This window comes from Equus quagga, chromosome 16 (assembly GCF_021613505.1).
Source record: "Equus quagga isolate Etosha38 chromosome 16, UCLA_HA_Equagga_1.0, whole genome shotgun sequence".
Taxonomy (NCBI): domain Eukaryota; kingdom Metazoa; phylum Chordata; class Mammalia; order Perissodactyla; family Equidae; genus Equus; species Equus quagga.
The window spans coordinates 63,965,060-64,253,417 of NC_060282.1; the positions used below are offsets into that span (position 1 = coordinate 63,965,060).

Here is a 288,358-nt window from a genome sequence, read left to right on the forward strand (position 1 = left end):
CTTCAAACTGGGCTACTCTTGTAGATTTCTCACCTTCAGAAACCTCCCAATAGAAACAGATATTTGTTTCCATGTACACATACTGCCCCAAAGTCTATGCATATATTTCATGCTCTCTTTAGGCTCTGTCTATTCTCCACTCAAGTGACAATACAAGAAGGACCTGTAAGCACTTCTGGTTTCAGATTGATTCCCTTAAAGCTACCCACCCCACTCCCTGGGCCTGGGAGAAATGACCCTCTTTTCTTTCCCCCAGCAGGAGGAGAAGGAGTGACTGCCTGCTACAAACTCTGTTTCCCCTTAAGGTCCAGGTTTCACTTCCCTTCCTCAAGCCTCTCCTTACACAAACCTGCAGGTGAAGGAAGTGGTTGATAAAATAAATCCAAAACTTGGCAATGTTGAACAGTAGAATATGGGAGAATTTAGTACCCTTTTTTCTCAGCTTCAGGCCTTGCTAGCAATTCCATAATAGGAAAGTTCCTATCAAAGATTCTGACAGAGGTATTTGTAAGACGCAGGTCTTTTAAAACTACACTAGAAATGATCATAGGCAATAACTTTGCATCATTCTTAGGGTTTCACTGTAAACTGAATCCCACAACAGGAAACTTTGTACTATTTTCATAGGTTTTAATATATATGGTGATAGCACAAATGAAAACCAGTCTTGAATCAAGGGAAAATTTTTTTCAGAGAAATTTGGAATGCATTCAAACATATTAAACAAAAAAGACAGCTTCAAAAATAAATATTTCCTTGCTAGAAGTATAAAACTATTTTCTGACTCAATAGAGTGCTTACAGTTATTTCAATGTTCAGATTACTTTACTGTCTTGTGCACCAATGGTAACACCACCAAAACTATATTCTTATGTAGTTTTAGGGTTGGCATTAAGGGGTCTAGATCTTTAGAGCAGTGGCTCTTAAATTTCAGCATGCATGTATTGGAATCCTCTGGAGCTTGTTAAAACTCTAAGTGCTCCCAGACTCAGCAGCTACTGTTGGGTGGGCTCTGACAATTTCCATTGCTAACAGTGATGTCAGCGCTGCTGGTCTGGGAATCAAACTTGAGGAACCACTGCCTAGGGCGTCATTTTCTAGCTCGGAGCAGCTGCTGGGCCCAGTCCAACCTGTCATTTCTTTATATAAATAGTTCTATTGTAACAGAGCCACGCTCGTTTGTTTACGTATTGTCTATGTACCAAGAAAGGTACAATTGCAGAGTTGAGTAGTTGCAACCGACTTTATGGCCTGCAAAACATTTTTTGGTCCTTTACAGAATATTTATGATTTGGTCCTTTATAGAAAAAAATTGCTGATCTCTGATCTAGGACATCATCTTCTGGACTACAGCCAACCCTGTCACACAGCCTCCTGGACCGGACAGACGATGATTACAGAGGATAACCATATAAGGCTGCTGCCCTAACCAGGGCTTATTTCACTTAATATAGAATTTAATAAAATTTTATAATAGCCTTGATTTTGTCATTTGTAGCTATATATAAACTTTAAAAATATTTGTTCAGGGGCGGGCTCGGTGGCATAGCAGTTAAGTTCACGTGCTCTGCTTCAGTGGTCCAGGGTTTGCAGGTTTGGATCCTAGGCATGGATCTACAGGCTACTCGTCAAACCATGCTGTAGCAGTGTCCCACATATAAAATTGAGGAAGATTAGCACAGATGTTAGCTCAGGTCCAACCTCCATCACCAAAAGAAAACCAAACTATTTGTTCAAAGCTTTGCTGGATATTCAGGTCATTACTTTAATTCCTTTAATGAAAAGATTTTTTAAAAAGGTCTCCATATACTATTGCAAATATCTGTGTTATCTAGTAACAAAGGAGAATTGGAAGGATAATATAATATAATAGATATTATGGCAGAGTTGCATCTCATACAGAGATGTACACACAAGAAAAAAAATCTCATGGAGTCAAAATTATGCTTGGAAATCTAAGTCACCTTTAAAATACAGTATACAACATTTACAGACCATGTTGGAGGCAGACTCTCAATATGTCCAACACAGCCAATTTTTCCTTCAGTGTTCAAACAGATGGCTCATTCTCTGGGTGAGCACCAGATGAAGTAGTTGGCTTGCATTTGAGGCCATCTTGTATAAAAAAGACTTATCTTTAAACACTAGAATCACACTCCGCACAGTGAGAAGCTCATACCACAAGGCACAAAGAATCTATGACCAACTGAGGGAGCTGTAGATCAATGTCTCGCTTTTAACACTTAGTCTGGGGAATACTAGAGAGAAATGGTAGGCAGAAGGGACTGCATGACTTAAATTCGCAAGCTCTCTCTCTCTCTCTCTCTGGCCAAACACATATAGTTGGACTTATAAAAATTGAATGTGCCTCTGATGGGACTCCCCTATGTTCATGAAGATACTAATAACAAAATAAAGGTCTTAAAATGGTAGTTCATATCCCACTCCCGGTACCAATTTCATCAATATCCCCCATCTCTGATCCCTGAAGAGTTACAGCCATGACTGAATCGACACTACGGCAAAATACAAACACTCCTGTTCCTCACAGACAGAGCTGCCTTGGGCTACTTTCCTCTGATGAAGGCAACTTAACAGGCTATCTCTTTACAGCCACATCTTTATTTAGTACAAATACCAAATACCAAGCCCTTCCCAATGATCACAAAGACTGTTTTAAGCCATATTTATTCTTCATGGTAAGTTCACATGAAATTACGTTTTTAGAAAGATAACATCTGGTTAAAAAAATCTTTGTTTCAAGATTAAGTCCAACTTTACCTTCATTTCAAATGAAATTAAACTGTTGCCTAAAGTGAACCTCACACAAACCCTGGGAAGATGAGAATAACCTTACTCTGCATGTGAGAAAGTGAAGAGCGCATAAGTCACATAGCATTTAGGCTGGAGCTGGACCCTAAACCCAGATCCCTTCTGATTCTGAGAAGTCAAATTAGCAGGTTTCTTGATCAGTAAATCAATAGCTAACTTTGGCATACTCATTATGGGAACATAAAAAATATGTAGAATAGTTACCATATAATTATTTCAATTGTTGAATGCATAAGTCTAAAATAGGATGAGGTAAGACAGTCTGTGCCCCAGGTAGAAGCCTGGGAAATACAAATTTTACAATTTTAGCAATGTGTGTTACAGGGCTAGGGAAAACTAAGAATGCCACCTATACCTATCTTGCTGAAATAGGATAACAAAAGTTTAAGAGGTTCTTGTTCCTAGCAAAACTGCCTTTCCTGTAACATATTACTTATCTAACTAAAGCGAAAAGATCAAGTCAACAACCTGAATTTTACCTTTTTCCTGCTTTTACATAAAAAAGTAAGAAATATAGTTGTAAGGAAGCTTAGATTCATTAGAAAAATGGATAGTTTAAAATTTTCAAAATTAAGGTAAGGAATCCAGTATGTTTACTTATAAATCATTATTTGTTTGACTCCGTCTAATAAACTGTAATTGTTTCTTACATTTAGTGCTTATGAGTGAAGACTTTTTAGATTGATCAACCCCTCTTGCATTAGAGCATCCGTGAATGATTAGATTAAGAAACCATCTCCCCATTAGTAATTCAGGACTTCATGATTTCCTAGTGATTTCCTTTGAGATTTAACAAAGATGTAACACAAAAAAATCTTGTGTCACTGGGCCAGCCCTGTCATGTAGTGGTTAAGTCCAGCGCACTCTGCTTTGGTGGCCCAGGTTTCCAGCTTCGGATCCTGGGCACGGACCTATACCACTTGTCATGCCATGCTGTGCCAGCGACCCACATACAAAGTGAAGGAAGATTGGTGCGGATGTTAGCTCAGGGTGAATCTTCCTCACCCAAAAAATAAAATAAGACTCTTCTGTCAATATTGTTTTAAAATCTGAGGGGCTGGCCCCGTGGCCGAGTGGTTAAGTTCGCGCACTCAGCTGCAGGCGGCCCAGTGTTTCGTTGGTTCGAATCCTGGACGCGGACATGGCGCTGCTCATCAGGCCATGCTGAGGCGGCGTCCCACGTGCCACAACTAGAAGGACCCACAACGAAGAATATACAACTATGTACTGGGGGGCTTTGGGGAGAAAAAGGAAAAAAATAAAATCTTTAAAAAAAAAAAATCTGAGCCTACTACTGATTTGTCCCCAGATAAAATGTAAAATATCTGATGTAAATTTACATAATATTAATCAGTAAAGTTATAGCATTATTACTTGTATGCACTCAATATATTTATTACTGGTGTTTCTCTACTTGCATTTTGGACAGGATAGTCCTCAACATTTGGGAATTTCCTGAGCACTGGAGGATGTGTAGCATCCCTGGCCTCAGCACACAAAGTGCCAATCATTCATTCTATTACTATGACCATAGCAATATGTGGACACAAACCGTGAACGTGTTCCCAGACATTGTGAAAACCCTACCACCCTCCTCATCCGCTTCAAGAACCACAGTGATGGACACGGTAGTAGACCTGGACAAAGTTGGCAAAGATAGCCAGTTCCTTCGAACAGGTTTTTAGGAGACTAGATACATTCAGTGTAAGATTTAGATGGGAAATTTTTCTATAAAGCTCATAATTTGACTTGTTGACTTCTTTATTATTGAACTGGGTTTAATTTTAGAGTAATACATCCATATGATATTGATTAGGAATAACGAACATTGTTTATTCTAGTAGGTAATTGTGTTCATTTAAGTTAAAAAAGGGTTCTGAGTGAGAACTCTAAACTCAGGAATTGTACTTTTCTCTCTCCCTACCATGTCCTCCACTCCACCCCCAAGCACCACACAGCACTTGGACGTCTTTTTAATTGAAAGAATAAAATATAATGGAAAATCAAGGTATCTCTATTTATAAATTTCACATATCATGCAAGATTTTTCTTTAAAGCAATTCAGATTTATTACTATTAATGATTTTATAGAGCAGACTTATATATTAGTTTTAGACTTACTTTTGGAAAATTGTCTATACATATCACAAAGATATTACATTGGAGAGCCCTTGCACAATTGTATATACAAACTACAAACCAGAAAGCCTTAACTGACTAAGACTGCATGAAGGCAACTACTAAAATGCATGTGAATCTGAATTCTAAAAAGTAGGTACAGAATCAATCTGCTTTCATACTTTTTCTTCAATAGCTCATCTGCAAAAAAGTGGGGAGAGGTAAATTTTCATAAAAGCCTTTCAGATCTTCATTTGAAATTGACACCACTCCTTAGAGAGTGCACAAACACAGAATCTTTGTTTTATAGAAGCTTGCATTGAAAATAAACCAAAATATCCATTACAATTATGTATTTGATAGTTAAAAATTCTAATGTACATTATAGATCCCTGCATCTACGTATGCACATAAACTGGCTATATTTTCTCTAATAATGAGATCGCCTCTGTAGAGTAAATGATACAATAAATGTTCAACTATTTTGAATGGTTGCTATTTCTATTTTATGGTCAGTGATATGTCTTCATTGTTTTGAAAATGTAGACAACTGAAATTAAATAGTCAATACCATTCCTCTACAGTAAGCACTAATAGGTATGTTACATGAACACAAACACTTATAAAAGCATTCTATATATGCCTTTGAAACATAAAAATAACAGCCATAACTTGCTAAAAAGTCATATAAAACAGCTGCCCTTCTACTGATGACATTTTTCCTTCTAGTTTTAAATTATTTTTAACTTAGAGAATTTATAAATATACAGGAAATGGTGACACCCATTAACCAAGACTCACAGACCAACATAATTCCATGTTTACGTAAAATATAAGCTGTAATTTATAACAGATACCAAATAACAATGCAAGCTTATTACAACTATCAAAGGCTTCTTCATTCTAAAACATTTATGCTTTTGAATAGTTGCCAGCTCTAAAATTTTTATATCCAGTTTATGTATTCAATTGCTTAAATTTAAGCTTTCTGCCTAGCAGTGCCTTGAGAAATTTTTCAACTGTATTCTTGCCTTTTAAATATCTTTTTACTTTGATCATGGTCTAGATTCTGGGTATTTGGAGAATCCAAACATTCTGGGGTATATGTGTTGTTGAAATATCTTAGAATAGGTAATACCATTTGGGGCTAAAATAAAGGAAAATTTCAAGGCTAAGAAACTCCAAATATATAAACAATATCTGCCATCAAATATGTTGCACCATGCTCGATGCCATTTAGGGAAGACAGGGTACCCTGACATTCATAACAGGAACCACATCAGATAGAAGCAGAAGGGCAATGTGAGCACACTAAACACCATAAAAGGTGAGTAGCTAATAACATAGCAAAGATCTTCAACTAACAATTAAAGGGTTTGCACATAAGCTGTTGCTCTAAATTTCAATTTGTGCAGCTTCTGAAAGCTGCTGGTTGGAGGAAGGAGGCTTTTCTGAACCAAGAAAAAGCTTAAGCTCTCACAAGATCTTTAGATCTTAGAAGTGCAAGAACGAAGTCATGGTTCTCAGCCCTGGCTTCATATTAGCATCACCTCAAAGCTGTTAAAAAAACACCCATGGCCTTGCCCCTTGTCCAGAGACTCTGGTTTAAGTGTCCAGAGTGGGGACACAAATGATGCTATTTATTAAAAGCATGCAGGTAATCCTAATGTGCAGACAGGATTCAGACCCACTGCACTAGATGCAAGGATCAAATGAAAGGATCAGCGAAAGCAGATGGTAATTTAGGAGTCTGACAATCTTTCATGGAAATAAACTCATCCATGCTAATATAAAAAATATGAGTGACGAGATTATTAAGACTGAACACATTCTCATTCTGGTTAATTTTAAATAGCCTTAAGATAAAACTAATTCAACTTGCCTTCTTAGTCCACTAGGAATTTAAGTACAGTAATATAAGAAACTTCCTAATGGATCAATCCAGCAAGTCTTTGTCCAGCCTTAGAGAAAGACCCAGAGGAGTCCATCTATCAAAGGCCAGTCCCTCTAACCCCTCCTCTGGATTCCACCTGCTTCTGAACCTCATTCTACATTAAACATTTTCTTTTCTATATCCTCTCTTTCTTGGATCCACTAACATTTAAACATTCCAGTCTCTCCTATCTTAAACCTTGCTTCCCTGGGTCCCTCATCCGCATCCTTGCCCACAATTCTATTCTTCCAGTGTCTCCTAGCTCAAGGTCCAAGTCCATCAGTGCAGCTGCTAAGAATCCTGGGAACCTCCCCTCACAACAAATTACCAAGTTTTTCTGTGATACTGCCTGAAAAGTCTCTCAAACATGTTACCTCTCTTTATGCCTACACCTACTTACCCGAGTCCAAGCCACCATTGCTCCTGTATTGCAAGCATGGTAATAGCCTTATAACCTGGTATCCTCAGATCCACTTTTCTCCTCGCAGGTCGATCTTCACATTGTAATCTAAGTAATCTCACCTTGGGCAAATTACTAAACCCATGCTTCAGTTTTTTCATATGTTCAGTCCACTTTTTTAACAGACCTCATAGGATTGTTGTGAAGATCAAATGAATACTAGATAAAAGCAATTAGCAACTGCAAAGCATAATAAATGGCAGCTATTATTATTGATGTACAAATACATAACAGTAATTCAACTATGGACATTAGGAGAGGAAATAATATAATATTCAGGGACTAAATCAAAGGATCCACAAAGTCTTGCTTCATCTGGCCTCCACCAACATTCCAGTCTCATCTTAGACTCAACACACCAGCCTCACTCTTACTTACGAGCCTTCGCAAAATTGTTTCCTCTGCCTGGAATGTTCTCCTTGTTCCACCTGGCCAACGAACTCCTGCTCATCAATAAAGTTCTGGCTTAAATTTTAATTTCTCCAAGAAGTCTACCCTGACTCACCCACGTGCCCTTCCTCACCGACATCAGGATTCCCAATCCTCCTACACTACTTCCTGGTACATCATGTTTGTAATGATCTGCTCCATTATCTTTCTTCCCACCAGACTGTGAGCCCCATGAGGATTGTGTCTCTAATTCCACCAATCAGCACCATTACTGGGACAATATAGGTTTTCAAACATTTAGTAACTGACTTTAATGACATACTGAAAAATACCCTTAAATGTTATGCCAGTAGAAGCCTGTGACTCCCTTCAGCAGGAGTTGGTTAATTGCTAGCATTTCTCTATCACGTAGTCTCCTTAAGCTTCACCAACCAGAAACGCTATATCATGAAGAGTAAGGAAAGTACCTTCATTTTTTATTTCTAATGTAACTTTTCTAAATAAAAGTTCTATTCCTGACATAGCTTTTGTGGAAGTGACTAAACATCTGATTGGCCTATTTTGCTATTACAATACTAGGAAATCATATTCAGAAGGAAAAAGGCTGATCTGCTTTCCTGGCCCGGATTATAACTAATAGCTCAGTGATCAGGATCTGAATTTAGAATACGTTTTCTTTAACTCATTACCTTATACCAACCTACACTTGCTACTTACTATCCAATCACAGGGTGAGAAAAGATTCCCAGAGATAGTCATCTCTAAGAGTTTTACTACATACTCTTCCATGAAGTCAAATAAAAGACTAGTAGTTCTTATATCAAGCACTGTAAATATCTTCACCCAGAAGTGTCTTTATACCTTGTTTATTGTCCTTAGCTAGTTTTCTACTGAATTTAAACTATGAGACCAGAAATACTTGGTTTTGTTCCCACTAGGTACATCTTGCTTTTCCCTAAGTGTCACATGAATCTAATTTTTAAATCAACAGACCATATATTGCCTGGAGGAACTTGATACATTAAAAAAAAATAAAATAAAAACTAAATGTATAAAAGCCCATGTAAATATAGTTTGTTTTATAAAGCTCTATTTTTACACATTTTCTTAAAGCAGTATCCTTTTGTCTGAGTTTCTGCATTGAGAAGTAACAATTCCCTTTCCCCTTAAAGTTTATCTCCTAAACTGAGTCCTGACCTCTGGCTCAACTCTTTCAGTCTGCCTTAGAGTTTTCACCTACATTTGCTTTAACTCTATTTTTTCATTCATTGGTAAGGTCGGTATGGCTGATTTTCTATTTCCTCTTTTTCCATCTTCTTTCATTCCCTACTATCATTTTGAATTCATTCTATGCCACTTTCTTATCAGTCTTCTGACTCACTTAAGCTAAAATTTCCCTTTTTCTACCAATCACAAAATTACTCTTCCTCTGAAACTATATTTTCCACTACCCAATTCTCTCCCAGTAGATAAGTGGAATATTTGTTTGCACAGACTACACATTGAGTACTATTTTTAATGTGTCCTAGTAAACTATCCTCCCACCTGAAACATTTAAACCTGAGAAAATGGGCACTTACACAACTTAGATTTTCACATTCAACTCATCATAAAATAGGTGAGAAAAGGACTTCAATAAGGGCTGGAAAGAAGCTCAGAAACCGGGCTAATCCTGAAGCCACCAGTAACGAGGAGGCTTGGAGTTAGGCTTCAGTTTGGGCTTCACAAGGAAGGGGGCAGTCCAAAGAGGACGCACGAGCTTTGAACGTGATCTCTGCTGAAGAGACAGATGACACAAGTAAGGGGTCAAAGGTGCAGCGGACCATTTAAGTGCAGAGTTTAAAGGACAGGGAGTTAGACTGGAAAGGGCCAAATGGCTGGGGAAGGCTCCACAGACTAGCCAGCTATTCAAGGACAGAATGTGGTCATTTGAGAAGAGAATGCATTCCAGATGAGTACAAGTGTTTAATGCATTTACTGCAGACCCTTCGGTCTGTCAAATTAATTAAAAATAAGAGTGTCAGGTCAATTAGTAGGAAATAGGACAGGTTACAGAGAATCTTGAAAACGTAAGAATAATTTAGATCTGAACAATAAAAGCTACAAAATGTTTATAGCCAGGAAACAAAATACAAATACAGAATAATTATTTCAGCAACTATTTGGTCACTAAGAAGGACCTCTGAGATTTAAATCCCAACCATGACACTTAGTTGTATTTGACTCCTGTTACTTTATTTCCAAGCATCAGTTCCCTGTGTAAAATGAGTAGGAAAACCCCCAGCTCACTGGACCATTATGATGATTAAAGGAGATTACACAAGTCAAGGACGCAGCACAGAGCTCGGAACATAGTAAGAGCTCAAGTCATGTGAAATGTTATCAGGAAGCCAGTGGCAGTGATCCAGATGTGCAGTAATTAAGATCCAGACAACAGAACCAAAATACCAAATAATTACCCCTCAAAAGAGAAATACTACTATAAATGTTGCAGTACCATAACTTATTCATAAACACCCCCCAAACACTCAGCACACACAGTACTATACTCCCTAGTGTGACAAACACTAAGAAAACAAGAGAAACACTCCCCCCCCTTAAGCATCTTGATCTCAATAAGAAGAAATACACTTACAGAAAGTAACGAACCATAAATGACAGGTCCCAAACAAAAGTAAGAACCATAGCAGTTAAGAGGAAGAAGAAATCATGAGGTGAAAATGATCACAGGAGTATAACGGATCTGTATAAGCAGCAGTGGGAAATACCATTGTAAAACATGAGTTGTAAATATTTTTATTAAAGAAATGGGCATATTTCTTTAGTATGTTAAAGAACTTCTATAAATCAGGAAAGAAAAATCAAATGCCTCTCCCCACTGCCAAAAAATGAAAAAACAACAGAGTTCACAGAAAAAATACTCAAATAGCTCTTAAATATATGAAAAGCTCACTCTCATTCCTAAGAAAGCCGTATTTTTAGACTGCAAAGGGCTACATATCGGATAACACAGTTGGAGGGGCTGAAGGGAAGCAGGCACTCTCACATCTTGCTGGTGAGAGAGGCAACTGGAATCATCTGTAAGGAGGAACTATCAAAGTTAAAAGCACTCACAGGGGCTGGCCCCGTGGCCATGGTTGGGTTTGCGTGCTCCGCTGTGGCAGCCTAGGGTTTTGCCGGTTCGGATCCTGGGCACGGACATGTCACCGCTCAGCAAGCTATGTTGAGGCGGCGTCCCACATGCCACAACTAGAAGGACCCACAACTAAGAATATACAACTATGTACTGGGGGGCTTTGGGGAGAAAAAGGAAAAAATAAAATCTTTAAAAGCATTCACAGCCTTTGACACAATTCTACATCTAGGAATCTATCCTATAGGTACACTTACATAGCACTATTTGTAAGAGCAAAGAATTACAATAAAAAAACTGGTTAAATAAATGGTATAACATTAATATGACATAATACTGTGAAGCTGTGAAAGAACAAAGCTGCTTTTATACAAGGGTATAGAGTAACTTCTAAGATACACTTTAAGTGAAAAAAGTAAGGTGCAGGGCATTATATTACCACTTGTGTGGGAAAAAAATATGAAAAAGTTGGTAAATTTATAGACTATCCCTGATGGGCACACAAAATTAGTAACAATACCAGTCCCTGGTGAGGGGAACCAGGTGACTAAGGGAGAGTCACTCTTCACTGGATACCTATTTTGAACTTGAAAATTTAAAGTGTATACTTCTTACCAATTAAAAAACCTAAATGAGAACAAAACAAAGCAAAATGTTCAGTTATGGATACTATGTGATAGGATGACAGGTTACTTGTGTTTCCTTTATGCATTTCTGTAATATACTGAGCTTATTTTTGTAATAAAATATTTAAAGGAGATGAGAAAGGATAAAAGGAAGAAATTCCAGATAGGAAAGAATACGAGCAAAGATCTAGAGGACAGGATGAACACAGATTACAGGTTATAATAGACAAGCCAAAATGAAGCAGACTGTTTTTGTAAAGAGACATCCAACTGGCCTCACACACAGAAAAGTCTGTGATAATGTAGAGAATTATGAAAGACTAGGTTGGGGGCTGAACTCTCAGGGCAATTTTGGTGCTAGACAAAACAGTCCAAACAAATCCATGGGCCTTAATAGACATTCAAGCAGAAAATGGCAAAAATACTGTTAGGATTAATCTAATAGGTTAGAACATGGCAATTCTAGAAGTAAAAGTAGCCAATTTCTGCCCCACAGACATGTTTGACGTGGCTCAGGTTGTGTTTTAAGGGTCTGGAACAGCCATGAAGCCCAGAAGCTCTGCACTGTTTAAAAGCCCACAATACACACGAGGAAAATGTGGTTTCCCTCTGCAGACAGGCCAGGTGCTCTCCATGTGTTCTCGTATGTTGTGGCCTGACTTCTTTCATGTACCTAACTTTTTTGGTCTCCAGAGTTTTCGACTGCTAACAGACCGCTGAGTTAAGTCACGTGACACAAAGCAGGCAGCAGGGTGCGGACAGGAACTGGAAAGGCATAGCTGCGGTACCCAAGATGCAGGCTGTCTTGCGAGAGTGTAAACACTCTTGAGCCAGACGGCCAAGACTTGAGTCCTGGCTTCACCACTTGCCAAGCTCTGAGACCTGGGACTAACAAGTTACTTCATTTCTCTCCATCCCATTTTTTCCCATCTATAAAATGGAGATATAACAGTACCTCATCATTGTTAAGGATTAAAAGAGTAAATATTGGTAAAACACTTAGCAGTGCATGGCACAGAATTAGTTTTTGTTCAATTTATTGCATGCCTACCATGAGCTTGGTGCTAAGAGAAATAAAAATTCAGGGACTCCACACTTGATAGGTACAGCAAAGGAAAGGGGAGCTATCAAAGATGACGGTACAATGGAGATTTAGAAGTTATCCACACAAAGGTAACTGAAACCCTGACAACAGATGAATTCTTCAAGGGACATTTAGATAAAAATCAAATAGCTAAAGACTAAGCCTCAAAAAAAGATCTATCTGAACAGATACAGAAAGACGAGTAGTCAGATAAAGTACAATCAAAAAGGTATAGTGTCTCACTTGAGAATCAAGGACAAGAAAATTGCGTCAAAAATCCAGTAACAATTGCATCTGACACGTAAATTTTTAGTTTTCAAATTACTCATGACACTCTCACTGGATTCTAATAATGACGTACAAGAATTATAATGAAGAAAAGCCTCAGAGATTAAATTATTACCTAAGATTACATAGCTGGTAAGTGATAAAATAGGAAATCAAAATCACTACCATATATATATAATATTCTCCTATAACAACTCTATAAGAATCAGGATAAGTTAATCTTAACTTCTTTCAATGGAGCAAGTATTATGCGCCCATCTCACTTTTTTTAAAAATAAAAACCAAAAGACAATAAATGAAGGAATTTGCTAAATATTTACCAATAAATCAAAAACAAACATGCCCCCCAAAATAATACAACCTAACATTTTTCCTATTTACTCAAGTTAATTAGTATCTTCTATTTATTTTTACTGATTTTTAAAAAATTCTTTGTTCACTGTCCTAAAAAAATATTTGAGCACTTACTACTCCCCAGGTACAGCTACAGAATCTCTCTCAGTTCTCAAAGAGCGAAGTAGGAGAGAGCCAGTGGTAAATACAATTCAAATCTAATGTGATAAACGCTAGAATGCATATAGGTACAGAGGCAGCTGATCCAAACCTGGGGAAGGGCAGGTGTGGTGCTGGGAAGGAGACCGTGGAGGATGCATGGGAATTAGCTGGGTAACGCACCTGCAGGGAGCTGGGAGAAGGTGCCAGGCAGTGTGGATACAAACAGGCTTAAGAGTGATCAATAATGCTTATCCCACAAAAATGCAATATCTGTTCAATTTTAATGTTACCTTTTATTATTTTACAATATATTTCAAAAAATGCCATTACAGTTGCCTTACTGCTCTGTAAGACCTGGAATAAAAGAACACTTAGCATCAGAACACACAAACAACAAGCTGTCCTACCTACTTTTACTGAACCATTACTACCAAAGGGATGTAGTTTTTTAAATAAGCAGATGTGCGGCAACGCAAAATAAAATACAAACTTGTTAGAACAGTAAACTTTGTTTTAATGGCTATAGAAAGGAGGTGGTTTTGTTTGCGTTTTTCAACACATCTGGTCTGGCAGCAAACTGTATTATGCAGTTAAAGCAAGACATGCCCTGAAAGCTTATATTTTCAATTGTGCGTGTCACCAGAATCAGAGCCCAGACACCCCTCCCTCCCTCCAGAAGGTCACAATGTTCGTGAACTCAAGATTCTCGTTAGTGAAATATTTTACAATAATTTTCTCCAGTAACACTGGATGCTTTTAATTTTCTCTAAAAGAGAAGCAATGGAAATGCAAGGAAAGCCTCCAGGGTCCAATTTTCACTTCCCATTCTCCAAGCAGTAAAACAGCAGCTCTACATGTTGGTGAAAAAGACTTTCAATTTCTTCCTATTAGTTTTTAATCGTATTAGCATTAAAATTTATCTGGATTTAGTTGGATGTCCAAATGGGAAATTTTAGTTGCCAAATATTTCAGAAATTTAATAAAGCATTACATATATGTAATTAGTTCTTATCTATCAAAAAATATATTGTATTTATACTTATTTATTTACGTTCACTGAAGGTTTTTTCTGGTTGGATAAGAGAAACAAGATTATGTAGACCAATGCTGGCTTTATTTCTTCATAAGCAATAATTTGAGTCTTTTTCATTCAATATGATTGCAGATTCATAATAAATTTACAAAAGGCAATATAGGGAAATACCTACTTAATAGGCATCTGCCAAGCGATTCACATTTTAAGGTTAGACTCTACCAAATGGCACTATGGCATTATAGGCATTCGATTTTTGGGTTTTTTTCAAGTTTGTCAGTTCTTTACTACTATTATGCTTTTTCTAGCAGGGGATAGTGCGTAATCACCAAGTAAGCCCTAGAGACCCTTTACAGTTGCTCCCAATAGTATGGTGGACCTAACTCTCAAGAGCTGCTACAGATCAAACTGAACAGCAGTCAACTGGAACCACATTTGGTCACATTCAAATAGTCTCCAATAGCACTTTGCTGATACACGTTTCCTTCTTCTCAACTGATTTTGTGCTAATCTTATTAAAATTATAACAAATAAGATTACAAAGTTTGTGTAGAGTGGTATTTTTAGGGGACTGTTACGTTCAAATGAATATATTTTAATTCACGAACTGTCATTAGTAATGTCCCTTCTACAAACATGGTTGGCAAAACAAAAAAGGCACAAAAGGGAAATAATGAGAAATGTTTTTAACTTTCAGTGAAGAGTACCGAAGCAAGTATCTTTCATGAAGAAATGCAGAGAAAAATGTTCAGTAATTCATGCACAACTTGAGCTAAAAAACACTTCTCTTCAGATAGGTCCTGAGGCTTGAGGAGAAAATGAGTTTTCCTAATCACGTGCTTCATGTAAAGTAAAATGTAAAGCTGCACATATATATGTTTGGTGTAACAGTGGACCCATGTATTTTAAAAAGTGAGGCAATTAAACAGAGAAAAACAAAACCAAGATACCTTCAGAAACAAAGCAACTCCACCTGTAGCCTCTGTCTCTTTTGCCACTTAGTGGGGTAAAACGTCCAATAACGTGTAAAATGCAGCATACGCAATCATGTAATCTAAAAACTTTTCATGATAACTTATTGCAAATTGCACTTGACAGTTCACCACAACAATGGAAAACTGGCCCCTGTTGGTTCACACAGTCCTTGAGACCCGAACTGAAGTCACCAGTAAAATGATCTGGATAAAAAGTTTGCAGCTGTGCTCAGCCAGCTAGCTCCACCCTCTGGGTGTGAGCCAACCCGGGACACTGCTTTGTCCTGTTCCTTTGTGGGACTCTCATCCTCAGGCAGGTAGTCAGGCAGCTCTGTGTTCTGTTCTACTTCCACGGGCGTATCTTGAAATGGGACCAGCATCTAATACAAAGAACATTTTAAGAGTTATTACAAGATCAACCTAATTGACATAGATATATGTCATTAAGTTAAAGGTCAACTTTACTCCTCATTCTAATCACCGTATCTATTCTCAGGGGCTATATTCCTTTAAAAGTTTTCCTCTTACAAGAAGGTAGGCCCAATTGCTGAGCACTACAGAAGCACAGAAGGGCAGAACTACACATGGAAACTCAGATGCCTTTCTCCTGAGGCTCCAGGAATAAATGGGCAACCTGTCTGTTCAAAGATAACAAAAGCAAGTACCTGGCGACTGTGGGCCCCTGGAGGGCCATGGCACCTCCTTTCTATGGGAACACAAATGAGCTAAAGGCATACAGATTCATTTTTCCTATCACAAAACTAGTGGAAAAAGCAGCAAGAGGCAAACATTTTCACTATACTTGTTTGCACAATGGTGGGATTGACCTTTATTTTTTGGATTGGCAAAACTAATTAAGGTCAGAAAGAATTTAAAAACCAATGCAAGGAAACCATATATCCTTTATTTCCATATAAAATCAGCAAGATGTCTCCACTGAGATAAAGAACAGACTTTGAAATCCAAAATATATAGGATATAAGAACAGACCCTGAAATTCACAAAGGATCTCTCTATATTTCTAAATGAGTTAACTGTTAACCAAGAAACATTAAGATAACCTGACCCAACCACATTCCTATATTATTGGCAACTAATGGTCTAGAAATACTGGCAATCTGCTGGCCATAACGAATAACCAAGAGTCAGAGTTAAGTATAGAGAAAACTAAATAAAAACTTTTACCTCTTCTCCACTTTCACTTTTCACCACTTGCTGAGCCTTCATAACCTTGGTTGATGCTATCGCTGATGCCAAAGCCTAGGCCAAGATAAAAAGGAACGATTTTGAACAGATTTGTTTACCCGTAACCTCAAGCATATTCAGCAATTTAAAATACTAACCTCTGCTTTCAAATCTGAACGGATTCGCACCACACATCTTTGAACAGCCATTTGAAAAGTAAAGCTAATAACACCTTTAATCTTTAACAAAGCTTCTTCACACAGATTTCTCCGAGACTGAAAAGGTAAAAGCAAACTGTTATTAAAACTGGCAAAACAGAACAAGGGAATAATTCAACTCATATCACACAGAACTAGTCATCATATTTGCGCACGGCGGCAGGGGGTAATGTCCCTATTTCAGTTTTACCATCTCAAATTTGAGGGCGTGGAGGGGTGGTGCTTAGTCAAGTTTAATAAGTTTTATAAGGTCAACAGAATAATAAGTCCTGCTAGTTTTTCCTCAAGCTTCATTACTAATATTTAGTTTTAATAATTTTTATCAGAAGTTAGCCAATGTTAATTTAAACCTTAAAACCATGAAAAATAATACAGAAAAAATGCTGAAAAGCTGAAATTCCTCTAGTTCAAGGGTAAGCAAACTACAGTCCACCAGCTGTTTTTGTAAATAAAGTTTTACTAGAACACAGCCATGCCCATTTATTTACATACTGAGGCTAGTCTCAGGCTATAGCATAGTTCTTCATTGTAACAGGGACCATATGGTCTGCAAAACCTAAAATATTTACTATCTGGCCCTTTGAAAAAAAGGTTTCTTGATCCCTGCTCTAGCTTAAAAAGCTCTAGACATAAATTCTAATAGATTTAAGTTCGAATTATTGAGCATTCAGTATTTGAGTCTTTTTTTTTTTTTTAAAGATTGGCACCTGAGCTGACATCTGTTGCCAATCATCTTCTTTTTCTTCTTCTCCCCAAAGGCCCCCAGTACATAGTTGTATATCATAGCTGTAGGTCCTTCCAGCTTTGCTATGGGGGATGCCACCTCAGCATGGCTTGACGAGCAGTGCTAGGTCTGCACCCCGGATCTGAACCAGCAAAACCCTGGGCTGCCAAAGCAGAGCGCACAAACTTAACCACTTGGCCACAGGGCTGGCTCGAGTCACTATTCTTTTTTTTTTAAAAGAAGCTTTTATTTATTTTATTTTTTTTTTTTTTTGAAGATTATCCCTGAGCTAACATCTGCCACCAAGCCTCCTCTTTTTGCTGAGGAAGACTGGCCCTGAGCTAACGTCCATGCCCATCTTCCTCTATTTATATGTGGGATGCCTGCCACAGCATAGCTTGAAAAGCAGTGCATAAGGTCCACAGCCAGGATCCAAACCTGTAAAGCCTGGGCCACCGAAGCAGAACGTGCAAACTTATCTGCTGTGCCACCACGCTGGCCCCGAGTCACTATTCTTTAAAGCATTTGATATTTATAAATATCACTCCATCCTTCATTTAGGACACTCAATGGTTATCATTGCATTCTCAAGGGTTATCAATAGTTCTTTTTGGTTCTCATTTTCCTCTGACAACACAATATAACAGACACCCTTCAAAGCTTCTTTGACTCCTAATATTACAATACCCTGGTCTTCTACTTCCACCACTGATTAGTCCATCTCTGTCTCATCTTACCTCCAAGGTCCAGTGCCTAAAATTAAGTGAGTTTTCCTTCTACTTCATCCCTCAGTAGACTATTCTCATCACTTTAGCCATCACTACCATGCAGAAGCATGGATATAAACCTCCAATATGACTTTCTTATCTTCATTTGTCTATCATACACACCCACTTGGATATCAAGTGGTCATCTCAAACACAAAATCCAAAGAGAAAATGGATTAAAAATAGTCATGTGCTACATAACGATGTTTCAGTCAAAGATGGACCACATATATGACGGCGGTCCCATGAGATTAATACCATACAGCCTAGGTGTGTAGGAGGCTACACCATCTAGGTTTGTGTAAGTACGCTCTATGATGTCTGCGCAATGACGAAACTGCCTAATGATGCATTTCTCAGAACACATCCCCATCGTTAAGCAATGCATGACTGTTAACTGCAGTCTCTCCTCATCTCTCCCTCCACCTCCAGCCCACACACCAAAACAGCATCTCTAAATTTTCCTGTTTCTGTACTGAGACCAGGTTCTGATTCAGTACTTCAGAGAGGACAGGAATCTGCAACTGACTCCAAGTCTCTGGAGCACACCCTAAGAAGCACCACCTCAAATTACTCAATTCATTCTTTTCTTCTCTTGAATAAAATGTCTTCAAACTTATTCCCACAGTCCTCAAAATAATTCACATCATTGCTTATCTCCCTACTTAAAACACTTTTTCACTTCTGTATTTCAATACTCCTCAGGCAAGGATCTGGGATTCAGTGGTGTGTGGCAGAGCACAGACCCATAGAGCCCAGGTTCTGGAAAGCCCCTTTAGGCGACTGGCACCAAACTGGTCCATGTTTATCTCTTCCACATATTCAACACCAAGTAAACTTAAAAGAAAAGTCTGCATAGCATATACAACATGAAAGTCAGGATATTACTAGTCTAATTTGATTCCTTATTGTAAATGTGAGAAAAGCAACAAATAAACTTATGCAACTTGCCTAGTTTATCACAAGTAAATTCCTACTACATGTGACAGTGAGAAACCAGATTCATGTGGCCAATTCATCTTTATCTTGACACAAATTAAACATAGCAAAAGGCAAAGTTGGGGGGGGTGGAAAATTCAATTGCAATATTTGATCTCAGGGATAAGCTATTTCTGGGTAAACATGAGATATTCAACAGAGCAAACAGGACCAAGAATTAGCCACGAAGGATGAATAACCTCTTGACTGGGATACAGGGTCAAGATTAGGTTGAGAGAATCATAAGTAGATGAAATTAGGAATTTGGCAAGGAGGTAGACAAGTCAAGGTTAACTGCCTGGCAATGGGTAGGAGAAAAAAAGAGAAAAAGAGAGAGAGAGAGAATTAATGGAGTATCAACAAAAGAACATAGATACCAGTCTCTCTCCAATTTCTAAAGACTCCAGATTAGCATGATTTGAAGTTGAGGAAATAAAGCAAAGGGAAAAATGCCTGTGAAAATCCAAAATCAGGAATAACTTTCTGAAAGCCCTCATATAGACCCTGAAATAACATACACTGCTTTCATCACCAGTGAGAGTAAACATGTTTCCATGTGTATCTGTCCAAAGTAGGGGTTAAGAGTACGGTTCTGAAGCTAGACCCACACCGCATAGGCTGGGAGGCTATTCAAACTTTGTGTGCTTCAGTCTCCTTATCTACAAACTGGAGCTATAAACAGATCTCCTTATAGGGTTATGAGAAATAAATAAGTTAACAGATCAGGAAGGTACCTGTAAGTACTGCAATAAATATTAGCTGATATTATTTATTGGAAATTATCTCTCTTTAGGGAATTTCAGGCCCTTTGCTCATTTTAACTATTAAATTTTATTCTGTTGATTTTTTGAGGCCACTAACCCGATGACTTGTTCCTACTTGTTTTTTTACCTTTTAAGAATATTATATTTGACAAAACAAAAACTTTATTGTCAAACTAGAGATCTTTCCTAAAGCAATTTCTTCCACTGTCTTTATGCTTTAAAAAGTCCTTAAATCAGTTAACTATTCATTTAGATTTCTTTAATTTTATAGTTTAAATTTTTACATTTGACATTATTAGTACATTTTGAATTTTAGTACCTGATAAGACTCCCTTTTCCCCTCTATTACCCTCGCTGCAAAACTGTCAGTTTTCTGGCACCATTTATCGAACAATCTCTCCATTTCCCACTGGTGTCTGATGCCTTCTTTATCATAGGGTAAGTGCTAATATACACTAGGGACTGCTTCAGGACTTTCATTTCTTTCAATTTTTCTGTCAAGATCACATTGTTTTAATTATGGAAATTTAACAGTACATTTTAATATCTGGTAGGACACATCCTTTTATCACTCTTAGGTATATTCTTAGCTGTTAATGTGTAAAGCCTTGGCCCTTACAGCCCCCTCTCCTGGAACATGCACTCTTCCACAGATGCCCATTGGCTCACTCCCTCTAAATCTTTGCAGAAATGTTGGTTTCCCCAGGAGGTTTTTCTGAACCATCCTATTTAAAACTATAACCCCACCATTCATCCCATCCCTCAGAAGTCCCTATTTTTTTTCTATTTTTTTACTTTTCTCCACAGAAGTTACCACCTATAATATATATACTACATAACTTGCCTCGTTGTCTGTCTCCTCTAACTATACTACTAGTTTAACGAGAGTGAACACAAGATTTCTAAGAGCCTTTGCTTGTTTTGGTCACTGCTGTATCCCTGGTGCCTAAACCAGTGCCTGGTATACACTAGATGCCAGGCTATGCCACCAAAAAATGTTAACTAACATTATAAATACAGTGCTAGAGTTAACTTGCCAATATTTTATTTGGGATTTTAGTAATCACATTCTTTACAATATACTGGCCTATATTTTTGTGCGTGCCTTGCTGGGTTTTATTATTTCGTTTGTGCTAGGTTTAACAATGAACTGTATTACTCTTATTCGTTAAAATCAAACAGACGCTATTGGTAATATTTAATACATCTTAATAGATTTCATTTAATCAATTTACATTTACTAGAACTGGCTCTCTGGAAACTTTTGAGGATCTTGTGGCCCCAGTTTCAATAAGCTAATTAGTAACTTAATTGTCAATGTCATGGATAATATACATATGAAAAGCTACCTCCCGCCCCATTATTTACTGAAACCTAAATCCTGAGGCCTAAACACCCCAACACCACAACTAGAAAAAGCTGTGGATAATCTAATGTAACTACCTGACATATTTAAGGAGATAAGTGATAATCCACCAGTTGCCACCTCTATATATGCAAAGTTATATAACTTATCATTGCTCAAGATAATCTCAGAGAGACTTCCAATTCCAGTCAAGATGGAGTAACAGGGACCAGATTCACCCTCCAGGCTTAAACTGAAAATATAGACATAATAGAATGAATTAAAAAACAATGATTTACAGACACTGGAAGACAAACATCCCTGGGAGAAGGAAAATAAATGAAGTGAGCTCCACAAGTACACCAATATATCGCCTAGAAAGTTCCCAGGCTGCAACTCAGGAAGGGGGAGCCAAGGAAGAATCAGCAGTCTCCCTTAGTTAAGGACACAACACTGAAAATCTAGGCAGGTCGGGCAACTGCAATGCACAGGACAGAGCACAGTCACGGGCAGAGCTGCACGGAGAGGGCCACACAGAAAGGAACCATGTGCTAGGGGATCTGTAGTGAGTTCCCCTCAGGTTTTCAGCTGAGTGATGATCACTGCACACATATGAGGAAACAACATGAGGCTGGGTATGAACTGGACTGGAAAGTTCGTTCTATTAGGAACAATTTCGTGGGCTCACAAAGAGCCAGGAATACTTCGTGTCCCCATGAGCCAGAGTGGAAAAAACTTTGATATACATGGGGCATGGACAGAGAACCCAGAAGAGCACCGCCTCAGTAATGTAGCAAACCTGTCCCCAGGTTAAAGGGTACTATGATCCTGCCTAACCAAGCCTAAAAGCAAGCCTCAAAAACATTCAACTGCTTGCAAGTAACTTAACTGTGATCCAGAACAAAGCTTAAGAATATTTAAAGGCTTTGCATACAAATACATGCTGTACCCAACAATATAAAATTCGCAATGTTTGGCATCCAATCAAAAATTACCAGCATGCAAAGAAGAAAATACAACCTATAATTAGAAAAATCAATCTACAGAAGCACACTCAGAAATAACACAGATGACTGAACTAGTAGACAAGGATATTAAACAGTTATTCTAACTACATTCTGTATGGTCAAGCAGATAGAGAAATGCGTACACGTGTTAAGGCAATATAAAAAAGACTCAAATCAAACTTCTAGAGATACAATAAAATAATCTCTATGGTGAAAAATACACCAGATGAGAATAAGTGTAAATCAAACACTCACAGAAGAAAACTTTAGCAAATACAGCAAAAGAAACTAACCAAAATGAAACAGAGAGAAAAAAAGATTGAAAAAAATTAACAGAATATCAGTGAGCTGTGGGACAACTTCACATGGTTGAACATATATGTAATAGGAATCCCTGAAAGACTGATGGGAAAGGGGGACAGAAAAAAATATTTGAAGAAATAATGAAAAAACCGTCCAAATTTGCTGCAAACTATAAACCCAGAGAAGCAAGAAACTGAAAAATCATTAAGAAAATTACACCATGGCACATCATAAGAAAGTGATCAAAAGCAGTGATAAAAGAGAAGCTCTTAAAAGTAGGCAGAAGGGGAAAAATAAGACACATACAAAAGAACAAAAATAAGAATGATAGAATTCTGAATAGAAACAATGTAAGGGAGAAGAGGGGAACAAGTATGGTAAGAAAAAAAATCTGTCACCTAGACTTCCACAATGCTCAAAAATAGCTTTCAAAAAGAAAATAAGGATTTTTCCAGACATGCAAAAACTAAAAGAGTTAGAGACTTCAATATCTGACTTTCAAAAATGGATAAAACAGCTAAAACAGGAAGATCAGCAAGGAAAAAGAAAACGAATGACACTATAAACCAACTATCCTAACAGACACTTCTAGAACACTTCAACCAACAGTACACATTCTCAAGTGCACATGGAACATTCTAAGGATAGAATATATGTCAGCCATGAAACAAGTCTCAATAAATTTAAAAGGATTGAAATCATACAACACTGTCTAATCACATGAAATAAAATTAGAAATCAGTAACAGGATAAAATTTGGAAAATACAGAAATAAATGTAAATTAACACACCTAAATAACCAATAGGTCAAAGAAGAAATCATGAGGGCAATTAGAAAATACTTTGAAATGACTGAAATGAAAACTATACGATTATTATAGTATAATAATTAATTATACTACATTAACATTAAAGAAAATCTCAAATCAATAACTTAACTTTCCAGCCTAAGAAACAAGAAAAAGAAGAGCAAACTAAACCCAAAGCAAGAAGAAGGAAGGAAGGAATAAAGATTAGACGCAGGGGAAAAAGAGAAATAGAGAACGGGGGGAAAAAATACAAAAATTGATGAAATCAAAAATGGGTTATTTGAAAAGATCAACAAAATTGATAAACCTTTAGCTAGAAAAAGAGAGAAAGAAGATTCAAATTACAAAAATCAGGAATAAAAGAGGGGACATTATGACTGACCTTTCAGAAACTGAAGGATTATAAGCAAATGCCATAAACAAGTGCATGCAAACACATTGAGATAACCTCAAAGAAATAGAAAAATTCCTAGAAAGACATAAACTACCGAAAGTGGCTCAAGAAAGAAAGAAAATATGAATAGACCTGTAACAAGTAGAGACTGAATTCATAATCAGAAAACTTGCCACAAAGAAAAGCCCAAAACCAAATGGCTTCAAAAGTGAATTCTACCAAATGTTTAAAGAAGCATTAACACCAATCCTTCACAAACTCATCCAGACACTTCCCAACTTATTTTATAAAGCCAGTATTACGCTGATACCGAAAGCAGAAAGGAAAAAGAACTACAAACGTACATCCTGTATGAATATAGATGCAAAATGCCTCAACAAAATACCAGCAAACTGAATCCAGCAGCATATTAAAAAGATTATACACCAAGACCAATTGGGATTTATCCTAAGAATGAAAGGCTGGTTCAATATATGAAACTCAATCAACATGATATACAATATTATTAGAACTCAACTCAACAATAAAAAGACAAATAATAAGCAATTATAAAATGTACAAAGAATGAATAGACATTTCTCCAAAGAAAGAATCTGTGATAAAGACGTATACAATAAACTCTGAATCGACCACTAAAAAATGGCCAATAAGCACATGAAAAGATACTTAACATCTTTAGTCATTAGAGATACAAATCAAAACCACAATAAGATACCAGTTCACACCCACTAGCATAGCTATGAAAAACAAACAAACAAATAGAAAGTAACAAATGTTGACAAGGATGTGGAGTAACTGGATTCCCCTCATACGCTGCTGATGGGACTGTAAAATGGTGCAGGCAGCGTGGAAAACAGTGGCAGTTACTAAAAAGCTGAACAAAGAGTGAGTATACCATATGACCCAGCAATTCTACCCCTAGGAATATACCCAGAAGAACTGAGAAACGTCCACACAAAAACTCGCACACAAATGTTCATAGCAGAATTATTCATAATAGCCAAAAAGTAGAAACAAATGTCCATCAATTGATAAATGGCTAAATAAAATATGGTATTATCCATAACATGGAACATTATAAAAAGGAATAATGTACTCATACATGCTAAAACATGGATGAACTTGAAAACCATTACACTAAGTGAAAGCTAGACATAAAACGGCACATATTATATGATTTCATTTATATGAAATGTCCAGAACAGGCAAATCCACAGAGAGAGCAAGTAGATTAGTGGTTGCCAGGGGCAAGGGGGACTAACTGCTAATGGGCACAATTAATGGAGTGCTAGTGATTCCTTTTGGGGTGATGAAAAATTCTGGAATTAGATAATGGTGATGGTTGCACAACCCTGTGAATGTACTAAAACCACTGAGTTGTACACTTTAAAACAGTGAATTCTATAGTATGTGAGCTCTATTTCAATTAAAACAACCTAGAAGAATTCATCCCCAACAGATCTGTACTACAAGAAATAGAAGTCCTTTAGACAGAAGGAAAATGATAGCAAATGAAAACCTAGATTAACACAAAGGAATAAATACCCCCAGAAATGGTAAATACGTGGGTAGACAGAAAAGACTTTTCCTTATTTTTATTTTTTAATTAAGATATAATTGACATATAACATTGTTAGCAGTTTTAGGTGTACAACAATGATTTGATATTCATATATATTGTGAAATGATTATCACAATAAATTTAGTTAACAACCATCACCACAGTTACAAATCATATTTTCTTGTGATGAGAACTTTGAAGATCTACTCTCTTAGCAACTTTCAAATACACAATACAGTATTGTTAACTATAGTCACCATGCTGTATATTACATCCCCAGGATTTATATTATAGCTAAAATTCTGTACCTTTTGACCACTTTCACCCATTACACCCACCCAGTACCGCCTGCCTCTGGCAACCACCAATCTGTTCTCTGTGTCTACAAGTTTCTTTGTTCATTTTTAAGATTCTACATATACGTGAAATCCTACAGTATTTGTCCTTCTCTGTCTGACTTATTTCACTTAGCATAATGCCCTCAAGGTCCATCAATGTCACAAATGGTAGGATTTCCTTCTTTTTTATAGTTGAATACTATTCCTCTGTGTGTGTGTGTGTGTGTGTGTGTGTGTGTGTGTGTGTGTGCGCGCGTATTTTCTTTATCCATTCATCCACAGACGGACATTTAGGTTGTTTCCATGTCTTAACTATTGTAAATAATGCTGCAATGAACATGGAGTACAGATATCTTTTTGAGATAGTGGTTTTGTTTCCTTCAGATATTATTTTTATATATATATTTTTATATGTATAAAAATATATACTATATATACAATTGTTTTTAATGCCTTTAAAAGAGACTGACTTTTTAAAACCATAGAGACAGAAAGTAGAATAGTGGTTGCTGGGGAAGGAAGAACAGGGAATTACTGCTTAATGAGTAAAGAGTTTCCATTTTACAAGATGAAAAGTTATGGAAATATATGGTGGTGATGGTTACACAACATTATGAATGTATTTAACACCAGTGAACTGTATACTTAAAAGTGGTTAAGATGGTAAATTTTATGCCACGTGTGTTTTAACACAATAGAGACTATTTCAAGTAATAACAATGTATTTTGGAGTTTACAATATACGCAGAAGTAAAATATATAACAATAGCACAAAGGCAGAGGTAAAAGAAATGGAAGTATACTGTTAAAAGTGTCTTATACTATGCCTGGAGTGATATAATATTAATTGAAGCTAGACTGTGATAAGTTAAAGATATATAAAACAAACCCTAAATCAACCAATAAAAATGAAAGAAAGAAGAAAGAGAATTGTAGCTAATTAGCCAACAGAGGAGATAAAATGGAATCACAACAAACATTTACTTAGTCCAAAAGGCAGAAAAAGAGGAAAAGGGAACAAAGAACAGATGGGACAAACAAAAAGCAATTAGCAAGATGGTGCTTTAAACTTAAACACCATCAATATCATATTACAGGTAAATGACCCCAACATTCCAGTTAAAAGGCATAAATTTTCAGACTGGATAAACAACCAAGGCCCAACTATATGGTGCCTGTAAGAAATCACTTGAAATATGGACACAATTAGAAGATACACACTACTGAAAAGAAAGCTAATATCAAAAAGGAGTAGTTAATATCAAAAAGAAAGCAGAATGAGTTCAGAAGAAACTACATTAAAGTTCCACAAATTCTCAAAGATTTTGTACAACTGGTATTATTTCTTCCTTAAATGTTTGGCAGAATTCACCAGTGAAGCCATCTGGACCAGACGTTTTCTTTATGAGAAAGTTTTTAACTACAAATTCAATTTCTTTAATAGATATAGAGATATTCAGGTTATCTCTTTCTTCTTGAGTAAGCTTTGGCAATCTGTGTCTTTCAAGAAATGTTCCTGTTTCAGTTACACCTTAACAAACTTACTGGCATAAAATTATTTAAAATATTCACTTATTATCCTTTCTATTGTCTGTAGGATCTGTAGTGACATTCTCTCTCGTTTCTGATATTGATCATTTGTGACTTCTCTCTTTCACTTTTGATCAGCTTGGTTAAAAATTTATTAATTTTATTGTTCATGTCAAAGATCAGCTTTGATTTCATTGATTTTTCCCTTTTTTTCATTTCACTGATTTCTGCTTTTTCGTTTCCTCTCTTCTGCTTACTTCGGAAGCTCTCCTATCTCTAGTTTCTTAAAGTAGAAGCTTAAGTCATTGAGACCTTTTCTCTTTCGAATGTAAACATTCTAGGCAATTGGTGCTAATGAATTTCCCTCTAAACACTGCCATAGCTGCTTGTCACGCATTTTGCTATTACATTTTCATTTTTATTCAATTCAAAATACTTTCTAATTTCTCTTTTGATTTCTTCACTGACCCATGGATTATTTTAGAAATGTGTTACTTAGTTTCCAAAATATTTTGGGAATTATCCAGATATCTTTCTGTTACTGATTTCTAATTTGCTTTTCATTGTGCTCAGAGAACAAGCTCTGCATGGTTTTAATTCTTTCAAATTTATTAAGACTTGTTTTTATGGCCTACAATACCTATCTTGGAAAAAGGTTCCATTTGCACATGAAAAGAACGAATATTGGGGCTGGCCCCGTGGCCCAGTGGTTAAGTTCGCATGCTCCACTGCAGATGGCCCAGAGTTTTGTTGGTTTGAATCCTGGGCGCCGACATGGCACTGCTCATCAAACCAGGCTGAGGTGGTGTCCCACATGCCACAACTAGAAGGACCCACAACAAAGAATATACAACTATGTACCGGGGGGCTTTGGGGAGAAAAAGGAAAAAAAGATAAAATCTTTCAAAAAAAAAAAATATTATCTTGTTGTTGGGTGGGATATTCTATAAACACCAATTAGGTTGGTTGTTAGTGTTAGTCTTCTATACCCTTACTGACGTCTATTGAGAGTAGTGTTCTATAAGTTGAGAGCAATGTTGAAATCTCCAGCTGTAATTGTGGATTTATCTATTTCTCCTTGCATTTCTGTAAGTGTTTGCTTCACAGATTTTTGAAGTTCTATTATTAGGACATAAATATTGAAAATTGTTACATCCTCTGATTAACCGACCCCTTTAGCACAAAATGATCCTCTTTATGAGTATAAAATACTTTAGTTTGAGTTGTGGTTTTATGACACATACATGTTTTGTAAAAGATGTGTAAAAAACGTAACTTATAAGTTATAAAATAATGATATTGGGACTTATTCTTAAAGACTGTTAGCAGGTGAAGAAACTGAAGAAACTATTTAGTTAACGTGATTTTCTTCCCCATCTTATGAACTATGTGTTTATAAATGTCTTACCGTATCATCAAGACCATCTATATGCAAAACCACTGTTTTGGCACGTTTGTTAGTAGTTCCCAGAAAAAACTGAGCTTTCCTTCGACGTGAATTCATTTCATTGAAACTCTCACCATCTGCCATATTGGAAGACTGAAGAATGTCATAGATTTCAGAGGCCAGTAGTTTCGTTTCTCCTGGAGTTGTAGTCCTTGAAAAGAAGCACATGTAGATTAATAAATTAGTCTTGCCAATTCTACTGATTCTGTAATGTTTTTTTTTCTTTTTTTGTTTTTTGAGGAAGATTAGCCCTGAGCTAACATGTGCTGCCAATCCTCCTTTTTTTTGCTGAGGAAGACTGGCTCTGAGCTAACATCTGTGCCCATCTTCCTCTACTTTATATGTGGAACACCTGCCACAGCATGGCCTGACAAGCAGTATGTAGGTCTGCAGCCAGGATCCAAACTGGCCAACCCCAGGCCACCAAAGCGGAATGTGCGAACTTAACTGCTGCACCGCCACCGGGAGGCCCCTGATTCTGTAATTTTACTCAAGTTTGTGGAGTATTGTTTTCTTCATTCTGATGCCTTTTCAATTTGAAAGAAATACCAGTGAATCCTAGGATAATCAAAAATGTAGAAAAAGCATATAGTCTATAATAAAGTCTTTTAATTTCATTTTAAACCCATGGTTCATTGAGATTCAAAACTCATCACTACAGTAACAAAAAGCACATTAATCAAAACCATTAAACAGGAAATCAACTAAAAAGATTAGGATATAACATGCTCTTGGATTAACACTAGCATTCAACTCTAAATTTGAAAGTACTCTGACCTTCAAGAAAACATAACATATAAAAATCCAAAAGAAGAAAACAAATTAGGAGAGGAGCATTCACATCAGAGTCATTTCAAGAAAGAGATTTGTTAAATTCAAACTGATTGTTTCTTAACTTACATTTTTTACACATCTTTTACTAAGCATGTATGTGTCATAAAACTACAACTCAAACTAAAGTTTTCATTCTTAAACTTTTAAATCCTACTGCATCCCCTCACATAAACATCTAGTGCCATGCTGTACAAAAGAACTTTCTGCATTGATAGAAATGTTTTACAGCTGCACTGTCCACTCACCACGAGGCCACTGAGCACTTAAAATGTGGGAAGTGCAACTAAAAAACATGAATTTTATTTACTTTTAATTAAATTTAAATAGCTACATCTGGCAAGTGGCTACAATACTGGACAGCACAGATTTAATAGTTCGTATTAATTAGTTAAATTGAGTAACAATAAGTACACATAACTGTAAGAAAATAATTCTCACTTCACCTATAAATGGGCTCAATTAAGTCCAAACCCTTTAACATACTTCAAGGCCTTTAAAATCTGTCCCCATTCAGCTCTACCAACATCAGCTCATTTTGTCTTTTTATATATACCTTTTATAAATGCCATTCCCTCAGCCAGGAGAGCTTCACCTGGACTGTGTCCTTTCAAACTCTTATTCCTCCCTTGAAGGCTGAACTTCAAAGTCCTATACTTGAACTTATACTACTGATCTTAACTTTCTTTCAGAAGTAAACAAATGCTTCTAGAATAGGGATGCATTCTCTCTGTATCTTCCACAGAGCCCAACAAAATTTTTTGCAGTCTGTTTGTTTATTGAATGAATAAGAATACTTCAATTTCTGATATTCAGACTTACACCTTCCAGCTATACAGAGCTTCAGTTCCAGGGGTGCTAATCTGGCAGGTCTCTGGGCCACTGTTGACCAGAGATGAATTACTTTGAATGATTTTGGCTCTGTATTGCAGGAAGCTATCGAAAAGACTGTTTTTTTTAGGAGATGTGTCAGCACTTTTCTGATAGCTATTTTACAGTTTATTGAAAAGGTCACTGCAGTTCTGAGATATTTTAAATACTAGCCAACCACAAGCTGTAAACAGTATGAGGGTACACTAGTCAGAGGCACACACGAATTTAAGGGAAAAAAACAATGTCTTTGTTACCCCTTTCCACCATCAATAATGTTTTTAGGTGTTCGCATCAAATAAAAAAAGAACCATCACAACACATAATAGAAGATTTAATTTATGGCCTTCTCATAAAATTTTTTAAAACACACATTATTTCAAAAATTTTTTATGTGCTTCCTGATGAACCAATAATGACAAAAAATATTAAGACGGTAACATCAAATTATTATCTTCCTGTCCTGCAGAGTAAGAATTGTAACAGTAGTTCTTAACCAAATAGGTCTATTAAACTCTTTGAGAATCTGATGTAAAGTTAGACACCACTTCACAGGAAAAATGCAAATAAAAAAATTTTCCAAATCAATTTCAGTGAGTTTATGTCCCCACCCAAACCATCCATCTTATATCAACCTCAAGGAACACAAATCATTTAAATTTTTTTAAAAACTGATCTAGAAATGTAGAGAGTAGAACTGCAAAGTAGCAATTTTATCCAATGCTTGAAAAAATCCAACAAAACGGAAACTGCTGGGAGAGTGTAATGGGTACCATTTGAAAAAGATTAAGTGATAAAAAGCCACAAAAATATCCACATTCCTTGACTAATTCTTCCAATGTAACTTAAGAAAATAATCCATGAAATAAAAATAATCTGAAATATAAAAATAGCCTACTATGCAGTCAGGCAAACAAGTCTGAGAATAGTACTGTCCAATGTAACTTTCTGGGATGGTGGAAATGCAGTCACTAGCCACATGACTAGTGAACACTGGAATATGGCTAGTGTGACTAAGGAATTGATTTTTAAATTTAAATTTAATTAATTTAAATTGCCACATGTGCCTAATGACTACCATATTGGACTGAAGTTTTAGAAAAAAGGGAAGGTTGTTCGGCTATCAGCTTCCTTAAGCTAGCCTTTGTTTTCCTTGTTAATTATTGCTCCTATGCTTCTGACACACCACTTCTCCAGCACCCTTTTTGACTGAGGCAAAAGAAATCTCTACACCTATCTGAGTGACTATTTTCTCAATTCTCCCAAGGATAGTATAGAGCTAGAACAATTCTAGATTCATAGGTGAGAAGATAATCTGTTCATCTAATGGATTCCTTAGGGCTTTATGGTTTAATTCTCTCATCAATCTGTTCTGGTGGTTTCCATACTAGCAGCATTAGAGTGAGGGGAGAAACAGCCATTTATTCACAAGAACAATTTGCAAAGGTGATTCATGGGCATTTATGATTGCCTGTATAGCTACAGAAGCAACTTACACTAACTTTCAATTAGAAAGTCGAGGATTTACAACAAAACTATACTTTATAGAATCACAAAGGCTATGTCTACCTAGATAAACAAAGCACTTACAGATGACAGATTAGCAAAAATGGTTATATGAAATAAATACTCCCACCATCACCATTTTTAACTTCCTTATTTCGTAGTTCCAAAGTTTCATCATTTACATACAGTAGTAAATTCTATCTACTTAAAACCAAGATTTTAAAAGAATAACATAATTAAATCAAGGTGACGGTCTCACTGTTATGTTCTTCTGGTGCACCTCATAGGACTAATTTTATTGATACCCTTCCTATGAAACAGTTGAAGGAATACCTCTATTTATAGAACCAGATCTCTCTAAAAAGTAAGCAAAATGTTGTCTTAGGTGAAATGAAATTTACAAAAGCATATATGCAAAAATGAATTACAAACTAAGTTACTTCTTGATCTGGGCACCATATAAAGTATCACAAATATCTATGAGTATTGCTTTTCAACAAATCAATCATAAATAATTATTTTCTTATCTTGAAAAAGTGCTTTTAAAACCAAAAAGAAAAACCAAGAGCATCTAGTTTTAGAAGCTTAGTCTTTTTTTCCCTAAATAAACCAAAATTACTGTTCAAATACTATGATTCAAAACATTCACGTAGAAAAACTTTAGAGTTATACAGTACATCTGGCCATAAATGTAAGAGAGACTGTATAATTAAACAAGTATTAATTGCTCTAATCTTCTTCATCAAGAGAAAATTAAAAGAGCTGAGTAATGTCCTGGATTTAGTTTGGTCTTTAAAATCTGATATCTAGAAAAAAAGACTATCTTGAAAAGCTCTTTCATCTAAGTAATTGGAATTTTGCTCTTACTAACTTACTATACCATAATGAAGTATATTGATTCCTCACCACTTTTTCTAATTAGTTACCTATATTGGAAAGGTTCTAAATGTTATTCATAAAACACAACTTAAAGGTGAGCTCTGATCTTTATTATATATCAAAAATAATTTTCATTCTGAATATAAGCATATTTCCTTATTGGTCATAAACACAAATTCACTCTAATTCTAGATGCTGCTAATCAGATTTTATATTGCCCATAAAGGCCAGGTAAGATTTCCATACACTTCATGAAAGCAATAAATATACCATTTTACTTTTAAAGACTTGCTATTGTCCTTCGTAAAACTTCACAACTTTTCCTTTAGGAGTTGGTTTCAAATTTTTTTCTGTGTTGTTTACTAAAAAAAGTGTTCTTGTAACTTCTATGCAACCCAGAAAATCGTCCCTCATCTTTCAATGCAAAAACAATCCTAACTTTAAAAGAGTTCTAAGAAGGGAGTCAATAGCTCTGTTTTGGTAACAGGCAAGTCCAAGGTTGGGAAACTATGATCCTTGGGCCAAAGCCCATTCATTTACACATTATCTATGGCGGCTTTGACCCACAAGGGCACAGTTGAGTAGTTGCAACAGAGACTGCATGTTCAGCAAAACCTAAAATATTTTCTATCTGGCTTTTTACAGAAAAAAATTTGCTGATTTCTGTTCTAAATAATTTTTTTAAAAAACACTGAAGAAAAACTACAAAGGATGTGGAATAACATTAGCCATTAAGAATGATGCTTCAGGAAAATGGTTATATGGAAGAGTGCTCCTGATATATTGAGTAAACTACTACTACTGTGTTTATCTTTTCTAACATAGGCTGATATCAAATTTCTCAAAAGCAACACAAAAATCAAGGCAAAATGGAGCAGCATTTTCAACAATCTCAAGAAAACAGGTGAGTCACAGATCCTGTCCAGATGTCCCTCAAGTATCAAGGTTATAGAAAAAGAGTTTCAAACATGAAAGAACTCAAAGAATGTGTGAGCCTTTCTTGAGTAATCTACTAGCAAACAAGCTTTAACCAACCAAGAGATGACTGGAAAAACTTTACAGAAGGACTGACGATGAGCATTTTATATATTTAACTGTAGATCTAAGTTGAAAACAAAGGTCGGAAAGAGAAGAAGATATAAATGTTCTGACAAAGTAGAAATCATGCAACTTAGGGGTCAGACCAGTGATGCAGCGGTTAAGTTCATGTGTTCTGCTTCAGCAGCCTGGGGGTTCACCGGTTCAGATCCCAGGTGTGGACCTACAGACCGCTTATCAAGTCATGTTGTGGCAGGGATCCCACATATAAAGTAGGGGAAGATGGGCACGGACATTAGCTCAGAGCCAATCTTTCTCAGCAAAAAGAGGAAGATTGGTGGCAGATGTTAGCTCAGGGCTAATCTTCCTCAAAAAAAGGGAAATAATGCAACTCAAAAAGAGAAAGGAGAAGGGAGAAGAAAAAAAGGAAAGTAGAAAAAGCTCAATGACTATTAAACACATAATAGGTCAGAGTCAAAAGATACCATCAAAAACTAACAAACAAGATAGTGAAGTTTAAGTAAGAAAATAGGCAACTTAGAACATTTTTTAAAAGTATAGATACAAAGGTAACCTCTGTAACAATAAGATAAATCTTTCTAAGTATCAGAAGAACTTTTAAAATAAAAGAAAACATCATGTAGAGAAAGAAACACATCTACTATAACATGATACACATGGTAACTATAACAAAAAGGAGTTACAATGAAATACATCAGTCACTTCAATAAATATAAATGGACTTCGCTCACCAATTAAAAGAAAAAGATTTTTAATTTGGCTCACAAAACAAGACACAGCTAAAACCAAGTGATTCAGAAATAAAGGAATGGGTAAACACAGACCAGGCAAATAAAAATAATGAGAACATTGTGTACTGATATCAAACAGAGTAGAATTCCAGCCCCAAATCCAGCATTAAACATGACAAAGGGCACTTTTTTAATCCTAAAAGACATATTTCATGATGAATATATAAGCTATGAATATATATATACCAAATAAAGACATGTACAGACAGAGAAGATAAAGCAATTATTAAAATATTAAAATTTGGGGAATCTAGGTGTAGCGTATCTAGGTATAGTTGTACTGTTTTTATAACTTTTCTGTAAGTCTGCTATCACTTCAGTCTAAAATTTTAAAATATATATGTATAAACACATATTTAAATGAAAAGATAAATGGCCTTACAAGTTTTTTTGTATTTTCTAATTTTTCAGGAATAAACCACATACTCTATACTTGTAACAAGATTTTAAAAAATAAAAGAACACAGTAAAAAGGCATAAAGAAATGAAGCACATACTTTTCATCCAAGATTTTAGCAAGAAGAATAGACTACCATTTATTATGGCACTGTTTCAAAATCTAGAATTTTAGGAAGTTCTCCAGATGAAATGAGATATTTTAAAGTTGAGATGCCACATTTTATTAAAGTGGCTTTTATTTATAGTATACTTCATGTTAGATATTCACAAGTGCTTTTATAAAATGCATCTTATATCAGAAGCACTACTCCCGAAATACCAATTAACAAATGTCTTAAACTGGATTTAGATGTTCTCTAAGCTGGCATTTTGAAAATTCTCTTCACAAAGGGACCCAGGACTATACATAAAATGCAAAAGGGTTCTAACCTCTAATGACAAGTTTTTATTTAAGGAAGAGATTAAAATTAGAACATAATACCAGATTCGTTCTGAGTGACAAAGAACTAAAAATTCTCTTAACAACTACAGAATTAAAAGTAACAGTGAATTTGAAGTCAATCTAATCGTCAGTCAGTAAACACCGATTTGACCTCAACGAAAGCAAAACCTACTGTTGAATAACAGCAAAATCTCAGCAAAATTCTGTAACACAACATAATATGGTGATTAAAATTCTGTAACAAAACATAATATGGTGATTAAAGGTTGAAAATTTTAGTATACAGAATTTTCCCAGTTTTATAAAATATTCTTCTCTGCTTCCCACATGAAGAATAATCTCCACTCTCCCTACCTACTTCTGCTTTTTGGTTTCCTCTTAGATCACCGCCAGGTGAACAGTTTCTCTTCAGTCAATAAAGTAGCATCCCTCCACAAAAGATTTTCTTTGGTCTCTGGGCCTTTCTGGAGTATGGAAGGATCCTTCTGATACTTCCTTTGTGGCATAGTTCCATAGAATCATAGCTACTTCTCCCCTAACTCAGTACTCCTAAATAGAGAGAGAGTGATTGGAATTCCATTCTGACTGATTGGCTGTCACGGGGAAGCAATATCAAAGAAAATAATTAGGGTATATAACATAGATATCTTGTGCTATGGCTTACCAAGGTGACCTATATAAGAATGGGATGCCAATTAGTTCACAGACTAGTTAAGTTAGAATAGTGATAAATCAGTCATCTGAATCTGGTAACACAGACGTCAAAATGCAAAATAACGCCTAAAGAACAACGTTTACAGTGGCATTACAGTTATGCATACATAAAACTCACCCTGCTCCATATGAGTGGGGGCACTACGGCCTGGCCATTTGTGCCCAATGCAAGATTCATCTACAAGCTAATCCTTGCTTGGGAGCTCCCCACTGAGTTGGCTGTCAGATTTGCATTGCAATCTGAGACTCTCCTGGCCCCATTCAGTTTCTTCTCCACTTTCCTTCCACAGTTGTCAGATTTGCATTATAGTCTAAAGACTGCAGTCCAATCCTGCTTCATCCTCCTTTATCTTTACAACCCTTACCCCACAATAAACCTCTTCCACTTCTAACTCCATCTCAGAGTCTCCTTCCCAGATGATATACCAAGATAATGACCTGAAGTGACACACCACTTCTCTTTCAAGGATACAAGCAGTCTCCCTACTATTTTATAGACATATCTCTCATTTACATATACACACACTCACAAATGCATATGTACCATAACCTTAGCCAACCAAGCTAAGAAACTGTTTCATAGGTTAAATCTATGGTACCTCTAAAACGTGCTCTAAATCTTTAAAATTCAAATCTGAAGTATATTTTAATTTATCAACATTAATTTTTCATCTAATTTCTTACATTTTAACATTTTTAGCACATATTTTCAACTTCAATAACTACACCTGTTAAAGGAATACACAATCTTAAGTTCATTACATGACTAAAACAGCCCAACAGAAGCATCTATATTATGCTTAAAGCTTCCACTATTTCCAGCAAAACTAACAGGCCAGTAAAAATAGTAAACCATATGGCATTAAACCATACTAGGAACAAGAATAATGCAACCTAATATTTTATACAACACCTTAGAATTTACAAACATTTCTACATCTATTATCCCACTGGATCCTCAAGTACTTTGCAGTGTTACTACAGGCTTATAGATAAGGATTTTGAGGGTCAAAAGATTACCAGTCTGAAGTCAGAACTACAATCCAAATTTGTACTAATAGAATTGACGTCAAACTATAGGCAACGATTAACACAACTGAGAGCAGTCAATATTTCTGTTATTTATTCCTAACTGATCAACTGAATAAAAACAAGAAAAAAACTTCAATCTCTATGCTGTCATTATCAAAGATCAAGGTACCAAAGAACTATCCTATTGAAGCCAGGTACCTGAGGGTTACTGTAAATTCTCACTAAGAACATGATTATCCTTAGACCTTGTTCCCAACACAGACACAGATGAAAAGAAGTTAATCTTGTTAACTTGCTGTTTTCTTGTTTAACCAGAGGGGTGACTCAAGCATCACAAAGATTTATGAGCTTATTTTGCAGAAGAAAAAGAATGCCTTTAATGAAGTTACAATCACCAGATAAGCAGACCCCAGCCGCTGCTGATGCCCAGAAGTCTGACTGCCCAAGAGCTTATCAGGAGTGAAAGAAACACAGATTTCCCCTTTCGTTTCTCCAAAACTTCTCCTCCTAGCCCCTTAGCTCTATAGAACTCCCTGCTTTCTTGTTTTGTTAAGGAGGATTTGAAAGAACCTATTTGAATAAACCTTTCTCTACCTCCAAGCACCAGTGTCTCAGTGATTGGCTTACTGGGAAAAGCACACTTGAGATCAAGAGTTTCGTATCACCATCAGGTAGGTAACCCCATAAGAACAAATATTTAAGAAATCTCTAAAAAACAAGATTAATAATAATAAAATAAAATTTATCCAGAAACCAAGAACACTAAGAAAAGAACCCCACTGCCCTGGATGTCAGTTTAGATGATTCTCCACTGATACAATGTAACTTGCAGTGTTTGGGAATTACAGAAGAACTTTTGTGATCACTCAAGCCAAAAAATCTGCAAGATAAATTTTAAAAATCAAATAAATTGAATGGCTAGTTATTATAATTTTAAAGGCAGCCACACCTCATATAAGATCAAGATACAAAGTAAACTAAGATAAAGCCTCAGAAAGCACAGCTTTTTTGCTTCCAGACACAGTGGAAATATCAACACACTTAATCTTCAATTTCTGGCCTTCTACAAGGAAACCAGCAAGGCCTGAGAAAGGAGCAAAACCAGATTATCTCCAGAAGCAACACAGCTGAAGGACTACAGATAAGCAACTTGGCCTCTCTGTATTTTCCTCACCCATAAAACTGTTAACTGTCAAATCTACCTCGAAAAGTTGTAAATAACAAAATGCGACAATGAATATGAAAATCTTAGTAAGAAAAAGGTTTAATTAAAAACCACCCATTTGCTAGAATTCAAATTAAATGGCCGTAGTCTCTGAGAGACCTCTCAATGATGCTCAGGAAAATCTCACCAAAAGCCCTTTTTGGCCATCATTCTGATGAAGGTTCTTCTGAGTAAGACTAGGATGAAGTAACAAAACAACTGTGTACTACAGTGCTGCATATTCTCAAACACGACTAGTCCCCTGTGCTGCTCTGCTGGCAAATCAATTTCTATACACTCTACAAAACTTAGCCTATGAGACAGGATTTTTCTCTTTTTAAAAAAATTATTCGTAAGTACAATGTGTATCAACATTTTAAAGAAATTTGAGCATTTTCATAAGGTATTACTAATATCAATGTTTAAGAATAATCAGAACATTGACCATCAGAACATTTTCAGATAGATAACCCACAAAAGTATGCCTTTATGTTAGAATAAAAATTTTAGTAAAATTACATATTAACAATCAGTATAACGTTTAACCAAGATCATTTTTCTACTGCATTAAGAGACATTATCTACCGTACTTACTTCTGTATAACATTTTGCAAGCTTAACATCATACCCAGCTCTCCTTTCATCTTTTCTCTGTTAGCACGGCATTCTGCCAAGTATCGAAGAGCCTACAGCAGGAACAGTAATAGGTTAATTCACATGTCCAGACCATTCAAAATTAAACCCACTACTAACTTACTGCAAGAGAAAAAAGAGAGACAAACAGGTTTTTGTTTTTAGAATCAACTGGTTTTCAAGTGCTTAGAAGCTCTTCTTTAAATGTGATAATCAGAGCAGTCCCCAAGGAGAGAAGAGATCCTTTGAGCTGAAGTAGCTGAATCTGCTCTTTGAAATGAAGGTTCCTAACTTATCTGCAAGGTTAAAATCAGATTGTTCTGGTTTTATTTTTATCTTGACAGGATACAGGGAACTATATTCCATTTATTAATTTCAGGAAGTAGTCCCAATAGCCATCATTTCCCTAGATGCTTTTTACATATTAATTAAAATAAACTGCTGAGGGGTACAAAACACACAATCACCTTATGGAATGAACTGCTTTAGTTTTACAATTCACCTCTAAAATGTCTTTTTCTACTGAAAAGCAAAAGATGAACTCACTCTCACAAATTTCTATTATGTGAGTTTAATTTTTCTAGGGTGCTTTCCTCTTAAGATTTAAAGTACATTTTTGCAAGTATTTCCTTCACCTGCCGATTCTTTAGGGTTTTCATCTAGCTGTTCTACAGACCTCCTAACCTCTCATTATTCACTGAAGGCTCGGGTACCTGGTTCTCAGGAGAATACCTCTGTGAAATACACCATCCGAAACTCTGCCATCTCAGTCCACTGACTTACACATTTTCTACTGGTCCTCTACACTACATTTTCAAAGCGCCTGGTCATTACCAAAAATCTATGAAATCGCAAATTCAACCACCTCTCTCTGACTACAATCTCCTATCCCTTCTGCAATAAAAGCGTACCTTTCATCCTACCTTGATTTTCACTTCAGCCCACAAAGTATTAACTGCCATGGAAACTGCCCTCCCTCCATAAAAAACTAACAAACAGGACAACATATATTAAACACCCTGGACAAGAGGAAGCAAAAGATTGTAATCCCTCAGAGAAGAGAAATGATGAGATGGGGCTGACAAGTGCCCCATCTTACTGCTCTGGAGGCAGTTTCCAGACTGCAGCACAGGCAGAGGGAGCCCGAATGGAGCCCAGGGGTCTTGCAGTCAGGGAGGCAGAGATCAGAGTTGGGGAGGTTGGGGCAGTACAGTATAAAAAAAAAATAAATGTTTGGGTTTTGTCCAGAACCTGGCACAGAGTTCCTAACACCCTTGGAATTTTCTGAGCGATCAGAGTGTCTGTTATTGTTCATAAGGAGGCCCTTTTGATCACAACTGAGTTTATGTGAAAGAAGCAAGTGAGGCTGGGGTCCCTAAACAGCCCAGGTATGGGGCTGGTCACTAGAAACATCAAGTGATTAGAGGGTGGGAACTATCAGCCCCATCCACTGACCTGGGGGGCAGAGGGGGCTGGAGATTGAGCTGTATAAAAATTCTTGAATTACAAGATCCAGAGCTTCCGAACTGGTAAATACATCCACTTGCCTGGAGGGTGGGACGCTCCAACTCCACAAAGTTCCTGCACTCAGGACCCTTCCAGACCTATGTACCTGTTCACTTGTATCCTTTATAATAAACTGGTAAATGTAAGTAAAGCGGCTTCCCGAGTTCTGTGAGCCATTCTAGCAAATCATCAAACCTGAGATGATACTATGGAATACAGGCTGCTTTGAATTCACTCTACAAAATCTAAAAGTCAGTCTTGAAAGAATCAAACTGATCCCAAGTAACTTAAATGCCACCCAGAACAAAGTTTAAGAATATTTATAGGGATACCAAAAACCCAAAACCATCACATTTGTAATGTCTGCCATGTGATTAAAAATTATCAGTCATGAGAAGCAGGAAATTATGACCCATAACCAAGAGGAAAAAATCAATAGAACCAACCAAGATATGAGAGATATGGAATTAGAAAATAAGGCTTTAAAACAGCTATTATGAATATGCTCCATATGCTCAAGGATGAGTAGGAAAACATGAGCATGGTGAGGAAAGACATGGAAGATCTAACGAAAAGACCCAAATGCAACTTCTAGAGGACAAAAACATAATACCTGAAATGAAAAGCGCACTGCATGGATTAATAGCAGAACAGACACTACAGAAAAAGAGATCAGGGAACTTGAAAATGTAGCAATAGAAACTACCGAAGGGGCCGGCCCAGTAGCACAGTGGTTAAGTTTACAAGTTCCGTTTTCGCGGCCTGGGGTTTGCTGGTTCAGATCCCAGATGTGGACCTACGCACAGCTTGCCAAGTCATGCTGTGGCAGGCATCCCACACATAAAGTAGAAGAAGATGGGCACAGATGTTAGCTCAGGGCCAGTCTTCCTCAGCAAGAAAAAGAGGAGGACTGGCAACAGATGTTAGCTCAGGGCTAATCTTCCTCAAAAAAAAAAAAAAGAAAAATACCCAAAATGAAGCACAGAGAGGGAGGAATAAAGACTTAAAAGAAACAAAAGGAGCAGAGCAACAGTGACCTGTGGGACAACATGAAGTATCCAACATACACGTAACTGGAAACCCAGGAGAGTAGTGAGAGGGAGGTGACAGAAAAAACTTGAAAAAACAATAGATGACAGTTTACCAAAATTGATGAAAACTATAAACCCACAGATCCAAGAAACTCAACAAATCCCAAGCAAAACAAGAACAAAAACAGAACACAAAGAAAACCATCCATATCAAGGACATCATAATCATTTACTCAAACCAAGGGAGAGAGTCACAAAAGAAGCCAGAAAGAGGGATTATTTGGAGAGGAAGAAATACAAGAAATAGAGCAGTCTTCTTATTAGAAATCATATGAGCCAGGCAAAGGAACAACATCTTTTAAAGTACTGGAAAAAAGGCCACTAGCAAACCTGCATTACAAAATATGTTAAAGTTCTTCAGGCAGGAAAAAAAGGAACCAGTAGAGATGTGAATCTATATTAAGGAATGAAGAACACCAGAAATGGTAAATATGTGGATAAATAAAAAATACATTTGATCTTCAAATTTTTTAATCTCTTTAAAAGATAAATGTTTAAAGCAAAAAAAACGGTAGATTTTTTAACATATGTGAAAGTAAAATGTATGACAAAAAGTAGGATGAGAGGAGGAAATGGAAATATATTGTTGTGTGATTCTTACACTCTACGTGAAGTGTATGATTTATCCAAATGTGGACTGTGATAAGTTAAAGATGCATATTGTAAACCTAAAGCAAATTGTTAAAAAATTAAAATAAAAACAAGAGTACAGCTAATAAGCCAACAGTGAAAATAAAATGAAATTAAAAACACCACACCTGTTCTTCAACCTCACTGGGAACTTTCACCCACTGATCCCTCTTTCTCCTTAGCTCTGTGCCTCCATGACTTGACTTCCCTTCCTATTCGGCCTAGCGTCTACAGTCTGTCATTTCAACCACCCTCTTGCCAAAATCCTAAACTCCCTTCAATAGTTGTTCTGTCCAACTTACCTGGCCAAGAATCAACCCTGAGCAAATCCAACTATTTCACTCCCAGGGCCTATAACAGGCCTGAGGCGGGGTGAGAAAGGAGTTTCCTAAGCCGTAAGTATCCTGTCAATTCAGTGTTACTACGCTAATCAGCCCCTCAACGCTGTGAACAATCTCACCGTTCTCCTCAGGTAGCAACCTTTCCCATTCTCTCTAACTATGAGAGCCTTCTCCTCAAACCTCTCCCACTCGAGCAGCTCCTTGCCTTCTGAATTTAAACAGGTTCAAGTTAGTCTACTTAAAAACCAAAACAAAACAAACTTCCTTCAATCCCAAGTCCCTACCTAAAGACCAACACCCTCTCTCTTCTCATCCTTATGGCAATTCTTAGTGAAACAGAACCAAAAGTAGGGTCCATGCAAATTTTCCCATTTGTTACTACTGTTCACTCATATCAGTGTCTGTTTTGCCTATTAAGCTTCAGTCTATGAAGATAAAATAGGAAATTTGTATTATGAAGTTTGATTTTCAAAAAGGAAAAGCCTATATTACTTTTCTGTATGAATTTGTGAAATTAGCCTAAACGGGAATTTATCATAGGTCCCTAAGTAAAGGACAATGAGTTTAAAATTTTCTATTATATTAATTTTCTTTTAAACTTCCTGTTATGACAATTTCAGAAGACACAAAAGCAGAGAAAATGTGTGGTGACCTCCATGTACCCATCATTCAGCTTCAACAATTATCAACCACTTGACAATCTTGTTTCATCTATCTCCCCCACTGGTAACCACACTGGAGCAGTTTACAGCACATCTCAGGAAACATATAATTTCATTTGTAAATACATCAGTACAGCTCTAAGAAATTAATGTGTTTTTTCAAATTAATGTTAATACTATTAATACTCTACAAAAGTAATAATCGTCTTTTAATATCATCTACTATCTGATCCATATTCATTTCAAGCTATCTGAAAATAGGTTTATGGTTGATTTGGTCAAATCAGGATCCAGGTCAGGTCCACATATTTATTACACCCGGCTGATCCAACCCTTAAGTCTCTTTTTTAATCTCTAATGGTTACTGCTATCCCTCTCCTCCACCCCAACTATTTAACCCCAATAAACGGTCTTCCTTTTTAATGCAATATATTGTTCATAGAACCGGACTGTTTGTTCTCCAGAAATTACCACATTCTAGATTTGCCCGATTGTCTTGTCTTGTTCTTCAACATGTTTCTCTAGCCCCCATATTTCTCGGAACATGGTAGTTCCTTTTGCATTATTAGCTATGTTCTTGTATATTTTTCTCTTTTCCTCTCCTTTTCTTAATATTAAAACAAGTGCCATGTCCATCTACTGATGAAGGGATAAACAAAATGTGGCATATCCACACAGCAAAATATTATTCAGCCATAATATGGAGTACTGATCCATGTTACAATGTGGATGATCCTTGAAAACATTATGCTCAGTGAAAGAAATCAGTCATAAATACCACATATTATATGATTCTGTTTATACAAAAAATAGGCATTTTTGTCACAATAGGCAAATAGAAAGAGAAAGTAGTGGCTGCTTAGGGAAAGGGGTGGAGGATTGGAGAGCAATGGGTGAAGACTACAGTTTCTTTCTGACGTGATGAAAATGTTCTAAAATTGATTGTGGTGATGGTTGCACAACTCTATGAATATACAATATACTAAAAACCACTGAATTGTACATTTTAAATAGGTGAATTGTATGGTACGTGATTTACATCTTAATACAGCTGTTACATATGATATAATCCTTAAGATTTCTTGTTAAGTGAAAAAAGTAAGTTGCAGAACATTCCATGCATGTAGTATGCTACCATTCATGTCAAACAATAAAAACGATATAGTATGCTACCATTTATGTAAAAGGACTATGCACACAGATAAATGTTTTCACATATAGAAATGGAGACTTACTATTATTTGCTCTGGAGTGACTTTTAATTTTTTTTACCACGTCATCTAACACTTTTTCAAATTCTCCTAATACAAAATTATGACACTGAGATTGAAATTACTAAAGGCAACTTACGAGCAAAGCTGAGTGGACAACAGGGGGGTTGGGATGGTCCATAAATAAAATAAGGCCAGGCAGACATCCTTGATCCTGGACAATGGCTCTTCTATTTAACGGATCTGCTGCGAGATCCCGGAGCTGGTTAACTACCGAGAGAGCATCAGGTTCTTCATTCATGGTGGAGGAGGAAGAATTCATCTTCTATGCCATACACATGAACAAAATCTCCTTAAATTCTGTAGAAATGGTTTGCAAAATTAGTTCTAGGCTGCTGAGATACGTTATGACATTTATTAAACAACCAGGATTACAACACCTTTGGAAAGAAACAGATGAACCCAAATCACACAAGAACTTAAGAATTGGCAATTCCACAGTTTAAGTAAAATGAACATAAGAAGCTGACTAAAAAAAAATCAAGTTATTTATGTGTGCACAATGTTTAAAGAACATATGTCATCTTCAATATTCCAATAAATTTCTTTTTAGCAATACATATTTTAACACTAAAGTCACAATAAACAAGATCTTTACAGTTCAAGCTTGTAACCTTCGCTACACTTCTCACACTGTAACACTGCCAGTGCTTTTCTCCTCTAGAACATTTCTGGAGCCTAAGACAAGTGCTTCAGGGAAAAGCGGCTTGCTGACAGCTTTTTTTCTTATTCATCTAGGAACAAAACCCAGCATACTGGGTCTCCAAGAGATCAAATCTCCCAGGAAAAGGGAGGGAGTCAAAGAAGGCTGTGAACAAATAAACCTCACGCCAGTGGAGCTTAAGATAATCACACTGAATCTGAACTGACTCTAAGCACACCTGTCCATCTCTGAGTGGGCCATATTCAGAACGAGGAAACAGAATTTGAGGTAATTCATTTCACAGATAAGCAGTCACAGAGAAGTCAAATAACTTGCCAAAGGTGACAAAAGCTAGTTAGTAGAGAACTGGGCTAAAATCTTACTATCTCCTAAACTGGTCAGCAGCCTTTCCACTTCACGTACAGTCCTTTTAAATTCAGCATAGCCTTTTCCCACAACAGTAAACCAGATATTCTAGAAAACGTAACACACTAAACATACAAAAGCCAAAGAAACAAAACATCAAGGAATAATCTTCATATGAGCAGAAAGTTCAAAATAATAACTTCAATTATAAAGTTACACAATACGTTCCTTATTTGGAAGAATATAAAGGTATAAATACTTCCCACAAATTAGCAAGTTTCATGCTAACTTCAACAGCAATGCCAACTAAGGGAGGGTGGATGGGGACAAAATTATAAATCCAGAAAGGGTCTTAAAGTTATTTTGGGGGAAAAGGTAATAAACAAGAACTGGCCTTACCATGTATTGAAATATACAGTTATAAAGAGTAAAGCAGTAATACTGGTGGTTGGGTGGCGGGGGTGGCTAGAGAGAGAGAGAAAGATACTACCGGGGCCAGCCCAGTAGCTCAGTCGTGAAGTTCCCATGTTTCGCTTCAGCAGCCCAGGGTTCACCAGTTTGGATCCTGGGTGCCGACCTACACACTGCTTGTCAAGCCATGCTGTGGCAGGCATCCCACATATAAAGTAGAGGAAGATGGGCATGGATGTTAGCTCAGGGCCAGTCTTCCTCGGCAAAAAGAGGAGGATTGGCAGGAGATGTTAGCTCAGGGCTAATCTTCCTCAAAAAAAAAAAAAAGATACTACTCCCAGGAAAACTATTTACACATTCAATACTGTAAGAAAGCAGGTTCCACCATGTGGTAAGTGTGATTTTAGGCAATCACTTAAACTCTTTGTCTCAGTTTCTTCATCCATAAAATGGGGTCAATTACAGCAGCTAGCAAATGGTATTCTGTCCAAATGAAATGACAATACACATAAAAGACTTAGACTAGTTCTGGCACATAACACATGTTCAATAAATGATAGGTATACATTATACAGAGTCAAAAATCAAGGAAAAATAGTTAAGATTATTCAATAAATGGTACTGAATAACTTCTAAGCAATTTTAAAACCACTGCTAAGGATCTTTAACTTATACCATATGCCCAAAAAAAATAATATTCCAGATAAAATATATCAAATTAACAGTTAAACTTTTTAAGTCTGCAAGCAAATGCAAAATAAAGGACTAAGAAAACAGGGTTTTATAAGGATAGTATTTGGCAGGAAATTTTCTCAAAATGAAAATATTATAGTTACTATGGCAACAAAAAAAAAAGTAATAGACTGAATACACAGAGATAAGACTAAAAGGTTTGAGGGCCTGTTGCCTCTTAGGTGCCTCTATTATCAACACCCTGAATATCCCTGTTTACAAACCAGCTTACCATGAACTTTCCGTGCTGTCATCAGCACAAATCCTACCCAGAATGGAACCTGCAGAACAAATTACTGGCTCAAAGGACCAAGTCGAGTCATAGTTAAGAACCAGATACTCTGGGTGTTGGCTTTTTGCATACAACATGGGCCTTAGAACTGGAGCGCTCCATTGTCATCGAAGGAGTCCTCAGAGAACTATTCAGTGAGAATGACTCTGAAAAAGTTATGGCCTTCCTGTTCCTTCGAGATGAACAAAGTCAAAACAGTTAAAACTTCTAATCTTCAAAGCCCACTGATGAGAGGACTCAAATCAGGATCTGCCTGGGAAAAGGCTGGGAATACCACAAGGCATCAAAGATCCTACCATAACAAGCAGAGGCAGCAGGTGCAGTCAAGCGTTGCAATTCCTATGACACTTAAATAAGGCAAGAAAAGCGGGCAGAAACTGTGATCTGCCCCCTAAATCAGGTGAGTTTTTATATAAAACTTCAGGAGAGAACACCTCAGTGTTAAGAGTTCATTTTCCTTATTTTAATATTCTTGACATCTGAGAATTGCCTAAATCCTGTGAAATGACTGGACTGCAGAGTTCACACAACAGATTTTATAAGATAGGTATGAAACAGTTGAGAAAATGGGAACATGTAAGTAAAAGTTAGAATTTTAACCCCAATTCATGTATTAGATACATTTAAGTGTTTTTGTGTTAATTCTATCAATTTCTCACACATAAGTTGTTTGATAAAAATGTTAGCCTTCATAGGAAAAAGGTTTTATTTTGTTGGGGGTTTTTTTGAGGAAGTCCAGCCCTGTGCTAACATCCACTGCCAATCCTCCTCTTTTTGCTGAGGAAGGTTGGCCCTGAGCTAACATCTGTGCCCATCTTCTTCTGCTTTATATGTGGGACACCTGCCACAGCACAGCTTGATAAGCAGCGCACACGTCTGCGCCTGGGATCTGAACCAGTGAACCCCAAACCACCAAAGCAGAGGGGGCAAACTTAAGCACTATGCTACTGGGCGGGCCTCAGAAAAAGGTTTTTAAATGATGTATTTTGGTATTCATTCTATCCTACCCTCTCTTATTACCAAATTTGGCAGACCTCAAAATAATTTTTAAATAACTTTTTAAATTCACTGATCTGTGAAGTTTTATAGCAACAAAGAACCATAATGTAAGTTAAAAAAAAGAAAGAAAAACCCTCTCTTCTCTTCCCTTCTTCTACAATGAGTACTGCATTAGGTCAAAAGAAAATAAGCTTACTTTCTAGCTGCATTTTTCATATAAAATACTAACGCCAAGGTGTGGACCTGGATAGCCTATTTCCAAATAAGCTGGGATTATTTTTAAAATGCAGATTCCAGCCCCAACTCCAGACTTAAAAAGGAATTCTTGGCAGTAGAGGCCAAGACTTATCTTTAATAAGTACACCAGGAGATTCCTGGTGCAAATAAGAGCCATTAAAACTTTATGTTGGTCTATAAATGCATGTCCTTTTAACATGGCTATGAACATCTGAATGAAACCCTCAACATTAAAACTCTACAAGATACTGTCTTTAACTACTGAACAACATGAGGGTAACTGAATTTGGGACTAGGGTTCAGTTTTACTACCAGATAACCAAATTAATAAATTGGAAAAACCATTAGCAGTAGTAAATCTACCCGCTCCTTCCAAAGAAGTTGACTGGAAGCTCTAGACCAATGGAACAAAACTGTGGGGGAAAATTATGGTGGGGAATTTGTGCAAACTGTGCGAGAGTAAACAGAAAGTTCCTGAAATTTAATTGTCAGCAGTAGTTTCTAACATCTCTTTTGTCTCAGCCTTTTTAAGACGAGCACGTGTCTTACAAGTTAGTTTTGAATTACTATTTAAATATTCATGCCTATTTTAAGATTTTTGGCTACAAAGCTAAAATTGCCAATACAGATATATTTAATTAAAGAATAAAAATCACAGCCTAACTAGCAAATAAGGAAAATGTGAAAAAAACACTTTCTCCTTGTCTTTATAGTTCCAGTCTCATTAGAACACAAATGGATATACTGCATATCTTTTATTTTCTCTTTTTGTTTAGCTCAATGTGGACAAATCATTATAAGACAAACAATCCTCCCCAATTTTTAACGAGCATTCTCTGATCACTTAAGAGATCTTGTTAAAATTCAGACTGATTCAGTAGGTGGGGCGAGACCTGAGATTCTGCATTTCCAACAAGCTGCCAAGTGAGAGCTGTACTGCTGGTCAGGGAACCACACTTTGAGAAGCTAGGGAACAGATGTGAAACATCTGTAATTAGGGAGATGTCTAAAAGATTTTCTTTTCTTTCAGCCAAGATTTACCATTCAACTCAAAGAAGTATTTAGCTCTCATATACTAATTGCTGCGGAGGGTACACACACAACCTAAATCCATACTCAGTTAAGCTAGTTTCTAAAAAATAACATAAGAAGTGAGATCGAATATGGCTTTTCCCTTATCAGTAACTAACTGTAACTCTTTGAGAGGCTCGATTACCTCCTTTGAGTCTCAGTTTCCTCATATAATAATCCTGAGTGGTTGTCCGGATCAAAGAAAATAAGAACTTAAGATGATATAATAGAGCACCAGCAATTACCAAACAAGAACACTTGATCCTATGGGGACTTCTCTTCTGCCAGGTGATGGGGTATGTTCTGCACGTCCCTAACACAGCAGTACATTACCACGAAAGCTGCTGCTAACAGCATGAATGCCCCCCAAGAGCAGTTTCTTAAATACAGAGATGTAAACAGTGGTCTCTCTTGAACGAAGACAAACAGAATCGTGACCTCCTACTCGTAACAGACATGCAGGTGCACAAAACTAATAGAAGGTTACCAAAGAACAACCTGGAGAGATGAAGTGACATGACATCCATTAATGCTGCTAGGGCTCGTAAAAACCAGACTGCAGGGGAAGGAGAGGAAGTGAACAAATCTAACATTTTCACAGCAGACATGGGAGCAGGACGCTTTAAAGCGTCTGGCGGGACGCACTGCCGGGTCCTGACAAGGAAGCAGGCCGAGCGCCCCCGCCCAGGCCGATTCGCCGACTTGGTGCAGGGGCCGCTTTCCGCGGCCTTCCGGGCTCCACCGCTTTGTCTGCCGCCCCTGGACCCTACATACCGCGCCAGAGCTTTAGGAGTCCAGAGCCGGCCGCACCATCAGGGCCACAACAATGGATGAGGTGGAGGGACCAAGGAGACACGAAACGGGTCCCTCTGTTCCCAGCAGCGACCTCGGCGACAGCAAACGACCGGACTAACTCTACAAGCCAAAGAGCGAGGGCGCTGGCGGGGAAACGCTCTCTTCCATGACCCCGCCACCTCCGTCGGTTCTGCCCTCTCATTGGCTGATATCATCCCAACGCGAGGATAAGACATCCAATCCGAAAAGGCTTTCTTAGACTAAAGCGTTCATTGGTGACCTAGGGAAATGCCCCAAGTATTGAACAGAAGAGCCCAATGAGAACCCAGAAACACTGAATTGGCCCAAACGACCCTCCGTCCACTACACTGTAAACAAGGAAACTTGATTCCAGCTGCGGCGGCGTCGTACTTTCCCGACTACAAGTCCCAGGGTTCTGGCGCTGGAGGAGGTTGTGTGCTTCTGCCTTCAGAAATTCGAGTTAAACGTTTTTTTCTCTAGCAACTCTTTCATAATATTTTCGTAATATTTCATTGCCTTCTGTGAGTCTTAATTAATAATCTTTAAAAGTTTTTTTTTCAGTTTTTACTAAAAAGAATGTTAGTAGTCTATTAGGCTTTTCTTGGATTTGGTTCACTTCTGCCTTCCTAGCAGCACGAAGGCTGCAAAATACAATTTTTTCTTTGTTTTAAATAGTCCCCCTTTGGGGGGACGATTTTTTCGGAAAGGGATTTCTGATCAGAGAATTTTCTCAAATTCATCGTGAAGTATTTTTAATTATAGTTTATCAGAGTAAGGATTTATATACTTGTTTAGTCGATGGCAGTCACTAAAGGTTTTGTTTTATTTAGGTATAGATTTTGTTTTTAAAAAATATTTCTTTCAATGTAAATGTAATCTAAATCCCAAAGGCCAGTCTGAGAATAATGCATCCATTGCACTCAATAACCTCACAGAATAGATTCTGGATTCTCTTTTGTAGTCTGATTCTGCCACATAGCTCATATATTAAAGTCAGAAGGAATTTAAGAGGCTTCTAATGGAGAAAGAGTGTGAGTGAGAATAAATATCCTAGACTGTATTCTATGGTAATATCTCCAATACTTTGATTCATCTGTAAGTGAATCTAAAAACTACATGGTTACTTCTCAAATTTCTTTGCTTTCCTTTATTCTTGGTTATCCTTCTCTTCTAATAAACTCAAGAAGTAAATAGCAAAGTAAAGTTACGTAGAACACTTCTCTTTCCCATCTTTTGACCTATAACAAAAACAAGTCTGGCATAGGTTTTGTTTCCTAAAGTCACGAGAGAGAGGTAGTAAGTGAATACTATGTCTAAAATAAAAAGAAAAAAAGAGATGATGTATAGTGTCCAGTGGCAGAAACACCAGCCTCATTTGTAACAATCAACCAGACCAATCGAATGCTGGAACTGAAAAACAAAAGGAAAAAAGGAAATCATACACGTAGAAAGCTGGAAAAAAGTACACATAAGAAGTCTAGGGGCCAGCCTGGTGGGTAGTAGTTAAGTTCGAGTGCTCAGTTCAGTGGCCCGGGTTTGCAGGTTCGGTTCCCTGGGCACAGACCCAGCACCACTGTCAAGCCACACTGTAGTGGCATCCCGCATAAAATAGAGGAAGATTGGTACAGATGTTAGCTCAGGACCAACCTTCCTCAAGCAAAAAGAGGAAGCTTGGCAACAGATGTTAGCTCAGGACCAATCTTCTTCACAAAAAAAGAAGTCCAGAGGGCGCAGTCAGGGTAAACATAACCCATTTGATTAAGTAAATGAAATTTCATTCAGTATTGTTATTAAAAACAACTCAATAACCCAGGAAAGTAAACTTGCTAATCTTGCTAAGTTAATTTGTATATTACGAAGGGAAAAGACATTCAGGATTTTCCCAACTAGTAATTGATGACATAGGTTTTTGGCACTCTCCAGAACGTATGTTTAATAAAGTCTTTACTTTTTGGAAATTCACAATCTAAAATTAAATATAATCACGGTTCTGACATTAAAGTATTGAGAAGACTAATTCTTCCTAGCAAAATGCCCTTACAGAGAGTACATGACTGGCATTAAAAACAGGGGATGTAATCACAAAAAATAATTACCAGCTTCATAAGCACCTATGGATTACTATGGATTACAAGCCACAGGGAAGTCTTTTAAGATTTTAAGAATTTATATTCCCATATTAAAAAATGTATGAACTTGACACCAGTCAAGTTATAAGACCAGCCATTATGAGTCATTGCTTCTTCTTAGCCTCAACTGTCTTGCCACATTACACAGCTGGAATGTCAGGTTTCTCAGTGGCTGTGTTGCTTAAGACACGTGAATCAGATAATGGCAGTTTCAATCATCCAATTAGCAAGCATTTCTGGAACACATACAATGTGCCAGAGATAGTCTTAGCAATGGATTCAAAGATAAGAAAAAACATAATTACTGCCCTCAAGGAGCTCATGGTCTAGTGTGGTGGTGGCCAAAACTTTTTGATCAAGTACCCCTTTCAGCTTAAAAAAAATTTTTTTTTTGAGCAAATTAGCCCTGAGCTAACATCTGCTGCCAATCCTCCTCTTTTTGCTGAGGAAGACTGGCCCTGAGCTAACATCCGTGCCCAACCTCCTCTACTTTACATGTGGGACACCTTCCACAGCATGGCTTGCCAAGCGGTGCCATGTCTGCACCCGGGATCTGAACTGGCGAACCCCGGGCCGCCAAAGCGGAACGTGCGCACTTAACCACTGTGCCACCGGGCCGGCCCCTCAAAAAGTTTTTGAGCACATAGCTCTGATATATGAATGTGTATTTATTATTCATAAATTCTCTACATATACTATCAAACTAATCTGTAGAGTTAAAAGTATGTCAAATAGAACATTTTAAAGGATGAGAAATAATTATAAATAGAAGCACTGACTATCCATATAAATGAAAATAAAATTGTATCCATATGTTACATCATTTACCAAAAGATTAAATTCCAGATGGATTAAAAACTCAAGTGTATGGGCTGGCCCAGTGGCATAGCAGTTAAGTTCACAGGTTCTGCTTCAGTGGCCTGGGGTTCACCAGTTCAGATCCCAGGCGTGGACATATGCACCATTTATCAAGCCATGCTGTGGCAGGCGTCCCACGTATTAAAAAAAAAAAAAAATAGAGGACGATGGGCACAGATGTTAGCTCAGGGCCAATCCTCCTCAGCAAAAAGAGGAGGATTTATGGTGGATGTTAGCTCAGGCCTAATCTTCCTCAAAAACAAAACAAAACAACTCAAGCGTAAAAACTAAAATGTCAAAGATGTTTTAAGAATATCTTGAAGACCACAAATAACAACATAGACATAGGGGAGAACTTAAACAAAACTGGAAACCCAGAAGTTAAAAAAGAAAGAAATTGGCATATTTGACTTGTTTTAAAAAGGAATTTTCTTGTGTGGCAAAAAGATACATAAGCAATGTCAATAGGCAATAGGTTTGGGGGTGAATTTGCAATTCAGTGTGCAGATAGATAAAATCTATTACAAACTGTCAAGAAGGGAATAAACAACCCTACAGGAATTGGTAAAGAATATAAATTGGTATTCGATCAAGAGAAAATCTGTGTGGCCAATAGACATGAAAAGACAGTTAAACTCACTTACAATAAGGGAATGCAAATTAACAATGAGAATAATCACTTGCCAATCAGAGTGGCAAAAATCAAAATGACACAAAGTTGCTGCTGGCAGGGATAATGGGTAGGAAGAGGGCTCTCAGATATTGCCATGGAAATGTAAATTATTACAACCTTTTAGAAAGCAATCCAGCAAAATCTAGTATAAAAAATAATATATCTTTTGACCCAGCAGTCCCGTTCTCAAGAATCTAAACCATAAAAATAAAAAGCGCCAGGATATAAAGACATAAGAACAAAGATGTTTATTGCAGCATTGTTCATATTGACCAAAAAATCCAAAACAACACCAACAAAAAACCCCAACATCAAATGAATGGATATCAATAGTGGAATGTTTTAGTAAACGGTGGTATATCTAGAGGCCATGGACTATTATGAAAAATATATTAGGAAGCCATTATGAAAAGGAAATTAGACTTATAGGAAGAGACATTGAGGAATTTCCATCATGTTAAGTGATAAAAGTAAAATGCTTAAAAGTATATATATTGTGTTCTGATTTTTGAAAACAATAACAAATCATATCCTACACATATATGTAAGTATCTTTATATATTATTGTATGAGCATGGAAAGTATATAGAAAGAGACAATAGAGATTTTCAGCGTATATCACCTGAATAGGTAGGATAGGATCTGGGAGACTAGAAGCCCACTACACAAAGGTTAAAAACAAATTAACTTTACTGGGAGCATGTAAACACAGTTTTATATGTAATGTGATAAATTTGCATTAAGTAAAATCATATATGTAAATGTTATAAAATCTATTCAACAAAAATCTGTGTGTTCGTTTATAAAGCAAGAAGAGTATTTAGCAGTTCCAGGGAACTGCTTTTGCAAGTATGAGAGTGACAAACTTGGGGTCATGAAACAGTTCCATCTGAGGAGGATATATGATGAGAGATAAGACAGAGAGGCTGGTGGGGTAACCAGTGAGCCCTACTTAGTGACTCACTGTCCGCAGGATCTCACGCAAAAGAGCCACATGGTGCCATGTAGGTCAGACAGATCTCAGTTTGACCACTTGCTGGCTGTATCATTTTGTACTAGTCACTTTGCTACCGAGGACCTCAGTTACCTCTAAAAAAATAGAGATCATGGCACCTGCCTTCCAAGGCTGCTGTGGGAATTAAGTAAAATATTGTAAGTGAGAGCACCTAGCCTAGTGTCTTGAAGATGTTCTATAAATGTACATAGTCTGACTTCTCTCCATATAAAAATGTGCTAACCGGAAAAAATCTGATAAAAACTAATTTAGAAGGATAAAATTCGTGAGTGCTTGTTGATACCGGGGTCAGGGGAAAGAAACATCACTGGTCACCTTTAGAGAATTTGAAGGAACCAACTCATTTTTCTGAAAACTGGTAAATAGAGAACCAAACAAAGCATTAAACTTGCCTTTTTTATATATACTACACTTCAGGGTAACAAAATAGTTGATGTGGAAAAATTATTCTGAAAACTGGTAAATATTAAGAAACAAGCATTCAACCTGCTTTTCTTTACAAACGTACCTCAAGGAATCAATTAGCTAATAAATGAGAGGGAATGATAGAACATCACCATTTTGCAAACCCTTAATCAGATGATGGATCTAGGCAATGATCATCAATAGCCATTAATGTTACAAAGAAGAGAAAAACATGAACATCATGTAGCCTTGCTGGAAGTGCACACCACCACCTATGAAGTGTTCTTGCCAAAAATTGAACCTGAATCAGATCAAGCCTTTATATCTAACTACCAGTTTACAGAAGATAAAATGAGACAAAGAAATTTGTTAAATGTCACCACAGGAATGCAATCAGTAAACAAAACAAACAAAAAAAAGGATTTGGGTAGGGGAGGGCTGTGTAGATTAAAATAGATTTCAAAGACATATCCACCAAATGTAATGTGTGGCTCTATTTTTCTGAAGAAGAAGAAGATTAGCCCTGAGCTAACTGCTGCCAATCCTCCTCTTTTTGCTGAGGAAGCTTGGCCCTGAGCTAACATCTGTGCCCATCTTCCTCTACTTTATACATGGGACACCTACCACAACATTGCTTGCCAAGCGGTGCCATGTCTGCACCCGGGATCGGAACCAGCAAACTCCGGGCTGCCAAAGTGGAAGGTGTACACTTAGCTGCTGCACCACCAGGCTGGCCCCTGTGTGGCTCTTTTTAAGACTGTAATTCAAAGATACCAGCTATAAAAAAATAAAAAACAAATGAGACAACCAGGTAAATTTGAACACTGAATTGATGATATTAAGAAACAATTATTAATGTTTTAGGCCTGATAATGGTATTATAGTTATGTTTTTTAAAAGTCTCCTTATCTTTTAGTGATATACATTGAAATATTTATGGTTGAAATGACTTGCCTGAGATCAGCTTCAAAAGAAACAAAGAGTTTGCTTGTATGAGGTCCCAGGCTTCATTCCCCAGCATCTCCACCAAAAAAAAAAAAAAAAAAAGAATAAGAAAGAAGGCAGGTAAGAGTATGGAAGAAACCGGTAGCTATGAGTTGCTGATTATTGAAGCTGTATGATGGATACATGAGGATTCACAATGATTTACTATGCTTTTTACTTTTGTGGATGTTTGACATTTTCCATAATTACAACTTTGAAAACAAAATGTAATTTAAAAACGTAAAAAAGAGCTCTGCAGGTTAGGGTCTATCCCATGAGCTGGTCTGTAGAAAGAAATGTCACAATCTTTTGACCTATTTAGATATACATCTTTTTGGATATACATACATCAGATCACTTTGTACACTGATCTGAGAAGAATAAGATAGTCTCAAGGCTCAGAACAACCAAATATACCCAATAGTGTATGATTAAATCAAAATAGCTTAACAATTCTTCACTGAGCACCATAGTAAAACATTCATTTGTGCTGATTTACACGACTGAAGCAGATTTAAACATTGTTATACTCTCCACAAAATATCTGCCTTCAATAGTGATCAGAGCCTTAAAGTCAATGGACATGAACTATTAGGCATTTACCTGCATCTTTGAACTTTCACCTCCTGTGAGATGCTATTGGTCTTGCAGTTAGCTTGACCAGCTGTCCTGTAGCTGAACCTCTCCCAGACACATCCAGGCTCACCTTGCCTTAAAGCGCCCCTCACATGGGCACTTCACTGTCCTACTCAGTGGCCTTTTACCAGCTCAGTTTTCCTGGATTCTAACTTAGGACCTCTTGAGGCCCATTTCAGTGTGTTATATTTTCTACAGACAAGCAATTAGAGCCGGGGAAAAGGCAGAACTAGAGAGAAAGGGTCTCAATTTCCAAGGAAAATACTGTATAAGACTTGCAAATTATTCAACCTATCTCACCAAATGGGATTGTCAGTAAATCTGAGAAACAGGCTGCTGGAAACCTTTGGACATTTGCCTGTCTTTTACTTTACTAACCACTGGATCACAACCATACGAGGTGACTGTATGTCCTTCATGGATATTATTTATTGGGACCTTATGATAAGCCAGGCATTGCTCTTAGTATTTTACAAATCTTACACAATCGGGCTTCAGGGCTACTCTTTGAGGTGGCTATTTTCCCGACTGTGCAGGTCAGGACAGTGAGACCCAGGGAGGCAGACTGGCTTGCCCAAGGCCACACAGCTGGTTAAGTGGCAGAGGCATATTTTGAATACGTGTCTGTCTGATTTGGAAGCCCACATTCTTTCTCTGATAGAATTCAGCCCCACCATCTACCAACATGAACAAATGAGAATCTGAGTTAAACCTCTACAAAGATGCTGGCCCACAAACAGCCTTGGTCACTTTCTATTACCTAATATACACTTAATAATAGATAAATCTCTTTGCCTAAACAATGGCATTATAATCCTTTAATTTCCCGTTAGGAATCTGGGAGCAAAGAAACGTCAAGGGACTTTTTCAAGGCTGCACAGTGAGTAAGAGAGACCTCTGATTCTTTGTCCTCTATTCAATAAATACTGAAACTAGCAGATGAAGTTTCAGTTATGCTGGATTCTGCCAAGAAAGCTGAGCCATTAGTTTGGGTAAAGAACTCCAAGATCAGATACACTAAAAAGAAAAGAAAAGAAGTTTGTTTTCTTGTAAAATACCCAAATGGATTGCCCTGTAACCTTCTATATTGGTTTCTAAATTTAGCTATGCAGAACAATCACCCAAGATTCTGGGAAGAGGCCTGGGCACATGCATTCTTAAACAAGCTCCAACGTGAACTTTAAGAACCATTTATCTTACAGAGGAGATGGAAATTGTATGTTACCTATTGCTTCCTAACAAATTACTCCAAAACATAGCAGCTTAATACAATCATCCTTTATTATGCTGTAATTTCTGTGAATAAGGAATCCGTGTGTAGCTTAGCTGGCTGTCTCTGGCTCACGGTCTCACAAGGCTACAATCAAGCTGTCAGCGGGCTGCAGTCATCTCAAGGCTCCAGTGGGAGTCGAATTTTTTCCAAGTTCACTCACATGGCTGTTAGCAGGATTCAGTTTCTCACAGGCTGATGGACAGAGGGCCTCAGTTCCTTGCTAGCTGTTGGCCAGAGGTCTTGCTCATTTTCTTGCGATGTGGGCCCCTCCATAGGGCAGCTCACAATATGGCAGCTGGCTTCTCTCAGAGTGAAGGAGAGACTACGAGAGAGTAAGCAAGATGGAAGCCACAATCCTTTTGTAACCCAATCTTGGAAATGGCATCCCATCGCTCTTGCCGTACAGTATTCCATTCATTAGAAGGAAGTCACTAGGTCCAACCCACCCTCAAGGAGAGAGGATTACACAAGGGCATGAACAGCAGGAGGTAGGGATCATTGGAGGACCATCTTAGAGGCTGCCTATCTCAGAGCTGTAAACAAAGAATTAAAAAATAAGGTGGTAATATATTTCCTAGTTCTGTCTGCTAAGAGAGGCTAGATTCAATGACACCCCAGTAACAACAAGTACACCCTGTACCTAGATCTTGGTTTCTAAATACATTCCAGGACTCCTTAGAGAAATGTCTAACTCTGGTGCTGGGGCAGGAGAAATACAAAGTCAGCCTGGAGTCTCGTGAGTTCAAGAAAAAAGGAGATGATCCACAAATAAAGGGACACAGGAGCCAATCTAAAAGAGCTCCCAATGGCCAAAGCTGGAAGAATTTGAGCAACAAGATAAAAATCATAATATAAAATATAAAACAAAGTATAAAATAAATATACATGAGTCTTTACAAATAAGTGATTGAATATAAATAAATAAATGGGAGGGAAGAACAAATCTTCCTTACAGAAGAATTCCAAATAATTTACGTAGATATTCCACTCCAGGAGTAGAAGCTTAATCTCCTACTCCCCTTGAGTGTAGGCAGGATTTAGAGACTTGCTTCCAAAGAAGACACTATGGAAAGAGGGGGGAAAATGCAACTTTACAGTGGAGAAACTGGCAAACACTACTATGGTCAGGTGATTGTAGGGGAGCAAAATTTGCTACCCCAAAATGTGTCTCTTTGGCTTGACTATTTTTAAGAACAAAACACAAAGGAAGAAACCTTGAGCTTCCCCCAAATGCCTGAAAGAATTTAAGACAGAAGGCCTGTTCCAGGAAGGAATTTTCACCATAGATAACCATAGTATAATATGAACTAGGTATGGTAGACAGGGAAGAAGCTAGCAAGGCCCATTTGATCAAAGTCCTCTGCATGTCCCATTGTCTTTGCAAGGCATGGTAAACATTTGTTTACCAAACATTTGCTTTTTCATCTCCACGTGAATTGCCTTGCTCCCCCTTCTAAAGTCCCAAACCACTACCCCAATATCTTCTTTTGTCTTTAGCTGAAGACAGTATTTAAGGTGGTGGCTTCAGCCATTTTGGTGAGTTCCTCAGTTTTCCTGGGTGTCTCCCATTTATACATGTTATGAAACTTTTTTTGATTTTCTCCTGTTATTCTGTCTCACGTCATGTTAACTCTTAGACCAATCAGAAGAAACTAGAAGGGTAGAGGAATAGTTCTTCCTCTACATGATCAAGGTTAGCATCAGCAGTAATAAGTCATACTGATATCACATATCCCTGGATATGATGTGATGATGTATTTTTCCCAACTTATAATCCCAGTCTAATCAGAAAACCATCAATTCAAATTGAGGGACATTTTACAAAATACCTGACCAGACTCCTCAAAACTGTCATGGTCATGTCAAGGTTATGAAAAACAAGGAAAGACTGAGAAACTCCCACAGACCAGAGGAATCTAAGGAAATATGGTGAATAAATGCAATGTGGCATCTTGGATTAGATCCTGGAACAGAAAAAGGATACTAGTAAAACCTGAATGAAATCTAGAGTTTAGTAAATAGTAATATACTATTTACTAAATAGTAAATGTTGGCTTCTTAGTTTTATGAATGTATCATGGTAATGTAAGATATTGGCATGAGGGGAAACTGGGTAAAGTGTACACAGGAATTTCCTGCACTATCTCTGTAACTTTTCTGTAAATCTAAAATTATTCTAAAGTAAAGTTTATTAAAAACAAAAAGTGAAGCCCCCTGCTTATAGTAATTTTAAAAGCAAGATGACTGGAAGATGTTCTCCTAGATTAGCTTCTGGCTCAGCACATTTCAAACCCTCTTTCTCCTCCACCAGCCACATACTTCTAGTACCAGGCACCCTGGGGCACATCCATAGGCCCTTTAGATGAGATGGAGTAAAGCATGGCTTGGAGTTTTCCTGGAAGCCATTCCAACACCAGGAAAGCCAGCAATAACTTATCTTGGAAGTGGCTCAAGTTCAACTTAACTCTCTTTCCCTCACCCAGATACCAAAAATGCCCAGGGCCACTCTAGGGCACCTAGCATGAAGAAGTTGGAATGAAAACTTCCCTGAGGGGTGCAGGAAGACATATTTTTTCTTTCTTTTTTTTTTTTTTTTTTGGTGAGGAAGATTTGCTCCACGCTAACATCTGTTGCCAATCTTCCTCTTTGCTTGAGGAAGATTGTCACTGAGCTAACATCTGTGCCAGTTTTCCTCTATTTTGTATGTGGGAGCTGCCACAGCATGGCTTGATGAGTGATGTGTGGGTCCCTGCCCAGGATCCAAACCCCAACCCAGGGTCGCAGAAGCAGAGTGCTTGAACTTAACCACGGTGCCACAGGACAGGCCCCCCCTCATCATTTTTTTTTTTAAAGAGTAGAAAACAGTATAAGACCAGGTGAACTCAGTGCTAGGGCCCCTCCTTGGGTCTTGGGAAGGGCTAGTGCAAGTCCTGGGGCCTGAACACAAGCTTTATTAGCTTTGCAGTAAATTCACCCTGGAAAGATCTCAGAAGAAGAAACAAGCAAACTTTGCCAGAAATGCCCTCATCCTTTGTCTCCACCCTTCAGCTCAGAAGCCGGGGCTCTTTCATCAAGCCTCAGCCCAAGACTCCCTCCTCCTGGACATGTTCCCCGAGCTCCCTGGCCAGCTTAGGCAGGTCTCCCAGGCTCCCTCCATACCTCCATTATAATATTTGGTTATACAGTTTGTGTTTCCATCTCCCTCTTAACTTGCAGGCTCACTGAGGGCGTGGTTCAAAGCTTGTTACTAATCCTTGTACTGTCATAGTGGGCTCCCCAAAACTCCTTGTTGAGTAAACGAATTAACGCCTTTACTGAAGGAGGAGAGCCCTCGCCAGAGACTTGGGGGCAAGGGATAAGTACAACAGAGCTCGGGTGCCTGCCCAGTGACCTCTGGGATCAATTACAATGGGAGGGTAAGAGAGACAGCCAATCAGCGACAGCCCCTTGAAAGGCCACACAGAAATACTGACATGTTTTTCACCCTACGTATGAATCTTTTATCAGGCCTACAGACATAATCATGCCGAATATACTGTTAGCTATAAATGTAATCATATTTTCATGACAATTATTTGAAACCCAGAGGGTCCCAGAATAGTCAACTATTAAAAAGCACGTGTCCCAATGAGTCAGAATAAACGGCTGCTGGAACTGAAGACAGTAAAGTAAAATCCTCATCCACCAGGCACTTCGTACAACCCGCACCCTCATTCCTCTTAAACACAAACACGGATATGAGGTCCGCTTAGACAGATCCGCCGAGCGAAGGCAAGTCCCTACAGCGTGGGATGAAAGGGCTCAACCTGTGTTAGGTTAACAGGGCTTAAGACTCACAGCTTCTTTCAAGGTAAAACACACTCGCGGCTACATTCAGAATATGGGTATTCCTATAACCCTAGAGCATGAGGTTCACAAACAAACTACTTCCCGGGGTAGAGAAGTGAGGACACAAAGCCAGGTCCAAGCGAAAGCGCACGGCCCACGCCGAGCTCCGCGCGTGCGCACACTGGCTGCTGGAGGCGGCTGCGGGCGCGTCAAGCGGTCGCCTCGCCTTCCGTTCCCGGCTCTCAGTGCCCGCCTCCGGGCCGGAGGAAGAAGCTGATTGGTCAGTCTGGCCCCGGCTCGGGGCGGAGATTCGATGATTGGCGGCAACACCCTGGAACAGCCAAGCTGGAAGCCCGAGTAGCTGAAGAAGGCAGCTGGCTGCCGCGCGGCCGAGGTAAGTGGGGCTAAGGACTCGGGAAAGCGGTTGGCGGGGAGTCGAGGAGGCGCAGTCGGGTCAACGGCGGCGGGAAGCCCTGGTAACAGTCAGGGCAGGAGCGGAAGGAGCCCAGTCCGGGCTGGCGGCGAGGTCGGCGGGCTCCGTGGGCTGGGTGGGTGTCTGCGCCCGGCTGAAGGGAGGCGGAGACGTTCTCGAGCGGCCGGCGTGGCCCAGGCTCTGCTGGGGCTGCAGCTGGGCGGAGCGGAGGCGAGTCGGGCGGCTCGCAGTGAAGGCGGCCACTCGCCCACCCACCCATTTGCCCCCATCTCCCCCTCCCCCGCCCGTCGCCCCATCCTCCGGAGCTGCAGTTCGCGCGCCGGCCGCTAGGCGGCGGTCTCGGGCAGGCCGGGACTAGGTGGGCGGGCCCCGCGGGCGCGCCTCCAGGCGGGCCTCGGGGATTCCGGGAGGAGGAGCACAATGACTGGTCGGCTGGGTGGTTTAACCAGCCTCACTTGCCTTGTGTTGCCATTTCACTTTCCGCCTCCCAGAACTTTCCTTTGTACCTTCCTGACCATGACCGAGATTTGTAGTAAACCCCAAAGAAAAGATTGACCTTTGCACTTAAAACACATTTTCTTGTGGAACTCTTCCAACCATACAGAAGTGGTGAGGATAATATAAAGAACTGGATGCACCCCCTCACCCAGTTTCAACAATACATGGCAGGCTTGCTCCTCTTCCCCGGGTTAGTTTTATTATTTTATTTTATTTTACTTTGCTGAGGAAGAGTGGCCCTGAGCTAACGTCTGTTGCCAATCCTCCTCTTTTTGCTTGAGGAAGTGTTGCTGAGCTAACATGTGTACCAGTTTTCCTCTATTTTGTATGTGGGATGCTGCCACAGCAGGGCTTGATGAGTGGTGTGCAGGTCCCTGCCTTGGATCCGAACTGTGCTCAGCTTTTCAAAAATCACTGAAAACAAGGGTACCAAATAATTTAGTCTTGGCAGTAGTGTTACTGCTTTTGAGCAGTAATAATAGTATTGATGTTTTATTTATGGAGTTCTTAGTGTGTTTGAAGCATTGTAAAATTGTTTCCACCTGTTAGTTCATTTAATTGTTTCAACAGCCGTGTGAAGCAGGTATTATCCCATTTTATAGATGAAGGAAGAAGACGCTTAGACAGGTTAAGCAATTTGCCTCAGGTCACACTGCTGTAGGGGGAGTGTGCGCTGGGATTTAGGGTGCTAATCCTGGTTACTGCATGGTTCTTGCTCTTTTAACCATAATTGGATGTCCTAAGAATTGTGGAGTAAATGTAAATGCTGTGGAAAATTATTTCTATTGATCTACAAATCCATAATGGAAAAAAAGCCTGGGAATTTACATGAGTGCCATAGCAAGATAGGTATTTTTGTTTCTTTGAAGCAGTAAAAGGTTAGTACAATTGAATTTAAAGTTATGAGCAGAATATATGTGCAATTTGATAAATGCAAGTGTAAAAATTTTTTTTTATAGTATATAGCCAATTAAAGGGGAAAGAAAAAGGGAAAAAATGTACATCAATGAATAGTGTCTACCTCCTTTGGCACTTAGTATGTGCTGGCTATTTATACTGAATACTTTCATCTGTATCCTTCATCTTAATCCTACACTCCTTCTAAGACAGAATCTTCATTCAAATAGAGGAAGAAGGAACTAGGAGGAGACGGCTGGCCCTGTTCAGAGGACAGTAGAGCCACGCTTAGTCATTTACGTATGGCCTCTGGCTGCTGTCTTGGTACAGGGGCAGGGTTGAGCAAGTTGTGACAGAGACCGTATGACCCACAAACCTAAAATATTTATTATGTATTTGGCCCTTTACAGAAAAATTGCTAACTCCTGTTCTGGGCTTTTGTAATGAATGTGCCTGTACACAATTTCTACAAAAATGAGATTATAGACAGTATTTTGTAATCTGGATTGTGTATTGACCAGCTTTCTTTTTCAGACTTAAAACTATCTTTTTAATGTCTGTTTAGCCTTTTAAACTATGCATGAGATACCATTGTGTATTTAAGCCATCCTCTTGTTAGACATTTCAGTTTCTTTTCCAATTTTTTAAACTATTATGCAAAATACTTAAGAGGATAGCTTTTTCTGTTCAGATTTTTTTAAAGATTTTATTTTTCCTTTTTCTCCCCAAATCCCTCCAGTATATAGTTGTATATTTTATTTAGTTGTGGGTCCTTCTAGTTGTGGCATGTGGGATGACACCTCAACAGTGGCCTGCTGAGCGGTGCTATGTCCGCGCACAGGATCCGAACCGGCGAAACCCTGGGCCACCGATGCGAAGCGTGCGAACTTAACCACTCCATCATGGGTCGGCCCCTCTATTCAGATTTTTGTCAGTGTCAGAGTATTTCTTTAGGACACATTTCTAGAAATGGGGTTGCTATTATGTACGTATGGCCAGGTTGCCCACGAGAAAAATTGCACTTTGCCTGTGCCTTTACCACTATTGGGTTGTCCTCCTTTTCGTCTTTGCCAATTTGATGGAGAAAAAGAGATAACAGTTTTAATTAACATTGATTTGACCACTAGTGAGATCATTAAACATTTTTTCATGTTTATTGTCCCTTTATGTTTCCATTTATGAAATGCCTACTCATGTCCTTTTCCTGTTTTTCCATTGGGCTGCTGATCGTTTCCTTCTTGTTTGGAAGCAATTTATATTCATTAGGGATAATAATCATTTATTATATGTAAGTTGCAAATCGATTTCTCAATTACTTATCTCTTTTCTCTTAAAAGCTGCAGAATGACTAATAAAAGGAACTCTGTGTTTCAGCTCAGAGAGGACTCAGGGCTGCAGTTTTAGAGACCAGCACATGCCCCCTCTGAAACAGTTCTTTCGTTAATGATTGTTGCCAGCCAGTCAATCTGCATGCAATTATTACCAAATACATTGTACTGTATAAATATCTGATATCACTTCACAATTATACAACTGGATTTGGCTAGTGTTAGTTGGTTGTGGATTAAAACGTAAAAAGTCAGTTTAAATAGGAAAGTTAAATTGTTTCCATGACTGAAAAAAGCATTCATCATAATGCATTCTTTAATACATAAATATGTTAATATATAAAACGGTATAACTAAGATTTTTTTTCTTTAACAAATTTTGTTAGTGACTTTTGAAATGGAATTCTTGTATACTGATAAGTGATTTGATGTAGTTTGTGTACTGGCAATAGAGTAGGCTAGTTTCCTAGAGAGATGACTTTAGGTAGAACAGAAATCAACTTTGTATTTATTTCAGTCAAGGTTCTCTCTCTTTATCCCAGTCTGTTTGGGCTCAGATAGGGAGTGCAACCTATAGTTAAGGTTTTTAAATTGTATTGAGGGCCAGCCTCATGGCTGAATGGTTAAGTTCGTGCACTCCGCCTGGGCGGCCCAGGGTTTCACTTGTTCAGATCCTGGGCTCAGACCTACACATTGCTCGTGAAGCCATGCTGAGGTGGCGTCCCACATAGCACAACCAGAAGGACCGACAACTAGAATATACAACTGTGTACTGGGGGGCTTTAAAAAGGAGGAGAAGAAGAAGAAGAAAAGGTTGGCAACAGATCTTAGCTCAGGTGCCAGTCTTTAAAAAAGAAAAATAAGTGTATTGAGAAAAATATCCTGGAATATCAAGCTTTGATTGTGTAGATATTATTGCTTGGGATTTGGGTAAATTGATTTAATTTTTTTTAAAGTTAATTGACTTAAACTAACAGATTAAGAGCATCCAGATATGACGAAAATCCTAAATCCCAAAATAAATCATAAATCATGTGTGAAGTTGAGAAATACTATTTTCCTCCAAGTTTATTATTAATGTTTATTATTTGCTTATATCATCCAAAGAGTGAATAATTTTTATATCTCTACTTTTTAATTTCACTTAGTTTAAAAATGTTACTGGTCTTTAAAAATTACGTAAGTGGTATATCTTTTTGGAAAAAACCATACTCACAGTACAGAACTGCGTAAGTATAAAGAAGAAAAAGTGGAGGATTCTGTCACCAAGCCTCAGACACAGCCAAGTCAAGCTTTGGTATCTTTTCAAATTTTTTTCTTGTATGTATGTACATAAAATATTTTGCCACTATTTCTTTCTTTTTTTCTTTGTTTTTGTTTCGGTGAGGAAGATTGGCCCTGAGCTAACATCTCTTGCCAATCCTCTTCTTTCTGCTTGAGGAAGATTGTCACTGAGCTAACATCTGTGCCAGTCTTCCTCTGTTTTGTATGTGGGATGCTGCCACGGTGTGGCTTGGTGAGCAGCTTGTAGGTCTGCACCCGGGATCCAAAGCTGCGAACCCCAGGCCACCAAAGCAGAGTGCATGAACTTAACCACTATGCCACCGGGCCAGCCCTTATTTCACCAGTATTTCTATGCTTTGTTTTATTTTTTAAAAAATGGAATCACATATATATGTTAGCTTGCAACTTTTTTCATTTAGCTTTTTATCATGGAATCCTTTCATGTATAGTTCTTTTTTGTATTAATGGCCATAAACTTAGAATGGGTAGGTATGTTGAATTTATTTTAGCTGTTTCCCTTTGATGGACGTTTAGTTTGCCTCTAGATTTTCTGTTACAACTAATGCTTCAGGCAATACCCTGACCAGCTTTTAAAAACTAAACATCATTTACAAAGGTATAATTTACTGATTTTTGCTGGTAAGGCAATTTTTTATATGCGTAATATGCAAGGGACAGTAATTATTAGATAACTTACCCAAATCATTTTAATAGTGAATTTTTATCACTTTGCTGGGCCCAAGGAAAGCACTTTTAGTCTGTAAGAAATATTATTGACTTCCAAGTATTGTGTGTGTTTGTTTCTACTGATGTCCAAGATCACTTAAGATATTTGAACAGTCTTTTCAAAAGATTGTTTTAAAATTGATGCTGGAGTACTTAATTCATTTGCATGGGAATGCTTAAAATAAAAATACTTTAAGAAGAAAATACTTATGTCATTCACTGTAAGGTTGTACATCTTTCAGAGATCCTTACATGAAGATGGCAGATCTTTGGTTCAAATCGAAATATTAGACTACCTCTAACCTCTTTTATTTTACAGAGGGAAAGTTGACCTCTAAAAATGTGACAGAAAATGCCCTTCAGAAGTTTTGTTTTCATATCTAAAGCCTATCAACTTGACAGAATTTTCATTGAGTTTTAATTAGATTATGTTCTTAGACTTCTTATCTAAGCAGTTTTTTTGTTGAGAGACGTAGTATAGGTCATGGGATTTATTCATTTGTGGACTGAGAAAAATGACAGTTATATGTAAGATTCAGTGCTAGGCACTGGGAATGTAGGAGTATATTTAATTTTGCATGAACCATATAGAATAATTCTAAATTACTGCCAATAATTTATACCTGTATGTTGAATACTGTATCCTGGTTTTGTAGTGTGATAAAGTGTCTGACCTAAAATCTCCATCAGACTGATGTGAAGTGTTGCGGTGGTCACTACACTTGAATTTCAAGTTTAATTTCCAGAAAGTAGAGTGAGGTGTTGACTTAGGGTTGACAACTTTTCATTGTCACAAGTAAGGACAGTTTTTTAAAAATCAAGTAACATCCATCTACTGTCCTCCTGTCCTCAAAGAAAAGGCATTTTTACACCAAAAATAAGAAGGACGTGATCTCAAAATAGAGGACAGTGACTTTAAATTGACTAAGTTTTTGGTTTTTCCTTCATGGTCCTTATTTTTCTTTTGTATCATTGTTTCACACCAGAATGTAGATTGTCATTTGGGATGCACTGATACAATTTACCTAATATCTTAGTATTCTGAAAACAAAAAAAAACCTCATAATTTAGCCAGCTGAATAACTAAGAATGTTCTATTAATCTTCTGAGACTCCCCCACAGCCCCTATAAAGTGGTCATACTGCTCTCTGGTGCTGTGAAGAAAATTAAATTACCTTTTCCTTGAATAGTTCCCAAAGACCTTATAAAAGTAAGCACTACTGTATTGTTGTAGCTTTTAAAGTTTTTGACGTTTTAAATTTAGTGACACTGGTTTTTTTTATTTTTTTATGTGTGTGAGGAAGATTGGTCCTGAGCTAACATGTGTTGTCAGTCTTCCTCTTTTTGCTTGAGGAAGGTTGTCACTGAGCTAACATCTATGCCAATCTTCCTCTGTTTTATGTGGGATGATGCTACAGTGTGGCTTGACGAGCGCTACTAGGTCTGAACCTGGGATCTGGGCCACTGAAGCAGAGTGCACGAACTTAACTACTACACCACGAGGATGGCCCCACGTTTTGTTATTACTGCTAACAGCGTTGTTGTGAAACTGCTAATAACTTTAAAACTAATTATAACTATCTCAAAAACATACATCACTTTAGTTGAAAGCAGTATTATTTTGCGTTATCTTTGATTTGATTGTCTAAGTCAAATTTAATCAGTCTAAGTATACACTATTATGTATTTTCATAGTATTTGTGGAGAGAAAAGAAAATCTGTTGTCAAAGTTCATCCATTTCTCATTTAGTCTTGCTTTGCTCTTCTCCTGGCCTGCCAATCACTCTTCCCCACAAAAAGTAATTTACTATTTCTTAGAGTCTATGCTGCAGTAGCCTATAAGCCTATACCATTATCATAAAATTTCTAGAAGTTAAATTATAAATAGTCATACAGTACCTAGAAAACAAAATGCAGACTGATTCTTAGCCATCTTTTCTTTAAACCTTTTTTATTTTGAAGTATAACACACGTGAAGTGTAACAGAAAAATGCACAGACATAAATGTACAATGTAATAGATTATTACAAAGTAAACATCAATGTAATGACCACCAAAGTTAAAAAATAGAAAATTGTTTGCACTGCAGAAAACTCCTTCATGCTCCCTTCCAGCTATTACCCACCCCCATTCAAAGGTGCCCACCATTGTAACCTCTTCCACTATAGCTTTCTTTTGCCTTTTGTGCTTTTCTTAATGCCTATAGGATTCGTAGTGATGTCCCTTTTTCGTTTCTGATACTGGTAATATGTGCCCTCTCTCTCCTTGATAAATATCATTAGAGGTCAATCCTTTCTGTTAGTCTTTTCAAAGAACCAACTCTTGGCCTGGTCATACATCTCGGCCTTGGTAGTTGTCAGATGCTGTCAAATAGATGATTTCTATATTTTGTCTGACTAGTTTATTTGTCCTCAGCAGGAGGAGGATTTGCCTGAAATTACCTAGTTCACCTATAAATGGAAGCAAAATTCCTCTTAGAAATCTGTTTAGAATTGAGATAGTGTAGAAGAGGCGCTGGCTTGAGGCTTAGGTGCCTGTCATTTAATATTCAAATGTGAATCGAGCAACTGTTATATCCCATACACTGTGCTAAGTGCTGGGATCACTGTGATGAATCAGATGGAGTTTTGCTGGGGGGAGGGGGGCAGTTTAGGTACATTGTTTTAATGTGCTATGTAGGGGTTACATACAGGGTGGTCCTGATCCTGGTTGATTAGGAAAGACCTCTTGGAGGAGGAGAGCTAAGCTGAAAGAAAGGTTTAGGAGGAGGTAGCTTGGTATAGGGCTACAGTAGGTAGGTGGAATACTAGATAAAAGAAAAGTCCAGAGAGTGTGTTGAATTTCTAGAATTATCTGTATGATTGATTCAAAGAGTAGAGTGTGAAAGAAACGAAGGATAGGAAAGAACAGAGACTAGATGATAAAGGACCTACTTCGATATTGAGAGTGAACAGAAAGGGGACCAAAACTGGGGGGCAAATAGTCTGGTTAATAGATTTTTTGTAATAGTACAGGCTTAGAATAGCAGTAAGGGTAATGGAAAAGGAATCTGATACATTTAGGAGGAAAAATAGAACTTGATTGACCATAGACGACGAAGGAGAAAGGAGGAATGGTTGACAGCGTGGGTGCCGTTTTCTGAGGTAGGGAACACACGAGCAGCAGATTAAGGAGGAGCGTTAAGGAGTTTGAGATTTCTGAGGTTTAAATGCAAAGGGTGGAAACCAGAAGATGACTTGTGATTGAAGTTAGTAGGGGAGAGGAGAGAGAATTCATCTAATACAGGGTAGAGCTCATGTGAGACCTGTGAGGCGAGGGGCTGTCATCCTGAGCACTTCGTTGGAAGTGGGGACAGGAGAGAATGGGGGACAGAACAGATGCAGATGTAGATAAGCATGTGGGGTGCCAGGACGTGGACGGATTCCTGTTAGATGACTTCTGTATTCTTTGAAGCGGTATGCTTGGTCGTCTGCTGGGAAATGACGGAGGGAGGATTGGCGAGATTTGGCTAGGATGGAGAATGCCTGAATGCTGCTCTGGAGAACGGAGGAGGGAAAGGAGTAAGAAAATAAGCTTTTCCTAGGATACTAGGCAGCATGAGGGCCCAGTTGAGATTGGAGGTAGTACATTTGTAGCAGGATCAAACTGTGAGGTTTAGTAATTTTTGTACAACCCAGTTGTAGGAAATGTAGGCTTCTGGGTTCATCAAGTTCTGGCTTATAGAGTAAACAAGACAGAAGAACAAGGGTTGAAAATACTGACAAAGCAGTGGGCTTTTTGGGCTGCGTGGGGTAGAAGGAAGTGAAGGTGGGAAGGGATGGATTAGGTTGACAAAACTTGCAGGGGAGGAGAGCCCGAAGGTCTCCACGTGGTCCGAGGGTGGGTCAGAGGAGGATCTGAGTGAAAGCTCGAAGGTAAGACAATTTGTTTTTTTAACTTCTAGATTTTGTTTTTAAATGAAAAGTAAAACATGCTTTGTAGCCTTGGCTGAAGTACAAACCATACGCAGAAACGTTTACTGCTACCCACTTCCGCCAGTTTTAATAGCTTGATGTATCTTTCTATACATAGAAAGGTTGAGAATTTTTGTTTTTGTATTACAAATGAAATGAAATGATGCTTAATATATTACTCTTCCTGTGTCATGTTTATGCCATTATCTAGACTGTGGCTCACTTACAGTAGATGCATATTTTATGAGTATACTGTACTACAATTAACAGTTGTTTTATTGATGAACGTTAAAGTTGGTCCTAGTTTTGTGAGTAAAGCACTGCAGAAAATATCTGTATACATGTGTCTTTATGTTTAAAATTTTTATTTCTGAGAGAAATTCCTGAAACTTGCATAACTTGGTCAAAGGTTATGTGTTTTTAAAACTTTTATTTGAAGCATAACTTACATTAAGAAAGGTATGAAGTGTATATCTTGATAAGTTTTCAGAGAATAAACACACCCAAGTATCTTTCTATGTCAAAAAATAGGACGTTGCCAGCACCCTCAGAAATCCCTCCCAGGCCTAACAGTCACTACCCCTGTCTCCAGAGATTAAAAAAACTTAAAGAAAACTAAAACCCTAATCGATGATTAGCTTACTTTTAGTTTTGCCCATTTTAGATCTTTATATAAATGGACTTGTACAGCACTCTGTTGTATGTATCATCTCTGTGAAGATTAAAATCACCCAGTACTGGCAAGAATATAAGATATATTTATTGATTTGCTAGGGCTAATGAGGCCGAAGTGCAGAATTCCATTTAGGGAAGGACTTAGAGTAGAGAAGACTCAGCTGAAGTTATAGGGAGCGACAGGGAGGGACTTAAGTCAGCCCTAATGAGTTTTTTCTTACTCTGTATGAGTTAGCTCATTCACTGTTAGGGTTCCATCTCCTTTTTCTAAGCCAGTGCTCCGTAATCTTTATCGCTAGCCCAGACTTGCAAAACATCACTTTTTGGCAAAAATAATTAAAAAAACATTCTTTTTAACTATCCATTTGAAAAACAAGCAAGAGACACTTGACAAAAGAAGATATCAAAATGCCCCCAAAACATATGAAGAACCCACTAGAATTGCTAAAATTAGAAAGAGCAACAACACCAAGCACTGGTAGAGATTGTAGAACGGCAGAAGCTCTCTTCTTTCCGTGCTCCTGGGACTGTAGCTGCTACAAAGTGTTAGTTTCTATAAAGATGTAGCTGTATTTCTATCTCTGTATATCTTATGATCTAGCAGTTTTGCTCCTGGGTGTATACTCAACAGAAGTGACTTCTTATGTGTATATGCTAGGTGCAAGAATTGTTTTAGTAACTTTATTTGTAGTAGGTAAAAAATGGAAACAACACAAATGTTCACGAACAATAAATTGTGGTATGGTAATACAATGAAATACTACGTAGCAATGAGAAGAGAACTATCATTCACAAACAATGTGACAATCTCACAGACAATGTTGAGTGAAAGAAGTTAGACACAAAAGAGTACATACAGTGGGCAAAACTAATATATGCTTGTAAAAGTGAGAAGAGTGGTTAGATAGGTGAGGCATGGATACCCACTGGGTAGAGGCCCAAGGGAGCTTTTGGGCTTCTGGAAATGTTTTATAGCTTGATCTATAAAACATTTCCACACAGGTTTATATATATAAAAAAATTCAGCAAGCTGGACACTTAAAACTTGTGTGCTTTCTGTGTAAATTATATCCCAATTTTTTAAAAAGTGACAGGTTTTCAAATCCTAAATAAAACTATCCTTTTTCTCTGATCAGTTTTGTTGTTGTTGTTGTTGAGGAAGATTGACACTGAGCGAATACCTGTTGTCACTTCTCCTCTTTTTGCTTGAGGAAGATTGGCCCTGAGCTAACTTCTGTGCCAATCTTCCTTTATTTTATATGTGGGCTGCTGCCACAGCATGGCTTTGATGAGTGGTGTAGGTCTTCCTGCGCCTGGGATCTGAACCCGTGAACCCCAGGCCACCAAAGCAGAGCATGCTGAACTAACTGCTACGCCACGGGGCTGGCTCCTCTGATCAGGTTTTTTGTCAGTCATTTCCAGCTTTGACTTTATTTTTGGCCCTTTACTTTTTCTACTCCCGTTAACTCTCAGAGTATTATTCATTCTTACAAGCAATGATAAATGTTGTTGATATTAAAATATATCTGTCTCACCAAAGTTCTAGTCATGACCATTTCATAGTTATCAATAAATATATTCTTGCCATTGCTTAGAACTCTCTTACATACTTTCATCTCTCATTGGGGCCTGGCTCTTTTCAATTCATATTTCACCCATTGACTCACATATTTGTGGCACCTTTATTTTTTCCCCCATTCTCTGTAATTGTTCATAAAGTTCTCAAAATGTAGACCACAAACTCTTTATTCCTGGTCTATGATGGGATGAGCTTACATCAGAATGTAAATCAAATATAATTGCTAAGTACACTGTTTTGTTCAGCTGGGTTTTCTTCTTCTTTTTTGTGGGGAAGATTGGCCCTGAGCTGACATCTGTTGCCCGTCTTCTTCTTTTTTGCTTGAGGAAGATTGTCACTGAGCTAACATCTGTGCCAATCCTCCACTTTATATGGGATTCCGCCACAGCATGGCTTGACGAGCAGTGCTAGGTCCGTCCCAGGGATCTGAACCTGCAAACCCTGGGCCCCTGAAGCAGAGTGTGAACTTAACCACTATGCCACCGGGACAGCCCCTCAGCTATTTCTTTAAAGCAAACTTGACTGCCTTGATGAGGAAGCAGCAGATGGATTTAGTCTCGTGCAAGCTCCTTGCCTCATTGGAGACCAGCACTTTGAGTAAACTGGTTTACAGCATAAGAGTTAACAATTTAATTCTGTCAGATATGCAGTATACTGATGGGGAGCGCGCACGGGGCAGGGGTTACAGTGCCAGTGAGTGCGAAAGGACTTTTGTCGTTATTTTGACTTTCTAGCATCTGAATTCCTGTTCCATATTCCTGGTATTCCTTTATGACTCTTGGTGTGAGGCAAAACCTGCTGTAACCATAGCCAGGCAGCTTCTGCCAAGTAAATGCCGCCGTGAGCTGGTGAAACAGCAGAGTGGGAAGGGTAGACTGTTCTGTCAGCGGCGGCAGTGGCAGTTCCAGGGGTGTCTTCCCAGGACCAGGCCTGCTGCACTTTTGGCTGCCTTTCCTGGCTGGGTAGCCTGTAAGTCAGCTCCTCCTGAAGTGATCATCTACTAGGTAGCTTTGCATAAATATATTTTCTACTAAATTTGCTGCAGTCGGTTTTCGTTGCTTCCAGCTCTAAGAAGCCTGACTGGAAAAAAAAATACGTAAAAAAAAAATCGTACTATTTATTCCAAACTGATCACAAGCAAAATTTGTTTTCTCTTAAGTAAATTTACACACAAAGTTTTAACATGTTTTTGACTAGACTTACTTTGTGAGACATGTAGCAAATAGTAAAGATTCTAAAGAATAATTATTTCGTTTTAGTAATTGCATTTTAACATTTTAGTGTGCTTTATGGACCATGTGCTGCTATGTGTGCCTGAAGTACTTGAGATGCAAATTTGGAGAGACCTTGCCATCTAAATGCTGGGCTGGATTAAGCGCCTAATTAGGATGGTTTTTCAACAGGTTGGAGGAAGCATGCAGTCGGTGAGTACTCAGAATTCATTTTTAAGATACAGACATTTAGATATTTTAAGAATTTTTTCTGAGAAAGTGAAATAAGTGTGTATATGAACAATATTTTGAATTCATTTTGTTTATGTACTGTTTAATTTGCCTGCTGTGTAAATCATAAAAGTGAATCTTTACTTAGCTCCTAAGTAGGGGAGTAAGTTTCTGGGTTACATTGAAAACTTACCTATATTCATGTGACTGTTAAAAGCAATGCATTTGTTATTAGCGAGGAAAAGGCTTAAATATATATAGAAATCATTGCCTAAAATATGTCTGACTAACCCTTGACAGCTCTGAATGTTGTAGAACTGTTAATATTGAATGCTCTTACAATGTGGTTTATCACACAACTGTTTAAAGTAAAAGGTAAGTCGTGTTTCCTAAGATATAACAACTATAGATATGAAGAAAAAAATTAGTATAATATGGTTATTCTGTGCCAAAGATGTTAGTTCTGAACTTGACATTTTTAAAAGTATTGTCTATTGATCCAACAATAGATGTGCCAAACATATTTTATGGAATATTTGTTTTTCATTTTGAAATTCAATTTTTTGTTATTGGTGACATGAAATTAAGTTTTATTTATTAAAGATATGAGCAGATTATATAATTTGAATATGGGTATACTTCTAAATGCACTATTTTTACTTTGTGTTTTTATTTTGTGTCTTTTCACATCTTGTTAAGGGAAAGTTGAATGAATCCCCTCCTGTGCCCCAAAGTCACATCTGTTTTCTTTGGAGACAAAAAGCAAACAACCAAATAAAATTACCTTTTTTATAGCTGCATAAGTTTAAGAATGTTAGCTTGAGGATCAGCAATAGGAAAATGGTTTGTAAAGTGAATATTTTCATCTTTTCAGTTACATCTTCCTATGTTTTAGACTTGACAATGCAGCAACACCGCCTTTCATTCGTTATTTACCACCATTTGGCTACAGGGTAGATTAACATTTTAGTACTGACAGCAGAAGAATTTCTTTTGCTTTCAGAAAGACGGGAAGCTTTTGTTATTTATGATTCTTAAAAAGTGAAGCTTTACAATTCATGATTCTTATTTATTTGCAATTTTAGTAAGAAGTGTAGTTTAGTGGAAGATTGTAGGTCCTGGATTCAAACAGACCCGGGTCTGAAGTTGATCTCTGCTAGTTACTTTCTTCATCTACCAATTGCAGATAAGAAGAACTGCTCCTGCACAGTGAGCCTGTGGATTCAGTGACAGTGTCTGTGAAACACCCAGCACAGTGGCTTACACATGGTGTAGGTCCGTTCAGTACTGCTGAGTTTCCCATGGTTCTGCTCTGTCATCCTCCCGCCCCACTCAGGCGAATGTGACTGGTGCTGATTGAGGCCAAAGCGCAGAATTTTGTTTCAGGAACAGATAACACACTTTATTTAGCTTGTTCTTTTGTTTCGCTTTGTTCATTTTGAGCTGTAAAACGGGTGCCTTTCATCAAAGAATGGACCGGGTAAGAGAGCATTAACTTACTTCCAATATTGTAATCACAACTGAGGGCCCATCCTACTAGTAGCAAATGAACAGGATCACTTTTTATGTGTTGAGGGGGGGAACATAATCATAAAATTTAATCAGTTAACTGAAAGTATATATGAAAACAAGTTTTCTTCTAATGTAAAGCAATTTGATCCTTTGGTTATTTTCTATCTTAGTTTATCTGCTTTAAAAGAAAAAGTACACTTTTTGAGATCAGGGTTTTGTTTTTGCCATTAGGACAACTGGTAATGATGAGCTCTTCGTGTTTTACTATACGCATCAGCACCACCATAATACTTATCACTGACTGGCTTAGTATGCCCGGTTCTTTTTCATATATTATATATATTCACTAGAACAGCACTTTTTTACAGGTGAGGATCTGAGGTTCGGAGTGTTTAACTGACTTGACCAGAGTTACCTGGCTAATAAGTGGCAGAGCTGTAAGATGAACCACATTCTGATGCTAAAATCCTTCCTCTTTTTAGTGTACTTTGCTACCTCTTGTAGGAGGAGGGAAAGAAGACTTAATATTTATTTAGGGCTTCTTCTCTATAAATACCTTAACTATTTAATGCTCATAGGCTCATGAAGTAGATATTGTCCCCATCTTATAGATCGGGACACAGAAGCCTAGAAAGATCAATGATTTGGCGAGCTTTATACAGGCAATAAATGATGGAACCTACTTTTAAAGCCAGGCCTGTATGCTGCCGTGACTTCTTTGTTTTGTCTTCGCTGCCTTCCGTTTTACCTCAGCATTTGTTTGATTTGAAACCGTATATTCACATCTGCCCAAACTTTCTCCTCAGTCTATTATTATATTTGTATCTTAAGCAAAAGTGTTTTTAAGCTAGACAAAATGAGAGTAATGTGAAGCTAATGTGATTCTGATTAATCTCAGTCTTTTATGTTGAAAAAAGTTATACCAAGTATCTAATTTGTATTCGTGAAGTATTTCCAGTACTAGTTATGAATTTTACCCTTGTTTTCCTTTTGTGCTTTGGAGGAAGAATGTGAATGTGGCTAGGAGTTTAGAGTAAGGAAGAAGAGAATTGAGGGAAGCGGTATCTTCAATGGGGGGTTTTAAAATTGAGTTTCATCTTCCTATCTCTACCCTTTCTCACCAGCCATACTTCTTATTTGACCCTGGCTCCCTTGGAATTAAGAATTTACACTTTGTTGGGTCCTAGACTCCCTGAAAATTCTGTTAATGGTATGGACCTTCTTCCCAGAAAAATGTTATATATGCACACAATTTTGCATGTAATTTCAGGGATATGTGAACCCCAGAATAAGAACCCTTGCATTAATATTACATAGTTTATCTTGAGAAAAATGTATTTGTTTAGAATTAAATTTATGCTTTTTCCTCCTAAATAGTGCCTCTCAAATAAGACTATAGACTAAGCCAGTCTGTAACAAATGAATTACCACATAAAGCTTGAGTGTAGTCATCATGATGAGACAGATGACAGCTTTAGATTCCAGCCTCACACTTCAACACTTCTACAATAGCTTTTCACAATGTTAAAAAAGAACAAACTGCTTTCCTGTTGTCATCCTCCTCCTCGCTGTCATCACTTTCAAACACTGTTGCTAAATGTTATGGACTGTCATTACTAGACACAGACGTGCAAACACACTTACACACACCACATACATACACACGGTTTTATTGTTAGATTATTTATCAGTAGTTCTTATAAATAAAGCAAAGCAGAGTTTTTCTATTTAATAATAATTATTATTTCTTAATGGAATTGAATTCTTATTTCTTAATGAAATCTAATTGTCTAGTAATGACAGTTTCTCCCTACCCCTCTCTTTTACATCTGAAAAAGTATTAATGACAGTTTATCTTCAGAGGAAGTCGTCCCTTCTCCAAACAAGTGTGCAGACAAGACACAGTTCAGCCACCAGTTAGGATAGGAGATGCTCTGGGGCCACACAGCCTCCTAATGCACAGACGGTGACTTTTCAGTACCATCTGTTCATTATTTCTTCACAGCCATTTACAATTTCTCCCCTTCCATGAGGGCTGAATAGAAAAAATAAAGTCACACCTAGTTTTAGAGTTTCTGGAAGTTAGCTGCTCTTTCCCCTCGCTTTTTTCTCCAATGCAGTAAAGGTTATGGCTCTTCTTCCTACATATCCCAGTCATTAGCTTCTGTAGACCCCTGCTTCGTATTTCTTAGTGCTAAGTGCTATGCAATCCACAAGTAACAGAAGAACAACATTATGTTAGTCTACTGTGTATACTTGAAGAAATAATCTCGTAAAGCAATCTGTTCTTTTATTTCCTTTAACTTTGTATAAGAAGCCTAAATACTCTGCTTATTCCTTATAAGTAAAAGCTGAATCTTTGGCTGCCTTCTCTTGTAGAAGCACCTGGTATTCTTTCCTTGTGATATTAAACACATGGGAAGATAATAGTTGAAATTTAGCCCTGAAAGCATGCATCATGAGGAATGCTAAAAGCTGACAGAAACGTTAGTTCCTGACCTTGGCAAATCCTTTCTAAATTTTTCTTTGTGAGCTTTTTGTCCTCTTCATCTCCAGTTAAGATCTTTGCTTCCTGAAGGGATGGGAGGCTCACTTTAGACTATGTAATTGTCAATTGTGATGCATAAATAGCGTTCCACTCCTCCTACGTCATAGGAGAACTTTAACTTGTGACTAAATAGGAAACTCAAGAAGAGAAATGACTGAATGGTGTAGTTACTATTGCCCTATAGATTTATTTTTAAAAGATTAAGACCTATTAACATGTATAAGGTAAAGAGTTTGCTTAAAGACTGTCTGTTTTAGAATTATTTGCCATGTGATTTGTCTTGGCCTCTTGTGTTGGATTTGTGAGCTGTGATGCTTCCCATTTTCCTCTGGTCAGAGGTTTTCTTCCTCTTAGTCTTCGTGTGTTACTAACACTGTTCACATGATAACCTCTGTGTGATCATTGCTGTGAGTGACTTGCATTCCTGAGCCACAGGTAATTCTTTCTAAGCTTCACAGTAACTTTGCCTCCTATATTCTTTGTTTAATATTCATCTTTGAATATTGATGTCTTCTTATCTTTCCACTGACCAATTTTCCAATCTGTACCATCCTTTTTATTTATATTTCCAAAGTGAGAGTTACAGTTTTTGTTGATTGTAGTAGCCAGTGTAGGTTATAGTGCTTCCTGGAACTCTCGCAGGTAACAGTCATTAAAACCGAACATGTTGATGATGAGCATTGTATAAAAACTGAGGCAGGTGTCAGAAGTATTATGTATGCCCCCATGATTCTCCCTTTGACTCATACTGTTATCCCTAGATTGTATTTGGTTGTTAAAATCTAAGAAGTCAGATTGCTTCTATGCTCATTTTACAGGTTGTGCACGCTTTAAGATAGCCTAAAGATCTAGATTGGGTTATGCGTTGGAGCCACCACTGTTAACAATAACATTTATTTCTTGGTCATACTGTTTAAATTAGAATGGCCATGGAGTGACTTTATAAAGGGGTCACTGTCCGTTGCTCAGAATACATGCCAGCTGATTTGGTACTATTTATGTAGTTTTAGGATATAATTGAATGTTAAAGTTTAATGAGTTCAGTATAATAGTCATATCATTCTCATTCTTTTGTAAAATTGCTTTTAATAGCATACCACCTCTCTTTACCTCTTCTGTCCAGGCTTTCAAGTGTAGCACTCAAAACAGATGGATAGTTTTTCTCTTTAAGGAAAGATCATATACTTGGGGAGAAATTCCAAGGTATAATATGTAATTATTTAACATTCTACATGTGTGTTTTTTGTTTGCTTCTTGCTTTGGGGTTTGTTTTTGCTTTCAGCATAGCATGATGTCCTGTGTCTATTATGGTTTCATCTGAGAAATTCTCATTAGGGCCACCGCCAGCCCATTGAGCACCTTTGTGTAAATTAGGAAAAGGTGTCTTTCCCTGGGGCCGAGACCTCATGAGAGGATGTAGTGCAGCTGCATTTTGGCCCCCACTCACCTTTGGCCAGACAGTCTTGTGTAGCAACCGAATGTGTGGTACAAATTCAGATTCAGAACTTTGTACTGATTTGGATTTGTTTTGAAAAGTCCATTATAACAAAAGTAGCTCATAGTTTAAAAAAATTATGTGTATATAAAATTCTAAAACTAAAATATGGCAGAGAAGATAAAATAGTGTTTCCTTTGCAGAATAGTTTGAAAATCTAATGAAAATAAAGTTTTTACTCCTAATATAGTATTATTTTACAATTATTAGTTATTCTTCTATATTTTTATGTAATGCCTTCCATTAAACATTGCACTAATAATAACCAGCTATTTATGTTCTTTAATTTTTAATGGAGAAATATTAGGTCCTTTCCCATAACATTTAGAGCATTCTGATCCCTTAGTTAATGTATTAGCATGTCATGCAATTGATTGACCAATGCTTTGTATTAACAGTTTTATAAGTCTTGTAATTAAACTTTTGACTTTTCCTACTTCCTCAGGTACTTTGGTCTGGGAAGCCATATGGTTCATCTCGCAGTATCGTAAGGAAAATTGGTACTAATTTATCTTTGATCCAGTGTCCAAGAGTTCAGTTTCAGGTACTATATTTTGTATTTTTCAAAATTTTCTGTTAATATGTACATTAGAAATATAAATAGGTAGAACAGCTTTAAAAGTATTTTTTGAACCATTTCCTCCTGTTGATGCCATTATCAATAAAATGAAAGAGGATAAAAACCACAGTAACGTCTTTCTAATTTTAGTTTCTCTGTAAAGTGATTATTCAACTCCTTAAGACGTTTATCCTTCTTAAAGATAAATATGCAAAGATTTAGAAGCATATAATAAGCCAAGCAGTTTTAATTCCCAGGTGACCTCAAACCTAGGCCTTATATTACTTCAGGAGGCTTCAGGTACCACCACTGTTTTCTTTAGTTACGACACCTTCCTCTTTGTTCAGCCAGTCTGTTCTCCCCTAGTTTATTTTTAGATGTTTCTGTGGATGCCGTGTAAGTTGCTTTCTCCATCCTTGTTTTAAAGCTTAGCATTAATTGTAGGAGACCATTGCCTTGGCAATGACAGCGTCAAGACAAAGAGGTAATTGTGGTTCTCTGAGTGAGTGATAATCAAACCCTGAATTAGGAATGCTTTTGAACATTCAGGTCTTAGCATTCTCTTCTAGCACCAAATCAGGAGCAGCTCTACTCTTCACTTGGAGATAAATTGCCATTTTCTTGATTTGGGCTTTTGCTCCTTATTGTTGTTATAGTATTACATGTGCATCACATTGTTTTGTTCTTTTTTTTAATATAAAGTTTTATTGGAACACATTTTTATTTATTTATTTATTTAATTATTTTTGAGGAAGGTTAGCCCTGAGCTAACTACTGCCAATCCTCCTCTTTTTGATGAGGAAGACTGGCCCTGAGCTAACATCCATGCTCATCCTCCTCTACTTTATATGTGGGATGCCCGCCACAGCATGGCTTTTGCCAAGCAGTGCCATGTCCGCACCCGGGATCCGAACCTGCGAACCCTGGGCTGCTGAGAAACAGAACGTGTGAACTTAACTGCTGCGTCACCAGGCCGGTCCCTGTTTTGTTCTTGTTTTTTAGTAGTTCTCTACAGCAGTAACACAACAAAATCTCTCAGTTCAACATTTAAGAATATAAAACTCAGCAGATATCTATACCAATTTTAAATAATAGATTAGCATGTGAAATGTGGAAGATGTATTTAACTCATAATTCAAATGCTCAAAAGTGCCCCTGTAAGCTTATTTGATATTATGTCTTACTCATAAATCACTCATCCTGGTAGATAAAGGTAAAAATCTGTTCCTGGGGCTGGCCCCATGGCTGAGTGGTTAAAGTTCTGTTTGCTCTGCTTCAGCAGGCTGGGTTAACAGGTTTGGATACTGGTGCAGACCTACTCCACTCGTCAGCCGTGCTGTGGAGGCATACCACATAGAACATAGAAGAAGATTGGCATGGATGTTAGCTCAGGGCTAATCTTCCTCAAGCAAAAAAAAAAGAGGAAGATTGGCAGTGGATGTTAGCTCAGGGCAAATCTTCCACACTGAAAAAAAAAGAAAGAAGTTTGTTCCTAAGTAAGTGGTAGAAATTAATGTTTGCTCAGGTTGATTAACAAGGTTGTTCATTGTTGTGCTCATAATCCTGCTTGCAAATTGACTGGGAAAACCTTTGTGCATCAATCTAGAAACCAACAGATTAGAGTTTTGTTTTTATCTATTTATCTAGCTACCTAACCTGGTTGCAGGAGAAGTTGCTTCAGCATTTGTGTTCATGTAGCTAGAGACATGTAAAAGGCCATGGAGATAATCTAGCATTTTCTGGTAGCAACCCAAATTTGCCTTGACAGTCAATGGGCCAAAGTACTAGAGCCAAGTACATTTCCTTGGAAGGATTCTCTTTCTCAGTTTTATCACTCATTTAAAAGGGTATGAGTGGAATAAGATATTAGATTTACTACAGGAACTGCATTCGAAAAGATACAGATTAACATAAGGAGAGGAGTAAGGTAAGAGAAATATTGGTGACCTACTTGAGAATGTAGTGGAAGACAGAAGACATTTGTTTATAGTGAGATTTTTACTTCCAGGCAGTTTTGTAGCATACTGAGTCTTTTCAGATTCAATATCAATATTAAAATCAGTATGTTGTCTCCTACTTAGATATTTTAAATCTGCTACTATTCCTCTGTATCTTCTATTTTTTACTACATCTATCAGAAATATAAAAAATGTAGTCTTCAAAAAATATAAAGGATGGAGTTTATTTAGGGTAATAAAATTGAAAGTGCATTTTTGCTATTTTTATATCTCATTTGGGGATTTGATTGATACGCAGTGTATTTGGACTGACTAGGAGTCCAACGTGGGTAAATACTTGTATAGAAAGTCTGGAACCACAGGTGGACCCAGGGAGGGTCAACACCATTATATGCCCATATTCAGGAGACAAAAATTGAAATGGCTTAACCCTGAGAATAGGGCATTTATGGGTCAATTCAGAAGCAGGAGTTAGGTAGTCAAAACCAGTCCCTCCGTTATCCTGGGTGATTTGTGTCCTTGGAGGACCCACCTGAAACTTAGCCTCATATTTTCTTTATTTCCTTTACTCCTGTTGACTCTCACTTCCATTCCTTTTCCAGCACCCACACTTCTGGCAACACCTCAACTCTGTCACCCTCAAAACAGCTTCACCTCTGAAATCTTAAGCCTTATATGTTCCTTCTAGATCACACTATCTTTCACTCTCATCAGCTGACCCATATATCTATGGACAAGTAAGACTCTTACATAAATGATAGGTGAAACGGGCATGTTACTTTACATTGGGAGGGTTAGACAAGATAACCCGTGTGAAGCCATGAGCCCCGAGTGTGATAACTGGTACATAATTAGTGCACAATAAACATGTGCTAATGGTGGTGATTTTGTTGTTATTGCCACCTTACAGTTGAATAGCACATTAGCTTACTTGCTTCTCTAATTCAACTCCTTGACTTTACAAATTGAATTTCTGTATATTTCTGACCTTATAAGGTCACAAGTCAGAACAGAGAGCAACTCATTTATTTACACCTTCATCCAGTTAATGGCACAATGACTGTTGGGCTGGGAATAAAATGAGGTAATAAATGTAAACAAGCATATAACAGCACTCAGTGTTTCTTTGCTGTGTGCTTTGAAGAAGACCTGCCTATACCCTTGCAGGCTTCATTGGCTTTCCCTGAACTTCAATTCGTGAGTGCTAGAAATGAGTTAGCTGTTTTACACTCAAAAACAGGATCCGTAGACCCTTCACATTTACTTTAATTAAGAAAAATAAACTTCCCCTGGCCCTTTTACACCTTTCAGGTGTGTACATTTCAAGCTTGAGTCACAACTACACACTTCCGGCCATAAGCATTTTGTATATTTGGATATTGTAGCCCCTTTGGAGGAGGAACCCAGTTTAAGACAAAGTGGGAGAATAGGTCCTCCTTTTTTTCCTAGTTTTTACTCTAGATTCATGAAACCAAAAGAAAATTCAGATCATGGAGGAACTTGCAAAAGCAGTGAGCTCTGGGAGATTGGGAGGAATGGGGTGCAGAGGTTTTGATTTGCAGTGGTTCTCAACACTGGTTGAATATTTAAATCACCAGGAGAGGGGCCAGCCCCGTGGCCAAGTGGTTAAGTTCATGTGCTCCGCTTTGGCAGCCCAGGGTTTCCCTGGTTTGGGTCCTGGGCGCGGACATGGCACCACTCTTCAGGCCATGCTGAGGCGGCGTCCCACATGCCACAACTAGAAGGACCCACAACTAAAAAATACACAACTATGTACTTGGGGCTTTGGGGAGAAAAAGGAAAAATAAAATCTTTAATTAAATCACCAGGAGCTTTAAAAAATAAAATATCCATGCTCAGGCCCCATCCTCCAAGGTAGTTTTATATGCCCACCTTCCTTGCACAAACACTCAGGGAGCTTTTAAAGAATATAGGTCCCATTCAAGGCTTACTAAATCTGAATTTCATACATTTGGTTTTTAAAACCTCTTCAGGAGCTTTTTATGCAGCCAAGATCGAAGGCTTCAGGCACAGATTGTGTTTTAGTATTTTGCTAAAGAAAGTTTCCTTTAAAGCAGTATCATAGTTATCTATTGGCAATTATGAAAGTAATCATTAAAGCACTTTTGGGATGCACTTTTATAAATTTTAAATTGTATAAGTTAAAGAAAAACAGAATGTAAGTGAAGCTTATTGGGGTAGTAAACAGTACACTTAAAAAAACTTAAGGCAAAAGAAAAGAAAAAGCTACCGTGAGTACTGCAGATAAGGGTGAGTGGGACTTGGCAGTGTGGTGTGGTAGTTTGAATCCCAGCCCTGTAACTGACAGGCCCCTGCGTAATTTAACCTGGAGTACCTTTTCCCCCGTGGTAACAATGCCCCACGCTGTTTTCTCGGATTGCTAGGAGTGGTTGTTGGAATTGGTGGTTGGAGGGAATGTTCTGTAACCCAACAAGTAATGAATGAGGCTTTCACTAAAGTTCACACACCGTGACTAAATTTGGAAGTAAAACAGCCACCTTCACAGCCCATCTTTATTTAGCAAATATATTTGAAATCCATACATTGTGCAGCACCCAGCTGCGCAGTGCACATAGCAGTGAAGCAGACGTGCTCAGTACTCTTATTAGGATATGATTCCATTTGTTCTAAATGCCTTGAAGGAAAAAGTAGTATAGCAGCGGGGAGGATAACAATGGTGGTCCGGGAAGGCTTCTTTGGGTGAATGCAGTTAAGGGTTAGAAAGAGCCAGGCCTGCAAAGAACCCGGGAGAGGGATGGAGGTGGGGGGAGTGTTGTGGCAGGGAGAACAGTATGTGTGGAAGTTGTAAGGCAGGAGAGCAGTTATTGTTTAGGGAACTGAGAGAAGGCCATTCAGCCAGAAGGAAGTGAGATAGGAAACTTAGTCTGGGATAGTGGTCACTGAGGTCTGAGCCATCTGAAGGTAAGTACCTGGATTAATATTAAAAATAATTGTTAAACGTAACACTTTTCCAGTTACTGTTTGATAATGTGGAATATGCTAGCACGTGATCTTATACTGTATGAGATGTCCATTTCCTGGTATTTTTAGCTCTAAAATGGCTGTTAAGGATAACTGAATTCAGATATGAGTATTATGTTTTATAAATTTGGTACCATGGCATAGTCATTTGAAGCCTAACTGTAAATAACAAATGTTTGTGACATTTTATTTATTCTTAGTAATTGGCCTCTTTAAGACTTGTTTCTGGGGCCAGCCCAGTGGTGCAGTGGTTGAGTACGCACGCTCTGCTTCGGCGGCCTGGGGTTCACAAGTTCAGATCCTGGGTGTGGACCTATGCACCACTTGTCAGGCCATGCTATGGCAGGCGTCCCACATATAAAGTGGAGGAAGATGGGCACGGATGTTAGCTCAGGGCCAGTCTTCCTCAGCAAAAAGAGGAGGATTAGTGGCAGATGTTAGCTCAGGACTAATCTTCCTCAAAAAAAAAAAATTATAAAAAAGTATATAAAAAGGAAAATTAAAAAGAAAACGACTTGTTTGTCCATGTGGATACTGTTACTTACTTTTCTAGGTTATTTTGAGAGATGCACATTTCCCTCCCTCTTGTCTCTCTTGTCCCTTTCCTTCTCCCTTTTCCCTCCTAACCCTCTCTCCCCTCCCCCATTCTAGGTGCATCATGAATAGAAAGCATTAATAAATGCTCAGTTTTTGAAAAGTGACCACTATACTCCAAAACATTAGTGGCTGAGTCTCAGCTAGGATATTTAATTGAGTCTTTTCATCCTTCAGACTAGTGTTCTCCACACAGGTATACCTCTTGGCTTCTTGGTGTTACTCTATGTCACTATATTAAAATACAGAATTTCTCCTTTCAGTTTTTCTCACTGTGGTAGAAATTGGTAGAAAAAGAGGAATAATTGAATTTATAAGCAAAACTAGAGATGATTATTCTACTGTGTTGCTCTTAAGAGTACATATTTTGCATTTGGCTATAAACAAATAGTGGTAAAATACACTGGGTCTATTTACTGTTACACCCTTTTTGACAAGAAACTGAGAGAATCCTAGTTCCTAGAACCAGTGTGTTTATTTTATGAAAAGTCACATGAGGACAAAGTTAGTTCTTCTAATATTTATTTCATTCTAAGTATTTCAACTTTTGTACAAGCTTTGTATTTTTCTTTTATGCATTTTTATTAAGTGAATCAATTTCCTTGCTATAGTTTTACATTATCAGAATATTTTAAATTATCTAAAGTTGCTTTAGTAAAATTCTTGAAATATATTGAATTTTGAATAATTAGATTATATCAAATGTTGAACTTCTTAAAATAGTAAAAATACAATGCTGCTATTGAAGTTTTGCTCTGAATGAAATGTTTTTCATACTTTCTGAAAGGAATTTCAGTAAGCACTGATTTTAAATTTAAATTTTATAATGCCCTTGATTCTGGGGGGGAAAAAAACTTCTATTCCCTTCACTGTTTTTTGTTTTTGTTTTTCCCTACTAACAATAGCTGTGGTAGGACATGACGTTGCTGGAACCTTCAGTAAGTTGGCCTTTTCTCTTTCAAACTTGCCATCAGTCAGTCATCCATGCATGTCAATAGTGGTGTCTACATTGTACTTCCAGAAATTCCATACCGTCAGTCTCCTGCCTGCACTGGCTTCACCGTGACTGGAGCTTGACTCCGTGAATTGTGCTTCTCATTCGTGCATATGCTACTCAGTGCTTATTTCAGCAACAAATGAAAAGCCCTTTTAAAAAAAGATTAGTATTACTATTTTTTCAGTTTTATTTTGTCTTTTGAATGAATTTGGTTTCCCCAGGGACTTTGTTAGCCTTCTTTTTTAGTGGCACAAATCACTGTTACCATGTAGGTAGGTGACTTTAATATTAACACTACTTTTTTTTGTGGAGCAGGATGTTAGTTAGGAATGAAACAGATATTATCAATTCTGGAACTGGTTCTTGACAGTACCATTAACATTTTCACCTCTTTGAGCACATGTTATAGACATGGTGTTTTTTCAGTAATTAAATATAGTCAGTGCTTAGTAAGATTGCAAACTAAGTCCATGGAATAATTTGTTTTGTTGTTTTTTAAGTTTGTGCAAAAAGCAACATCTCATTTTTATTGTGTGAAATATTTCAGATGTAAAATTGAGAAATATTGTTTCATCTTTAATTATGTTATACAATACTCTGAAAAGCTGCCACAAAATGGATCAACTTTTATATTTTTGAGAATTTCTTCTTAGAAAAGTATCATTTTGCTTCCTTTTATAAACAAATATCTGGGAGGAAAACAGTTTTTGAAACTTTCATGGGAAAGTAAGGTCTTGAGGTCAAAACTAGATTTTATTTGTCTTAACTGTACCTAACTTCTTACCAACTAGTAACTGTATTGGAACAAAATTGTATTTTCTAAACAAAGAGTTATAATCGGATTGATCTTTATGAGCTAGCACCTTAGGAAAGCACCATTCAGGTTTTACTGTTATCATCTCTCACTTGTGCAAAACAGTTCATTAAATACTATATCTTCTGGGAGCTTCCACAAGGCTTGAGGACCTTCTTGTTCAAGCATCTCCACATAAGCCTAGAATCTCCCCATTATTATAGTGTTAGAGGAACATTAATAGACCATTCTGTTTTCAATAACGGATGGAACAGAACATTACTAGATTCCTCAGTCTCTTGAGATCAGCTGTAATGCCCGGTTCAGTTATGTTATTTCAGTTGTGTAAAATACACGTTTACTGAATATCTGTGTGTTTATTGACTTTTTTGGGTAAATTTCTGAAATACATAAGGGAGTACAAAAATCTTCTTTTTGATTTTTCTTTGATCATATCCCTTAACAGTGTACTTGCTAAAGCTTATACTTTTTTTCTTCTGACCACAATTATTCCACATACTTTAAAACATTGGTATTTTGAAATCCTTTTCCTCTTAATTCCATTATTAGTTTGTTTTTGTTTTTGCCCAGGATTAGGTTTTTAAATTTCTACTCTTTTAATACCACTTGTTTTCTCTCTTGCCTGTAAGCCTATCCTCCCCAAAAGCCATAATTTAAGGCGTTTTAAATATTTGATGTTCTTGTTATGTTATTGTTAAAATGTCAGTTTTCTGGGGCCTGCTGGTGGCACAGTGGTTAAGTGCACACGTTCCGCTTTGGTGACCTGGGGTTCGCCAGTTCAGATCCTGGATGCGGACATGGCACCACTTGGCAAGCCATGCTGTGGTAGGCGTCCCACATATAAAAGTAGAGGAAGATGGGCACGGATGTTAGCTCAGGGCCAGTCTTCCTCAGCAAAAAAGAGGAGGATTGGCAGCAGATGTTGGCTCAGCGCTAATCTTCCTCAAAAAAAAAAAGTCAGTTTTCTGATCCTTCTTTATTAAGTTGATAATGTTAGGTAATTATGATATCAGAATGGGTACACATACCAGTAGCCAGTATGTTTAGTTAACATTTTATTCATAATATTAAAGATATTTTAAATTTTTAACTATATTAGTATTATGAGTTTGCATGGTATATTTTACATTTGAGGGAGAAGCATTATTTAAGTGTAGCTTCCAAAAGCTTGATCTGGCACTGATAGTGGCAAGAAGGTTCCAACAAAGCCTGGGTTACAGTAGAACCTTTCTGATAAGTAAGTAAATCTCTTTGGCCTTTTAAACTTTTTGCTTCAATTAGATAGTCTACATTTTCTTTTTTATTTAAACCTCCAACTTTTAGGAAGTAGTATATTAATCTGATAACTTTAGTTTTAAAGTATTATTCATTGGCCACCTGGCTTGTGAGGCATTATACTTAGAACAAAACTTTAGTTTAAGTTTCCATTTTTTTCAAGGTAAATTTCAGAACTTGGATGCTTTTTCTCTGTTGTATTTATTTCAGAATATTCTGTTGTTTCATCTATGTGTTCAAGGTTAGCTAGAGAATTCTGTTCTACTGCTATTTATATTTTTTGCTCTTTAATATAGTCAATACTTTTATTTAAAAATCAAGAGATTTAAGGATTTTTTAAAAATGTGTTTTCAACATTATAACAACATATCTGTATAATATCCATTTAAAAATATACAGATTTAGCATAAATTGGTCACTAGCTTGTTCTTGTACTTTTTTTTTCCCACTAAATCTCATCATAAAAAATTGGTTACTAATGCTTAAATTCTAAAATTTTCTTAATATTTTAGGATGGGCAGAGTTTTTTTTTTTTAGACCAGTCTCATTTGACCTGTAAAATAAAAGTTGAGTCCAGTTAAATTATAATTCAGAGATTGTTATACACTATTAGGTAACAGTATGACATAACTAATGGTCTCTTTTGAGGGGACTTTCAATGGAAATGTTAGAAACTGCCCATGTGTTTGTAAAACCAGAGTTGATGATTTTCCTTTAGGTGGTTAAAAAGTTTTCTTCTAACAGTTTGATGCCAGATGAAGAACTTTCTGTGTTTGTAACTTATAGCTTACCAGCCCTCCAACAGAATGGAGCCCCAGCTACCCAGGAGAGGATGCAGTGGCATCTTTTGCTGATGTTGGATGGGTAGCCAAAGAAGAAGGAGGGTGTTCGACAAGACAAAGGTTAGTCTGGAAGTTATCAGAGTGAGAAGCAGTATTAAAATAAGATGATACATTTGTAATATTTCCTTTTAATAGTCTAATTTGAATCTCTAGTAACCCAGTTATTTTTCTTGGGTAATCTTCGTTGCTGTTCATTTTTAAAACTCAGCTAGTTATTTATAAAGTTCCTAGAGACATGTAAGTGTGTCCTAAGTCCTTATGAATTACAGAATTCCCTGCTCTTTATAAGTTTACATTCTAATGTGAGGGACCAGAAAGAACTATCATAAATATGCCTAGGTAAGTAAAGTAATTATCATGGTCTTACTGGGGCAGAGGAATCAGTGTGGGTCATATTAGGGAATTTGTGTAATCATCAGAGAATGTTTCCTTAAAATTGTGACTCCAGATGAATTTTGATTCAAAGGAAACAATGTGTAAAAATTAGAGAGGTACTTCCATTTATTTGAAAGAAAATGAATAAATTGTTGACCAAACTTCAATCTAAAAATAGGAAATCAATCTAAATAGGAAATCAATAATATTGATACGGTAAAGTCTACTTAGTAAATTCAGAAGGCCACTGTGGGGTAAGAGAGGTTTAGCAAGGCTTCTCAGAGGAGAGGATGCTAGAGCTGACGTGATGAGGGTCACCAGAAGCCAATCAAATAGGAAGGCTGTATTCCAGGAGAAGTGAACAATGTGGCATGTTTAGGAAACTCCAAATGCCTCAGTGAGGCTAGAGAGTAGCGGAGAAGGGTAAGCTATAGAAGATGAATATGGAAAGTAGGTCGAGGTTTAAAGTTCATACATGTTAGGCTAAGACATGTAAACTTTTTCATGAAAGCAGTGTGGAGCCATGAAAGAAATTTAAGCACATGGTCATATTATCAAATTTGTATTTTAGTAAAATTTCCCTGTACACAGTATGAAGAATAGAAGGGGGCCAGGCCAGGAAATAGGCCAAATAAGAGATGATTAGAATTTGACTAACTTAAAAAACCAACAAAAGACAGAGAGAAGAGGGACTCAAGAGATACTCAGAAGAATTGAAAAGACTTAGACACTTTTTAGATACTGAGGTTAAGAAAGGAAGAGTCTAGGATACCTCCCAGGTTTCTGGCTGAGATAATTATGGGAATGATGGAACAATAATAGGAATATAGGAAAACAGATTTTTTTTCTTTTGGTGGGTGGGAATACGAGGAGATAGTCCAGTCTGGAATATGTTGTGTTTGAATTTCCTGTGGGACCCTGACATTGCTCTAGAAATGGTTTATATAGTTAGATATTGATAAAGAATGCTTGCCCTCAAACATATAGATAGAATGGCTGATAATCAGATTGCTCAAGGAGCATATGTAAGACATAAAGAGCGTTTGTATCCTGGATAAAGGCATTTGGGAGAGAATCAGGGAAAAAAAGAGAGAGAGAAAGAGGAACCCCCGCCCACACCCCGCTAAAGGAGCAGCTCTAGAGGCAGAAGTAGAAGCAGCAGAGGGTGTTGTCATGGAAACAAAGGTAGCAGAGTTTCATGGAAGGGGGAGTAAACTAGTCATCAGTGTCAAATACTTAGAGGCTAGGTAAATCAAAAACCTAGCAAGTTTCAATTTTGTGTTGCAGTTGAAAGATTGTCGTTGACTATTAGCAGAAGTAATTTCATTTAAGTGGTATTAGCTGGATAAAATAAGAATCAAGTAATCCAAGAGTAAAGAAGGAATTTGATTTGAATGACAAGTAGAAGTGAGGACATAGCAATAGATGTACACAGACCAGATTAGCAGGTAAAGAGTCTTTCTTTTTTTTTTTGAGTCTTTCTTTTTTAAGATGTTTTATTTTTTTAATTAAACATTTCTTTTCCAAATAGACCATCAGTTTGTCTGATTAGTTTTTTAGAAAATTATTGAGGTCATATTGGCTTATAACAGTGTGTAAATTTCAAGTGTGCATTATGCTATAGCAGTTTCTGTATAGACTGCAATGTGTTCACTACCAATAGTCTGGTTTTTCGTCACCGTATATATGTGCGTGCCCCTTTACCCCTTTTGCCCTCCCCCAACCACCTTCCCCTCTGGTAACCACTAATCTGTCCTCTTTATCCATATGTTTGTTTGGATAAATACCCAGTAGTGGGATAGCTGGATCATATGGTGTTTGTATTTTTAATTTTTTGAGAAATCTCCATACTGTTTTCCATAGTGGCTACACCAGTTTGCATTCCCACCAGCAGTGTGTGAGGGTTTCCTTTTCTTTACTTCCTCTCCAACATGAGTTATTTCTTGTCTTGTTAATTATGGCCATTCTGATGGGTGTAAGGTGAAATCTCATTGTAGTTTTGATGTGCATTTCTCTAATAATTTGTGATGTTGACTGTCTTTTCATGTGCCTGTTGTCCATCTGCATATGTTCTTTGGAAAAATGTCTGTTCATATCATCTGCCCATTTTTTTGATCAGATTGGTTTTTTGAGTTGTGTGAGTTCTTTATATATTTTGGAAATTAACACCTTTTCAGATGTATGATTTGCAAATATTTTCTCCCAGTTGGTGAGTTGTCTTTTTGTTTTGTTTCTGGTTTCCTTTGCTTTGCAGAAGGTTTTTAGTCTGATGAAGTCCCATTTGTTTACTTTTTCCTTTGTTTCCCTTGCCCAAGTGTACGTGGTATTCAAAAAGATCCTTCTAAGACCAATGTACTGCCTGTATTTTCTTCTAGGAGTTTTATGGTTTCTCATCTTTCATTCAAATTTTTAATCCATTTTGAGTTAATTTTTGTGAATGGTGAAAGATAATGGTCTACTTTCATTCTTTTGCATGTGGCTGTCCAATTTTCCCAGCACCATTTATTAAAGAGACTTTCTTTTCTCCATTGTATGTTCTTAGCTCCTTTGTCAAAGACTAGCTGTCCTGTCCTTAGGTGTGTGGTTTTATTTCAGGGCTTTTGATTCTGTTCCATTGATCTGTTTGTCTGTTTTTGTTCCAGTACCATGCTGTTTTGATCACTATAGCTTTGTAGTATATTTTGAAGTCAGGGATTATGATGCCTCTAGCTTTGTTCTTTTTTCTCAGCATTGCTTTGGCTATTCTGGGTTTTTTATTGCCCCATATGAATTTTAGGATTCTTTGTTCTATTTCTGTGAAGAATGTCATTGGGATTCTGATTGGGTTTGCACTGAACCTGTAGATTGCTTTAGGTAGTATGGACATTTTAGCTAAATTTATTCTTCCAATTCTTGAGCACAGAATATCTTTCCATTTCTTTATGTCTTCTTCCATTTCTTTCAATAATGTCTTATAGTTTGCAGTGTATAGGTCTTTCACCTCCTTGGTTAAATTTATTCTTAGGTATTTTATTCTTTTTGTTGCAATTGTAAATGGGACTATATTCTGGCTTTTCTTTCTGCCAGTTGGTTATTAGTGTATGGGAATACAACTGATTTTTGTCTGGTGATTTTGTACCCTGTAACTTTGCTGTAGTTGTTGATTATTTCTGATAGTTTTCTGGTGGATTCTTTAGAGTTTTCTATGTATAGAATCATGTCATCTGCAAAAAGTGAGAGTTTTACTTCTTCCTTTCCAGTTTGGATCCCTTTTATTTCTTTTTCTTGCCTAATTGCTCTGGCCAAAACTTCCAGTACTATATTGAATAAGAGGGGTGAGAGCAGGCACCCTTGTCTTGTTCCTCTTCTCAGAGGGATGGCTTTCAGTTTTTTCCCATTGAGTATGATGTTGGCTATGGGTTTTTCATATATGGCCTTTATTATGTTGAGGTACTTTCCTTCTATACTCATTTTATTGAGAGTTTTTTTTTATCATAAATGGATGTTGGATCTTGTCAAATGTTTTCTCCTCATCTGTTGAGGTGATCATGTAGTTTTTATTCCACGTTTTGTTAATGTGGCGTATCATGTTGATTGATTTGCAGATGTTGAACCATCCTTGCATCCCTGGAATAAATCCCACTTGATCCTGGTGTATGGCCTTTTTAATGTATTGTTGTTTTCAATTTGCTAATATTTTGTTGAGGATTCTTCCATCTATGTTCATCAGTGATAGTGGGCTGTAATTTTCCTTTTTTGTGTTGTCCTTGTCTGGCTTTGGTCTCAAGGGAACGAGTTAGGCAGCATCCTTTCTTCTTCACTATTTTAGAATAGTTTGAGAAGCATAGACATTAAATCTTGTTTGAATGTTTGGTAGAATTCACCAGAGAAGCCAGCTGGTCCTGGACTTTTGTTTTTTGGGAGGTTTTCGATTACCGTTTTCTCTTTACTTGTGATTGGTCTATTCAGATTCTCTGTTTCTTCTTGATTCAATTTTGGGAGGTTGAATGAGTCTAAGAATCTATCCATTTCTTCTAGGTTATCCAATTTCTTGGCACATGGCTTCTCATAGTATTCTCTTGAAACCCTTTGTATTCCTGTGGTATCTGTTTTAATTTCCCCTCTTTTATTTCTAATTTTATTTATTTGTCTTCTTTCTTTTTTTATTAATGAGTCTGGCTAAGGGTTTGTCACTTTTGTTTGTCCTGTCAAAGAACCAGCTCTTAGTTTCATTGATACTTTCTACTGTTTTTTTAGTCTCTATTTCATTTATTTCTGCTCTGATTTCTCTTATTTCGCTCCTCCTGACTTTGGGCTTTGTTTGTTCTTCTTTTTCTAGTCCTTTAGGTGTAGTTTAGGATTACTTATTTGAGATATCTCTTGTTTGTTGAGGTAGGCCTGTATTGCTATAAATTTCCCTCTTAGTACTGCTTTTGCTGCATCCCATAAGAGTTGGTATGTTGTATTTTCATTTTCATCTGGCTCCAGGTATTTTTTGATTTCTTCGTTGATCCAGTGGCTGTTCAGTAGCATGTTGTTTAGTCTCCACATAGTTGTGACTTTCTCAGGGTTCTTTTTGTAGTTGATTTCTAGTTTCGTAGCATTGTGGTCAGAAAAGATGCTTGATATGATTTAAGTCTTCTTAAATTTATTGAGGCTTGCCTTGTTTCCCAGCATATGACCTATCTTTGTGAATGTTCCATGTGCACTTGAGAAGAATCTATATTGTGCTGTTTTTGGGTGGAATGTTCTATATATATCTATTAAGTCCACCTGATCCAGTGTTTCATGTACGGCTACTGTTTCCTTGTTGACTCTGTCTGGATGATCTGTCCATTGAGGTAAGTGGGGTGTTGAGGTTCTATCCATTGAGGTTCTTGTGTTGCTGTCAATTTCTCTCTTTAGGTCTTTTAGTAGTTGCTTTATGTACTTAGGTGCTTCTGTGTTATGTGCATATATATTAATAAGTGTTGTGTCTTCTTGGTGGAATGTCACTTTTATCATTACACAATGTTCATCTTTGTCTCTCATTATCTTTTTGGTCTTGAAGTCTGCTTTGTCTGATACAAGTAGGGCTACACTCGCTTTCTTTTGCTTGTCATTTACTTGATGTATCATCTTCCATCCCTTCACTCTCTGCATATGTTTGTCTTTAGAGCTGAGATTTGTTTCCTGGAGGCAGGATATTATTGGGTCTTGTTTTTTAATCCATCCAGCCACTCTGTGTCTTTTGATTAGTGAATTCACTCCATTTACATTTAGAGTGATTATTGATATGTGGGTGCTTAATACTGCATTTTATCTCTTGTTTTCTGGTTGTTCTGTATTCCCATTGTTTCTTTTCCCTTTTATTTCTGACTACCATTTCAGTTTGGTGGTTTTCTGTGATGGTTTTCTCAGTCATTTTTAATTTATGATTTGTGATTCTGCTCTGATTTTTTTGTTTAGTGGTTACCATGAGGTTTGTATAAAAGATCTCATAAATGAGGTAGTTCATTTTCTGATAGCCTCTTGTCTCCATTAGCCTAAGCAGGTTCCATCCCTTTCCTCTTTCTCTTCTGTGTTTTTGTTGTCATAAATTATTATTTTTTGTATTGTGAGTTTGTGACTAAGCTGAATTGTTTAAAGTTATTTTTGAGGCTTTCTTTCCCTTTATCTTTTATGTTATAATTGTTTGCTAACCTATTGTGATAGAGAGCTGCAATTTTCTGATTTTGTCCATCTGTTTATCTCTTTGCTCAAGGCTTTGTAAACCTTTTGCCTTTTTGTCTCAGGTAGGAGGGCTCCCTTTCATTTCTTGTAAGGCAGGACTAATGGCGATGAACTCCCTCACTTTTTGTTTATCTGGGAATGCTTTTATTTCTCCATCATATCTGAAGGATAATTTTGCTGGATAGAGTATTCTTGGCTGATACTTTCTGTCTTTCAGTATTTTGAATATTTCATTCCATTCTCTCCTAGCTTGTAAGTTTCTGCTGAGAAATTCCTTGAAAGCCTGATGGTGGTTCCTTTGTAGGTTATTTTCCTCTCTTGCTGCCCTTAATATTTTTTCTTTGTCATTGACTTTTGACAGTTTTACTACTCTATGCCTTGGAGAAGTTCTTTTTGCATTGATGCAATTAGGAGTTCTACTGGCTTCATGTGTTTGTATGTCCGGTTTCTTCCCCAGCTTCGAGTTCTCAGCTATTATTTCTTTGAACAAGCTCTCTGCTCTTTTCTGCCTCTAGGATATCTATTCTTTATGTTCGTTTTCCTAATTTAGTCTGATATCTCTTAAATAATTTCTTCATTTTTAAAAAATCTTTGTTCTGTCCCCTCCTCCACCTGAAGCATTTCTATTTTCAAGGTCACTAATTCTCTACTTTTACTCCATAATGTCTACTCTATTTTTTATGCTTCCTACATTATTTTTTTATCTCATTGATTGTGCTCTTCATATTCAGAATTTCTGTTTGGTGTTTTTTTAGAGCTTCAATCTCTTTGGTGAAGTACTCCTTCTATTCATTAATTTTATTCCTGTGCTCATTGAACCGTCTTTCTGAGTTTTCTTGTAACTTGTTGAATTTTTTTATGACAGCTATTTTGAATTCTCTGTCAGTTAGATTGTAGTCTTCTGTGACTTCAGGTTTGGTTTCTGGAGAGCTTTCATTTTCCTTCTGTTCTGCAGTGTTCAGTGTTCTACAGTTCTTAGTGGTGTTTGATGAATTGATCCTCTGCCAGCACATTTGTAGTAGTAATTACCTTTTCTTATTTGAGTACCGCTTTGTTTATTTTGGTTCTGGCCACGTGGGTCTTGTGTTCCTCTATTGGCTCTCTGTGGCCTTGGATGCGGCTGTCCTGTGCACCACCTTTGCTGCTGTTCCTGGGTTGTTTTGGTGTGCTGGTTGCACTGCTACCAAGGGTGCTGTGTTCACAAGTGTCACTGTCACTGGTGGGGACCAGGGCACCCAGGGACTTGTATACAGCTCCCACTGCCAGTGGAGCTGGTGTTGGGGTTGCCACCCCTGGGGGCTGGGTCAGCAGTTCAGCTATGGTTCTTATTGCCTCTGGTCACAGATTCCCCCGTCACCATTGTGGTGTGCACGGGGGCTATTTTTTCTGTTCCTGCCTTGTCTGCTCATAGCTGTGTCAGTTGGCTGCTCTGTGTTTTCATGGGCTGGACTCCAGCCAGTCAGTGGGGTGCCTTTGCATGGGCTGAGCGGCCACCACTTGCAGGGAACGTTGTGCAGATGGAACCACCACAGCATGGTGGGCACTCCTGAAGGCCAGGCTACCACCACTCTGCAAGCATTCACACAGTGGCTGGGTTGGCCCTGCCTCCACTTGCAGTTGCACTGGCTGCTGTGTGAGTATCCGCATCCTGGATCGCTGCTTCCAGGGACGAGGAAGGGGCCGCTCCCCTAGTTCCACTGCTTCCAGGGGTCCAGTCCATCTGCCTTCTGATGTATGGATGGATGCTGCATGGATCTCTCCGACGTCCTGTTGTGCTGTGAATCTTCTGTTGGTTAATGGATGTGTATTTAGTTGTAACTTAGAGGGGAGAGACAACTCACTCTGCCATGATGTTGATGTCATTCTTCTAATTAAACTTTTTATTTTGAGATTATTGTAAATTATTCACATGTAGTTTTAAGAAAGAATACAGAAACATTCCCTGTACCTTTTACGCAGTTTTCTCCAGTGGTAACATCCTGCAAAACTATGGTACTTGATCACAACCAGGATATTGACACTGATACAGTCAAGAGGGAGAACATTTCCATACCATAAGTATCCCTTATGCTGCCTTTTTATGGCCACACTCACTTCCTTTCCATCTCCAACCCCTCCTCAATCAATGGTAACCACTTATCTGTTCTCCATTTTCACAATTTAGTCATTTCAAGAATGTTATATAAATTGAATCATACAATAAGCAACCTTTTGGGACTGGCTTTTTTCACTAAGTATAATTTTCTGGGGATTTATTCAGGTTGTTATGTATATCAGTAACTCATTCCTTTTTAGTACTGGGTAGTATTCCTTGGTGAGGATGGACCACAGTTTGTTTAACCATCCACCAGTTGATGGACATCTGGATTGATTTCAGTTTTTAGCTATTATGAATAAAGTTGCTACAAACATTTATGTACAGGATTTTGAACAACCGTAAGTTTTCATTTCTCGGAAATAAATGCCCATGAGTGCAGTTCTTGGATCATTTGTGTCATAAGGTAGTTGCATGTTTAGTTTTTAAGAAGTTGACAAACTATTTTCCAGAGTGGCTGTACCATTTTACATTCCCACCGGCAATGTATGGCTAATCCAGCTTCTCTGCATCCTCACCAATGTTTGGTGGTGTTATTCTTTCTTTTTCCTTTTTTGCCATCCTAATAGGTGTGTATGATAACTCATTGTGGTTTCAATGTATGTTCCCTTAATGGCTAATGATGTTAAACATCTTTTCATGTGCTTATTTGCCATCTTTATATCCTTTTGGGCAAAATGTCTCTTTGTGTCTTTACCCATTTTCTAATTGGGTTTTTTTCTGAGGATTTTTTATATATTCTAGACAGGGGTCCTTGTCAGATATGTGGTTTGTAAACATTTTCTCCTACATAAAGTAAGACAAGTAAAAACTTGTCTTTTCTTCTATTTAATAAGGTCTTTCATGGGGTAAAAGTTTTTAATTCCGATAAAATCCAATTTATTGATTTTTCCTTTCATGAATCGTGCTTTTGGTGTCAGTATAAGAACTCAGTGCCTAGTGTTACATCCTGTGGATTTTCTTGTGTGTTTTTTTAAGTTTATAGTTTAATATTTTACATTTACGTCTGTGATTCTTTGTCTGGTTTTGGTGTCAGGGTAATACCAGCGGAACATGGGAACTTAACTGCTGCACCACCAGGCTAGCCTCTGAAAATTCTTGATTTCCCCAATGTTGAAGGATATGTTTGCTGGGTATAAGATTATGAGTTTATAGTTCTTTTCTTTTAGCACTTGAGAAACGTGCCAGTTTCTTCAAGCCTCCGTGATATCAGGTGAGACATCCTCTGTTATTCCTATATTTTTTCCACTCTAGGTAAGGTGTTCTTTCTCTCTAGCTGCTTTATAAATTTCTTCTTTGTCTTTAGTTTTCAGAAGTCTGAGTAAGATGTTTCTTGGTATAGATTTTGTTGGGTTTATTGTGTTTTTGGTTCACTCAGTTTCTTGAATCTTTAGGTTTATGTCTTTTGTCATTATTTCTGTAAATATTTTCTTTAAGTAAGTTTTCTGCCATTATTTCTTTGAGTGCTTTTTGAGCTTTGCCCCCGTTCTCCTGTCCTTCTGGGGCCCTGATGACACAAATATTAGGTCTTCTGTTATGGTCATGCACATTACTGAGACTCTGTTCATTTTTTTCCTGGTCTGTTTGCTTTTTGTTTTTCAGATTTGATAATTTCTTTTGTTCTGTCTCCAAATTCACTGATTCTTTCCTCTGTCTTCTCCATTCTGCTTTTGATCCTATCTGCTGTGTTTTTTATTTCAGTTATTTTACTTTTCAGCTGTGAAATTTTCATTTGGTTCTCCTTTATATCTTGTTTCTTTGCTGAGACTCTGTTTTTTCATTTGTTTCAAGAGTGCTGGTAATTGCTCATTGAGGCCTTTTTGTCATAGCTGCCTTAAACTCTGTCAGATAATTAAACATCTCTGTCATCTCAGCTGGCATCTGTTGATTGTCTTTTTTCATTCAATTTGTGTTCTTTCTGACTCCCGGTTTGAGGAGTGATTTTTTTTTTTTTTTAAAGATTTTATTTTTCCTTTTTCTTCCCAAAGCCCCCCAGTACATAGTTATATATTCTTCGTTGTGGGTCCTTCTAGCTGTGGCATGTGGGACGCTGCCCCAGCGTGGTTTGATGAGCAGTGCCATGTCCGCGCCCAGGATTCGAACCAACGAAACACTGGGCCGCCTGCAGCGGAGCGCGCGAACTTAACCACTCGGCCACGGGGTCAGCCCCTTGAGGAGTGATTTTTGATTGAAACCTAGATATTTTGGGTATATGGAACTCTGGATCTTATTTAAACCTCTCCTTTTAGCTGCCTTCACGGACAGCTCTCTGGTGGGGAAGAGCAGGTGCCACCGTGTTACTGCTGTGTGGGAGCAGAAGTCCAGTTTCCCACTTGGCTTTCATCCACCCCTGAGGGTGGTGCTCCTTATTACTGCTGGGTGGGCTGGGAGCTCCTCCCTGAGGGGCAGCCTGTGACACCATCCCAGTGGCTAGGGGAGGGTGCCACATTACTGCTGGATGCGGTGTAATTCCAGGCTCCCACGCTGTCTCCACATTTCCACAGGGAAATGGCGTGTCTTGTGAAGTCTCTGCCTCCTCTAACACTGTCCTGCAGGGTTTGAGGCACTTCATTGCAGCCTAGCAAGGATGGAAGTTGGCCTTTGCTGCATGGTGGAGGTGGGGCCACAGTATCTGCTGTGGTGTTTGGCTGGAGTAGAGCAGTTATTTTACATAAGTTCTGTATCTTGGGAGGCTTCCCCCTTTCTTGGTCCTTTAGCTGAGAGAGCAGGCTTTTGTTGGGGCTTTTTTTTTCCTGCATCCATTGGCATTTCTGGGTTACCTGTTACTCCAGCCCCTGGTCTGGGATAGATGAGGCGAAAGGAAAACCAGGGAACTCACTCTTGTGTCTTTTTTTCTTTAGCTCCCAAGATCCCAGCCAGTCTGCCTTCTCTGTACCTTTCAAAGTCTTGTTATATTTGTTTTCTGTAAAATGTCAAGGGTTTTTAGTTGTAGTCAGGAGGAAAAATAGGGATAAGTGCATCTGTTCCATCTTCCTGGAAAGAGAAAGGCTTTTAACATACATGTCGTGTTTGCACTGGGTATAGCATTATGGGGTAGCTATTATGGTGATTGTGATTATAGAGGAATTGAGTTGGCGTAATGGATCTGGATAATGGATTTTGTCAATGATGTTGAAAATAATTGGCTAAAGGGTCTTTGAAAAGGTGCCTGGAAGTACTCTAGGTAAAGATAATCTGAACTTGAACGAACTGAGAAGGAAACAGAGGAGACCCAGTTGGATTTGAGTGGTGCTCTAGAGGGGGAAGTTGACAGACAGGTAGTGAAGTGCCCCCAGAATTCCAAAGTTAGTGACAGGTTAGTGACATGGCTCACGTGATTAGAAAAATTGGGCAGACTTTCTCTTTTGCAATGTGTTGCTGTATTGCTCACATCGATTGTGACAAATTGTAGATGTACATAAAACTAGGTGTCTGGGAAGGGCATTCTCAGAGTTACTTCCTGTGGCTGATATCCTGATAAACAGGCTGACGCATCTGAGTCTGACCATCTCCGCATGGAAGGGAGCTTTGAGGAAGCACTCTTTTATCAGTCTCACATAACAAAGCGTATTGTAGCTTGATGAGGGAGCAAATTTGCCATCTGTTTTAAACAGTAAGACACAATAGGATCATGGACTTTTACTTTGTCTTGACAATTATTGAATACTAGTACTCTTACCAGGCAAGTTGAGTCTTTCTTCCTCTGTCACTTTGATATTAATTGCATTTATATGGGAATTTTTTATAACTTAAATTTATAACAACTTGTAACTATAACAAATCTTAAAAACATAATATGAAAAGAGTACATTCAAGGCTTACATATTGCCGTTTGAGTGTTTCTCTGCCTCTCACATTTGTATTTGTATGAAAGCCAGAGCTATTCAAGATATGTTTCTTATTTCTCCCTTGAAATTTATGTTGATGACACTTCTGTAACAATTAGTTACAATGTCACAGTATTATATCTCTGGGAACATAGCATACATATGAGTCCTTCATAATTGGTTATTGTACAAATGATTTTTTTTCAAATGCACTGAACTTCGGTTTTTTCATCTCTAAATTGGAAGTATTAATACCTACCTTGAGAGGAGAATTTTAAAAGATAACATGGGAAAACTTAACACAGTTGAATGCACACAGTAAGGCCTCATTCTTTTTCCTCTTTTCTATACGCATTTTCATTTCCCTTTGAATTAACAGAATGGCCTCAGAATTGGAAAGAAATTTTCATTTTTATAAGAAGCATTGAGATTCTTTGAAGGAATCAGTATAACTGATAATCTTAACATCATTAATTTGTTCTCTTTCATAGTAGTAGCCTAAGGAGAATGTGTAGTCTTTGGATATATACACAGCATAGCATGTACACTGTGTGATGAAATTAATGACACTAACCTCTAGTGGCTTCTGGTAGACATGATGAACATTGTCATCAAGTCTTCGATTGATTTTGGAGTAGAAGAACATTATTTAAGGAATATTGAAATATTTCAAGTTTAACTCCAGTTTCTTCATTCTGTATTAATTTATTAATTTCTTTTTTTTTTTTTTTGAGGAAGACTAGCCCTGAGCTAACTACTGCCAGTCCTCCTCTTTTTGCTGAGGAAGCCTGGCCCTGAGCTAACATCCATGCCCATCTTCCTCTACTTTATATGTGGGACACCTACCACAGCGTGGCGTGCCAAGTGGTGCCATGTCTGCACCCGGGATCTGAACTGGTGAATCCCGGGCCGTGGAGAAGCGGAATGTGTGAACTTAACCGCTGCGCCACTGGGCCGGCCCCTATATTAATTTCTAATTGTGTCTAATTCTTAATTGTGAGTGCCACATAAATATCAAACTGAGTATTTACTAAGTAAAAATTTATAGGTTTACAGGATTTGAACGTATTTCAGGTAGCCCTTTTTCTTACACCAGAGTGTTTGTAATCTAATGACTTGGATGAATGTATTTACAAAAATCCATAATATAAGGATAGTGAATAAAGTGAGACCGAAGACTTTGACCAAAGATATCCAGCTTAATTTTTCAAATTTGCGTATTAAGTATAAAGTGGAATGTGTTGTTTCTTAAGGAGTGTCGGGGAAGAACCCCAACCTTGTAGAGGATGACGATGAGTAACAAGACTCCGAAGGAAATGACTCAGCAGGCAAGCAGGCTGGCTCACCACAGCTCCATGGGTGCTAGCCAGTGTAGACCAGGAGACTCGGTAGATCAGAGCAAGACGGTTTCCTCCTCCCAGCACTGCAAACAGTAGGTGTTACTCAGGCCCACTTTAATCTCAATTATTTGACACCAGACATTAACTGATAATGTACATCAACAAAAAACTGCATTGAAGGGAGAAATGTCATTTCTGTTAAATAGCACTTTTAGGAAGATCCAGCCTTTACTATACAAAGCAAGAGGCTTGTGTTGAACAGCTCCCAGAAGGGCTAATGCAGTGAATCCCGCTAGTCGTCTGCTCCCTCGCATCACAGCAGTCCTGTCTGCTCCCCGGAAATGCTTTCATGCGTTACTTACCTCTGTCAAAATAATTTCTCCAGTCAGTTTGTCTTTATCCAACTACTTGCTCCCTTGGAAAACTTAATGTTTTCTACCCAACTTCATGTTTTCAGGGAACTAAACTGACAATAGAGTGTATTTTTATTCCTTTCTAGGCTATTCTCTGAAAACGTGGGGAGGGTCAATAAAAATCATCTTGGGAATACCACCTTTCATACACACTGAGCTGATACTTAATCTCAGATTTTGAGTTTTCATTTAGTGTGAGATAAAGGTGCATTATCATTTTTCACTAAGTGAAATAAGGGTCCATTATTATAATGCCCCAGAGGTACATTATATTTAATTTAGAATTTTCTTTGAAATAGTCAGTGGAGCTTAAAAAGCCTTTCCTATTTATGTAAGTTGTGCTCTGACAGCGGCTGCCCTTGATCCTAACCCTGAAAAGGTACGAGAGCTGGACAGTTAGGGTGCAGTGCCCCCTGAAACGAGCCTGTGCCTTCTGCTGTTAGGCACTTTGGAGGCAAAATCAAACGAACAACAAAGGTAGAAATCTCACCAGCAGAAGTCAGTGTGCGGAAAATGGTTTTAAGAAACACTTTGGGTGCTCACTTCGGCAGCACATGTACTAAAAATTGGAACGATACAGAGAAGATTTGCACAAAGATGACACACAAATGCATGAAGCTTTCCATATTTTTATAAAGTATACTCAGGAATTGATAAACAATAAGGTACACCCAAAATCACACAATGTTATAAACCATTGTAAGCCCAATAAAATTATTTGGAAAAAACAAAAGGAGAAACACTTTGGCTGTTTGTCTTCTGCTTTTGGGACATCCATACTTGATGCCTGGTTTTTTTGTTATATTCGTTTTTGTTCCTTGAAATTTCTCTGAATTATACACACAAATTCTAGACAAGCATTTCTCTAGTTTGGATTAATTCTGCCTCTATATTCTAGCTCTTAACAGCTCTCTATTCTGAAGGAGGGCGAACGTTGGTTCTGAGAATGAATTATTTGTTGACTGGCTTATAAAACAGATGTCTGTGAGAAAAGGCTATGTGTTTGTACTTTTAAAGCAAGGGGCATGTCTGAGAATTTTCATAAAACTTTACATACACAGGGAAGAGTATTACAGAGCAACTCTTCTGGCTTTTGTTTTTGGTTCTCCAGCTCCTTTAAATGTTGAATCTCTCTGTGTCTTTGAGAGAAGACATAATCATTTCAGGATGACATTCCTTTTACACCGTCTAAAAACCCACCTTTAAATTGAAATCTCCACATTTCCTTTTAAAACTTTGATCCCATAACCATCAACAGTATTTCATATAGGGAAATGCAGAATCTATATAATCAAAGTTATGAAAATAGCATAGATGTAAAATACAGATAATCTGACTGTTACTTAAATTATTTTGGTAAGACCCTAAACTTTTTTCTCTTACCAGGCCTACTGGTATTCAAGATTAATGAGTGCTTTGTCCTTAATTTTCAGTAGATGGAAAGAAAAGGATGAAATTTGCCTGTAGGAGTTACGAAGAGATGTGAAAGCTTAATTCTGTTTTTTAACATTGTAGTTGCTGTTCAGTATTCATTAATTTTCTCTTACCATTTATTTTGCCTAGAATATCTTTTAAAGAAGTAAACTGTTCAAACATGTCTTGTAGTTGATATCTTAATCCAAATTGACATATTATGTTGTTTCAATTCTGGATATTGAAGAGTAAATATTCATGGGATTTGAAGATTGGTTTACACTTGAATGATAACATTTTAAAACAAACTTTAATCCTTTAATACTTTTGGATCCTGTAATGTCTAGGATTTTAAATGGGCATATACTCTATGAAAGTGACCACTAGTTCTTGAATAAACAGTATTATAACATCATTTTCTGTTTAGCAGCACAAAAGATTCTGATATCCAAAATTTAACTTTATTTGCTGTTATAATATAGACTTCATGAAACCTCTGGACTCATAGGAAAACAAACTATCATCCTCACTTCCATCCCCAGATAGGAGTATCTCTATTCCTTTAGGTATGTTTTGATAAAGAAAGCAAAATTCAACTTCCATGGAGAATGGAAGATGGTGGGGGTAGAGATGAGTCTTTATCCGCTGGTTCTCTGTTCCTCTCCTCTGTACTCAGTTCCACTTCCTCCCAGTTGGCACCCTCCAGATGCCCCTCAGCCCGCTGCCCGTGTGGTGGCTTCCATCCTCCATCCCCAGAACACTCTGCTTCTGAGCCTTCTCTTCCTCTGAGTTCACTCACTGCTGCTCTCCCTTCTTCTGCACTGTTGTTTTGAACACATGTGATAGTTTAATTCGACATTTATTTCAGATTTCTGTATTTTACCCAGATCTGTTCTTAAGATTAAAATGCCATCCCTATTGCTGTCCCAACCTACCAGCAGTTCTCCTAGTTTTTTCAAAAAATCGCTATTGTGTTTAGTTTAGTTAAAAACATAAAAAGTTACCAAGAACATAGTTAGGAAGCATATTAAATTAAATAAGAATATTTGACGTTATATTGATATTAAATATAATTACTCTATAAATATCTCCCCTCAAAAAACTTCATTCAAAAGATTGACTAATTTCTATCTACTTGTAACTTAATGTATTTACTGTATAGAGCTGTTTAACAATTTTTGACCTATCCTGTGAAAGGTAGGTAGAAATCAGAATTTAGCCTGTTGCATCAGCAAAGAGCCATAGTGACTTTTTTTTCAAAATTTTAATGTCTTTTTAAAATTATTTTCTTTATTGCAGGTTGATTAGAACACATGCATCTAATCCCTAACTTATATAACAATCTTTCTCTCTTTCTTTTTTTGGTGAGGAAGATTGGCTCTGAGCTAACATATGTTGCCAATCTTCCTCTTTTTTGTTTGAGGAAGATTGTCACTGAGCTAATATCTGTACCACTCTTTCTCTATTTTGTATGTGGGAGCTGCCACAGCGTGGCTTGATGAGCAGTGTGTGGGTCCGCACCTGGGATCCGAACCTGTGAACACTGGGCTGCTGAAGCAGAGCACACAAACTTAACCACTATGCCACTGGGCCAGTGCCTAACGTAATCTTTCAAAGAACATTATTAATATATTTAATCAGAGCACTGGTACTATTCCGTATAGAAGTTTTTACTTTTGTTTAATCGTCATGTACTTTTTTAGAAATGTTATCACCTGTTTCTTCCCAGTGTGGGGCTAAGAAAGTGAATGGTAATTGATGCTTTGCAAGCCAAACATATTTCCCTATCCCTCAAATATTCCAAATTAAATAAAATTGATAAAGTTAGTATTATTAAAGTTGGTTGCTAGGTAAGCTAGGGCTAGGTAAGAACTAGGACATTTGTTCTCTAAATATTTTTGTTTAATAATGTTACAGGTAAAAAGCAATGTGCAAGCATCTTCTCTGTATGGTGGTTCAATTAACAGGGCATGAAGAAAATTAGATATGAAGAAAAACACCTGAACTCAGTGTGTACTACCAAAAGCTAAAGGTCCAAGAACTCCCCATTCAAAACACAAGATAGAGTGGAGAATTATCACAGCTCTCAAGCAGAAATAAAATACCAATATCCAGGAAAGGAGTACTAAAATAGAATTTAACGTTGGTGAATGTTATAACAGCTACGATTAAGTTTGACTATATGTGACAGAGAAGCCCAAAATAATGGTGACTTCAACAGGCTGGAGGTTTATTTTTCTCTCAGAGTAGCTTCCAGTGTCCTCAGGGACCCAGCCAGTCTTTCTCCCGTCCTTAGCGATGGCTTCCATGTCAGGGTCAGCCGCTGCCCCCTGTGGCTCTCACTCCACTGACCCCCTTGCTCTGCGCTCTTGGAGCTGAGAGGACTTGCTTTCTCGGGGAGTCGTCTTCCTTTAAGAAGCCTTCCTAGGTGACTCACCAACATTCTGCCTACTTCTGGTCAGCCTTCATCTTAGTCACATGACCACACGGAACCGAGGGAAACTGGGATATGTTAACTTGATTGTGGTGATTATTTCAAAATGTATACGCATAGCAAATCATCATGTTGTACACATACAATTATATATATACAATATTTGTCAATTATACCTCAATAAAGCTGGAAGAAAAAAATGGTAAAGGGCTTAGAGGCCGGGAAAACCTAATTATAGAAAATAGGAGGAAATAGATACGTATATAAATTGACCTTGAAAAGAAATCTGAATTTTTTTCTCAACCCCAAAAAACTTCCATTTGGAGGTACAGAACAATGCACATTAAAAATCTTTTTTTTTTTCTACACCCAAGTGAAAATGAGACTGCCTATGTAGTGACTGCATGGGTTCAATTATGATTCTGTTCTCCTTTTCAGTTTCTGATGCTGTATTTGGCCCATATAGTTACAATGTGTCTTGCAATTTGATGTATTCTATCTTACATGGAAAACACTGACGTTGAAATGCAGAAGCCAAGACCCTGGGAAGGGCTAATGCAGTACTCATTTGATTTTGTTGTCAAATATAACTAGTAGTAGTTTACCATTTTTAGGAGTATTAAAAAGTTTCTTCAAACCTTAGTTCAAACCAAAACAAAACATGAATTAGTAAAAAAAATTGTTGGAGTCTGTGCTGCCTCCTGAGACTGTTGGTTGGTGCAGATTCTGTAGAGATTAAAATTAAGAAGAGGGATGGCAACAAGAAACCCAGGCTGGGATGTCTCTACATCAGGTTGAAAAGTGCTCTTTTGAAACTCCTTGTCTGGAAACGTGTAGGTGGGGATTTGTGTAAGGACGGCCTGAAAAGTGGTTCTCAGTGGTGATGTCCAGATACGTGTGATGAGTGTTCATGCCCCTTACAAAGCCTGCGACAGCCAACCCTCTGTCTTCCTCGCAGGTCAGAGGTCAGGTCAAGGCAGCCCCTTCAGGATGACCTTCCTTTCCCTGAGAAGCCCCCGAGCAGGTGCTTTTCCTTACCAAACGCAGCTCCAGAAGAGCCTCAGCTGAAAACGACGACACTGGCGAACGAGGAAGCGCTGCAGAAGATCTGTGCTCTTGAAAATGAACTTGCTGCTCTCAGAGCTCAGATTGCCAAAATCGTGACCCTACAGGAACAGCAAAATCTCACTGCAGGTCAGTAAGTCCTACATTTGTTTTAACCAGCAAACTGGAAATTAGGAGAATGCCGTTAATTTTTAAGATTTATTAGCAAATAATAGCCATTGGGGTTGTTAGAAAACCAGGGCTAAGTCCTCTTTGCATAGTCCAGTACAGGACCCAGTCAGGTTAAAGTGGGTTTTGTTTTGAACAATCTTGATGCTATCAGAGGGGGTGACAACTGAGTATATTTGGAAAACCCTGGAATTTGTACAGTTGAATTACTACTCATGTGACTGCTATGGGAAATTTAGTTGTCTGTGATAATGGCACCATTCATAGCAGACATGAGGTAATCTCAAAACAGCCCTGACAGGATTGAGTGCTGTTTACTTACCTGTGTGTCCTGAGGCAAGAACTTGGCCTTTCCACCTCCCTTTCCTGCTCTAAAATAGGGATAATGGTACTTATGTTATGGAGTTATTGTGGCAGTAACTGGAAATTATGTAAAGCCCCTTAGCACATAGTAGCCACTTAATAGTCATTTCTCCTCTTCTTGCCCAGAGTAGAAAGTGAGTCAGGTCCTCTTGCTCCTGGTCTAATACTGTCGCTTTTATTTGTCTGGCATTGTCACTTTGGAGTAGAAACCATCACCTTGAAATCCTAGTCCATTAACCCGTTGGCAAGTAGTGGTTGTTTTTCCTAGTGTTGTTCCCAAGTCCTGGCTAGACTCAGTGATAACCCACTCTGTCTGAAGAATAAGGACATGACTCTGCCTCTGAGCTACTTTGTGCTCCTGGAGTTTAATGTGATCCAACATGGAAAGCCCTTCCACCCTGGGTACAGCCAGATGGACAGAGGGCAAATGCACCCGGACACCGCGTGCTCGAGTAATCCGTGGTACTTAATGAAATTTGCATGTAACTTTTTAAAAACCAAAAGTCCTCCCCTGTTCTTAACTTTAAATCGTATTTCTCTTTTGCTTTACCTCCCTCTTCTGGCAGACTAGGAAAACTGCTGTATCTAATGGGATAATTTGGGGATTTATGTTAGATGTTCTATTTATAGTCATAAATGCCATTAGTAAAACTTCTGCATTGAGTTCCCCGAATCAATATAGTTCACTCAATGAACAACTCTCTAACCTCCAATTATTCAGAAAGATGAATTTTTAGGTTCTTATTTTATAACCTCTTTAATTCTTACCTTAGTTGCTTCTTGTTTTGGAAATTAAGTATAACATTTTTTTCTTCCAGAAATTTGTTCAATAATAAACCTAAAACTATTCTTTTGAACACATCCACGTCAATACAGGCTTTTAATGCTTAAGAAGTCTCATATGTAAATAAATTTAAAATGAAGCACAAATTTATCAAATATTTTTTCAAAAAGTTACTATAGTACTAAATTGTCAAACTGTGTATATATTGAAGATAGATTTATTTAAGCAGAACTGGCTGCTTTGTATTTCATCTGAAAGTAGTTACAAACTGTGCCCCAGTCAGACCCGAGCATTTGTCACAAAACACCCCTGTTAGGTTAAATGGACCCTCTCCATCTGGAGAGTTTGGGATTAAATGATACAGTGACTGAGATTCAGGCATTTAGAGTCTAACCAAGTAACTGAAACCTCTTTTCCATTTACATAACTGAGATTGTTTTTTAAGGATATTGTTTTCAGGTATACAGGTAAGTCCTTAATACAATTTTGCTTTTAAAAATACTTTGCTATTACCATGAAGATTAAATTGATTTTTCCTTATTTCTGTAGGTGATTTAGATTCTGCCGCATCTGTGACCACAGCACCACCCTCTGTCCCACCACCTCCCCCTCCGCCACCTCCCCCGCCCCTCCCCCCACCAGGGCTCCACCAAAGTGTGTCTGCTATTGAGCTGATTAGAGAGCGAAGAGAGAAGAAAGCCTGTGCTGGAAAGACAGTGGTTAAGAACAGTCCAAAGAAACCTGATATGCCAAATATGCTAGAGATCCTTAAAGATATGAACAGTGTAAAGCTTCGGTCGGTAAAAAGGTGAGATACATCTGCTCTCTTTCTCACTTCCCTCATCTTTTTATGTCTTGTAAAACAAAGTACCAGGCCTCTTGAGAACTTTGTTTTATAACATGACTACCATGAATAGTTGTCAGTTTTTAGTTTAAAAAAGATGGGCCCCTGTGGCTCCTACACACAGTTAATAAGAGAATGGCAAAATAAACATTTCCAGGTCACTCTTTAGTGTTTCCGCATTGCATTTACGGCCCTTTCATGTGAAGTCGGTTGTTGTCCAGTCATTCATTCAGTAAAGCCGTGTCGCCTACCTACTGTGGTAGTCACCCGACCTGCAGAGGAGAATGGACCCGTAATCGCCCTGAAGGAGAGCATGATCCTCTGCTCTTGCGATGAACTCAGAGGCTATTCATTGGGCCCCTTTGTGCTCTTTTGTTGAGCCTTAAACCTAGAGTTTCCATCTCACTGCCCTCAGTGTTTGCCAGTGTCTTTATCTAGCATCTGGGATGCCAGAGAAGTGCTCCCAGGGAGGGAGAGGCAGACAAAGCATGTCCCTGAGGGATGGCAGCATACTGAGGTGTCTCCTCATTTCTCTTCACTTCTCTAAGGCCAGAACAAGATATAAAGCCCAAACCAGTAGATGCTGCTGACCCAGCTGCCCTCATAGCAGAGGCTCTGAAGAAGAAATTTGCTTATCGCTATCGGAGCGATAGCCAAGGTGAAGTTGAAAAAGGAATTCCGAAGTCTGAGTCAGAGGCCACCTCAGAAAGAGTATTGGTGAGTATTAGGTCAGACTCCTTTCCAGCCACAATGCGGGAGTTCACTCCATTGCTGAGCACCTGCGTTTTGCGAGACATTCAGCTGTGTCCTCTGCAATAGTCAGAAGGATGTACTACAGGATTGAGTCCCTACCTACAGGTCGACTACTTACAGAAGAGCCTGAAGAAGGATGCAGAAGTTCACCCTGGTTTCCTGCTTAGCACCTCCAATGTCACATTTTCCATGCTGTTTTATTTATATTTAAGCATACTGAAATGAAATTCATTATAATGAAATTTATATCCTGGGACAATATATATTCAAAATACAGAAATTCAAAGTAAAGAAAGATAATTTTCTCTGAGGGCACCCTGTGAAAGTCTTCCCAGGGCAGGTGAGATGACCTGGGCCTCGTGGGGTATGGCAGTGTCGTAGGTGGAGACAGCACATTTCATGGAGGCTCGCAGAGGAACTTATGCATCCCCTTTATTCAGGTTACTGTCATAAGGATATGTGCTTGTCTGTTCCGGAGTGGCAGATATCTTAGAAATTCTAGCCTCTTTGAAACTCTTTAGACACCGAAAAACAAACTTTTGAGTTTCCTTCTATTACTCAAATAAGTAAAATTGGACTAAAGTAGGGTCTTGCTAAGATGATTGTACTTTTTTCTTCTAGGAAGTAATTTGGTTACCCCTTTGCCTTTCATTCTGTTGATATGTCATGTTTGTAACAAGCTGTCAATTCATAAGGGTTTTAATATTATCCAGCTGCTTGGTTTTTCATGCAGCACATACCCAGCCTTTTGGTCCATGACTGGGAGGGGGCGTATCATTACTGTTATATGAACCAATGTCTTTATACTTTTTGTTTCTCTTCTAGTTTGGGCCACACATGTTGAAGTCTACAGGAAAAATGAAGGCTTTAATTGAAAATGTTTCAACTTCCTAACAGACAATGAGCTGAGAAAGACTATCCTGGTTCAGCTGTTGGTTTGTTAGGGCTCTTTGGCTGGTAGAAATCAACACTATTTAGTAAATACCTGAATTTAGTATTCAGTGCTGCCTTTAAAATTGAATTAGAGGATTAAGCAATAACAGAAGCACTCAAAGTTGTGTTTGCTTTTATGAGAAGGTCGGTTCTTAAGTATTCCGTGGCATGTGGATATTCTGACAGAACATGTTTTTAATGTGTTGCCAGGATGTTAGGTTTCCAGGCTTGAAAAAATTACATAGACTTCAGAACAAAGAAAGGACATTTGTAGATGTGAGTTTTTAATTCTGAACACTAATTTATCTGTGCAAGTGTTTTATATGCATACATTTGGATATAGAACAGTCTGTGTAAATGTAGTGATAACAGCACTGAGGGTACTGTCATCCTTCGTCCTCAGTGATCACTTACTATTCAACGATGGGACAGCTGGGACAACACAAGTGGTTGGAGTGAAATATTTGAGATTAGAATCTTCTTGCCTTGAACAAAACTTCTATCTTAGATTCTCTCTCACATTTTCTTAGAGATGGGGTTTGAGTAGGAAGTGGATAATGTTCACTGCTGAAATCCCATGCTCCCCTTTAAAGGGCCACCCGGACCGGGAGAGCAGCCTCACCTCAGTGCCATCCAGTGCTGAGGAAGGAAGTATAGTTTTCAGATAGTGAGGAATCAAATTATTGAATTAAATCACTTTTTAAAGTAAAAGCCACAATGTCCCATCTTCTTTTTCTTTCATTTTAATAAATGGCATCATAAAGATGACTTGTTGCTAAGTCAGTACTTCTGGAAATGTCAGCATAATGGAGTTTTAAAATTTTTAATATTGGTCAAAGTAGTAGCTTTATAATGAAAAATTGAATAGGCAAAACGATTTCCAATAAGTTGTTTATCATTGGTCAGAATGCTGTTCTGTTGAATTATATTATGCAGCATAAACCTTAGGTGTTATTAGAAAGTGGACAACGGCCTTTCTCATCTAGGGCTTCTAAGGAATTGCTGTAAGTGATCATTTTTAAATGTTTGATAAATCTTCATGATTTTCTATATTTCTGTTAAACTCAGCTAGAGGTAATGCCAGAATCTCCTACCACAAGTAAATATTTGGATTATTTAAATCTAGTGAAAAAAATAGTTGTTACTTCCTGGGGGGATTAGGAGATGGGGAAAGTAGATAGACACTCACTTTTAAGTTATTGGAAATGTGTGCAATGTTCTCAATGTTAGCAAGTATTAGTTGAGGTAATTTACATGGTTTGGTTATTCAGCTTAAATTTGAACGGTGGCTTATTTTACACATGTTGATGTACACTGTTTCTAAGTGTTTTGTATGGTTTAAAAATTCTGCCTTTAAAAGAAATTCAGAAAATCCACCTCACATACATATTTTGACCTAAGAAATTTATATTTGTATCAGTATTAAATTTTGGCCAATGCTCCAATATAAGGAAGTTACTGTTTTGGAATAAAGCAAACTTTTATTTTCCTTGGACCATAATGCCTATATGTATGTTTTCTTTTTTTTTTTTTTTTTTTACAATAGACAAGATTCCTTTGTGTTGCACATGTAGCTTCTTAAGAATAATTTGCTTTCTGCATTTTCTAAGTGGAAATATAGTCCTTAAAATAAACTGTACTGCTCGTATTCACCTTTCTCTTACAGGGATTTCAGCATTAAAAGAGAAGGGCGCTCACTGGGGGTGAGTTTCCTCAGGGTTCCAAGCCTATAATCCACCTCTGGGATGATGAAACCTGTTTTTCCATCTTCCTCACACCCATCTCCTTCAGTTCCTGGTTCTCCCACCCAACACAGTACCTGAAGTGAAAGATTTTGACAGTAAACTCTACGTTTTATAGCTGACGCTCCGAAAGGACGTAAGGGGTGTATGTTCTCTCTGCTGTGGTTCTGACTAGTCCCGGGGGCTCACTGTCCTAACACACAGAGGATGAGTCGGGAGCCCTGGACCTGGAGCTGGGTACTATCCCTGTATGTGATCCTGGCCAAGTCACATCTGTTTTTAAAATGGGACTAATGCTCGGCTCAAAAAATTGTTGAGGATTAGATGAAATAATGATTTTACGCATATTCTATGAACAGTAGAGTGTAAGTAAGTTGTTACTTACATCATTTTACATGAGGTCACTGTAGTTTCCAGTAGACGGATTTCTCCTAGGATTCATGGTCTCTGGCATCTGGAGAAGGTGTCACCCAGCGCACCTACTTGCACAGGCTTGGCGGGGAGCGGTAGGACCTACAGTCTTTAGTTCTGCTCCACTCCCCAGTCACAGGCCCATCGGTGGAAGAATCCCGTCCTCTTGCTCTGTTAGGAATACCTGAGTCTGTGTCTCAGCGGTGACGAAGACGACAGGAAGTAACAACTGACAGGAAGTAATAACTACCAGAAAGAAATACCTTGGAGAAACCATCCTTCTGATAACTTCTCCAAAAGTAGAAATTCTCTCTGTGGGTTAGAATCTGGCAAATAGAAGTTTAAACTTTCAGGAGTTAACCCAATAAAGTCAGCTCTGAGACTGCCAGGCAGAATGAGACACTTGGCTTTATGACATTATCATTTTTATGCTTGTTATTGTCACAGTATTTCTCATCAGCCTCCAGCCATTCGTAATTCCTCTTTCCCCGTCTCATCCTAGAGATTCCACATTCTTCCGAGCTACCCCAGTGAACCTATTTCTTAAAATTCTTATTTTTCCTTGTAAACCTTGTAAGCTGGCTAGTCCCTCATTGGTACTTGTGTGGTTACTTAAGAACAGAGGATAATAAAACCTACGTAACCAAGTAAGGATTCGGGAATCTCTTATCTTTCCCTCTGAGACTGTTGTCCTTAGTCCACTTCACATGGGCTAGAAACCTTAATGTTCCTACAGCTGGAGCCTCTCAAACTCTTCTCTCGTCGATTCTCCAGCCTCTTCTAAAGGTTACAGAGAGCTCCTTCCATAAGGTTAGTGTGGAACATGAGTGTAATTTAGACATTCTCAGAAAGGCAAATGATAACCCAAAGAGTGCCTTCCATTCCACACCAAACAGCTATGGCTATTATAGAGCAGTCCCTCATAATTGCTTTCTGACCTAGCTGGGAAAGCCTTAATTTGGGGATAAAGGCCAAACTCTTCATAACAGGATTTTTACCGGAGATAAAATTGCCTTCTCTTTATGTTGCCTAATGGCCATCGGTCTTCATTGGCCAGTCATGCTTTTCATCAAAGGGTGAAAAAGAATGAGAACCAGAGCATGGTTGGGAAGTCACTCTGTAATACTGGCGTAGCAACAAGGGTAGAGAAGAAGTACATAAGACGCTGACCCTGGGAGTCAGGTCACCCAGATTCTCCTTAACCCAACCCTAAGGCAAACTGCCCAGCACCTGAACCTCTGCCTTCCTTCTACAAGGGGGGACACCTGGTAATGCAGATTGGTCTGTGACCAAGGGGACAGCCTCGATAAGCTGGTCCAATCAATCAGATTCTCCCTCAGGAATTTAAATGGGAAACCTTGAGAGAGAGGCAGTTGGTACCCAGAGCTCAAATAAGGATGTCATGAGATACAATTGTATCCATGAGCAGTTAATACAGAACAGATTATGAGGAAATGAATTAGGCCATTGATTCAACATTTAACTGTGTGTCAATATATTATTTTTCTTTTAAGCGATGGACATCTTACAGGTTAGGAAGCCACTCAAAAGATGAGATAACTTGCCCAAGGACCCACAGCTGATATGTGACAAAAGACCCAAACCCAGGTCTGTCTAGCCGTAAAGCTTCTTTTCAAAACTCTACCACATTATACGGCCTTTCTAAGCAGACACTGCGAGGTAGACAGGAAGAGCAGCAGGAGTGCGGGAGAAGCAGATTCAGCAAGGTTCCGCTTTCTACGGCCCTCACAGGGTTTGTCTCCATTGTCATGAACATGAATCCTCAGGATAAAGCCCCAGTTAACCCAAAGTAAACTGAGTGAGTCTCTGTTCCCCATGATGGAAAAAGCTAACCCCTATCTTGTGACGATTCTTAGATGGAAATTCAAAAGTTCTGTTTTCTGCCAATGTCCAGTAAGAACTTTAAACACACTCCTTTATGATACTTCCTTCAAAAAGTTTAGGTATAACGTTTAGAAATTTCAGCTAAGATAAAGGAACGTGGGATATTATGCAGTCTCCTGATTCTTTATAGGACATGGCTCAGCAGTAAACACCTCAGACTTATGCTCAAACACTCTCTCATAAAACGCCGAGCTTAAAGATAAATGTCGTAAGACAAGATGGAATTTCTTAACAAAGACTATTGACAGGGCCCGTGGAAAGTGGCAACAGACCAATAAGTCACTGCTTCAGTTTTAAATTACATCCAAAAAGAAATCTAATATTAAAAATGGGGATGTTTCTCTTTCCCCCGCCCCATTCTACCAGACTTCAACATAGAAAGTGTAGGTGTAAAGTAAAACAAGTTATTGGGATTGATAAAAGTTAGCATTTTTCTAAAAGTACCATAGTGAGCACATCTAAGGTTATTTTAGAATCAAATTTGAAAGCCAAGTGGATGTTAACAATAATGAAATTCCATAATTACTAGAAATGGTGTCATTTTTATCATTAACCAAACCAAACCATTCATTCTCCTAAACACCCCCCACCCACCGACACTTTGCATTCATTTTGTACTACACAAAACCTGCCATGTTAGATAACACTTTTCACACATCATTTTGTCACCCGAACATTTTGAGAACAGAGACCACGTTTTGCAATTTTTAATACCCTTTTATTACAGCCAGTGCTGTGCTCTGCACACAACAGGAACTCAGATATTGCTTACCACGTGACTTCACCATAGACAGACTAGTTTCAATATAATTTCTCTTAATGATAAACTGATAACTAAAAAGGAAACACATTCATACCAAATTAGTTTGTTTGACAAACATTTATTGATGGCCCAATTTACGCTAGCTTTATGCTGAGCAGAGGAGACAAGATGGAGGAAACTGTGGTGTGCCATGCCCATCAGCTCACCCCCAGTAGTCGGCCTTCCACCTGCAGACCGTGGAGCCTCAGGGACCTTCCAAATGACACAGGCTGTCTCCAGATCCTTAGCAAGCAAGGAATGGCTCAGACTAAGTCTTACACATATCTGTCTGTACAACTATACGTTTCAAATGTATGCTGATGCTATGGTGATTAATATGCACATTTATTTAAAAACATTACCAAATGCATATTAGCTATAGGTCATTGCAGACTTTTTCCCAAGCAAGAGGGGAATGCCCTCCTGATTGGGAGGGGATTTAAAGAAAATATTTATACATTAAAAAAAGTATACATGAAAACATTGTAAACCTGCGATGTGAAAGTTTTAAAGTTTTAAGAAAATTGAAAGCTTTAAGAGCCAAGAAAGCATTTTGGAAAAAGAGACCATTATAGGAATCTTCAAAGAATTACTAGCACCTCTAACCTGTACCTTGGGTACAAATATATTTTCCCAGCTTTGCAAAGGACATAAAATATTTACTTCTTTTATACAAAGAAGATCATTATAAACCATAACATTTACAGAGTACAAATATTGATGAGGAACCAGATTATTTGTGGTTAAGCGAAGGCTTGCCAAAATGTTCTCTCCAAGGACCTTAACCCCCAGAGCAGAGACGTCCCCCGCTACCGAAGTGCTGGGCGTAGAGCCCCCAAGGGCTGCCACATGCTCAACAATTCTTTGAAGTCTCCTGCTTTATCTTAAAATTTCTTGGGAATTTTGTGTTCTGTTCCATAATATTGAATTATTTATTTTAAATGTGATCTTCTAAATTACTGAACTGTTTGCTCAAATTTTTCTAGAAAATCAATGTTCAAGGAATATAGGTCATATTTAAGAAGCAGGGCTATAGACGGTCATTCCCACATATACATAACAAAACACAACTTTTCAATGGGTTTATTATATGTGTAGGTAGGAAATGGGAGCAACGCTCAAGTGTCTCCCCTTGAGAATGTGTAAATAAAAAGATAATCCTTTGCGTCTCAAACAATAGGAAACATGTAATGGATCAGAGCAGAAGTAAGCGATCATACACAGGCAGATGGAGCCCAGGCAGGCTCAGCTGAGACAAGGCTGAAGGTACTGACATATCTACTGGATGTGCCAATCAGCAGCTGATGTGGAGAAGAAACTACTGGCAGAGTCCAGGGGAAGAGAGAACCCTGGTCCACAAACATGAGTATCAGCAGGTATATCCCCATGGGGAGATGGATGCATGAGGCAACTTGCTTCCCTTGCTCAGAATCCATGCTCACCAAGTAACCGGCTGATCATAATTTGGCTTCCCAAGAAGATTTGCCTAAAGGGAAAGAATGATTGATAGTTATATTTCTCATTGTAAATTAAATGTTAACACTTAAAAACATCAGTTACTGTGAGCTTGGTTAATAAGAGTGCTATGAGAGAGTTCCACTCTCCATGTGCTGACATACCAGGTCTGTGAGCTTGTAAGGATCCTCATCAGACTCTGGATGCATCAGGTTTGCCAAGGTGATGCCACCTCATATAAGTGGCCAGTTTACCTTCCCTAGGTGACACTCTGCTCTGCTACCATGAGACTTCTATACCTACACTGCCCAACATGGCAGCCACTAGCCACATGTGGATACTGGGCACTTGAAATGTGGCTAGTCGAAATTGAGATGTTCTCTAAGTGTAAAACACACACTGGATTTCAAAGACTTTGTACCAAAAAAAGAACATGAAACATCTCAATAGTTTTTTACAATGACTACATATTGAAATCATAAAATATTTTGGAGATATTGGAATAAATGTTATTAAAATTAGTTCCATCTGTTTCTTTTTCCTTTTTTTAATGTGGCTACTAGAAAACTGAAAATCACTTACATGGCTCGCATTCTATTTCTATGGGACATCACTCCTCCATGCAAATAATGACAGTATGTTCAGAAGTCTGCACTATATCCCTTCTAATGAATTGGACTTGAGAAGATAGAGGAAGAAGCCCAGTGGTACCTTTCTTACGTTGGTATCAGTCAAGTAGAATTAAGTGGCCATTTCTTACTACTTTAAAGAGGCCAATAAAGTAGTATTTTAATACTTGCGAGAGGGGCTGATGTCTTAGGCAGTTCCCAGCTGTGGGAACAAAATGCTGTGGAGTCCAGAGGCCTGGGCTCAGGGCTGACCTCTTCGGGTCTTAGTCAGGACTCTGAGCAAACGACCTGACTGGGGCCTCGGCTTGCCCACTTGTGAGGTGCAGAGAGTAGTACAGAACCCCAGGGGATCGTGCCTGCATGCAGCTCTGCCTGAATAAATATCTGATGAGTGAATGCTAGAGCCAAGACGCTAACACTGATTTCCTAGTAATTTAGCATCGTGATTTCCAGGGGATTGAGTTATAAGGTAGATATCAAAGATAAAAATATGAAAAGATAGCTTTTTATTCATCAAAAGTTAACAGCAACAGGCACATATTAAAATGAGTATGGCAAAGCCTTTTACAAATGGCTTTACACTCAAGCTTTCTCCCAAGAAAATGGCTGTTGCAACAAACTGTAAACATAATTAATAAACAGTCTTTTACAGTAACAAGGGAAATACAATTGAACTAAAAAAGCACCGGTTTCTCTTAAAACTAGATTACAGTTGTGCTTACTATACATAAAACAATTTAAAACAAATTACAAAAGTGGAATGTTTTAAGTTTAAAATTAGTCCTTAGATTTTGTCCTAGAAAACATCTGTTCACATCAAAAGGCCCATCAAAGGGTGACGTTTCATCAAAGGGAGGGACAAGAAAACAATGCACTTTTTTTCAAATCAAAACAAGAAGTTTGGTCACTTAGCTTTGTGCATAGTTTAAGGCAACTGGAGCAATCTGTTACAGCTTCCCTACCTCCCTCCCCCAAATGTGGCTGCTCACTGTGTCACATTCTAAAGTAATAAATAAAAGCTTACATTTCAAATCCTTTCCCACATGGATAAATATAACACATGCACAGTCACACATGCACAAACATGCACGCAAACACACATCCATACATCCACACACAACATACCTCTCACCCACTGCAGCGAAAGGGACTTTAGTACCCTTGCTCTGAAGGACACACTTCCCCATCCCACTTTATTTCAGATTGGCAAATACCCTGAGCTGATTATGGTGTTTTAAACATTCCACCTTTTTCTTGCATGTGCAGGTCAAGTGTACAGTAGTGAAAACAACATGCAATGTCTTCACTGCAGAATCATAACACAGCTAGGACATTGGTGTTCTTCCCCTCCCGCCCCAAATTAAAAACCAATAGTTAAAAAAATTGCATTGCCAAACAGCACTGGAGGGAAAGCTTGGCGGAACTCTATGATAAATGCTCAGTTTCCAGTGCACAAAATAAAACTATAGCAAATGGGAGGCTTTGGTGGCATCCAAAGAAGAAAAAAGGCAAACCAGGGGGAAAGAGCTGCAGTTAAAGTTTGATCTTTAAAATTCCTAGTGGTTCCTTCACAATCATGCTCCAAGGCAAATTGAGAACCAATATTTCAGAGTTGATTTGTAAACATCGAGTCTTGCCAGAGGCAGCAGAGGCTGGGCACTTCACATTTCCATTTTCTCAGAGAGAACTTAGTGGAAGGTACAGATACACAATGTTGCATCAGACTGGTTAAATTCCAAGAGATTTCTGCTGAAAGGTTCAGTTCAAGTTTCATGGTTCGAAGAATAAATGCTTTGAAAAACACGTGGCACACCGAAAACTTCTTGTGTTACTCCTTTCAGATTCGCTTCCGCTGGGCTTTGCATATTCAAGGTTTCACACGAAAGCCAAATGCATATTGCTATATGTTCAGGTCTTATGTTTAAAAAGTGAGTTCAAATGATCCAACAGACGAAATTTGGAAATAAATAATGCTGGCATCATTCACTTGGAAACCTTGGCAGTCAAGAGTAAGTTCTCTCACCTCAAGACCCCATTTCACATTTCTAAAAACCTCCAGGAGGCACAGTCTGTCCCAGTGATTCCGGGAGTTATGACAACCGATTTTCCTGAGGTAATAACTGTGAGTTCAACCCCTCGAACGCAGCCTCAGTGTCCTCACTGCCGGACTGCTCTCTCTGCAGTCCCTTCCAGCTGGCTTTATTCAGCCCCACATGTCCGAGCATTGTCTGCGACAGCCTTGTGTTGGAAAACCTGGCCCATTCTGTGAACAAAGGCTCCACTAGGTAAGTCATAAAACCTGGAGAAAACAAGAGAAAAAAAGTGTTAACGTACATTCTGAAACTTGATCTTTGAAACACCTACACCTTAAGTCCTATTCCAAGATTACCTAACTCTTATTTTTCAAAAGACTCTAACATGCGTGCGTGTGTGTACATTTACCTATCTTCTCTGAAGAATCGATTTCTTAAGTCAGTCAATGGAAATTTAGGTAAAGGTGAACTGACAGACACTAAATTCCTTCTGACAGCTCCTCTCAGCCGCACAACCACATCCTTTCCTTTAAGCAAACTCAGTGGCTTTATCAGCTCTCTGAGGAGAGCAGGCCGTACGCTTTGAGGGATGGTTCCAGCGGGACGGCTGGAGACTGAGAGGGGGTCTCCTCCAGGACTGTGGGCCACGAGGCCGGGACTGAAGTGGAGCTGGTGGCCCTTCACCGCATTACCCCCTTAGGGAGGGTCATCTTCAAACCTGGTCAGGACTCAGGTTGACCATCTTATTTAACTCAGAATTTATAAAGCCAAGACTCAGGACAAAAATTATGAGTCTAAAAAGAACAGAGGAGATTAGTTTAAACAATTATTAGAGTGAAGTGTACCCAGGTCCTACTATAAACAACTCACATAACTGACCTTCCTTAATTCACAGTCAGAAAAAGAAAAGAAGTAATTTCAGGATTGTCTGCCTCTAGGAGACACAGCACTCAAGGGCACATTCTATCTGATTTTATATTACACAGTATCTTATACAAGTGAAAAGAAGCTCCTAGGAAATACCTTATCAATTAAATCACATATATGAGGAGAAACAAATAACATTATCCTCCTAAACTTTTGATCTGTTAAGGACAGAGGAAACGTACTTTCAGATTTTAATCATTGCTTGTGTAACAGTTTTTAAAGGTTCCATTTAGCCAACAAAAAAACTCACTGAAATTAAACCAGTTAGCACCCACTTCTTTTAATTAGAAAAGTAATGCATGGTCTGACAGCTGAATATTTTTTTGAGCAATTTTTTTTTTATTGCAGTAACGTTGGCTTATAACATTATATAATTTTGGGTGTACATCATTATGCTTTGATTTCTGTGGTGATCACATCATGATCACCACCCCAAGACTTTACAATCCATCACCACACATGTGCCCAATCACTCCTTTCACCCTCCTCCCTCACCCCAGTTTTTTGTTTTTGTTTTTCTGGCGAGGAAGATTTGCCCTGAGCTAACATCCATTGCCAATCCTCCTCTTTTTTCACTTGAGGAAGATTAGCCCTGAGCTAACATCTAAGCCAATCTTCCTCCTTTTGTATGTGGGATGCCTCCACAGCACGGCTGATGAGTAGAGTAGGTCTGTGCTCAGGATCCAAACAGTGAACCCGAGCTGCTGAAGCACAGCTCGTGGAACTTTAGCCTCTGGGACACAGGGCCGGCCTGGTTAAATTTTTTTAAGTGTACAAATTATAGTGTCTGAAATAGTTTGGTAGTCCCCTCTTATCTACAGTTTCACTTACCATTGTTTCAGTTACTCACAGTCAATCACGGTCCAAAAATATTAAATGGAAAATTCCAGAAATAAATAATAAGTTTTAAATTGCTCACTGTTCTGAATAGCACGATGAAATCTCTTGCTGTCCTGCTCCATCTTGCCTGGGATGTGAGTCATCCCTTTGTCAAGCACATCCACACTGTGTATGCTATCCAACCCACAGTCATTTAGTAGTCACCTCTGTTAGCAGACAGACTGTCATGATATCGCAGTGCTTGTGTTCAAGTAACCCTTATTTTAACCCAGCCATCAACACTGTCATGGCCTGATGATCCAGGATCACCCAAAGCAGCCGATCCTCCTCCTGATGTATTGTCGGAAGGCCACCAGTAGCCTAACGCTGCATCCTAAGGCCTACATCATTCCCCTCACTGCATCTCATCACAGAGGCACTGCATCCTCTCACATCGTCACAAGGAGAAAGGTGAGTACGGTAAATAAGATATTTTGAGGGCCTGCCCCGTGGCCGAGTGGTTAAGTTTGTGCGCTCCGCTTCGGTGGCCCAGGGTTTTACTGGTTCAGATCCGAGGCACAGACATGGCACCGATCATCAGGCCACACTGAGGCGGCGTCCCACATGCCACAACTAGAAGGAACCACAACTAAAATATACAACTATGTACTGGGGGTATTTGGGGAGAAAAAGTAGGGAAAAAAAAAAAAGATATTTTGAGAGAGAGAGACCACATTCACCTAACTTTTATTACAGTATGTTGTTATACTTGTTCTATTTTATTATTAGTTACTGTTGTTAATCCCTTACTGTGCCTAGTTTATAAATTAAACGTTACCATAGGTATGTATGTATAGGAAAAAAACCTGTATGTAAAGGGTTTGGTACTATCCATGGTTTCAGGCATCCACTGGGGGTCTTGGAATGTATCCCACATGGATAAGGGGGGGTCACTACTGTAGTTGTGATATCAAAAATAAGGCTTGCTTTCATTTCTTCCATTCCCTCCACACATATTAACTGAAAACCTACTATATGCCAGGCACGCTTCCCGGGTGGCCAGGGCTTGAGCAGTGAGTAAGACAGAGAAGATCTGCCCTCAAGGAGCCATGTCCTGGTGAGGAGAACGAACTAACAAACATAGAAAATGTCATGACTGCAGTCGAAGAACACGGCATCTTTCTGGCAGCCATCCTCACGCCCGTGTGTCAGGCTGCGCCAGCCACCCACGGCCCTGTGTGTCCTAGGTGCATGGTTAACTCATGAGCAGCTGGAGTTCTGTGCCCAAGTGCAGAACCTTATTCCAGGTTTTACATGATTCATCTTATTTGATTCTTCCCATTGTTCCAACTGGTTGAGAGCTTTTGGATCCTGCCTCTAACATCCAACGAATCAGCTATCGCTTTTGGCTCTATGTTAACCTATATTTCTTTTAGGTCTTAAGTACCTGATAAAACTGAATGGACCAGGCCCATGAACACAGCCATAGAGCACCCGCTCGGAGGGCAGGACTCAGCTGCTCCACCTCTGGTGAACCCGCTCAACTGTCCCAGCCCTGTGCCTCTATCTCAGCTCCAGGGACCCCACAGGACGCCTGTCCAATGCCTTGTCTTTGCCAGAACATGCTATTTTCTTGTTCAATGAAATTAGTATTCCTCTCAAAGGAGGAAATTATGTTAATTAAACATGTCTTCTACTTACTGACCCTATGCTGGCTCCAGGTAATCACTGCTTAGTGAATTATTTATTCTGATAGTCACGTGATTTATCCTAGAAATAGGATCTTTCCAAGCCCCATGTTACCTGGGATGTGATGTCAGAAGGAGGCACCCCTGTTACCGTATAAACTGGGCAGCGTCTGAAGAGGAGGACAAGGAGCGGTCCTTGTCCCCTCGGGAAGTGCTGAGGAGTCAGGAGAGGTCAGCTACTATCATCATTTACCTTATCCCTGGCCTCTGATAACCCAACTGTCCAACACTGACAAAATCTCCAGACTGAGATGAAGAGTTTAAGGCACTGAGTTTCTTTTCCCCTGTAAAAATTGCAGTTTTTTAAAACCTCATTTGCAGGCTCTCTCATTCATCTCAGGGGTAACTGACTCAGGCAAAGAGACATTTAAAGGAGCCGGAGTGAGTTTACTACCGCTCACCTGTCTTCAATTCCCTTTTGCCCGTATTTCACCTATTCTTTAGCATATGATTATGCTATCTGAGAATCAGGGCAGCGCAGATCTATTTCGGTCTTACTGTCCACCAGTCTGCTAGCCGCCTCTGCAGCCCTCACTGGTGTGAGCCCCTCGGAGACCCGGCGCCCCCCACACCTGTCCTATGGCCTGTGCCATGCTCCTCTGGGCCCGACTCTCCATCTTCTCTACTTATCCCTCTGCAATCATGTCAGTTACTACCCACTGTCTTCCACATGAGGATCCTATGCAATTACAACGTAAGAATCGTATTTCTGAATTTCTGACCCTACAGCACAATCATCTTTTCAGAGTATTATGCCACAGTATTGTGCTATCTTCTGAATTTCTAGAACTATCTTTCTGAAGTCTGTGTACACATTTCACTATGTTCAGCCTACTCCTCGAGGGCCCTATTCAACACCAGCTACCAAAATTACATTCATCCCTCATACCTTGCTGAGTTACCCCTCCACAATCCCCCTACTTAACACCCAAACCCCCACACACCCCTGGCTAGCCAAGCTCTCCTATGCTTGTCCACAACAAGCTGCACATCCTTCAGTCACAGTACACTTCATTACACTTTCTATTACAGTTACGGCTCACTCAGCAAACAGTTCTCAAGTGCTTCCTGCTTCTAGTGCAGTGCTGGGCCTCAGGGATACACCGCCAAAGCCAAGGCAAGGACCTGGTGGCCGTGAGACACATATCTAGTGCTCTGGAAGCCTGGAGGAAGTGGAAGGTGGCTTCTGGAGGAGGTGACAATTGAGGCTGATCTTCTAGAAAAAGGAGTCTATTAGGCAGATGGGAAGGGCTGGCAAGGCGCAGAGAGTGAGGGGGCATCGTGGATTTGGGGACCACTGAAGAGTCCCGAGTTGCTGTAGGTAAATGAGGGGGTTGTGGTTGGGGAGAAGACTGAAGAGACACATTCGAGGCTCGACTGCAAGAGGCCTGTGCAAGATGTCAGAGATTTAATCAATAGGCAGTGATAAAAGAGAAAAGTGAGCAGTGGGAGAAACTGGCCTTCAATTATGACCATGCTCAGTGATCACCTTTTTCATTTTAAAACAGCAGTCCCAAAGTTATGCAAAAGAAGCTTCCAGGTGGGCAAACAATGTATTCTTTCAGTGTTAGAATAGAAACAAAGTATTGCTACCTACTCTGCAAAATTATGTTTTACGACCTAAAACCAAATGAGAGTAAATTACAAGAGCCAGAAAAAGGAAAAACAAGGGTAAAATTTCTTAAATTATTTAAAAAATAGAGATGAGCATGATTTTAATATTTGTATTTTAAATGTATATCTCTTCTTGACAAAATTAATATCAGCAGCATTTTTCTAACCAGTCATATCTAAGTAGTTTAGTTACCAATCTGGATGTTGGCAATAGATTCAGTCTGACGATCACAAAGTGGACTGACACCCAAATGATACTTTTTTTCTATATCTCCTAGAAATTAAAGAAAAGAGAGAGAATTATTAATGTGGAACTTCCCTGTTGGTTAAGATACATAATTAAAGCCTTCATCTTACCTGTAAATTCCTTAGGAAAAACGTTAACATAGTTAACCCTCACGAGAGGATGGCTTCTAAATTTGTTCTTTTTTAAATTTAAGTTATTCACACACAGAAAAGGTTCCCAAGCTGATAGCCTATTTTAAATGGAGGAGGTGGGAAACTTTCACTAGGTGATTCCCCAAGACTACAATTCTGTCAGCATTTTAATTTAAATCTTAGATTTCTAAAAGGAAAGCGCCTGTAATGAAGATCCTTTGTTCCTGGCTTTAAATCACACCAGATTTCCTACATGCTAATAGAGCCCTGGCCTCTACACACGACAAGCTCAGAGCAAGGTCGGGGAAATCTTTCTGTAAAGCAGAATTTCCAACCTGATCCATGTCTATTCATCAATGGCTTTATATATCTGGTCATTTTTTCAAAACAGATGCTCAATTTGTACATTATTGATTATAACATCTACTGTGAATTGTCACTAAAAATATCAGACATCTGCTAGACTCTCGTGAATGCCTAAGTTATTTTATTCATATGATGCTAAAAAATGGACTGAAGAGTTTAATTCTCACTCAGTACTGTAACTTGCCTTGATGGAAGAATTCCTCTGTTACTTTTTCACTCCACTGCTTGCTTAATTCCCAGGTCCGACATGGGTTACAAATATCAGCACATTTCAAAGCCATCTAGCAAGTGAAATATTAAAATTGTTTTAAGAAAAGAAGTAAAATTTCAATTGTGCTAAGTTTTAAATATACTCTAATAGTGGAAAAAGAACACCTTAAAAACAGAAAAAGAAAATACTGCAACAGAAAATCCATTGCCTTTTACATTAATTTTATGATGCTATTAGGGCTACCCATCATTGTTGCAGAAATGCTGAGAGACTGCTAACCTAGTCATACAGGCCTAATAACACCCAAGAGCCAACATAAGGACCGGAGTAACTCTAAAGCTACAAATAAATCATCGAACTCTCTCATTTTTTAGATGTGAGAACTTATTAAAATAAAATGCTGTTTGTCGATTGGTACCCTAATCTGACAAAAATTGTTCATGTTAGAAATCTGGAGTATGAAAAATACAAAAATGATGGTGCTTTCCTAGGGAGCAGATTCGCCTTCTGGAAAATGTTTTACTACTGGAAGGAAACTCCACAGCTTTTCCTCAAGATTTAACCACTCTGAAAACTACACTAGAATATTTCATTTTGATTCTAATAATCCCCTGATTTACTCTAGAAACAGAATCTTTCCAAGCTCAATTTTTACCTGTAAAACCAAATGCCTGTGCCTGGGGTCTTCTAGGCGTAAGTCGCCCCTATCCAAATGGGACCTAAACAACGACAGATACTCATTTTGGCGACTGATGTCTGTGGCTAGTATCAAAGCACCTATCTCAGTCTCCATTTGTTGCCTGGAATTAGAGAAACATAAAGAGAAAACACAAGACTTTCAATTAAATAGTTCTTGGGTTTTTTTTTTCTTAAATTTAATACTCAGAAAGCTTTATAGAGCCCTAAGATATTTCACTTGCCATTCAACTTTTAACCTATCACAAAAAAATAAATTTTAAAGGGGCCAGCCCGGTGGCACACTGGTTAAGTACACGCACTCCACTTCAGTGGCCTGGGGTTCGCTGGTTCAGATCCTCAGCGTGGACCTACACACCGCTCATCAAACCACGCGGAGGCGGCATCCCACATACAAAATAGAGGAAGGCCTGGCAACAGATGTTAGCTGAGGGCCAATCTTCCTCACCAAAATTAAATTAAAGAATGCATCAGAAAAACTATTAAAATAATCAAAACTAAAACCACAAGAGTTTGTAGGAAAATACTACCAAAATGCAAACATTCCAAAAAGAGTGTCCTTATTTTGCCAGCCAATATGGAATTATTGGCCTAAAGGAAATCTGTATTACGATTAGTATGTTGCTTGAGAAAATTCTTTGCTAGGTTATGCTGGGGCTAAACAACTGTCGTTTCTCTTTTTGGTGCCTGAGACGTGAAACGCAGAAGGAAGTTCAAATGGAGGAGGAGTGGCCCATTCAACAACTGGCTCCTGTCGGCATTCTAAGATGCCTGATGGAATCCCACCAAATGATTTTAAAAAGTTTACATTCAACTATACTTTTAGGGTCAAATTCAAGAATCGGTCAATTATCTGTATGAATACCTAAATTTTCGAGAAGGGAAAAGGTAACATGTTAATACAAATATGCAAATAACAAATACATTATATCACTTCAAAAACTGTCTCAAGTAAAATCAAAAGAGAAAAAAGCTTAAAAAAAACCAATTCCTGCCCTTTTTTTCAGTGGGCCGTAGCAAACATCATCTTTGTATAATGATCAGTAAAGAGCTGTCAACAGATTAAAAGGCTCACAATATTGAACATTAAATAAAACAAACCCTAAATAAAGAAAACAGAAAAAGAACAGTATTACATAGTGTTTCTTATTTTCAGTTTTTATTTTTATTCAATCTGAGAACTCAACAGGGTTAGTCACCAAATGCAAAACATGATAAAAAGGGACTAATGAAGCCAACATTTTAATCTGTCTTAATCCAGAAAAAGAAAGCATATATATATAAACACTGTATGGTTTAAGCAATTTTTATATTTGTACTACAGCAAGAAACAATTTTACTTACCAGAAGTACTGTCAAAACTCCAAATGGTATCCATGAATAAAGATTTAAAAAAATAAAAATAAAGTCCAGCTTTTTTCTTATGGTCATTACACAAAACACTTAAGTTTTTTATAAAGTGGCTTTAACTTATGAAAGGGAAAGAAAGAACAATGATAGTAACTTAAATTTTAATACCCAAACGTATTTTTATGCCTCACCTTTTTTCTAGAATGAGACAATTCACACTCACTTACATGGTTTTCTTAAGTGCATCTTCTCTCAGTGAGGCATTATTAAAAGCTTTAGTTTGTGAGTCGATGACGAGATTTTAACAACCAACATCATATTGGGCTCATCGACATTAATGCTTTTTATTAGGCTTTCAAATGGCCTGCTTAACATTACCTTTTCTAAAAAATTAGTACTTTCTGTTCTTTCCATTCATTATTTCATCCTATAGCTCTAGAACTGACTCTAGGATTATGCTATTAAGGATATAAAGCATTCTTTTTACTTCTTACAGTTTTGAAAACTTCCTGGAACAGATTTTAAAAAATATATTTATTATACAAAATGTTTACTTTCTATCCAATTTACCTTTACACCTCGAACTTAAGGTTTTATTCAAATGAGCATAAAATGGAAATATGTAACACTATTTATATAATAAGCAGTACACTCTGACTGAGCCATTGTGTATTTAGAGTGAATTTTATAGTACTCAAATCCGTGGAATGATCTTTCATAAAAATTCACTAAAAAATACCACCGACTGTATCGTAGAATAGGTTTAAATTACTAAAATTGATATACATTTGTAAAATAAGATAATTTACCCATTAAACTGAACAAAAATGGAAAAGTTTGGAACACCTGAATGTAACAATTTTTACAACTTTATAAAATTGTTTCACTAAGTTAATTTCCATAGTTCATAATAAATTAGTCTTAATCCAACCTACCTGCTCTCTAAGGGCATGTGTGAGAATAAACCCGATTCTCTCAATAATCCCACTGCAGATCTCCAGTGGTGATTTTCCAGTACTGAGGTATTCTACAAAAAAGGGCACATCTGAATTATTTAATGGTAAGGCTCTTTCTGAACATAAAGAATTACCTATAAGCAATACTACTCTGGTTAAAATTCTAACATTCATCGAGAATTGGTTTACTACTTTCACTTCTTTAAAACATGAAACATTTTCTAGAATGCAAGAATATTAAGTTTTGATGATAAAATTGCACTAACCTTGTATAAAGTTGCCAAGTAATGGTTAGTTTTAATAAGGAAAGGTTGATTAACACCTGGATGATCCAGATCATGAGTGGCAGCTGCAATTAAGCTCAGCAAGACATCCCAAGGAGTCACAGAACTGGCAAGCTAAAGTGTGACGAAAGAACAATGGCAGACAGATTTGAAATAAACTCTGTACCATTACAATAGTTTTGAATTAGCTTCAAATGGTCATGTCGACAGTCTCCTCCCGCTTTGTGTTTTTCAGGTGACTATTCATCAAGGCCACCAAACACCCCTAGGTGCTGGCCTCATCAAGACCCTGGGGGCAGACAGGACATGACAGAGTCCCTGCCCACGTGGAGTTTACAGAGCTCATCTTTATACTGTTTCATTTTGAACAAGCTTAATTAAAATGGCAGCTAAAGTATAAACCATCTTTTTGAGAAATAATGGCTTTAAAACAACAAACACAGGTTTACATGTTTTTATTACTGTGCCACTACCACAGAAGACCTATGAGGTTTTTTCCCACAAATTTTATTGTGTTGAGAACACTTAACATGAGATCTGCCCTCTTAGCAGATTTTTAAGTGTACAATACAGAAGACCTATGACTGAGGTTGTTTATTTATCAACAAACTGGTTATTGGATTTCAATTAAGAATCTACCATGCAAGGTTCTCTCTGCGGTCCTAGTGTTTAAGGAAGCTGCATACTCATGGAGCAGTTACGTCCAGGCTGTAATAAAACCCGCCCCCGTGAACAGATACATTCAGCACAGCAAACACAATGTATTCATGTCAGAAAAAGTAATCTGGCACACTAGCAATTTTAATTTTACTCTTAATAATTATTACTAATCTGACTTGCAATAAATAAGTTTATTACCTGACTGAAATTTTCAATGATAAAAAATGACCACCTTGAGTCTATCACCTGCTTTTCAAGAATCACCTCTCATTTTCAGGCCACCTTCTACTCAACTGTTAAGGCCCAACTCCACTGAGTCCCTTGTGTCCTGCCCCCTGCATCCCCCGCCTTGTTCTCTGCCTCCAGCCCCTTCCCCAGCAAACAACTGATTCATGTTCCTACAGCGCTTCTCACGTCCTGCCATAGTAACACTCGGCAGGGCATACTTTTATTTAGGTTTACATTAGGGCAATAAAATGCTCTCTAAACTTGTATGATCTTGTGCCCTTATAGTAAAAAATTTTGAGCATACACCACCAACATAGGTATACTTACTTATAGACTAGGATACTGAACAAATATTGCACGTGATAAAACAAACATGAAAACTGAAAAATTTTAAAATATAAGATAAAAAATAAATTTAGATTCAAATTCTAATATTTTCTTTCTATGCCAGGATGGGTCTTTTTCCATCCCCTCTGTCAAGCTCATCTCAGTCTGAGAAAAATCACTGGGGGCTTGAATCCCCTGGAAAACTGTCAAACTGTAAGCTGTTTGAAGGTAGAGAATGTGTATTATTTATTTTTGTATTACCTATAATTGGAATGGGGAGAAGATGGTGAAGAAAATTACTTCCTCTTTAGGATGTGCGAAAGCATTTAAACAATAAAGATTTTTAAAGTACTTCTTCCTAATCAAGATAAACAGAAGGCATACCATACGGAGCATCGTGCATAGAAAGCGAGCTGCCTCCCTGACATATAGACCTGTGGGTGTGGCTGCGGGAATGTGATGAATAAGGAACTCACACGCAACATGCAAAAGTGTTATATTCCTATGACAGCTAAAACACAGTGCAAGTGGCAGAAAACTAGACATGGACCATCCTAGGAGAATACAATAATCCTGAAATAGACTTATTAAAAAAATTAATGACATCAAATAATCTCAGGTAGATTAAACAGTTAACCACTAAAAACAGAAACATGGGAAGAAGCAACTGATATTTAAAAGTTCTGTGAAGGGAAAGTAAAGTCTAAGTTTGAAAACAAATCACACATGAAAATCTGACTATAAAAATGCAACATTTCTGTTTGTAAAAAAAAATCTTTCATCAGAAAGGAAACTTTATGAGCACTGGAACAAAGACAAGGAAGTCAATGACATTAATACAACTTTTTAAAGTGGATTTAAAAAAAAACCAAATGTTACTTCCATTCCTGTGATTATGTCTGGTAATACCTGACAGTAAAGAACAGTTGTGTGAAGAAGAAATTGCAAATCATTTAATGTCTATGAAAGTCAGATCTCACTTCTATCTGCAAAGCTATCAGCAGGGTCCTTTTCAGTAAGAAAGAAAACTAGTAAGTGGTTGAGTTTTCCTGTGTTCAGTGAAAAACTTCACTGTTTTGATTGTTGCTATTAAGTGCTATTAGGTTCAGCTGGAATAAAATTATAATCTGTATTAGTTCAGCTTTGAGGGCATAAAAAATAAATATTCTATTAAACTTAGAGCTGATGCACATACAGAGAGTAAGAACTTTTCCCTAAATCTCCAATAATTTCTTGGGCTTCAAATGTTTCTTTTTTTCACTTAGAGAAGAGTCTAGGAATTAGCTCTTACATATAAATCATAAGATATAAAAACTGGAAGCAAATTTCTTACTAAATACTGTATTTAGGCCTTTCTATTTACTATTCCCGCTGTACCTGGACTTTTCTATGGCTGACTCCTTCTCGAATATTTCCTTTCAGTTTATGTCATTTCTGCCCACTCCATCTCAAGTTGTAAACTCTTGCTGTCCAACCAGTCCCTCTCCAGCACATTGCTCTATTGAGGTTTCTTCAGAGCAGTAATTACTACAGTTATGTCAAAACTCTATTTGTTTAGTGACTGCCTCCCCACTGGGATGTAAGCTTCTTGAAGGCCAGGGCCTTTCTGGTCTGGCGCACCACCAGATTCCTACCACCAGGACCATGTATTACATTAATGAATGAAAACACTGCAAAATGTGATGCCATGTGAAGGCCCAGGAAGTAAAGAAATACAATCTTAAGGCTTTCTTTAGAACTCACTTTTAGAATGCCGAGTGACACTATTTTAAATGTTAACTATGATAAGGGACAAGGGAGTTGTTGCATTTTAGGGCTTAGTGATTTTATCTGCATCCTTAATTGAAGCTTTAACTAAGAGTTCCCTGAGTACGCAAATGATGAAAAGTGCTTATCAGAGCCGCAAAGGCAAAAAGTATTTAAGAATCATCAGAGCTACCTGTACAAAAAGTGTTTAAAATTAGTATTACCAGGGCTGCATGGGTAAGACAGTGTTTGTGTTCACTTTTACACACACCCCTCCTGGCCCTGTGCATCCTGTCCCTTGCCTGGCATCACCCGACTTCCTTGCCCCTGGCTTCTTGTTGGGTGGCCACTGGGAGACAGGAGGGGAGGAGGCTTCAAGGGCGTGTGGACTAGGCTAACCTCCTCTGTGTCCCAGAGAACACGCACTTACCTCCAGCATTCCATTTACCTTGTGTATGGTGATTACTTATCAATTTCTCCCACAAGACTCCTGGACAGAGGCTTCAGGCTTGGCCCAGAGTTTTTGAAAAGTTTAATTAAAAAAATCAGGGCACTTGCGGGCCTGGCCCCGTGGCCGAGTGGTTTAGTTCGCGCGCTCCGCTGCAGGCGGCCCAGTGTTTCGTTGGTTCGAATAATCCTGGGCGTGGACATGGCACTGCTCATCAAACCACACTGAGGCAGCGTCCCACATGCCACAACTAGAAGGACCCACAACGAAGAATATACAACTATGTACTTGGGGGCTTTTGGGAGAAAAAGGAAAAAACTAAAATCTTTAAAAAAAAATTTAAAAAAAATCAGGGCACTTGGGAGTATACATTTGTTAAAACTGTACACAAAAAATATGTATGCATTTTGTTATAGCATGTAAGTGATACCAGAACAAAGCTGATTTTTTTTAAAAGTCACAATATATATTTTTTAAAAATTGGGACAATTTTCACATATTCCACAATCTCAGAAGACTGGCAACGACATGGCTATATTTTCAAGTTGGCATCAACTGGCACAAACTGATTTAGTCAGCGTGCTTTCCCTCCTAACAACTAGCTGGAACTGAGATCCCAGGAGAAAAGAATTTAGACGCAGGGCTAAGGGTAGGCAGGTGTAATTTTAGAACTTCCAGGGGTAAGAAACGTCCCCAGGCAAACATGGCTCTCATTCACATCTGCAGCTGATAATTTCCAAATCTGTATCTCCAACTCTGATTTCTCGCCTATACTTCAGACTCTTTTACCCAAGTCTCTACTAGACACCCCATGTGGACACTGCACGAACACATTTAACTCCACATATCCAAAATGGAACTCATCATCGCCACCAAGCCTACTCGGAAACTTACTCTTTTTTCTACATTTCTTCTCTCACCAAAGACTTCTACCTTCTCCTCAACTGCCTAAACCAGTCTTTATCGACTCCTCTCCCTACTTCATTCCCTCAAATGCATTCCAACACCATATCCTCATCATTCTAATTCCCAAGAGATCTTACAAACCATCCACGTTTTGCCTGTCCCAGAGCTCCCTGCCTAGCTTCGGCCGCCAGGTTCTGTGATGGAGCACTGAAACAGCTCCTGACGGGTATTCCTGTTTCTGGGCTTGTCTGATTTATGTTACACCTCAGCCAGGACAGTTTTCTATGGTCTCCTGCTCCCCTCCCGTAGCTCCATATTCATTCACTGAACCAGATTAATGCTGTCCCTGCCCTCGTGGAGCTCCCATGGAGCTCAGTGTAGGTGCCTAGTGTCTGAACACAGGCTTCCTGGTCCCGTGTGATCTGGCCCTCGCTTAGCCTTCTCCAGCCTCTCTCCCAACAATCACCCCATTTCTCAGTTGCTGCACTTATAGCCACATTTGGAAATCTGATCCAGCTCGCTCTCATTCTTGTGAAGGAAGCTTCTGATTTTGAGTCAAACCACTAACTTAAGGAAAAGTATTTGAAAGTAAATGAAAGGAGTTTTCCTAGGATTTTCCCCTACTGTAGATGTCAGCATCTTACCTTAGGTTCTTTTAAGTAACAGTGCATGGCCTGAGTTACATCTGCAGCATGGACTGCATTGTGGTAGGGGTTCTGACTGTGGTAATCTTCCTGAATCATAACTGCATCAAAGACAAAACACCCCAAGTTTAGTTGCAAATGGGAGGCAGGTACAAGCACAAAAATTATGATAATTAAAGTTCTCCACTTACACTTTTCATGTGGCTATCAGTTAGTTGTGCAGATTCAGAGAGATGAGAGTCACCTCATATCTCACATGTGTTCCCAAAGAATTCATACCATTTCCACTCCTAACTTGTTTGAAACGTTTTTAACTAGAAGGAATTCGTGTCAAAATTATAAAATATTTCCTTTTTTTTCTTTTCTCTTTTGAAATGTGAATTTATCATTGTGCCAAATTCCTCTGACCCTTTTTAGTTTAAAAAGAGTTTCTCAGTTTAATAAAAACACTACAATTCATTCAACGAGTATTTATTGTGACAGGTACTGTTCTAGGAACTAGAAATTCTTCCGTGAACCAAAATCTTTATGGAGCTCAAACAGTATAGCTATCAGGGTAGATGAAAATGATCCTGTGTGTGCATGATGTGAGAGGTGAGCTGCACATCTGGAATTAGTTTTTCAGTAGTAGGGATGATCTTCTATTAATCCTGCCTTCTTTGTTCAGTGTCTGCTATGCTATCATGAAAAGCGTAGACCAGGAGTGGGGTAGAGCTGTCCCCTCGCCATCAAACCCGCACTCTGGCCCCCACAGGACAGAACTCTCATCTAGCAAAGCGAGGCCACTCTGAGGTGGCGAAATATGACTCATTGGTGACTGGGAAAGAGCATCAGAATTCTGTACTTACTTTGATCCCATCCTTTAAAATAGCCTGTCAAATACTCAATATCTATTTTTGTATGTGTTTTATAATTTACATAATATATTAGTACAGAATTACAGGCATACTATTTATAAATAAGTATGCATTAAAGGTTTCTCAAAAGTCCTAGGTAATAAATTGATCATAGTTTGGTATTTAAGAGGAAAGAAAATAAATATTACCGTCTTCCTTAAAAAATGGTAAGAATTCTCATGCTACTAATTTTTTTCTACCATATTTCTTTATTTGGTGAAACACTAATTTTTTTTCCTAGCAGAGCAGTATTAAATAAATATCATCCTGCACATTTAAACATATTCAAAACAATCTTTAAAGTTTACTGTCAAGAGATTTCCAGGATCAGAGAAAGAGGAGACCTAGGTGCAAGGTGCCTGATCTTTGAAAGTCCAGCCTTCAAACATTTAGAGAAAGACAGACGCTGTGTCATCTGTGTCAGGAAGTTGTGGCTGATGTAAGAGACGGCAAAACTGTCCCAATCTTCACCCTCCCCCCGATCCAAGGCCTCAGCCTTCGCAGCTTCCCTGCCGCAGGCTGCAGTTCATCTGCATCGGACCAGCTTTGGCCACCAGGACGCAGAGGAAGTGAGGGCAGGCCAGTGCTGAGCCCGGGACGCCAGGGCTCTGGGCACGCCAGCTCTCTTGTGGAAACTGGCCACTGCTCTTGGAACAAACTCAGCTTGTTGTAAAATAAATAAATATTTCATTTTTTTGTTTTTAATGTGAATCTATTATGGTGCCAAACTCCTCTGCCTCCTTTTAATTTAACAGGAGACCACACAGAGCCGAGCCAGGTCAGGCCCAGTGTCCCAGCCAAGGTCTACAAAGCGACTGTGGGCTCACCTGTTGCCAATGGCAGGTGCAGAAACGAGCTCAGCCAGCCCAGAGGCAGCCCTCACCTGCCCCACAGACTCAGGAGCTAAATGAGTGTGTGTCGTTTTAAGCTACGAAACTTGGGGTGGTTTGTTTAGAGCAATAGTTAACTGATATAACTGATACAAAATTTAAACAAGTTCTTATATAAATCTTATTACTATTAAATGGGTTAGAATCACTTACCTAAAAATCTACGGAGTTTCATCATATCTAGATGGAAGTACTCAATTAATCCATGAAGACTAAATAAATGAAAGGTTAAACTTACTAGACTATTTCCTAAAAAGAAAGAAGAGGAGATATCAGTAGGAGATACAAGCTAACATGACTGCGCTGTGCTTCCGAATACGGGATGTGAGCATAAAACATGGAGAGTACTAACGCCTACTTTTTGTCTATCTAAAATTCACATCTTCTTATTTTACCAGTCACAAACTCTAAATATCACATCTTTTTTCCCATTCCAAGGAAAAATGATTTTTTGTTTCAGTTTTCTAAAATCAAAGAATTGGAAGATAAACATTGCAAATAGATTCATTTTCTTAAAAGACTCCAAAATAGTTAGAATTGATACAAAACTTTGAAAATTGTAGCACAGTGAATAAGTTAACTCAACTTCCCAAAGCACCTACAACACGGCTGTACGTACCTCCTCCTAACCATCCCCTCTAGTGCCCGGCTCTGACTGACAGGGTGTCCCAGAGCAAACCGCCTTGGCCGCAACCTTGCTAGGTGGAGGTTGTGTTTATTCTTAAACACACATGGCTGGGAGGAGGGACTAATGACCTCCTCGAGATCCAGACTCTGACCTCAACCACCTGCCTCTCCCATACTCGCAGCAGAAAATCTGAGAGTCGCTGGAAGAAACGGCGGGGGGAGGGGAGCACGAATCACAAAACGAGGCAGACCTCTATCACTAGAAATTCACGGTCAACACTACCCAGCAATCTTACGTTTTTCTAGTGAAATGGTTCTTCCACTTTTTTAAATGCCTATTTTCAAGGCTTCTCTCCTCTTCTCAAACTTTCGACATATTCACTTCCCATTCACCTACTCATTCTCAACAGCCTCATACTTCACAGGAAAAAATACAAGCCCTCAAACTTCCTGTCTTTCAAAAGCCAATCCCTCCCCCCTGTACACCTCCTCGGGGCCCGTCCTTGGTGTCAGACACATCTACCAGTGTGCCCCGCTCCAAAGCAAAATATCCGTCCCTCTCTGTATTGTCCCAGGAAGCAGCAGCTCTCAGACCTGCTCCAGAGTCTCTCATCTTTGAAACAACAAAGAACCTTCGGCTCTCTTGGCCCCTCCAGTTACCACCCTATCTCCTCCCCTACATAGCTATGTTTTCTGAAAGTGGCTGCATGCAATGGGGTTATCTTCATCCTCAACTTCCACTGCCTTGTCACTGACACCTGGAGTGACACCAAGTATAGAAATTAAATTTGGAGAAACTACGACTTTTATAATGTTTAGTTTTCCCTTCCAAGGTACAACTCTCCATTTTTTATTTATTAATTTATTCCTCAAAGTTTTGTAGATTCCCTCTACAGGACACATAGGCTATATTATTTTAACAATTAAATAGACTTTATGTTTTAAAGGGATATGAGCCCATAGATTACTGCCAGCATTCAAACGATAACATAAACATGATTCTACTATTCTCTAAAGAAATCTATGATTCTTATAAAAATGTATGAAAGACCTAACTACTCCCACACTGAGAATTTGTAGTAATAGTATTTATGAAGGATTATAAAGGACTACTGGGCTAAACTCATTATCCAAAATTGCCTAAACAATTGTCAACAGAAGCCCATGGCTGAGGGAAAAAATAAATTAATTGGAACAATATTTGTATGAGCAACATTGGAAAGGAGGTGGCGGGCCAAAAGAGATTCTTTTTAAAAACTACCTGACAAATCATCTTCAAATGGGAAGAAAAAAAACATTTCAAATCTTTTATTTTTAAGAAATTAAATGTTAAAATGCATTCAAATCCTGATAACACTACTGGTACAGACATGAGCCCATGTGGTCTGGACCATTTGTGAAGAAGTGAGCTATATTTCTGTTATTACTGGTGTAAAACCAACTTTTCTTCCAGTATATACATAGATATTTCAGAACGCATATTCAAATAAACAATCTGGTTAAAAAATGGGCAGAGGATCTGAACAGACATTTTTCCAAAGAAGACATACAGATGGCCAACAAGTACATGAAAAGATGCTCAACATCACTGATCATCAGGAAAATGCAAATCAAAACCAAATGAGATATCACCTCACAACTGTTAGGATGTCTATTATCAAAAATACAAGGGATAACAAGTCTTGGTGAGGATGTGGGGAAAAGGGAGCCCTTGTGCACTGTAGATGGGAATGTAAATTGGTGCAGCTACTAAGGAAACCAGTATGGAGATTGCTCAAAATATTAAAAATAGATCTACCATATGACCAGCAATTCCACTTCTGGGTGTTTATCCAAAGGAAATGAAAACACTAACTTAAAAAGATATCTACACTGCCATGTTCAGTGCAGCACTATTTACAATAGTCAAGACATGGAAGCAACCTGAGTGTCTATCAGTGAGTGATGGATAAAGAAAATATGGTGTGTACACACACAAACACACACACACAGAGGAATATTATTCAGCCACAAAACAGAACAAAATCTTGCCATTTGTGACAACATGGATGGACCTTGAAGGCATTACGCTAAGTGAAATAAGTCAGGCAAACAGAGACAAAAGTCATATGATCTCATGTATATGTGAAATCTAAAAAGGAATGAGCTCATAGATACAGAGAAACAGATTGGTAGCTGCTAAAGGTAGGGGCTGGGCGTGAGTAAAATGGGTGAAGGGGGTCAAAAGGTACCAATTTCCACTTATAAAATAAGGAAGTCACGGGGATGTAATGTACAGCATGGTGACTACAGTTAGTCATACTATATTACACATTTGAAAGTTGCTGAGAGAGTAGATCTTAAAAGTTCTCATCTCTTCAGAAGAAAAATGTTTTCATCAGAAAAAAATATTTTGTAACTATCTGTGGTGACAGATGCTAACTAGACTTATTGTAGTGATCATTTTGCAAGACAGACAAATATTGAATCATTATATTGTACACCTGAAACTAATATAATGTTGCATGTAAATTATACCTCAATTTTAAAAAAAAAGAATGCATATTTAGGTAATGATAGAATTCTCCCCAAATCATTTTCCCAAACCTAATGGACAAATCACCAATTTCCAGGGTCTAGAATGAATTTTTAAAAAGCTGCAATCTAATGGTAAAATACCCTCTTCTGAAACTCAGGCAAACTGCAGTGACACACACATGTAATGTCCTCCACCAAGAACTTTAAAGGAATCTGACAAGAACCAGTCCATCAAAGTGTCCTACTTATATCAAACTGAAAGCCCTCACGCAACAGTTTTCCTCATTTTTAGTTCATGAGATACCAACGGACCCCTTTAATACCAGCGAGTAAGACCACAATTAAACAATTCAAAGCAAGTGAGGCTTAGCTGCTGCACCAAACAGGGAACAGGCACAGAAGAACTTACACTATATGGAAACGGAGATAAACACTTTCTTGGAAAAGAAAATTGTACTTACAGAAAAGATACCCTCACAAAAATCTATCAGAGGATGGCACTGCCAAAGGTGTAGCGGCCCTTGATAGTTTTTAGAATGTGATTCTAGATAGGAGCGGGCAGGATTCGGCTACCACCCAACACAGGCCTGGCAACGAGGGTCCTCACGCACCAGGTGGCTTTCAGGGGAGACAAGCCATATCTTGCCATCTCACATTACCTAACTCTCATTCCTGTAAAAGGAACATCAAATATAACCTAGCAGACAAGAACTACTCTCCCCCTTGCAGCGGACAAGCTAGGGACAATCCATGCCGGTGGGAATCACTGAGTTTCGCCTCCTCCTCCTCCCTGCCCTCCTCTCCTCAATAACATTTGGGAAATTTCCAGAGTAAGAAAAACAGAAAGCACTAGATCATGGAACAAAAAGGGAAAACTATACAGTTACGTACCGTGTACATATATCATCCAGAATTCATTTCGGTCTAAGCAGTTTTGAAAGGAAAGCAGTTCTAATTACATAATGCAAGTTAAAGGTATTTTTTCCTGCCTGTTTCCCAATAATATCTCTTCATGTACAGAATTCCTGCAACTTGTGGGCAGCTGTAGTTAACTGAATATACATATCTCCACCATTCATAAAATCACAGGTGCGGAGTTAACCACGAGTGGTTTCTTCTAACCCCTAACCATCAATCGTAAGAGGAAACCATTCAGCCGTCTTCTCTACAAATCCCATTCAAGGAGTGAAGTCATTAAGGGAGGTAAAATGCTGAACTAACCAACGTGGACCAGTGGTTATTACCTCTGCCTGCCCTCCACACTGTCGACCCACTCCACTTTTATCACCAAGCTTCCTGACGAGCAGAATATGTACTTTTCAAAAGTAAAATTTAGAGAACAATTAACTATTTCAGTGAGTGACAAGTGTCCCAGTAGACTAAGAATAGGCTAGGAGCTGTTAGTTTATACAAGGATAAACCTTAAAGGTGTTAACGGGGGCAGTGTTTTATCTCTATACATCTTGAGATAACAAAGTAATATTCATGTTGAGTTAAGAGAAGGGAGTTTCCCAGATCTAGAAGAGGCTGACCCACCTGACATTCTGCTACCCGCATTTTCAGAAAGGGGAAGGCTGAAAGGAAGGACAAGTGTGTAAAGGACAGTAGAGCCCTCCTGTGTGGACAGGCCAGAGCGGGCAGGAGAGCAACAGAACACTTAGTCGCCAAAGGACAAAGGAGCGGCAGATGAGAAATAGAAAAGAGAAAAAACAAAAAGTCAGGGAAACTGAGGGAGGCTTTGCTGATTAAGGCAAACTTCCCTGTCTATAATTTTGCCTAAGATTAGTCCAATTTATTCTCTGTCAACAGTGTGTAGACAAAAAGAAGGTATATACTAAGGTATTTTCACTATGCACGGCCACCCAGCTGAGAGGAATAATGCGGTGATACTAAAAGCTAGACCCACATTGATTCTCAAGATGAATAAAGTTATTTGCTTGTTCATTTTCTATATTTGACTTCCTTACAAAAGGATTTCATTCCAAAGTAAAATGAGAAAAACAAATGATTTCAAAGTATAGCAGTGAACCACATATTTCATCATTCAGAACAGAACTGACTTCTTTTCAGTGTATTTTCCTCTCTGCTTCATTTATTAAAAAGACATTTAGAAAAAAGAGGCAAAGTGTATGTAGTCAAACTACATGTACCACCAATTTTTTATACCAAAAATTTTATCCTAAATAAAAATGATTCCCAAAGGGAATCCTGTTCCTGTTCCCAAAGAGAATAAAAAACCATGAACCCTCCCCCATAAATAAAACAAAACTCAGGAGGGGGTAAACAGATCAGAGTCACTTGTTCTTTGCAAACCACTCATACTCTGTAGATTCTGATCTGCCCCCTAAAGAAGCTGCACACCCTCCCCACCCACCACCAAGCAGCAGCGCCAGGGGGAACCATCGCTGCTGATCGTAACACGCCACATCTCTCAAGTGTGCACAGAAAGAAAAGCCTGAGAACAACACTAGAAGCAAAGCTCTGTCTCCAAAAGTCATTAATCCACCAGGTATCGGCGGCTATCAAAACCGGAATACAGTGTCAGAAGATGTCATTGGAAATGGCCACAATCCAAAAGACCCAAAAAGACAAATCAAGAACACGAGATAATAATGTTCGCTTTGAATTACTGGTAAGAGCAACATTAACAAGGGATGGCCAAGTGATGATGAGGATGATGATTACTTTTGATTACTGCTAACAGTTATAATCAAAAAATAAAATTATGAGATTGATTCTCTAGGCTTATGCATCAGTTACCATAGACGGGACAAAATGATGCTCCCTTTGCCAGCAGAGGGCTCTTAACCTAAGTAAACGAAAGCAACAGCCCACCAGCGGCTGTCCCACTGCCTTAATCCAGAGAACCACTGCAGTAATCTAGAGAATACATTAACTTGAGTAAGTCAAATTCTTCACTTACCATTTGTTAGTCTATCAAATAGAAAGATATCAAAATTCCAATTTCCAACTTTTCCCAGCATACACTGAAATGAAAACCAAACATTCCTACTGTAATTTAATTTCAGTAACATTCTCTGTCTTTTGTAGATAATCCATAGAGAAGTTAATGAAAATGGAAAGTGACTGATTTACTTTAAGAAATGCTAAGTATCATTCTCCTTTTAATCATGACCTCTCCAACTGGCTCCAAAAAAATATCCAAAGGGATAAACCCCATTTGAAAAGCCAAGTATCATTTTGTTTTTCAATTAATGAATATACAGGTAAGTTTAGTGTTTCTTTCAATTTGCTCCTATACTTTCAAGGACTTGCAAGAATTCTAATATAATTTAACATCACAGAAGTGTGATTCATACATTGCATGGATTAGAAACTAGATTTTAAAAATCTAGTAAAAGTAAGTTACAATAGCTGAGTACTTACTATAACTCTAGGTACTGTTAAAAGTGCTTTACTCTCTCTTACTATTCACACCAACACCATCAAGCAGCCATTGTTTTCAATCCCCTTTTATAGACAGTGAAACAGGCAAAAACTAACTCACTCACTCAGCAAGAAAGTAACAGATCTGGAGTCTTAAATCAGGTGGTCTGATTGTGGAACCTACAAACATGGCATCTATACTATACTATGCTTAAATTATTTGTTATTCATTCTTTTAAAAAACACTCCCAACTTATGGGTATTTATTTACATTCTTTAAATACTCTTATAGAACAATTAACAGCATTTGCTACATTAGTTTTTAGGTGGATGTGTATTTTAGCCAAGCAAATAAATTCCATAATGAACCAATAAACCAAATAGATTATTTTACCCCATATATTAGCAATGTGAAAATTTTGTGGACTTTATTTTCAAGAAAAGCTTTTATTTTGTATCCAAACGCTTACTGTTGTATACATTTATGAAAAAAATCAACATGAGCAACACAAAGATATTACTAGTAGAGATTATGATAGTAGCACCAATCATACACAGATCAATATTCTCATTCTAAAAAACAGAACTTGTGAACTTTTAAAGAAAGCATGAATACTTTCCACTGATTTCTTTTACTAAACAGGAAGGCAAACCTTTTCACTTTAATGTAATCATAAAGAAGATACCCCAGCCCTATCTACACAAACTTAGGAAATCTGGCCTATAAATTTAAGTCAAAGAATAATTTAAAAAATATTAGAAACCTAAGGTTATTAAAAAAATCCTTATTTGGTCAAAAACAAGCTCATCTCACATCACCTTTATTAAGACATTTTTTAAAAACAATATCAAGAAAATAATGCCCACAATCACCAGGTTTAATTAAAAAAAGTCTAAGTCCCCAAAACATATCATTGATCCAAGAGACTCTGAAAGATCATTTGACTGAAAGCCCTGAGACCTAACCTCCGGTGTTGGGTTTACTTCTAACCAGCTGGGTGAGTGCAAACAAGTTCCCTTATGCTCTTCAGGCCATCATTTATCTATAAATATAGAAATTAGACCACATAATCCATAATATTTTCCCCAGAGTTAAGATTTTGTGTGATCTTACAGTTTAATGTTCATTGACCTACTTGTTACTTAATGCTATAATGAATGAAAACATTTTCATTATTTTAGTTACTTCTGAAATTTCCCTTGCTTTGCAATAGCTAATCATAAAATGAACAGCTGCTGTAAAGGAAAGACCTGAAAATTGGGTTCAACTGACTTTCACATACAAAACCAGTACCATATAGGGAAAAAAGGCTTCATTAAACTTATCATAAAATTAATGTTTTCTTGAAAAAGCTATACACACCTTGGCTTGTCCATTATAGTCATCATCTAAAATGTTTAGAGAATTTGAAACAGTAGTACCACGAAAAAAGCGTGAAGATCTAAGATACCGCTGGAAACTTAGTAACCTTCTGATATTCCTTGCAGACACAGAAACTTCAATTTCAGATTGAGCTGAAATAAAAGGGGGAAAAGGTGAGTACAGCAAGACAAAACTGTTCATGTACCATCTTTGTAATACCCCTTCTAGCTATATACAAGTATTTTTTAAAAAATTAATCATTATACGACAGTTCTAGAAGAGGTATTTTATTTGAATTTTCAGTTAAAGAATTAAGAATGAAGGGATAAATGGCCAGTTTTGACAGCATTTAGAAAGCTGATGAGGAGTGTTGCTGGAGTAATAATCAGTTTTTATTAACTTTCAAGAATTATCACCTCTCACTCTATTGCCTCAACACACTACACAAACGTTACGGAGCAGAAAGACAAAATCTAGTTTAAAACTACAGTTCATATTGAGAAGACACGTCCCAAGTTCCATATGAGACTTTAACAACTACAGAACTAATATATCTCAAATCCTAATGAGGTATCATTTCAAATATTTCCTTAAGAAAGCTTTATTAGATGAAATGGAGAACAAAGTTTATATCCTCTAAGAGTGCAAAGGATAGGGATAAAAATTCTAGGAGATGAAAAACTCTAGAAACGATGTGGTTCCACATCAGAGACTGATATGTTCTCTTTCAATAACTCTAACATAGGCATTTTCTCCCTCTAATGCTAGAATTAACCAAAGTTTCTTTGAACACCAGATGGAATAATAGACTTGGGTTGAAGCTGTGTCATAGGGAACATACGTTATCTTTAAATTCTAGAATCAAACTAAATTAAGTGAAATGTTCACAATACAAAACACATGAAAATGAAGACTAAGGATCAACAAATCATCATCTCTCATTTTAACTTCCATTAACTGAAAATCACCAGGTGAAACAGCAGGTCATCAAACACATTCTCTCCTGTGTGTCCAGTCTCTAGCTCCTCTATGAACCTTTATTACCCTGTTTTCTTATTTATAAAATAACGGCAATAATACCTAATTCAAAGGGTGCCGTATTAAATGAGATAATGTATACATGAGTCAGACATACAGTGGGTATTAAATAAATTGTTGCAATGTAGATGATGATAAAACTGATGTTGATGCCACTGCTTGGAGGTATGCTTCTAGGTAACCATCCTAAGTTCCAAATCTGTTCATGTTGCTCCAAATGAAAGTGTCAATTGCATCCTCATCATCTTAAAATGAACTCCATCTCCTTTAACTGGAAGAAAAGGTTTCACATTCCAGTTTCTGGCTCTCTCCGGACTTGACTCGGGTGCCACCTTCTGGGAAGCTCACCTGAATATACCTAGATGCACACTCTCCATCTAGCAAAGATGGGCGAAACCTCCTCTGGGTCCTCAAAGCATCCTGTGTAGACATCTATCAGACTACTTCTGATATTGTATTATAACTATTGCTTATTTATCTGTCTTCTTCAACAAACGATGACCTCCAACACAGACACGAACTAGTTTTTTCATCTCTGTATTCCAAGGCTTAATAATAGCACCAGGTAGGTATGTGTAAAATATATTGAATAACTGTTGAATAAATGCATGTTATTTTTGAAATATGTGACGAGTTTTGAGGTTCCTATACACTCACATAAGCCAGAAATAAAATAATGCACGCTGTTACATGGTTTATTTCCCTCATTTATCATTCCAGTGAGTCTAAAATAGGAAGTATCTAGAACAATTGTGGAGTTAAATTTCTGATCTCCATCAATGTAACTTACATTAAAAGGACTAGAACCAAAATCGTAAAACCATTAATATCAAGTGATTATCAAGCTCTCCCCCCCCGAAATGATCATCTTTTTCTTAGTTTTTGTGTACCCTTCCTGAGTTTCTTGATCAAATATATGGAAACATCATCATATATGATTTTTCAACTTCTTTTACATAAATGCTAGCATATTTATACAATCTGTTCTGCATCTTGTTTACTAATTTATCTTGGAGCTCTTTCCCTATCAGTACATAGAGACCTTCCTCATTCTTTTATAAGGTGGTAAAGTATTCCATCATACGGATGAGCTATAATCTGTGTAACTAGTTTTCTACTGAAGGACATTGCTACAATTTTAGTTTGCCAAAAATCTGTTCATTTTGTTAAATCTGCTTATATTTCTACAACTTGATTTGTCAGCTTTAGAGCTCATCCTTTTTTTTGTCACCAGCATGACATGAGGAAATCACTCTATATCCCATCTTCTTTCCCTTTCCCTCTCCTAATGTTAGTTATCAGAGCTCTTCTTTCACTCTAGTCCCCACTTTCATTTTCAATTCTAGAGGTTCAGCTCTAGAATTAAATACATTCAATATTGCAAGTCCTTTTACTGTGGTTTCCCTAGTTATCTCCTGTTTGCTTAGATTCATCCTTTAATAGTTTCCTCAAGAAGGGCTCATGAAAACAATATATCTCACAAACAATATATTCACTAGTGTTCAAAACTTTTTTTGGTGGTCTACGTATTTGAAGGACAGCTTGACTAAACATAAAATTCTGGTTCTCATTTTCCTTCCGTGAGTTTATTTGAAGAGTATCGATACATTGTCTTCCAGCAATGAGATTTGCAAAATCTGTGGCAAACCTGTTACTCCCAACATCAAAATGACTTTGTCTTTTGGCATGGCCACCCGCAGAATCTCTTTTTATCTTTAAAGTCCAATGACTTTGCTAGGCTATATCCCAATATTAACTATTGTGGGTCTTTTCCCCTGGTAAACGGCGTGCTCTTTCAATATGCAAATTAAACTCTTCTGTTATTTCTGAAAGGTTTTCTTTAATTATATCTCTAAATATTTATTCTGTTCCACTATTTTAGCTTTATTTTTCAGAGAAACTCTAAACTGTTATGTTGAAATACCTTTACCTGTCTCTACATCTCATTCCCGCTCCAATTCTTTTTAACTACTTATTTGTTTTGTTTTGTTTGCCTCTCTCATTTCTATCCACTATGTCCATTACACTGTTTAGTGCTTATTCATTCTACCGTGTGCTCCTACCAAATGCCCTCATTTCTGGGATATATTTGAACTTTTGGCTCTACTATTTCCTGATTCTGAATGTACGTGTTTCAGCTACCTTGGTTATCTTGTCTTATTTATTATCTATTCCCTGAGTTCTTGAATTAGGACTTTATGGTGAAGCTATTGATTGATTTAGTTTTTTAAGTGTGTAGTAGAAGACGTGGTCACAATTTTCATCAGCTCTATGGCAACGTTTTTCTGTGAAGACCTCTTCAATTATTGTTAAGTTCTCCTGCTCTCTTCCAACTGTTTTGCTTAATTCGATTATCTGATGTGCCAGTTTCTTTTTTTAAAGAGTCACTACTGAATGGGCTGAATTTTCCTGGACTAATCCTTTACATCAAGTTCTTAACAGGGATGGAGGTGAGCTCTTAGGAGGGGGCAGAGGAGCCCTCTGAGCTTCACCACTCAAATGGCTCTCTCCTTCTCTGCCAAAGAGACACACTACTTACAAGCATGCCTCTGCTATTTCTCTAAAGTGGGCCAGGAGGACTGCACCTACTTCTGCTCAACCCAGACCACAGACCAGATGTGGCAGGGAAAATTTTTAACTTTGTACTTCAGGGTGAGCCTCCTTTAAAAAAAAAAAAAGTTTACTAAGACCTCTTTTGTAGCCAAATATATGGTCTATTCTGGAGAATGCTCCCTGTGCATTTGAGAAGAATGTGTGTGCTGCTGTTGGGCGGTGTGTTTCATATACACCTGACTGGTCTAATTGGATTACAGAGTTGTTCAAGTCCTCTATCTCCTTATTGATCTTCTGTCTGGTTGTTCTATTCATTAGTGAAAATCGGTATTAAAGTCTCCATTATTGTAGAATTGTCTGCTTCTCCCTTCAATTTTGTGCTTCACATATTTTGGGATTCTGTGGGTAAGTGCATATATGTTTATAATTTATATCTTTTAGGGAGTGAAACTTTCATCAACATACAATGTCCGTCTTTGTCTCCTGTAACTTTTTTTTGACTTACAATCTACTTTGCCTGACAATAATATAGCCACACCAGCTCTCTTTTGGTTACTATTGGCCTGGAATATAATTTCCATCCTTTTACTTTCAGCCTTTTTGTCCTTATATCTAAAAGACTAAAGTGAGTCCTTTCTACAAAGCATATAGATGGACCATTTTTTTTTTAAACTCAATCTGCCAATCTCTGCCTTTAAATAGAAGAATTTAATCTATTTACATTTAATGTGATTACTGATAAAGAAGAATTTATTTCTGCCATTTTGCTATTTATTTTGTGTATGTTTTATGTTAATTCCTCTATTACTGCCCCCTTTTTTTGCATTTAGTTATTTTTTGGTAGTGTACCATTTTGATTCCCTCTTCTTTCCTTTTCTGTATATTTTTGTTATTTTCTTAGTGGTTACCTTGGGGATTACAATTAACATCTTAAACTTACAAAACCTAGTTTGAATAATACCAACTTAGTGTCAATAGTGTACAAACACTGTTCCTATAACCTCCATTCTTCTCTTTTATAATTATTGTCACAGATTGCATCTTTATATTGTGTGCCCATTAACAGACTTATAAAATAATTACAAACCAGAAGTACAATGATACTAGCTTTTAAATTTACCTATGTAGTTACCTTTACCAGTGTTCTTTATTTCTGCTATGGCTTCAAAAGTTACTCTCCAGTGTCATTTCATCCTAAAGGACTCCTTTTAGAATTTCTTATAACGCAGGTTTACTGGTAATGAACTTGCTCATCTTCTGTCTGTCTGGAAATGTATTAATCTCTTCTTCATTCTTGAAGCATAGTTTTTGCGGATATACAATTCTTGGTTGAGAGGCTTCCCTGCCCTTTTCAGGATTCTACATTCATCATCCCACCTCCTTCTGGCCTCCAAGGTTAACAATGAGAAATCAGCTGTTAATATTATTGAGCATTCCTTGTTTGTGACAAGTTGTTGCTTTGAAAATTCTCTCTTATCTTTGGGTTTCAACAATTTGATTATAATGTGTCTCAGCGTGGATCTCTGAATTTATCTTGCTTGGAGTTCACTGAGCTTCTTGGGTATGTACATTTATATCTTCATTGGATTTGGGAAGTTTTCTACCATTATCTCTTCAAATATTTTTTCTGCCCCTTTCTCGTTTCTTTCTCCTGCTGGGACTCCTATGATTCATATACTGGTATACAATGATGATCCTCCATTGGTTTCTGGAGGCTCTGTTCCTTTTTCTTTTTGTTTTTCAGTCTGGATATTTCAATGGTCTAATCTTCAAGTTCACTAATCCTTTCTTCTATCTGCCCAAATCTGTTGAAATATTCCCTAGTGAATTTTTCATTTCAATTATTGTACTTTTCAGCTCCAGAATTTGTTTGGTCGCTTTACATAATTTCTATCTACCAAGATTCTGATTTTGTTCACATAATGTTTTCTTGATTTCCTCTGGTTCTTTTTCCATGCTTTGCTTTTAGCTCAGTGAGTATTTAAGACAGTTGATTTAACATCTTTGACTAGCAATGCCAATGTCCAGGCTTCCTCAGGGAGAGCTTCTGTGAAATTCTTTTTTTTATGTATGGGCCATACTTTCTGGTTTCTTTGTATGTTTTATAGTTTTCTAATTAAGAACTGGACATTCTGAGTATTATATTGGGGTAAGTGAAAATCTAAGCTCTCACTACTCCAGGACTATTTATTCTTGCTTGTTGTGGGATGGAGCCAACTGTTTTGTGACTTTTCCAAACTATTTTTGCCTTTGTATATCTATTTGCCTTTGTTTATTCCTTGCTGTTTGTGATCATGACATTTTTATTCCATTATCTCTGCAGTCAGCCATGATCCAACACAAATTTCCTTAAAGTCTGGCTCCAAAGAGGGGGGTGTGGGAGATACTAATTCTTTAAATCTTCTGATAGATGCTGTTGGGTGAAGCCTCTGGAGCTGAAAGGGCTCAAACCAAGGCAAATGTCTGTGCCTATGCTCAGGGATCTGCCAGACTTAAACAGTCAACTCCAAATTTTTGGAGGACAAAGTCCCCATTGCCCATCCTGGCTTCCAAGCCACACCAGGAACAGGGGCCACTATATTCACAGGCCTAGGGGCTGAGGAATGGGGGATGATCACTGGTTTACGCACACTGCCCAACTGCCAAAGAACGGCAGCCTCTCCCTTCATCAATCACTCCCCTGGTTATTCTAAGTGTCCAGTCACGATCCAGAGTTCTGAAATAGTTGATTCTGGTCTTTTTTTTGGTCCAGTTTAGTGGTTGTTTTGGTGGAGAGACCAACCCCTTGAGCTTCCTACTCTGTCATTTTGAGTAACATCTGTCCCTTTCCTTTAAGTTTGTTTTTCCTGGTCCTTTCTGGGAGTAGCTGTCTTAAACATTCTCTTCTGGTCAACCTAGGTTTGAGAATGGGGAGGGCTTATCTGTCCAGAAACAACCATTGTTAACAGCCTAGCATGAAATATTTTTCTACGAATTATCTTCTATATGCACACATATAGTTTTTCTTTTACCCAAGACAGTTCAGACTTTTACTTAAAAATTCATGAACATCTTTTCAAGTCAATAAATACACTTACATATGCCATCATTTTTACTAGCAATGTATTGTTCTAAAATATGAAATTATAATAATTTACTTAATCTTTTTGCTGTTAGGCTGTTTCTAACTTTTAATTTCTTACAAACAAGTCTGTAACAAACATTCTTGTAGCTAAATCTCTGCACACATCCTAACTGATTCCCTTAAATTCTCAGAAGTATAACAGGCGCATAGGAATACATTTCAAAGGCTTCTAAAACACATTGCCAAACTGGAGAATAAGTTTTCTAAAAGAAAATTAGAGAGATTTCCAAAACTGCCCTAGAAGAGCTTCCAAAATATGATCTAAGAAAAGGGAACAGTAAATATAAATCAAGAATGAAACATGATGAGATCATTTGATGGAAATTTTTAGTTTCTTCAGGTTTGCTTCCCCCATCCTCTACCCCCCACACAGACATACACACTGATGTCTTGTAATGATTAGAAAAAAGTTCTTATATTAAAAAAAGCAAGTAGAGGCCACTACAGAGAAGAAAGGATATCAGGTTGAGTAAGTAGTATCATTTAGGAAACTATATAAGAGGATACATGGGGAACTGGGACCAGGAAAGAGTGACTATGAGAACTTAATTAGTACTTTCATTCAGACAACTACTAAAAAGCTCACCCTCTGACCATATTACATAAAATCTGACCCTATTACCAATATTCTCATGAGCTCATTCTGTAACATGAGACACGCTATTATTTATTTCACAGCATAATACATGACAGATTAAAACTGTCCTTATTAAAAGCACAGCTCCTGCCAGGCCAGGACTGTTTAAGTCGCAGGCTTGTTCTAGTTTACATGGTTACCTACATTCCAATCCAGCTTAGAAAGTCAACAGGGCTCAGTGAATTAATCAAGTTACTATTAAAGAGCTGTTGGCTCTGCTGTTTCTCTTCTAAAATATCACATTACCTCACTGTGTGACCATAAACAAACTAATCAGCCTCCACCAAAACTAAATGAGCGTTGTTACCTAATGATCATGGGAATGACTTCCAGTCATCCATTCTCAGCTTCTCAGAGCCAAAAAATGAAGTGTGGGATAGCAGGCAAATTTAAAAGCAAGGCTTTTCTCTTACTTTTCCCTCATATTAGAAAAGAAGACAGGAAATAGAGGCAATAGTTTAAGGAAACAAAAGGCCTGGAGAAGCAACACATCTTGAGCTGTCCTACTCTCCTCTCCCACAGACTCTTCTCCATCATCCAAATGGCGCAGCAAAAGGTGTCACTTGATATTTACTTATTAGACAAGAGGTTTTTAACAAAAAAAGCCCTTGGATCTTGAGACTTGACCACTACTTGCTTTAATGGGCCACAAGAGGGAGCCCTGCAGTCACCATATCTGCCACCTTAAAACCATAAAAATCATTTGGATGCATATAATCATAAATTATGCTTAGAGATTGTTTAAAATTTTTTTTAATTCAGTGCTATTAAGGTTTTAACTCTAGTCTAGGGCAAGATCATGTTGAACGATAACTGAATAAAAAATCTGAAGACATTCTATAGTCTAACCTCCTTTTTCCTTAATTTTCCTCAAAAAGAACAGGAGCTGTATCTGAAAGCTTACTGTTGATACTGAATCATTACATTTATCTACAGTCTTCTTGGAAGAATTTTTACATTTAGCATGTGTGGATAAATAGGGAAAAAATAGCTAGGTGCTTATTAGAGCAATGGTCTTCAGTAGGGCAGCATGTGCCGACACAGAGAGGCAGGAGAGCACAGTGGGTAAAGACATGGGCTTTGCAGTTACACACCTGAGTGTGAATCCCAGCTCGGCCACTTTTACTACTTTTGTGACATTAGGAAAATTATTTAATGTCTATGATCCTCAGTTTTCTCACTGTAAAACAGGCCTCACAGGACTGTTACAAAAATTAAATGAGGTAATATATGCAGCAATATGTCTTTCTGGGCAAAGGATAAACACTTACATTAATGGCTATAGCGACTATTGTAGAGACCAAATTTTTTTTTAATTAAGGTATAATTGACATATAACATTATACTAGTTTCAGGTTCAAATATTTTTAAACACATGACTTCACACTATTGATTTTAACAAAACCAGATTTATTCTTCATGACAGCATAGCGTCATCCTGAAGACCACTGCATACTCTTACATACTGTAGAAATAAGCACACACATTTGAAAGATTTCAAAATATGCATAAAATCTCATTATTTTAAAATATATAGACAGTCCAAGCCTTGTTACAAATCAAAGAAATAAATGAGCCTCTCAGATCAATGTTAACAAGAGAATAAACTGTATTGCCTTAAGCAATTCTTACAACTTAAGTTTGCAGAATTCAAGGTTCACTTTGACAGGATTTGATAAAATAGTCAATATAAAACCCCTTTAAAGATTACTCTTATTATAGTTATGGATTAGACATTTTCTACCCTTCGGAGATGGGTCTGTGATATGTGGATCCCTCTTCTGCTTAAACTCAGGACTTGTACATAGCTCATTATTCATTACATTCTTAATTCCCTTATTGGTGAGCTGAGAAAGAAAGAAGGAAAAGAAAGTCACAAGGCCTTAATGTGTAACACACAAAATGAAGCCTAAAGTTAAATCTCAATTTCCCCAATTTTCCAAAGCACAAGTAGAATTAAACTACCATTAAATTATATTAAGATTAAGGTCCAATCCAGATCAGTTCCCTAATTTATGCCATGAAGTTAGAGAAGATATCTAGGAGAGAGAATACTTCATTCTTTCAATTTGGGACAAAGAAGAAACAAAAATCAGTAGTTTTCAAATGCATGTATTTCACAATCATCTGGAAAGTAGATACATTTTTTAAAATACACACACGTGGGGCAGCGTTCTCCGTTTCCTAGTTCGATTCACCACAGCAGTGCTCACCCGTACAAGTAGTGCCTGGGAAGGGGATTGTAATAGGAAGGAGGTGGGAACGTTCATGATGAAAGAGGACATGAGATTATTGTTTCCTGTGATGTCTCCATGAACTATTACAGAAATTTTGTTTTTAAAACAAGCAAATACGATTTCAAGACAAATGAATGACTGGGAACAAACTGAAGTTTACTAGAAACTCCAGACAAAATACGACCGCAGTCTACAATACCACGAGTCTAAGCAGAGGCCGGCATGCTCACGTGTGAACAAGAGAGTAAAGCACAAATGAGGCACAGCCACCGTAGCAGGTCAAACAAATAATAGCTGAAAAAAATATTCCTGTACATAGGAAAGTAACAACCAGGCAGTACAAAACAAAAGATAATAAAAAAACACTTCAACAAAGAAAAAGTCATGGCTAAGGGCAATGTCAAGCAACAACTTTTATGCTTAACGTGAAGAAGCAGTAAAGGCTTCCAAATATAACAGGATCTACCTGTGTGTGGGAGTTACTGTATATTAGAGACTGAGATCATCTAAGACAACAAAATCAGTACGACACAAGCTTTTAAGCTCAAAATACACACAGAAATAGATGTTCTTCCTGATCATATAGCTAAGTATGAAACAAGTACCCAAGTCTAGCACAGCCCTGTTAGGAAGACAGAAAACAACCCCAAATCAAACACACATGAGGATCTAAGGGAAAATTTAGGAACAGTTCTGTATGTTTTCATAGTGGGTCATTACATCAAAGACAACATGAGACATTTGATTCAACAGAAAGGCAGCAACCAGGCCAAATTTGGTTAACTTAAAATACAGATTATTTTTAGAGAACTACAAATGGGACCCTATAAAATTTAATTGGTAGAAGATATACAGTTTTAGTCAATTTGAAGTGACAAGAATATATTCAGTCTCTATCATGAGCCAGAGGCTACCAGAGACCAGGAATAAAAAGATGAATAAGACTAAAAGCCTTAAGTTCAGAACTGTTAGGCTACCATGTAAATATCCTGAAAGGTTCCCTTGCTGCCCTAGTATGGGGTGGAGTACAGTGCTAAAATGAATAAAAAGCTCGAGATAATGGGCAAAACACATTTATACGGAATGAAACATTACCATGTGCCAGGAGTAAGAGAAAATGGAAAAAACTGCATTTGTGTGGACTGTAAAGAAACTTGTATTACATCTTGTCCAAAGCTGGCAAAGATCATGCCTTCCAGTCTGGATGACATCAGTAAGATTTGGTGAATTCCATGAAAAGAAGTAACTGTCAAGCTGGCGGTTTCCATTACGTAGTATTTAATAATTATGCGAGAATCTTTCAAAAGAACACATCAGATTTTTTAAGTGCACAAGTGGAGTAGAATTATAATAAATCTTTTATGTTTAAAGATATCAGTATTTATTATTATGTAAGCTAAAAATAATGTATAACTAAAAGAGTGATTTATTAGATTTAGGGACATAAATTTAGACCAAACACAAGAGATGAATTCTGACAAAAAGTCAAGATGGAATTCATTTTATCAAGTCCAATTAATTTAAGATTCAAAATATTATATTTCAAGACATCAGGTATATGGCCTATTGAACAGAGAAAACTATTTGGGGTTCTTAATCCAGACTACTGGAAGTAAGCCAAATTACTCAAAAGGGGGAAACTGACAGGAGGTAGTCTCCTGGCTATCTCTACAGACTTGAGTGAAAGCAGAAATGTGAGGAAGACTGGTGAGGAGAAGCTGTCACATTAAGGAATGACGCTGAGGAACAAAGAAGCCCACATTAGGAAGACACAAGCTCTGTGGCACCTTTCAGTTTAAACCACTGTACTGTCAGCCTAACATCTCTGTCAGTCTCTTGCTCTCTCTAATCAATCAACTTCTCTCTCCCTCTTCTTTCCCCTCACTATCTTTCCCTCCCAATTTGCTAGTGCTCATTGTTATTCTCAAACTTAGAATTTTCACAACATCCTATCAAGAGACTAAACAGATTAAAATTAGTTGAATGAAAGACATCAAGAATCAGTTTATTAAATGCTGGAAGACCAGAAACCTGTACCTTAGTGGGAGTGATTCCCAGACAGGGCAGATCTGAGGGTTAGGGATCTCCTAAAAATGGGATGAAATCTGAAGCATCTCAGTAGGTCTTGAAGAAGTGCTAATGCCAACGTTTTCAGTTTAAGTATTTGTCAGAAACCAATCATCTACCTGTATAAAAACTGGACCATTAAATCTGACCAGCTTAAAAAAAAAAAAAGGTATATAAAATGATCACAGACTTAGAAGACTAGCTATCTATCCGCTGGTGACCCTGTAGCCCTCAACACCATCACAGGATTCCACGCACAGTTATCAGGGACAGACACAGGGGCGAAGAGGTTAAATAAGCAGCATCAATCTTAGCTTTTTGCTGCCTAAATCATTAACATTTTGCATACTGTGAATACTTACGGATTAGTTGTAACACTTTTTCAACTCCATGACCAGAAACTGAGCTTTCTGTTCAATAAGCAGTCACACACCTTCTCTCGGGTTGAATAAAAATTTGTGACTAAGGTGAGCATCTGAAAATTTTAGCAGCATCTTTAACGAGCTATGCTCTTCCAAATTTCTTAATAAACACAAGCCATTCATATCATTCCTACTGATATGTATGCTCTACTTAAATTGAAAAATGGACACTTCCAAGAGAAGAAAATAAGACTTTGAAACAATACTCCAAGGAATGTTTCTGGCCATCCCAAAATAACATCAACAATGAGCTCCTAGGTGAAAAACCCCTTTCTCAAACTCACAAACTATCTAAATATGAACATTTTTATCTTTTGTGCTATAACATAAAGATAGTTAATAAGAACACAAACAAAGGTAAAAGCATGGTTCAGAAAATCTCTTTAGTGAGAGATGATGTCTGGGAAAAGTTTCTGATTTATTGTCCCATAGAACCAAGATAACACCTGATAAATTCACTGAGAAGTTAGCATGACCGTTCCACTAAAAAGATCAGAGAAAAAAAAAAAGCTAGTTAACAATGAAAGTTCTGTATGACATATCCATTTTAGGAAAGATTTAACTTAAAAATTACAGTAGAACTTACTGATTAAAGCAGAATCACTGCAGCAAAGTTCCCAGATTAACCCTGACTATAGATTTATAGCAGATCTTTACTTATACCAGATCTACACTTCTTGGCAAAGAGGATTCATGATCACCAACCCCCCCCCCCCCCCCCCCCCCCCCGGCCATAAGCATGAATGCAAGTAAGTTTCAAACCAACTTCCAAAAGTTTGAACTCTCTCAGTTCTTTATAAACAACCACAGAACTCATCTAATACCACTTAATAAACAAATATGTAAATATGATTTTTAATAGTGCATAATTTAATTACCATACTTTAAAAACTTTTTGTTTGGATGTCATTTCAAAATACAAATATAAAACACAAAAAGTTGCAAAACTAAAAAAAGCACAAGGAATACCCTTTATCACATACCCTTTACTCAGATTTGCCAGTTACCATTTCACTCTATTTGCTTTATCATTTGCACTGAGTGTGTGTGTATCTGACTCTTTCTCTGAACATTTGAGGGTAGGTGACAAACATTCTGGTCTTTTACCCCTAAATATTTCAGTGAATAACACTACAATTTAATACATTTTCCTATTATAAAAAGGCCAAAGTGAACATCTTCACACCTACATTAACATTTATATATGATTATTGCCTGTGTATACATTCCTAGTGTGAAATCAAAGAGAAAAGAATATTTAGGACTCGATGCCCCGCTGAGGAGCTGCCCTCATGAAAATCTGTAACAACGTAAACGTTATCACCAGCACCTTAGCTGATCATTTGTTTAACTTGCTAAATTTGATAGGAATTTGTTTAGTAATGAGTTGTCATATTGTTTCTGCATTTAATATACTTCTGTGTTCTTCTTTTTCTTCTTTTGCCTCTTTAAACCCTTTAGAAAGACTCCAAGTCAGAACTTGCTGCGTGATAAGGTCTATGACAAATCCTGTTGTGAAGACAAATTTATAAGCCTTAAGAGAATAGGAATTTATGACAAAAGACAATTCAAACGACAAAAACTTAAGGCAGAAAAAATTGTAATATCTAAACGATAAAATTACTGTTGAGGGCCTACTTGTTAAGGTTGGAGCCTAGAACTGTTCCCTAACTGGCCAGCCATCTTGAGGAGAATGCATGCTGATACTGTAAACCCAAACACTGTTTATAATAAACCATATATATAAAAAATCTTGGGGCCGACCCAGTGGTGCAGTGGTTAAGTTCGCATGTTCTGCTTCTCAGTGGCCCGGGGTTCGCCAGTTCGAATCCTAGGTGCGGACATGGCACCGCTTGGCACGCCATGCTGTGGTAGGCGTCCCACATATAAAGTAGAGGAAGATGGGCACGGATGTTAGCTCAGGGCCAGGCTTCCTCAGCAAAAAGAGGAGAACTGGCAGTAGTTAGCTCAGGGCTAATCTTCCTCAAGAAAAAAATCTTAAAAGAAGAGCTAAGTCTTGTAGTGTAGATCTCTAATTTCCAGGTAAATTTAGTAAAGACAATTATGATAAATATGGAGAAAATCATAATGCAGAAATTAGTTAAAACTACTCCAGTACCTAAATAAACAGCAGCAGCACCTCACAGATAGAACACATAGAAGAAACACTAAATTCTAGATACATAATAGTTATAATAACTAGGCTAATAGTATTTTTGTGTGCATTACTTTGGTGAGGAAGATTGGCCCTGAGCTAACATCTGTGCCAGTCCTCCTCCATTTTGCGTGTGAGTTGCCACCACAGCATGACCTGATGAGTGGTGTAGGTCCACACCCAGAATTTGCTTTGGTGGCCTGTGACCCCGGGTCGCCGAAGCAGAGCATGTCCAACTTACCACTACACCACTGGCTGGCCCCAAGTATACTATATGTTTTTAACCTGTTGATATGCATTTCCTCCTGTATTTTAAGCTTTCCCTCTCTTTAAGAAAGACTTGACCTTGGTTACAAAGTAGAGGATAGGCTGCAGGATAGAAACACTGAAAGTAAGGACAGTGGTTTAAGAGAATACCAGAGTAATCCCAGACAGTGGTGATAAAGGTCTGAATAAAGCAAGACAGGAGATGAGGACAGAGAGGAGAGTAATATGACAGTTATTTTCAGTTGCAAAATACATGGGATTTATCACAGAAAACACAGTGGATTTAAGCAATGAAAGAGCAGAAAGAGACAAGAATATTACAACAGGTAAAGTAACAGTAAGTTTAAGGTAAAAACCAAAGAAATGCACAGAAGAGGTGAGTTGAGGAGCTGTGGACCGAGAAAATTCTAGCTTCAATGAATTTAATACACCTATCCAGAACTGTATAATCAGAACATCTAGAAACTATTTTAACTTCAGCAGGCAAGTTTTTGCGTCATTGTGAAAAATAAAATCTTACTTTTAATCATATACGAGGGAGAGTGCATGTTACTAAAGTCTTAAACGCTGAGTCCCTCTGAAGGTTGGAACCCATTCTGCAGAGCCGCCGAGGGGCAGCTGCCTTTGCCAGTCTGGAGAAGAGAAGGCCTGAAGATGGCTCACGGGAGGTTTAGTCACAGCAGCAGCACATGCTCACTCCCTGATTAGATCACATTTCACAAAACATACTAGATTAAAATGTTTTATTTTAAGAATTCTGAGCTGTGTGATCAACAGAACCCACTATTTCAGTAAGGAAGAATGATTCATTTTTTCTCTAATAAAAGAACCCTCCAAATTCTATCAACATTTTGGGTTAGAGAGACTCTCATTTTGTAGTAACTACAGGATCAGTTCTAGGGTGACAGTCAATTTCCAACTACAAGCTAGAGTCTTAGACATTCACCATCTTTTGTAACCAATCAGCAGGATGCGGTCGAGAGGAGACTGCTGCTCTGCAAGCTGAGCCGCCTCCCGTACGCTAAGATACCATGCTACCAAGGTTCCACATCGGCAGATCAGGCTAGACGCATAGATCCCCAAACCCAATTTAACATCCTCAAGCCTGGCAGTGCTTCACTATTTTCAACCATTCTGTGTCATTAGGTTTCATTTTTTACCCAATCTGAGCATATTTCTCTGTTAGAAGGAATGTTTCATCCATTTACCTTTATCACCATCATCAGTATCTTTGGTCTCACTTCTCTCATTTTGTTCTTCAGATTTTATATTATTTGCTCCTGGTTTTGTAATGATTTACAAGGTATCCATCCTATTTTAATTCCATCAGAGATTACCTCCAAAAATTTGATCATGTCCAACTTTTCTCTTTCACCAAAAAGTCCCATTATGTTCCCTATTTAAGACTTCCAACATCTCATAACAATTATATTTTTAAAATATTTTATTTCACTAAATTCAGTGAAAGACAAGGGGTATACTAGAGACTCCCAATACAATTGCACTTTTTGTTATAATGTCAATATTTAAACTTAAACCCTTTTACTTATATCCTTACTCATCGCCAATTTTTGTATAATGCAATATTTACAGATAATTTTATTTAAACTTTTCAATGAGTAATGCATTCACATGAATCAAAAATTCAAAAAGATCTACAACAAAAAGTTTCTTTCTCTCTCATGTTCTCAAGCTACCCAGTTTCGCTTGTGGAAACAACCAATGTTACCAATTTCTAATGTTTAGCTACAGAAAAAATTACATATTGAATCATCCTTGCTTCCTTCCGTGAAACAAACCCACTAAGTCTGGAGTAGTATTCTTTTATGCTGTTGGAATTCTTTTTGCTAAAATTTTTTCAAAGATTTTTTTTTTAGAGACATTTACAGAGAGAGTATTATACTTGTTTCTTAAAAATTATATTTGCTTTATAAAAATAACTTTAAATGATGCCTTTTTCTGTAACCTAAAAGAATTTAAAGAGCTTTGAAACTAATTATTAGTCTTTTAAAGATCCTGAACAATCTGCCTGTAAAACCTCTGAACCTCATGCTTTTAGAGGGTAACACGTGGATTTTCACAACTCCTTTACACTCTTGAAATCACTGATGGTTCCAAAGAGCTTCAGTTGATGTGAGTTATAGTTATTGATATTTTACCACGATAGAAATTAAAACAACATTTTTAATACTTATTTATCATTTCATTTAAAAATGACATAATAAGACTTCTGGTTTCTGGATCTACATGTAAGGAGCTTAGAAGTCGCCACTCTGTCCTAACAACAAGTAACAAGTCCTTGTTTTACCTGTCGAACAGACTGAAAAATGAACAACTCTTCTTGGATCTATAAGAGAGGTGAGGACACAGTGCAAACCTCCGCCCTCAAGACTGGAAAGATCAACAGGCGACGAGGAGGAAGAACAACTTACTGGAGATGAACCTCACAAACGGAAACCTCCTGGGGAACCAGTGTCAGGGTAGGGAAAACTCAACTAGTTGATGAATTTCTGGAGGCTCAGTGTGGACAACTCCAAGAGTTAAAAACTCCAGGGAAATCCAGTCATGGGGGAGCACAATTCTGTGAGATTTACCTCCAGGAGCTTGACCAGATTCCCACAGCAAATGTCTGCCAAAACTCACACAAGAAGACATAGACAATCTGAATAGGCCTACAGCTATTAAAGAAATGGAATCAATAATTAACAACCTTCCAAAACAGAAAACACCAGGCCTAGATGGGTTCAGTGGTGAATTCTACCAAACACGTAAGGAAGAAATTATACCAATTCTCTACAATCTCTTTCAGAGCATAGAAGCAGAGGGAATATTTCCTAACTGACTCTGAAGCCAAAATTACTCTAATACCAAAACAAGACACAGATATTATAAGAAAAGAAAATTACAAACGAGTATCTGTCATGCACATAGATGCAAAAATCCTCAACAAAATATTAACATATCAAATCCAAAAAAGTATAAAAAGAGTTATACACTACAACCAAGTGGAATTTATCACAGGCATGCAAGGCAGCTCAACATTCAAAAATCAATTAATCTAATCAATCTCATCAGACTAAAAAAGAAAAATCACACCATCATATTAATAGATGCAGAAAAAGCATTTGACAAAATCCAACACCCTTTCATGATAAAAACTCTCAGTAAATTAGGAATACAGTCATGTGTCGCTTAACAACAGGGATATGCTGTGGAAAACACGTTAGGCAATTTTGTTGTTGCACGAACATCATACAGTGCACTTACACAAACCTAGATGGTATAGCCTACTACACCCTAGGCTCTTGTGGGACCACCATCATATACACAGTCTGTCATTGACCGAAACATCATTATGCAGCATATAAATGTATAGAGAACTTTCTCAATTTGATAAAGAATATTTACAAAAACCTTACAGCTAACATACTTAATGCTGAGAAACCTGAAACTTCCCCACTAAGAGTAGGTACAGGGCAAGGACGTCCCCTCTCACCGCTCCTGTTCAACATCATACTGAAAGCCCTAGCTAATCCAGTAAGACACAGATTAGGAAGGAAGAAACAAAACTTTCTTTGATCACAGATGACATGATTGTCTATGCAGAAAATCTGAAATAAACAAAAAACCTCCTGGAACTAATTAACAATTATAGCAAGGTTGCAGGATACAGGTTAATATAGAAAAGTCCACTGCTTAGGGAAGTCCTATACACCAGCAATGAACAAATGGAATTTGAAATTAAAAACGCAATACTATTTACAAGTAGCACTCTCCAAAAAGAAATACTTACATATAAAGCTAACAAAATATGTACAAGATCTATATGAAGAAAACTACAAAACCTGGATGAACAAAATCAAAAAAGAACTAAATAAATGGAGATATTCCACGATAGTGGATAGGAAGATTCAACATTGTTGTCAGTTCTTCCAAACTTAACATATAGTTTCAACGCAATCCCAATCAAAATCCTAGTAAGTTACCTTGTGGATATTGACAAGCTGATTCTAAAGTTTATATGGAGAGGCAAAAGACCCAGAATAGGCAACTCAATATTGAAGGAGAAAAACAAAGGTGGAGGAAGACCGGCCCTGTGGCTGAGCGGTTAAGTTTGCCTGCTCCGCTTCAGCAGCTGAGGCTTTTGCTGGTTTGGATCCTGGGTGTGAACGTAGTACCGCTCATCAAGCCGTGCTGAGGCAGCATCCCACATAGCAGAACCAGAAGGACCCACAACTAGAATATATACAACTATGTACTGAGGGGCTTTGGGGAGAAGAAGAAGAAGAAGAAAAAAAGGCAGAGGGCTGACACTACTGACTTCCAGACTGACTATAATGTTACAGTAGTCAAGGTAGTGTGATATTGGTGAAAGAACAGAGAGGCAGCTCAATAGAACAAAAGAGAGAGCCCAGAAACAAAGCCACATAAATATACCCAACCAATCTTTGACAAAGGAGCAAAGGCAATACAAGGGAGCAAAGATAGTGTCTTCAACAAATGATGTTGGAACAACTGGACATCCACATGCAAAAATATGAATCTACACACAGACCTTACACTCTTCACAAAAATTAACTTGAAATGGATCATAGACCTAAATATAAAATACAAAACTATAAACCTCCTAGAAAATAAAACAGGAGAAAATCTAGCTGACTTTGGGTATGGAGATACCATTTTAGAAACAACAAAGACAAGGTCTATGAAAGAAATAATTCATAAAATGGACTTTATTAAAATTAAAAACTTCTGCTCTGCTAAAGACAAGGTCAAGAGAAAGATAAACCACAGTACGGAAGAAGATACTTGCAAAGACATCTGACAAAGGACTGTTATCCAAAATACAGGAAGAACTCTTAAAATTCAACAATAAGAAAACAACTTGATTAAAAAATGTTAAAAACCTTAACAGCCACCTTACCAAAGAAGATATACAGACAGCAAATAAGCATATGAAAAGATGCTCCACAGGGAATTGAAAAATTAATTAATAATTAATTAATTATTGCTACACACTTACTAGAATGGCTAAATCCAAACACTGATAACACCAAATACTGATGAAGATATGATGCAACAGGAACTCTCATTCACTGCTGGCAGGTGTGCAAAATGGTACAGCCACTTCAGAAGACAGTTTGGCAGTTTCTTACAAAACTAAACCTACTTTACCATATGATCCTGCAATAGGGCTCCTTGGTATTTACCCCAAAAAGCTGAAAACTTATGTCCACACACAAACCTGCACGCAGATGTTTGTAGCAGCTTTATTCTTAAGTGCCAAAACTTGGAAGCAACCAAGACGTCCTTCGGTAGGTGAATGAATGAATAAACTGTGGCACATCCAGACAATGGAATATTATTCAGTGCTAAAAAGAAATGACCTATCAAGTCATGAAAGACAAGGAGTAACCTAAAATGCACATTACTCAGTAAAAGAAGCCAAGCTGAAAAGGCTACATACTGTATAATTCCAACTACATGACATTCTGGAAAAGGCAAAGCTATAGAAGGAAGAAAAAGATCAGGAGTTGCCCGGGGTTGGGGGAAGGAGGGGCAAATAGGTGGAGCATAGAGGACTTTTAGTGCAGTGAAAATATTCTGTGTGATACTATAATGATGGAGACACGTCATGACACATTTGTCCAAACCCACAGAATGTACAACATGAAGAGTGAACCCTAATGTAAACTATGGACTTGGGTGATTACGACGTGTCAATCTAGGTTCAGCAATTAGAACAAATGTACCACACTGGTTAGTGATGCTGATAATAGAGGAGGCTATGCATGTGTGGGGCAGAGGGATGTGGGAGACCTTCCTCTTCATTTTGTTCTGAACCTAAAACTGCTCTAAAAAAAGTAAAAAAAAATAACATAACAAACCCATAACATGTCAACATAAATAACATTTTTATTTAAAAAAAACCTCTGTTTTCCTAAACAAAAAATAAAATTAATCCAGAGAATGTCACTGTTTTACATTTTTACAAATCTCTTTAATGTCTGGAGATATCACACATCATGTAGCCTCTGAAAAACTCCTCTACACCTTTGAGAAAGAATGAGAGTGAAAAGGGCAAATACTGTCTCAGTATTATTACGGAAATAGTTTTAACCTCACAGAGCCCGGAAAGGGTTTTGAGGATCCCAGACCACACTTTGAGTATTGCTGGTTTAGTTTACCTATCTTTTCTTTTCTGCATTCAGTTTTGATAAGTTATAATTTTCAAGAAAATTATCTGGATCATACACGTATTCAAATATATTTTTAGAGTCAAGCAAAGTAGTCTTTTTTATTCTTTAATTTCCTTTATATTTGTTAGCTTTCCCCTTATTTTTTATTCTGAAAATTCATCTTAACTCAATTTACTCCACTGATTAAGTTAGCCACCAGTTTACCTATTTTATTATAAATCAGCTTCTATTTAGTTTATTTTTATTTTAGTTCTCTAATTAATTTCTGCTTTTTATATTTACTAATTGATTTCTTCACCTTTTCTTAGGTGTACTTTGTTATGCTTTTTCTAACTTCTTGAGTTTTGACTACTTAATTCACTTATTTCATTCTTTCTCATTTATTAATATATTTTTAATGCTATGAATTTTCCTGTAAGCACTGCTTTAACTGAATTTCACAGGTTTTTAATATAGTCTTTAATTACCTTTTTTTTTTTTTTTTTTTTTTACAGTCCACAAAATCAGTTTCCATTTCCTCTTCTGAAGAAATATTTCAGAACTTTAAAAATTTCCAGGTGGTCAGGTCTTTTTGTTTGCTAGCTCTGCTAGTAAATTCTAGCTTTAGTGCTCCTACTTCCCCCGCTAGCTGTCTCTCTTTCTTTCCTTTTCCTCGCAGCAAAAGTCTCTAATGGAGTTGCCTGTACTTGCTAAATCTAATTCCTCTCTTCTGTTCTCTCTTAACTTCATTCTAATCACGAAGTTTCCCCTACCACCACCTCCATATTGCTAAATCAATTCTCATTCCTCATCTTATTTGACTTATCAGCATGGTTTGGCAAACTTAAAACACGAAAATTTGATTTTTTCATGTATGATATGATTAAGGGGTCAAATTAAACCTGATATACCCTGACTGAATTACTAACCCTCAGAATCATAAGCATAAAAAAGGGTTGTCGTTTTATGCCAGTAAGTTTTGGGGTCAGTTGTTACTATTGAAAGGGGTAACTCTCCACAGAGGCCCCAAGTATCGCTGCATATTCTTGCTGGGTGTGTCAAGAACACCAAGCCCTGATCAACCTCGACCTGGGCCATTTCTCAGGAGTGTGTTTGCAGCTAGCAACCTTGAATGATAAGTAACAGAACAAAGAGTAGTCTTACCACAAAAGGGGTAAATTCTCCAAGCTCAGTCTTCCTCAGATGTGTGCACTGTATCTACATAAATCCCTCTGTGTTGTCTCTGCGGAACACTGGGTGAGTGGGGGGCTGTAGCACTGGAAGAACTGACACATTATGATGTTTACGTTGCTTGCTGTGCTATGAATAATAAAGTGAAATACTGTCTCTGACCCATGAGCCTTGTGTCTTCTCTCAGCAGCCACAAAGCAGTAACAGGTTAACTTACAAGGTAAAAATCTCAGACCCTTCACAATTCTTGACAGGTACAGAGCAATAGATAACTGGAACATATTCCATATGTCTCTTTTGTATTTCCTATCTTTTGCCTCATTGTGTTTCATTCTAAATATTTTCTTCTGACCTATATTCCAATTCACTAATTCTTTCTTCATTTTGGTCTTATTTCCTGTTAAAATCATCTCCAATGAGTACTTATTTAACGTATGGTATTTTTTCAGTCTTATAATTTCCATTTGGTTCTTTTTTACCATTTCCAGTTCTCTACTGAAATCCTCAATCCTGTCTCTTTTTTTCTGTCAACATAACTACATTTAGTTATTTTAAAGACCATGGACAATAATTCCATTATTAGAATTTCCTGTGGATATTTCTATTGTCTGTAGTTTCCTCCTCATTTTTTGTAACACTGTCTTGTTCCTTATGCCATTTTTAATTCAGTGCATGATACTGCATATAAAAAATTTAGATGTGGGGCCGGCTACGTGGCCAAGTGGTTAAGTTCGCACACTCTGCTGTGGCGGCCCAGGGTTTGGATCTTGGGCGCGGACATAGCACTGCTTGTCAGGCCATGCTGAGGCGGCGTCCCACATCCCACAACTAGAAGGACCTGCAACTAAGATATACAACTATGTACAGGGGAGGTTTGGGGAGATAAAGCAGGAAAAAAAAAAAAAAAAAAAAAGATTGGCAATAGTTGTTAGCCCAGCTGCCAAGCCTTAAAAAAAAAAAAAATTTAGACGCAACTTGAGACAGAGTAATGTCACCTTCCCCCAAAGAGAATTAAGATTTACTTCTAGCAGGTAGCTAGAGGTACTAAAGTCACACATCACCTTATTCTAATCATTGATTTCTAAAGTATAGCACTTTGAGGTTCCAAATTAAGCACCGAGAGTTTACCAGGACCAATCCTCCAATCTTGGTGATCTACAAACACCTATTTTTGTTTTTCTAGCCTATTAAAAAAAATTTTATTGTATAAGTTTAAGGTAAACAGCTTTATGATTCAACATCTATATATACTACAAGGTGATCACCATACATCACCACACAGTTGATCCCCTCACCCATGCTGCCCATCCCCCAACCCCCTTCCCCTCTGATAACCACTAATTTGTTCTCTGTATCTATGAGTTTTTATTTGTTCATTTTTTTTAGATTCCACATGGGCGTGAAATCATATTAGACTTTATCCATCAGACTTATTTCACTTAGCATAATACCCTCAAAGTCTATCCATGTTGTCACAAATGGCAAGATTTCATTCTTTTTTATGGCTCAGTAGTGTTCCATTGTATACATACATACATACACATACACACACACACACACACACACACACACACAGAGCACATCTTTATTCATTCATCCATCTGTGGACACTTAGGTTGTTTCCATATCTTGGCTATTCTAAATAACACCGCAAGGAATGGTGTGCATATATCTTTTCAAATTAGTGTTTTCATGTTCTTTGGATAAACACCCAGAAGCAGAATTGCTGGATCATATGGTAGGTCTACTTTTACTTCTTGAGGGTCCTCCATACTGTTTTCCATAGTGGCTGTACCAATTTACATTCCCACCAACAGCGCAAAGGGTTCCCTTTTCTCCATATCCTCACCAATACTTATTTCTTGCCTTTTTGATAATAGCCATTCTGACAGGTGTGAAGTGATATCTCACTGCAGTTTTGATTAGCATTTCCCTGATGATTAGTGATGCTGAGCATCTTTTCATATACCTGTTGGTCATGAAAAATGCCTATTCAGTTCCTCTGCCCATTTTTCAATCAGATTGTTTGGGGAGTTTTTTGAGGAAGATTGGCTTTGACTTCAAATCTGCCACCAAATCTCCTCTTTTTTGCTGAGGAAGATTGTCCCTGAACTATTACCTGTGCCCATCTTCCTCTATTTTACATGCGGGACACCTGCCACAAAATGGCTTAAGTGGTGCACAGGTCTGCACCCGGGATCTGAACTGGCAAACCCTGGCCTGCCAAAGCAGAGGATGTGAACTTAACTGCTATGTCACCAGGCCAGCCCCCAGACTGTTTGTTTTTTTGATATTGAGTTGTATGAGTTCTTTATATATTTTGGATATTAACCCCTTATCGAATACATCATTTGCAAATATCTTCTCCCAATCAGTAGGTTCTTTTTGTTTTGCTGATGGTTTCCTTCATTGTGCAAAAAACCTTTCAGTTTGACGTAGTCCCATCTGGTACTAAAGTTACAGACCACCTTAATCTAATCATTCATTGAGATATTTCAAAACTGGGATTTCTTTCTAAACTACAGCGCTTTGGACTTCCAACTTAAGCATAGAGGATTTACTAGGAGCAATCCCCCAACCTTGGTGAGCTATAAACACCTGTTTTTGTTTTTCTAGCCTTAAGTGTCCATTAGAATCTCTGTTCAGCTTCTGATCCACCTTTCCCAGAATCAGCAGATGCTACTAAGGGGAACAGTAACCTGAAATGCCAGGCTCCCCTCTCTGCCTTAATAGCATTCTGATATACTCAAACATATATTTTTTATATTTTTTCCAGTTTTTCTAATTTTTTAAAATTAGAGTGTTAATCTAAATACTTTATCCAACATTACCAAAAGTAGAACTCCTCCAAAACAGATTTAATGTGTTTAATATTTAAGGGTTTTAGAAGTTCTATTTTTTTCCCTTTTCTCCATTATGGGTTAGACCCATACAATACTGTTTTCAAAATATGCATACTATGGAATATCTTTAAATGTAATGTGTATTTTCAAATAAATCAAAAAGATACACCTTGTTAATTACAAAATACCTTTATAAAATGTCATTTGCACAAAAATATTTTATCTGGAGTAGTGAAGACAAAACATTTGGAATACAACAACTTTTAGAAAAATATATGTATTTTTAAAAAAGAAAAAAATGTACCAAAGTAATTTCACATTTAAATTAGAAAGGAGAAGAAAAACTATATCAGATTTCATATTCTAAGACTTCACAATTCTAATTGCCTCTAAACATTTACTAACATTATCTAGGAATAAAGTGTCATTTATCATGATCCAGTGTTTCTAAAACATTCCAAACATAATATGGTTTATTCTTGTATTCTTTTTCCCTTGGAAAAGTATGTACTTTTATGAAGATATGAAGTTTACTGAAAGTCTATGAGAGATATTGTATCTGCCAAGACTTACCATGAAAAATACGAAAATCAATATACGGATGAGAACCTCTTCTTTCTGATTCAAATCCTGCTCGACTCCTTACGCGTACATCTCCTGTACAGAATCAAGAACAAGACATAAGTTTAGAAGGCTGCCATTTGGGAAGAAGCTCCTATATGCAACAAAAGTCTCTGTGGTATCACATTCGTAAGTAATGGCCCATTAATGATATAAATGGAATAAGTAGTTAGGAGCTAACGTATCTGAAGAGGTTTACAAATTTTCAGTACTGAATTGTAAGGCTAGACGAGGAGTTTTTTTTTTTAATTTACCCCTACAATAATAATAATTATTATTATAATCTATATTTTAAAGTTAGCTTTCTGAAAGATGATTCAAGTGTATGATAATCCAACCTAATATCTTATTTATTAAGCGTCTACTGTGTGCCTAGCACTATACTACAAGCTATAGGGATAGGAAAAAATAGAAAATACATTATTTATTCTCAAGTAGTTCATTATTTTTTAAAATGTAACAGAAAAGTTAAATGTTCGAAGTTTGCCTTCAATGTTTAATTCTATCAATCTTCTCTTTTCTCACTGACAGTGGGTATGCTCAAGGCCTTTAGTTGGGTCTTAGACTTTGGTCTTGATACGTTCAGTACTGTTCCTACATGTATCCATCTGACTTTCAGATCTACTTCTCCATACAACAACGCAACCACTGCAACCATGTACCAGATACTCTTTTTGTGTTTCATAGGCATTATTTTATTTAATTCTCTAATCAACTCTAAGAGATAGGAATCTTAACCTCCCATTTTACAGACAGCGAAACTGAGCTTTTGAGAAGTTAAGTAGCATGCCTAAACCAGAAAGTTAGTACAAAGGGTGAGTGAGGATTTGAAACTAGCTCTGTGGGCTCCAAAGACAGCACCTTTCCCACTATACAGTCATGCATCACTTAACAACGGGGATACGCTCTGAGAAATGTGTTGTTAGGCGATTTCATCATTGTGCAAACATCATAGAGTACACTTACACAAACCCAGATGGTACAGCCTACTACACACCTAGGCTATATGGTATTAATCTTACAGAACCACTGTCATATATGTGATCCATCATTGACTGAAATGTCATTATGCAGCACACGACTGTACTCCCACAGCCTCCAAGATCACAACCTTTAACTCTCCAGTGCCTATCCCTGTGCTCATGCAACTTGGCTTGCCTAGAAGGCTTTCCTGCTTACTCTTTGCTTCCCTAAGTAAGGCCATCATTTCCTTCAAGGATCAAGTTATCTACCATGAGTCCATCCCACAATGCTAAGTTACTTCTCTCATGTGCTAATTTCCCCACTCAGCAACAAACATTTCCTGAGCACCCACTACATGTGAAGTCTTAGAAATACAGCAATAAGCCAAATACATAAAGTCCTCATCTTCATGAAGCTTATCCTTTCATAGAGTGAGACAAATAATAAAACAAATAATAATTTCATTCTATGGAGGATGGTAATAAGTAATATGGAGAAAACTAACGCAAGGTAAGAGGAACAGGGAGGGAGGAGTGATTCATTAGTGTGGTCAAAGAAGGCTTCATTGAAAAGGAGGCATCTTAGCAGGGACCTGAAGGAAGCGAGACAGTGAGCCATATGGCTCTCTAGAGGAAGAGGTTTCCAAGCATAAGGAAGAACAAGTATAAACACCCTGAGATGGGAGCATGATTGGCATGCTCAAGGTCAAGCAAAGAGACCAGCATGGCTGGAGTAAGGTGAGTGAGAGGAACTGGTGGGAGGTGAGGTCAGAAACATGGTAGGTCAGATCATGTTGAAGCTTTGTGGACCATTATAGTAGCTTTGGCTGTTACTCTAACATAGAAAACCACTGGAGGATTCTGAACAGAGGACTGAGATTGATTTAACTTATATCTGAAAAGGTTCACTCTGAAAGCGTAAACTAGAATCAAGTAGAGGCACAAAGGTACATGCAGAGAGACCATTAAGGAGTAAGTGCAATAAACAAGACAAACACTATGGCCTGGGGGGAGAGGGATAAGGGGAGAGGTTGTCAAGAGGTACAAAACTGCAATTATGCAAGTTAAGTTCTGGTGATCTAATGTACAACAATGTGACTACAGTTAATAAAAAAAAACCCATTATGGCTTAGATGGAGATGGTAACAGCACTGGGGTAGTGAGATTCTGGATATAAATGGAAGGTATCAGCCAAAAGGATTTGCTGATGAAGTAGACATAAAGTGTATAAGAAATAAGAGTCAAGAATGACTCCAAAATTTTTGACGTGACAACCAGAAGAATGGAGTTACATTTTCTGATGGCAAAAGACTGCAAAATAAACAGAACTGGGGAACACAAATCTTTTAATAGACATGTTAAATGTGAAGTACCCATTATACACCCATTTGAAGATGTTCTACAGAGTTTAAAAAAAAAAAAAAGAGTCTAAAGCTCTGCTTTAAGGAGAGCAGAATCCTGAACATGTTTGCAGAGAGAGATGGAGACAGTAAAGAGGAAAAGGCTGAACATTTGTGGAGGAAATCTATGTACTAGAGTAGAATGGAACTGAGGCAAGTAAGACACACAAGTTAACTAAAGAGGGAAAAAGGGAAGAAGAGCAAAAACAGGACATGGGACAAGACTCAGGCTTAAGAGTATGAAAAGCAATTAGTGAGAGAGGCAAAAACAAAAAACAAACAAACAAAAAACCCCAGAAGTAGTGAAGAATAAAGATGGCTCAATATCATAGAAGTTAAGGGAGGAATTCTGTGCATGAGGACAGTAGTCATGGAAAATTCCACTAAGAACAGATGAGTGAAAGTGCCTATTGGAATATTAATAGTACATTTTTCATAGTATGAATTAAAGTACAAGGGATCAAGGAGTGTGTGGATGAAGAGATAAATCTGGCAAACGGAGAGAGAAAGAAAATTATACCTATATACACATCTAAATTCATTTTACCTTGTGGACTTGAGTAATACACTAAAAATTTAAGAACTGAGACCAGAAGTAGATAAACAGTCTATCCCGCCAGCCCACTGAGAACAAAATACATCCAGTGACAGGACTCTCTGATGAGATATTTCATGGCCTCATCTTTGTCCACGTCAGCTTGGACATCTCTTTAGTATTTAGCGACTTTACAAATCTAAGACTCTTTTTATGAAGAATACCCAGCATGCAATTTAAAATTGCGTACCTATTACAGAGTCCCAGTTATTAAGCCAGAGATTTCTCAATTACCTGTAACTCTAAAATGCTATTTTTCTCACATCACATTCAATATTGGTTTCTAGACTCTAAACTTCAAAGTAATAGATTATTTCTGCTGCAAACCCCAATGAAAAGCTACATAATGAAAGATATCTCAATATCAAATAACAGAAGATAGTAACAAAATTAACTGATATTGGTACAAAACAAATAAGGCTTACCTAGCATACGAATGTACAACGCAGTCTGATCAGAACTGTCATAGGAAATAGCTCCACGCCTCTAGAAAAAAAATACACACATTTTTAATGCATGACAATTAAATGTGATATAAAATTCAAGTCAACAAACGTGTTTATTATTTATTATTTGTGAAACTGTGCAAGAGAAGTTAGATATACAAAATGAAAGTAGATATGGCATCTGCTCTTGACATCTCTAGTTGTGAGGAAGACAATTATAATACTATAGTCAAGCACTACCATAAAAGTGAATACAGAGTGAGAACACACAGAAGGTGGAAATTTAATTGGCCGGACTAAGTTAGACAAGCCCACGTGGGCAGACATCTTCTGCAGAGGTAAACAGAAGAACAGATATGCCCCAACTACTTTACTATCCCCTTCACTTAAACAGGAATGAATAAGAAGAGAAGAATCATCAGATATTTGAAGAAACCCACTAGCTGGAAATAAATGGAACAAAATGAAAAACTAAATGACCCAGAGGCCAGCAAGAAATAAGAAAATTTTTTTAAAAAATGTAATCAGTGTACTCAAAGAAAATGAGAAGACATTAAATCCATAAAACAAAAAACAGGGTGCCACTGAAAGAGAGCAGATTTTAAAATACATTTTTGAAGGGCCAGCCCCAGGTATAGTGGTTAAATTCAACACACCCTGCTTCGGTGGCCCAGGTTCACGAGTTTGGATCCCAGGCACAGAACTACACCACTCATCAGCAGTGCTGTGGTGGTGACCCACATACAAAATAGAGGAAGACCGGAACAGATGTTAGCTCAGGGCTAGTCTTCCTCACCAAAAAATAGAACAAAAAACTAGGTAACGAACATAATCTAATTTATAACTATAACATACCAAATTTATTTTAAGGTAGTCATTTTAGACATTTATAAAGGTACTGATTTAGCTATTAAAATGGTAGGGTTTGTATTAGCTAATCATGAAAACTTGGCAAAAAGGGTAGAACTCAATTTTAAACATATGTTAAATTACGTAGGGATGTGCAAAATATTCAATATTCTATTTATGAATATTCTATTCATTACTAATTTAAGTAAGTCTGGCCCATAAATACAAGACACAACTCATGAAATAAATCCAAATGAGACCAAAAACTTTTTTTTTTTTTTTTTTTTAAAGATTTTATTTTTTCCTTTTTCTCCCCAAAGCCCCCCGGTACATAGTTGTGTATTCTTCGTTGTGGGTTCTTCTAGTTGTGGCATGTGGGACGCTGCCTCAGCGTGGTCTGATGAGCAGTGCCATGTCCGCGCCCAGGATTCGAACTAACGAAACACTGGGCCGCCTGCTGCGGAGTGCGCGAACTTAACCACTCAGCCACGGGGCCAGCCCCAGACCAAAAACATTTTTTAAAGAATGAACTTTAAAATATGTATCTGGAACCCATCAACAAATACATACTGAGTGATAATTTGTTCATCTATCTCCTCACAGACCAAGATTAAAATTATTATTATTAAATTCTCTCACTAAACAATCTAGGGAGAATAGTCTGAAGTAACTCATTTTGGGAAAATAGACTATAAACTATGAACTGTAATGATAAACACTTGATTTTTTTATTTCCGTGTTAGAATTACGTTATTTTAAAAAATAATTATCTGTGGTTTATATGCCAACACCGCAGCATAGACTTAGCATGGACATCTCTTAACATATTTTTAAAAGATTATCATTTAAAAAGCCATATATTAGTAAAATTCTATTTTTAATAGAAATAATAAAACAAATTTAATCAAAACCTTGCATCACGCTGTCAGTCATAAAACACTCTGAGCTATGTTCCACATTCCCACCTCACCTCACCAGTGAATGGAAATAACTGAGAAGCTTCCACTCGTGACTTTTCTAATTTAGCCATCCTGGAAACAGCTTGTAAAGCAAACTAGCATAGGTCAAAACATGGGCGAGGCTGGGCTAACCAGAAACTGACAGCCGCAGCACAAACAAGTTGAACTGTAAGGTTCCAAAGGACCCAGTGCCACACTCACAGGAGTTGTGAGTGCCCTGGTAAGACACTCACTCACCCTGAATCAGGGTGAATCATTCTTCCACAAAAGCTTTGACTTACAAGGCAAATGACAAAGGGCGTCAAAGCTGTTCCCAATATCACACAAATAATACATAACTTTTACACACAGACATGTCTTAAAACTGAGCAAAGATATTTTAAGTGCCGTTGTTTAAGTTTTCCTCTAAAATGATCCATTGTGCAAAAGCATGTGTATTTCCCTTACATGGTAAAAGTAATAAGATATTAACTAATAGTCGCTGAGCTCCTACTCTATGCCAGGAAATGCTCCAGGTGCTTTCATACAAAGTCGCACTTAATCCGCACAAGACCTCTAACAAGGTAGGTTTTACTGGCCCCATTTTGTGAATCAGTAAGCTGATGGTCCAAGGACTTAAACACAGTAGCACTAAATAAATTTTTTGGTAACATTACCGAAAAATAGTAACATACTACAAAAGATGAAGCCCAAAGTTCTGAAAGCAGTTTTCTCTGACGCAGCAAAGTGAGCTTTTTCAGAGTATATTCATCTCACACATGCTGGGAAAGTATGCTTGCCTGCGTGCCTATTCACATGCTGCACTGAGCCACTGACAGTAGTACCCTTCCCATCCTTCCTCCCTAGGCAAACAGTATAATTTTGTTTAAAATCACCAGCTTAAAATATTAGCATTCTTCTTGTTTAAAAACAATTTAAATTTTTTGGTGGAAAAAAAATCTCTGAAAACAACCAAAATTCAACTACTCCATTATTAATGTTAACTTGACCTTCATTCAATAACTTGGCAAGCTAATCCTTTAAAAACAGTAAGTTAATAGCTGTCAGTGCAACAAAATTAATTCTTAACTTATAAAACATAAAAGTTTTTAAAATTTGAGTACATTGTTTTTCTTTAAGAAAATTCTTCAATCATATTCACTAAGAAACAGGACCACCTCAAGTAAGAGACAATTATGCTTAAATGCAAAAAAAATAATCAGGGATTAATATCTTGCTTGAAAAAGAAATTTAACTTTATAAAAGCTTTGTGTTGCTTAGCAAATAGTGATGACCTTATAAATTTTAAATTAATACTCTTCCATTTCTTAATACAGGAACAAAAAAGCTGCATGGTGGATGAAAGATATAATCATTTTTATACAAGCATAGAATAATAATTTCAAATAGTATAATCTTAAATATTTCCTACTTTAGCTTAAGACTCTCGTCCAGATGGCAAATGGCTAGCGTTTACCAAGCATTTCACAACCTGATGTTTAGAATTTAACTTCGAAAACAACAGCTATATAATAATCGTACATTTTTCCATATCTTATAAGTAAGGCATACATTTTAGCAGCAGCAAGACCTTAAAAGAGAACATGATAGAAAATGGTATTTAGTTTTTAAAAAGTTTATAGTTGTTTAGAATTCCTCAATAATTATACTTTAAATATATAGTGAATTCTTTATCTCCAAAAGAGAACGCTTAAAACATGTATACTAAAGTCTAAATTATTTAATAATTTTATAACTTAAAAGTGAAATTCTTTAATCATAAAAACTTTCTGAAGGGAATGATACTGAGGAAAGCTACTTTGATACCAGGGAATGATACCATAAAAAGCCCCTAAGGAGGAACAAGGTGGGAGAAGAAGAAAAAATATATGCAGTAATTTTTAGCTTTTCGGCTGACAGGTAAAACTCGTACCTTTTAATCAGAGAAATAAAAACTGAAGCAAAAGAAGAAGAAATTCAACTAGCAATTTCATTCTACCAAATACAAAAACTAATGACTAATGTCACAATCCTAAAAATAAAGATGGCCTACCTTAGAGGTGAGCCACTTGATAAGAACCAAGGCTAGGCACCAGATCAATGTAATTCCCATTGGATCAATCGAAAGCCCGCTGCATAATCTCCCTCCTCTCCCAGCGAGCAATGAGCATGGAAGACTTGCTAGGCGTTTGAAAACAACCAGCTGTCCCGAGGCAGAAGAGAGGGGACACTGACTGCCTTGAACCTCAAGCAGCTGCCTTCAAACAACAATCACCTGACTGCTCTGAGAATGCGCTGCCAGCCAGCCTTCTTACCCAGCGCGGGCTTTCTGCCACAGCCAGGGTTGGGTAGAACAGCGTAAACAATGTGGAAAGAGGAAAGGAAAAATACCTTAGTGAGGGCTAACCTGACAGTCTCCCAAACCGTACATGAAGGAGGTCTCAGGCTAGCCCCAAACACTTCTGCAATCTTAATACTAACAGAGTGCTTTGAAACAACTTTCAAAAAATATTTGGCAGTACTAACAATTTCTTTAACATAGACCAGCTTTACAGGTGTAAAGTCTTGGTGTTCAAAAATATTAATGCATTTTATCCTATCTTTTCAACTTTTAACAGTGAATTTCTTCAACTTTTTATTTCCATTAGAGTTAGGGTAACTTTATGAACGTTAGAGGCTTTCATAAATATTGTCTGTGCCATTTAAAATTATAATTCACTCATTTTGGATTTATTGACAAAGGCCAGTCTAAAGCACATTTTCAAGCAATTAAAAGCATATTATTTCCAAGCCCTAACTGCAATCTAGCTTATATTACAATATTTTTGGTACATGTCTCATTCTTCTCTTGGCTCTCTAATAGCAAAGCGGGCCTAGGTTCATCCATCTTCGTCATCTCTCACAGCAGCCAGCAGGCTGCAGGGAGTATTAAAGCCTTTCATGAAACTTGTATTCAAGTATTCAGCAAATATTTATGAAGCTGCTACTTTGTACCAGGCCCTGGGCTAGATGCCAGGGGCATAATCACTGCATAAAACCAGACATGGCTCCTGCCCTTGTGAAGCTTACCGTTTAGTCAGAGTCTACACAAAACAAAGTCTGCAAATAAATACAAAATTGCGACTGTAAGAAGTACAATGAAGCTGAGATAGGACCTGCCAACAAAGCCTAGTTCTGACCTCATTAAGAGGTGAAGGACTTCTTCCCAGAGTCCCTGAAATGTCCTGCAACTGAAATGAAGGGGCAAGAACACAAAGAGGACAGGAAAAACGATCTGCAAGTAGGGTAAGTAGAAGCAATGGGAAGACCAGGGGAGCCTAGAAGGCAGAAATGGGAGAGCCAGAGCGGAGGGCCTGTGAAGGTGTTTCATCTTCATCCTAAAAGCTAATGCCAACCTGAAGAAGTTTAACTTTAGCTGTGACAGCACTGTGTCATGCACTGCAGCTCATGAGTGGACAAAGTCATCTGCATGTCAACGGTACACAAATGATGGTTCTAAAATATTTGAAAACAGACCAAATAGTTCAAATACTAATGCTATTTTCATTGTCCAATCTTCAGTACAAACAGCTTATTTAAAAGAAAAGTTAATTCTAGACCTGTCAAAATAAAGCATAAATTAAATTCACAGGTCTAAATCAAAATTTTCCCAAACTGAAGCCATTCATAACACATGGCCATAAATTTCTCTCTACACTTTCTACATTATATACATCCCTTCTTACGACTGAACTAACAAACTGTAATGCTAATCTTCACACAAATCGAGATAACTTTTTAATTTCGTCATGAAACCACGTGTGACACGAGGTCGTCAGCGTCTTCGATTACTCTCTGCATTCCAGAAAGGTTCCAGTAACCAAACTCAAAGGATGCCCGGGATTAGGACAGAGCAGCAGAATGTATATTAGCCCAGTTCTCAGGAGAAATGCTGGTGGTCATCGGTAAGGGGCTGTGTGGCCTGGACTAGTGGCTAAAACGAGGTCATTATCTGCTGCTCTGGCCTGGCTTGCACACTCCAAATCAGCCCATTACCACAATTCTTAGCCCAGGAATACTTCAGTTCCCTTCCAATCAGCTGCTTAAAAGCCAAGTTTCGAGAAGCAAATACCAATGATCTTATTTTTGGTACTTAAATATTTTTATAAATGTCTTTTTGGTTAATGGTGAGCTCAAGAATCTGCACTTTCTTTTAGCCTAAAAGAGAAGAATTGAACAGTAGAAGATGGGGAAAAAAATCAGAATTGAGACAGACAGAAAAAAAGACAGTAAGAAAGGCAGTCCCCAAAGTTCTCTCATTTAAATGAATTTCTGTTAAGATTATTTCCACCATCTCAAAACTCCACTGTGTTTGGAGTCAAGACACTGGGTTTATTTCCCAGCCTTACTGCCAACAGCTGAGTGCTGCCAGACAAGTCACCACCTCTCTGGGCCTTATTTTCCTCCCCTTCACAGGAATTAAATAACATCTATAAAAGAATACCTAGCTTGTTCATAGTAGGCTCTCAATAAATTTTATTTACGAAATCAGAATATTTAAGACTTAAGAATGATAATGATCTAACCACCCTGGTGCTGCTTCAACTCCGAGCTTCACCGAAATTGCAACAGCCCATGAAGGGAACCTGCGCTGCGCCTGCCCAGTGCCCCGAGAGACCTCTTCTGAGCCTGGAGGGCTGTGGTCGTGGCTGTCATTTCTAACACTAGTGAACAGGTTGGCTCCCTAAAATGGTTCCCCCAGCATCCTCTTCTTAAATTTCAACTGTATGTCTGGCACTGAAATAGAGACAATCAAGACACAGCCCTCCCAGATGAGAAAATTTCCTATTTGAATATAAATAGCTATTGAGTTTACATCTAAAATCATAGATCCTTCCTTGCTAATAACAGATTTACATCACTCAAATCTTACAAAAATCTCAGGGAATATATTTTTCTTAAAACAGTATACAATTTTCTTAATGGCATGAACTTAATGGCTTTATAACTTTTTCTTATTTTGAGATATGAAATATTTACTACTAATTTATCTTGATAAGTTACAAGGCCTCTCTTAATAATAAAGAATTTCAGGGGCCAGCCCCATGGTGCAGTGCTTGAGTTTGGCACGCTCCACTTCAGCGGCTCGAGTTTGTGGGTTTGGATCCCAGGCACAGACCTACATCGCTCGTCAGCCATGCTGTGGAGGCAACCCACATATAAAGTGGAGGAAGACTGGCACAGATGTTAGATCAGGGCTAATCTTCCTCAAGTAAAAAAAAAAAAAAAAAAAAAGAGGAAGGCTGGAAACAGATGTTAGCTCAGGGCTGATATTTCTCAGCAAAAACAAAAATTCAGTAAGATTAAAAAAAATCCAACAGCTGTGATCAAATTAATATGAACACTTCTTTATAATATATATTTATTTCTTAGAAAATTCTCCTAAAAATCAGTCTTTCCAGATCAAATCATGTAATTTATTATTCCACAAAGAAATAGTTGCCTCTTGTACACTCATGTATTCTTTCACATTAACATTTCCTACCTGTCTCCAAGCCTTAGTAAAACATGGCAGGGTAACAAAAAAAATCACTTGATTATACGAGAAAACTTTAAAAAAAATAACTTGATACAATAAAAAGAAAGTATAAAACTTCTTACCTTTCTGGGGCTTATAAAACTAATATCTTAATTAAAGTATTAAAGGCAGATCTCACTATTTTAGGAGTGTGATCAATAGAAAGAAAAGATATGACTTTGATCATTGTGTCTCAGAGCAGCAATCCAAGTGCAAATTTTATCCCTAGGGCTCTCTGCCACCCACAGGACACCTGTCAATCTTGGCAATAGCCTTTAGCTATCCATATAGAGACTCAGCATGTCCCTCTCTTGACCAAATTAGACTAACCTCATCTGCATTGACATCAGTGTCTATAATTTTGGAATCTCGTTGACAGAAATAGCCTATCCCAGAGTTCTTTACACAAATTTAGTGTCTGTAGAAAAGTATAACCAAATTTGTAATAGAAAAATGTGAATACTGCAGTCAAAACCCCCCAAATGTGCTTTTATCATTTTGAATTCTAGTCAATTTTATTAACAAATAATAAATTAGGGTGTGCTTTTTCTTTCTTTTCCTAAAATATTGTCATATCAGGACTTACTATTTTTCAAATGGTATGAATTTCAAGAGCTATGAACCTGACAAAACAAGGAAGTTTTGATAACTAACAAAAATTATTTTAAAACTGTGGTAACATGACATTTTACCAGTTAATTAAGACCTTTGTGCCACACTGACAGAGCTCTGAAGTAAGTTTTCTGTTATATAGTATGCCCGTACATGACGGCAACAGACTTGTGACTAGTCACGGTATGAAGGAGGCAATAAAAACATCATGAGCAACGTGAGTCCCACACTACAGGCAGGTAGACCCTGGCTGACTGAACCAAACTACCCAGATACCCAGAGATTAATACTTGATATTAAACTAGTGGAAGATTTTTAGAGGTAACTAACAGAACGCTGCATTTGACCTTGTCTCGTTCCACAGTTTATTTATTGGGGTGCAGATCAGACAAATGCATATCAAATCTGCATATAAAACACAAACAGGAAAACAGCATGCTTAATAACAAAATAACTTAAATAAAGAATAAAGCCCACAGTTCTATATAAAATAAACGGCATGTGTGTAGAACAATGAAAATGGGTTTACAAAGTTTCCTTTAAAAAAAAGAGAAAAGGCCAGAATGTTTAAACTCTAAGTTAATAAGAGACAATAAGAAAAGGCAATTTTAGGAGGCACTGATAATATCCAGATAAGGATCCTTCACTATTCTTAATACAGGCCACATTTATAAGACCAAGCTCAGTTTTGAATATTACACTGGAAGATGCATACATACATGACATTTTTAAATGCAGATATGGATAATACATAAAGAACAGTTTTACAAACTGAGATACTTCAAGCAAAGAAATAAAAAGAAGGACAGAATGTGTTAAACTGCTGTAAGATGAAATAACCAAAGGGGTTTGGCTCTATTCTGTGAAATGACAGAAGGTGGAAGTAGGACCAATGGGCAGAAGTTTATGAAAAATAGAATTTGACTCAATATTACTGTCTAAGAACTTTCTACAATTAGAGCCATGCAAATTGAAAGGAACTGCCTCAAATTCGCCTCTGTCAAGGAGGTCGTGGGGCTGGCTAGAACAACCGACCTTTGAGGTCTCTGCCAATTCTAAGATTCCACAATACTATAATTGACTCAATTTCATAATCAAAGAAGGCTTTCGAAGAAAGCTACTGTTATTAAAGGCTTCTCAACGGGAAATGCATCCACCACCACACCCCACACTCCTAGCCATCCTGCCTTCCTCAAGGCTATTAGAACAACTAGTGGTTACTGGCATTTATCTTAAAAGATACTTTTTTAATGAGAACTATTTGTAGGTCAGGAAAAAAACTTCACTTCTAAAAACAACATTATGAACAAACCACTACTTGTGAGTAAACATATATCAAAATATTTATAACATAGATACCAAAGAAGAAAAATACTAATCTCTCCAGAGATTGGACAAATCTAAAAAGAAAACTTCAAAATAAGGATGGTAACTGTCAATAATTGCTCCCCTCTCCAAATCAATCACAGTAGAAGCACCAAGAATTTCTGAAGTGTACTTGAGGCACAGTGAAGTGAACAGCACTATTTCATATTCACATATAGTATTGCAAAGGAGAGAGAAAGACAGAAAGAGATTTTGAGATTTCCACCGTGTCAGGCATGAGGGATATAATACAACTGAGCCACAGCCCTCGCCCTCACATAGCTCAGACTGTCGTGGCGGCTACAGTCAATCACAATCACAAGAAATTACAATACAAACAAATGTTAAGATGCTCTGAGTACCAAGTATGACACCTAGCCCAGGAATGGGTAGTATCAGGAAGACTACTGGGAAAAACGGACATGTAATTTGTCTCTTAAAAGATGCATAAGAGTTTGTCACACAAAAGGTAGAGAAGAGAGTTCCAGGCAAAAAAGCAGTATGTGCAAATAGCAGAGGGAAGCAAAATCAAGGCCAACTAAAAATATAAACAAGGTTCAATAAATGACAGGGTAACTAGTACTGGACTAGTCCTCCCACCATGAATAACTAGACAGCAAGGCTTTTTATATCAAACATATGAGACATTGTTTTCAAATGTCAGACAATAAGTAGTACAGGACTTTGACTCCTGAGAGAAGAGAAAACAAAAAACAAGGTGAGCCCTATGGTTGCCCAGGTTTCTTCTTGAAGGCAATTACCAAACCCAGAAGCAGAGCACAGCAGTCTCACAAAGCTAAGGACACAGAGACTGGAGTTCAGGGAGGCTGAGGCACTTGGAATTTGCAGGGCTGAGTATCAGAGAAAGAGCTGTAAACATAACAGCTCCAAAAGTCCAAAAGTGGGTGCCCTTGAGTCTCTAGCTGACACTAAGCCAGGCATACGTAGGATGAGATTCCATGAAGCTGGGAAAAGAACAATTACCAGGGAAAGAACAACTACAGTGGAGTTGGGAGACATCTGAGTCAGAAGCAACCACAGCAAAGAGCTCTCACAGAACACCTGAGACATTCCATGGAAACCCCAGAAATGCCATACTTTAGGAAAAGGGCAAAAGTAGCCCATCTATGCAGAAAGTTCTACGGGACAGCACTGTCTGGACCCACACTAAGAAAGCTTATAATGAGCTTAAAAGAATCAGGCTGATCTATAACTAAATTGCTTGCCAGATCAAAACTCAACACTCTTTTAAGTATGACAAATCAAAAACTACAAATTAGAAGAATAAACAAGAAAATGTGACCCCAAACCAGGTGGGAAAAATGGTAAATAAAAACAAACCCAGAAGTGATCAAGACAATGGAATCAGGAGATAAGGACTTTTAAATGTTATTGTAAAGATTTAGAGGAAACTATGCATACTATGAAAAAAAGAAATTGAAACTTTTTTTTAAAAAATGGATCACTTATAGCTGAAAAATACAATATGTAAAATGAAAATGTCACAGTTGGGCTTAACAGCAAACTAAACATTGTAGAAGAAGAAATCAAGAGAAACTGCCTAAACCATTTTCCAAATTTGATGCTAACTATCAATAGATATGTCAAAGAAACTCAATGAACCCCCAAAGAGGAGAAACACAAAGAAAACCACACCAAAATACATCACAAAAAAACTGCCGAAAACCATCTAATACCAATATCAGACACAGAGATTACAAGAAAAGGAAACCATAGACCAAATCCCTCATACACAGACATAATTTTTTAAAGAAAATATTAGTAAATCAACTCCAAAAAATCTAAAAAGGAAAAACATCATGACTAAGTAGAGATTATCCTAAGAATCCAAAATTGGTTTAATGTTCAAAAAAATAAATGTAATTCAACATATTAATAGACTAAGAAGAAAAAAATCATATAATCATTTCAATTAATATGAAAAAGCATTTAACATAATTCAATACCCATTTGTGATAAACAGTCTTACTAAACTAGGAATAGAAGGAACTTTCTCAGCTGATAAAAGACATCTATGAAAAATCTACAGTCATTATCATACTTAATAAAAAACTCAATGCTTTTGCCCTAAGTTCATGAACAAGACAAGGATATCCGGTTTACCATTTCAACATGGTATTTAAAATCAGAGCTAATGCATAAAGGCAAGAAAAAGAAGCATAAGGCATACAAATTAGAAAGGAAAAAGAAAAACTGTCTTTATCTGCAGATAATATGATTGTCTATGTAGAAAATCCTAAAGACTTTACAAAAGAACTAACAGAACCAATAGAATTTAGCAAGGTCACAGAACAAAAAGTCAATGTACAAAAATCAACTGTATTTCTACATACCAGTAAAAAAATGATTGGAAAATAAAATTTAAAAACACTATTTTCAGTAGGATCCACAAACATGAAATACTTAGGGACAAATCTTATCAAATATGTGCAAGATCTGTACAATGTATAATAATACATTTTTGAGACAAATTAAAGACCTAAATAAATGGAGAAATTCCACGTTGTTATGGGATTGAATTATGTTCCACAAAAGATATATCAAGGGGCTGGCCCAGTGGCGCAGCAGTTAAGTTCACATGTTCTGCTTCAGCTGCCCAAGGTTTGCCAGTTCAGATCCTGGGTGAGGACATGGCACCGTTTGTCAAGCCATGCTGTGGTAGGCATCCCACATATAAAGTAGAGGAAGATGGGCATGGATGTTAGCTCAGGGTCAGTCTTCCTCAGCAAAAAAAGAGGATTGGCAGCAGATGTTAGCTCAGAGCTAATCTTCCTTAAAAAAAAAAAAAAGATGTCGAAGTCCTAACCCCCAACACCTGTGAATGTGACCTTATTTGGAAATAGGTTCTTGGTACATGTAATCAAGTTAAGGTGAGGGCCTACCGAGTTAGAATGGGCTCTAAATCCACTATAAGTTGTGTTCTTATAAGAAAAGGGAAAGTTAGACACAGACACACAACCACACGGGGAAGAAGGCCATGTGAAGATGGAGGCAGAGAGCAGAGTGATGCAGCTACAACCCAAGGATGTCCAGCAACCACCAGAAGCTGGAACAGACAAGGAAGGATTCCTCTCCTAGAGCCTTTAGAGGACACGGCCCTTCCAGAGAACATGAACCTTAATTTCTGACTTCTGGCCTCAGAACTGTGAGAGAACAAATTTCTGTTGCTTTAAGTCACCCAGTTTGTGACAGTTTGTTTTGGCAGCCCTGGAAATTTAATGCACATGTTTATGGATTGGAAGGCTTAATGTTGTTGTCAATTTTCCCCAAATTAATCTACAAACTCAATGCAATCCCAATTAAAATTACAGCATATTTTGTAGAAATTGACAGGTTAATCCTAGAATTTATATGGAAACATGAAAGACCTAGAATACACAAAATTTTGAGGGGGAGGGGAAACAACAAGATTGGAGGACTTAGACTGCCTGATTCTAAGCCTTACCATGAAGCCCCAGTACTCCAGACAGCGGCATTTACGCCACGGCAGACAGAGATCCACAGAATTGAAGAGAGAGCTCAGAAACAGACCCACGCTTACACAGTCAATTAATGTCTGATGAAGGCGCCGAAGTAATTCAAGGGAAAGTGCAGTCTTTTCAACAATGGTACTGGAAAAACTATGTAAACATTAAAAAAATGAACTTCAACATGCAATTGTACCTCTACAAAAAATTAACATAGATCATAAACCTGAACATAAAGGCCAAAATAATAAAATTTCTAAGTATGAGAATATATTCATTATCTTGGGTTAAGATTTCTAGATACAAAAACACTTATCATAAAAGAAAAAAATATGTTAATTGGACTTGATTACAATTAAAAATTTCTGCTCTTTGAAAGACAGTGTTAAGTTATGAAAAAGCAAATCACAGATTCTAAGAAAATATTTGCAATACATAAATCTGACAAAGGACTTGTATCCAGAATATATTATACATATATTAAAAATTCATAAATTGAGAAAAAGACCAAAAAATTCAAATAGAAATATAGGCTAGGGGCCAGTCCAGTGGTGCAGCAGTTGCGTTTGCGCACTCCACTTCGGCAGCCTGGCGTTTGCCTGTTCAGGTCCCAGGCACAGATCCACACCCCACTTATCAAGCCATGGTATGGCAGGCATCCCACATATAAAATAGAGGAAGATGGGCATAGATGTCAGCTCAGGGCCAGTCTTCCTCAGCAAAAAGAGGAGGATTGGCAGCAGATATTAGCTCAAGGTTAATCTTCCTCACATACACACACAAAAATACACTAAATATTTGAACAGACAAGTCATAATAGAAGACATACAAATAGCTAATACACACATGAAAAGATGCTCAACACATTTAATCATCAGAGAAATGAAAATTAAAACCACAAAAAGATACTGCTACATACCCATGAGAATGGCTAAAATTAAAAAGACTGACAATATCTAGTGTTGACAAGGATGAAGAATAATTAGAACTAACTTTCTACAAAAGAAACGTCCAAAAAATGACCTAAACATGAATATTTGTAGCAGCTTTATAACAGTCAAGCTGGTAACAACACAAGTATCCATCAATTTGTAAATGGGTAAATAAACTGTGGTATATCCATACAATGGAATACTACTCATCAATAAAATGAAACAAACTACTGATACATGCAAAGAAATGGATAAATCTCAGAAAACACTGCTAAGTGAAAAAAATCAGGAAAAACAGTATTTTCTGTATGATTCTATTTACATGAGGTTCTAGAATGGGCAAAACTAATCAATAGCGGTTGTCTGGGCCAGGGGCTAGGGGCAACTGACTACAAAAGGGCCCAAGGGAACTTTTTGGGATGACTGAAGAGTACAGTATCTTGATCGGGGTACTAGTTGCATGGCTGTACATCTCTTAAAACTTATCAAACTGTATATAAATTACACCTCAGTAAAGCTGAATTTCAAAAACAGGAGCAAAATCTATCCCCTCCCACCCACAAAGGAAATTTAATACAGTTAGAGTGTAAAGCAAAGTTGGGAGTGGTGAGGGGGTTGAGACTAGAGAAGTAATAACGACTTTGTCAACAATACTAAGGAGTCTGAATTCGATACAAGGGAAAAGGAAAGCACTAAGAGGTTTTATTTACGAGAGTGATGCATAAATTATGTTTTGGAAAAAATACTTTGGGTCCCAGTGTGTGAAATGGATTAACATAGTGGAAGACTTCGGTCTTCAAGAGATCTGTAAGAAGGCTACTGTCTCAATCCAGCAACTGCTCAACAAATCTCAAACTGAACTTCCTTTTAGGGCTTCAACTTTCTTCCAGACTTAGGCTAGAGAAAGAACTTTTGGTCCAGCTCCTCCCCCTAGTCCAGGCTCATGTAGTTCCCTTTTAAGACAAAAGCAAGATACAGCAAATAATATTAAAAACTCTTCCTCCAGTTCTGTAACAGATACTGATTTGAAAGAGGAAGCCAAGAATAAATTGCAGCTAACCAAGACAAAACCCATTTCCTATTACTATTATTATTTACTAGGTGATATAGATGCATCTGTTTAGTAGAGTCTCTGAGATCACATCCAACAGTGGACTAGGGTAGAGAATGGACCCTACCACTGAAAACAAATGAAGATGCTGGAAGATAAAGTACCTACTGAAATGAATCTGTGAGGTGGTAAGAAAATACAGAATACTCAGGCAAAAACTAAGTAAAGGCAGGAAGGCATAAAGATAAGCAGAGTTCTGGAACTGGCTCTCACTGCAAGGTCAAAGCAAAGTGGATGAACCTGAGCTCCGGGTTTTCCACAACCTCACGGGGATACGGAACAACCAAAGACCAAAGCGCAGGCCGGCCACAGTGCAGAGCACCTCCCAGTAACTAACACTAATGTGATACAATGAGCAATAATAACTACATTCTATGCTTATTTAAAAAAATAGCTTGAATCAACTAGTGCAATTTGACAACCATTAGCTAGGAGAATATGATACAAATTTATGCAGGCTGGCAAAAAGATTGTCATCTTTTGGATTTGCTACCATTTTGATGAAGTTAACTGCAAAGGCAATTAAGACTAATGCTACCTTAAGGAGCTCTAACTAGAACAATGTATAAAAAGCAGTTTAGTAAGGTTCAGAAAAAAACTATTTTCTCTTAACACCATTTGTTTACACTTAATAAAATGAAGAGAACACGAAAGCTTCTGTACTTAGCATATATAATTATAATGCTAATTATAATGCTTTGTTTAAAATAGAATAGACAAAGAATTAAAAAGGCAAAAATAACTCTTAATTTGCATTGAAGTACATGGTACTTCTTGTTCAAAAGAAATGCATTTATAATCAACACTACAAAAAAATGTGAAACAATTTATATTATCCAACGTCAACAAAAGTAAACAAATATTTTCTTCATAGAGACAAAAAGTAGAATAGAGGTTACCAGAAGCTGGAGAAAGAAGGGACTAGCAAGTTATTGTTTAATGGGTACACAGTTTCTATGTCACATGATGAAAAAGTTCAGGAAACGGACAGTGATGATGGTTGCACAACATTGTGAATGTACTTAATGCCACTGAATTGTGTATTTAAAAATGGTTACAATAGTAAATTTTATGTTAGGTGTATTTTAGTACAATAAAAAAATACTGTTATTTAATTTTCCTTAAAGTTCAGAATTCTTCTAAGTCTGAAATTCATGCAAATACCCTCTTAAAAGTGACTAAGCACTGGGGAGCATAGGCTTTGGGTCAAGTGATCATAGATTCAAATCTGAGGTCTACTCTTCCTAACCTGATAAAAGTTACATTCTAGAAGCCTCAGTTTCCTCCACCTGGAAAATGGGAAAGTACTTGGACACAAAGTTATAGTAAGAATTAAAACAGACAGTTATGGTATGCATCAAGATAATCAAGAAATGTCACCAAGGTGAATTCTTATCCAATTCTCGGACATAGCCCAAAAGAATAGTCATTAGCTAAATTTACAAACTTTTAAAAGTCACATAACACCCTTTAACCAGTGCTTGGATAATATATTCAAGCATATCAGAGACAATTCAAATTCTTTCTACAGGCTGTCCTCTCTACAGAGCAGACATTAATCAGCCTTGCTCCTATTTAAATTGCCAGCTTCTCTAAATTACAATACGAGATAGTCATGGAATTAAAAACAAACAGAACAAACCTCTAACTTATTCATTAAGTAAAAGTTCGACCATAATGCTCCCCTTTTCAAACGTTTGTCAGCCGTTACCCAGCGGTAACAGTCCGTTCCTGTCATCTGCATCAGTAACAGGTGTGTGTTGAACAGTGTTAAACCAGTCAAACGTTCGCCCAAGTGGTTCAGAGTCTAAATCACAATTTTACTCTTTAAGGAAATCACATATGGCTGGCATACGCAGCATTTAAGCTCAAGTGTCGAATAGTCTGTGCACCCCCACATGATGAGTTATTCTTCTGACATCCGGTATCGTATGTATGCATGTGTGTGCATATCTATTTTTAAATTATTATTATCTGTATATTATAATATTTTGACATCTTAAAAAACCTTTCTGGCTAGGGAAAAACTGCGCCCTCCAGGACAAGCCAATTCTTAGAGATAGCAGAGGGACCAGCCAGGAGCATGTCCAAGCCAGAGCCAGACCTCTATCACACTCTTGTATCTCAAGAGGCCTTAACCATCCCAGGGCCAGGTACCAGGCAACTAGGGATCACTCCTATAGCCCACAGCCCGCCAAAATTATTCAGATTAGCCAGTCCTAAACAGTTCACTCTGCCCTGCCTTACCTTTTCCTGGGAAACCCCAACAAAGGTCATGGCCTCATGCTGTCTCCTCACTCCTGTCTTCTGCTTCCTGACCACCCACCCTAGTGTTTTCTCATGTAACCCTGTGTGGTGTGCCATGCTTCCTATCTCTCGGACCTGTGAGTGTAACAAACTTTGTTTTTTCCTGAGTCTTTCCTGTGTCTTCTCTTGTGGCCACACCTGACCATCTCATAAAAGAATATAAAACAGATCCACAGATAGAGAAAATACAAAATAATCTAACACTGTGAGTTGAGCAGTTATGTTTAAATGAACTTTATTTAATTAACCACAACAGTATCTACTTATATTTGAAAAACACTAGTATATATATGTATGAGGTTTTTTTGTGTGTGTGTGTATGTATGAGGAAGATTGGCCCTGAGCTAACATCTGTTACCAAGCTTCCTCTTTTTGCTTGAGGAAGATGGTCCCTGAGCTAACATCTGTGCCAGTCTTCCTCTATTTTACGTGGGGATGCTACCACAGCATCGCTTGACAAGTGGTGCTAGGTCCCTGTCCAGGATCTGAACCTGCGAATCCTGGGCCACAAAAGCAGAACATGCGAACTTAACCACTACGCCACCAGGCTGGCCAGAGATTTATTTTTTTAAGTTTACTATTTCAAATACATGTAGATTCATGATCCCTTGTCAAAATTCTCCAGGGATTTGCCATTATCAATGGGGAACCACTGGCCAGAAGATGATATGGCAAGGTGGTGTGTATGCACACCCCTGTCTCTTTCCCCCTCTTCCCCACTCCTGACACACACACTTTTGGAAGAGATATAAATACTAGGTATTTATCTAAAAAACATGAAATCAGCAATACAAAGAGATCTATGCACCCTCATGTTCAATGCAGCATTATTCACAATAGCCAAGACGTGGAAGCAACCCAAGTGCCTATCAACTGATGAATGGATAAAGAAGATATGGTATATGTGTAGACATATATATATACACGTGTGTGTGTGTGTGTGTGCATGTATACACGTACACAATGGAATACTACTCAGTGAAAAAAAACAAGACAAAATTGTCCCATTTGCAACAACATAGGTGGACCCTGAGGGTATTATGTTAAGCGAAATAAGCCAGACAGAGAAAGACAAACATTGTAATATTTCATTCATATGTGGAAGATAAACAAACACATGGATAAAGAGAACAGATTAGTAGTTACCAGAGGGGAAGGGGGTAGGGGATGGGAGAGAGAGGTAAAGGGGCACATATATATGATGACAGATAAACACTAGACTACTGGTGGCGAGCACAATGCATTCTATACAGAAATTGATATATAATAATGTATACCTGAAATTGCACATTATAAACCAATACTACCTCAATAAAATACTTAAAAAAAGAAAAACTGATAGGATTTCTTAAAAACCCTATATGATCAAAGTTAAAAGGGGGACACACCAAAAAGCACAAAATACTTAACCCTCTCATCAAATTGCATACACAGCACCTTATCATACACCCTATACCTACCACACAGCATGATATTTTTTACTACCAAGAAGATAAAGAAAACCACTTAATATTTGTCTTTTATGGTACAAATTTAACCCTATTATTTCATTTTCACCCTATATGTACCCGAATTCTAACCAAATATTTTACTCACAATTTCCTGAACACAGCCTGCCATAACCACTGCCATACTCGCACTCAACTCATTTCCTCAACCTCGAATGCACTTCCTTCCACTCGGGAAAGTCATGTCAGTTTTAACACCTGCAACATGTGGTTGTATAAAGAGAAAAATGAAATCCAGTCATTTTAGCCATCAGAATGGCTTATTTCAAGATTTACTGGGGAAGCTTAAAAAAACGACTAAACTAAAATAGGTAATTTGATGCAACTGAAAGTTTTAATTCATTCTGTGAATAATTAAAAACCAGTTAGATAAAACACAGGCAATTCACCACTGATGAATAAGATATATTTAAAGAGTTTCTGTTTAGAATTGTTATACTTGACACCTCATGTGAATCCTTCTTACACTACTGTTTGAGTGTAAACTGATATAAGCTTTAAGGAGGATAATGGGCAATGTTTATCAAAGGACTTAAAACTACACCTAACATTTTACTTCCAGGAATTAAGGCAATATTCATAAGGGCCTGATTATTTGATTATAAAAAATGTAATACCTACAATCCTTGAAAGTGAATGCTGTAAAATATAAATGTTCAGACTGTTTTCAAACTGACTACAATTTAACTCTTGGATAGTTTTAACTATTTAAAATGTGTAGTAAATACAATGCACATATCCCATATGTAAATACACAAAGACAGAAAGTAGACTACTAGTTAGTTGCAGGGGCTGGGGAAGTGGGGAGTGAGGAGTCACTGCTAATGGAAGAGTTTCTTTGTTTTTCTGAGGAAGATTAGCCCTGAGCTAACATCCACAGCCAATCCTCTTCTTTTTGCTGAGGAAGACTGGCCCTGAGCTAACGTCTGTGCCCATCTTCCACTATTTTATATGTGAGACACCTGCCACAGCATGGCTTGATAAGCAGTGGGCAGATCCGCACCTGGGATCCGAACCTGCAAACTCCAGGCTGCCGAAGCGGAACGTGCGAACTTAACCACTGTCCCACCAGGCCAGCCCCTAGAGTTTCTTTTTTAGTGTTCTGAAGTTAGACAGTAGTTCTGAAAAGTGTTCTGAAATTAGATAGTAGTAAAGATGTGCAATACTGCACAACCTTGTGAATAAATTAAAAATCACATTGTACAGGGGCTGGCCCCGTGGCCAAATGGTTAAGTTCCCGCGCTCCACTGCAGGCGGCCCAGTGTTTCGTTGGTTCGAACCCTGGGCACGGACATGGCACTGCTCGTCAAACCACGCTGAGGCGGCGTCCCACATGCCACAACTTGAAGGACCCACAACGAAGAATATACAACTATGTACCAGGGGGCTTTGGGGAGAAAAAGGGGAAAAAATAAAATCTTAAAAAAAAAAAAGGAAATCCTTAAAAAAAAATCACATTGTACATTTTAAACGGGTAAATTTCACGGTATGTGAATGATTTCTCAAAAAATTGCACATATTCAAACATTTAAAAATTTTAACTCTTTGAGGACTCCTACCAAAATATTCATTTATGCTGCCATATTCATTTATGCTGTGTTTTACACAAATTTTAAATGAGGCCTTTCTCTGGCATCTGTGTGCATATGAATGCTTTACACATGTGTTATTGATTAGCAAAGTCTGGGCTCTGAACTGACCTTCTTTTTCACTTGGGCCTGCGCACGATTCCTCACATAACCCTGGGCTCTGGGGGAGCAACCCAGCTCCAGAAACAAATGAAAGGCAAACTCACATGCATCTGCTCAGCACATATTTTCATTACAACAAAGCAGTTCCATACCAACAGATGAACGTAGAAGAATGCACTGGGAAAGTATATTATAATTTTAATGCTTAGTCTAACTTTCCTGCACTTTTCTAACTTTTATATTTGTGACAAGGTGGACAGCATTTTAGACATTAGTACTGACCATACACTGAAATAAACATTTCTGGCTATTTTTCCTTCAAATTTCCGGATCACTAATTTAAAAGTATTCTGAAACTGCAAGGGAAATTTTAAAGACTGATAACATTTTTTTAACAGCTTTCTTGAGATACAGTTTGCAAACCACACAATTCACCCAGTTAAAAACACAATGGTTTTTAGTACATTCACAGATATGTGCAACATCACCAGTTAATTCTATAACATCTTCATCCTTACTTCATAAGCTCTTTTATAATATCCATGGGAAACCCCACATCCATAAGCAGTTATTCCCACTTCTCCCTCCCTCAAGCCCCAGGCAACCACCAATGTGTTTTGTGCCCTTATGGAAATACATTTTCTGGATATTTCACATAAATGGAATCATACAGAACATGACCTTTCGTGTCTGGCTTATTTTAATCAGTGTGTTTTGAGGTTCATCCAAGTTGTAGCATGTATCAGAAATTCACTCCTTTTTACTGTTGAATAATATTCCATTATGGATATAACACTTTTTGTTGATCTATTCATCAGCTGATGGACATTTAGGTTGTTTCTACTTTTGGGCTATTTGAATAATGCTGCCATAAACATTCATATACAAGTTTTTGTGTGGCTTTATGTTTTCATTTCTTTTAGGTATATACCTAGAAGTGAAATTGCTGGGTCAATTGGAAGCTTTATGTTTAACATTTTGAGAAACTGCCATCTGTTTTGCAAAGTGGGGACACCACTTCACATTCCAAATAGCAGTGTGTGAGGGTTCTGACTACTCCACATCCTTGCCAACACATCTTATTATCTGAATCTTTTATTCTAGCCATCTCTAACTGTGGTTTTCATTTGCATTTCCCCAATGGAAAAGATGTTGGACTATCTTTTCATGTGCTTACTGGCCATTTGCGTATCTTCTTTGGAGAAATGCCGATTCAGATCCTTGGTTGATGTTTAAATTGGGTTAAATTTGTCTTTTTTATTATTGAGTTACATGGGGCTCCTTGTATATTCTAGATATGTCCCTTATTAGATACATGATTTGCAATTATTTTCTCCCCTTATATGGGTCATCTTCTCGCTTTCTTGATAGTGTCTTTTGAAGCACAAAAGTTTTTAATTTTGATGAAGTCCAATGTATCTATTTTTTTTCTGTTGCCCATATTTTTGATGTCATATGAAAGAATCCTTTGCCAAATCCAAGGTCATAAAGATTTACCCTTTTTCTTCTTCTAAGAGTTTTACAGTTTCAGGTCCTACAATTAGGTCTTTGATCCATTTTAAGTTATAAGCATCGACTTCACCCTTTTGCATGTGGCTACCCAGTTGTTCTAGCACAATTTATTGAAAAGGCTCTTCTTTCCCCATTGAATGGTCTTGACACTCTTTTCAAAAATCAGTTGACCAGAGACACATGAGTTTATTTCTCGACTCTTGATTCTATTCCATTGATCTGTATGTCTATAAGATAAATACTATAAGCAGAAGTGCTGGTATCATACTGTCTTGATTACTGTTGCTTTGTAGCGAGTTTTGAAATCAGGAAGTACAAGTCCTCCTATTTTCTTCTCTTTTAAGATGATTTTTTGCTATTCAGGGTCCTTTGCAACTCCATATAAATGTTCAAATCAGCTTGTCAATGTCTACAGAGAAGTAAGCTGAGATTCTAAAAGGCACTGCTGAATATGTAGATCAATTTGAGGAGCACTGCCATCTTATCAATATTAGGTCTTTCAATCCATGAATATAGCATATTTTTCCCTTTATTTGGATCCCTTTCAACAATGTTTTGTAGTTTTCAGAGAACAGATTTTTCACTTCTTTTGTTAAATTTACTCCTAAGTATTTTATTATTTTTAATATTATTGTAAATGGAATAATTTTCAGGTTGTTCATTTCAAGTATATAGAAACATAATTGATTTTTGTAAATTGGTCTTGTCTCTTGCAACTTTGCCAAACCCATTTATTAGTTCTAACAATTCTTTAGTAGATCCCTTAGTATTTTGTATATAGAAGGCCATGTCATCTATGAATAGAGGTTTACTTCTTTCTTTCTGCTCTAGATGCCTTTTCTTTCTCTTGCCTAATCGATGTGGCTAGAACCTCTAGTACAATGTTGGAATAGAAGTAGCATGGACATCCCTATCTTGTTCCAGACCTCACAAGGAAAGCATCCAGTCTTTCACCATCAAGTATGATGTTAGCTGTCAGTTTTTCATAGATACCCTTTATTGTGTTGAGGATCTATTCCTAGTTTTCTGGGTGCTTTTGTAATAAAGGGGTGTTGGATTGTGTCAAATGCCTTTTTTTTTTTTTCACATCTACCAATATGGTCATGTGGCTTTTGTTTAATATTCTATTGACATGGTATATTACATTGATTGATTTAGGGATGTTAAGCCAACCTTGCATTCCTGAGATAATCCCACTTGGTCATGGTATATAATTCTTTTTATATGTTGCTGGATTTGGTTTGTTAGTATTTCATTAAGCATTAAGAAATACTAACATATCTGTGTCCATATTCATGAGAGATATCGGTCTGTAGAAAACTCATGATGTCTTTGTGAGGTTTTGGTATCAAGGTAATACTGGCCTCACAGAATAAGTTGAGAAGAATACTGTTAACATTTGCAATTTTTTGGATGAATGACAAATTTTACCACACAACAAAAAATAAATATTGAAGCTGATAATACAATGGGAAGTGCCTTCCACAACCCCTGTGCAGTGGACACCGTTGGTTGTATAATCAATATCTACCCCTCCTTCTCTCCTTCCTAAAATAAGCAAAATTTTGTTCAGTGCCTAGGCAGCCATGTGCTTTAGGGGAATGTGGCTACAGCCTCAGAGCTGAAGTGTGGGCCCTGACTGGTCCAAACCAATCATAATGGTTTCATCTCTCTTGCCAGAAAACTGGTTTAGAAATGGTCACATGAAACAATCAGGTGTGATGGGGAAGTCTGCTGGGGAAACCTCGTGGAATGGGTTTCTTTGCACTTAAAAGATACAAGGGAGGAGAGACAGCCCCTCTCTTCATGTTGTCACTTCTGGATACATGGAAATATTAAAGCCACTTTGTAACTGTGATGGAAGCTGGCATGAGGACAACTCCAACATACTGAAGATAGCGAAAGAGAAGAAAAGAATGTGGGTCAGTGATGATGATACTGAGCTGCTGAATTAATCAAATCTGGAGCCACTCAATCTTGAGTCTTCCAGGCAAGTCTTTTGCTTGAGGAAACTGGAATAAGTTTTTTCTTACCTGCAACTAAAAACATTCTAGCTGTATAACCAGTGGTATGCTGGAGCCTGTTCACACTGGCTCAAGACAGCCAATTTTGTACAATTCTTCCCAACAACTTATTCAGTGACATTGCATCAATAACTTCAAATCAACAATGGGAAAGTAAGTACACTACAGAAATTGGCAAACACCACAAATCAGGGCTATTTTTCCCTCAGAGATCCAGTTGCTGTAAGCATTTACCAGCACTCCACTGGATACAACTCTATTTCAAATTTTTCTGTTCATCAAACAAACCTTTGTATTCTCAAAATACAGTTATAAATTAGCAATGTAAAAATTTGACCAATAACGTACTGCATATATTTGGGTTTCTAATAAGACTTTTTCTTAGAAAAAGTCCCCAGTATCTGAAATACTGCTATAAAGTATTTCATAATATGAAAAATTACTGACAATATATTGTAAACTAAAAAAATGATTATAAAACATTATGTACAGTAAGAGACAGAAAGCAAGAGAGAATATATTTAGATGGATAGATATTAGGATTGTTGAGCTGGACACCAATATGCTCACATTGTTATCTCTGGGTGGTAGGGTTACAGATGATTCTTATATTTTTGCCTGATAATTTTTCCCTTAAATTTTCCATCAAGAGAAAAGTATTACCTTAGTAATAAATAAAAATACAATTCATGCTTTTAAAAGGAAGAAATTTAATATTTTTTTCATGAGCACAATTAGACACTATTTTTTTCTTCCATTTGTGCCTACAAAGAGCCTATACAATCCTTTGCAGGTAGGAAGGTAGCTCCGGTTTTTAAATTGGGTGATTCTGTGCTAGTATCTATAGTACAAAGTTATAACCCTGTACTCCACCTCAAGAAGATGTTGTAGGCATGAACTGAATTATAATATGCATTATAAGAAGAGTGCTGAATTCGTCCCACATAATCACTTTGAAAACAAAATCTGAGCCAAGAGCTCTCCTATTTTGAAAAGTGCATGTGATCTGCTTTACGAAACTGCATTAACTCTATTCCTAAAGATAGTGAAGCAACGGAGCATGGACCATGAATCAGAAGATTTGGCTTCTGGGTCTAGATGTAAACTTCATTAGCCACATGACCTCCGGCAAGCAGCAATCTCACTGAACCTAACCTTCTCAATTTTTAAACAGGGCTAATACCCACCCATTTCTCTTCACAGGATGAGATAAAGTAGATGAAAGAACTATCAAGTGAAAGATGGTATTATACATCACCAATTCATTACATACACATCTGAAGTCTTGTAACAATTGTACTTTGTTCCACTTTGGTACAAAAGACAGCCTTATAACCAGCAATGTATGATGCCAGTTTCCCTGGTAACAAGTTAACTTCCTCACTGCTTTAAAGATCTTTGTATTAAAAAAAAAAATCTCTTTTCTCTGCTGCTTTACCCTTTTTAACTTGCTTGGAAAAATACAAGGATGATATCAGCAGAATACTATTAGGACAACATGACACTGGATGGGGAGAGAAAGTTATAGATTATTTTCAGTAAGGAATATTGTTGCAAAAGTCCTATACAAAATAGTAGCAAGTAGAATTATTAAAAGAATGTCTTAACCAAGTAAGAATCATCCTAGGTCTAGGTAAGTTAATATTAGAATCTTTACTAAGATAATTTACCAAATTAGTAGATCAAAGGTGAAAAACTTTAAAGCATCTCAACAGATGCCCAAAAATGCATTGGAACAAAATAAACAACCATTCCAAAATAAATATTCCTAATGGGGTGAAGATAAAAAGGCAAATTTATTATTTGCAAATGATTACAAAATAAACAAGAAAAACTATTAGAAACAATAAGAAAATTCAGTATGGAGCTGACTACAAAATTAACATACAAAATCAACCGTTTGCCTACATACAATCAGGTAGAAAACAATGAGAGAAAGGATCCCATTTATAATTGCAACCAAATAAACGTAAAGCTGGGTATTAACAACAAAAATGATAAATGGCTTCACGAAGAAAATTTTGATCCCTACTGAGGGATCTCAAAGAAGACTGGAATGGAAGATTCAATATTAGGATGAGAGCAGCTTTATCAGTCAGGCTCCCAGCAGGAAACTGATGGTACACTCAAAGGAGAAACTTAGGAGAAATTCATGAAAAAGCTGTCTACTAACGTCTGGGCAGGGTGAAGCTCCCAGGGGTTAGCAATAGCAGGAAGCCGTTACCACAAGACCCCAGTGGGCACTCTCACTATGGAAGAACCACTTGGCACAAGGTGTGGCCTTAAGGTAGACACACACAGTCCTGTAGGGTGAGGGGCTGGAAAATATACCCTAACCTCTCTTTCCTCCCACCCTCCATGTCCTACTAGACCTCCCATTGGCCAAATCCAACAAGAAACCAGAGGGCGAGAGCCCAGATGATGCATTCCACAGAGGTCAGCCTCTTGAGGCATAGAGCAAGTTGGACAGAGAGGAGAATACATTTGAAGGGGCAAAAAGAATATCCAGCACAGCAGCCAGTCTCTATCGACTGTTTTATTCTATGCCAGGCACTGCTCTAACCACTTTGTTTGAATTAATTCTAATAATGCCTATTTGTTTAAACTACAATTTCAAACAATTCCAGTAAAAAGGCCAATGAGATATTTTATAGGGAGTGAGAAGGAAGAGGGGAGTTTTTGACTAATGATAAGTTCTTCTGGAATAATATACATGCAAGATCAGGTAGAGAAAAAAGAGAGGAGAAGAGTTCTATTAAATATTAAAATATTATTAAGCTACAAAAATTTAAAGTTTAATTCTGGCACATGAATAGACTGATGAAACAACAGAGTCCAGAAATAGACCAAATAGATGTAAGAATTTCACATATGGTAGAGGTGGCATTTCAAATAAATGCAGAAAGGATTTTTTTTTTAAAGGTTGGCACCTCAACTAACATTTGTTGCCAATGTTCTTTTTTTTTCCTTTTCCTTCTTCTCCCCAAAGCCCCCCAGTACACAGTTGTATATTCTAGTTGCAGGTCCTTCTGGCTCTGCCATGTGAGACACCACCTCAGCACGGCTTGATGAGCCGTGCTAGGTCTGTGCCCAGGATCCGAACCAGTGAAACCCTGGGCTGCCGAAGTGCAGCACACAGACTTAACCACTCAGCCATGGGGCTGGCCCCAGGATATATTATTTAATAAACGATTTAGGGGAAGTGAGATAGTAAGTAAAGAAAAAAGCTGGATCTCTGCCTTATTCCTTACACCACAATAAATTCCAGATGGAGCAAAGATCAAAACATGATGAACAAACTGTAGAAATAAAATTACCAAAAGAATAATGTAAAAGACTAGAAGAATACAAGAAAGAATGTATTTATTATCCTGAACATAGGAGATAATATTCTAAGTATGACACAGAACCAGAAGACTTAAAAGGGAAAAAGTGATACATTTCACTAAATAAAATATAAAACTACTACACACAAAACATTACCATAGAAGTCAAAAGATAAGAGATTATATAAAAATTAGCAATATTGTTATAAGACCATCTTTTCTAATATTGAAATATTACTCTTGTAATACAATAAGATATTTTATGTATTTTTACAAATATAAATGCCATTAAAATAAAAATATGCATAGTATTACTTACAATTACAGAGAAGCAAAACAAACCTAATGAGACAGTTTTTATTTTAACCTATCACATTAGCAAGGATTAAAAAGATCGATAATACCTCAGCAACGTGCAGGTGCGGAGATGATATAAGAAAGAAACAACAGGTATCCTGTGTTATTCAAACCTTCTCTATCCAACTCAGGAACCAGACAGGCTAAATTTTCAAATGAACCCCTCAGTATCCAGACTGTCCCTACTCTGGCCATCCAAATCTCAAGAACTAAACAGATTTGGATAAAACCACATCTCTCACTATTCAAACTCACTGTACAAACTCTCACTGTGCTAATTCAAGAAAACATCTGGACAACAAGGAATACACTGTGAAAGTGTATAGAGAGTTCTGTAGTGAGAATGTAAATTGATGTAACCCTTTTAGAGATGTCAAAATGGTAAATGCACATAGCTTTTAACCCAAGTTCTTTCCTTCTAGAAACGTATACCATGGAAATACTCACATGAGAATGTAAAGATAAATGTACAGGATATTCACTGCAGCACTGTTTACGAGAGCCACAAAAAAACAGCCTAAATATCTTGACTGGCAGGGATCTGACTAAATTACAGTACATCCATACAATGGAATTCATGAGTTCCCAGTTTTCCAAAAATGACTGATACTGGGAAAAGAGCACTTAGTGAATTCTCTTAAACTAAGGGCCAAAATGGAATTGTAAACACTGGATAATTGACTTTCAAGATTTTGACTTAAAAAATAAAAATATAAAAACAGGCTTAAGTTATCTTCATTTTAACAAGATTTAAGTTATAACTTCAACTATACACAAATTCTTAGAATAAAAAAAGAATCAACTGTGGACTTTATTTTTTAGTGTAATCTTTTCAACAAAATTGTATGATAAATCAATATAACACGTCCTTCATGTTCTTCTCTTTGGGGACAATCAATCACAACGATCTTCTTTTCAAAAATATTGAATGGATTCATCCATTTTCCTAAGTGCCTCTCATTAATCATTTGCATCAAAAGTCACTGTAATCAAATCAGGCTCCCTTAAAAGCATCTAGTATGTCATCATCCTTGATAATTTTCTCTTCTTCAACTGTCAGTCTGTCAAGAGCTTTCAGTTCTTTACCCATGAACTTCATAAAAACCTGCATGCTTTGCGAGATGCAATTTTCGTTTGCAACTGATTTTGTTGTATTTGACCAATAAAAATGTTAACAAAGGATCAGTAGCAATATTTGAGTGGGAACTAATTTTAAAAGTCGTGTTTTATGACTAAAAATTTTTTCTTCCAATGACCACTCTAGTAACACAGATACTAAGCAATCATTAAAAGAGAAAGATCTATCTACTATACTGACTCGAAGACAATTAAGATGTATGTACTTACAGAACAATATGTATAACACGATTCTATTTGCTTAAAAGAGATTTTCATATGTATACATATAATACATATCAAGAGATTGATATGTGAACAAATTTTCAGGAAAAGCACTCAAACTATAAACATTGCTTGTCTCTGGGGAATTGGTAAGGAGCTGTTTCCTTTAACTGTATTTTATATCCTTCTGAATTATTTAACTTTACCACAAGCAGGTATTACTCTTACGAAGATGATGATGTAACTAAGTTTTAAATTAAGCACATAATAACGATAGATAATCCATTACTCCAGCTTCCAGGAATTTAGACTGAGCCCTAACTTACAGAAGTCATTAAATTTAGAAATCTCAAACGCTAACTAATTAAAAACCTTTTCAAAGACATTCTCATGCAACACTCAATTACCCTAATAATTTTTTTCCAAATGTAATTACTTTAGACAAAACTTTTATGCCATTATCCTTTAGAGATAAATAGGAACAATAGGTTTTAATGTAATGAAGTAAATTATTTAATGTAATAATGAATCAAAAAATTCACTGATTATGTTTCAGATTCCACATTGCAACTAATCTTCACAAAACTACCACTTCTTGAGTTTTGGGATCATATCAAAGAAAAATATCCACAATTGCATGGAAAAACTACTAGATTACACCTCCCTTTTCTAACTACATCTGAGCGGGGCCCGATTTTCTTCATACACTTCAGCTAAAGCAACATATTGCAACAAGTTCAATGTAGAGGCCTACATGAGAATCCAGCTGTCTTCTATTAAGCCAGACACTAATGAGATTTGAAAAGTGTAAATCAATGCCACTCTCCTAACTTTTTTGCTTTGGAAAATAAACCTTTTTTTCATTAAAAAAAAAGTTATGTTAACATATAATTGGCATTATTGTTATTTTGAAATGAATAGTATTTGAACTTTTTCTGTTTTATTTTCTAATACAAAAAATATCAATACATAAAACTTACATAAACAAAAGCTTTTTGGAGTCTTCAGTTACTTTTCAGAGTGGAAAGGAGTCCTGAAAGCAAAAATTTTGAGATCCTATAGACCAAAAGGCAAACAGCTGTGAACAATGCTTATAACTAGGATGAATAAACTATAACATGGTGGGGATGAGGGGAAATGAAATGTTACAGATATGAAATTTGTTTTTAGATAAAATTCAATGCCTTTTTAAAAAGGTAAGGAATGAGAAAACATGTATTTAAAGTTTTTGTCTTAACCTCCATGTTTACATTTCCCGTGTCTTCATTTCTTCCTGTGTATTTGAGTTAGCATCTGCTGTCATCTCCTGACAACCTTAAGAACTAGTTTTAGTATTTCTTGTAAGACAGGTCTGCTTGCTACAAATTCTCTCAGTCTTTACATAAGAAGGTACTTATTTCACCTTCATTTTCGGGTATTTTTGCTAAATATAGAGTTATTCATAGACAGTTTTCTCTTTCAGCACTTTGGATATGTCATCCCTCTGCCTTCTGGCCTCCACTGTTTCTGATGAGAAGGCAGCCATTAATCACACTGATGCTTCCCTGTATGTAAAGTTATTTTTCTCCTGCTGCTTTGAAGATTTTCTCTGTCTTTCAACAGATTGCTCATGCTGTGCCTAGGCATGGGTCTCTTTGTATTTATCTCACTGAGTTCACTGAGCTTCTCGATGTGTAGTTTAAAGTTCTTCACCAAATTTAGAAAGTTTTCCCAAAAGCTATTAACTGCATCTTTCTTTTGGGACTCCCATCACACATATGTTGTATGCATCATGTTTTCCACAGATCCCTGAAGCTCTCTCCATTTTTCTTCAATCATTTTTCTCTGTTTTTCAGACTGAACTATATCTATTGGCTTGTCTTTAAAGCCACTGATTCTTTTCATTGGCATCTCAAAACTGCTATTGAACCCCTCTAGTGAATTATTCATTTCAGGTACTATATTCCTCAAGTCTAGAAATTCCACTTGATTTTTTTTAACTTTTTACTTTGGAATAAAGGTACATTCATTTACAGAAAAGTTGCAAAGATAGTACAGAGTTCCTGTATATGCTTCACCCAGTTTCCCCTAATGTTAATATCGTACATAGTTATGGTACACTTGTCAAACGTAAGAAATTAACATTGGAACAAAACTATAAAATATAAACTTTATTCAGATTTCACCACTTTCCCACTAATGTCCTTTTTCTGTTTCAGGATCCAGTGCAGGATATCACACTGCATTTAGTCATCATGTGCCCTCAGTCTCCTCTGATCTATAATAATTTCTCAGTTTTTGCTGTTCTTGTAGAAGGATCCCGAGTTGCACTTTGTCTGTTGTTTTCTCATGATCATACAGGTTAAAAGTGTCAGGAAAGAACACAACAGAGAAGTACCCACTTAGGACACTGTCTCAAAGGGTGGTTCTTTTTTTCTTTTTTTTTTTCTGTTTGTTCTCATTTTTAATAATTTCTATACCTTTACTGAGAATATCCATTTATTGACTTATTGTTGTTATACTTTCCTTTAATTATTTAAACATGGTTCCCTTTAGTTCTTTTAACCTATTTATAATAGTTGATTTGATGTCTTTACTAAATCGAACATTTGGGGACATTCAGATATAATTTTTTTGGACTGCTTTTCTTCCCGAACACGAGTCGCACTTTCCTGTTTCCTTACATGGCTCGTAATTTTCTTGTTGTTAAACCAAGGGATTTTAGACAATACATTGTAGCAACTCTAGATTCTGATTCTTTTCCTCCTTAAGGCATTGTTGCTGTTTTGTTGACTTCTTTTGTTTTTGTTTAGTATCACGCCTGGACCGAATATGTGAAATCTGTCTCCCCGTGGTATGCAATCACTGATATCTTTGATCAGTTCTGTTTTTTAAAAATATATTCTTGTTTTTATTTTTAAAGCTGGCTTGCTAGGGGTTGCCCCTTTGCATAACTTAGTGGCCAACTTGTGATTAGAAAGAGGATATGCTCAAACACCTCGAAACAGTAAGGGCTCCCACCTCTGCCAATGGATCTGTGTAGAAGGAGGGGAGCTCACTCGAAGTTCGGTCTGTTGTCAGGTTTGTCCCAGGTTATCTTCCCATAGGGCCCTTTCAAGTCTCCTAGGTACATGCATGCAACTTCAGGGTCCGTCAAAAGTATGCAAAGACCGTGGGCCTTCTCAGGTCTTTCCTGTGCTTACGTGCAGCCTCATCCAGTAACATATTTGCCCCAAACAGTACTGCACGCCTCAGCTATTTGAGTTGAGCCCTGGCCCTCCCTTGCACCTCTGAAAATTCACATCCACAGACAATATTTCCGGGCATCACATACCACTCCAAAGAGCTGAGCCCCCTTCAAGCTGAGGTTTTTATGGCCTGCTTCTGGCTGGCAGAACCTCCATGCCAACCGAGCTGGGACAGAGTGGAGTGGGATGTGAGAAGCCCCAAGCTAGAAAGCCACTGATTCCCATTTTTCTTACTCCAAGTTCAACAGCATAACAGTTATCAAAGTTTTAATAACAACTGGCTGTTGGTCAATCTCCAGAGTACCAAAATGGTTGCTTAAAAAAAGTAATGTAGACGGGGGCCAGCCCTGTGGTGTAGTGGTTAAGTTTGGCACACTCTGCTTTGGCAGCCCAGGTTCATGGGCTCGGATCCCATGCATGGATCTATGCTACTCATCAGCCATGCTGTGGTGGTGACCCACATATAAAGTAGAGGAAAATTAGCTCAGGATGAATCTTTCTCAACAACAAAAAAGTATTGTAGAAACAAAAATTCTACTCAAAAGTTCATACTGTCTGGACCAGTAGCCCAGTTCTATAAAAACCATCCTAAGAAAATACCAAGAAATAGCGAGAAAGCTGTGTATGGCACGTGCCTACAATGTTGTATCTCCCTTACAGCCTCTCTCACAGCTAGATCTAGCCATGTGACTGAGTTCTCACCAACACAACGTGAGTGGAAGAAATGCCACAACTTCCTGCTCACCTCCTCAATGGTAAATTGTCCTGAACTTCCTCTCTTTCTCCTTCCCACAGGCTGAAGTATTACAACTCAACAGACGACCGTAAGTGGATCCCTGCACTACTTTACAGGATGGAATCACATCACCAGCCTGTTCCTATGTCCACGCTATCGCAAGATGACAAAATAAAATGTTATTTTATTACTAAGTAACATTATTTTAAAAAGTAATACATTCCAAAAAGCTACAAAATTAAATGTACCCATTCATCACAGCTATCTTAAAATATGTATGTAAACATGGCAAACAGATAAAAATAATGTTATGGTGTTGGGATTATGAATAATTATTCCTTTTCAAACTTTCAATAATATTGTTTAAATTACTTTGATAATTTTAAAAGTTGAAATTGTAGAATTAAATGTTTTGAAACCATTTTTCAGTCTGTTTTTTAAGAATCTTAAAACAGTGAAAAACTGTTTTAAAACAGATTTAAGGAACTTTAATGCTATCCACCATCACACTGGTATAAAACATGAATCCCCTGGCCAATGTTCAAATCCAAGGTGCTTGGTCTGCAATCCAGCCATCGTGTTCTTTCTTTAAAAAATGAAATCTAGTCATGTTCCTCAAGGGCACTAGCTATCAGCCTTAACCAACCAAGACTGGCTCCATATAACTAAATAAATTTTCTCTATGTTTACAAAAAACTTTTTTGCTTCATCTTTTATATTTGTATTTTTTAGAGAAAACAAAGTCTCAATGTGAGGAGATTTACTGGCACCTGACCAACAAGAAGCTTTACGCCTTCCACACCCAGCAGCTTCCCTCCACCTAAAAATCTGTCTGAAGGAGGATGAGGCTGGCCCAACTATGAAAAGCACAGCTTTTAAGGTTAAAGCTCCACCCCTAAAAAACAAGAAAATAAAACAGCCCAGCCCAAAGAAAGCAAGAGAGAGCTGCTAAAAATTCTGCTGTCCTCTCATATTTGAAACTATACAACCTCTCTAAAAATGCAGCTAATTTATACAGTTCCTTGATATTTCCAAGCCTCCCAATAATTCAACTTAAGGTCTGAACAGGGGAAATGTACAGAACCCCTTAAAATACAACTACAAATTTGTCTAATTATAAAAAAAAGAGAGAGAGAGAGGTGGCCCTGACTTCCTATAACAAGATGTACCATAAAATATCATCATTTCTAGAGCCATGCTGTCCAATGAGAATCCCTAGCCACTTGTGGTTACAGAGTACTTGAGAAGGTGCTGGTCAGAACTGAGATGTGCTCTCCACAAATATATAAAATATATCATCAACATCTTTTTAATATTGGTCATATATTAAATAATATTTTGAATATAGTGGGTTAAATATATTAAAACTAATTTCACCTGTTTCATTTTACTGTTTAAAATGTGGCTACAAGAGGGGCTGGCCCCGTGGCCGAGTGGTTAAGTTCGCGTGCTCTGCTGTAGGCGGGCCCAGTGTTTCATTGGTTTGAATCTTGGGCGTGGACATGGCACTGCTCATCAAGCCACACTGAGGTGGCATCCCATATGCCACAACTAGAAGGACCCACAATGAAGAATATACAACTATGTACTGGGGGGTTTGGGGAGAAAAAGGTAAAAAAAAATACAATCTTTAAAAAAAAATGGGGCTACAAGAAAATTCTAAATTACACGTGTGACTAGCATTATATTTCTACTGGATACCACCAGTCCAGTCTCTAACAAGCAAAATTTTATAACCATCTTCTTCTGGTTTAGTACTCTCTAGTGCCATTACTTTCATGCTGAAAACAAAGAAGGTGTGTTAATCTAGGGTTATGTCCCACAGGGAACTGACGATAAGGACTGCCTGTAGTCATCTGGTTACTCAACAACAGTGATCTAACCTATTACAAACCAAGGCTCCAGGAGAAATCCAGAGACCTTTGTTAGAGTCCTTAAGGGTTGGAAACCTGTCCCTCGTTCTGACCATGCCATTTACCAGCTTTATACGAGGGGATATGAATACTAATACCACTTCAAGAGGCTTTCCAGAAACACTTTAGTCACCAAAGAACTAACAGTGGCCATCTTGAGATGGCATAAGACACTTTAAAACAGAAATGACTGGATGGCATGGCAGGGTGTGAGGTGGCACTGTGGGAAGGGGAAGGAGGACGGAGTGTGACTAGAGCAGAAAGCTGTACTCAGTCGGACTAGGTCACTGACAGGAGACTTCACAAAGATTTGATGCACTTTTTACATTTGCTGAATATCTACTTTGTGTGAAGCACTGGGCTGAACAGAGCTGAATAAACAGTGTCCGCTCTTAAGGAGCCCATGGTCTACTTAAGCTGAAGTCAGGACAGATCAGTGCACAAGATCAACTGATCTAAGAGTGAATCCTGGGCTGTAACCATAAGGACTGACATCAGTGTTGGTTAATAAAGTTAAATCAGTAGACAAAGTGGCTAGTGGACTCAGGAGGCAAGGAAGGTTACTGTTAAACGGGAATTCAGGTATTCTAGAGGTATGATGAATGGACTCCAAGAACCCTTTGCACAGTTATGTTTCTGCACGGCCGTGTGTGTGTGTGTGTGTGTGTGTAAGAATTCATAGCAATCAACAGATTCTCTGAGACAGAGGTCTCCAAACTTGTAATGCATTTATCTACTTAGGGATTATATACATATACTTTTATGTACTCTACGCAACATAAATAAAATTAGGATCTAAAACAATAAGATACAGGGTTCTAAAATTTTATTTTCATATATTCAATGGCTCTTCTTGCATAGCCCACCTGCTCTAAGGTGTTCTAACATTTTTAAAAAAAAAAAGGAGGGGGGCCAGCTCCGTGGCCAAGTGGTTAAGTTCGTGCGCTCCGCTGCGGCGGCCCAGGGCTCGGATCCTGGGCGTGGACATGGCATTGCTCGTCAGGCCACGTTGAGGCGGCGTCCCACATCCCACAACTAGAAGGACCTGCAACTAAGATATACAACTGTGTACAGGGGGCGTTTGGGGAGATAAAGCAGGAAAAAAAGAAAGATTGGCAACAGTTGTTAGCCCAGGTGCCAATCTTAAAAAAAAAAAAAAAAAAAAGGAAATTAAGAAACACCCCTGATGGGGAAATAAAGGGAAAACCTTGACAAAGTTATTAAAACCACACCTCAAATGGAAATGAGTGGAGGCCAACCACAAAAATCTGTGAAGTCACTTCCAGAAAGTTTTTCTCTGAAAATGAATTTGGGGTATTTTCACTGTGAAACAAAGAAAAAATGAAAATGTTCTACGCATTTCAGGTTATCTATATCTTGCTTTTATCTTCAAATTGTCTTCTATGTTAATATTATAAGCCATTAAAAATGCTTTTAAATCTAAGATATAAATTCTCTTTAAAAATTTAAAAGTTTTAGAAAAGCTACCTGAGATGGGTCCTAGTTTCCACTTTTCTTACCATGAAATTTGAAGCATTATCACAAAATTAAAAATATTTGCTTGAGGGGGAGAGACTGCGTGTGACCTGCTTCAGCGGTGGGAGTGCTGTGGCAGCATATTCAGAAGTCTCAAGTCGCTCATTTTCAATACACTTTTCCAAGCATAAAAATTTTTTCCTCCAATTCTACATTCTCAGTTCTAGGAAACTATTTATCCTGTCATCCTCTTTTTACCATATATTAAAAATAAAAAGAGGTCATTTGCAATAATTTGTTATTGACAATTAGTCCACACAACTTATTCAAATGAAAAAGATCTTTATCAAATTAATGCCTACTAATATGAAAACAAACAGATTACATGTGAAAAAATTTAAAATATCAAAAACTTCTATTAATAATAAACTTACTCCCAGGATTAAAACATTAAAGAGACTTAAGACTTATTAAAGATTTAGCATTATAGGTAGAACATCATTTTATTCAAAATGGCAAAAAAAATGGAAGTTTGCCACAAATATGATGAAATGTCAATTATCAATATAAAACAATTCCAAAATTGATTTAAAATATACTAAGTTGCTAACAGAAAACTAGGCAATGGATAGAGACAAGTCACAGAAGACAGACAGTAGGTAACTAATAATAAACATATATTTCAAGTTTAGTATCAACAATAATTCAAGAAATAGAAACTAAAAATACTGGCGAGGTACAAAAGGTACTCTCCTCATGGAAATATAAATTGCTATCATCTTTCTGGGGAGGACTTTGACAATACGCTTTGATCTGGTAATTACATTAGGAAATGATTTTAAAATTTAGAGAAAGATTTATGTATGAAACTGACATCACAATATTTTATTTCTGCACAGAAAAACATTGGACAAAAATGTTCTAAAATGTTAACAGTGGTTATCTCTGGGCGGTAGGACTACAGATGGTGTTTACTTTCTTCTTTATATTTTTTGTATATTCCATGCATTTTATAACAAGTACATACTAATTTTAATCTAAAAAAAACAAGTTACTTTTAGAATTCTTTTTAACAAGTATCACCCAGTTCTTCTTATAGAAACAAATAATACATGCTTGCTATTTCTATTCCAAATGGACAGGGCTCCTATTCTAATTCTGGATTTCTACGTCCCACTCACCAAAAACATCAGCCCCCACACCAGCACAGCAGAGAGGAGCTCTAGTCAGAGAGAGATCTGAGCTCAAATCCTAGAAACACCATTTACAGCAGTGTTACTTTGGGCAACTTGTCTAAACCTCAGTACATTCTTAAACAAGATTACATAAATTCAGAGATTAAGATAGCTTCAATGCCACAGAGGGCAGCTCAGAAAGACGAGGATGGAATTTTAGGGAGAGGGAGTAGGTGGCACTATAAAACGAAACTATAAGAATACAATTTGGGATTCATCCCAGAGTTATGGTGACATATGATCTGATATGATAAGCACAAGATAAAAGAGTAAGTTTCTCTTCATTCTTTTGTACTAAGCACTGCCCGTGTGTTGTACACCAGGGACACAGCAGTGAACAGGTTAAACAAGATGCCGCTCCTGACCACACGCTCTACGGTGGCAGGGGTGGGGAGTAAGGCGGCGGTGGAAGCCAGGGAGAGAGAGATAAATAACCTGAGTTAGTTGTATGTGCCATAAATGCAAGAGAACGAGGTAAATAAGATAGATAGGGGAAGGGGGGCTATATTAAATAGGGTGGTCAAGGAAGGTTCCTCTACAAAGAGTGGGCTGAGACTTGAAGGATAAGAAGCCACGGGAAGATATTGAGTCTAAGGGAAGAGTAAGTGCAAAGTCAAAGATGGGAACAAACCTGGCATGTTCGCAGACAGCAAGACTACTGTGAAGGAGATGAGGTTGAAAAGTTAGCAGGGATCAGATTATATGGGGCCATATCATGAAAAGAAGTCTGGATTTTATTCCCACTGTGACAAGAACCCATTGATGTTTTCAGCAGGTTGGCATGATCTGCATTTTAAAAATTACTTCCACCAGTCTGTGGAGGGAGCGTTCTACTAATAGAATGCTACTGCAAAAGGCCAAACATGCCTTGAACTAGGTAGGAGCGACAGCACTGGTGGTGGTCGAATCTAGCAAAATTCCCACAGAGGCTGATCTCAGCTCTATCTTTCAAACCAAGCACAAAGGTGTCTCTCTGTAAAAACTTCCCCGGTTCTCCCAACTCCAATGCGCCATCACTGAACTTCAGACATTATCCTAATGAGAACATGTATCAAAGTGTATTGCAATGACGTATTTACATAGCTGTCTTTCCTACTGGACCAAGTACCAAGAAGGAAGGGAGGAAACATGTCTTATTTATCTTTGACACACATAGTAGAGTGCCTGGCACAAAAACAACTGCTCAGTAAATGTCTACTGATTGAAAGATTAAACAAATACATTTAAAACAATCAAAGCCATTTGTATTCGTTTCCTAGGGCTGCTGTAATAAAGTATCACAAACTGGTTAGCTTAAAACAACAGAAACGTATTCTCTCTCAGTTCCAGAGGCTCAGAAGCCCAAAATCAAGGTGTTGGCAGGGTCACACTCCCTCTGACAGCTTTCGGGGAGAACCCTTCCTTGACTCTTAGTTTCTGGTGCATCCCAGCCATCCTTGGCATTCCTGGCTTGTAGCTGCATCACTCCAATCTCTGCTCCATCTTCACATGGCCTTCTTCCCTGTGTGCGTCTGTGTCTCTGCATGTCCTCTTTTCTTATAAAAACAGCAGTCATCGGATTTAGGCCTGCCCTAATCCCATATGACCTCATTTTGATTATATCTGCAAAGATCCTTAATTCAAATAAGGTCACATTCTGAAGTTCTGAGTGGACATGAATTTTTGGTGGACAATGTTCAACCCACTACACCATTCGACATCATAATGGATTGCCTTAAAAAATGGTAATCTTCTCATTCCAAAAGTGTTCAAGCAAAACCTGAGTAGCCAAAACTGGGATGTTCAACAAGAGATTTATGTATTGCCTTTGTATGCCCTTAAACCTCTTTGGTTTCAGTTTACTCATCTGTATGTGGAGGGGACTAACTTCTAGTCTCACCTGACATCAATGTTCTATGATTCTGAGTCATAAGTTTTCTTGAGAACTTTTTACAATTTATAAATATATTATGCTAATATAGAGAGCTTCAAATATTTGAATAAATTGAATTGCAGCAGAAAGCTTACCTTTTCAGCTCTGAAATAGGCAATATTTTTTGTAAACTATCCACCAGCACATTCACTTCGATTATCTTGATTTTTCCATTAAAAATGTAGTGTATTCCTCCATACATCAAGCCACTATACTTCTATTTCAATAAACCACTTTGAATACTTACCATGTGCCAATGAGTAACCCACTTCCGACCTGCCTACTTGGACCTATTATCAGCCAACTAGACCTCAGTTTCTTCATAATTTTAAAATTCTACTTAAATGATATTCTACCTAATTTTAAGATAAGCTATTTTTTTAATCAGGAAGATTTCAAAAAGTAGCTTTATTGATTCTCTGCTTACAAAAATGATATATCTTTGTTTAAAAAAATCACAAAAGTACGAAGAAAGTAAAAATTACCAGAAACCCCACCACCCAAAGATAGCCACCACGAACATTTTGCTGAGCAACCTTCCAGACATATGTATTCACACAATGGTATATGCAATATCCTCCATGTTTTCATTCAAAAATATGGATGTTATGTAGAAAGTTATATTAATAGGCTAATATACATGCCATTTTGCAAGTAGTTTTTTCCCCGAGTTGTTATGCATACTTTTCCAAGACAAATATGGATAAACAGCATCATTTTATTGGATATATTTTATACTGAATTAAAATACCATAATTCAACCAATCCTCCAACGACGAGCACTGAAATAACCTACATATCCGTCATTACTAATGTCGCAAACTGTTACCAAAAAAACCTGTGTACACATACCTTAGCAAATTTTTGCAACTGCCCCTTTGGACAAATTCCAGGACTACAGAAAGGGAAGTATTCACATTTAAAATTTTGATTTGTATAGTAAATACCTAATGTCCTCCCAAAAAGTTTAACCAAATGATGCTCCCAACTCCTATATAAGAATATCCACTTTCTCACACTCTGCTAACATTGGATTTTGTCCATCTTTGCCAATATGAAAGTATTTTTCCCTCCTCCAAAAAAACTTTTTTTGTTTTTGCATTTTCTTTATTACTAGTGAAGCTGAACATGTTTTCCTACATTTGCATTTCTTCCTGGAACTGCTTGAGTCTTCTGCCAATTTCCTACTGAGTAGTCTTATTTCTTCTTATAGATCTTGTTTGTATTGCCCTATTAAAAGTAAAGAATCCTTCGGGAACAAGGCAAGGATGTCCCCTCTCATGATTCCCTTTAAACATCATACTGGAAGTCCTAGCTAATGCAATAAGACAAGAAAAGGAAACAAAAAGTATATAGATTGGAAAGGAAGATATAAAACTGTCTTTGTTCACAGATGACATGATTGTCTTTGGAGAAATTCCAAAGAATCAACAAAAAAACTCCTGGAACTAATAAACGATTACAGTAGTGCCTTCTTATCTGTGAGGTGTACATTCCAAGACCCTGAGTGGATGCCTGAAGCCACAGATAGTACCAAACCCTATATATACTGTTTTTTCCTACACATACATACCTATGATAAAGTTTAATCTATAAATTAGGCACAGTAAGAGATTAACAACAGTAACTAATAATAAAATAGAACAATTTTAAGAATATACTGTAATAAAAGTTAGGTGAATGTGGTCTCTCTCTCTCAAAATATCTTAACTGTGCTGTACTCACCCTTCTTCTTGTGATGATGTGAGATGATACAATGCCTACGTGATGACATTAAGGGAGGTGAGTGACACAGGCATTGTGATGTAGTGTTAGGGTACTACTAACCTTTCGACAATACATCAGAAGGAGGATCATCAAGCCATGATGATGCCAATGGTTGGATGTCAGGAGCGGATGATGTCGACAGTGCGGGATCCAACAAAGGGATGATTCACACCCTTGGGGGCTTGGGGGAAAGCAGCAGGAAGGCATGAGACTTCATCATGCTACTCAGAATGGCATGCAATTTAACACTTAGGGAATTTTTATTTCTGGAATTTTCCATTAAATATTTTCAGACCATGGTTGACTGTGGGTAACTAAAACCAGAGAGAGCAAAACCACAGATATGGGGGGACTACTGTATAGCAAGATTTCAGCATACACAGTTAATATACAAAAGTGAATCATTTTCCTATATACCAGCAACAAATAAGCAGAATTGAAAATTAAAAATACCATTTATAGCGGCTGGCCCGGTGGCCCAGTGGTTAAATTTGCACATTAGGCCCAGGGTTCTTCGGGTTGGATGCCGGGTGCAGACCTACTCACTGCTTGTCAAGGTGTCCCACATATAAAATAGAGGAAGATGGGCACGGATGTGAGCTCAGGGCCAGTCTTCCTCAGCAAAAAGAGGAGGATTGACGGCAGATGTTAGCTCAAGGCTAATCTTCCTCAAAAAAAAATAACCAAAAAACTATTTACATTAGCACCCCAAAAATGAAACACTTAGGTATAAATCTAACAAAATATGTACAAGATCTATATGAGGAAAACTACAAAACTCAGATGAACAAAATCAAAGAAGAACTAAATAAATGGAAAGATATTCTATGTACATGGATATTCAGAAGACTGAATATTGTCAAAATGTCAGTTCTTCCCAACTTCATCTACAGATTCAATGAAATCTCAATTAAAATCCCAGCAAGTTATCTTGTGGATATCAACAAGCTGATTCTCAAGTTTATTTGGAGAGACAAAAGACCCAGAATAGTCAACTCAATATTGAAGGAGAAGAATAAAGTCAGAGGATTGACACTACCCAACTTGCAGACTTAACTCTAAAAGCTACAGTAATCAAGACATTATGATATTGGTGAAAAACAGACAGATCAACAGAACAGAATAAAGCGCCCAGAAATAGACCCAGAGAAATAGAGCCAACTGATATTCGACAACAGAACAAAGGCAATACAATGGAGCAAAGATAGTCTCTTCGAGAATGGTGCTGGTGGGGATGGCCCGGTGGCGGAATGGTTAAGTTCACATGTTCCGCTTCTCGGTGGCCTAGGGTTCTCCGGTTTGGAGCCCGGGTATCGACATGGCACCACTTGGCAAAAGCCATGCTGTGGTAGGTGTCTCACATATAAAATAGAGGAAGATGGGCATGGAAGTTAGCTCAAAGCCAGTCTTCTTCAGCAAAAGGAGGAGGATTGGCAGTAGTTAGCTCAGGGCTAATCTTCCTCAAAAAAAAAAAAAAAAAGAATGGTGCTGGAACAACTGGACATCTACATGCAAAAATGAAAACAGACACAGACCTTATAGCCTTCACAAAAAATTAACTCAAATGTATCATAGATGTAAATGTAAAATATAAAACTCCTAGAAGAAACACAGGAAAAAACCTAGATGACCTTCAGTATGGTGATGACTTTTTAGATATAACACCAAAGGCATGATCCACGAAAAAAAAATTGAGAAGATGGACTTCATTAAAATTTAAAAGTTCTGCTCTGCAAAAGACAATGTCAAGAGAATGAGAAAACAAGCCACAGACTGGGAGAAAATATTTGCAAAATACATACCTGATAAAGGACTGGCATCCAAAATATACAAAGAACGCTTAAAACTCAACAATAAGAAAACAAATAACTCGATTAAAAAATGGCCCAAAGACCTTAACAGACACCTCACCAAAGAAGATATACAGATGGCAAATACGCATATGAAAAGATGCTCCACATCATAAGTCATCAGGGAAATGCAAATTAAAAGAACAACATGATAGTGCTACACACCTATTAGAATGGTTATAATCCAGAACACTAACACCAAATGTTGGCGAGGATGTGGAGCAACAGGAATTCTCAGTCATTGCTGGTGGGAATGCACAATGGTATAGGCACTTTGAAAGACAATTTGGTGGTTTCTCACAAAACTAAACATATTTTTTCCATATGATCCCACAGTCTTACTCCTTTGGTGTTTACCCAAAGAAGTTGAAAACTTACGTCCACACAAAAACCTGCACGCAGATGTTTGTAGCAGCTTTATTCAGAAGTGCCAAAACCTGGAAGCAACCAAGATGTCCTTCAGTAGGTGAATGGATCAACGGTGGTACAGCCTAGTTTGGTAATATTCTAGTGTAGTACACTAGAATATTATTCAGTGATAAAAAGAAATGAGCTATCCAGTCATATAAAGACATGGAAGGACCTTAAATGCATATTACTAACTGAAAGAAACTAATCTGAAAAGGCTACATACTGTACAATTCCAACTAAACGACATTCTGGAGAAGGCAAAAGTACACACAGTGAAAAGATCAGAAGTTACTAGGGGTTGCAGGGGAGGGATAATTAGGTGGGACATAGAGGATATGGGGGACAGTAAAAGTATTCTGTATGATACTATAAGGATGGATACGTCATTACACATTTGTCCAAACCCACAGAATGTACAACATGAAGAGTGAACCCTAATGTAAACTATGGACTTTGGGTGATCATGATGCGTCAATGTAGGTTCAGCAATTGTAACAAATGTACCACTCTCGTGGGGGATCCAGATAACTGGGGAGGCTCTGCATGTGCAGGGCAGGAGATACCTGGGAAATCTCTGGACATTTCTCTTAACTTTACTAACCTAAAAGTACAAAAAAAAAAAGTCTTAAAAAAAAGTTTACTTTTTAGAGTAACTTCATTGTTTTTCTTAAAATATGTGTTCACCATGAGGAATTCAAGCAAAAAGTAAAATGAATAAAGCAAAAAATTCCACTACCCACCATTTCATACACAGTAAACACATAAAAGGCTAGAGAGTGAGCTCTCTGTATAACAGGAATATTATCTTTTTTATTCCCCAAAGTGAAAAGGCTTTATTCATAAGTTAATTTTTAAAGTATAGGTGAAATATGTCTTTCTTCATAAAAGGTTACTCCTGTTAAGTTGCACATCAATCACATCTCAACAAATCAAATAGTATCTTCCCAACTGGCACATTACACTTTCAATAATGGTTTTGCTTTATCTCTGATTATATTTTAAGCAGAAGTAACCCAATTATTTTAGAATTCAGTGTTTGTACTCTTTTTCAAATAATCATTGGTCTATAAACAGATACTTAAAGGTATTAAAGAAGACCTGCTACTCAAAGGAATAGTGTTTAATAAAGAAAGGAAGTGGGGGAGCCGGCCCAGTGGCACAGTGGTTAAGTTCGCACATTCCGCTTCTCGGTGGCCCGGGGTTCCCCGGTTAGGATCCCAGGTGCCAACATGGCACCACTTGGCAAAAGCCATGCTGTGGCAGGTGTCCCAAGTATAAAGTAGAGGAAGATGGGCATGGCTGTTAGCTCAGGGCCAGTCTTCCTCAGCAAAAGGAGGAGGATTGGCGGCAGATGTTAGCTTAGGGCTAATCTTCCTCAAAAAAAAAAGAAAAGAAAAGAAAACAAAGGAAGGGGGGCTGGCCCCATGGCTGACTGGTTGAGTTCTCGCACTCCACTTTGGCAGCCCAGGGTTTTGCCAGTTCGGTTCCTGGGCACCGACCCAGCACTGCTCATCAAGCCATGCTGAGGTGGCATTCCACATAGCAGAATTAGAAGGACCTACAACTAGACTATACAACTACGTACTGGGGGGAATTTGGGGGGAAGAAGAAAAACAATGAGATTAGCAACAGAGGTTAGCTCAGGGCCAATCTTTAAAAAAAAAGAAAGAAGGAAAGAAACTACTTAAGGAAATCCTATGGATCAAGAGATCCTACAGATCTATCCTTTTACTAGAGAGCAGGCGATATAGCGAGAAAAGCAACAGATTCGGTTGGAAGAACTAAGTTTAAAGCTCTAACTTCTCCACTTTCTGACTGTGTGAGCTTGGAGAAATCACTTCATCTTTCTGAGTCTTAACCATCAAATCTTTAAAATGTTGAGGATGAATTAAATTATTTATAAGGTCCCTTTCAAGCACTAATATTTTGATTCCATTCCCAAAGGAGGTCTAGAGTGACTAAGGATGGAGATACAGGATTAGAACAATCAAAAACCTGGGAAAAATTGATGTATAAGGTATTATTTCTTTATATCTACGGAGAACAGTAAAATACAGCAACAAGGCAATAGCTAGGTGGAACAGAGTAAACCAGGGATCTACAAACTGGGTCGTGCTTACGTCCCTGTGAAGTACCTGAGCATAGAGTTTCAAGGGAATTGATTCTAGGTTCTCAGCTTCCACATGTACAATTTTCTAGAACCATTCTGCTGACAGAACACATCAGTTTTCATTTACTTCCTCTCCCCTTTCATCTCTCCCTCTCTGCCATTTCATAAAAGAACATTAACTCTCAACACTTCCTAAAACTTCCTGTGGAGATGGGGTCCAACAACATCTGAGGAGCCAAAAGGAGAGGTCAAAATATTAATGGTGAGAAAGTTAACTACTCTATAGATTGGGTATGCAACTTTTTGTCAAGTCAACAGGTCATCTACTCCTACGTCTATGAAAATGAAAAGAGAACCAAATCCAGCTGCTACCCGACAAAGCACTAAAAATCATTTTCGTGACCAATCACTTTGTTTTTTTATGCATACAACTCAGAAGAATGAGTGATATTGCTAAAATAAAGTACCTTTTATCATCATTTACTAAATTAATGAATATATTTCTCAATACTTTCATCATGAAAGTAAAAAAGGAAGAAAATCAACGTAGAACCCCATCTTTCCTAATAATATTTATAAATGGATTGACAAAACAATTGAAAAAATCAGCCCCATCCCATCCCACTAAAAATGCATTTCCAATAAAATTTTACTTTTTTATTTAATACTTATTAAATTTTATAATTGATATATGTTGTTTTGATTGTCTGCTGGCTATTACTGTATTGATAACTCAGTCCAACATAAATTTGACACCGAGGCTTATTGACATAGGAAATTTTAAGATGTTTTTAATTATAATTGTTTTTGCACAGAACTCAGAAGAACAGGACAGCACTGCTAAAATCAAGCACTTTTTATTCTCATCTACTAAATTCATGAATGAATTTACTTAATTTTGTTATAGAAAAGTATAATAGCATGATTGATAAATGCTTTCAAATATAAAATAAATTAGGATAATAATATGTAGAGACAGTAAAATGGAAACCAGTTCAAAGAGAAAAATAAGGAATGTAAAAATTCTGAATGTTACAATTAACAGCTTGTTCATGTATTTTTTAAAATAGATGATGGGGGATATCAAATTCTTAAAATTTCTCTGGATAAACTTAAAATCGTGATTTAAGCAATACACCAACAATTAGGTCATTTACAAATACTGAAACATAGAGGAAAAATTCTAGATATGTGAGAAGGTACATAGTTCTTTCTTTATTTTCCAAGTTCTTTGAAGGGATATATGTGCAAAAACATTTGAAAACCCTCGTAGTAAAGTTCAGAATATGTCTTTAGTGCTAACCGTCCTCCTAAGATACTGCCTTTGGACATCCCCACCTGGACGCTTCCCAGACACTTGAACTCAACACATGTAAAGTAAATTTATTTACTCCACCCCCCCCCCCCCCCCCCCCCCCCCCCCCCCCCCCACACTCGAACCAAAAAAAAAAAAAAAAAAATTTTTTCCCCCCCCCCCCCCCCCCCCCACACACACACACATACACGCACAAAAGAAGGAAAAAAAGAAAAAGAAAAGAAAACCTGCCTCCTCTTCCTATCTGTATTTTTGTTACTGGCTTCATTATCTGGTCTCCCAAACCATAAAGGGGGGAAGTTTTTTTATCCTCCAATCAAATCAGTTCATAGGCGATAACTCCAAACTTTATCGCTATTCCTTCCACTGCTGCCACTGTTCAGGATCTCTTCACCAGCTGCCATAAAACAGCTCTTCCTCAAAACAATAACTATACTTACATTTACTTCCCAACATCTCCCATGGAGAGTGAAAGTACTTTATAACCATCAGAGCTACACAAAAATACCTGTCGTGCATATAACTGAGTTACCCAAAGAATGAGAGAATCGTGAAGGTGGAAGGAACCGAAGAGTCGCTTCCCTTGACAATATCCTTATCCAAATACCTTTGAAGCTGCTGTCTCAACCACCACTCACTGGGAATTTATAACCTCGTGAGGCAGCCTACTCTCTGGGAATCTCTGTCAGAGATCTGAATCAAATACTACTCGTTTGACTTTTTCTAGGATTACTGTGGTTAAAAAGGAGATTCACGATAAAAGAAGGACATAGCTAAAATTACATAAAATTCTAAACAAAAAAGTAAAAATCATTTATAATTTCACCACCTAGAGACAGCTTCAGTTGGCATTTTGGATAGATTTAGCTTTTTCTTCTTTTTCTTTTCTTTTTTTTAGACAAACATGCGTAGTATGTAGATATGTATATATTTTGCGATTTATTTTTAAACAAAATTGAGATAATCTGTAGATACCGTTTCAGTTTTTTTTTTTTTTTTTTATTAAAGATTTTATTTTTTCCTTTTTCTCCCCAAAGCCCCCCGGTACATAGTTGTATATTCTTCGTTGTGGGTCCTTCTAGTTGTGGTATGTGGGACGCTGCCTCAGCGTGGTTTGATGAGCAGTGCCATGTCCGCGCCCAGGATTCGAACCAATGAAACACTGGCCGCCTGCAGCGGAGCGCGCGAGCTTAACCACTCGGCCACGGGGCCAGCCCCCCCGTTTCAGTTTTTTTCTGCTTAATTATGTAGTAAGCAATTCCCCATGCAACTAAATATTCTTCAAATTCTTCAAAGTATTTTAGTGGGTACATAATATAGAAATGATAAGAAACACTAAGATTTATTTAGCCATTTGTAAACTATTTATGTTATTATATATCCTTTAAATTCTTCAAAGCATATTAGTGGTTACATAATATAAAAATGATAAATACTATATATTCCATACTAAGAAATACAATTTATTTAAACATTTGTAAATTACTTGTAATTTCCAATTTTTCACAGTGATGAATATCTTTGAAGATTAATCTTTATCTACGTTTCTAGTTATTTGCTCACAATAGATTCCCAAAAGTAAATTATCACGCAAAAGTACCAATTTTCTAAGTATCACTTTTTTGATTCAATAGCCAAATTACTTTTCAGAAAACTTATAATTTATAATCCTACTAGCACTGCATAAGTATAATCTTTAAACTATATTTACTTTTAAAAAATTTGTCAATCTGAAAGCAAAAATCACTATCATTCTTTTAGTACGCATTTCTTTGATTGCTAGTGTGGTTAAACACAAGATCTCTCTTTCTATTTCCCTACTGTTTCTACCTTCTGGTTCTTATCCTACCCTCTGAGGTAACAAACACCCTTTCCCCATGTGGTAGAAGGAAGTAGAAAAGAATGCATGGGCTTTAGGGTCAGAATGACCCAGAGTTTAATCCATTTCCACTACCTAGTTGTGTTACTTTGTAAAAGTGACAACTTTAAGCTTGTATCTTCTTGTGTTCATCAGAGACAGCCCTCACAAAGCAGGAACAGGGTATAGCAATCAAGAACATACAAGCAATCAAAATCTAAATAAATCCTCTTCTCTTTCCTCTCATTCACAAAATAGTCCTTCAAATATGGGAAGACAGCAATGCCCTATCATCTCTCACCAACCACTCCCCCACCTCGATTCCCATCCCTCCTGACCCAAATCCTGAGTCTTCTATTCTTCAGACTAAATGTCTCCAATTTCTTCAGTCACATATTAAACAACGTGGTTGCAAATCACCTCACTACCCTGGTCACTCTCTTCAGAGTATGATTTAACTTAGTCATGTCCTCCCAGAATGTGCCATCCAGAACATACTCTAGATAAGACTTGAAAAGACCAGAGTGAAGCTTATTACTTCAAATAATCACCTCAAATCATCAAATTATTTTCCTTATCAGGATCCAGGAGCCAACAAAATCTATAATCCATAAACCTAAAATTCTAACTATGTTACACTCACCTCACCGAGGAGGCAGGCGAGTTCAAGAGTGAGGGTGTGGGACACGACAGGCCCTTCTCCAAGTTCTTGTGATGCTCCAGGCAAGTGACTTAATATGTCTCTAAGCTCAGTTTACTCCTTGATAAATATCACTTATAGAGTTTTTATAAAGATTAAAAACATCCATTACAGTATCTGACATGTAGGAGGTACTCAATGAATGAAAACAAATAATTAACAATTGTTACTGAACCAAGACGACTTCATCTTTATTAAGCAACATTTGCCAAGTATTTTACATGGTCCTGACCTAGAGTTTGGTCTATTCAAAACTCCAAGCAATAGAGTAGGCTTGGCTGAAACTGTGTAACCCGATTAACAATTTATTTTCTTTCCCAAATTCTGCCCTGCCTTCATCCTCTCCTCCTCCCTCTAGCCAGCACCTTGAGAAAAATGAAGAACCATCCCTACCACCAGGTGGAGGCATAGAGCAGTAACCCAAAATTCCTACTCAAAAAACTGTCAACAGGAGATGCTTCTAACGTCAACTACAAAATCAGTGGCACATGTCCCTTAGGAGGGGCAGTGTAAATGTGCAGCACTATCATTTATTTGTGAATAACCTTTTGAAAGGCATATTTGGCAACAATATAAAAATCAACAAAGTCTGTTACCATTAGGCAAAAATAGACCATGTAAATGCAGAAGGGAATAAACCCTCAATTTTCTCTCTCAGTTCAAATTAATCATAAAAATGAGCAATTTGTAGCCAGCATAAAAAAGTTGTGATTTGTTTTTAAATGAGAAGATTAAAAATTAATTTTGGAGTTTTCTGGAGTGGCCAAAGGGAATCTAAGAATGTCCAGATCTGAAAAGATCTTTAGTCAAGAGATTTCTCACAAAATTAGAAATAGATTTTATAAAACACAAATCTGATACACACATGGTCTTTAGTACAGAAAGAAAAATAAATTCCTTAAGAGGATCTGCACGCAATAGGGTTCTTTATCACCTATATTTCCTAGGTGTCTTTAATCTAACTAAATGACTATTAATGATCCTAGACAAAAATTTGAATTAAGCTAAACTTTGTCCACATCCCCTTTTCTCAGCTCTTCCTTTCCAAAACTTGTCTCTATATCCATCCCAAGAAAAGAAGTCAATTCTCTAAAACTGTTCTCATCCTTGAAAGAAAGGGAGAAAGGGAGAAAGAGAAAAAGAGAGAAAGAGAGAAATGGTAACTGAATTGAAATTTACACTAAAATATTAGCAGAAGTCTTATCAAATTGCCTGAAAGAGAACGGATGCAGCCTCTCCCTCTTTCCACCCAAAGTGAGCACCCTAATCTTCCTAACTCCTGTAAAGGGTTTAGTATTTCACCTCTTACAGAATATTTGTGTTTTAAAAAGCATTCTTGAGTAGACAGTATGTACAACTGATGGAAATCGAGGCATAGGAACACAGCAGCAACATCTGGGTATAGGTCTAAAACCTCTCAAATCACATCCCACAGACTAAATGTGTTCCTGATGACAACTTATAAATCAGCAACGTGAACCCCTCCTCCTCAATCAGAACTACACTCCAAATACACTATAAATTTACACTAGTATGTTTGAGCATATATTTGAAGTATAGCATAAATACATATTAGTTCAGAAGTAAAAACCAAAACACTGTAGTAATAAATTTAAATCAAAATATGAAGCATTTCTGAAAACAGAGAAATGAAACCAAGGTCCCAACAAAACAAGCATTTTGTGAGTGGGCAAAGAGGAAGGTCTCAGGAACAGAACCACTCCCCGAGGGTATCCCACTGCATTCATACTATCCCCTGTAGTGGCCTCTGTAGGCAGATTTATGAAGAAGCATACTATGCTAACAGTAATTTGGAACAACACACATTTACTGAATAGATGAGAGCTCTTACAAATGAGTACGGGATATGCAAATGAAATTTTACAAGAGAGGAAATGCAAATGCACAAAAAATACTTTACAAAGCGTTCACTCTTGCTTACTGCAAGTTAAAACAAACCCAGGGTATCACAGTGTATCTGCTAAAGTAGTAAAATGTTTGTAAAAAATGTTTATTAATCATATATTGTTATAATCTAATAATATGATTGGAGATGAAAGAGAGATAATCGTTCACGTTAGTACTATAAAAGGACAGACTTCTCAGAAAGCAAAAAAATGTTCTTACCTCTTGACCTAATCTAGTGATTCCATTCTAAAGACTTTATCAAACATGCATGAAGGTATCAAATGAAGTTTTGCATACAACAGCAAAAACCTGAAAATAACACTAATGTTCAACATTCAGAGAATCTGTCACTGATAGATCAACATGAGATCACTACAAATGATCGTTAAGTGAGACTATACATCTGCTCTGACAGTACAGTAGCCACTAGGCCTATGTAGCTATTTAAATCAAACTGAATTTAAAGTTCAGTTCCTCAAACTAGCCACATTTCAAGTGCTCATCTAGCTACATACAGCAGTGACTATCATATTGGATACTGCAGAGGACATTCCCATCACCATAAAAAGTCCTATTGGATAGTGCTGGTCTATACAGCTGCCTGAGCCATCCTCTCTCCTCCTCCTCCTACATGCACTCATTTATCCAGAAATGTCTACTCAACCCTCAGGCCTTAGCCTAAGCCACAACTACTATGAGAGGCTTCCCCTGATTTACCCAGGAAATTTAGGTATACCTTCCTGTTGTCTCATTAGAGCTTGATAATTCCAATACAAAAATTACATCACATATAATCATACTATTTTCCCTACCAGTGACTTTTATCCAAGGGGCTTTGAACTCTGTGGGCACATATAGGATCTTGACGATTTATCATATACTAAGAACATTGCTAAAGACAAGAGAGAGGTATACTATGACTACAGGTGAAAAATGTTTATGTATAAGGAAGGTAATGAATCAAAGAAAAACCTGGTTAGGTTGGCAGGCTCACAAGTGATTTTTTTTTTAAATTACTAATTCTTTACATTTTCTCAGCACCTAACACAAGGAGCCTCATTCACAGAAAATGTTCAGTAAATATTTGTGGAATAGTTTCTATACTTTAAAAAAAAAAGACACCAAGAGTGAACCCTAATGTAAACTATGGACTCTGGGTGATAATGATGCATCAATGGAGGTTTCAGCAATTGGAACAAATGAACTGCTGTGATGGGGGGTGTTGATAATTGGGGGAGGCTATGCATGCACGGGGTCAGGAGGTATATGGGAAATCTCTGTACCTTCCACTCAGTTGAGCCATGAACTTAAAACTGCTCTAAAGACATAAGGTCTATTAAAAAAAAAAAAAGACACAGATGCTAAATTAGAAATCAAATTTAGCTTATTATGGTATTAAAAGCATATGTTTACAAGTTAGATCCCAAGATTTTTTTCAATAATACATATCATAGGTTTATGATAAATTTTTTAAATTAAACCTCAAATTTCTAACCCAAATAAAATTTGTTTCCAGTGCACTGAAAATCCGATTGAAATAACCTGAGTGCAGTGCTTCGGCGTGCCATCAATACACTAACTCATCTTCCACAGTCTCTGTGTACCTTCCTATGCAAAGCACTGTAGGCACAGGAGAGAACAAGACAGTTTCTGCTCTGACAACATTTTTTTCCAAATCAGAACTTTATTCTCCAAGATAAATCTTTAAACTCAGCTATCAACAATAGATAACCCAAAATGGCAAAACCAAGCTTCTTTTATTACCCTAATTTTTTAAATAATCCAAAATTGGTATTAACTATTTAAGAAAGTAGTACACGACCTGGTTTAAAACAAAAAGTTAACGCCTCATTTAGCTGGCATCCTTGGGAGAGTTGGTTCCACATAAATGAATTTTCCAGATAACTCATACTTGTCCATTTAAGCACCAACACTTAAAGTGTTTGCCATGGAGATCTTCTTAAAAAACAAAAATTTAAGAAACCAGTACAAATCTTTCAACTTTTACAAACAGACTCTATTAAACATTATTTTGACTAATAATTACTTTGTTGTACAACACTCGAGTCCCTAAACTCTATGTCCCTAGGGTGCCTTTTTGAAAGTTGTTGGCTTGAAGAGTTTTTCTTCTGATCCCTGGCTTTTGGTGTGTCGCGGTCAACTTCTGCTGCTATCAGTGTGAACCTGACTTAGGTTACTTCCCATCCCCCCCTTCAAATTTGCTGCGACTTGGAAAACGAGTTTGCCGAATTTTGCTTAAAACACACAGGCTTTGAGTGAGGATCTCCAAATCTATTTTGGTTGCTCAGTCTTCTGCTTATTTCCCAAATCCGTTAAAGTCTGCAGTTCCAAGTTTCAAACCAAGTTTTGGATAAATGAGTTACTGCTATACCCTGATGAAAGTCCTGACAGTTTTCATTGTTTAAAGTTAATGTTCAGAGGGAACTTCATTACCTATTCTCTTATTCAACAAACATTTATTATATACCTACTATGAGCTGGACTCCAATATAATAGTGAAAATAAAGAACTGAAGAGTTGCTAGTTTTGAACATATTTTAAAACAGAAAAACTCTAATAAAAATAACTGTTCTACACTGTGCCTAAAAAAAAGAAAAAGAGTTTTTTAGAGTCTTTTAAATGAAACTACGAAACCACCTAAACTTTTTATAATTTCTGTAGCTTTAGACTTACGAACTAAAGATGCAAGGATAAAGAAAGCTTTTGCTTTAACCAAATTATTTTACTGAGCGCTGAATAAGATTCCAAGATTTTCTACCTCTTTTTCTACTACTACAAATTCCCAACTAGCCCTAAAGAAATCACTGTCAACATATGCTTTAGTATTAAATGATACCCACTTCAGCATTGTGGTAAGTTTACCATCATTTTAATGTTGAGCAATGTTGACTACAAACAGTGTTAATTCAGGAAATTTCCATCCAAATATTCAGAAGTTCCTATATACCTCACTTTGGGGTAAAGAAATTTTTGGCAAGTCCTAAGAGTTAGTAAAATATGGTGTGACTATGATATTTGCTTTATCGGCCACCATCATATTTTTAAAATTCCCTTACCCATTTAAACCTAAGGCTAGAAAATGAGTCAAGAAGGAGTGGGGCTTAAAATTGGTCTCTGTGGATTAATTAAGACATCAGGTAACACCCCTGGCATCAGCCCTACTTGTTTCAACGCCCTTGGGATCTCCCTTCTCATTCATTTTCTCCTCAGGGAGCACAAGTAACTTTATTAGTATTCTATAATTTTATAAATGATTAGTGATTGCCCTTCTTATTTAGACTGAACGTGGAAATGGGTATTCGTCACATGCCTGCTGATCTAAGAAAGTAAAACAATACTTCCAAGTGAAAAAAGTTACTACCATTAAAAATCTTTTTCAGCAGTGCATTAATATCTCTTCATCATTAATTATGGAACCTGAAAATGCTTTTAGCAGTACTATAAAGGCAGATCATGGACCTAACTTTCAAAATAACAATGCACCATTATTTAAAATGTTACTTAACATTATAGTAATTTTTACAAGTTGGCTTTGACCTCATTAGTATACCACCTTGTCCTGCGAAAGAAGTCTGATTTTAAATAAAAACAATTCAGAGAGAAACCCAAATACAGGCTCTTGTTTTAAACAATTTTGGCAAAGAAGCAAATGACAAATATTTACTGGACACACTTATTAATAAGCAAAATCTCTACTAGGTGCCATCCACACTACCTGTAAAAAAACAAAAAAAAATACAGACCGGGCTCAAGATATTTACAATATAATTGCAGAGAGAAAATATACTCCCATAAAAGACAGTAATCCTAACCAATAAGAAAAATAAATGTATTTGAATTAAAAAGTGATCGCGAACATGTAACAGTCAGGCAGCAGAAATGGAGGGCACTCAGTTTAAATGTAAACAAAATTCTTTTTGCCTCCCTATTTTAAATCTGGCAATCAAAATCAGCCAGAATTAGGGAGTTGGGCCAACAGCATCACCATAGCAAGAAACGAAATTCTCAGGAGCAACTGGTATTGGACCATTCAAAACAGTCTTCCTGTGAGCACTCATCGGTAGTTTCTCTCCTAAAATCTCTTTACCAAATTAAAAACAAAACTGATTCCTGGCTATCAACTTTGCAGAAACCAAAGCTTCATGGAAGTGCACTCGATACCTGTCTCTGATACCACTTAGGGTCCAAGCACAAAAGCGAAGGAGACGGGAGAACAGCAATGGGGAACCGGCCTTTTGTTCAGAGGATCGCGGGACCGTCCGAGCACTGCCGGGCGCGCGGGAGCCGGGGGCGGCGAGGCGCGAACCCGGCACAGGTGGGGCAGAGGAGAAGGGGGGCACAGGTGTGCCCAGGGCCACAACTCAGGGAGAGAGGCCCAACTTCCAGACCGAGACGTCGAGAAAGGGAGGAAGACAAAGTCATTCCCGAGGCTCAAACTGCTGAGCCCGGAGGGGGCGGGCCCGGGGAGCGTCTGAAGGGCTCCCCGCGCCCGGCCGGTGGGGGTCTGAGGAGGCCGGAGCACTGAGGGTGTACAGCCCCGAGGATAAAGAAAAGGCTCTGGAATCCAGGGCCAGCATAGACACCCCCGAACAATAGGCAATGCTAGGTCTGGGGGGAACGGCGAGGACTGGGGATGTCGCGGAGATGAAGCCGGATGGGAAGAGGGAAACAAAAGAGAGAAGCCCCCAAGTGCGGGCCCCTGGTGGCGGCGATTACCTGCGAGAGCTGCCGGGGATTGGGGCAGCCGAAGAGCGCGGAGCTGGAGCTGAAGCTGATGGCTCCTCGGCGGCTGAGGACGTGCTGGGGGACCGGCCTGTCCAGGGGCAGCACCGGCAGCTGGTAACATACTTCCATTGAATACGCCCGCCCTGCCCCCGCGCGGCGCCCGCCCTGCCGCGGCCGCCGGCCCCTGCGCTGGGAAGGGGCCGCGGCTCGGGGGCGCCGGGCCGAGGCGGGGGCAGGGCGAGCGGGCGCCGACCCCGGGCCGGGAAGCCGCGCTCACGCTTCCCCTACCCCCACCCTCCGCCCGGGCCGCCGGCGAGAAAGCGCTGCGGCGGCAGCGGCGACAGTTACGAGAACCGGCGCGCGCCCGGCTCCGGGGTGCAAACGGGGGCAGCACAGGCAAAGTCGGAGGGGGAACCCCGCCGCCCCAGGGCTCTTCGGCCGGGAGGACTGGGTCCGGGGACGGGCGAGCAGGAGCGGAGCAAGGACAGAGCCAAGCGGTGCAAGAAAACACGGCTGGAGCCAGTGGCGAGACCCAGGGCGCGCGGCGCTCGGGACCAGCCACCAGCTCGGGCCGCCGCCGCCGTGCTGCCCCTCCCCTTCCCCGGAGCCTGACTTCACTCCGCCGCCGGCGCGAGCCCGGCGTAATTCACACTTTGCAGCCGCGGACCCTGCGCCAACCACGGCCGCCGCCACCGTGACGTCACGACGCCGCGCCGCAGGCCCCGCGCCGCCGCAACGCCCAGTGAGACGGGTGAGCGGCGGAGGGCTGAGCCGTCGTTCCCGTGTGCCGTACGCTGGGGCTCTGTCGCTTTGCCCCGCCACACCGCCCTCCTTCCCACCAAGCACATCTCGCAAACTCCCCCAGCTCTCTCCCCTATCTTCCCTCCGCCCAGGGTGCGTGCGCACGACGCCCCACCGTCTGGGGACATTCCCCTTATCACTAAATTCTTGCGCTCAGGCGCGCTGAGGGGGTGGGATGGGCTCAGTCTGCGCGCGACGCGTGGTTCCGGCCCGCCGACCCCAGAAACCCAAAGCACGCGGCGCTCGCGGCACTCGGCCCTGCCGCGGGGTCACCGCCGTGTTTCCCTCCTTGAATTCCCATTCTTGGGCTTCGCTCGGGACCGTTGCGGCAGTGACGTCAGAGGGCCGCGCGGGCACCGTCCTCCCTGCTACGTCACTGCCAGTCCCTTGGCGGGGCCGGGCTCGGGCGCTCCCCCGGCAGGTGCGAGCCCTGGGGCTGTCCCGGGCCGAGGGGCGAAGCCGGGAGCCGAGAATGCGGGAGTGAGGAGGGGTGAGGGGGTGGAGGGAAAACACCGAGACTGAGAGAAAAGAAGGGAGAGTATGCACTGGAAAAAATGAGAAAGGATGATATTGAGAAGACAAAGGAAAAGAGACCGCATGCCCTTTTACCAGAAGTTTTGGTTTGTTGCCTTTGATTTTCAGAAAGCAGGAGAAAGTAAAGAGCTCGGGACCCGGTTTGTAAGCTGGATATGTAATTTGCAGGTTCACTTTGTCACATCTCTCCTCGAACTGTCAAAGCTTTTCGGTTGCAACCCTTTGTTTCAAATGCTTTCCAGTCTCTGGGACGTCAGCGTGAACAAGCCTCCCCTGCTGGCAAAATTGTTGATATGGCTCTTCTCTCAGGGCACCATCCTTTCACTTATTTGCTATGACTAGCCACTGGCAAGGTGGCAGGTCTTTGACAGTAGTGCATAGCCATTACTGATGACATCAGGTATCAAATGCTCCTGATTCCATAAATCAAGGAAAGTCTGCACGACCTTTCATCATCTTTCTGTGGCATCTATTTCTATTGTATCTCTTAAAACGTTCTACCTCCCCTCTGGGTATTTTCCTGCTTGTCTGCTCTCTACTATCAAAAGAAATACCACTTCCACTGTGGTTTCATGGATTTTGTCTTCGCTAGGTGGTAAGCTCCCCTTTAGTGCAACAATTGACCTAACTCATCTTTGAAACCCTAGTTACTCTGACAACATCTAGTAGATGTAGTGAGCATCTACTGTATGCTTGTGATTAAGCCGAGCACTTTCTCCTATTTACCTCTGACAGAACCCCATGAGGTAATAGTAGTATCTAAATTGAAACTAGGCTCAGGGAAACATAACTTGCCCTAGATCTTACACAGACAAGTGGCAAACTAACTTCAAATAACGTTTGAATCTGTACATCTAACCACCCAGAAGGTGATATCGGTGTGATGTTAGACAGTATATGCCAAATAACTATCACATTTAATGGCATCTAAGAGACTCAGTTCACTTAAATCCTTTAATAACACTCAGGGTACTAACTAAGTAATGCATCTTCCTTCAGCAAAGAGGGGAGATAACATTTACTATGCACCCACTGTGAGTCATGGTAGGTATTCTACATAGAATGTATAACCCTACACAGTAGCCACATCAGTAAAAATTTCATCCTAGTTCTACAGATGAGGAATTAGGTTCCAAGACCAAAAGTCATTTGTGCCACCCAACTCTGTTCTGTGTGAGCTCAGAACCATGCATTTCCACCACACCATGTGGTATCTCAAGACCAGAACTTCAAGGGTTTTCAGTGTTCTTTACTAAATTGGGGAGTGTATTAGAGTTTTCCAGAAGAACAGAACCAATAGGAGAGAGAGTGAGAGAGAGGGGAGAGGGAGGACAGGAGAAGAGAGATTTGCTGCACATGTGCCTCGTCCACAATACAGAGAAGCTGGAGGAGCTGTGGGCCCTACTGCTGCCCCTTACAAATGAGGTGAGTCAGTAGATCGTATGCAAAAGCGTAGTGATGCCTGAGACTCTGCATGGACCTTCCAAGTGTAATGGCTGATGCTTCACTTCCACTTCTTAAATCTTTTGCAAATTTCTATTGTGGCCAAGCAAAACCAAAACCATAAGTGGAAGAGCATTCTGGGAAATGTAGTTCCAGGTTAGCTAAGTTGATAGCCCAAAACCACCCCAGTCCAACTTTTGTCAATGTCCATACAAACTTTTTTTCATCGTATTTCATTTTCAAATAAAGACCATAGCAAAATCATGCTTCTACTCATATGATGCAATTCTCTCTCATACAACCCAAAACAGCTCCCTCCCTCCCCAAAAGAGGATTGAGTCTTTGAGTGATGTTCTTGAAGAGTCACAGTATACCTTCAACATCCTGTAGCTTAAATACTAAGTTATAAGGTTATCCACTATTAACACATCTTAGGGGAATGGGAGAGGGAAAAAGGAAAATCACTGGTTGATATATACACAAATATATTCATATAAAAATGAATAACTATTCAGAATAGCTCATAACTATTAGAATCCTTGTATCTGCAACTGGCAACATGATCATAATTACTATTCATAACTAATTTCTCTTCCATTACCCATTCCATATCCCCTTTGCCTTCAGCAAGCATCTCAGCTGATAATGGTTCCTTGTCTTGTGGGGCAGCCCAAACCTTCATTCCTGAAGGATCTGGGCCATTAGAGGTTGCACTTCTATTGAGTTGTAGTTTTCCATTGATTCATATGACAGAGCATAGAAGTACTAAGTACTAAGAGGCAACTCCAAAGAATCTCCTGCATTCCAGGCATATTCCTCCCTTCTTCCATTGTGTAGCAGCAACTCAAAATCTGCTTAATAGTCAGGATCAATCACCCCAAGCAGTTGAGTAACCCCCTTCTTTGCATGGTGGTTAAATAGCATGAGGATCCCAAAATGGCCAAGCGTCAATCACAACTTCTAGTTTAATTGGACTCTTGCTGTGTACCCTGGTTGAAGCACTCTTCTTTGGGAACTAAGACCTCTGGACCAGGAGATCCCAAAGTTGCAGGATTGGGAGCAAAATTTTGCATGATTCACTAGGGGTAAACGTGAGAAGATCCACTCCCAGCCCTGCCCATTGATTCCTGGACCACAGATATATATTTAGATTTAGAACAATGCCAAAACCTGGAGAATATTATCCTAGACACGTAAGATGTTGCCACACAGATGGAGCGATTACTGAGTTTTCAAAAGGCCATTCTAATGCTGAAAACCTGCTACATGAAAGAAGCCAGATAGAAAAGCCTATATATTGTATGACTCCATTTATATAAAATATCCAGAATGGGCAAACCATAGAGACCTAAAGCCAATTAGTGGCTGCCAGGGGTTGGGGAGAGAGAGGAATGGGGAGTGACTGCTTAATGGATATGGAGTTTCCTCTTGGAGTGACAAACAAGTTCTGAAACTAGATAGTGGTGACGGTTGCACAACATTGTGAATGTACTTAATGCCACTGAATTGTACACTTTTAAATGGTTAAGATAGTAAATTTTTGTCACAACAAAAAGAAAAAGGCCATTTGATCATCCTATCAGGCCAACTACTTCAGGGTAATAGGCAACATAATAAGACCAGTGAATACTATAAGTATAAATTCATTGCTGCCTTTATTTGCTGTAAATTGAATTTCTTGGTTAAAACTAATGCTGTGTGGAATAGCATGATGGTGACTAAAACACTTTGTAAGTACATGGTGGTTTTGATAGAAGCATTGCAAGCAGGGAAGGAAATTCATTTCCAGAATAAGTATCTATTCAGTGAGATAAAAGGGCTGCCCCCTTCCATAAAAAGAAGTGGCCCGGTGCAATGTACCTGATGGCTGGTGGATACCTCCAGGAAATGGAAGCTTAGCCTTAGACTCTGCTGTTGGCAAGTGGGACACTTAGTAATAGCTGTGGCTAAATTGGCCTTGTTAAGTGAAAATCCATGCTGCTGAGCCCACCTCTAACCTCTATCCTGCCACCATGGCCACTTTATTCATGAGTCTATTGGGCAGGGACAAGGGTAGATGGGGAAAAAGCTGACTGACACAGAATATATCCACTCATCCCCCTGATTATGATGATCATCCTCTAGTGAGATTCCTCTTTGGAATCACAGGAGACACAAATATCTTCACACTCTCTGACCATTCAATCTATCCACATATACCCTTTCCCCAGACCTCCTTTTCACCAATTTTCTAATCACATTCCTTCCAAGTTCCAGACCATCCAGGCAAATGGTCAGACACTGCCCATGAATCAGTATGATCCATACATCTAGCAATCTCTCTTCAGACAAAATGAACAACCATGTACCCTGCTCCAACATGAAGTATTTCCCTTCACCACCTTCAGGACCATCCCAAAGAGTGGCCATAGTGCTGTCGGTACCCATTTTCTGCACCATAGAACACAGAAATATCTGTAAGTCAGTCCCGAACATTTTTCTTCTGTCACTCAACAGGACATAGGGGGCTCCGCATGATGCCTTAGATGAAAGTTGAGAGAGAGGAGGCAGTGTAGTGGAAATAGCAGTGATGGGCATCTGGGCCACTTGTTCAAACAATTGCTTATACCTTGAAAGACCTGCTGGAGCCTGACCTCGTGTATACCATTTCCATTTAATAATGGAGTGCTGCTAGACATAACCGACTTTATGGTTTGGTGTATCAGAATACATTTAGTATCTTATGGGCTGCTCAGGTCACAAGGTAATTTGATAGCTTATGATCAAGCATTCAGTTTCTACTAGGACCCAGTAGTAAGTCAGAAGAATTTCTCAAAAGGGAAATAATAGTTATATAGAGAAGATGACACAGCTTTGCTCCCAAATCCTGAAATCCTGTCAAGATGCAATTATAGAGGGTTACCAAAGGCTTCATATAGTATCCCTAACCTATCACAGACACTTCAACACCGTATCTGCTGGGTCATATGGCCCAAGTGACAGGGAAGCTTGTATGGCAGTATGGGTTCCTTACATAGACTTCTCTTGTTCCAAGCCCCACCCAGCCTTTAATTTTTTTATTGTGATAAAATATACATAATATAAAATTTACCATTTTAACCATTTTTAAGTGTAGAAGTCAGTGGCATTAACTACATTCACGTTGTGCAGCCATCATTCCAACCCATCTCCAGAATTTTCATCATCCCAAAATGAAACTCTGCACCCGTTAAATAACTCACCACTTCCTCCTCCACTCGGCCCCTAGTGATCACTATTTTGCTTTCCATCTCTATGAATGTGACTACTCTAGATCCTTATGTAAGTGGAATCATACAGTGGGAATTACATCCCATTGTGTCTCCCTTGTTTCATTTAGCATAGTGTCTGCAAGGTTCATCTACACTGTAGCACGTAACAGAATTTTATCCTTTTTAAGACTGAATAATTTTCCGATATTATACATATATATTATTATCTATATATATATAATCTATGTATCTCTCTCTCTCTCACTCTTTCTCTCTCACTCTCTCTCTCTCTCTCTATAGTTTATCCATGTGTCAACGGACATTTGGGCTGCTGTCACCTTTTGGCTACTATGGGTGATGCTACTATGAAGATGGGTATATAAATATCTGTGCGAGTCCCTGCTTTTGATTCTTTTAGATATATATCCAGAAGTGGAATTGCTGGATCATATGGTAATTCTATATTTAATTTTGGGGTGAACTGCCATACTGTTTTCTATATCAGCTGCACCATTTTACATTCCCACCAGGAATGCAGAAGGGTTCCCATTCCTCCACATCCTCACCAACACTGGTGTTCTGTTTTTTGGTAATAGCCATCCTAATGGATGTGAAGGGGTACCTCATTGTGGTTTGATTTGCATTTCCCTAATGATTAGTAATGTTGAGTATCTTTTCATGTACTTCTTGCCATTTGTCTATCTTCTTTGGAGAAGAGTTTATTCAAGTCCTTTGCCCATTTTTGAATTGGGTTGTTTGGTTAATTCTGGATATTAATCCCTTATTAGATATGCAATTTGCAAATATTTTCTTCCATTCTTTGGGTGATTTATTTCATTCTCTTGATAGTGAATTTGATGCCCAAAAGTTGTGAATTTTGATGAAGTCTAATTTATCTATTTTTTCTTTTGTTGTCTGTGCTTTTAGTATCATAGCCAAGAAATCATCACCAAATCCAGTCATGAAACTTTCCCCCTGTTTTCTTCTAAGAGTTTTATAATTTACATTTAGGTTTTTGATTCATTTTAAGTTTATTTTTGTATATGGTATAGGGAAAGAGTCCAACTACATTCTTTTGCATGTGGATATCTAGTTTTCCCAGCACCATTTGTTGAAAAGACTGTCCTTTCCCCCATTGAATGGTCTTGGCACCCTTGTCAAAAATCATTTAATCTTGTATATGAGGTTTATTTCTGGGCTGTCTACTCTATTCCATTGGTCTATATACTTTATGCCAGCACATGCTATTTGGATTACTGTAGTTTGTACAAGTTTTGGAATCAGGAAGTGTGAGTCCTCCAGCTTTGTTCTTTTTTTCTGAGATTGTCTTGGCTGTTCGGCGTCCCCTGAAATCTCATATGGATTTTAGGATAGATTTTCCTATTTCTGCAAGAAATGTCATTGGGATTTTGATAAAGATTATGCTGAATCATTAGACCACTTTGGTAGTGCTAATATCTTAACAATACTAAATCTTTCAATAATGAATATGGAGGACTTTCCATTTATTTATACCTTCTTCAATTTCTTTCAGCAATGTTTTATAGTTTTCTGTGTACAAGTCTTTCACCTCCTTGGTTAAGTGAATTCCCAAGTATTTTATTCTTTTTTATGCTATTGTAAATAAAATTATTTTCTCAATTTATTTTTTGACTTGTTCATTGTTAGTTATAGAAAAGCAACTGATTTTTGTGAGTTGATTCTGAATGCACAATTTTGCTACATTCATTTATTAGTTTTAACAGGTTTTTTTGTGTGGAATCTTTGGGTTACTACACAAGATCACATCATCTATAAACAGAGAATTTTACTTCATCCCTTCCAATTTGGATGCCTTTTATTTCTCTTTCTTACCTAATTGCTCTGGCTAGAATGTCTATAACCATGTTGAATAGAAGTGACAAAGTGGGCATCCTTATCTTGTTCCTGATCTTAGAGGGAAAGCATTCAGTCTTTCACCATTGAGTATGATGTTTGCTATGGGTTTTTCATATATGGCCTCTATTATGTCCAGCTAGTTGCCTCCTATTCCTAGTTTGTTAAGTTGTTTTTTTTATCATGAAAGGATGTCAAATACTATCAAATCTTTTTTCTGTATCATTTGAGATGAACATGTGTTTTTTCCTTTATTCTGCTAATGTGATATATTACATTGATTGATTTTCAGGTGTTGAACAATCTTTGCATTCCAGGAATAATCCTATTTAGTCATAGAGTATAATCTTAATATGCTGCTGAATTCAGTTTGTTATTATTTTGTTGAGGATTTTTGCATCAGTATTCATGAGGGATATTGCTCTATAGTTTTCTGTTCTTGTGTTGTCTTTGTCTGGCTTTGGTATGAGAGTAATGCTGGCCATATAGAATGAGTTAGGAAGTGTTTCCTTCTCTTCAATTTTATGGAAGAGTTTGAGAAGGACTGATGTTAGTTCTGCTTTAAATGCTTGGTATAATTCCCTAGTGAAGCCATCTGGTCTAGGACTTTTCTTAATCTCCTTACTTGTTATAGGTCTATAGATTTTCTGTTTCTTCATGATTCAGTCTTGGTAGGTTTTCTACTTCTAGAAATTTCTCCATTTCATCTAGGTTATCCAATTTGTTAGTGTACAACTGTTCATAGTACTCTCTTATGATCCTTTTCATTTTTGTAGAATCTGTAGTAATGTCTGCATTTCCATTACTCATTTTTATAATTTGTCTTCTCTTTTTTTTAGTCATTCTAGCTAATGATTCTTTAATTTTCTTTTTAAAGTAGCAAATTTTGCTTTAATTGATTTTCTCTATTGTTTTTCTATTCTCTATTTTATTTATCTCTGCTCTCATCTTTATTATTTCCTTCTTTCACCTAGCTTTGGATACAGTTTATTGTTCTTCTTTTTTTTTTTTTGAGGAAGATTAGCCCTGAGCTAACTACTGCCAGTACTCCTCTTTTTGCTGAGGAAGCCTGGCTCTGAGCTAACATCCGTGCCCATCTTCCTCTAGTTTATACATGGGACGCCTACCACAGCATGGCTGCCAAGCGGTGCCATGTCCGTACCCGGGATCCGAACCAGTGAACCCTGGGCCACCGAGAAGCAGAACGTGCGAACTTAACCGCTGCGCCACCGGGCCGGCCCCCAGTTTATTGTTCTTTTTCTAGCTCCTTAAGGTGTAAAGTTAGGTTGTTGATTTGAGATCTTTCTTCATTTTGAATGAGTTTATATCTATAAATTTCACTCTTAGCACTGCTTTTGCTGCATCCCATAAGTTTTGGTATGTTGTATTTTTGTTTTCATTTGTCTCAAGATATTTTCTAATATTTGTGTTATTTCTTCTTTGACCATTTAAGGATATATCATTTAATTTTCACATATTTTTGAATTTTCCCGTTTTCCTTCTGCTGTTGATTTCTAATTTCATTTCACTGGGATTAGAGAAGTTTCTTTGTATAATATCAATCTTTTTACTTTTATTAAGACTTGTTTTGTGGCCTTGCATCTGGTCTCTCCTTGAGAAAATTTCATGTGCACTTGAAAAATTGTACGTTGTACTGTTGTTGGATGGAGTGTTCTGTATGTTATGTGTGTCTGTTATGTCTAATTCATCTATATTGTTGTTCAAACCATCTAATTTCCTTATTAACCTTCTGTCTGGTTTTCCTATCCATTATTGAAAGTGAGGTATTGAAGTCTCCTGATATTATTGTAGGGCTATCTATTTCTCCCTTCAATTCTGTCAATGTTTACTTCATATATTTTGGATCTTTGATGTTTGGTGCATATATGTTTATAATTATTATATCATTTTGGCAAATTGACTCTTTAATCATGATATTATGTCCTCCTCTTTCTCTAACAACTGTTTCTGTCTTAAAGTATATTTTTTGTAACGTTAATATAGCCACCCCAGCTCTCTTTTATTATTTTCACAGAATATCTTCTCCTATCCTTTTACTTTCAACCTGTATGTGTGTCCTTGGATCTAAAGTGAGTCTTTTGTTGATACCATATAGTTGGATCATGTTTTTTTTAATCCATTCTGCCAATCTATGCTTTTTGTTTGGGAAGTTTAATCCATTTACTTTTTTTTTCAAAGATTGGCACCTGAGCTAACAACTGTTGCCAATCTTTTTTTTTTTCTCCCCAAAGCCCCCCAGGACACAGTTGTATATTTTAGTTGTGGGTCCTTCTAGTTGTGGCATGTGGGATGCCACCTCAACATGGCCCAACGAGTGGTGCCATGTCCATGCCCAGGATCTGAACCCTGGGCCACTGGAAGCGGAGAGCACAAACATAACCACTTGGCCACGGGGCCGGCCCCAATCCATTTACATTTACAGTAATTACTGATAGGAAAGAACATACTTTGTCATTTTGTTATTTGTTCCAAATGTCTTATAGCTTGTTTTAGTCCCTCATTTCCTCTATTACTGCCTTCCTTTGTGTTTAATTGATTTTTTTGTAGTGACGTATTTGGATTCCCTTCTCATTAGATATTTTCTTTGTGGTTACAATGGGGATTACATATGTCATCCTAAAATTGTAACAATCTATTTTGAATTGATACCAACTTAACTACAGTCACATACAAAAACTCTACTCTTTTACAGCTCCCCTACTTTATATTATTGCTGTCACAAATTGCATTTTTATATATTGTGTACTCATTAACATAAATTAATAATTACTTTTTAGGCATTAGTCTTTTAAATTTGTAGAAAATGAAAAGTGGACTTACAACCCAAAATTATTATAATACTGCTTTTATATTTGCCTATGTATAATTACATTTACTGGAGATCTTTCTGTCTTCATACGGCTTTGAATTATAGTGTAGCATCCTTTCATTTCTTTTTTTTTTTTCTGCTTTATCTCCCCAAACCCCCCTGTACACAGTTGTATATCTTAGTTGCAGTTCCTTCTAGTTGTGGGATGTGGGACGCTGCCTCAACGTGGCCTGACGAGCGGTGCCATGTCCACGCCCAGGATCCAAACCCTGGGCCGCTGCGGCGAAGCGTGCGAGCTTAACCACTCAGCCACGGAGCTGGCCCCGCATCCTTTCATTTCAACTTGAAGGACTGCTTTTATCATTTCTTCTAGGGCAACTCTAGCGGAATGAACTCTCTCAGCTTTCATTTATCTAGGAAGGTTTTAATTCCTCCCTCATTTTTGAGGGACAATTTTGCCAAATATAGAGTTCTTGACTGATGGAGTTTTTTCTTTCAGGATCTTAAATATATCATCCAAGTGCCTTCTGGCCTTCAAGGTTTCTTCTGAGAAATTGGTAGATAATCTTATTGGTAATCTCTTGTATATGAGAAGTCGCTTTTCTCTTGTTGCTTTCAAAATTTTCTCTTTGTCTTTCAACAGTTTGAATATGTATCTCAGTGTGGGTTTCTTGGAAAGACAAGGTCAGGCTTCCTCATATTCTCCAATATATCCTATTGCTTGCCATTTTTATTTGTTAAGACATATGAGCTTATTTGGAAATAGGGTCTTTGCAGACCTAACAAAGTTAAGATAAAGTCATATGGGATTAGAGTGGGCCCCATACTCAACAACTGGTGTCCCTAAAAGAGAAAAAAGATTTGGAGCCACACATACACACTCTCTCTCTGAAGACAGACTGAGATTGGAATGATATGTCTACAAGGCAAGGAACACCAAGGACTGCCAGCAACCACTAGGAGCTAGGAGAGGGGCATGAAACAAATCCTCTTCTAGAGCCTTGGGAGGGAGCATAGCATTGCCAGCATCTTGATTTTGGACGTTAAGCCTGCAGAACTGAGAGAGAATAAGTTTCTGTTGTTTTTAGCCACCCAGTTTGTGGTAATTTGTTATGGCAGCCCAGAGAAACGAATACAATCAGACTACTCAATTTTCTGTGTGTTTGAACTGGAGCAGGAGGTGTTTCACAGAGGGTCAATTCTTCTAAATTCATTTCCACACGAGGTTAAAAACAACAACAACAAAAACTAATCAAGCTAGCTGGGTTTTTTTAGGGCACAGTATAAAACCCATCTGTTTAATTAAGGGATGTGGGAGGACTGGCAAATGTGAAACACAAATTTTGGGCTCTAGTTATAAATATTTAAGTGGATGCCTGTCTGACGTTTACTTTCTGTTTTGAAAAAAACATCATTCTCGCCTGCTATCTCTGAAGAAGAATAGTTACAAAGAACAAGGATCCCTTTCCTAACACCTCACACGATAAGAATGCAAAATGTTGAAGAGAATGAATATTACTCAGAGCAGCAAAATCTTTGACAGTGGACTTGAAAATTGACTACTAAACTAACAGTTATCCAAGTTAGTTTTCTAACTAAGAAGTATCTCTGAACTTAACTATCATTTTATATGAAATAGTAACAGATTTAAAGAAAGCACCTGTGTTATTTACATTTCCTACTCTTCTGATTCCATTGCATTGTCTTAAGTTCCAATATCATCTTAAAAATAGTTCAAATTACAAGATATTTAAGATCTTAAAGCAGTTGGTTATCAGGTATTATGGGTTGAATTGTGTCTGCTCCTTTCCTCCCCACCAAATAAAAAATAGGTTGAGATCCTAACCTCCAGTACCTCAGAATGTGACCTTATTTAGAAATAGTGTCATTGCAGACATAATCAGTTAAATTCAGATGAGGTCATACTGAATTAGGATGGGCCCCTAATCCATTATGTCTGATGTCCTTACAAGAACACAGCGGCACGGGGAGAACACCATGTGAAGATGGAGGCAGAGACTGGATTGATGCATCTACAAGTCAAGGAACACCAAGGATTGCTGGCTGCGACCAGAAACTAGGAGAGAAACGTGGGACAGATTCACCCTCAGATCACTCAGAAGGAACCAACCCTGCAGACATCTTGATTTTGGACTTCTGACCTCCAGAACTATGAGAGAATAAATTTTTCTTGTTTTAAGCCACCCAGTTTACATGCCATAACATAAAATTTACCGTTAGCTATCCAGTTTGTGGAATGTTTTACAGCAACCTTAGGAAATGAATATGCAGGACTTTTAGCAAAATTATAGTACCTGGGGGGAGGGGAGTCCTTTAATATTTTTTCAGTTTCAGTTTTTCATTCATTTATTTATTCATTAAATATTTGTTGAGTGACTACTACGACTGCTGTTGAGTGTTAAGCACTTTCTAGGCACTGGACATAAAACAAGACAGAGAAATGTCCTTGCCTTAATAAAGCAAAAAATCGAATGGAGGAGAATAGCAACAAACAAATGAATACATAACATAACATAAAATGCAACACAACAGAAGCTAGTGTTAGGTGCTATGAAGAAAAATAAAACAGGGAAATGTATTAGAAAGTGGTATATAGAGGTCATGGAAGGCCTCTTTGAGAAGATGACATTTGAGCGGAGACCTGAGCGAAGCACCGAAGTTAGCTAGGCAAGGATTAGGGGGTAGGGAAGAGTTTTCCTGATAGAGGAAACCAGTACCAACGCCCAGTGCACGAGTAAGACCAATGTAGAGGGAACCTAGTGATTGAGAAGCAGAGAAAGGAGATGAACCCAGATCAGTGTAAGCCCCTGGAGGCCTGGTTGAGCATCTGGATTTTATTCTAAGTGCAATGGGAAGCCATTGGAACTTTTTGTTTGTTTAATCAGAGAAGCGACATATCTGATTTATATGTTTTAAAGACTTCTCTGGCTGCTCTGTAGACAATGGCTCCTAGATGAAGAATGGAAGCAAGGAGATCACTAGAAAGCTTTGAGCATCTTTGGAGATGGCGCTATGCAAATTGATATAGAACAAATTTACAGATAACCATCTAAGCCCATAAAGGTCATCCGCTTTTCAAGTTAAAAATCACAATAGTCATGGGGTTCTTCCACATCCCTAGAACTTCTTCATATTAGAAACGGGTAGGAGTTTCTGAATAAACCAGTTAATTCCATTTGAACATCTTACTCACAGCTCAAAAACTTAAAATAACTCTAAAGTTGAGGGATAAAAATGAAGTTACATTGAAAAATCTCGGGATTAATTTTTTTTTAGGTAAACATATAATATAATTAAAATTTTACAAGCAGAGCAAAAATGTTATACATATTAACAGTATCAAATCAAAATTTTAACTGCAACTAAAATAATAATCCTACTTATGGTGTTCATGAATTTCCGCATTGTCTAAGAATTAGTAAAGGTTCACAATTCTTAGGATGGAAGGCGTCAACATTCAAACTTCAGTTAAGTTTAAAGTGAAATTTGTTCATTTGGGAATAAGTGAATATAATTAGTCATAGTGGTCATTAGCTTTAGAAAACAAAATGATTAAATATCCAAAGTTGAAGCTTTTAAAAATTTTCCCAGGGCAAAAAAAACTCAGTTCAAAAATGGGTGAAAGACTTGAACAGACATTTCTCCAAAGATATACAAGTGGCCAATAAGCACAGGAAAAAATGCTCAACACCTTTAGTCATTAGGATAATACAAATCTAAACTACAATGAGATACCACTTCACACGCATTGGATGACTATTGTCAAAGAAATGGAAAATAACAAGTGTTGGTGAGGATGTGGAGGCATTGGGACCCTTGTACACTATTGATGGGAGTGTAAAATGGTCAATCGAGCCAGCCCTGATGTCCTAGTGCTTAAAGTTTGGCACTCACCTCTTCGGTGGCCCATGTTTACTTCCTGCTCACGGAATCTCACCATTGTCTGACAATGGCTATGCTGTGGTGGTGGCTCACATAGAAGAGCTAGAATGACTTACAACTAGGATGTACAACTATGCACTGGGGCTTTGGGGAGAAAAAAAAAGAGGAAGATTGGCAACAGATGTTAGCTCAGGGCAAATCTTTCCCCACAAAAAATGGTACAGTTGATGTGGAAAACAATTTGGTGGTTCCTCAAAAAATTAAACAGCATTATCATACGATCCGGTAATTTCACTCCAAGGTATATGCCCTGAAAAACAAAGCAGGGACTCAAATAGATGCTTGCACACCAATGTTCATAGCAGAATTATTCACAACAGCCAAAAGGTAGAAACAACCTACACGTCCATCGATGGAAGAATGAATATACAAAATGTGGCATATACACACAATGGAATATTATTCAGCTTCAAAAAGCAATGAAATTCTGATACATGCTATAATGTGGATGAACCTTGAAGACATTATGCTAGGTGAAATAAGCTAGACACAAAATGACAAACATTGTATGAGTCCACTCCCATGAGGTACCTAGAGTAGTCAATTCAAGGAAACAGAAAGTAAAATAGAGGTTATTAGGCGTCAGGGCAAGGGAGGAATGGGGAGTTATTATTTAATGGATATAGAGTTTCTGTTGATATAATGAAAATGTTCTAGAACTAGACAGTGGTGATGGTTGTACAAGACTGTGATTGTACTTAACGCCACTGAACTGTGCACTTAGGGTCAAAATAGTAAATTTTATGTTAGGCATATTTTACCACAATAGAAAGGGAAAAGGCATGTGCTATAGCCGACCACTCTCTGAGCTCTACAATAAAACCCCTGAAGAGGCAGGCCACTACTCTTGCTCTGAAGGCACAGCCTCTTCAATGCTCACAGTGGTTCTGTTCTCAGAAACGGGGGGTTTGATAGAGCATGACGGTGGTCTCCCTTCTCTGTAAGCACCCGAGCCTGTGAGATGGCTCATCAGGGTACCTATTACACATTTTTTTCCTCTACTGTTTTTCTGGAAAGCCTTGGAAAAACTTTTCAGATGTATTCTATGACACTTGCTTCTTCTGTTCATTTCAAATATTCTCACAGCTGACCGACAAAGATGGAGTCATTTACCTAGCTGAAGTTTGTACAATTATCATGATTTTCCTTAATACTTTCCATATGCTGATTTTTAAATTTAGATTGGGCCAATTGTACCTGACATGAATGTTGTCAATAGTGCCCAACTTTGTTGGCGGCAATACGCCCTGACAACTCAGCTCTTGTATGTTTCCTTCATTTGAGCAATCTGTCCAACCCCATCAGGCAAAATACTATAATGCAATGTGTCTGCGGGCAATTATTATAAATCATACAGCCTACCAGTCAGCACCACAAGTAAGACTGTGGTACACACATGGGAAGACAAAGGAACAGATAAGCTGTGAATCAAAAAAAAAAAAAAATTAATAAAAGATTTTTTAAAAAGGAGTGCTTTACCAAAAAAGCCCCTCAAAACAAACAAAAAGACTCTTGACCAAGGCCTCAAGAAACCAGTTACTTTTACTTTAGACAAAGTTCAGTCAGATGAAAGAGAGAACTGGAAAAAATGCTTTTCTTAATCTGTGGGGAGTTTCGTCTGCCAAATAATCCTCAGACGACCCTCCCTCACTCGAACATGTTTAAGTGAAATAACAACAGACTTATAATAAAGGCAACAATGATGCAAGTTCACAAGAAGTAGAAATAAAAATGTTTGCACATGCATAAATGAAAATTATCAATGAAAAAACATACCAATCGTTCTGGAAATAAGTCCCCAGAAATGGCAGTGAAGGGAGAGAATGCTCTGGCTTCTGCAGAACTCACCTAACACCGGAGTCTGGAGTTACTCACTCATATCCTCAAAGCCCTTATTCTAGCATCTGAAACTTCTGTTCCCACCAGTGCCTTGCCCTATCATCTCCACGTATTTGTTCATGTACTCCTCTCTGAATTGAACACCCACTCCTTCCCAGCCAGCCCCCAGGTTCCCCAAGTCCAAATCCCATGGATCCTATGGCCCAGTTTAAACGTCCATCTTCAATGAAGCCTTTCCCAAACTCCTCAGCTGAAAGCAATCTCTCTCTCATAAAGTTCTGTGAGACCGTCTGTACTCCTCTCAACACACTCCCCTTTCTGTGTGGTATTATATTTATTCATGTACATATATGATCTCTCTGGACCCCTAAACACAGATTTTCTCCAGAGATATCTACTGGACCCTCTTCTCGTCATTCTACACTACGTCACTATCCCTCCACCATGACCATCTACCCACTGCCTCACGATGTCTTACCTCTATGAACGTGACTCCAAAATCCCTATTCCAATCTTCAGTCCTATGGTTATCTCATGTTTAAGTCCCTCATTTCTGACTGCCTGCTAGATTTGTGCACCAACTTGCCCCTTTAAACTTCAAACTCACTAAGTCTACAGTGGAAAGGATCACCTTCCCTTCCCAACTTGCTTCCTCTGTTCTCCTTATGTTAATGACTGCCTTTCTGGTCACTTGGGTGTAAAACTCCTTGCCCATCCTCCCTGCCCACATCCAGTCAGTTACAAAGCCTTGCCAATTTCATTTCTGTAATGTTCTAGTCATTTCAACCCTTCTGACCCCATTTCCCTTTTCCTCAAACTCCAATTACTGTCTTATCCTGTCCATCACTGCATCCACAGTATCTAGATGGTGTCTTACTTAGAGTGGAAAATAATACATATGGGAAAAAATTAATAGTAAATTTCCCACCTCAATGTCTTTTCTCACTCAATTCTCTTATCTTGGAAGGTTCTTGTTCCACTTTGCCAATATCTACACTGAAATTTTCCCAAAAGAGCACATTTCACATTTTAGATTTCTGAATCAGTCAGGATTCTTGGTTGCAAACAACAGTGGCCAACTTTGATCATTTTAAAGAAAAAGAACAACAAAACAATTTATTGGATAATATGGTGGAAACTCATAGAATGGATGGAAGGCTGAAAAACAGGCAGGTAATAGTCATTGGTTAATCGCCCCAGGAAATTCAAGGTGGGGTTTGGAAGCATTTAACTGTTTTTCCAAATTGTTTTTTTTCCTTTTTGTTATGTTAAGGAGATGTAATCACCAACTGCCCTGAACCAGACCAAGCCTCACCACAAGAGCTACACCTATGACCTTTGCCTTATTTTTTATGCTAAGACCTCTCCAGCAGGAGCTTAGGCCTTATTACCATAAGCTGCAGTGTCTGTGGAAGCATGTTTTCCAACTGAGCCTACACAAGCCAATACCCACCTCTCTCTTTGGAATATTCATTCCCCATCTGAAATAAAAGGTCCCTGCTTCTCTTTGCTCAGGACGCGATGACTTTGGAAATGATTTCTCTTGGTCTTCTATTTGCTGCAAATATGCTTTACTTCGTGAGACAACTACTTCTGGTGGAGAGTCTGATTTAACTTGCCAGGAGGCAAACCCACTTTGGTTTTGGTAACATAATCTGTAGGCTAGACAGAAGCATTTGGCAAGGATGCCACCACCCTTCTTGTCACCATATCCCACTGCTGCTGGATTTAGGAGCCAATACAATCTCTTCTCACCATTCTTCATCTTTCACCACCTGCTTAAGATTCAAAGTCCTGGGTGGGCATGTACATTTGGCTAACCCTAGGTTATTTGTCCACAGGGTTCTAGGACACACGATACCTGACTCCTTGACTTTCACAGGAGGTGGCAAAACTCTGCCTCTCCCAAAGACTCAGATAATGGAGAAGTCTCTATGTTTATAAGAGATTCAGATACTGGGCAGCAAAATAAAGCAACAAATGTCCACTACGTTGTGCAGCAGCCATGTCTTAATTCTTCCTCTAAGTCCCACGAAGCCAGAATTCATGACTAGCTCATTTTTATATTCACTGCAGTTCCTAGAAAAAGCACCATGCGCTTCACCTGGTTGAGAGAGCTCCTTTTGAATTACTTTATCCTATCTATTGTGTAATAAAATGAAATAAAAAAGATCCCCATGAACAAGACACAATCTGTGTGGGTAACCAGGATGAAAAAACAAAATAGAGTCAAGCAACCATGACAGAAACGGGATACAGTCACCTACTCTGGTTTCAGAAAAACCACAGGATACACTCAAGCTTTTTCTCTACCACAGTTCCTGATTTTACAAAAGTCCCTAACAGCTACGTGGACTTAACCAATAAAACGTGACCTGCACCAACCAATCAGGACTTAGCAGCCTTGCACACCTTATTTGCATAAGGGGACCTGAGTGGAAACCTGTTCAGGAAGTTTCTCTACCAAAAAACAGCCTCCCAGGGGCCGGCTCAGTGGTATAATGGTTAAGTTTGCACACTCCACTTTGGTGGCCCCGGGTTTGAAGGTTCAGATCTTAGGCGTGGCCCTACACATGGCTCATCAAGCCATGCTGTGGTGGTGTCCCACATAAAACCAGAAGGACTTACAACTAGGATATACAACTATGTACTAGGGCTTGGGGGAGGAAAAAAAAAAAAAGAGGAAGATTGGCAATAGATGTTAGCTTAGGGCCAATCTTCCTCACCAAAAAACAAAACAAAACAAAACAGCCTCCTTTCTTTGTTCTCACTGAGCTGTACTCTTGGTTTGCTTCTGAGGGCTTGTCTTCCAAGTTTGCAAACTGTATGTGCAATGAAACTTTCCTAACTAAATCTTTGTATTCCAGAGATTTTTGTTGACACTATCTTGATTTGAACTTTCTTGTTTAAGCTTCTCCATGCCACTTGAAATTTTTTGGATTTTAAACATTTCTCATGTTTTCTGTAAAAGTTTGATAAATATTTGTCAAATAAAACAATAAATGATGCACTTTTTAAAGCACAGAAGCCACAGTGTTTTACATACATTATTTCCCTCACTTTTAACAAAATTGTTAGCTTTTTTCCATAGTAGCATTTAATACAATTATGAAAGCCTTTAAAGCTAATAAAACATTCAAATTCTGTTCTTGAAAGATATACCTTCAGTTCCTCACTTAACCATAAATCTTTATTATGTGTTCTCAGTTCCAGAGTCTAAGCAACTCTACTTTATAATTTTTCTCACATCAAATTTCCATTTAATGCACAAGATAGCTAGCAATAAAAAAAAAATCAGTCTTTTTCTTCAGCTGTACTGTGCTCCACTTATTTTCCCACTTCTCCTTGTTGAAAGTGTTTCTAATTACCTTATTATATCTACCTTGTTTTAAAGATTTTCAGTTTAAGCTACTCCATAACACCTTAAAAATTTTCAGATTTATCAAATTTCTAAAGTCTTCTCTAAAATTCTATCTTTCTGAGCAGCTTTTATGCTATTTATGAGCAGAGACCATTTCCTGGGTACATTGAGTACCCAGCACACACAAAATATGTGTTGAACAAATTGATTAATGAGAAATGAGAAGTACATCTTAAGGAATTAGATGTGCCTGGATCAAGCACATAAATGGTAGCAATTAAATTCATGCTGTCATCATTATTACAGGGTAATGCAGGGGTTCTCAGAGTGTGGTCCATGGACCCCAGGACGCCCTGGAGACCCTTTCAGGGGAAGATCTAAAAGATCAAAACTATTTTCATACAAATACAAAGAAGATATTTTGCCTTTTCATTGTGTTGACATTTGCAATGGTGTGAAAGAGATGGTCAGTGTGACTGCTGGCGCCTTAGCACAGCGCATCTGCACTACAAACCATGGCATTCTTCACCATTGGCACTCCCTTTAAAAAGATGCCAATTTTAGCTTATGCACATCGTTGAAGTAAAAACTATTAATGTTATGATATCTCAATCCCTGGGTCCACACCTTCTTCATACACGCGACGAAATGGAAAGTGTGCGTAAAGCATTAGTGTCCCATGCCGAAGTGTGCTGGTTGTCTCAAGGAAAAACACTTTGCCACTGCTGTTATCATGAACTAAAGTAGCTGCTTTTTTCATGAAACACCATTTACCTGGAAGAATGACTGGCAGACAAACTGTGCTTATTAAGACTTTGGTATTTGACAGACCTTTTCTTTAAATGAAGTAGAGCCTGTCACTTCAAGGAAAACAACTGACAGTATTTGTTGTCAATGATACATTTCAAACTTTCAAGTGAGTATCAGGATTTTGGAAAATTTTTTCCACCACCATGAGCTAATCCTTAAAGATTTTTCTGAATATCAGTGGTGATATTAATAGATATATTTTTAACATTATATAATGAAATGTGCCAACATTTGTAAAATGAGCATGATAAAATGAACCAATATTTTCCAAATGACTAGTGCAGGATTTACAGAAGCATGCAATGGTAAAACAATCCATTCAGAGTTCAAGATAGTTTAGTGAATTTTAACGTAACAGAGTACAAAAAGTTCATTGATGAGATTTCAGATTCCACACTGCAACCAACCTTTAAGAAACCATCATTTGTCGAGTTTCAGTGTTGCATCAAAGAAGATTATCTATAAATATATGAAAATATTTTTAAAAACTCCTCCCTTTTCCAACTACATGTGTATGTGAGGCTAGATTTTCTTGACATACTTCCACCAAAACAACATATTGCAACAGTTTGAATGCAGAAACAGGTATGACTTCTAGCTATCTTCTCTTAAGCTAGACATTAACAAGATTTGCAAAAATGTAAAACAATGTAACCTTTTTCACTACTTTTTTGTTTTGGAAAATATAGTTCTTCGCAAAAATGTTATGTTCATATGTAATAGATTTACTATAGTTGTTTTTAAACAAATATTTTTAAACTTTCAATTTCTAATATGGTAAATGTTGATAGATGTAACTCACATAAACAAAAGCTCTGTGAGGTCTCACAATTTTTTTTGTTATTGAATATGACCTTTAATATTATTTTTCAATTAGTAGACTTTTTTTTTTGTTAAAGATTGGCACCTGAAAACAACTGTTGCCAATCTTTTTTTTTCTGCTTTTTCTCCCCAAATCCCCCCAGTACCTAGTTGTATATTTTAGTTGTGGGTCCTTCTAGCTGTGGCATGTGGGATGCCGCCTTAACAGTGGCCTGATGAACAGTGCCATGTCCGCGCCCAGGATCGGAACCAGTGAAACCTTGGGCCGCTGAAGTGGAGTGCACGAACTTAACCACTCAGCCACAGGGCTGGCCCCTAGGCTTCTATTTTTGAAGCAGTTTTAGGTTTACAGAAAAATTGAGCAGAAAGTACAAAGTTCCCATATGCGCACCCAATCCTACACACGGGTGCACACGCGCATGCACACACACACACACACACACAGAGTTTCTCTAATATTAACATCTTGTGTTAGTGTAGTATATTTGTTACAATTGATGAGCCAATATTGATACAATATTATTACTCAAAGCCCATAGTTTACATTAGGGTTCATGCGTTGTGTTGCGTTGTACATTCTATGGGTTTTGATGAATCTATAATGATATGTAGTCACCATTACAGTATCATACAGGATAATTTCACTGCCCTAAAAGTCCCCTAAACTCCACTTATTCCTCCCTCCCTCCTCTAAACCCCTGGCAACTACTGATCTTTATACTCTCTTTTACCTTCTCCAGAATGTCATACAGTTGGAACCACGCATACAGTAGCCTTTTCAGATTGCCTTCTTTCACTTAGTAATATGTATTTAAGATTCCTCTGTATGTTTTCGTGGCTTAACAGCTCATTTTTTAAAATCACTGAACAATATTCCATCGTATGCATGTACCTCAATTTGTTTATTCATTCATCTATTGAAGGACATCTTGTTTACATAGTTGCCATGTTTTGGCAACTATGAACAAAGCTGCTATAGACTTTTGTGTGCAGGTTTTTGCGTGGATATAAGTTTAGAACTCCTTGGGTAAATTCCAAGGAGTGTAGTTGCTGGATCACATGACAAAAGTATGTTTAATTTTGTAAGAAATTACCAAACTGTTTTGAAGCAACTGTCAGACTGTCTTCCAAACTGATTGTGCCATATCACATTTCCATTGGCAATAAATGAGAGTTCCTGCTGCTCCATCAGCATTTGGTGTTGTCAATGTTTTGGATTTTAGCCATTCTAATAGGTATGTAGTGTATGTCATTGTTGTTTTAATTTGCAATTTCCTAATGACATTTGATGTTCAGTATGTTTTCATATGCTTATTTGCTATCTGTATATCTTTGGTGAGATGTCTGTTCAAGTCTTTTGCCCATTTTTAATTGGATTGTTTGTTTTCTTATTCCTCAGTTTTAAGAGTCCTTTGCATATTTTGGATACTAGTCCTTTATTAGACATACATTTTGCAAATATTTTCCCCCAGTCTGTGACTTTTCTTATCATTCTCTTCACATTGTTTTTCACAGAGCGGAAGTTTTTAATTTTAATGAAGTCCAGCTTACCTCTTTTTTCTTTCATAGATTGTGCATTTAGTATTGTATCTAAAAAGTTATGCCAAACCCAAGGTCCCTTAGCTTTTCTCCTTTGTTATCTTCCAGGAGTTTTATGGCTCTGCATTTTGCAGTTCGCTCTAGATGCATTGCGAGTGAATTTTTGTGAAGGGTGTAAGATCTATGTCTGGATTTATTTTTTGCACGTAGATGTCCGGTTGTTTCAGCACCATTTATTGAAAAGACTATCCTTTCTCCATTGAACTGCCTTTGCTCTTTTGTCAAAGATCAGTCAAATATATTGGGATCTCTATTCTGTTCCACTGATTTATTTGTCTATTTTTTGCTGGTACCACACTGTCTTGATTATTATAGTTTGATGGTAAGTCTTGAAGTTGGGTAGTGTCAGTCTTTCAGCTTTGTTCTCCTTCAATATTTTGTTGGTTATTTTGGGTCTTGTGCCTCTGTGTAGAAACTCAGAATCAGTTTGTTGAATATCTACAAAATAACTTGCTGGGATTTTTATTGAGATTGGGTTAAGTTTATAGAACAATTTGGGAAGATCTGACATCTTGACAGTATTGAGTCTTCTTATCCATGTACATGGAATATCTCTCCACTTATTTAGCTCTTTCTTGATTTCTTATCTCAGTTTTGTAGTTTTCCTTATATAAATCTTGTACTTATTTGTTAGATTTATGCCTAAGTATTTCATTTTTTTGGTGCTAATGTAAATGTTATTGTGTTTTTAGTTTCAATTTCAGTTGTTCATTGCTGGTAATTGAATAGGACCACTTTATTTAATGTTTTCTTCTTATTCTGTAGAGTTTCTTTTTTCTCCTTCAATAACTTTTTAAAATTGAGATATAATTGACATAGAACATTGGTTTCATTTGTGCAACATAATGATTTGATATTTGTATATATTGTGAAATGATCATCACAATAATTCTAGTTAACAATATTTAATATTTTCTTAGAGTGTAAAGGGTCCTGAGGTCATAACATTTGAGAACTGCTATTGTTTTGGAATGAGCATGGTCTTTGGAGCCATGTGGAACTAGGTTTCAATTCTAGCTCTAACACAGTTTCTCTATCACTATGGGGATGTTACTCAACTTCTCTCAGTCTTGGTCTGCCTGTAGGTAAAATGGGATAAAAATAATAACTACCTTATAGGGTTGTCTTTAGGATAAATCTAGTAATATCTGGAGTACCTTTCATGGTATCTGGCATATAGAAACAACACAATTAATAGTACCTATTGTTATTCATGTTTTTTTGACCTGGTAATGCTATACTGGAAAATAAACCTCAAGGAAATAACTCCAAAGGTGGTAAGGAGAAGGTTATTTAAACAAAACTGTTTATATTAGCACTTCTAACAATAGTAGAAAGCTGGAAACAATAACGGACAAGACAAACACATTATGCTCTAACAATATGATGGATTATGTAATCACTAAAACTGACAAGTATATAAATTAGGTTGATTTGTGAAAATTAACATACGAAAAAAATGTAAGGAAAAAATATTAAATAGTGTGTAAACATCATAACCATAACAAATGCATTTTGCAAGTTTACAAATATTGGAAGTTAATTTGAAGTAATAAAAAGAGAATCTAAGATTTATTAAATCTCTTTTTGTAAAATTGCTATATTCATGATTTTTTTTAAATGGAGATCTATAAAGTGGTTTGTTTGGTTTTTTTTGGAAAGGAAGATTGGCCGTGAGCTAACGTCTGTTGCCAATCTTCCTCTTTTTTTTTCTCCCCAAAGCCCCAGCACATAGTTGTATATCCTAGTTGTAGGTCATTCTAATTCTTCTATGTGGAATGCTGCCACAGCATGACTTGATGAGTGGTGTGTAGATCTGCATCCAGGATCCGAACCCACAAACCCCAGGCCAATGAAGCAGAGTGCATGAACTTCACCACTCGGCCACAGGGTTGGCCCCACATTCATGATTTTTAAGTGATAGCAAATTCTTTATTGTTTAGTATTTTTGGAGTGTTTCTGATAATTACCCTAAAGTGCTTTGTGCCTTGAATTCTTTCTGAAATTTACATTAATGTATGCAAATAATTTGCACTGCGACTATTACAAAGTTGTCCCTGAAAGTCTGTCATATATATCAAGTGTACATCTTCTCTTGTAAATCTGTTATTACTACGAGTCCTCTTTGGGAATATTTTTGCCTTGCTCTTTCCTTTCCATTAACATATGAGAAAACCAAAAGCATGAACCAAGGTCTACATGAGCTCTTCTTAGCATCCCATTTTCTGCTTTTCTTCCTGTCCTTTCCTAAAAGCAAATACTCCTTTGGACATTTCTAAACCTCTCATGAAGTCTTGCTCACTTTTATGTGACAAAGAGTGTTAAGTCAAGGAAAAAACACTGGACTAGAAGTCAGCAGTTCTAAGTCCCACCGTTGGCACTAACTGATCATGTAGTTTTAGAAAAGTTTTTCAACTGTCCAACCCTCAATTTCCTCATCTGTAAAATAAGGTTGGATAAATGGTCTCTTTGAGTTCCCTTCCAGCTTTCAGAATTCCCTGAAATCTATATTCAAAGTCCAGAGTATGTCTTGCATCTCTGAGCACAAAGAGTTCCGAAAATATTCATTGTGATTTTTCTTTTCCATCTTCTTCTTGCTCTTGCCCAACTATTGCTGCCTCTACTATGTTATTCAGATCAGAGCTTTCACCTTCACAGGTGTATCCTGGGTCTGCTCTCTCAAGTTCCCTTCCTGATTTATTGTTCATATTGTTCAGTCATCTCCTCAAAAACTATCCCCAGAGAACGGTCTCAGCGAGGTAGGATAGGTAAAGATTGATTATTCACATGTTATAGTTACCCATTTATTGAAGCCATTTCTGTGAGCTGGGTGCTTTGTTAAGTCCTTGTAAACATTATCTCATTTATTTATCACAACTATCCAATGAGGTAGGCATTTTTATTCACATTTTACAGATGAGAAAACAAGTTTAGAGAAGTTTAGTGGATTGGTCAAGACCATATAGGATTATTTTCTCTAACGTTATTTAAATTGGACATAAAAGACTCCAACTATACTGGCTGTCTCTCTAAGCTGGGCTGCTTAGAAACACAAGTATGGCTACCATATTTTGACCTTGTAGTATCCAGTTCTGACTAGAAGATATCCTTAAGACCTTCATTACAAACCAAACTGGTTTCCTTTTTACTTCAAGGAAAGCATTGCGGTATTGCTGATAACTGTCACTAAGATTATTATGGCAGATCATGTCATCTGTTTTCATCACACTGCCTTTAACTCTAAATTCCAGTAAAGCAATGAAGATTGGTATACTTTAAACACTGTCTTTCAAAATGGAATCTTCTAGAAACGGCACAGCAAAATTCTCAGGAGTAATCTCCTCTCTACCCTTGGAAATTCATTCCAACTACTAATTTGCCAGCATGATTTGATGGCCTTCAATATAAAGTTTCTTTCAAAGAGGGTTTTATTTTGTTTTTGGTGGGAAGGGGTTTATGTTTTGTTTCTGTTTTCTACTTCTAGAACATACTTTATTTTGATTTTGTGAATTTTACTTTCTTGATTTCATTTACATCTTGGCTAGTTAAGATAGTTTTGGCAGAAGTTCCATTTAAAAAAAAATTTCTATGCATTGGAAGTGATATTTGAATAATTTAGGCTTATTGCTCTTGAAATAGAATTCAATGCCATAAAATTAATCATTTTCATGGAAAATAAAAAGCCATTGAAGTTGTCCTTTCTGCGAATCAGCCTTAAAGAAGTTATTATCCCAATGAAAACCAAATTCTCATTCATCAAAAGTTAGGATAGTTCAAGGTACAACAAGATAATTCTGTGAAAGAGAATCTGCTGACTATTACGTGCGTAGATACTACTTTTTCAGGATCATGCCACAAGCAACATCTTTTCAAGGACCTTTCCCACGCGGGCTAATCTGCCCTCAATTATTTTGCCACCATCTTTTCCTTATTTCTCTCCAACAACATTCCTTTTCCCTATCCCGTAGATAATTTATTTCCTCATCTAACTTTTTCCCTATTTTTTCTTTTCCAGAGGCCCTTTCCTACAGTCCCTCCCTCAAGTTTTCCTCCACATTTTCAGATTATCAATATCCCCCCAAAGTTGCCTACACTTTTTCTTCCTAGTTCATCTCCTTAACTCAAAAATTAGAGTGTGTAGAATAATGATACATAATGTTTGGAGACGCATAATGGGTAGAAGTCTTTGGAATGTTTACCTTTCATTTCATTACTCATTAAAGTAAAAAAGAAAGGAAGTAGATGGCTTAGAGTGAATATCAAGTCTGCTTCTGATACTGAATATCAAAGGCTGCTAAATTAAAAGAAATTCCAATCTTTTATTTATGTGATATTTTTCTCGTATGGAGCTCAAAACTCTTTTATGTATTTGCTCTTATCTACGGTTTTGTAAAGAAGTTCTGGCCTACCATCCTACCTTAGAAGATCTTTGGGGGATCTAGTTTCTACAAGAGTCAGTGCATGCAACTACCATGGAAAACAGTACAGAGGTTCCTTAAAAAATTAAAAATATAACCACCATATGATCCAGCAATTCCACTCTGAGTATTTATCCAAACAAAACAAAAATCCTACTTTGAAATGATATCTGCACACCCATGTTCATTGCAGCATTATTTATAATAGCCAAGACATGGAAACAAGTTAAGTATCCATGGGTGGATGAATGGGTAATGAAAATGTTGTATATATATTGGAATATTATTCAGCCATTAAAAAAACTGAAATCTTGCCATTTGTGATGACATGGATGGATCTGGAGGGCATAATGCTAAGTGAAATAAGCCAGACAGAGAAAGACCAATATTGTTCAATTTCACATGTGGAATCTAAAAAAACCCCAAAAACCAAAGAACTGAGCTCATGCATATAGAGAACAGATTAGTGGTTGCCAGAAGTAGGGGGTGGGTGGGTGGGTAAAATGGGTTAAGGGGGTCAAAAGGTACAAATTTCCAGTTATAAAATAAATAAGTCATGGAGTTGTAACGTACAGCTGGTGACTATAGTTAATAATACTGTATTGAATATTTGAAAGTTGCCAAGAGAGTAAATGTTAAAAGTTCTCACCACAGCAAAACAAATTTTGTAACTATATATGGTGACAGATGTTAACTAGACTTATTGTGGTGATAATTTCACAATATATACAACTATAGAATCATTATGTTGTACACCTGAAACTATATAATGTTATATGTCAATTATACCTCAATAAAAACAAGAGTCATTACAGGGTAAAGTCAGATCTGACAAGTCCCAGCTTTAATGACAGTTTCTCCCTGTCATAGACTTTAACTGCTAACATAGCCATAGCACTAACCCAATTTTCTGGTCCCTCAGAAAAGAGATAGAGAAGAGATAGCTTGGGAAAATGCTGACAGATAGCTAGATAACTAGATGATAAATAGAAAGGAAGGAAGACAGAGATAGAAAGAAAAACAGAGAAGACAGAAAAAATAAGAGAAAGAAAGGAAACCTAAAAGTGGTGGAGCTCGAAATATATCATGTTAACAAAAGACAAAACCATTAGAAGTGTTTCAGAAACAGACAAGACTGATACCAGCTCAACACAAGGTTGACATAAGGGAAGCCATATTGTGGAAAAGAAATCATATTCTAACTCTGAGTGACCTCTGATTAACTAACCCAGACATGCTCTGCAGATTTTATGGCCCCTCCTAGCTGCTATAAGTTGATAACTTTGTTCTTTTGAATTCCTTATGAATGTGATGACCCCCCTGGGCAGAGAGTCTATACTGATAGCCATCATCAATGACAACTGAAGGATCAGTGTATAGGGCGCTGCTCTAGTCTCTAATGCATATCCAGTAAAACAAAAGACTATCAGTAGCTAAGACCAGATATTTGCTCCCACCCAGAGACCAGATGTCTGCCCCCACTTGGAGACCCACTGCCTCCCCCACCCAGAGACCAACCCCATATATAACTGGCCTATAGTCTTTGTTCTGTAAGATGGTTCTTTTAGACATTAGTCAGCCATCTTCCCTCTTGCTAGCAAGCTGTAATAAAGTCCCTTTCTCTCCTACCACCTTGCCTCCTGACTATTGGCATATCTCGCAGTGGACAGATGACCCCACTTTGGGAGGTAACAAGACTTGGGAGGCACACTACAAACCACTCTGAATCCTTTGTGATGTCAAAGTTCTATTGATTCATGAAGTATGTTTTAAACTCAGTTATCATTCCCCTGTCCCAAGTCTTAACTCTCGATTAAATACAATTAAGCATTTAGATAAAATAACACTGTATTTCTTAAATTCAGAATCACTTTATGAAGGTGGCTCGATACCATTTTTACTTCTTCAGTGCTGTCCTCTCTTTTCTAACCTTTAAATAGTGAAGTTGATAATTTATTGTTTTACCGAAGTCTTACAAAGTCCTTGAGCTTACAGATGGCAGTCTAGAACTTGGAATTAAGGCCACATGGCCTCTATTGTAGACAGCCATTGCTGGGAACAGACTAGGTCTTTCTCTTTCTGAGCTAACAAGTGAAAAGAAACTTTTGGGGCAGTTTTGGGGAGAAGGCTCAGCTGTTTATTCTCTGTCCTCTTGGCTTGAGAGGTGTTAAGTTTATAAAATTATCTCTGAGACTGCTGCCCTTGTACTGAGGTATTGAAATAAGTTCCCAGATTTCATCTTTCCTTTGAGAGTGCAGATACTGTCTTGCTGGCCGCCAGATACACAGGGCTGAGAGGTCTCCTTATGGCGCATCCTCTGCCAGCAAAGTCAGACCACATGACTCTCTTTTCCTAACCAGATGATGCACCCGTTTTCAAACCACTGTTATGGAGAAGCTGAGAGAACGAGATTAAAAATGTTTTTGAAAAATAATGTTACTCTCTCACTCCCAAAGCACTCCACTTATTCTTTTTTTTTTTTGCATGTTACTTTCCAATCCTGTTGACAGGTAAATATATTTTTATGTAGTTGCAATTTCAGATCCTCTTTCTTAAAATAATAACATTATTTGCAAGCTCTTTTTTCAAAAGCCACTGTTGCTGTTTTCCTCTGTAGGTGACTTTTAACTAAACCTGTGTTCATAAACAAGTGTGAAGGGCTGGAAAGGAGAGCGCTGTCATTACATAATCTTGGCACTGATTATCAAAATCTCTAGCATGTTCTCTGACCTTCTCAGTTTGACCTAAATTTCATTTTATGTTCATGTTTTAAAGTATCCCACCCCTAATATTTCATTCAATCTTGTTGGAAAATAAATAGATATCTGACATTTTAAGGCACTATATAATAATTTTTTTTAAAAAAAGCAACCAAGAATTGCTTAGCTTATTTACAATAGACTGGCAAAGCGTTGCCATGGAAGATGTGACATCACCAGGATAATGAACGTGAGAAAATTGTCTGGAGCGTCACATTGACAAAGGAGAAATGAAAAGAAAAGGAAAGCTTTAACTTGCCAGGAGGTTGAATCTCCTAGGAAAAGGAAGTATTCAGTACAGTAAAAGTTCCATGATTTTTCTAATTTAGTGTTCTAAGGACCATTAAAGCCATAATTTTTATCTAGAGAGACTGCTGCAAAAGAACTGTTGGTTTTCTTAGCTTAATTGCCTGTTACGAATTCAGATTTTATATATTACTTAAACATATTTGCAAAATTCTATTATATTCCTATTCAAATAGAAGTGGAAAAATTACTCAAGAAGAACCTAAAAATATATATATTAGAGAATACATATTTTGGTGATTTTTCCATGTTTTTTTCAAGGCACAATTTAAAATGTGCTTCTTTTCTGTTTTCTTGAATGGGAAAATTATAGCATCTTAAATATTGAAAGACTTTAAATAGCCTATATGATTTATAGAAGGCATTAGAAGAATAGACCTCAAATCTACACTATTTGTCATACTTCCTTCTCTGAGAACAAATTTTCATCCTTCTCTCATATTATGTCAGAGATTGATGATGAATGCCTGAAGAAGTCATCTAATCACTCCCGCATTCGGGTACAAGTAAGTCTTGATCTAATCCATTATGTAATCCCTATATAAGTTTTATGGAGGGAGCTAAAGCACTTTTCGAGTACTGCCTGTTTTCCTTCTGGTTGTGTAAAGCCAACCTGCTGGGCTGGCGTCAGATTCTACATCTAGATTTATTTTAGGGCACCCGGTCAGATCTGTCCCAGGCACAAACTGTTGAGATAGCACGGTTCATCTTTGATGTGTTCCATTTCCTCTTTTGGGGCCTCTTTTCTTCCAGGCCCCACCTGCTGCCCTGCCCACCACACCTATCATAACAGACCTGTGCTAGTGTTCAAGCTGGGCTGGCTGGGCTGACGGAGCTGGCACTCAGAACATTCTTGCTGATTGAACGTGGGTTTCATTTTCACCGTATTTGTTCCTTGATCTCTCAACTGGGTAATTTCCTTTCATTGTCCACAGACAATTCTATTGAAGATTCCTGAAGACTCAGAGGAATATGGCTCCAACTGTAAAGTTTATTGACCTTTAGTAGAAGGTGAAAGTTTTTTTCCTTCTGGAGAAGCAGACTAACTCTTTCAAATCACGTGGTTTATTTCTGTGTGGAGATGTATATGCTTCTCCATGCCTTGCTCATAGAATGAGCATTCTGTAAGTGAGACACGATGGGAGCAGGAGCAGATCGATGGAAGCTGGGAATGCTGAAGCTTCAGGTCCCGTTTTCTGCACAGGTCTGTCCGAGGTTTTGGGAAAGGCCATAGCAATGTGTTCACATGTCATATGCTTTTGCAAAAGTTGTAAAATAAAGATATTTTAGCCATCCTCAGTTAGCAGTACTCTTTTGCCCTTTGCCCCTCTGTAGTGCTTGCCCTTGCGTTAGGTATGTTGGATCAGATGTGGGTATTATGGGATCCTGGTAAGGGGAAGTTAAGTTGGTGATACATTTAGTTTAGGTTTCATAGGATATATTTATGTAGTTTGCAGTCATTTCTGTGATTAATTAAGTTATAGCTAGGTGTTGTAGCGAAGGAATAGCTTTCAAGAATACTTCTAGCTCCCACTATGCTGACTCACCTAGTACCTTGACAGAGTGCAAAGCCAAGGTTTATACAACACGAATGGGTCCTATCACACATCTTACTAGGACTGTGTAGGTAAGTATTGGGGAAATGTGTTTGAAATATCCTAAGCTAGTCTATGGAAAATTTGTCCAATCATCAGATGTGTAAAACTATAAGCAAAGGATTCAGTTTGCACTGAAGCCTGGGAAGAACCGTGGCTTTCCAGTTGGAATATATATGGTGATGCAACATCTACAGTTATCAGCACACCATGTACGTCTTTCTTTTGTGATGGGAATTGTGTGAAATAGAGTTGATCAAAATTCTTTTGATTTTAGGGCACAACCCTGTAGCAGTACTAAAACCAGCAAGTATGTCTGTGTATGAGATTGTGATGACTCATGCATCTCAAACCTCAATATGTAAAACAAATTTGGATCAAGTATATTGCAAGAAAGGCTGAATTACTTTTCTATTCTCTTTATAGAAGATGATATTACAAAAAAGCTGCTGTATAAAGCAACTTCTAAAGAGCATTAAAACAGGAAAATGCAGAAGAAAAGTACTATAATGGTATGTCAGGCAGTTGATTAATAAAAATATTATGTAATTTTCCTGGAGTTTGTATTACTTATTGTATTTGTCAGCATTTAAAAATGTTTTAACTTATTGTGATTTCTATTATCATTCTAATTTTTTTACCTAGGTTTGCATTTGTGATTTTGTATTCTTTTCTTTAAAGAGGGCCCCCAAATTATGTAAGCTTCTGTCTGTACCAAACCTGACCTGCCTCTGAACAGGATGAGAGGAGCCAAGTCAAGCTTATCCTTGGCATCTGACACAATGAGCTAATCAAATAAGAAATGAAGTTAGTAAGAAAAGGTAAAAATAGTCAAGGTACTATAAGCGAGGCAAGGAGCAGGATTTTTTTTTTTAAACAATAACATGTTTTCTGTTGGTGAATATGATGGTGATATGTTTAGATAAGATTACTTAGGGGAAAGTTATATATTTAAATTTTTACTGCATTTATTGAGCTCTATTTCCTCTCTCGTATTTAAAAATATCCTATTAGTTGCTTGGCATTGGAGGAATATTAATGCTAAACATTTTATTTAGGGTCTAGTTTGGGGTTTTTTTGCCACCTAGATTTTTTTAAAGGATTCTTCCATTTATATTAGAAGAATTTTCTCTAAACTACACCACCCCAAAACATATTTAGTGAAATATTCAATGGATTATTGACGTGAATTGAGTGGTCTTCCCCACCTACTTATCCATGGCTCTCTCCGGGGGAGCCTACTTTTCATCTCAAGTGGGTTTACAAACTCACCTCCTTAGAAAGCATAACTAGTGTCTGGTGCATGTCAAACTGCTGATTATTACAGTGTTCTGGAATCAGTCTTTTCAGTATTGCAAGATAAATAACTCATTATAAATTCTTGTTATGATGATTAGTTAATTCTCACTCTTCATTCCAAAGGTCTGCGGTTCTGGGGCAAGCAAAGACACATCATTGGTGGTAGGTTCTTGTCTCTGGAATTTGCATTCTTTGTTATCCTTTTGAGATCGGGGAGTTCTGATCCTATCTATCCCAAACACATGCCTGAAGGCCTCATAAAGTGCTGTTCACTCTTGTTGGTTTCCTATTGACTGACTTTCACAACGAAGGGTAATGGAATAGCAGGTAAAGCACGGAGAAACTCGCTTCTATTTCCACTCCTGCTTGAATTTTTCTCTCTTCATTCTTGAGTTATATCCTTTTCTATGGAATTTTTATTATGAGGTATTTATTATCATTCTCCAGTATAAATCTTGCAAGCAGTGTATAGTTGATTAGCAGTATTAACTGGATTGAGATCCTCTTCTGTCTGTTTCTCTCTCTTTTACTTGAGCTTGGCTGAAAAAACTACCAGGCAATTTTGCTCAAACTGTAAAGGAGCACAACATAGTCCTTAGAAAGTCAAATTGTGGAAAACATTGTACCTGTCATGTTTTCTGCATATCCTAATGCAACATGGCTGTATAAAAATATTACATCAAAAAAGTTTTGAGAGGATATATAGGAGATGCATTGGACTTCACTTTTTTTAAATTTCATAAATTTTCTCCACTTGAGGAGCTAGATTTAATCCGCACATTGGTTTTATTGCCATTAAGTATTTAAAATTAGTTAAATTTATTGTGTTCTTTGTGTTGGAAGAATGACTCAAAGAAGTTTTCAAACTGCTAAACCAGTATAAATGATTTTCCATAGCTTGTGTCACATCAGCTGAGAAAAATCAGTCCTCATAAGCATGGCATCGAATCTGCCAAATGGCACAACCTGGTGCTTACTTAAGTTTACCAAGTCATGAACTGTGTTCAAAGATGCAAGGAGAATATGACCCATCATATCTCTATTGCATTTTAATCACAAAAAAACAAATTTCTTCCAGCTAAATTCTCCATAATCTGAAAACACTGATAATGCTACACTTTTATTCAAACATTCCAGCAAGTCATTAGCCACTGTGTAACACTTGCCACAGAACACTCAGATTCTATTTGGTCAAGTTTGACCTTGCTAGTATTCTAAGTTTTTATATATGTATAACATTACAAATGTGTTATCTAATATTAATATAATACATACATATATATGTATATATGAAATCTTTATGCACACAAAGACTTTAACCCAAGTCCCCAAAGAATTAACAAAAGAACTGGAAATCAGAAGACGTGGACATTCTCATTTTGTTTTTTGAGCTTTTGAACATTTTGCTTTTAAAACTTTTGTTTTAATTATTAAAGCAATATATATACATACACTGCTCATTTTAACAATAGGTGAATATAAAGAAAAAAGTTAATAGTCTCTCCCCACTTTCTTTCCTAGCTCTCTACCTTCTAGTAACCAGGAGTAACAATTAGCTAGGTATTCTCCCATATCTTTCTCTAAGACAACACAGCTCTGTAGATCAGACTTAGCCCGTGACTAGCTGGGACATAGAGCATGAGACTCAAGTCTTCAGTTTCCTCTTGCTAAAAATAAGGATGATTCAAAGACCACAATGCGATATTACTTTATATCCACTAGGATGGTTAAAATAAAAAAGACAGACAATAACAAGTCTTGGCAAGTATGTGGAGAAATTAGAATCCTAATACCTTGCTGATGGGAATGTAAAATAGTGCAGCCGCTTTGGAAAGCAGTTTAGCAGTTCTTCAAAATGTTAAACAGAGTTACTATGTGAGCCAGCAGTGCTACAACCAAGCATATATGTGAGAGAAGTAAAAACGTATGTCCACACCTAAACAAATTTCTTAACAGCATTATTAATTATTGCCAAGAAGTAGAAAGCACCCACGTCTGTCAACTGATGAATGGATAAACAGAACATGGCATATCCACACAATGAAGTATTATTCAGGCATAAAAGGGAATAAGGTACTGATACGTACTACAACATGCATGAACCTTGAAAACAATATGCTAAATAAAAGAAGCCAGTCACAAAAGACCACATATTGTATGACTCCACACTGTGAAGTGTCCATAATAAGTAAATCATTAGAGACAGAAAGTAGATTAATACTTGCCAGAGGCTGGGGTATTGGGCTTCTCTTACCCTAAAAAATGTTCTATAATTAGATTCTGATAATGGTTACACAATTCTGTGAATATGCTAAAAACCACTGAACTGTAAACTCCAAATAGGTGAATTTTATAGTCTGTGCAACATATCTCAATAAAGCTATAAAAAAGAAAAACAAGGATGTTTAACTTATTTGCTGTCCAAGTTCCCTTTAGATTATAGAATTCTCTGTCTTAGACAATGTGAAGACACTTCCATGTTCTTTTCTTATTTTTGTTGACAAATTCAGTTCGACATCAAGTTCTTAACATGCTTATTAGATCTACTACATTTTCCCCATTCTCTTAAAATGGTTCTTCATATTTATGCTTAAATTTGATATTTATTCTATGACATGGATATTGATCTTTGGTTACGACAATATAGAATCCAAAATATCTTGGTAAAGAAAAAAAGTGAGCTGACAGTTGGCATAACTAGTGTCTTACTGGCTTTATATACACAGTAGGGCTTGTTATTCCTCTTACTAATTGATGAGAGTCAAGAAAGCAAAATATTGGACTAATCCTGTTATGTATGGGATATCAAATTTCAGTTTCTAATATTTTTTGTAGAATTACCATATTTTGTAGCCTTGAAAACAAATATGCAAATAAACAAAGAAACTTGAATCAGTTGTCATTTTGACCACAGCAACTGTCCAACAAATGTATCACTCCTGTTCAGAACTTCAGCGGCTGCTCCAGGATATCTCGGGAAAGTGGGCAGAGTTTATGGGCTGTAGCCTGTCCAGAAGGGGGAGGAGACTAAAGACTACATTTGCATAAGATTGAGGAAACTTCAAGTGGCCATTTATGTCTATGCACATTAAAGAAAGGTGGGAGTTAAGTTGGGTAGGCTGGGGGAGGGGCGAATGCCTCTCCAGCACCCTTTTCTTGGTGCTGGCATTGAATTAGCATTTTCTTAGTACTAGAAATAATTTTCTCCTTGCCTGTACTTCCTATGTAGAAAACTCCCCTGTTCATACTCAGAAAAAACAAACTTGAGCATGACCATGACTCCTAGATGGTGGCCAACTAGACCGGAGTTGAGACCTTGAGTCAAAATGAGCTTATAAGATTCTCTTCTCGGAACTGGGGCAAGAAATTGCATCAGTTATCTGTGAGGGTGTCTATTTGACTGAAGTAAATCACCACTTAAAGTAAAGGAGACCTAGAAAATAAATCTGGAAAAGCAAGTTGGGGTCAGATTGTAGAAGACTCAGCATGCCAAAGTAAGGAGTTTGTATAGTATCTTAGAGGTAAAAGGGAGGAATTAAAGGTTTTTAGATAGGAGAGTGACAAAAATAAAGTAATGGTCCACAGGAAAAGTGGAAGGGAGACACACCAGAGGTAAACCTATGCAGAAGACAAAGTATAACAATAGTAGATCATCTGGGAGGGGCAGGAGGGATTAAACGAGAAGTTGCCTCGTCCCACCCCACCCCCGTTAGAGAGAAGACCTCCATGTATGAAGATGGCCAGGAAAGAGCAAAAAAAGTTGAAACTTCTTCAAGAGAAAGAAATGAGAGAGGAAGCAAGGAAGGCCCACGTATTTCAGCAGTTTTCAATGTCTGTTAGCCATAGAGCTGTTTCGCCAAACCAATCTTACAGAGAAGTCTAATAGGTAAAACAAATAAAAGTGAATTGTCCTAATAAAGGTTGCTGTGTGTGTGTGTTGGTGGTGGTTGGGAGGTATTACCTCCAAGTTCTCAACTCCCTCTATGAAAATCAATGACATGCTTGGTCTCCACATGAGTGGGGAAGGCATTTCTATTGGTGTCATTGAGGAAAATGATTTAGAGTGTCTTAGGGACTTAATCAAACTCACACAACTAGTATGAGGCAGAATCAGGACTAGAACCCAGATCTTACCACCCCAAATCCCTTGTTCTTTCTGATACACCACTCAAAATGCCTTGTTCTTTCTGCTATAGCACGCTAACATTTTTCATGACTAAAGGAGTTTCTTTGAAGAACCAGCAACAACAACAAAAAAAGAAAGATTTGGGAAAAATATGTGGTACTTTATAAATCAATAAAACCAACTCATTTATCTGATCAGAGGCCCCAAAAGGTAGTCCAACTTAGGAGGGAATTGCAGTCCCAGATCATCTTTTAAAAAATGATTTCTTATTGAGAAACATGATTTTTCTTCCTTTAGGAGAGACAGGCATTCCTGGTGGTAATGTAAAATGGTGCAGCTGATGTGGAACACAGCATGGTGGTTCCTTAAAAAAAATTAAACACAGAACACTATAGGACCCAGAAATTCCACTCTGGGTGTATACCCATAAGAACTGAAAACAAGGATTCAAAAAGATATTTGTACACCCATGCTCATAGCAACATTATTCACAGTAGCCAAATGGTGGAAACAACTCCAACGTCCATCAATGGATGAATGGGATACACAGAACATGGTATATACATACAATGGGAAGTTATTCAGCTTCAAAAAGGAATGAAATTCTGATATGTGCTACAACAGGGATGAACCTTAAAGATATTACCCTAAGTGAAATAAGCCAGACACAAAAAGACAAATATAGCACAATTCCACTTGTATGAGGAACCTAGAATAGTCAAGTTCATAGAGACAGAAAGTAGAACAGTGGTTACCAGGGGCTGAGGGGGAGGGCATGGGGAGTTATCATTAGCTAATGGGTATAGAATTTCTGTTTGGGATGACGAAAAAGTCCTGGAGATGGATAGTGGTGATGGCTGCACAACAATTATGAATGTGCTTAATGCTAATGAATTGTATAATTAAACATGGTTAAAACGGTAAATTTTAGTTCTGTATATTTTACCACAATAGAAAGAAAGGTGAAATTTTGTCCTTTGTTGTCTTCTCTGCCACGTTTAGAGTGATTTCTTGGCTTCCATTATCACTGTGTTAGTTGAAAAGCAAGAGAGACTTTGCTTTTCCTCACAATAGACATTTTGTTCTTCATCATAGCATTTAGTTTTTCTTAGCATTCTTGGCAAACCCTCAAACGAGTGATCATCAAACCTCTATGTTAAGAATGATTCTTACTAGATTTTTCTACGGTAGGAATATGCTCCTTATTTCTGGGTCAAGAAATATAAGTGAAATCAAACAATAAGAAGTCCTCGACTTTATGTGCTTCTTCCAGGAAGCATGGAGGCCTACTAAGAAACATCCCAATGTCAGCTAACTTTCGTTCTGATGTGGATAGCAGGTTGATGACAGTAATAAACTAGCCTGATCATCTAGATCCTTGCTACTTAAAGTATGACCTACGGACCGGCTGTGACAGTATCACCTGGGAGCTTGTTAGAAACGCTTAACGTTGGGTCCCATCCAAGAGCTACCAAATCTGAATCTGCATTTTAACAAATCCCCAAGGGTTTCCTATGCACGTTTGGAGTCTGTGAAGCACTGATCTTTGCTTCACAGAAAGTCTGTGAAGCACTACTTAAATGTAACACAGAAATTTTTTTCTTCTTGGAGAAAGAAAGCTAAAAGTATGAAACAAATGTTTACTGCAGATCTGCTACTTACTAGACACGATAGTATGTCTCACCAATGTAACATCATTTAATACTTAAAATAACAATAGAGGTATAATTTATTGCTCCTAATTAGCAGATCAAAAACCTGAGGTTCAAGTGTCCCATTGTCACCCAGTCAAGGTGTCCAGGACTGGCATTTGACTTCAGGTGTTTCTAACTCCAAGCTAACTTTTAAGTATATGAAAGAAGGCATTCGAAAACATTTTAGAATGAAATGTTACTCAGGAATTCCGCTAAGGAAAACATGGCATAACTCAGAATCATAAAACTATCAACATTGAGCATTTATTTTATCGTTGCAAAGTGCTTTCCTTTGTTAATCCTCACAATACCCAGGTGAGGCAAAAATTGTCTCCATTCTGTAAACGAAAAAGCTGAAGCTCGGAGTAGCTAAAGGTTTGCACACAGTCGTAAAGCAGTGAGTCAGAACTGGAATTAAGGTGAGAAACTTGACTGTTAACAACCAATACTCTGACAGTCAACTCTCTGAAGTTATCTGCATACTCAGAGACCCAAGGTAACTCTTTTGTAGCTGTTGACTGTAGTAGTTTGGAGCCAGGTGAGTTGATCTTCAGGGCATTCAACTTTCCTTAATGTGGCTAAACAAAACCACGTGGAACCCACCCATTTCATTATGACTGATTTTGTCCTGCACTATCCACAGATACATATTAATTTGTGAGGTCCTATGACCAAATCCTTAGAAGAGTGTAGTCTACGAGGCTCAGCACGATGTGTCCCTTGGTCTCCCTGCCTATTCTCTCTCCTCTTATGTGGTGTGTCTCTTGGCACTGGATGTCCAGCCACCCTGGCGTTCTCTCTTCACTTCCTGGAATAGGCTGTGCCCCTTCCCAGCTCAGGTCCTTTGCACAGGCTATTTCCTTGTCTTCCGATGCTCACTCTCTTCTTTTCTTGGCTAACATTTATTTATTCACTCTTCGGGTCTTGACCTTCATTTCACTTGGTCTGGGAGGCTTTCCCTAACCCCTTGTCTAGATTAGGCTCCACTGTTGGATACTCTCACAATTCCCTGGACTTCTCCATCATGGCACTGACCACAAGTTCAATCGATGAATTATTTGGTTAATTATTTCTTCAAGGTATAACTTCCCCTACTAAACTGTGAGATCTGAGAAGGCAAGAATTGTATTATATTTTATACTACTCTCTCCTGGCACACATGCCTAACACATAATCAATGTCCAATAAATATTTGTGGAATAAATCCATGGATTTCAATAAGGCCTGTGAAAATATCTTCATAAACTGTAAAATTTTATATTAATGCTATTGCTATTATCATTATTTGTACTCTGATTACTTGAAATTTTTCTTATATTTTTAACAATGTCGCTAAATATTGAATTAGTATGTGTTAAATTAATTGTCATACATTTTCTTTTATTTTAATAGCTGAGCTTAACTTTGGCCCACCTTCTAGTTTTTGATGACATGCATAGGAAGAGCAAAAGTCAACCTGGCAAAGGCGGGCAGAGTTTCCTTCGGCTGTGGCAGATGTCCTAACTAGATGAGAAGGCTATAAATTCCTAACCTGACCTTTTGCCCACAAGACATGAGTCAATCCTAAGAGATTCATACTCATACCAGAAGAGTTTGGGCAATCTTTCTGGTACTACTTGTTCCCAGGAGAAGGCATGTGTTTGCAGACAAACGTGTCTGCTTTTTTTTTTTGTCAGAAAACATAGACCATGTTACCCAGGATGCTTCCAACTTCTGCCATAGTTGCCAAGATATTAAAATAAATTCTGTGCCCAACTTTAACTCTTTGAAGTCTGGTATTCTCTACTTCTCTGTTCTCTTTAAATGACTTCTGTTTTTTTCCTAATTGTCCTGTTTTATATTATATTAAGAAGTCCTGCTGGGCCAGCCTGGTGGTGTGGGTTAGATTCACACACTCCACATCAGTGGCTTGGGGTTTGTAGGTTCAGATTCCAGGCGTGGACCTAGCACCACTGGTCAAGCCATGCTGTGGCGGCATCCCACATAAAATACAGAAAGATTGGCACAGACGTTAGCTCAGTGACAATCTTCCTCAAGCAAAAAGAGGAAGATTGGCAACAGATGTTAGCTCAGGACCAGTCTTCCTCACAAAGAAGAAAAAAAAAGAAGTCCTGAATCCTTTTGGGCAGTAGGCATAATATACACCTTAAAAAAAAAAAAATATATATATATATCATATGCCTTTAGCCTGAGCTATCAGCAGTTCAAGAAGTAATTGCATTTTAAAGGAGGAACTGGCAAAAATAAATCAATTATCTTCAGTACAGTAATGGAATAAAGACACTGTGGCATTGGATTAGAGAAATATATTGTGCATTAAGCTTTCTTTAGTGTTCCTCAAGTTAAAATCCTATTTAACTCTCCTGTTGACTAAGATGAGGCTATCTTTACCACAGAATCTCTAAGACTAGTCAGTATTTTTTGTTTATGGTATGGATTCAACAGTGTGTGAGAAAGCACTTTGTAAACATGTTAAAGTGTTTAATAAAGGTTCTACCCAAGTGAAATTGCTATGGTTATAATAATTCTTTAATTACATAAAAAATTGTTTTAGATATTAAATCTATTGAATATTGAACCTGAGCATTTTGAGCATCAGAAACAGGTATGCACTGACTTCTGTTATTTTAAGCAAATAATTTTTTGCCAGCAAAAGAATAATGATAATAACTAGCACTTATTAAGAGTTCGTTATCTGCCAGGCACTATGTTAAGAACCTTAGGGAAACGATCTCACATAATCCCCCCTATCCTGTGAAGAGAACCATTATTATTTTCACCCTCACTTTAAGATGAGAGGAGAAGTTAGGCAACTTACTCAAAGTCAAGTTTGAAGTTTGTTAGATACAAACCAGGGTGATGTTCACAGCCTTTAACAGTAGCTATCGCGAGGACATCCGACAATCAGAAGGGACACTGACCAGAACCCTGCAGCGGCTCCAGGAGACCGGCAAATTCCCTCTAGTGCCTGGATTATGGGCTGGTCCACGAGTCGTGGGGGAGGGATCAGACAGGGTGGGAATTTAGCTGAATATCAGCTCTGAATGTAAAACAAGGCCTTTGCAACAATGTGGTAGGTGGTGGGGTATGAGACTGAGAATTCAGTTCAACAGATAGCTTACTGTGCCAGACACTGTGTAAGCCCCACATGGTAGAAAAGGAGTGAGGAAGATATGACCTCTCATCTCAAGGGCCTGGGAACTGGGAGACCTGAGATTAGGTCTCAGTTCTGATTTGGGGAGCTGAGTGACCTTGAGAAAGTCACTAGCTTCTTGGAGCTTCCTGAAAAATGCATTTATTTTCTGATCAGTAAAGCTCAGGGGAGGCAGCAGGGTGACTAACCTTTTTGGAGCCTTAAGTCTTTAGTGACCACTTCTAAAAGAGGTGCAACTTCCTTTACATGCATGTCATGTCGCATTTAGCTGATGCTGTTTTCTTCTTTGGTGGCACTGTGATAGTCTGAGTTTGAAACTCTGCAAGGCAGTAAAATTGTTTTGAACTGTTAAATAATTTAGACCAAGTAAACCCTGTACACAAATATGTAATTATGTGAACTGCTGTTATTGATCTTGGAGTGTAACTGTTTACCCAATGAAAGCTAAAGGTGTGCTCTAATTAAAGCCTTTTAAATTCATGTTGATATTTGTACAGTTGAGATGCCATAATTATGTTCAAATGAATTCTTGGTGCTTCAGGGAACATGTGGCTATAGAAAATAATAATGTTGCTATAATTATTTTCCGTTTTTATTTAATGATATAATGGTTTATGCAATGTCAATGTTCAGATGGAACGGGTTGTTAATGATGTGATTATTGAAAACAGTAAACTATGTTATCATTAAAAAAATCTTCTGTGACCAGGCAACCTACTTTTTGTTGAATTATGCTAAAGCAATATTTTTCACATGTTGGATGAAAAATATCTTGTATTGCTTTCACACATGGTTCATCATCTATATGAATACACTGGGGTAGAATTTTCCAAGGTATATGCCTAATGCACACTTAGAATGCACACACTCTGGTATTTATCCATCCTCATAGACAATACATATTTCTGAATATTGTCAGCAACTGACATTCTGGTAAGTGGAGCTACAGAAACTAGGGAGACAGGTAAAAGCAGCAAAAGATTGACATGACATCCCATTTCGCAGGACCAATTTGTTTCCTACCTGTAGCACTGAGAGAGCATGCTACGCCACACATTTGGTTTTTTATTACTCTAAGGCTGAGTAAGCTATATTCAGCGAAAGCTTCTATGAAACAACTACACCTGCTTCAACTACGGAACTAGACCACTTTGTCCAAGTTACCAAGGGACGGACCCCTTGGAGCTGGACATTTGCATGTTCAGAATAAAAAGACTAAACAAGTCTTCACTTCGTTGTGTATGAATACATCTATGGAGGGGGACATTCAGTCTTGCTTGTCACAGGACAATTTACGGTATAGTGCGGCAAGTGGCAAAGTTGGAAAGTGTCTAGGATCCAGAGTCAGGTGGACCTGGGTTCAGATCATGGCTCTGAAACTTGTTAGCTGTGACTGTGGTCAAAATACCTATCTATCTTGGTACTTATCGTCTCTTGTAGATACTTATCTACAAGTCTCAGTTTCTTTAGACCAGGGTTTCTGAACAGTGGCACTATTGACATTTTGATAATGCTTTATTGTGGAGGAATGCCTTGTGCATTGTAGGATGTTTGGCATCTCCATCCAATAGATGCCAGTAGCAGTTCCCTGCCAGTCGTGACCAACAAAAATGTCTCCAGACGTTGCAAGGTTTTACTGGAGTGTATCGTCCCTGGTTGGGAACCACTGCTTCAGATGTTAAATTATGGATTATTGAATCCACTTCATAGGTATGGCAGGCAGAATAATAGCCCCTGAAGATGTGCACATCCAAATACCTGGAACATATGAATATGTTACCTTACGTGGTAAAGGGGAATTAAGATTGCAGATGATGGAACTAAGGTTGCTAATCAGCTGAACTTTAAGTAGATTATTGTGGATTATCTGGGTGGACCCAATGTAATCACAAGGGTCCTTAAAAGTGAAAGGATGAGGCAGAAGAGGCCAGAGTGATGTGATGTGAGAGGACCTGAATTGCATTTGCTGGCTTTGAAGATGGATACAGAGGCCCACAAGTCAAGGAATGTGGGCAGCCCCAAGAAGCTGGAAAAGGAAAGGAAACAGATCCTACCAAGAGTGTACAGGAAGGAATGCAGCCTTGCCAATGCCTCAATTTTATCCCAATGAGACCCATGTCAGACTTCTCACCTACAAAACTGTTAGATAATAAATTTGTGTTGTTATAAGCCACCAAGATTACAGCAACTGTTATAGAAGCAATAGAAAACTAATACAATAGGGCTATTGTGAAAATTATGAGATAAGGCATATATATATTATTATTGCCTGACAAATAGTAGGCTTGCTCAATGTTAGTTATTTTTTTATTATTTTGGAAAAATTTGGGTCATAACACAGTCATCTGCAAGTTTTAATGGTGTCCTAGCCCTTTCAAAAGAATCCATGGATTTCTTGCAACATGTTATCTGGACATGCCACTTGTTCAGCTGTAGCAAGAAATCCCTCACTCTACCTTGCTATTCGTGCTGCTGTTTGTGTGTTTCGACCTACAATTCTGTGTTCTATATCCCTAGCTCTCTGAGTCCTTGACTCCATTCTTTTCTAAGATCTTCCTTCCTGTGGCTACTCTCTAGACGTGTGTCTTTGGCTCTTGTCCTTGGGGTCTCTCTCAAGTGTGATATTTTTCTTGTCTTCTGGCTCCCTGCCGAGCAGCTGTGATAAGACATGTAACCCTTTGTCCCAAACCCATTGTAACCACACAAGTTGTTCGAGCCCACCAGCCAGCCTCTTTCCTGGGGTGGGGATAGGACAACTGGAACAGCTTTGTTTTATGTATTTTGATGCTCCATTGTTTGGTGTCATTACATTTAGAACCATTATGTCTTCTTGGTAGATTGATCCTTTTATCATTAGAAAATGTCATTGTTTGTCTCTAGTAATTTTCTTTTCTCTGAAGTCTACTTTATCTGATATTAATATAGCCACTAATGCTTTTTTTCAAACTAATGCTTGCATGATATATTTTTTCCCTTTTTTTTTTTTTTTTGGTGAGGAAGATCAACCCAGAGCTAACATCTGTTGCCAATCTTCCTCTCTTTTCTTGAGGAAGATTGTCACTGAGCTAACATCTGTGCAATCTTTCTCTGTTCTGTATGTGGGATGCCACCACAGCATGGCTTGATGAGCAGTGCGTAGGTCTGCACCTGGGATCCAAACCCACGAACTCTGGGCCCCCAAAGCAGAGTGCACAGACTTAACCATTACACCACCAGGCTGGCCCCCTATTTTTTCCATCCTTTCACCTTCAATCTGCTTGTATAATAGTATTTGAAGTGAGTTTCTTGTAGACAGCATATTGTTGGATCATGTTTATTAATCCGCTTTGCCTATCTCTGGCTTTTAAGTGGTATAACCAGAGCATTTACATTTAAAGTAGTTATTGATATGTTAGAGTTTAAATCTACTATTTTATTATTTGCTTTCTATTTGTTTTCTGTTTCTCATTCCACAGTTTCTATTATTATCCTCCTGTGGGTTACTTGAATATTTCTAGGGTTCCATCTTGATTTGCTCACTGTCTTTTTTAGTACAGTCATGCACTGCATAAGGACATTTTGGTTAATGATGGACCACATGTACCACAATGGTCCCATAAGATTAGCACCTTATAACCTAGGTGTCGACTAGGCTATACCATCTAGGGTTCTGTAAGTACATTCTATGATGTTTGCACAATGTCGAAATAGCCTAACAATGCATTTCTCAGCATGTATCTTTGTCATTAAGTGACGCATGACTGTATGTCAGTTTATATAGTTTTCTTAGTGGTTTCTGTGGGTATTATAATATACACGTGTAACTTAGCACAGTCTACTGGTATCAATGTTTTCCCACGTTAAGCGAAGTAGAGAAAACCTGCCTCTATTTAGACCTCTTTATCTTCAGTATTTTTTAGATATAATCGCCCTAAGCATTACAATACATTGAGAACCACATCAGATGGTGCTATAATTTTTGCTTCCCCAACCAAAATGACTTAAGAAACATGTGAGGCATAAGGATAACAATGGAATAGTTTAAGAGTCTGTAAGTAAACCTTGACATTTGTGGTTAATTGATTTTCAACAAGGCTGCCAAGACAATTCAACAGGGGGAAAAATATCTTTTTAACAAATAGGGCTGGAACAACTGGATATTTTACATGCAAAAGAATAAAGTGGGACCCTAACCCTGCAACATATACAAAAGCTAGCATTTCTCCAAAGAAGATAGACAAATGGCCAACAAACACAGGAAAAGATACTCAACATCATTAATTATTAGGGAAATGCAAATTAAAACCACAGTGAGATCCTGATGAGAAAAATTATAATCGAAAAGTCAGAAGATAATAAGAATTGTCAAGAATGTGAAGAAATTTCAACCCTTATACATTGCTGATAAGAATGTAAAACAGTCCAGCTACTTTGGAAAATAGTTGGGCAATTCCCCAAATGATCAAATATAGAGTTACCATATAACTCAGCAATTCCATTCTTAGGTATATATTCAAGAGAATTGGAAACATATGCCCACACAAAAATTTGTACATAAATGTTCACAGCAGCATTATTCACAAAAGATGAAAACTGGAAATAACTAAAAATCCATCAACTGAGGAACGAATAAACAAATGTGGTATATCCATACAATCAAATCTTATCTAGCCACAAAAAGGAATAAAGGACTGATACATGCTACAATATGGATGAACCTTAAAAATATTATAGTCTGTGAAAGAAGCCATACACAAAAGGACATGTATCATATTATTTAGTTTATATGAAATGTCTGGGATAGGCCAATCCATATGGACAGAAAATAGATTAGTGGGTGCTAGCAGCTGAGGGGTGGAAGTGGGTAATAGAGAATGACTACTAATGGGTATGGGGTTTATTCTGGGGTAGTGAAAATGATCCGGATTTAGATAGTAGTGATGATTACATCAATTTGTGTATATACTAAGAACCACTGAATTGTACACTTTGAGTAAATTTTTAAAAAATTTATGAGGATAGTCTATTATGTTTACCCTTATTTTTATCCCTTCTGATGATTTTTCATTTTTCCCTGAAGTCCCAAGCCTTCTTGTGTTATCATTTCTTTACTGTTTAGAGAACTTCCTTTAGCTGTTCCTTAAGGGTAAATTTTTTAGCAAACAAATTCTTTAGTTTTCCTTTGTCTGAGACTGTCTTCATTTCCTCTTTATTCCTGAAGGATGTTTTTAGCAGATATAAAATTCATGGTGGAGAGTCCTTTTCTGTCAGCACTTGAAAACGTGCCATTTCTTTCTGACCTCCATTATTTCAGATGAGAAATCTGTTGTCTTTCGAATTGGTGTTCCCTTTTAAGTAGTATTGTGTCATTTCTCTCTGGCTGCTTTGAAGGTTTTTTCCTTGTCTTTAGTTTTCAGATGATTAATCATGATGAACTTGATGTGAATTTATTTGGTTTTAGCCTGTTTGGGATTTTCTCAGCCTCATGAATCTGTAGGTTTATATCTCCCTAAAAACTTTTGAGGAAGTTTTTAGCTCTCTTTTTCCAAATAGTTTTTCAGTCTCACTCTCTCTCTCCTCTTATTCTGGGACTTCAATCATTCAAATTTAGCTCCTTCATTATTTTCCTATAGGTTCCTGAGACTGTTTTTTTTTTTTTTTAATTTATTTTCTCTCTGTTTTTCAGATAGGGTAAATTTTATTGATCTGTCCTCAAGGTATTGATTCTATTCTCTGTCATCACTCTACTTTTGGTCCCATCCACTGAATCTTTTATTTATGTTACTGTATTTTCAGTTCTAAAATTTTTGTTTTTTATAATTTTTTGTGCTAGATTTTCTATATTTTCATTTGTTTCAGGAGAATTTGTAACTGCTTTTTGAAACATTTTTATGATAGGTGCTTTAAAATCCTTGTCAGATAATTCTAACAGTGTCAGAATGGATAAACAAATGCAGTAAATGGCATTGAATAAACAGTGTTGGCATCTTTTTTTTTCTCATTCAAGTTGTGATTTTCATGGTTCTTTATATAATACATGGTTATCAATTGTATCCTGGACATTGGGATATTATATTGTAAGAATATAGGTTCTATTTAATCTTCTTTTCAGGCGACAGTCTCCCTTTGAAGTATAGCATGAGACCAGGTGGGTGTGCATGTTCAACTTACCACTGAGCCTCCCTGACAGCTTTCCCAAAGAAAGTGGGGCACCTACTTATGCATCTTGTTGCCTCCACATGGGGATAGAGTGTCAGCACAGCTTTCCACTGGCTTCTACAGGACACCCATACCATCAACATCAGAAACAACGATTGACACAAATTCCAGTACTTTCTCCAGGGCTCCAGCTCATGTTTGTGGGGCTCTAGCTTGTATTTGCTCTCCCCAAACTTACGTCAGTCTTCCCTTATGATTTGCCTGCCCTGTAGACTTCAAGCTTCAGTATCAGAAGTGGAGACAACAGCCTTACAGAGATTTATTAAGCAGCTTCACAATGACATAATGTCGAACTGCTATAACCAATGCTCTTACATGTATACATATGTCCTAGTGGTTCTGCTTCTCTGACTGAACTTTGAAAACCAAAAACACATATTTTTTCAGCAGTTTACTGCAGATGTCCACAAACTGGGCCTTCATCATTTTACGCAATAGTTTGGAAAATCATTCAAAAATCATTATTTTTTAAGTAAATGTTTTATTTTAGAATAGCTTTAGATTTATAGAAAAGTTGAGAAGATAGTACAGAGAGTTCCCATATTCCCCACACCTTAGTTCTCCCTATTTTTTTTACAGCTTTTAATTTTATATTTTAACAGCTTAATTGAGATGTAATTCACATACCATACCATTCACCCATCTAGAGTACACAGTTCAATGGCTTTTAGTATATTCAGGGTTGTGCAACCATCATCACAATCAATTTTAGAACATTTTTATCACTTCTTCTAAAAAAAACTTGTACCTATTAGCAGATACTCTCCATTTTCCTCCTTCCTCCCCAGCTCTCAGCAACCACTAATCTACTTTCTATCTTTATGGATTTGCCTATTCTGGACATTTAATATACTTGGAATCATACAATATGTGATCCTTTGTGACCAGCTTCTTTCACTGAGCATTATGTTTTCCAGGTTCATTCATCTTGTACCAAGTATCAGTATTTCATTTCTTTTTATTGCTGAATAATATACCATTGTATGGATATGCCAGATTTTTAAAAATCCATTCATTAATTGATGGACATTTGGGTTATCTCCACTTTTCAGCTATTATAAATAATGCTGCTACAAACATTTGTATACTAGTTTTGGGTGGACATATGTCTTCATTTCACTTGGGTATATACCTAGGAGTGGGATTGCTAGGTTTATGTTTAGCATTTTGAGGAACTGTCAGACTATTTTCCAACGTGGCTACACCATTTTACATTTCCGCCAGCAGCATGCAAGTTTCCAATTTCTCCACATCCTCACCAACACCTATTATTATCTGTCTTTTTTATTATAGTCATCCTTTTTGATTATATGGTATGAAGTGGTAGCTCATTGTGGTTTGGATTTGCATTTCCCTCATGGCTAATGATGTTGAGCATCTTTTCCTGTCTTTTGTTGGCCATGTGAATATCACCTTTGGAGAAATGTCTGTTCAGATCCTTTGTCCGTTTTGAACTGAGCTGTCTTTTTATTATTTAATAGTAAGAGTTCTTAATATATTTCAGATGTAAGTCCCTTATCAGATATAGGATTTGCAAAATTTTTTCCCATTTTGTGGATTGTCTTTTCACCGTTTTTTTTTTTTTTTTGGAAGATTGGCCCTGAGCTAACATCCATTGCCAATCTTCCTCTTTTTTTTTTCCTCCCCAAAGCCCCAGTACATAGTTGTGTATCCTAGTTGCAGGTCATTCTAGTTCCTCTATGTGGGATGCTGCCACAGCATGGCTTGATGAGCGGTGTGTAGGTCCACACCCAGGATCCAAACCCATGAACCCTGGGCCGCCAAAGCATAGCATGCAAACTTAACCACTACACCACCGGGCAGCCCCCGATGGTATCTTTTGAAGCGTGGATTTTAATGTGGATGCTGGCCAATTTATCCATTTTTCCTTTTGTTACTTGTGCTAGTGACATTATTTTTTAACTAAAATTCTGAACATTAACCTGATTTCACAACACCCTTACTGGCAATCAAATCATTTGAAAATAAAACAAAACTTGTGATTTCCAAAAAATTGGTATCTCATTAGGTAGAAAAGCATAGAGAGGCTGAGGTATAAGTTGAGGGGGAAACCAACTAAAACTGCCCCATCACAGCTACACTCCCATCAGATGAACTGAGATCATGTGTGCAGGGCACCATAAATGTCTGTTATGGTCTAACCCTTACACCACTGAGATATGCTTGACTGATAAATGATTCTTCAAGATGGGGGCTGCATATAATCTCTAAAATAAACCAGACTTACCATGGGAAGGTCAGTGAAACAAGCCATAAGCCCTGTTTCTATGGCTGATCCCAAGACCACAACTGATATTCTTTATCTCCCTCCTCCACAACCCATTTTATATTTTCTCATTCTTGGCCAGTATTGCAACCTCTCTAGGTTCCTCCCCTGGTAGAATGACCCACACTTTCATCTCTGGGGGGACTGAGGCCTTGGTGGCCTTACCTGTCAGACCATAGTTACTACTTTTGCCTGTTCATTGTTATTCACTGGGAATAGAAGCACCTGGGGATGCTCTGATGAGTCCACAGGGTTACATGCTCTTCCCTGACCCATAATGGAGGAGCAACCTTATTTCTTTATTCTAATCAGAGTCAGTTATCTCTGCCAATAGAGAAATTCCTTTCTTTGCATGGTGGCTCATGAACGTGAGGAGTCCAAAGTGTCCAGGCATTAGTTGTAGTTCTGAGTTCAGGGAAAGATTACTATGTACCCAGTGAAAGTATTCTTTCCTCCCTGGGAACCAAGACCTCTAATCCAGCAGAGCTCAGAGCTGCAGGGATGGGAAACATAAATTCTACAAGTGGGCCCATGAGAGTAATGCTGAGAGAAGCCAATGTCTTGGTTCCCGGTCCTGTGTAGTGCACTTGTTGAATGCATATATCACATCCTGAAGGAGATGTTGTCTCCTAGCTCGTACCTTAACCAAACCTTTCCAAAGATTTATAAGGCTGGTGCTCTGGGAAACGTGGCATATGGTAAGATTAGTGTATCCCATAGCCGTATGCCCACTGTCAAATACCCTTTTGCTGTAAAATGGCTCCTTTGGTCTGTGGCAGAATTACACAGGATTCCATGTTGGTAAAGCACATTCTATAAGCCCTTGGAGAGTGGTGCTGTCAAAAGTTCTGCAGGCAGAGAAGTCATACCCTTATCTAAGGTACCTGTCAAAGACTAATTACTGCCCCTTCAGGACTGAAAGGATCTGAAATGATCACTTCATCCAAGAGGCTAGTTGGTCTTCTCAAGGGGTACTATATTGAAAACACAGCTTTGGTCTCTGTTGCTTCCCAGCTCAGTATTCAGCAGTGGCAACAGCCAGCCAGGTCAGCCGTGGTGAGAGAGAACTTGTGATGTCGAGCCAACGCACAACCCCCAATCCTGCCACCATGGCTACTCTGTATGTGAGCACACTGTGCAAGCACTGGGCCAACTAAGAAGTTACCTGGTCTACCTGGTTGTTGAGTATTTCCTCTGCAGTGGGGGTTTTCTGGTAACTATTAAAGCAAAATACAAAGATCCATAATCTTTGTACCTACTCCCAGAAATCCTCCACATACATCTTCCCCAGACCTTCTTGTCTCTGATTTCCCATTTTTGCTGCTTCTAGGACCTGATTAATCAGCCAAGCCATTCACCACTGTCCATTCTCTTATTGGAGTTGGAGACAATAATATAGAAAACATTAGAGGAATTCTCTGTAAAGGGGAGCAGAGACTTGGGGCAATGATTGGAGAGAGAAAAGGGATGAAGATAACTTTTTTAAGATAAGAGGACATCAGAGTGTGTCAGTATGATGATGGAGATAATCTAATAGAAATAGAAAACTGTGATGTAGTACACAGAGAATTACTAGAGATGGATTCCAGTAGCCTTGACATGCCTTATAAGTGGCAGTTTATTATTTGAGGACAAATTATATTTTAATCATTTATGTATAAATTTCATGGGATTATGCAAATTTATTATTCAAGAAACATATATTAAGCATCCTCTTACGAGCTAAGAAAATGCTATTTCTAGGGATATAGAGGTAAATAAGAATTCCTTAAGGAACTCACAATGAGAGAGGATTGTGGAGAAACTTAATTGCAATTCATTGTGAGAAATGCTATAATAGAGGCACAGAATGAAGACTCTCCATTCTGATATCTTATGCCCCCGACACTCAAATAACTGTGTAGATATACAGAGTCCAAGCACAAAAACTGTACAACTAGTTCCTTCAGGATTTTAAAATATCTTTCATCTACTGTTTTTGTACTTATAGGGGAGAATCAGAAGAGAAACTAGTTCTTTTTAATTTGCTCTCTTTTCTCACTGCAAAATGGATAGAGAGGTGACGTAAATGTAAATGTGGTTATAAAAAGTTACAATTATGAATAATTGGTACTGTCAGTTACAGATCCTGATAAATTGCTGGTATGTGGAATCATAAAGATAATAGGCAGAGGAATGTTATGAAATCACATGCTGCTTCTCTAGGCGATTATTAGGGGGATAAAGCATCAGAATGGAGAAAATGAAGCTGACTTTATTTGGACTTTACTGTCTTTCACTGAGCATGTATTACACATAAAATTGCATAGTATGGGTCAATTTCAGAAAGTTTACTTTGAGAAGGAAAAGAGAGTGCAACTCTGGGAAGAAGAAAGCCAGAAAACATCTTCACATTTTAAAGAGTTATTTTCTATTTCTCATAACTATGCCGCTGACATGTAATGTCTTCAGAGAACACAGACCAGGGCAACTGGAGCTGACTCTGGGCCGTAGACAACAGTGACATTGAGAGTAACAAGAGCTTCTCAGAGACGCATCTTCTTCCCCACAGCCAATCAACCTCGTTAACTGCTCCCACGTCCCACACAAAGTATACTCTCTCAAAGCTTTCCAAATTGAATAATTATTATAGTTTTCCAATTTTATTAAGTATAAACTATTATTTTTGTTCTCATGATATAATTGTATTATATTTATTTATGTAATTATATGAGCATTAAGACAAGTTAGGATTGACCAATTGATATATTACATATTGTAAACATTTAATTAGATGTTTTAAAGTTCTGGAGCCAGTATTATTTTTTTTTCACATCTAAAATATATTAGAGGCCTTTAAAAATGTCATAACCCTAGGTACTTTGCCAATAATGCCTATTATATAAAATTTAGATGGTACACAACAAAAAAACATGAATTCTGGTGGGGTCTTTTCCTTTTGCAAGAATGCCCCTCCCATTGCAGGATTATAAAGTTATTCTATACGTCCGTTTAATTGATCTGGAATTTATTTGTATATAGTGTAGGGATGAAACTTCACTTTTGTATATATGTGTATCAAGTTGCCTCATATGTTTAATTGTTAGTGGATTGATTGTTACAGGATTGCTTAGCTTTAGAAAGTCAATCAGCTGTCAGGATCATAGAGAGAGGTCAGGTGCTATGGACTGAATGCATCCCTCCGAAATTCATGTGTTGAAATCCTAATCTCCAATGTGATGGTATTTGGAAATGGGGCCTTTGGGAGATAATTAGGTCACGAAGGTGGAGCCCTTATGATGGGATCAGGGCCCTTAGAAGAAGAGACCGGAGGGAGCTTTCTTCCTCTCTCTCTGCTCTCCTCCACATGAGGACCCAGCAAGAAGATGGCCATCTGCAAACTGCAAAGAGAGCCCTCTCTCTGATCTCAGAGTTCCCAGCCTCCAAAATTGTGAGAAATAAATTTTTGTTGTTTAAGCCAAGCTATAGTATCTTGTTTATAGCAGCCTGAAATGACTAAGACATCAGGTAAGGAAAGAGAGGTGATGCAGGTGAAATACAGGTAACACTTGGAAAACTCCTTTTCCCTTTGTGGAAGAAATATTAGTCATTCAAAATGTCTCCATAGGATGTTGTATATATTTATATATTACATGTTACCAAGTTATAATGATTACCACTAATGACCATTTTGTACAAGGCAAGTAATCAAAGAAATTCTAGGTAAAAGGGCAAGCCCAAAAGCCAGAGCTGATCAATTTTTGGTTTCAAGATGTCAATGATCTCTTCTCTACAAAAGAGCTGCATGTAAGGAGCACGTCTCAGATAAGAACTTTCCAAAAGGAGTTGTGAGATTGAGGTTAAAGTATGTATGGAATCTGATCTCTGGACCTGGGAGGCAGCAGACTCCCTTGAAAGACTCCCTGGGAGCTTTCCAGCCAACCATGAGGGGGCTCAGAACAGTAAGCAAAGAACCCTGTTTCACCAAAAGTCAGTGCCTGCCTTAAAAACTGCTTAGACTGGAAGTCTCAGGACAGAACAAAGAGGCGCCTGTAGGACATCAGAGCAGGAGAAGAAAGTGGGATCTCTGGCTTGCTCCTTGCTGGGCGGCTATGGATTGGCTGTGTCCTCTGGCAACCCTCTTCAAATTGCTGCTGTCTCTGGATTCTGGTAACCACGCCCTCCACACCGGGAGGTGGTAACAGTTCCCTGCAATTGCTAGCACCAGGGTTTAGCCCATCTTTTGTTGGTTTCCCTAAACCCCCGCTCACACCTTTATTAATAGACCAACTGTTAATTCTCCTAATTGCTCAGTTGAGTTGTGCTGTTTCCTGCTGGGACCCGAGGGCTATATCCATTCTGAATCAGATGATTCTCCTCATGGTCCCTGGGGGAAGCAGAGTGCAGGTTTATTTTCAGCTCACCCTACTCCAGGGTGTAGCTTTTGAAATCCCAGCCTTACGGAGGAGGAACACCAGTTAGACTCACCTTGACTAGAATCTGGACTTTGTCTCTTCTTCCCCAAAAGACCTTGAAAACTGAAGGTAAAGTTCACCAGATTCAGCAAAAGCCAGGTGCTCCACTCACCTTTCTGAGTTCAAGCCTCCACTGAGGACTCGGCCTGAGAATTTTTTTCTTCCTTATCAGCTCTTTAACGCTTTTAAGAAGATGATGTTTTACCTTTTATCTAGGACTTTCAATTGTTTTCAGCATATAACCACCATATTACCAGAAATGGAAATCCTCTGTTATTTTCTTTTACAGCAGATGAGATTTTTTTATCTCTCTTAGACACTTTTCATTTCCTCCCTCATCCTCTTTATATTGTATAACACAGAGGTTTTTAGCTGAGTTTTATTTTTAGCTTTGTTTGTTTTTGCTTATTCTATATTCAACATTTTTCTGCTTTGACTGTGAAAATATTATTCAATGCTGAACCAAAAAAAAGTACTATGATTACCCTTCCTTTCCTATTTTTCCTGCAGTTTGTATCTGACTTTCCTTATTTTCCTTAGTTTTCTTTGCATCTGTGAGTAAATCTTACTGCTCCATACCTACCCTAAACATTGCGATTGATAAGCTGACTGGGTATAAAATTCATGGATACAAATCGTTTACTTAAAGATTTTGCATGCCTTCATCCACCATCTGCTTGTTTCTGACGTTGCCATAGAAAAGCTTGATGTCATTGTGATTCCCAGTCTTTTGTGTGTACCTGTTTTTTCCTCCTCTCTGGAAGGTTTTAGGATCTTCTTTTTTTTTTTTTTATAGTTCAATACAGTGAAGTTGATATGGGTATTTTCTTAAAAATCTATTTTGCAAGGCACTCAGTCACTAATATCTGGAAATTCTTGTCCTTCCATTTCAGACAATTTTCTTAAAAAATTTGGTAACTCCCCCTCCTTAATTTTCCTTTTTTCCTCCTGGAATACTTTTTAGTTAGATATCAATCTTTTAGGACTGGTATTCTAATATTCTTATGTTTTTTGTCAATCTTTGTCTTCTTGTTTTAGTTTTGGCAAGATTTATTTCACTTTTTCTTCTCACCCTTCTATCGAATTTTAAAAATTGTTTTGAGGACATTTTTATTTTCAAGAGTTCTTTCTTGTTCTCTGTTCCTACTATATAACATATTATTTTTGTTTCAATAAGGAACTTCTTCTCTTTTCTCTGGGGATGTTAATTACAGCTTATTTTTTGTTTTGGTCTGTCTTTTGTGTTGGAGGCTATGCTCAAAGGCCTAGTGATACACTAGAAAGCCAATTAGAAACTCTATGTAGAGAGAGGCTTGCAAACTGGCAAGCTTCATTATAGGTTAGTGGTTCTCACCCTCCACCCACCTACCACCACCAGAGGACTTGGCAGTGTCTGGAGACATTTTTTATTGTCTTCTTGGATGAAGGATACTGCTGGTATCTAGTGGGTAGAAGCCAAGGATGCTGCTAAACATCCTACAATGCACAGGACAGCAGCCCCACCCCCTCACCCCCAACAAAGAATTGTCTGGTCCAAAATGTCAATAGTGCTTAGATTAAGAAACCCTGGTGCTGGGACATGGAGCCTGCTTTTTCCTTGTGGGCCCCATATGTAAATAGCTAAAGGACTTTCCCTGGTGTGTGTGGTCAGTTTCTCCAGGGAAGAATCTTCCAGGCCCCTGCTGAAGGTATGAATCTGGCTGCTCCTGTTAAGAGCGGGCAAAGGAGAGGGGCTGGCAGGGCTCTTGAGCTTGTAATATGCAGACTTTTGCTTAAAATAGTTTTCACTTTTCACTTCACCTCACCATTCTCTTTGTTAGTATCCTTTCTGGTTCAAATTTCTCCAGAAGGATGGTCACTAGGCTGAGAGAGGTGGGAACAAAGATGTGAGGACTCAATTTTTCCTTTTACAAACTATCCAACGATCTTCTTATTAAGGCTTAAGCATCCTTACCTTTCAAGATGTTGTTGTCTTCACTTTCTGAGCCATTCTGGGATCCTGTGCGTTAAATTGGCTTGCTTCTGGCCAGTACCACCTCTGCAAGCACTTAGCTTTGACTTTCCTGTGTTCTGCTAAGTCATTTATCATTCCTCCATCTGATTTCCCTCCTAGTATAATGTGGTTTGGGGTTACAGATGTTTCCTAGATTCAAAGATGAAATTTAAGTTTCTGTTTCTTGTTCTTTGCATGAGAAGGCGTTAGAAATATCTTTAAGAAGGAAGTAATCAGGACTTTTATGCCGAGTTGCAGAACACTCTTATTCTCTCCATTTCAGTTGCTTCAAGTTCACAATTTAAGCAT

At 37.8% G+C, this 288,358-nt stretch overlaps 3 protein-coding genes, 1 long non-coding RNA gene and 1 pseudogene across 9 annotated transcripts; 3 read left to right on the forward strand and 2 right to left on the reverse strand.

Moving 5' to 3' along the window:
- Window positions 1–13,621: 13,621 nt before the first annotated feature.
- Window positions 13,622–50,314, reverse strand: ARMC1 (armadillo repeat containing 1). The gene is made up of 7 exons (XM_046642408.1): window positions 50,123–50,314; window positions 44,677–44,897; window positions 39,058–39,149; window positions 28,698–28,887; window positions 16,710–16,826; window positions 16,552–16,626; window positions 13,622–15,746 (listed from the first exon to the last, which is right to left on the reverse strand). The coding sequence occupies exons 2-7, from the start codon at window positions 44,857–44,859 to the stop codon at window positions 15,555–15,557; spliced, it is 849 nt and encodes a 282-aa protein (XP_046498364.1). The 5' UTR covers window positions 44,860–44,897; window positions 50,123–50,314; the 3' UTR covers window positions 13,622–15,554.
- Window positions 50,315–62,276: 11,962 nt separating this feature from the next.
- On the forward strand, window positions 62,277–114,370 carry MTFR1 (mitochondrial fission regulator 1). 3 transcript variants are annotated; one of them, XM_046642278.1, is made up of 9 exons: window positions 74,630–74,762; window positions 79,964–80,043; window positions 80,781–80,879; window positions 87,355–87,387; window positions 90,322–90,437; window positions 108,924–109,159; window positions 110,895–111,153; window positions 111,738–111,906; window positions 112,768–114,370. In XM_046642278.1, the coding sequence occupies exons 4-9, from the start codon at window positions 87,367–87,369 to the stop codon at window positions 112,834–112,836; spliced, it is 870 nt and encodes a 289-aa protein (XP_046498234.1). In that variant the 5' UTR covers window positions 74,630–74,762; window positions 79,964–80,043; window positions 80,781–80,879; window positions 87,355–87,366; the 3' UTR covers window positions 112,837–114,370. The 3 variants fall into 3 exon arrangements, with proteins under 3 accessions (XP_046498232.1, XP_046498234.1, XP_046498233.1); XM_046642276.1 differs by lacking the exons at window positions 79,964–80,043; window positions 87,355–87,387 and adding an exon at window positions 62,277–62,359 and having other exon boundaries at window positions 74,620–74,762; XM_046642277.1 differs by lacking the exons at window positions 79,964–80,043; window positions 87,355–87,387 and adding an exon at window positions 75,967–76,260.
- LOC124228305 (uncharacterized) lies at window positions 104,654–104,750 on the forward strand (annotated as a pseudogene).
- Window positions 114,371–117,650: 3,280 nt separating the features above from the next.
- On the reverse strand, window positions 117,651–230,788 carry PDE7A (phosphodiesterase 7A). Of its 4 annotated transcripts, none has more exons than XR_006885606.1 (14): window positions 230,651–230,788; window positions 174,557–174,617; window positions 171,127–171,210; window positions 145,841–145,992; window positions 144,014–144,077; window positions 138,100–138,195; window positions 136,161–136,261; window positions 131,184–131,315; window positions 130,897–130,988; window positions 128,571–128,715; window positions 127,889–127,985; window positions 127,154–127,234; window positions 121,843–122,118; window positions 117,651–119,221 (listed from the first exon to the last, which is right to left on the reverse strand). XR_006885606.1 is itself a non-coding variant. In XM_046642234.1 (13 exons), the coding sequence occupies exons 1-13, from the start codon at window positions 230,786–230,788 to the stop codon at window positions 121,910–121,912; spliced, it is 1,452 nt and encodes a 483-aa protein (XP_046498190.1). In that variant the 3' UTR covers window positions 120,311–121,909. The 4 variants fall into 4 exon arrangements, 2 of the variants coding, with proteins under 2 accessions (XP_046498190.1, XP_046498191.1); XR_006885605.1 differs by having other exon boundaries at window positions 117,654–119,221; window positions 120,945–122,118; XM_046642234.1 differs by lacking the exon at window positions 117,651–119,221 and having other exon boundaries at window positions 120,311–122,118.
- LOC124228015 (uncharacterized) lies at window positions 123,400–125,307 on the forward strand. Its single transcript, XR_006885607.1, has 2 exons — window positions 123,400–124,069; window positions 125,035–125,307. It is a non-coding gene; the product is annotated as an uncharacterized LOC124228015 (long non-coding RNA).
- Window positions 230,789–288,358: the final 57,570 nt, after the last annotated feature.

Bases quoted from the DNA above. Each gene is read 5' to 3' on its own strand.
- ARMC1 (XM_046642408.1), bottom strand. From the start codon at position 44,859: ATGAATTCTTCCTCCTCCACCATGAATGAAGAACCTGATGCTCTCTCG. The intron at 39,150-44,676 runs GTAAGTTGCCTT...TTCCTGCTGTAG, and splicing joins TTGTCCACTCAGCTTTGCTC to GCTCTTCGATACTTGGCAGA. The intron at 16,627-16,709 runs GTTAGTATTTTA...ATCTTGGCCTAG, and splicing joins GTTCAGATTTGAAAGCAGAG to GCTTTGGCATCAGCGATAGC.
- MTFR1 (XM_046642276.1), top strand. From the start codon at position 74,697: ATGCTGGGCTGGATTAAGCGCCTAATTAGGATGGTTTTTCAACAGGTT. The intron at 74,763-80,780 runs GTGAGTACTCAG...CTACTTCCTCAG, and splicing joins TTGGAGGAAGCATGCAGTCG to GTACTTTGGTCTGGGAAGCC. The intron at 111,154-111,737 runs GTGAGATACATC...CACTTCTCTAAG, and splicing joins AAGCTTCGGTCGGTAAAAAG to GCCAGAACAAGATATAAAGC.
- PDE7A (XM_046642234.1), bottom strand. From the start codon at position 230,788: ATGGAAGTATGTTACCAGCTGCCGGTGCTGCCCCTGGACAGGCCGGTC. The intron at 171,211-174,556 runs GTAAGCCTTATT...GATTCTGTACAG, and splicing joins GTTGTACATTCGTATGCTAG to GAGATGTACGCGTAAGGAGT. The intron at 122,119-127,153 runs GTAACTAAACTA...TGTTTTCTCCAG, and splicing joins TATTGCCAACATCCAGATTG to GTTTTATGACTTACCTAGTG.